The 258,323-nt window shown below is 44.8% G+C and overlaps 3 protein-coding genes across 3 annotated transcripts; 1 reads left to right on the forward strand and 2 right to left on the reverse strand.

The window, feature by feature from the left end:
• Positions 1-35,737: 35,737 nt before the first annotated feature.
• Positions 35,738-155,236, reverse strand: STK10 (serine/threonine kinase 10; the record flags this gene model as incomplete). Its single annotated transcript, XM_082650902.1, has 19 exons — positions 35,738-38,179; positions 41,458-41,571; positions 44,281-44,406; positions 45,012-45,200; positions 46,939-47,063; positions 48,982-49,111; positions 51,957-52,049; positions 67,324-67,503; positions 67,954-68,077; positions 72,657-72,787; positions 75,247-75,792; positions 76,662-76,796; positions 84,789-84,870; positions 85,455-85,649; positions 86,629-86,701; positions 99,264-99,413; positions 104,575-104,623; positions 131,222-131,386; positions 155,081-155,236. The coding sequence occupies 19 exons, from the start codon at positions 155,234-155,236 to the stop codon at positions 38,039-38,041; spliced, it is 2,904 nt and encodes a 967-aa protein (XP_082507028.1). The 3' UTR covers positions 35,738-38,038.
• An 8,152-nt stretch (positions 155,237-163,388) lies between these two features.
• EFCAB9 (EF-hand calcium binding domain 9) lies at positions 163,389-169,051 on the forward strand. The gene is made up of 4 exons (XM_082651086.1): positions 163,389-163,929; positions 166,725-166,873; positions 167,661-167,837; positions 168,572-169,051. The coding sequence occupies exons 1-4, from the start codon at positions 163,794-163,796 to the stop codon at positions 168,764-168,766; spliced, it is 657 nt and encodes a 218-aa protein (XP_082507212.1). The 5' UTR covers positions 163,389-163,793; the 3' UTR covers positions 168,767-169,051.
• Positions 169,052-171,958: 2,907 nt separating this feature from the next.
• Positions 171,959-229,012, reverse strand: UBTD2 (ubiquitin domain containing 2). Its single transcript, XM_082650563.1, has 3 exons — positions 228,833-229,012; positions 189,582-189,818; positions 171,959-174,472 (listed from the first exon to the last, which is right to left on the reverse strand). Exons 1-3 carry the CDS (start codon positions 228,900-228,902, stop codon positions 174,075-174,077), a joined length of 705 nt encoding a protein of 234 aa, XP_082506689.1. The 5' UTR covers positions 228,903-229,012; the 3' UTR covers positions 171,959-174,074.
• Positions 229,013-258,323: the final 29,311 nt, after the last annotated feature.

Consider the following 258,323-nt stretch of genomic DNA (forward strand, 5'->3'; position numbering starts at 1 on the left):
TCTTAGAATGAGTTTGGGAGTGTTCCTCCCTCTGCTATATTTTGGAAGAGTTTGAGAAGGATAGGTGTTAGCTCTTCTCTAAATGTTTGATAGAATTTGCCTGTGAAGCCATCTGGTCCTGGGCTTTTGTTTGTTGGAAGATTTTTAATCACAGTTTCAATTTCAGTGCTTGTGATCGGTCTGTTCATATTTTCTGTTTCTTCCTGATTCAGTCTTGGCAGGTTGTGCATTTCTAAGAATTTGTCCAGTTCTTCCAGGTTGTCCATTTTATTGGCATAGAATTGCTTATAGTAATCTCTCATGATCTTTTGTATTTCTGCAGTGTTATTTGTTACTTCTCCTTTTTCATTTCTAATTCTATTGATTTGAGTCTTCTCCCTTTTTTTCTTGATGAGTCTGGCTAGTGGTTTATCAGTTTTGTTTATCATCTCAAAGAACCAGCTTTTAGTTTTATTGATCTTTGCTATCGTTTCCTTCCTTTCTTTTTCATTTGTTTCTGATCTGATCATTATGATTTCTTTCCTTCTGCTAACTTTGGGGTTTCTTTGTTCTTCTTTCTCTAATTGCTTTAGGTGCAGGGTTAGGTTGTTTATTCGAGATGTTTCCTGTTTCTTAAGGTAGGATTCTATTGCTATAAACTTCCCTCTTAGAACTGCTTTTGCTGCATCCCATAGGTTTTGGGTTGTCGTGTCTCCATTGTCATTTGTTTCTAGGTTTTTGTTTTCTGTTTTTTTGTTTTAACGGTACACGGGCGTCTCGCTGCTGTGGCCTTTTCCATTGCGGAGAACAGGCTCGGGACGCGCAGGGTCAGCGGCCATGGCTCACGGGCCGAGCCGCTCCGCGGCATGTGGGATCCTCCCAGGCCAGGGCACGAACCCGTGTCCCCTGCATCAGCAGGCGGACCCTCAACAGCTGCACCACCAGGGAAGACCTGTTTCTAGGTATTTTTTGATTTCCTCTTTGATTTCTTCAGTGATCACTTGTTTATTAAGTAGTGTATTGTTTAGCCTCCATGTGTTTGTATTTTTTACAGATCTTTTCCTGTAATTGATATCTAGTCTTATAGCCTTGTGGTCGGAAAAAAAGTCTTATAGCGTTGTGGTCTTATAGCGTTGTGGTCGGATACAATTTCCATTTTCTTAAATTTACCAAGGCTTGATTTGTGACCCCAGATATGATCTGTCCTGGAGAATGTTCCATAAGCACTTGAGAAAAATGTGTATTCTGTTGTTTTTGGATGGAATGTCCTATAAATATCAATTAAGTCCATCTTGTTTAATGTATCATTTAAAGCTTGTGTTTCCTTATTTATTTTCATTTTGGGTGATCGGTCCATTGGTGAAAGTGGGGTTTAAAGTCCTCTAGTATGAATGTGTTACTGTCGATTTCCCCTTTTATGGCTGTTAGCATTTGCCTTATGTATTGAGGTGCACCTAAGTTGGGTGCATAAATATTTAGAATTGTTAAATCTTCTTCTTGGATCGATTCCTTAATCATTATGTAGTGTCCTTCTTTGTCTCTTATAATAGTCTTTATTTTAAAGTCTATTTTGCCTGATATGAGAATTGCTACTCCAGCTTTCTTTTGATTTCCATTTGCATGGAGTATCTTTTTCCATCCCCTCACTTTCAGTCTGTATGTGTCCCTAGGTCTGAAGTGCGTCTCTTGTAGACAGCATATATATGGGTCTTGTTTTTGTATCCATTCAGCCAGTCTGTGTCTTTTGGTGGGAGCATTTAATCCATTTACATTTAAGGTAGGACTTCCCTGATGGCGCAGTGGTTGAGAGTCTGCCTGCTGATGCAGGGGACACGGGTTCGTGCCCCGGTCCGGGAAGATCCCACATGCTGCTGAGTGGCTGGGCCTGTGAGCCATGGCCACTGGGCTTGTGCATCCAGAGCCTGTGCTGCGCAACGCGAGAGACCACGATATTGAGAGGCTCGTGTACTGCAAAAAAAAAAAATCTGAATGAGATCCTTGCTGGGTAGAGTAATCTTGGTTGTAGGGTTTTCTCCTTCATCACTTTAAATATGTCCTTGCACTCCCTTCTGGTTTGCAGAATTTCTGCTGAAAGATCAGCTGTTAACCTTATGTGGATTTTCCCTTGCTGCTTTTAATATGTTTTCTTTGTTTTTTTATTTTTGGTTTTTTTTTTGCGGTAAGCGAGCCTCTCACTGTTGTGGCCTCTGCCGTCGCAGAGCACAGACTCCGGACGTGCAGGCTCAGTGGCCATGGGTCACGGGCCTAGCCGATCCGCGGCATGTGGGAAGAGCATGTGGGATCTTCCTGGACCGCAGCATGAACCCGTGTCCCCTGCATCGGCAGGCGGACTCTCAACTACTGCGCCACCAGGGAAACCTCTGTATTTAATTTTTGATAGTTTGATTAATATGTGTCTTGGCATTTTTCTCCTTGGATTTATCCTGTATGGGACTCTCTGTGCTTCCTGGACTTGATTAACTATTTCCTTTCCCATATTAGGGAAGTTTTCAACTATAATCTCTTCAAATATTTTCTCATACACTTTCTTTTTCTCTTCTTCTTCTGGGACTCCTGTAATTGGAATGTTGGTGCATTTAATGTTGTCCCAAACGTCTCTGAGACTGTCCTCAGTTCTTTTCATTCTTTTTTTATTTATTCTGCTCTTTTTCGTTATTTCCACTATTTTATCTTCCAGGTCACTTATCTGTTCTTCTGCCCCAGTTATTCTGCTATTGATCCCTTTTAGAGTATTTTTCATTTCATTTATTGTGTTGTTCATCGTTGTTTGTTTCCTCTTTAGTTCTTCTAGGTCCTTGTTAAATGTTTCTTGCATTTTGTCTGTTCTATTTCCAAGATTCTGGATCATCTTTGCTATCATTATTCTGAATTCTTTTTCAGGTAGACTATTTCGTCTTCATTTGTTACGTCTGGTGTGTTTTTATCTTGCTCCTTCATCTGCTGTGTGTTTTTGTGTCTTCTCATTTTGCTTATCTTACTGTGTTTGGGGTCTTCTTTTTGCAGGCTGCAGGTTTGGAATTCCCATTGTTTTTGGTGTCTGTCCCCAGTGGGTAATGTTGGTTCAGTGGGTTGTGTAGGCTTCCTGGTGGAGGGGACTAGTGCCTGTGTTCTAGTTGATGAGGCTGGATCTTGTCTTTCTGCTGGGCAGGTCCACGTCTGGTGGTGTGTTTTGGGGTGCCTGTGGATTTATTATGATTTTAGGTAGCCTCTCTGCTAATGGGTGGGGTTGTGTTCCTGTCTTGCTAGTTGTTTGGCATAGGGTGTCCAGCAGTGTAGCTTGCTGGTCCTTGAGTGAAGCTCAGTGTTGGTGTTCAGATGGAGATCTCTGGGAGATTTTCGCCATTTGATATTATGTGGAGCTGGGAGGTCTCTTGTGTACCAGTGTCCTGAAGTTGGCTCTCCCACCTCAGATGCACAGCACTGACTCCTGGCTGCAGCACCAAGAGCCTTTCATCCACATGGCTCAGAGTAAAAGGGAGAAAAAGTAGAAAGAAAGAGAGAAAGAGTATAAAATAAAATAAAGTTATTAAAATAAAAAATAATTATTAGGAAAAATAATTTTTTAAACAAAACAAAACAAAAAAATGGACGGTCAGAACCCTAGGACAAATGGAGAAAGCAAAGCTATACAGACAAAATCTCACACAGAAGCATACACACACACACTCACATAATATATCTTGCTCCCAGAGCCCACGTCTTCAATTTGGGATGATTCGTTGTCTATTCAGGTATTCCACCGATGCAGGGTACATCAGGTTGATTGTGGAGATTTAATCTGCTGCTCCTGAGGCTGCTGGGAGAGATTTCCCTTTCTCTTCTTTGTTCGCCCAGCTCTCGGGGTTCAACTTTGGATTTGGACCCGCCTCTGCGTGTAGGTCTCCGGAGGGCGTCTGTTCTTCGCTCAGACAGGACAGGGTTAAAGGAGCCGCTGATTAGGGGGCTCTGGCTCACTCAGGTCGGGGGGGAGGGAGGGGCACGGAATGCGGGGCGATCCTGTGGTGGCAGAGGCCGGCGTGACGTTGCACCAGCCTGAGGCACGCCATGCATTCTCCCAGGGAAGTTGTCCCTGGATCACGGGATCCTGGCAGTGGCGGGCTCACAGGCTCCCGGGACGGGAGGTGGGGAGAGTGACCTGTGCTCGCCCTCAGGCTTCTTGGTGACGGCAGCAGCAGCCTTTGCGTCTCATGCCCGTCTCTGGGGGGTTCGCGCTTTTAGCCGCGGCTCGCGCCTGTCTCTGGAGCTCCTTTAAGCAGCGCTCTTAATCCCCTCACGTCGTGCACCAGGAAACAAAGAGGGAAGAAAAAGTCTTTTGCCTCTTCGGCAGGTCCAGACTCCCTCCCGGCTATCCGTAGTGCACTAACCCCTTCAGGCTGTGTTTATGCCGCCTGTCCTCTCCCTGCGATCCGACCGAAGCCCGAGCCTCAGCTCCCAGCCCCCGCCCGCCCCAGTGGGTGAGCAGACAAGCCTCTCAGGCTGGTGAGTGCCCGTCGGCGCCGATCCTCTGTGTGGGAATCTCCCCGCTTTGCCCTCCGCACCCCTGTTGCTGTGCTCTCTTCTGCGGCTCTGAAGCTTCCCCCCACAGCTACCCGCAGTCTCCGCCCGCAGAGGGGCTTCCTAGTGTGTGGAAACCTTTCCTCCTTCACAGCTCCCTCCCACTGGTGCAGGTCCCGTCCCTATTCTTTTGTCTCTGTTTATTCTTTTTTCTTTTGCCCTACCCAAGTACGTGGGGAGTTTCTTGCCTTTTGGGAGGTCCAAGGTCTTCTTCCAGCATTCAGTGGGTGTTCTGTAGGAGTTGTTCCACGTGTAGATGTATTTCTGATGTATCTATGGGGAGGAAGGTGATCTCCGCATCTTACTCTTCCGCCATCTTCCCCATCTCCCCTGGTTATCCATTGTAAATAAAGCAGTTGTGTACATGTCAATCCCAATCTCCGCAACTATCCCTCCCCCCGTTCTTTTTTTTTTCTTTCTCTCTGCTCTGATTATGTGAGTTCCACTGCCCTGTCTTCAAGTTCACTGATCGTTTCTTCTGCTTCATCTAGTCTGTTTTTGAACTCATCTATTATATTTTTCCATTCGGTTGTGGTATCCTTCAGTTCTGTGACTTCTATTTGGTACTTTCTTATATTTTCTGCCACTTTGTTGAAATTCTTACTTTGTTCATCCATTCCTCTCCTGAAATCAGTAAGAATCTTTATGACCATTACTTTGAACTCTTTGTCAGGGAAACAGCTTATCTCCACTTCCTTGAAGTTTTTTTTTTTTATATAAATTTTTTAATTTATTGCCGTGTTGGGTCTTCATTGCTGCATGCGGGCTTTTTCTAGTTGCGGTGAGCGGGGGCTACTCTTCATTATGGTGCGCGGGCTTCTCATTGCAGTGACTTCTCTTGTTGCAGAGCACGTGCTCTAGGCTCGCAGGCTTCAGTAGTTGTGGCTTGTGGGCTCTAGAGCGCAGGCTCACTAGTTGTGGTGCATGGGCTTAGTTGCTCTGCGGCATGTGGGATCTTCCCGGACCAGGGCTCGAACCCATGTCCCCTGCATTGGCAGGCAGATTCTTAACCACTGTGCCACCAGGGAAGTCCCCTTTTTCTGAGGTTTTTATCTTGTTCTTTTGTTTGGAACATATTTCTCTGTATCTTCATTTTTCTACACTCTCAGTGTTGGTTTCTGTGCATTAGATAAAACAGCTACCTCTACCAGTCTTGAAGGAGTGGCCTTACGTGGCGATGAAATTTATTGTTCAACTTTGCGCTAGCTCTTGGTTGTCTCCCCAAACCTTTGTGATTGTCCAAGCAACCTACATTATTTCTAGTGGCTCCCTGTAGTCGAGGGACCTGCTAAGACCTGTCAGTGTCCCAAAGGGAAGGATCTCAGTCAGCACCTAGGTTCAGGCTGATTGGAAGTCAGACCCTCAGGCAGCAGCTTTTAAAGTATGCAGGTATATGCTATCCTTTGGGACTGTGAGTGTAAACCCCACTGACCACCAGGACCAGGTGATCAAGAAGTGTCCCTGGGCAGAAGCTGTAAAAATTAGGGTGCCAGACAAGTGTATAAGCCCCTTTCTGGGAGATACTGACGACCTAAAGTGAGGCAGAGGGAGAACACAGAGATACTGTCCACCAGCGTTCATTGCAAGAGAGCACCTCAGTAGTCTCTTAGATGCATGCCAAACCAGAAGCCTGCCCCTCAGACCAAAGCTCCAGGAGAAGCAAAGAGACCTCTCTCACAGAAAAACTGGAGGTCTGTTTCAGTCTGTTGTCCGCACTGTACGCTGGCAATGGTAGTTGCTCAAGAACTATCTCTGATTGTTATAGCCCCTTGGGACCCAGAAACACAAGTGCCACTCCACTGGCCTTGACAGCCAGGTGATCACAGGCCATACCCTGGGCAGCAGCCACAAAAACGGGGCACCCAATGTAAAGTCTGGGATACCAGATGCATGTACAAGCTCCCCTCTGGGGAATACTGGCCCTCTGGAGCACCGTAGAGGGAGAGCAGGAAGATACACCCACCCTCCAAGGTCTCTGAAGAAAATTACAGCCAGCCCTTAGATGTGTGTTTAAGAAGAAGCCTGTTCTTCAGGCTACAGCTGTGAAGATAAACTAATAGACCTATTTCACAGAAAGACTAGGCGCCTCAGTCTGTTGCCTCTCTGCTGTGCCCTGGGGTATAGCTGGTTAAGAACTCTTTATTTGTTGTTACAGTCCTGTGGGACCCATGAGCATAAATCCCCCTGGCCACCAGAGCCAGGCAACCTAGAGGTGTCCCCAGGGCGGCAGCAGCAAAAATCATGGTGCCAAATGAGGGTGTAAGCTTCTTTCTGGGAGTCACAGGCAAGCTGGAACAGGGCAGAGGGAGGGTGCAGAGATGGTAACCACCAGCCTCTATCTTTGGAAAATAAGCAAATAAGCCTCTTTCACAGAAAGTCTGTGTGCTTTTCAATCAGCTGCCTCCGTGCTGGGCCCTGGGGTGGGTGAGTCTGCCAGTCTGAACCCTTCAAGAATGATTTCTCAGTGTGCTGAAGACTTGTGGGTCTCATGAAGGCAAGCCCTGTTGGCTTTCAAAGCCAGATTTTTGAAGGGCTCATCTCTCAGGTGCAGGTCTTAAATATTGGGGTGCCAGATGTGGGGTTCAAAGCCTTTGCTCCTCAGGGAGAAGCTTGGGGTTTTGAGATACCTCCTAATTGTGGATTTGTAAGCCAAGGGTGGGGTTTATGGAAAAATCGTGTCTCAGCCTCTCCTACCTGCTTTTTGATGTGGGTTTTTTCTTGTTCACCTGATGTTTAGCCATTGCTCAGCTAGTATTGGTCTCTTACAGAGGAAATTTTTCCATGTGTAGCTGTAGAATTGGTGTCTGTGGGAAGAGGTGAGTACAGGATCCTCCTACATTGCTGTCTTGAACCAAATCCCAGACAGATCTTTTTTGGGACCACACTTCAACCCACTCCATTTGTCTTCTGGCCTCCATCTTTTCTGATGAGAAGTCAGTACTCATTCAGGTGGTTGTTCGCCTGTATGTAATTTGTCACATTTTTCTCTGGCTGTTTTCAAGACTTTTTTTTTAATCTTCGGTTTCAGCAATTTGACTGTGATGTGCCTGGGCATGGTTTTCTTCATACTTATTCTGCTTAAGATCTGCTGACCTTGAATCTTTAAATTTATATCCTTCGCCAGACTTGGGGCAATATCAATCATTTCTGCAAATATTTTTCTGCCCTTTCTCTGTCTCCTCTTTCTGGAGATTGTCCTACAGGTCCCTGAGTCTCTGTTCACTTTTTTCCTCATCTTTCTTCTCTCTCTCTTCTGATTGGATAATTTCTTTTACTGAGTCTTTCCTCTGTCACCTCCATTGTGCTGTTAACTCCATCCAGTGAATTTTTTACTTCAGATACTGTGTTTTATTCAATTCTAGAATTTATTTTTTTTTAAAATATGCGTTCTCATAACTTTCATTCGTTGCAAATCTGTTTTCCTTCATGCCATCGAGTATTGTTATAATAAACACTTTAAGATCTTTGTCTGCAAATTTCAACATCTGGTCATCTTAAAATTGGTCTCTATGGACTGTCTTTTCTCCACAGAGTGGGTCACATTTCCCTGTTTGTATGTTAAGTAATTTGGGGCAGTACCCTGGATGTTCTGAAAGTCATATTGTGGAGACTGGATTCTGTTATATTCTTCTGAAGGGTGCTGGTGATGGTGGTTGTGATTTTAAGCAGGCAGTTGGCTTGGTTAAATTCAAACTGTAAACTCTGTCTCCTGGACATCAGCTCACATCTCAGTTCAGTTCTTTTATTCTTGGCTGGGCTGCTTGCAGTCAGCCCTGTGCATGCATAGGTTAGGGGTCAACTAGAGTTTGGACAAAGCTTATACACACAATCTGGGGCTTCTGTCTCATCCTCTCCTTTCTGGGATATCCCTCCTCACTTTGCTGCCACATAATTGTCCTGAAGTGTGTTCTCTGGTTTTTAAGGCCAAAAGACTGAGAATTTTCTTTCAGGGTTTGAGCTGCCTTGCATAGCACCAACTGCACCCTACCCTCAGGCTAAAAGCCACAAAAATTGGAAACTCATCTCATACTATTCCCTTCTTTCAAGTTCCAACTCCCCTCCAGTATACACCTGCTTTTATTTACTCTCGTGTCTTTAGGTCATTTGTTGTTGTGTTTTTGTTTTTATTTTCCATATTGGTCCAGAGTTTGTAGTTGTTATCTGTGGGAAGGTCAGATTTACTCATCACTCAGAGTATACCTAGGTTTTTTCCTTCTCCATCAGCTGGTGGAGAGAACCTTCCTCTCCCAGTGAAGCCATAGGTATCAGCTGAAGGAGAGGCATTAATGGGGCTCAAAACTGGTAGCCTATTAAGTAACTCAATGGATGGGTTGGAGCAATATTCTCAAGGGCAGAATGTGCCATCTCTGAAACTGGAAGAGGCCTGGCAAGCATGGTGCTTCTCTCTTAGCATTAGGAGTTGCAAGGTGCAATAGTAATTCCTGTACTCTAAAGGGGATGTCCTGGCATAACATGCCCTGGATCATTGAGCACTTCAAAACTATACTTGCATAGTAAGATTTTTATCTCCCAACCTCTTGGAGCGCATGGTCTTACTGGGACATATAGAGTCATGGCCACTTCTTGCTCATCAGGTCCAATTAATATTACGTATCCATATAATGGACCACTGTGATGATACATGGAAGGTCCAGAAAATCAAGGTCCGTTTGGACTGTGTTTTGACAGAGAACAGGAGAGTTCACAGGAGAGCCCTGAGGTAAGATTGTCAATGTATACTGTTGTCCATCTGTAAATGCAAATTGTTTCTGATCTTCCTTTCTGATCAGTATTGGAATATTAGGTCAATAGCCACATACTCTGTGAGAGAGGCTATGTTGCTTCCTTCCAGTATAGATACCAATCCAGCATAGCAGTTGCCGTGTGGCTGCCCCTTAGCTAAGTTTGCAGTAGACCACTGTCATCTGCCATATCTGTCTGGTTTTTACAGGGACCAGACTGGTAAATTAAAATAAGATATAATGGGGACTACCATCCTTGCATCCTTTAAGTTTTTTAGGTTAGCGCAGCATTTGACCCAAGAGGCAGTATTGTTAGTGATTTACTATCTTAGCCAGATTCAGAGTGATGGGGAGGAAGATAGCAGTTCAGGGGCTTTCATTTGGCCTTTTCTACTGTAATAGTCCTTATTACATAGGTCAAGGAGCTAATGTGAGGGTTCTTCCAGATGCTAAGTATATACAACCTGATTATACATTTAGGTACCAAGGAAATGATTACCAGATACATCTGTGAAGACTTCGGACCCACTGTAACAAAGTCCAGAGCCAGGACTTACATCCAGAATCCCTGCTTTAATGATGAGTCTTTGATGTGCTTTAGTTTTGGAACTTCTACTCTCCTTCTCAGCACCGTCATGGTAGTTCCATCATAGTACCTCACTTAACGTGGGCATCAGCTTTCCAAGTATCTAAACACTATCTTACTTTTAGGATCAGTTCCAAGGCCTCTTGTCAGCATATTAAATATTGAGTCCTGGAAAAGTATCTCCATGTCAACAAACACTCCTTTAATCAGACTAATAGTCCATCACCCCTGACCCTGGTTCAGCATCCTCGGTACATTTGCAGGCAAGCACTCCTGGCTTTTGCTGCTACATATTAGCCTGGTTCTGTAGCTCCTTTGGTGAATAATTCTTTTCCACCCTTAACAGGCCAGCACTTCCCCAGGTGGGTCGTGCTGAGACTTAACCCTAGTTATTGGCCTAGGGTCCAGAAGGGGATGTGTGGGAAGATCTTGAGGAATGCAGATACTGTTTTGCAGGACATCTGCCTCAAGTAAGACCTCTGCATAGTTTCTGCAAGGAGGCATGCTTCTGTTGTCTTCTAGCGAGGGGAAGTAATTCGCTTTTGCATGCCCAGAATGTTCAAACGGATGTCAGGTTCCATATTCTCAAGTGCATCTTTCTGGATATCCCTATCCCAAGTCTCAGCGTCCCACTTCATCCCTATCAGGGGCCTAACTTTGTTGTAGGAGACTTATTGAGGCTGTAACGTTAGCCACTGCTGCAATTCTACTATTCTTACAGTATAGCCTTGTGCCTGGTCTTTAGCACAATTTACCTTCCAGCTACAGTAGATGACAGTCTTTTTTGAAAGCTGCTAGTGAGACCTTCTGATTTTCACATCTTGCCTTAAAGTGGTAATTGTCTGCCCTGAGCTTGTCGTTTTCTCTCTTCCATGCATCAGTAGCATCCAGCAATAATGAACTAATTCCATAGTCCTTTAAGTTATTGTTTCCTCTGTATTGCACAAGCCCATACAACTCTTTTCAGTTGTATCTGATTCCAGCTTACCACAGATACATGTTTTAGTAATGTCAGTGTTATAGCATAGCAGGTGAGAATAACACTGCACTTACCATCATTGATGGCATCTTTATTGCCATCTGACCAGCAAGTGATCAGATTCCAAAATCTCATCCTTAGAGTCTGTTTCCTGTGACCACTACGAGTTCCAAATGTCTTAGGTAGGGTTCTTCAGAAGCAGACTATGAAATGGGACTTCATGTGCAAGTAATCTATTTAGGAAATGCTCCCAGGAAAAACTGGAAAATGAATAGGAGAAGCAGGATACAGGAGGGGAAAAGCAAAGCAAAGCAAGTGTGTGATCTCAAACAAAGTCCCATGGAAGGTAACTTCAGCTTGATGCCACAGGGGAACTTCGGAATATAAATTGGGCCTCAGAGTTTTTGTCCTGACTTGTTGCCAGGAAGCTGGGCTTTCACACTCCCACACCAGTCAGTCACTGGCTAAGGCCCATCTCAGGGTGGGTGGATGTAAATTCCCCGAGCACTTCTGACTCTGCCTATGGGCACAGTGGCTCCAGCAGCCCTTGAGTAGGCCTTTGAAGAGTCTCAGGTGTGGACTGTTAGAAGCAAAAGACACAAGCCGGGGGAGGGGCAAAGAGAAACCTTTAAGGGGGATCTGGGTGGAGCCCCAGGAGTATCCACTATAAGTACTTACCTTTCCTTCCCTCCATAACTCCTCTTTTACTCCTCCAGTCCTGGGGGAGCCAGACACAACAGAGTGAGTGGGGGAAGAAGAGAAGAGCGAAGTGGCAGAAACGATGAAGAGGCAGATTAGTTGGGATAGGCTAGGTTATACTGTACTAACAAACAACCCTAAAATCTCAGCAGCTTATCACAATAACGTTTATGCTTTCTTATGCCTCATGTCCTGTGTGGATTGACAGCGGGCTGTGCTCCGCATGGTCACTGGGGGCTAAAGTTGTTAGAGGATCCACCGTCTTGTTCTGCAATATCTTGAACACACAGCTTCCTGGGTGATTTTTTTTTCTTTTAATTGAAGTATAGTTGATGTATAATATTATGTTACAGGTATATAATACAGTGGTTCACAATTTTTAAAGGTTATACTCCACTTATAGTTATTAGAAAATACTTGCTGTATTCCCCATGTACAGTATATCCTTGTGGTTTATTTTATACCTAATAGCTTGTACCTCTTAATCCCCTAACCCTGTATTGCCTCTCCCTCCGTCCCTCTCCCCACTGGTAACTACTAGTTTGTTCTCTATGTCTGTGAGTCTGCTCCGTTTTTGTTATATTCACTAGTTTGTTGTATTTTTTAGATTCCATATATGTGATATCATACAGTATTTGTATTTCTCTGCCTTCTTTCATTTAGCATAATGCCCTCCAAGTCCTTCCATGTTGTTGCAAATGGCAGAATAATTCTTTTCTGTGTGTGTGTGTGTGTATACATATATATACACACACACATATACATACACACCACATCTTCTTTATCCATTCATCTGTTGACGGACACTTAGATTGCTTCCATATCTTGGCTGTTGTACATAATGCTGCTATGAAAATTGGGGTATATGTATCTTTTCAAATTAGTGTTTTTGTATTTTCTGGATACGTACCCAAGGAGTAGAATTGCTGGGTCATATGGTAGTTCTATTTTTAGTTTTTTGAGAAACTTCCATACTGTTTTCCACAGTGGCTGCACCAATTTCCATTCCCCCCAGCAGTGTACAAGGGTTCTCGTTCTCCACAGCTTCACCAACGTTTGTTATTTGTGTTCTTTAGCCATTCTGACTGGTGTGAGGTGATATCTCATTGTGCTTTTGATTTGCATTTCCCTGATGATTAGTGATGTTGAACATCTTTTCATGTGCCTGTTGGCCATCTGCATTTCCTCTTTGGAAAAATGTCTATTCAGTTCTTCTGCCCATTTTTTAATCAGGTTGTTTGTTTTTTTGATGTTGTATTAGCTGTTTATTTATGTTGAATAGTAACCCCTGATTGGTCATATCACTTGAAAATATTTGAAATATAGGGAATCAAATGGTGCAGTTGGTGAGTATCATCCCGACCATTCCTGTCTTTTTCACTGCAAGCTTCTAAGTCTAGTTTAAGCTTGAGCTGGATGAGAAAAAGTTTAAATCAAATGTGAAAGTAAAACTTGGTAACGAGACTTGCCGAAATAATTTTAGAAAAACAATGGTATTTGCCAGAGATTTTGTCACCAAGGCAGGGGAAAATGGTTTACCTAGCACAGAGGATGTGAAAGAATTAAGGTTCCTAACAAAAAACTGAAAATAGCCAAAATGCCTAACTCTATAATAGTGGTTAGGTAGATTATGTACATTGACAGGTGGGTAGGTTACTTAGCCATTTCAAACTATGTGTTTCCCGAGAACTTTTAGTGGTGTTGTTAAAATGCTTATGATGTAAGGGGAAAAAGTTAGGATATAAAACTGCATATGAGAATTCCCATCTCTTACCTGGATTACTGTAAAGGCCCTACTTACCACCCTTCTGCTGCTCCAGTATGTTCTTTATGTTGCAGCAGTCACCTGTCTCCAGCATAAAGCCAATGACCTTCAGGATAAAATCTCTGTTTCTTTTCATAGTTTACATATATCTCTCTGGTCTGTCTCTCCTACTTCATTTTTCTCAACTACCCATTTCATACCCTATTCTCAAATTTATACCCCCAGCCCAGACATTTCCTCTGAGCCCCAGATGTGTGTAGACAAGCAACATCGTCTTTGGTTGTGTCACAGGCATCTCAAATTTAACATGTGCAAAATTAAACTTGGTTTTTTGGGAGGTCTCACTTTAAAATTGAACTTCTGATTCCCTCTCTTCAGTACACCAGTGTCCTGTGCCCATCTTTTCTAACTCTGTAAATGCTACCTCTATCTACCCGGTCACCAAAGCCAGAAATTCAGGAATCACCCTTGAGTCTCAGCTCCTTTCTAACTTCAGCGTGCACTTGGACCCTCATGGTCTCTCTGATCCCTCACTATGTCATGGTATTTCAGCCTCTCAACTTCCATTTCTAACTGGTTGTTCTCTGAGTATACCCCAGTTCAAATCACTAAGAGAGAGATTCCAGTTGATTCAGTTTTGTCCCTACTAGGTTTTTGATGTCCTGAAGGAAGAGTCAACCCATCTTACTGGTTCTACCATTTCATCAATTTTTTAGCATGTTTCCTCTGTCTCAGAATTGGTAAGAAAAAGGTTTTGCAAATTTTTCTAAGTCTCATCCAAAGTGAGAAGACATGGACAAGTAGAGGTAGGAAGGATGGAGCTCCAAACTAATTTCATGATTGTTGGAGGCTTATGACAACATCCGCTATTGTGCCTATACACTGAATATTTCATTTCAGTTACTCTTGTTTCATGTCTAGACTTTTTACTTGTTTCTTTTTTTCTTAATAAAACTTTTCTTGAGATATAATTCACATACCATAAAATTCACCCTTTAAAATTATACAGGCAAATCTCAGAGATATTGTGGGTTCAGTTCCAGACTGCAATAAAGTGAATATCACAATAAAGTGAGTCACATGAATTTTGTGGCTTCTCAGTGCATATAAAAGTTATGTTTACACTATACTGTCATCTGTTAAATGTGCAGCAGCATTATGTCTAAAAATGCTTAATTAAACCTTAATTAAAAATACTTTCTCGCTGAAAATGAGAAAACAATTACAATAGTAACATCCGAGATCACTTATCACAGCTCACCATAACAAATACAATAATAATGAAAAAATTTGAAGTAGTGTGAGAATTACCCACATGTGAAGCAGAGACACGAAATGAGCAAATGCTCTTGGAAAAGTGGTGCCTCTAGACTTGCTCAATCCAGGGTTGCCACAAACCTTCAAGTTGTAAAAAAACACAGTATCTGCAAAGTGCCATAAAGCGAAGCACAATAAAATAAGGTATGCCTATACAACCAGTGGGTTTGGTTTTTTGTTTGTTTTTTAGTATATTCAGAGTTACACAACCATTACCGCTACCTGATTTTAGAACACTTGGTTCCTTTTTAAACTTTTGTTTTTAGCTCTCTGCTGAACATTTCGAATCACGTCCTGTCTCCTCAAAGATAGTAAGCACAGTGATTTTATCCTCAGATTACTCCAGTATCTGGCACCCCTGTTGGTCAACTTCTAATGTTTTTTCTGCCAACTTTAGCTTTAATATTTTCCTATGTGCCTAGTTGTTTTTGTTTTTGTTTTTGTTTTTTTTGGCTGTGTTGGGTCTTTGTTTCTGTGCGAGGGCTTTCTCTAGTTGCGGCGAGCGGGGGCCACTCTTCATCGCGGTGCACGGGCCTCTCACTATCGCGGCCTCTCGTTGCGGAGCACAGGCTCCAGACGCACAGGCTCAGTAGTTGTGGCTCACAGGCCTAGTTGCTCCGCGGCATGTGGGATCTTCTCAGACCAGGGCTCGAACCCATGTCCCCTGCATTGGCAGGCAGATTCTCAACCACTGCGCCACCAGGGAAGCCCCCCGCCTCATTTATTTTTTAATTGTGTGCTAGACATTTTATTTGTAAAATTGTTTGCAGAAATCGTTGAGACCTAAGATGTTGTTCCCCTTCAGAGAGGATTCACCTTTGCTTCTGCCTGGAGCTTGTGAGCACTAGCAATACTGCATCACCCGAGGCCAATTTTAGGGGTTTTGATTATTTGAAGGAGAACTACAGTACCTATGAGGCCTCTTTTTTTTTTTTTTTTTTACGGTATGTGGGCCTCTCACTGTTGTGGCCTCTCCCGTTGCGGAGCACAGGCTCCGGACGCGCAGGCTCAGCGGCCATGGCTCACGGGCCCAGCCGCTCCGTGGCACACGGGATCTTCCCGGACCGGGGCACGAACCTGTGTCCCCTGCATCGGCAGGCGGACTCTCAACCACTGCACCACCAGGGAAGCCCTATGAGGCCTCTTAACATCGGGTTTACTGTTATTCATGGGTGTAGCCTTTGAGGGCCCTACAGAGGCAATGGTTTCACTTGGGTCCCCTCTGTCCTGCCCTTATCAGGCTTCTAATCCTTGTGCTCTTGGCCCTGGGAGGTTGTCAAAAGCTCACCTCCACATTTCTGTTATCCACTCTGGGATCAGCAAATGCTCCCAGGGTAAAATACCAGCATCGTCCCTCTGGCTCTCCATCCTTGCTTGAATCCTAGCCTGGTAATTCTTCACTATCTTGGAGTTCTCATATGCCTTCAAGTAGATGTGTTTGTTACCGACCAGGGTCCTTGGCCTTCCTTAATCAATAGAAATTGGTAAGAGACCAGACAAGAAATTTAGGCCAGGCTTTATTGGGGCCCCTGCTGCAGCAGGGGGAGAGCGAAAACAAATAACAAGTTCCCTTGCTCTCTCGCTGGCTTGCTGAGCGGGGGCCGAGCTGGTTCCTTATATGGGGTGAGGGTAGGGGTGTGTCCAAGGGTCGGGCCCAAACTGTGGTTTGCCCACCCCTTAGGTGGTATTGTGTGGAGGGGGTGTGCACAGTACCCTTCTTTTGCTCCTGTCTCCCTGCTTTTGCTCCCGGCTCTTCAGAAGTGGCAGTTGGGTTTTTTTGGTCTCTTTGTATCTTGTTGTCCATAATTTGCCCCAACTGCGTGGGCATGCATGCAGTTATTTTTAGTTCCTTATAGTTTCTTTGTATTTTGTTGCTTGAGGAGTCGTTTGTCCAGGTGCAAGCATTGCAGCACTGTAGCAAAGGGTCCCAGGTCCCTTGTCTCATCCCCTGTCTCTTCCCTGCTAAGGGATTCTACACCCCTTATTCTTAAGGGGTAAGGGGCCAAAGGTCTGTTCTTCTGAAACCTCTTGCTGGACAGGGGCTGTAGGCCCTAGCCTACCCTAGAGGTACAGTTGCTGACTGTTCCAAGGACCTGTAGGGAACTGGGCCATCCTCCGCCGGAATGGGCTGAATTCCTTGAGCCATTGTGAGTCTTACTTGAAACTATTGGAGCCTAGAAGACACAAACTTAACCAAAAAGTTAAATAAACAAGGGCCAAAAAGGGGAAGGACAAAAGTAGCCATTAAAGGGCCTAGAAAGGGAAGGAACTAGCTTAACTTCCGGAGGACTTCTTTAACTGCTGACCAGACAGTGGAGGAGATATCACCCCTACCAAAATTATGAAGCCACTCTGCCTGGTCGTGTATTCCCAGGTGTGGTAGGAAGTATTAGTTATCACACAAAGTATCTGTCGATGGTGCCTGTCTTTTGAATGAGTATCTCAGATTTTCCACTGGCTCACAGGTGTATTGTTCTTTTGCGACCTGCGGGGTTTCTGGATGTAAAAGCTTTGGTCTGGACAAATGTACCCAACTAGCTGTCCCTTGCAGGTTGACAGCAGTGGGGGTGGTTAAAGTTACTTTATAGGGGCCCTTCCATTTTGGCAATAGTTGGCCTTTGGGGGACCCCTCTTTCCAGGCTTTAAGAAGAACTTGGTCCCCGGGGTTTATTTGTGAAGGAATTGCTCCTTCCTCTATATTTTTAGTGGGAGCTGGCAGTGCCCTGTAGGCATAGTCCTGGATTGCCTTCTGAACTTGTCCTAGATTAATAATGACTCTCAGGGCCTGGTTCACTTCCTCATCCAGTAGAATGTCAGTAGTTAGAAAAGGCCTCCCATAGGTCACTTCAGATGGGCTAAGATTCAGACCACTCCTGGGGGCTACACGGACCCCGAGGAGTACAATAGGAAGAAGTTGGTCCAGGGTTCATGAGTTTCTTGGTAGAGCTTTGCTAAGGTTTTCTTTAAAGGATGGTTCATTTTCTCTACCTTCCCTGAAGACTGTGGGTGCTAAGAGCTGTGTAGCTTGTAGTCTATCCCTGGGGCAGTTGTGAGCCCCTGTGTGATTTTGGCTATAAAAGAGGACCCATTTTCGCGTTAGAGGGACTTTGGAAGTCCAAACCAAGGAATTCCTTTTAATTGGGGCTTACACACTTCCATAGCCTTTTCAGATTGCGTGGGGAAGGCTTCAGCCCATCCTGTGAAAGTATCAACAAACAGCAAAAGATATTTATATCCTGATCGCGGGGGCATTTGGGTGAAATCTGCCAGTCTTCCCTCCGTGTTGAATTGGCCTGAGTAACGAAGGGGGAATTGGATGGGCCTGTGGGTTATTCCAGGCACATAAACCACAGGCAAGCGTTACTTGTTTTACTGTTCCTTTAAGCCCCGTCCCTGAAAAAGTCTTTTGCATCAAGTTCCACAGTGCATCCCTCCCATAGTAGGTGGCATCATGTAAACTCTTAGTGAGTTTCCATGGTTGGGCCTCAGGGATTAGAACCTTATCCTCCTTTTTATACCAGCCTGTGCTTCCTTTCTCATAGCCCCATTTCTCAGCATTTTCTTGTTCCTATGGGGAATACTGGGGGAGGCTAGGGAGTTCACGGGGGCCAATCACTAGGGCCATGACTTGTTCAGGTTCCTACAGTCGAGCTGCCTGTTTTGCAGTTTGATCAGCTTTGCTGTTCCCTTGGCTCACAAAGGATCCATCCCTCTGATGGCCCCTACAGTGGGTTACTGCTACCTGGGTCGGGAGCTGCACTGCTTCTAAAAGATCCAAGATCAAATCTTTATGTTTTATGGGGGAATTTCTAGCGATTAACATTCCTCTTGCTTTCCAAATGGCAGCATGAGCATGTAGCATGTGGAACCCATATTTAGAGTCAGTAAAAATATTTGATTTCTTATCCTTCCCTAATTGCAAAGCTCTCATTAATGCAGTTAGTTCAGCTTTCTGGGCTGATGTCTGGGGTGGCAGTGCCTTGGCTTCTCTGACTTCATCTAGACTAACTATGGCATACCCCACCTTCCAGGTTCCCATTTCTAGAAAACTGCTCCTATCAGTAAACCGTTCGACCTCAGAGCTGTCAGGAGGTTCATCGAGAAGATCAGGCCTGCTGGAGTAAGTTTGTTCTCTGGTCTCTATACACTGATGCAGTAGGTCTCCACTCCCGACCTCTGAATGCACAGTTGCTGGGTTCAGGGTTTGGCAATGTCTGGGGTGTCCGTTAGGAGGGCCTGACATCTTGTTAACCTTCCTCCAGTAAACCAATGATGTCCTTTGACTTCCAGCACAGATGGTACCTGATGAGGGGTTAATACATCTAAGTGTTGTCCCAGGGTGAGCTTGGAAGCCTCATTAACCAACAAGGTTGTGGCTGCTACTGCCTGCAGGCAGCTTGGCCATCCCAGGGCCACTGAGTCCAGTTGTTCTGAAAAGTAAACCACTGGTCTCTCTCTGATATGGTCCCAGCTTTTGGGTCACGAGTCCTAGTGCTATCCCTGACCTCTCGTGAATGTATAGGGTAAAGGGCTTGTCCAAACTTAGAAGTCCCAGTACTGGTGCTCTGCTCAACTCAGTCTTTTTTTTTTTTTTAATGTTGGCTGCACCAGCTCTTTGTTGCAGCTTGTGGGATCTAGTTCACTGACCAGGGCTCAAACTCGGGCCTCCTGCATTGGGAGAGCAGAGTCTTACCCACTGGACCACCAGGGAAGTCCCTCAACTCAGTCTTTAGAGTCTCAAAGCCCCACTGGTGGTCCCTATTTCATTGAAGGTTTTCCCTTTCTTCTCCCTTTAGAACCTCATATAGGGGTTTTGCTGTAAGGCCATAATTTGGAATCCGGATACCACAGAACCCAGCCATCCCGAGAAAGCCTTGGAGTTGCCTCTTTGTGGTTGGGGATGGTTATATACTAATTGCTGTTTTTCGATCTATGGCCAGGGGTCGTGCCCCTGGGGTCAAAACAAATCCTAAATATTGAACCCTTGTTGTGAGATCTGAGCCTTGGTTGGAGAGACTTTATATCCCCTTTTTGCCAGAAAATTTACGACCCTAACGGTATTTTGATCTCAATCTTATTTGGTCTCACTACTTATCAATAGATCATCAACATATTGTAGCAGAGTTCCCTTCTCAAGGCTCAGTTCCCTCAGTTCCGAAGCTAACACATTTCCAAAAAGATGGAGCCGTCCCGAAAACCCCGCGGAAGCACTGTCCAGGTGTATTGGGTAGCCTCCAGGGGGTCAGGGTCCCTCCAAAGGCAGAAAGGTATTGCGTTTGGATGTAGGGGAATACAGAAAAATGCATTTTTGAGGTCCGAAAAGAGAAATACTGAATGCTCCCTGACACTTGGGTGAGGAGGGTGTCAGAGTTTGTTTGCCACCAGTGGGTGAATAGGGATGACTGCCTCATTCACTGCTCGTTAAGTCTCGCACAGACCGATACTCCCCCGTTAGGCTTCTGCACGGGGAGGATCGGGGGTATTGCAAGGGGATTGGCAGGACCTAATGGGTCCGTGTTTTAGGAATTTGGTGAGCAGTGGTTGGATTCCCCTCAGGGCCTCAGGCTTTAAAGGATATTGTCTTTTCCAGGAGTATTTTTCCCCAGGCCTTAACCTTATTTTTATTGGGGGAACACATTTTGCTCTTCCTGGCACCGAGGTATCCCAGACTGCAGGATCTATTTGTTCTCTAATTTCTTGGGGGATGTCTTGGGGGGATATTTTGATGACCAGCAAGTGGGTCATCTGGGGCTACTAATAGATGCATTCTCTGTTTGAATTCTCTACCTCCTTGGACTTCACCCTCTCCTAAGCTGTCCTACTAGCTCCTAACTTATTTAGCAGATCTCTCCTGAGGAGGGGGACAGGGCATTCTGGCATATACAGAAAGGAGTGAGTAATAATAATGGACCCAACTCTGCAGACAAGGGGAGACGTAAATCGCCTTACCTTTGGCTGTCCATCAACTCTTGTCACCGTAGTCATGGTTGGAGAGGCCAGCCGGCCAAGTCAGAAAAGAGCGGGAAATTCAGTTCCCCTACCTGCCACATCGAGGGTGACCCAAGGCTTCACTGGAGTGACGAGGATGGACTGAGTGGGATCTGGAGCCGGGCAGGAGCTTGGACCCCGTCAGTCCATGTGTGGGAATCTCTCATCCGAGACATTCCTGGGGAACGGGGGCCGGTCGGGGTTGCCCCTCCAGTGTCCCACAGGAGGGCGCTCAGGACATTCCCCCTTCCAGTGCCCCTCCTTCCAACAAAAGGCACACTGGTTTGGGCTTCATTTTTTTTTTTTTAATTCTTTATTGGAGTATAATTGCTTTACAATGGTGTGTTAGTTTCTGCTTTATAACAAAGTGAATCAGTTATACGTATGTTCCCATATCTCCTCCCTCTTGCGTCTCCCTCCCTCCCACCCTCCCTATCCCACCCCTCTAGGTGGTCACAAAGCACAGAGCTGATCTCCCTGTGCTATGCTGCGGCTTCCCACTAGCTGTCGATTTTACATTTGGTAGTGTATATGTCCATGTATATGGAATTTAAGGGAAAAAAAAAATGGTTTGGGCTTCTTGGCAGTCTGTCTAGCCTTCTCGGCCCTCCGGGATCCCCTGGAGGTGGTGGGTGAATCAGAGCAGCCGAAAGCTGCGTTTTCTTTATTAGCCTCTTATCCTTCTTGGCTTCCTCCATTAAGTCTCGGTTATCTTAGACCTTGAAGGCCTCCTCCACCAAGTTTGACAATGGGGTTTGGGGCCCAGCCTCAAGCTTTTGTAATTTTCTCCTGATATCAAGAGTAGCCTGGGTGATAAAATGCATGGCCAGCAGTGTCCTTCCTTTTGTGGGCTCAGGGTCTGTATCGGTGTACTTCCTGAATGCCTCTGTCACCCGGCTCAGGAAGACGGCTGGGTTTTCATCTTTCTCTTGTGTGACCTCTCAGACCTTATCAAAATTTACAGCCTTCACCATGCACCTTTTCATTCCTTCTGACTGACAAGTAATTTAATGTCTCATCCTAGCCTGGCCTACACGATCTTCATAGTGTGGGTCATGTTCTGGGACTGCATCCCCACCCACCTGATAAATGTGGTGGGGTAGATTGGTGGCCAGTAGGCCATCTGCATGTTCCCTGGCCTTTTTTAGTATACCCTTCTTTTCATCCAGGGTGCAGCAGTGGGCCAGAATAACGATGATGTGCTGACAAGTAAGAGAGGATGTTCCTATAAGTTTCCCTATGCTGGCATATATTCCTTGAGATGGAGCATCTGTAAAGCCTACGATGTGGGCTACTTGAAGTGGCCAATATGTAATCCGTAACGGTGTCTGGGCTGCCAAGGCCTGGAGTGATGGGGGTCCTAGAGGTGCAAAAAGGAACTCCGGGAGGAATTGGAGTTGGGCACAATGGAAAATGCCACAGGAGTCAGGACCTGAGGGCCTAGAGGTGGGAGTATACCCCCAGGGGACTTTTTTTCCTTTTTTTTTTTTTTTTTGGACAGAGAGTAAGGTGAGAGTCTAGGCAGCAGGAGAACCCAAAACCCTTTCCTCTGTCTGTTTGGTGGCTACAGTAAAATTGGGGAGAGCCTGATGATTCCATCTGACACAGGCAACAGTGAGTTTGGACAGTGTTTCCCATGTAATTTAACATATCAAATGAACCCAATTAGTTTAGGATTTCTCTTTGGGATGCTCCAGGGGTCCCTTGAAGCACCCCAAAGTTAGCTGGAGGTCAAAAGAATTTCAATTAGAATTTGATATTTGGGAAGCCTGTCAAAAATTTTAAAAAGTTTTAAAACACCTGGTCAGACAGGATCATAGGTTGCTGTGAAACAGTACTTATTTCTTGAGCTAAGGTGGAAAATGATTTCAAAAATAAATACAGATCACGTAAAGGCACAGAAACTCACACAATCTGTTATCAAAAGCAGCATTCCAGGAAAACTTTGTTCTCTTATGAGAGAGAGACACCAAATCCAGACTTGCATCAGCCTACGCTTAATAAAATCCATTTACCTAATTAAATTTAATCCAACCTTAGAAAGTCCTGACCACATACAAGATTCTTTTTCAATTGTTCCTTTTCCACAAATCTACTGCAAATTTCTGTAGCCATATTTTGTCCCTTATTCTTTTCCCATTCAGAAATAACCAGATCTAGGACAAAATCACCTTTTTCCTTTTAACAATATATTTTCGTTCCTCATACCTTCTTTTCTGAAAACACACATCCTACTCTCCTTAAACAACCATGAACTGTCTTTTACAGTAGCATTCCTTGATTGGAATATCCCATAACCTCTAGAAACTTGTATCTTCCCAAAGCACAATTGCTTTCCTTAATGTGGTGCAAGACATGTGTCTAATAAACCCAAACATTTTTACTTTCCCTCTCACAAGAAGACAGCACTAGGTAAATTTAGACCTGTTTAGCAATTAATGTTCCAATATTTCATCTTATTTGAAATGGCCTGGATACTCAGTGGATTCCTATCATTCAACTTAGTTTAGTTTCAAGTTACCAAAATTTGGAGGGACTATTTAGATGGACATTTCCAAAACATAATTATTCCTATAGAGTTTACCAAAAAGCTCTTATCCCAGTTATATTTACTTAAAAGTTTAACTATATCAGGTTATTCTACTTGTTGACAGATTTTATAACAGAAACAATATGCACTTATTGACTTCCAGTAACCTTAGCTACAATAAAAGTATTGATATTATACTTAATGTTAATGGCTCTAAAGATAGGTCTGTATTAATTAAACCCACAGACTTAAGCTAGACAAGTTAATTTTTACATAAAGACAGAACCAGAGATCTCATAGTTTTCCCATTTGAATGTATTTTTAAAATTTTTTTTAACATCTTTATTGGGGTATAATTGCTTTACAATGGTGTGTTAGTTTCTGCTTTATAACAAAGTGAATCAGTTATACATATACATATGCTCCCATATCTCTTCCCTCTTGCGTCTTCCTCCCTCCCACCCTCCCTATCCCACCCCTCCAGGCGGTCACAAAGCACTGAGCTGATATCCCTGCGCTATGCGGCTGCTTCCCACTAGCTATCTACCTTACGTTTGGTAGTGTATATATGTCCATGCCTCTCTCTCACTTTGTCACAGCTCACCCTTCCCCCTCCCCATATCCTCAGGTCCGTTCTCCAGTAGGTCTGTGTCTTTATTCCTGTTTTACCCCTAGGTTCTTCATGACATTTTTTTTCTTAAATTCCATATACATGTGTTACATACGGCATTTGTCTTTCTCTTTCTGACTTACTTCACTCTGTATGACAGACTCTAGGTCTATCCACCTCATTGCAAACAGCTCAATTTCATTTCTCTTTATAACTGAGTAATATTCCATTGTATATATGTGCCACATCTTCCTTATCCATTCATCCGATGATGGGCACTTAGGTTGTTTCCATCTCCGGGCTATTGTAAATAGCGCTGCAATGAACATTTTGGTACATGACTCTTTCTGAATTATGGTTTTCTCAGGGTATATGCACAGTAGTGGGATTGCTGGGTCATATGGTAGTTCTATTTGTAGTTTTTTAAAGAACCTCCATACTATTCTCCATAGTGTCTGTACCAATTCACATTCCCACCAGCAGTGCAGGAGTGTTCCCTTTTCTCCACACCCTCTCCAGCATTTATTGTTTCTAGATTTTTTTGATGATGGCCATTCTGACAGGTGTGAGATGATATCTCATTGTAGTTTTGATTTGCATTTCTCTAATGATTAATGATGTTGAGCATTCTTTCATTTGTTTGCTGGCAGTCTGTATATCTTCTTTGAAGAAATGTCTATTTAGGTCTTTGGCCCATTTTTGGATTGGGTTGTTTTTTTGTTATTGAGCTGCATGAGCTGCTTGTAAATTTTGGAAATTAATCCTTTGTCAGTTGCTTCATTTGCAAATATTTTCTCCCATTCTGAGGGTTGTCTTTTGGTCTTGTTTATGGTTTCCTTTGCTGTGCAAAAGCTTTGAAGTTTCATTAGGTCCCATTTGTTTATTTTTGTTTTTATTTCCATTTCTCTAGGAGGTGGGTCAAAAAGGATCTTGCTGTGATTTATGTCATAGAGCGTTCTGCCTATGCTTTCCTCTAAGACTTTGATAGTTTCTGACCTTACATTTAGGTCTTTAATCCATTTTGAGCTTATTTTTGTGTGTGGTGTTAGGGAGTGATCTAATCTCATGCTTTTACGTGTACCTGTCCAGTTTTCCCAGCACCACTTATTGAAGAGGCTGTCCTTTCTCCACGGTACATTCCTGCCTCCTTTATCAAAGATAAGGTGTCCGTATGTGCGTGGGTTTATCTCTGGGCTTTCTATCCTGTTCCATTGATCTGTCTTTCTGTTTTTGTGCCAGTACCATACTGTCTTGATTACTGTAGCTTTGTAGTATAGTCTGAAGTCAGGGAGCCTGATTCCTCCAACTCCGTTTTTTGTTCTCAAGATTGTTTTGGCTATTTGGGGTCTTTTGTGTTTCCATACAAATTGTGAAATGTTTTGTTCTGTGAAAAATGCCAGTGGTAGTTTGATAGGGATTGCATTGAATCTGTAGATTGCTTTGGGTAGTAGAGTCATTTTCACAATGTTGATTCTTCCAATCCAAGAACATGGTATATCTCTCCATCTATTTGTATCATCTTTAATTTCTTTCATCAGTGTCTTATAATTTTCTGCATACAGATCTTTTGTCTCCTTAGGTAGGTTTATTCCTAGATATTTTATTCTTTTTGTTGCAGTGGTAAATGGGAGTGTTTTCTTGATTTCACTTTCAGATTTTTCATCATTAGTGTATAGGAAAGCCAGAGATTTCTGTGCATTAATTTTGTATCCTGCAACTTTACCAAATTCATTGATTAGCTCTAGTAGTTTTCTGGTAGCATCTTTAGGATTCTCTATGTATAGTATCATGTCATCTGCAAACAGTGACAGCTTGACTTCTTCTTTTCCGATTTGGATTCCTTTTATTTCCTTCTCTTCTCTGATTGCTGTGGCTAAAACTTCCAAAACTATGTTGAATAAGAGTGGTGAGAGTGGGCAACCTTGTCTTGTTCCTGATCTTAGTGGAAATGCTTTCAGTTTTTCACCATTGAGGATGATGTTGGCTGTGGGTTTGTCATATATGGCCTTTATTATGTTGAGGAAAGTTCCCTCTATGCCTACTTTCTGCAGGGTTTTTATCATAAATGGGTGTTGAATTTTGTCGAAAGCTTTCTCTGCATATATTGAGATAATCATATGGTTTGTCCCCTTCAATTTGTTAATATGGTTTATCACATTGATTGATTTGGGTGTATTGAAGAATCCTTGCCTTCCTGGGATAAACCCCACTTGATCATGGTGTATGATCCTTTTAATGTGCTGTTGGATTCTGTTTGCTAGTATTTTGTTGAGGATTTTTGCATCTATGTTCATCAGTGATACTGGCCTGTAGTTTTCTTTCTTTGTGACATCCTTGTCTGGTTTTGGTATCAAGGTGATGGTGGCCTCGTAGAATGAGTTTGGGAGTGTTCCTCCCTCTGCTATATTTTGGAAGAGTTTGAGAAGGATAGGTGTTAGCTCTTCTCTAAATGTTTGATAGAATTCGCCTGTGAAGCCATCTGGTCCTGGGCTTTTGTTTGTTGGAAGATTTTTAATCACAGTTTCAATTTCAGTGCTTGTGATTGGTCTGTTCATATTTTCTATTTCTTCCTGATTCAGTCTTGGCAGGTTGTGCATTTCTAAGAATTTGTCCATTTCTTCCAGGTTGTCCATTTTATTGGCATAGAGTTGCTTGTAGTAATCTCTCATGAGCTTTTTTATTTCTGCAGTGTCAGTTGTTACTTCTCCTTTTTCATTTCTAATTCTGTTGATTTGAGTCTTCTCCCTTTTTTTCTTGATGAGTCTGGCTAATGGTTTATCAATTTTGTTTATCTTCTCAAAGAATCAGCTACTAGTTTTATTGATCTTTGCTATCGTTTCCTTCATTTCTTTTTCATTTATTTCTGATATGATTTTTATGATTTCTTTCCTTCTGCTAACTTTGGGGTTTCTTTGTTCTTCTTTCTCTAATTGCTTTAGGTGCAAGGTTAGGCTGTTTATTCGAGATGTTTCCTGTTTCTTAAGGTGGGCTTGTATTGCTATAAAGTTCCCCCTTAGAACTGCTTTTGCTGCATCCCATAGGTTTTGGGTCGTCGTGTCTCCATTGTCATTTGTTTCTAGGTATTTTTTGATTTCCTCTTTGATTTCTTCAGTGATCACTTCGTTATTAAGTAGTGTATTGTTTAGCCTCCATGTGTTTGTATTTTTTACAGATCTTTTCCTGTAATTGATACCTAGTCTCATAGTGTTGTGGTCGGAAAAGATACTTGATACAATCCATTTTCTTAAATTTATCAAGGCTTGATTTGTGACCCAAGATATGATCTATCCTGGAGAATGTTCCATGACCACTTGAGAAAAATGTGTATTCTGTTGTTTTTGGATGGAGCGTCCTATAAATATCAGTTAAGTCCGTCTTGTTTAATGTATCATTTAAAGCTTGTGTTTCCTTATTTATTTTCATTTCGGATGATCTGTCCATTGGTGAAAGTGGGGTGTTAAATTCCCCTACTATGAATGTGTTATTGTCGATTTCCCCTTTTATGGCTGTTAGTATTTGCATTATGTATTGAGGTGCTCCCATGTTGGGTGCATAAATATTTACAGTTGTTATATCTTCTTCTTGGATCGATCCGTTGATCATTATGTAGTGTCCTTCTTTGTCTCTTGTAATAGTCTTTATTTTAAAGTCTATTTTGTCTGATGAGAATTGCTACTCCAGCTTTCTTTTGGTTTCCATTTGCATGGAATATCTTTTTCCATCCCCTTACTTTCAGTCTGTATGTGTCTCTAGGTCTGAAGTGGGTCTCTTGTAGACAGCATATATATGGGTCTTGTTTTTGTATCCATTCAGCCAATCTGTGTCTTTTGGTGGGAGCATTTAGTCCATTTACATTTAAGGTTATTATCGATATATATGTTCCTATTCCCATTTTCTAAATTGTTTTGGGTTCGTTATTGTAGGTCTTTTCCTTCTCTTGTGTTTCTTGCCTAGAGAAGTTCCTTTAGCATTTGTTGTAAAGCTGGTTTGGTGGTGCTGAACACTCTCAGCTTTTGCTTGTCTGTAAAGCTTTTAATTTCTCCATCAAATCTGAATGAGATCCTTGCTGGGTAGAGTAATCTTGGTTGCAGGTTTTTCTCCTTCATCACTTTTAATATGTCCTGCCACACCCTTCTGGCTTGCAGAGTTTCTGATGAAAGATCAGCTGTTCACCTTATGGGGATTCCCTTGTATGTTATTTGTTGTTTTTACCTTGCTGCTTTTAATATGCTTTCTTTGTATTTAATTTTTGATAGTTTGATTAACATGTGTCTTGGCGTATTTCTCCTTGGATTTATCCTGTGTGGGACTTTCTGTGCTTCCTGGACTTGATTAACTATTTCCTTTCCCATATTAGGGAATTTTTCAACTATAATCTCTTCAAATATTTTCTCAGTCCCTTTCTTTTTCTCTTCTTCTTCTGGAACCCCTATAATTCGAATGTTGGTGCATTTAATGTTGTCCCAGAGGTCTCTGAGACTGTCCTCAGTTCTTTTCATTCTTTTTGCTTTATTCTTCTCTGCAGTAGTTATTTCCACTATTTTATCTTCCAGGTCACTTATCCGTTTTTCTGCCTCAGTTATTCTGCTATTGATCCCATCTAGAGTATTTTTCATTTCATTTATTGTGTTGTTCATCGTTGTTTGTTTCATCTTTAGTTCTTCTAGGTCCTTGTTAAATGTTTCTTGCATTTTGTCTATTCTATTTCCAAGATTTTGGATCATCTTTACTATCATTATTCTGAATTTTTTTTCAGGTAGACTGCCTATTTCCTCTTCATTTGTTAGGTTTGGTGGGTTTTTATCTTGCTCCTTCATCTGCTGTGTGTTTTTGTGTCTTCTCATTTTGCTTATCTTACTGTGTTTGGGGTCTCCTTTTTGCAGGCTGCAGGTTCGTAGTTCCCGTTGTTTTTGGTGTCTGTCCCCAGTGGCTAAGGTTGGTTCAGTGGGTTGTGTAGGCTTCCTGGTGGAGGGGACTAGCGCCTGTGTTCTGGTGGATGAGGCTGGATCTTGTCTCTCTGGTAGGCAGGTCCACGTCTGGTGGTGTGTTTTGGGGTGTCTGTGGACTTATTATGATTTTAAAGGCAGCCTCTCTGCTAATGGGTGGGGTTGTGTTCCTTTTTTGCTAGTTGTTTGGCATAGGGTGTCCAGCACTGTAGCTTGCTGGTCCTTTAGTGAACCTCAGTGTTGGTGTTCAGATGGAGATCTCTGGGAGTTTTTCGCCATTTGATATTCTGTGGAGCTGGGGGGTCTCTTGTGGACCAGTGTCCTGAAGTTGGCTCTCCCACCTCAGATGCACAGCACTGACTCCTGGCTGCAGCACTAAGAGCCTTTCATACACAGGGCTTAGAATAAAAGAGAGAAGTAGTAGAGAGAAAGAATTAGTAGAAGTAGGAAGGAAGGAAGGAAGGAAGAAAGGAAGGAAGGAAGGAAGAAAGAAGAAAAGAGGAAAGAAGGAAAGAAAGGAGGGAGGGAGGGACAGTGGGAGGAAGGAAGGAAGGAAAAAAGAAAGAAAGAAAGAAGATAAAGTAAAATATAATAAAGTTATTAAATTAAAAAATAATTATTAAGAAACAAAAATTTAAAAAAAAACAAAAAAACGGACCGACAGAACCTTAGGACAAATGGTGGAAGCAAAGCTATACAGACAAAATCTCGCACAGAAGCATACACATACACACTCACAAAAAGAGAAAAAGGGGAAAAAATCATAAATCTTGCTCTCAAAGTCCACCTCCTCAATTTGGGATGATTCATTGTCTAAAGGAGGGAGGGAGGGAGGGAGGGAGGGAAGGAAGGAAGGAAGGAAGGAAGGAAGGAAGGAAGGGTAAAATAAAATAAAGTTATTAAAATTAATTATTAAGAAAAATACAAAAAATAAACGGATGGATAGAACCCTAGGACAAATGGTGGAAGCAAAGCTATACAGACAAAATCTCACACAGAAGCATACACATACACACTCACAAAAAGAGGAAAAGGGGAAAAAATCATAAATCTTGCTCCCAAAGTCCACCTCCTCAATTTGGGATGATTCGTTGTCTATTCAGGTATTCCACAGATGCTGGGTACATCAAGTTGATTGTGGAGCTTTAATCCGCTGCTTCTGAGGCTGCTGGGAGAGATTTCCCTTTCTCTTCTTTGTTCTCACAGCTCCCAGGGTTCAGCTTTGGATTTGGCCCCGCCTCTGCGTGTAGGTCGCTGGAGGGCGTCTGTTTTTCGCTCGGACAGGACGGGGTTAAAGGAGCCGCTGATTCGGGGGCTCTGGCTCACTCAGGCCGGGGGGCCGGAGGGGCACAGAGTGCGGGGCGGACCTGCGGCGGCAAAGGCCAGCGTGACGTTGCACCAGCCTGAGGCGCGCCGTGCGCCCTCCCGGGGGAGTTGTCCCTGGATCCCAGGAACCTGGCAGTGGCGGGCTGCACAGGCTCCCCGGAAGGAAGGTGTGGATAGTGACCTGTGCTGGCACACAGGCTTCTTGGTGGCGGCAGCAGCAGCCTTAGCGTCTCCCGCCCGTCTCTGGGGTCCGCGCTGTTAGCCGCGGCTCGCGCCTGTCTCTGGAGCTCCTTTAAGCAGCGCTCTTAATTCCCTCTCCTCGAGCACCAGGAAACAAAGAGGGACGGAAAAGTCTCTTGCCTCTTCGGCAGGTCCAGACTTTTCCCCGTGCTCCCTCCCGGCTATATCCGCGGTGCACTAACCCCTTCAGGCTGTGTTCAGGCCGCCAACCCCAGTCCTCTCCCTGCGCTCGACCAAAGCCCGAGCCTCAGCTCCCAGCCCCGCCCACCCCGGCAGGTGAGCAGACAAGCCTCTCGGCCTGGTGAGTAGCGGTCGGCACCGATCCTCTGTGCGGGAATCTCCCCGCTTTGCCCTCCGCACGCCTGTTGCTGCACTCTCCTCCGCGGCTCCGAAGCTCCCCCCCTCCGCCACCCGCAGTCTCTGCCCGCGAAGTGGCTTCCTAGTGTGTGGAAACCTTTCCTCCTTCACAGCTTCCTCCCACTGGTGCAGGTCCCGTCCCTATTCTTTTGTCTCTGTTTTTTCTTTTTCCCTACCCAGGTACGTGGGGAGTTTCTTGCCTTTTGGGAGGTCTGAGGTCTTCTGCCAGCGTTCAGTAGGTGTTCTGTAGGAGTTGTTCCACATGTAGATGTATTTCTGATGTATCTGTGGGGAGGAAGGTGATCTCCGTGTCTTACTCTTCCACCATCTTCCCCTCGTCCCATTTTTTAAATTTTTTAAAAATTTGTATTGGAGTATAGTTGATTCACAATGCTGTGTTAGTTTCAGGTGTACAACAAAGTGAATCAGTTATACATATGTTGGGAAAAGTATACATATATTACGGAAAACCCCAACATTTTGGCCAACCCAATATAAATATATCCATTCTTTTTCAGATTCTTTTCCCATATAGGTTATTACAGAATATTGAGTAGAGTTCCCTGTGCTATACAGTAGGTCCTGTTGTTTATCTATTTTATATATAGTATTGTGTATATGGTACTCCCAATCTCCTAATTTATCACTTCACTTCAGGTTTCCCCTTTGGTAACCATAAATTTGATTTCTAGATCTGTGAGTCTGTTTCTGTTTTGTAAGTAAGTTCATTTGTATCATTTTTTTTTTGTGGATTCCACATATAAGTGGTATCATGTGATATTTGTCTTTCTCTGACTTACTTCACTCAGTATGATAATCTCTAGGTCCATCCATGTTGCTGCAAATGGCATTATTTCATTCTTTTTTATGGCTGAGTAATATTCTGTTGTGTATATATGTACCACATCTTCTTCATGCATTCCTCTGTCGATGGACATTTAGGTTGCTTCCATGTCTTGGCTGTTGTAAATAGTGGTGCATTGGGGTGCATGTATCTTTTTGAATTACGGTTTTCTCTGGATATATGCCCAGGAGTGGGCTTGCTGGATCATATGGTAGTTCTATATTTAGTTTTTTAAGGAACCTCCATACTGTTCTCCATAATGGTTGTACCAATTTACATTCCCACCCCACTTGAATTTAAAAGACCTCTTTTTTTTTTCTCTTCTCAATTTGGGGGGCTACAGATAGATCAGGTAGTTCCTGAGAGCCGAGGCAGAATAGTTACATTGCAGAAGCAGAGGAGAGAAATGCAAACTCCTTGAGTTCAGATAGAATAGTTACATTGCAAAGGCAGAGGAGAAAGATGCAAGCTCCTCTCCCCGCCCCACCCCCACTGCCTGTTTTTCTTTAAAATCCCAGTAAGTAGCCCAAGGCTGGAGTCTTGGGTGATGTGGGCTGTGTTTGTATTTCAAGGCTTAAGTGCTCCACTGTGCCCACAATGTCGGCGGAGACTTGCAGGAGCTATTGGACAGACAAAACTACATAAAACAAAGATACCAATGACAAAAACTTAAAGACACGAACAAGAAGTTTTCAGGATAAAGGGGACCGGAGTGCAGGTATAAGGTTCAAGGGAGAGATAAAGGGAGGAGGGACATAAAAGACTGAAAAAGAGAGAGACAGCAGGAAAATAAAGGTGAGAATATCAGGACAATAGGACTTCCAGCCACTACACAGTATGACGTTTGAGCCTCTATCACTCTCATAAATCTCCCTGCAGAGAGAGCCCGCTGGACCAGGATTTGCACGGTGTGAGGCGAGCCTCTCCCGCCTCTGCTTGTCACCTGTCAAGGTGAGCCATTGCCGGCCAGAGGGAGCATGGTCTCACAGGCTGAGAGGAGTGATGCTGTAGCTGCCTGACGTCCACGCGGAAGGATAGGCCAGAAGTAGGAGAGGACAGAGAGAGGAGAGGTAGAGAGCTATCAGGAGAGGGAAAGGGACAAGGGAGAGGGGGAAGCATTGCCTGAATGAGGGTACTGAGGCCCCCAGGGGCCAGGAAGGCAGACTTACCAAACATGGTGATGCTGAAACAAGACGTTCAGGTGGCCACTTGTCACCCATGGGGAAGCTGCATTCGGTGGTCCCAGAGGTGCCCAGATCCCCTCCCGGGAAGGGGACAACTGCCCCACATTGGGTGCCATAAATCTGTTACCAACCAGGGTTCTTGGCCTCCTTAATCAATAGATATTGATAAGAGGCTAGACTGGAAATTCAGGTAAGGCTTTTCCCTTCCCAGGGAAGGGGGCGTGGGCATGAGCTGGTTCCTTATATGGGGTGAGGGTAGGGGTGTGTCCAAGGACCAGCCTGGAGGGGTGGCTTAGGGGGTATGCCCAGCCCTTTGGTGGTGCTGTGTGGACGGGGCATGCATAGTACCCTGCTTTTGCTCCCAGCTCTTCAGAAATGAGAGTTGGGTTCTTCTGGCCTCTTTGTATCCCGTTGCGCATAACTTGCCCCATCTGTGCATGCATGCAGTTGTTTTTAGTCCCTTGTAGTTTCTTTGTGTTCTGTTGCTCGAAGAGACATTTGCCCAGGTGCAAGCACTGCAGCAAAGGGTCCCAGGTCCCAGCCTGTCTCATGTTCAGTATTTTTGTCCAGATTTTCTAATCGTCCTCCGTGTCAGGACTGATCAGGATGACCTAGTCTGCCATCACTGGAACTGAAAGTTCTCTGTTTCATTTTTAACTAAAGACATACTTGTTAATCAGACCTAGTGAACACCCATGGTAGCACAGTGAGTTAATATACATCCATTCTATAGCCCCCAGATCCCTACTGCTCCCTTTATGGCATGAGAAGCCCAGACTGCGTATCTTGGTGTTGCAGCGTGCTGGATTCTGGGTGTTTAGGGGTCAGCTAAGGTCTTACTCCCTGCCCTCATGAAGCCTGCAGTCTGCCCTTTCCTTCCTAAAGTCTCCAACCTTTGTGAGCCAATATTCCCATTTGATTTTGTCTCTGTTCTTCTCGGCCCATCTCTTGGATTGCTACACTTATGATTTCAACTGTCCTTCCTCTGAGTAAACTCTTTCCCAGCCTTCGTACTGCTCTCGGGGCAGTAAAGGTCAGCCTGAGCCTGGAATGCCGTTCTGGCCCTGTCCTTTTCTCAGCCTCATGGCCCATAAACCATTCACTCTCAACTACAGCCCAGTCTCTGAATGCATGTGTTTTGGCACATACAAGTTTGTCCTCCTAGACTCGGCATCACCTCCACTGGGAAGCCTTCCCTGATTCTCCCAGGCTACATCAGCCTGAACTAACACTCTGCTTCACCAGGTCTGTTTCCCCAGGAGGACAAGCATTTTGAAGCCAGTGTCAATGTCTTATTCATTTCAGCGTCTCTAACACTTGGCGTTTAAGAGGTGTCAATTAATGTGGAAGGATCTCATGGGAAGTCTCATGGGAACTTGGGAAAAGTGCCACGCATCCCCTAATGCACTGTCTTTTCCACCAGTCGAATGAACCTTTTTCCCTGGGAACCTCAGTCAATTTCTACTCCTTAATGGGAGGCATGCCAGCTGCTTATCCGCCTGCATCCCGTCAGACACATCGAGTTCACAGACCTTTGGGACACTGTGACAGTGGACTGCCACCTGCTGGTGAGAAGGTTTCTTGGACAGTGACAGGAAAGTTTCTAGGCCAGTGACAACTCAGGGCTACAGACAGAGGAGGGGTTCTTAAGGCATTCCACAAACAATATAAACCCCTTCTCAGAATAGTATTTTCAAATGCACAGTATAAAGCACATAGATTACAAGTGAAACCAGTCATAATGAAATAGAGGTGTCAAAATATCAGAAAATATATATACTATGTGTGATATATGTCATATGTATTATATTTGTATCTCATTAAATAACAAGATCTAGTAGTAGGTCCAATAACTACTATAATTAAATGATGAACGAAAATGATAACTGAAGATGTCTGCAACAGCTGTAACGTGAGATGCAGTCTCTGTGATTTCTACTGCTGACATAGTCACAAGTACTGCTAATAATATTAGAGTTTGTTGCCTATACCCATAAGGAAAGGAAATGCTGTGTTTCAGTTAGAGGTTAGTGAAACTAAAGACCAAACATTTCCCATCCAGGTGCAAAGACACCCTGAATTCTACCCATGGATCCCCTGTGTGTGTTTGAGGGGGGGTCCATGGACTCCAGGTTAAGAACCCCTGAATGAGGTTTTAGAGGCATGGCTGACACTTTTTTGGGGGCTGCATTGGGTCTTTGCTGTGCGCAGGCTTTCTCCAGTTGCGGTGAGCGGGGGCTGCTCTTCGTTGCGGTGCGCGGGATTCTCATTGCGGTGGCTACTCTTGTTGCCCTAGGCATGCGGGCTTCAGTTTTTGTGGCACATGGGCTCAGCAGTTGTGGCTCGTGGGCTCTAGAGCGCAGGCTCAGTAGTTGTGGCTCGTGGGCTCTAGAGTGCAGGCTCAGAAGTTGTGGCACACGGGCTTAGTTGCTCCGCGGCATGTGGGATCTTCCCGGACCAGGGCTCGAACCCGTGTCCCCTGCACTGGCAGGCGGATTCTTAACCACTGTGCCACCAGGGAAGCCCATGGCTGACACTTTTGAACATGGCAGAGATGCTGGTGGTTAAGTGTGTGTGACTCTTGCTAAATGTAATGGGTGCAGTTGGCAGGAGAGGAGCTGTGGAGGAGACAGTGAAGTTCAAACTTTGAAGCCATAGGCACTTTATCAGCACTTACCAGTGCTCTGAGCTTTCGCCTGACTCTCCCCTTACCCAGCATGTTTCCTTGTCTATAAAACGAGAATGACAATGTCTTCCTCGTGGGTTGTTGAAAGGATTCAATAAGTTAACATGTAAAAACTCCTGGGGTCAAATGTTCACTGTTAAATGAGAATGATATAAATGTCTGTAGAGAAAACACACACAGAGCCAAGCGTAACTTCTTTCAGAACAGAAACCCCAATGTCTGACCTGCTGTATAACCTGGGAGGCACCAGTGTACTCAGAAGATAGGAAACCCTTTCTTGTTTAAGTCTGCCCTGCTCTTCCCACCCGAATCCAAGAGAACAAACCCAAATGCAAAGAGTTTCCAACCTTGTTATTTTATTAGAAGCATATTTACATTCTCGCAGTTAACTCTGAAGAGAACATTTTACAAAAGTTTTTTATATAAAGTTTGGAAACTACATAAAAATAACTTCTATTCTTCATAAAGAGGAAAATATAAGTTAGTTCTATTTACTCTGCTAAAAATTGACTGTAAATGTGAAACAGTTCCGTCTGTCCCTTCCAGAGAAAACATTAGCACAGAACACAAAGAATACTGCATGGGCCTTCTCAATGCTGGGCATTGCACGCTGGCTCAACTGTGAGACTGGGAGACCCAACCAGACCCCATCCGGGAAGGACAGGGGAGGTGTTAAGGCTAAGGCAGCACTGAGCAGGAAGCAGCAGCTCCTTGAATGAGATTCCAATGTGAACGACAAACCAAAGAAGGAAATGATCAAAGACTTTCACCTACACCATGAAACCGGCATTTCTCCTAATACTCATTCTCACACCCCAGGCTACAAAAGGCAGTATTGTAACTAAAGCACAAGTCAGCCCTGCCACTGGCCATCACCTGACCATTCGCCAATGCTGGCCTCGCCTGGTGGAACTGGGTCTGTAGTTACACTGTTAGTTCACGTTTTCCCAGCACCTGTGCACCAAAGAGAATCAAAGGGCATAATTGTTTCACTTGTCTCATTTGTGTGAGACCTGAAAATTGTCCCTTCTGGGTCAAATAGTGAAGCAGGCAAGCTGAGTGCTCACTAACCGAAGAGGACCAGTGCCTTCCCGCGGCCCCCAGTGCTTCTTTACTGCATATGTAAGTCTTTGGAACCCCAAGTCCCTTTTCCTATTGAATGGTTACCCTACTTTCCCAAGATCCATTTACAACCAGTCCCCAGAAAACTCCAGGGAATTGCTTCAGAAAGACAAAGCACTGAACCCTTACCTATAGGAGTGAAGAAAGAGGAAGTCCTCCCAGGGTGTGTCAACCACCCCATCACCACCAAAATAGTACCCAGACTCAGTACACCCATTTGATTCCTCAGAATCACCTTCAGTTTTCCGCTTTGTTTTTTTAAAGCAGGCATTTTCCTAAGGAAGCCATTTATTTATATTTTTTTCAAGTTAGACATAAAGGTGAAAAAAGGTTTTCTTTGTAAATAAACCGAACGCTGGGTTGAGCATTTGCTTTTATTGGGTTATCTACGCTCTGCAGCCTGTGGGGATCAGAATCTGTGGGAGGCCAGCTGAGTCATCCAAAGGCCCAGCATTCCATCTGAGATACAGAAGCTTTGCTTTTGCCAGGTTCCTGGGGGCGGGAAGCACTGCATTTCTCCCTGATGCTTTTTCTCCCTGAACAGAAGTTCCATTGACTGCCAGCCTCTGCCTGAAGTGTGAGGCCGGACTCTGAACTAGGAGGGACACAGAGCAGAGGGAAGCAGCCTTCCCGTATCACCTGCAGACGGGGTGGGCAAGTGTGAAACAGAATGACTGGGGTGGGAAAGTCTTGTGCGGCGAGGAATTTATCCCTGAACATAGGATCCCGTGCAGGCTGGCGGTTCAGCCTGTGCCTCTGGTGCCAACCCCCAGCACGCCCACACCAACGGCTCCCCTCACGTGTTCAGTGGCACAGGCCCAGGCAGCGAACATGTTCCAATCCACCTGGCACAAGAGGCCCAGGGGGCCAAGGGTGTGTGTGTGCGCGCACGTGCATGCGTGCCTGTATGTGCAGGAAGGGAGAGTACAAGATGGCACGAAATACTTGAGATCAGGGTGAAGCGTTCAGCCTCTCCCCATCCCACCACTGTAGATGCTGTCTCAAGAAGAAAGCAGACTGGGGGCACTGGAGGAAGGAGGGCACCCCCTGAGCAGCTGGCTGCAGAATAGGCTCCACTGGGAACCAGAATGGCTGTTAGAAGGCATGGTTCTTGGTCTGACACTGCAGGGAATGGCTGAAAAGCCACCGGCAATTACAACAGGACACGCCCACGGTGACTTCAGCAGTAGCACTTTGTGCCCACAGACAGCAAAGCTGGTGTTTTGGCAAACAGGAGGGGCCTCGAGGCCACAGAACACCTATTCCTCCTGGCCCCTGGCCCCCCCAACAGCCCAAGTCGTTGACAGCTCAAAGGAACCTGGGGCTCAAATGGAATGCACGTTAGTTATCAGGCAGCACATCATAGAACCTCGCCCTCCATGACCAGCGAGAAGTCAGAAACGCCGGGTGGGTCTGTCAGGCACAGCTGGGGTGGCACAAGGCAAGGGGCTGGATTCGAGCCGGCATGGAAGCAAGAGGGAAGGGGCTCCTGAGTTACTTGTTCACAGAGAATGGGAGGGCCCCGAGGCCCACCGGCCTGCCAGCCACAGCCCTGGGCGGCTGTTACGAAGCATCCGCAGAGCTGTAGGGGAAGAACTTGGTGGCCTTGTTTGGGGTGGTGGGGCTCAGGCACTCTGCCTCCTCGTTCATTTTGAAGAACATCTCCTGCTCTCGTTTCTTCTGGTTCAGCTCTTCTTCCAGAGCCTAGGACAGAGGGCAGACGGAGCTCGTTTGGATCCCTTAGGACACAAGTCTTCCCCAACCACAGGACCCCCACCAAAGTGGCCTTCTCTGGAACTTCCCCTCCCAGGCCTCAGTGCTCGGGTAACTTGGTCTTCCCTCGCTGCTGTCCCAGCGCCCATCACCCAGAAGGTAGGTACCACCTCCTCCTTCCTCGTGCCACAGCCACGCAGGAGTTTCCTATGGACCAAGGGCTCTGCTTTGGGGAAATGCCAGTCTAGATGGGGTGTGAGGGAGAAGCAGATGCAAATCAGCTGGCAGGAAAACCACCCAAAGAATGGAGAAAAGCCTGAGGTAGCAAATGAAGCAAGAGGCTTAACAGCAGGGGAAACAGAGATGTCCGAGTTACATGGTGTTCCTAACCAGGGCACCGTCCTGCAAAATCAGGGGACTTCTTTTCAAAATATACGTGCAGTCATGCCACCCCCCTGAGATTCTAATTCTGAACATCTGTGGTAGGACAGGGGTTCTCTACGTTGTAAAAGCACATCAGATAACTGCAAGGGGAGCATCTAGACGACAAGCACCGCAGGAGCTTCCCTTGGGCACACGCAAGTTTATCTAGCTAAATTGTGTCCTACCAGAAAAATTTCTTGAGGGTTCTCCAAAAATAAATTATTATTCGATTAAGAAAGGAAGCAGAGTGCAGAGGAAAGAGCAGGGGCTTTACAGTCAAATAGGATTCAGCTCCATTACCAGCTGGGTGGGCCTCTGCATGCTACCTTTCCTCTCCAAGCCTGTTTCCTCTCGTGTAAAATGGCAATATCACTACCTGCCTGGCCGGGCTACTGCAAAGATTAAATTAAAAACTAATGGGCTATAATTACTTAGTACTTCCTACATGTCAGACACTATGCTAAGTGCATTACATCTTATTTAATCTTCACCCTATGAGATAGATACCACTATCCCCATTAACGATGGAGAAACTGAGGCTCAGAGAGCTTAGGTCACTTGCCCAAGGTCATTCAGCTGGCTGGGAGCAGAGCCAAGATGGGTCTAACTTCAGAGTTCAAGCTCTGAAACACTGTGCCACCATCTGCAAAGCCAGGCACACATGAGTTACTCAGTAAATGTGGCTTCTTTATTACTTTCACTATAGAAGTGACCACTTTCACAGGATTTGACCAGCATTCTATTATGTCTCTCTCTTTAAAACTATTATTATTATTATTATTTTCTTTTTTTTGTACGCGGGCCTCTCACTGTTGTGGCCTCTCCCCTTGTGGAGCACAGGCTCCGGACGCGCAGGCTCAGTGGCCATGGCTCACGGGCCCAGCCGCTCCGCGGCATGTGGGATCTTCCCGGACCGGGGCACGAACCCGTGTCCCCTGCATCGGCAGGCGGACTCTCAACCACTGCGCCACCAGGGAAGCGCCTAGCTACCACTTTTTTGAGCACAGAGAGGTTTAGTAACTTGCCCAGAGTTTCACAGCGAGTAATGGGGGAGCTAGGACTTTCTCCCACGTCTGTCTTCCTTAAAGCCTATGCTCTTAAGCACTACTCTCTTTTACCTCTATATAACCTATATATTCCTCTATATAACCTACGGCAGGAGTCAGCGGTCTTTTTTCTGTAAAGGGCCAGATGGTAAATTTTTTTGCCTTTGCAAACCTTAAGGTCTCTGTTGCAACTACTCAACTGCTGTTTGGTGTAAAATCAGCCAGAGACGATATGTAAATGAACGAGCATGGCTGTGTTCCATTAAAACTTTATTTACAAATACAGGTGGTGGGTCAGATTTGGCCCATGGGCAATAGTGTACTAACACCTGTTTTAAGGGAAGAAATGTTATCTTCATTTTATGGCCCCAAAAAGCAAGGTTCAGGAGGGAAGACTTGTCTGAGGCCACACTCTGTGTCAACTATGACCCAAGCAACACCTTATTGACCTTACAAGATATTCTATACTTACTGAAAGAAAGAAATCTGAATTTTTCTAAAAATACTCCACAATGTACAGTCATCTCGCCTGCCCCCCCATACATGGGCAGCAGCTCAGAGCTGCTGACTGAAATGCAAGAGTGTAAAAGAACGTTTATTGCAGGATGCAGATCACCACCTCCGGGCCAGTGTTCCAGCAGCAACCCAGGTGACTAAGGATGGGATGATTCTACAAAGAATTCTGGAAAGAGGCAGCCCGCACCAGCAAAATCCAGCGGCTCTCCAGATACACACTGCGGCACCTCCCCTAAGCTCAGGCACCCCCAAGAAGCAATCTGGGCAGTTGCTAGAGGCAAGATGATGATTCATTTTCAGCCTCTCAGGATGTGCCAAGGGTATAGAAGCCCTAGGTAAGAGAACCAGGTGAGCATCTATTTCCTGATGCCAAATCCGCCTGTGTCAGCAGGAGTGTAATTGATTTGAGTGTCAAGTATCAAAAGTCCTAGCGGACCATGCGTGGTTACAGATAAGCGTGGGCCTATTAACAGGAAGGTCTGGGACCCTGGCCAGCTTCCAGCTAGAAAGCTCCATTAGCACAGGGAGGGAAGCCTCTATTCAAGGACTCCCAAGGCCGTTATATGGCTGAGGTGGGCAACTGCCTCCTGGGCAGATCACAGTTACAGCAAGTAGAGCTCAAGTACGACGGCAGAACAAACCTCAGGGCTCAGGACACATGATCAAGGGTAATTAGGGCAGCTCTCTCCTCAGAGAGTTTAGGAGAGTGGGAGGACATGAGTACGTCCTTGGCCTATACTGTGGGCTGGTGGCTTTCTGCATAACACTATACAATATTCATTATCTTCACTTTACAAATGACCACACTGAGGCCCTGTGATGGTCAATTTATTTGTCAACCTGGCAAAGCCATGGTAACCAGTTGTTTGGTCAAACACTAGTCTAGATGTCACTGTGAAGGAATTTTTTTATATGTGATTAACATTTAACTCAGTAGACTGAATAAAGCAGCTTACCCTCCAAAATGTGGTTGGGCCTCACTCAATCAGTTGCAGGCCTTAAGAGAAAAGACTGAGGTCCCGCTAAAGAAAGAGGGATTGGGCCTCCATACTGCCCTGCGGCTCAGCGCTGCAACATCAACTCTTCCCTGGCTCTCCAGCCTGCAGTCTGCCCTGCAGATTTCAGGCTTAACAGTCCCAACAACTGGGTGAGCCAGTTCCTTCAAATAAATCCATAAATCTGTACCTCATCCATATCTGTATCTATATCCATACCCCAGGCAGAACCGATGGCACAACACGAAGCAGGGCCCACCACTGAGCCCACCAGCCCAGCCAGGGTTACCTTTTTGCGTGGCCGAAGCTTGTCCCGCCATTCCTTTAGGTTCTGGTTATGGCTTTCGTCCAGGGCCTTCAGCTTCTGGGTTTCATGCTCTACCAGGAGGTGACACTTTTCATTCTGCAACGTATTCCAGGAAGTACAGGTAAGAAGCACAGAGGGCTGAGAGATACCATGAAGGTACCAGCATCATTCATTTATTACTTCTCCTTGATTATAAACTCCATGTATACAAAACGTTCTACCTGTAAAGACACATGCACCAAAAGGTGCCTGGAAGACTATTCCAGAATATTAACATTAATAATTCTCACTGAGTAGTGGAATCTGCAGCAATTTTGCAACTTTCTACTTCGGGCTTTCTGCATTGTTTGAATTTTTCAACATGAACGTATAAAACTAATAACAATAATCTCTGCCCTAATCCCACCACACAGAGGCAACCACCACAGAATCTTAGATATATTTCCCGTCAGGCTCTGTCCTGTGCATTCTTTAGCTCACCCTGTATACACAATTCTGAAACCTGCCTCCCTCTCCTCTTAACATTATAATGTAAACATTTCTACATGTATACAAAGAACTAACATCTTTTACAATCATCATTTTAATTCCTACAAAATATCCCACAGTATGGCTTATCTAATTTATTTAAACATTTCCCTATTTTTGGCCACTTAGGTTGCTCTTAATCTTCACTATTATAAATAGCATTGTATTAAACATCTGTGCTATGTACTGAATCGTGTCTCCCCAAAATTCATATGTTGAAGCCCTAATGCCCAATGTGATGGTATTTGGAGATATGGGGCCTTTAGGAGATAAATAGGTTTAGATGAGGTCAAGAGGGTAGGGCCCTCATGGCGGGATTAGTGCCCTTATAAGAAGAGACCAGAGAGCTCACATGCTAGACTGCTCCCTCCCTGTCTCCTTCCCTCCTTTTCTCCCTCTCCCCATCTCCCTCTCTCCCCCTCTCCTTTTCTCTCCTCTCTCTCTCTGCCATGTGAGGACACAGCAAGAAGGCATCCATCCGCAAGCCAGAGAGAGAGAGACTTCACCAGAACCCAGCCATGCTGGCAAAGCTGATCTTGGATTTCCAGGCTCCAAAACTGTAAGAAAATAAACTTCTGTTGTTTAAGCCACCCAGTCTGTGGTATTTTGTTATGGCAGTGTGAGCTAAGATAATCTGTGTGTATAAATAATTTGTATTTATATAAGTTATATAATTATCTGCATCACATACCATTTCTTCAGGAGAGACTTGTGACGGGGTAAGGGCCATGGACCTGGCTGAGGCCTGCCAGCCTCACTGTTCTCTCGCTGAGGTAAGTTACCTGCCTCACAAAACTTAGCCTGGAATCTCTCAAAGGCAAAAGTGACAGTTCCCTGTTGATTCCTCACAGGGAATCAATCTCGTGGTTTATAAGGAGTTTAGAAGCAGGGGGAAAGTGCCTTCATCCAGATACCTCAACCCTACTGGGAAAGTGCCTTTATCCAGATACCTCAACCCTACTGGACTGGGAGAGTACAACCCCTTGGGGAATTTTTATTTGGGGTTTCAAGCTCAAGGGTTCTGGGAATTTAAAAATTGCCTTGGTTGGGAATAATACTTATGGCAGCCCTGCCCAGAGCTGGGGTCCCAGCACTCTTTATGGGTTTTCTCAGTTCATCCTCACAGTAAACCCATGAGGCAGGGTTGGGAACATAGACACAGAAGGTGAGTGGCCTGGCTAAAATTCACACAGAAACAAGCAGCAGAGCCCCTACCTGACAGGCTTCAATACCTGCAATGTTTCCTCCACACCCCCCTGCCTTTCCAGAAATTGCCAGATGGATCCAACAGCCTAAAGAATTTCCTGAGGTCACAGAGGTTCCTGTCAGCCCATCTGTCAGGTATGGCAATGCCTCGCTCCACCACAAGGGGGCTCCAAGTACCAGCTCCCGGGCAGGGACCCTTAGGGTGAGGCAAACCTTTTGTGAGGCAAACAAGAGGTCAAGGATCTCCCCAGGGAAGGAGGTCACAAAGGGGCCTGTCAATATCAGGATACCTTTTCCTGACTTCAGTGGGAAAGCTCTGAGCTTCTCACCATTAAGGATGATGGTAAGTCGCTGTAGGTTTTTACAGATACCCTTTATCAAGTTGAGGAAGTTCCCCTCTATTCCTAGTTTACTGAGAAGGTTTATCATGAGCAGAGGTCAGCTTCTGTCAAATACTTTTTCTGTATCTGTTGATGATATGATCACGTGATGTTTCTTTAGCCTGCTGATGTCATGGATTATATTAACTCATTTTCATCTATTGCACCAGCCCTGGGATAAATCCCGCCTGGTCCTGGTGTATACTACTTTTTATACATTTTTAAATTCTATTTGCCAACGTTTCGTTGGGGATTTGTGCATCTGTGTTCATGAGAGATACAGGTCTGTAGTTTTCCTCCTTGTAACGTCTGGTTTTGGTATTAGGGTAATTGGGACACCTTTTCCCAAGACACAGTGGTGACCGAGAAATCCATCAGCATGCCCACTGCCAGGCCCCGGGCATGGCACGTTCAGCTCAGCTCTGTCATCTCATTTACAAAGCCTCACTCCAGTTCTGCAAAATAGGAATTATCATCCTTACCCCCTGCCTATTTTATGAATGTGGAAACTATGGCCTGGGAGGGTGATGTGATTTGGCCAACATCACACAGAGCGGCAGGATGGAAACCATTCCACCCTGAGCTTCAGACTCCTTCCCCCGTTTGTAGGGTCTTTGGGCCTCCAGGGAGCTGACTGCCTGGGGTGGGGGGGGGCGGTGAGGCGAGCAGGGGCGGGGCAGAAGGGCAGTACCTGCAGCTGCTGCAGCTCGCCCATGTTGCTCTCGCACTGTGCCGCCATGTCCCGCGTCTGGCTCTCATGTTTTTGCTGCTGCTGCAGCCGCTCTGACTTCTGCCTCTTCTCCTCCTGCTGGGAGAACTGCAACAGAGAACAGGTGAGGCGCCTCAGCGGGCCACGGGCCTGGCTGGGGGCCCAGCTCAGCCCTGTCCCGGGGAGACCCCATCTGAGGGGCTGGTTTGTACAGAGCCACACTGCCCTGTACCACTCAGGCTGTGCCCCCTGTCTGAAGTTCTCCCCGCTGAGCTGAGACCCAGCCCCTGCCCTCAAGGAGCCCCCAGATTGGCGAGGACACTGAGACATGCTAGGACAGCGTATGTAGTAAGCAGGAATCACAGGAGCCCACGGCCACCGACTCTGTCCCGGAGCCACATGGGTGACTTGTGAGCGGGGTCTCAGTAGAGGAGAGGAAGGAGTTTACCAGCAGAAGCAGCTGCAGGATAGACACCCTGAGTGTGACAGGGAACACGCATGAGATGCAACGCCAAGCCTCCTCCCCTGTCCACCAGAGGAGGAGTCAACGTGAGGCTTTTAGGCTTCCGGGCTGTTACTTCTGGCTTCCATTCCATTCTTCCTTCCAAGACCCCGTGCTGCGTCTTATATTCTATACCCCCCCCAACCATGTAAGATTCAGGCCAAACCAAACCTGGATCTGGCCCCACTCCAGGACACCCCCGGCCCCCCACCTGCTTGATCTTCTCGCGCTGCTCAGCGGCACTGCCCGCCCCGTTGATGTGGAGGCTCTTCTTGTACATGGCCATGCGTGTCTTGCCCTCGCTCCTCTGAATCTTGGGCAGCCGCGCCTTTTCCTGCTGCTGCCGCACCTTCAGCTGCTCCATCATGCGCTGGTTGTAGCGCTGCATCTGCTCGCACTCCTGAGGGGGACACCCAGCAGAGGCCAAGGTCAGCTGCGTTCCACACACGCAGGCGTGGTCAGATGCCAAGGCTGCCACACGCAACTCAGGAGCCCAGGACCTGCGTGGTCCAGAATGCTCGGCAGAGCAAGGCTTGTGTCATTTTACTATACTACCCTTAAATATCATCTTCTGTTCTCACTTTAAAGATTACCGTTAATAACCTTACCTTCTTACCTTCTGAATGCCTTCTTAATCTCCAAAATATACAAACAAACAGCTCATACGACTTAACAAAAAAAAAAAAACCCAAGCAACCCAATCGAAAAATGGGCAGAAGGGGCTTCCCTGGTGGCGCAGTGGTTGAGAGTCCGCCTGCCGATGCAGGGGACACGGGTTCGTGCCCCGGTCTGGGAGGATCCCACATGCTGCAGAGCGGCTGGGCTCGTGAGCCATGGCCGCTGGGCCTGCGCGTCCGGAGCCTGTGCTCCGCAACGGGAGAGGCCACAACGGTGAGAGGCCCGCGTACCACAAAAAAAAAAAAAAAAGACATTTATCCAGAGAAGACATACAGATGGCCAGTAGGCACGTGAAAAGATGCTCAACATCACTAATTATTAGAGAAATGCAAATCAAAACTACAATGAGGTACCACCTCACATTGCTCAGAATGGCCACCATTAGAAAGTCTACGCATAACAAATGCTGGTGAGGGTTTGGAGAAAAGGGAGCCCTCCTACACTGTTGGTGGGAATGTAAGTTGGTGCAGCCACTACGGAAAACAGTATGGGAGGTTCCTCAGAAAACTAAAAATAGAGTTACCATATGATCCAGCAATCCCACTCCTGGGCATATACCTGGACAAAACTATAATTCAAACAGATACATGCACCCCTATGATCATAGCAGCACTATTCACAATAGCCAAGACATGGACACAACCTAAATGTCTCTAAATGGATGAATGGATAAAGATGATGTGGTACATATACACAATGGAATACTACTCAGCCATAAAAAAGAAAATAATGCCATTTGCAGCAACATGGATGCAACTACAGATGGTCATACGAAGTAAAGTAAGTCAGAAAGACAAATCCCAAATGATATCACTTATATGTGGAATCTAAAAGAACCTATCTACAAAACAGAAACAGGCTCACAGACATAGAGGATAGACTTGTGGTTGCCAAGGCCAGGTGGGGAGGGAGAGGGATGAACTGGGGGTTTGGGATTAGTAGATACAAACTATTACGTTTAGAATGGATAAACATCAAGGTCCTACTGTACAGCACAGGGAACTGTGTCCAATCTCCTGGAATAAACCATAATGGAAAAGAATATTTTAAAAAGAATGTATGCACATAACAGTCACTTTGCTGTACTGCAGAAATTAGCACAACATTGTAAAGCAACTATACTTCAATTAAAAAAGTATTCTGAGGGAATGCATGGGAAAGAGATATAAAATGAAAATGGAAAGAAAGGCAGGACAAAAAAAGGGAAAAAGTGAGAGAGACACGTACATCAGGTGTCAGGGTCAGCGAGGGAGCTGCTTGGGCCATCTGCTTCCCTGCCAGTTTCCCCAATTCCTAGCCCCTGGATCTGAGGCAGGACATCGCCCAAGAAGCTCTCAAGCCTCACTGTGGCCGACTTGGTTGCTCTCAGGAGCAAGTGATGCCCCACTGAGGGGCAGCCTCGCGGCTCTCCCAGGTCTCCCGGTGGCAGCCCCCGAACCCAAGCTGACTAGGAGCCTCACCTTCTCATGCTTGCGCACCAGCTCGTGCCGCTGGAGGAAGTACTGGTCTTTGAGCTGCTGCTTCACCAGCTGGTGCCTCTCCTGCAGGTGATGCTCCTCCATCTCCCACAGCGCCGCCTCCCGGTCTGTGGAGGACATGTCACCCGGTGAGGTGCAGATGGCCAGAGCCCCACCAGGCCCTCCCCTCCACTGCCCCGAGCCAGGTCTCCTCACACTGGCTGATAACTGTGCCACGTCCTTAGACTATGTGGGCTGAGCCAACTCCTAGAAACTTCCAGGGATGACAGCACCCAGCAGCATGGTAGAGCAGGAAGTGTTTGGAGTCAGGAGCCAGAGAAACCAGAGGCTAAAACCCAGCTGCATCACTGGGATTTGAGGTGAACACAAAATCCTCTCCGGGCCTCACCTTCCATCTCTGCCAAATGGGCACAACCACACTACGGAGGGAAAATGTCCTTGGAAAATACTTTTATGTTCAATCTACATTGCACCTCTGCTTTCCTAATGGGCAAATAGGAAGGGCTCACGTGGAAACCCCATGAAGAAGACAGCCTCTTGTCACTATTTCCTCTTTTGAAAAATAGGTGAGACCCTTCGTGTCCCATATATGCATTATTGAAACAGTTATCTGGCATTTTATCACTGGAAGTCTCAGGACAGGGCAGGAAGCTGGTGTCAGATGGAGAACCTCACGCCCTGCAAGATACAGCTGGTCATGCTCAGCCTACTGTGAAGTTGTTTATTTCACTGCACTCCTGTTCCATGAAAGCCAGCATCTATCCACAGAACATCAAAACAGTGATCTGGCTTCTAAGCCAAAATCAGAACCCCAGTCCCACAGGTAGGATGGTTCTTACAGGCCATCACATGATAAGAAAAGGAAACAAGGGCTTTTCTGAAGCATCCGTGGCTCTATTCAGAATGTCGGAATACCAAGGACCCCATTTTTCTTGGCCCACATCAAGTACTGAGTGGTTTATACGGTTTTAACTGCCCTGGCCATCAGAGTCCTGGCTGTGGCCCCTGTTATAATAATGAGCCAGAGACAGCACTCGTATGTTAGTCCTATGTTTACATCTTTACAACGGACAGGGACCATTAGCTCCCAAGCCCACAGGCACCAAACTCTAATTTTCACCCATCTAGTTGTTTTAAATGCAGTTCAAACAACAGACTTCCAGCCATTTGGAGCCTGCTTGCTTTGCATACCCCATAAAAGTGTACCCAACATCTGCTAGCCATAAATTAGATAGCCTGGGGGCTATATACAGACCCCAAGCCCTGCACCCTCCAGAGCTCTCTACCCCAGAGCTTCCTCAGCTGAGTGACATCATCAGATATATAAGCCCCCTTTCTGATCCCCTTCTTCCCCAGGATTTCCCCTGCTCTCCTCCCTCTGGGTGGTGGCTCACACTGTCGTCCCCCGACAGTCTAATGCTGGGAGGGACTCACCAGCATGCAAACCTGCCAAAGCACCACCACACAGGGGCAGTTAAGAGCTTGGCTTCAAGATAAGGTCTGCATCCAGGGCCCACTCTACCACTCATTCACTGTGCAACCCAGGCCACAGAAGAGTCACTCTCCAAACATCAACGTCCTCATCTATAAAAATGGGGAGGACAGTAGGGCCTGCCGTGCAGGGTTACGGGTAGGATGCAGGGTGACTAAGGTGTAAGATTAAGGCACGTGGCTAGGCAGAGGAGTCACTCACTGCGTGCTGGCTGCTGGGAGCGGCTCTCAGTACTGCCCCCCGACCCCGTTAACCCAGCTCACTCACGTGCAACTTCCACCCACTCTACATTGCTTCCTTTTTTTTTTTTTCCTTTCCTCGACATCCACAATAGTGTCAGACAGTGTTGTTGCTAACTGGTATCTCTGCCTCAGTCCTGACTTCAGTGGGGATTTTCCTTATGTTTTACCATAAAGGCTGATGTTTGGTCTTAGGGTGGAGAGAAGACCTAGCAGTTCTTCCTTGCCCGGGGCTGGCATGTACGTTCATGGAGAGTCTGGGCCCACATGCGCGCCCCGCTCTCGGGCACCCACCTCGAAGGAGCTCCTGCTTCCTAGTGAGGCACTCGCGCTCCTTGCCGCAGATCTCCCGCCTGTTGTCGGCCGTGATCTTCTTCATCGCCAACTCCAGGTCCTCCTTCTGCTTGGCAAGGAAGTCCCGGTCCTATTAAGTATTTAAAATTTTAGACGTGTTCATGATATTGTGGTTATTTTTTTTTAGAGATACATATTGAGATATTAACAGGTGACATAATATGATGTCTGGGATTTGATTCAAAAATAATACAGTAGAGTGGGGCAGTGAGTGGGCAGGAATTAATAATTACTGAGGTCAGGTGATGGGTATATGGGGATTCATTATACTGTTATACCCCTTTCTGCCTATGTTTTAAACTTTCCTTAATAAAGAGTAAAGAACTGAAATTTAAATTAAAAAATTTTAGCTACTATATGTGAAATAGATAACCAACAAGGACCTACTGTATAGCACAGGGAACTATACTCAATATTTTGTAATAACCTATAAGGGGGAATTCCCCGGTGGTCCAGCGGTTAGGACTTGGAGCTTTCACTGCTGAGGGCCCAGGTTCGATCCGTGGTCAGGGAACTAAGATCCCGCAAGCTGCGCATGGGGCACAGCCAAAAAAAACCCCCAAAACAAACAAACAAAAAACCTATAAGGGAAAAGAATCTGAAAAAGAATATCTATCTATCTATCTATAGATAGATATCACTAAATCACTGCACTGTACACCTGAAACTAACACACTGTAAATCAACTATGCTTCAATAAAAAAATAACAAATTAAAAAAAAAATTTTAATAAAAATTTTAGGAAACATGTTAAGAAACTAAAAATTTGCACTAATCTTATCACTCAATGCTAGCAACTGGTTTTGGTGTATCTATATAAATGTATTTACATCTGTTGTTGTTTCACAAAGACTACTTTAAAAGACTTGAAGAAATATTTGTACACCCTTTTTCATGGCAGCATTTTTCACAACAGCCAAGGGATTGGAAACAACTCAAGTGTCCATAAACAGATGAATGCATAAATACAATGTGGTATATACATACAATGAAATATTATTCAGCCTTTAAAAGGAAGGCAATTCTTATATATGCTACAACACGAATGAATCTTGAGGACAAGGTAAGTGAAATAAACCAGACACAAAAGGACAAATACTGTATGATTCCACTTATATGAGGTCAAATTTGTAGAGACAGAAAGTAGAATGGTGGTTGCCAGGGACTGGAGGCAGGGTGTCATGGGGAATTACTGCTTAATGGGTCCAGAGTTTCTGTTTTGCAAGATGAAGAGTTCTGGAGATGGATCATGGTGATGGTACTCACCATGATGTGAATGTACTTAATATCACTGAACTGCACACTTAAAAATGGGTAAGATACCAAATTTTATGTTATGTCTATTTTACCACAACTTTTAAAAATTATTAAAAAGACCTTTCCAGGTCATGATGTAATCTCCTATCAAAAATAAGTTGTAATGGCTGAAAATATTTCATGGTATAGCTAGCTATACCCAACTTATCTACCCAATATATAATAGGTTGTTTATAGGTTTTCTTTATTTTAGATACTGCTGCTCTTCACATTCTGGTAGCTAAATGTCCTTGAACCTCTGTGATGATTCATCTTCAAGATTAGTCCTAGAAGCAGAAAATCTAGGCCAAAGGATGTGTACGTTTTTGAAGCTCTTGATGCAACTTCCAGAGTGGCCTCCTAAAAGGGCCAGTCTTCTCTCCCTCTGTGGGGACTAGGGCCTGTCTCCCCACCCTCCCTAGCCCTGCATTCTTTTTCTAATCAACCTGTCAAGGGACAGGTTGGAGGAAAGTATGATGGTGTCCTGGAGTCAGACTCAGCTTGAGGCCTCGGACCCCACTGTTAACTGTGCAGTGTCACCTTTCTGAGCCTTAGCTTCTTCCTCTGTAAAGGGGAAAACAAACAGCACCTATCCTGGTAAGCCATGAATGCTAAACCAGAGAACACACAAAACAATTGTAATTGTAGACTCTAATTTTCTTTGCATTTGGGGGCAGAGGAAGTGGGACAAAATGAGAACATGAAGTGAAAAGGCTACCGAGGCTGGGGCAGAGGGGACTGAGTGTAGCTGGGAGAGGCTGAAAAGAACGAGACCTATAGGGCCTTGAAAGCATGTGAGAAGGCTGATCTGATCTTATGGACAAAGTGGGAGCCACTGAAGGTTTTAAAGGCCCAGGGCTGTTGGGGAAGGGTGCCATGATCAGATCTGGAATCCGTATTGATCACAACAACTGGTATGAGAGAAAGAACTGCAAGAACTGGAGGGAAACTAGCTGGGAGGCTACTGCAGTAGTCCAGGCAAAAGACAAGAATGGCTAGGGAGTCACAGAGATGTTGACAAGTTGATGGATCCAGAGGGAGTTTGGAGATTAAAAGAAAAACAAAACCCAGGCTTCAAGAGGTGATGAAGGATTGCAGGGAAAAGGGGTGTCAGGAATGACAAGGCTTCTGGCCTGACATCACAGTGGAGGACGGTGTCCCCTCAGAACACGAGAACAGGACCAGGTCTGGGAGATCTGGGTTTGGTGTCTTTGAGACTCCAAAAGATGCCAAGTGGGCAGAGGGATGTACTGGGTTGGTCAAGATGTGATGTACAAACAGCTCTAAAACAAGGCAGGAAGCGCTAAAGGCTCTGGGAGAGGTGGATGTAAAGGTCTGTGGTATCTCCTAGAGATGGGAGAGCTCACTTCCAGCTGGAGCAAGGGCAATCAAGGAAGGCTGCATGGGGGAGATGATAACAGGGAGGATTAATCCAGATGGTCTGACTTATTCAGAATGAGGATAATCCGGATGGTCTGATTTATTCAGAATGAGAGATAGGTGAGTATTCAAAGGGCAGGGCATGGGCACACACAGAGAAGAGCTCTGGTCACCATTCAGGGACTCAAACCTGTGACTCCCCAACCCCTCTACTCCCCAACTGAGGGGCAAGGACTCACGAGAAGCTGCTTCTTCTGCGCATGCTCCTCCATCTTCTGCTTCATGCTCTCCTTCCGCTGCTGCCTGGGGAGCTTCTCCACCTCATTCTTCACCTGCACCAGAGACAGCAGAGAATGGCCAGGTCAGCGTACCTCCACACTTCATATTGAATAAGCCTTCAATCCCAGAACTCCTGGGCCAGGGAGACTGAAGAGGAGGCTCAGCTTTCTAGGCACTAGCCCCGACTCTGCTCTCCACTCCGCTGACAGATGACACCTGCTGGCCACCCGTCTGCTGCTGGCTCCAGTTTCCAGCCTCCTTCAGAGCAGACAGATGCTGTTTTCGCTGTTTGGTATCCATCCCCCTTCTTCTGATGACACCACCTCAGTTTCTTTTAGGACAGTGTTTCTCAACCTCTTTTTAAATTGGTGCCCCCTCAGAAGCCCTTTTAGACATTTTTTTCCCTAATGAACCAACACCATGAAATTTTAATCCCACAGATATACTGTCAATCTGTTAGACCATTATAATATCTAAGACGTTTTTAACTCCTTGGGGGTGAGAATGCATGCATTAGGTAGCCCCAGCTCAGTCTCTGAGGTTCAGGCATGGCTGATGCCCCCAGCCCCATCTGACTCTAGGCTGGGCATATGATCCAAGCTGTCAATCAGCATATTCCATGCCTTGGCATCTGGGATTGGTTCAGAGATGAGCGTGTGATCTTCGCTGGGCTAGTGAGAGCTTCAGGATGGGTGCTGGAATTATTGGGGGAAGCCGCTCTCTGTCCTTTGGGGTTGCTGAGCTGGGAGGATGTAGGCCATGGTGGACCACCCTGGAGGGGGTCTGCCTGAGACAGAATCAATGCATGGAAGCAATGTTAAGAGATGAAGGATGCCTGGTGACACTTCTGCCCTCCTGGTCAGAGACGGGAGTTCTTGGTTTGATGTCTTTGAGACTCCCAAAAGATGCCAGGTGGGCAGATGGTGAACTAATAGTATTCTCAGGCCAGCTGGAACTGGCTTTCTGTTTTTTATAACAGAAGAAGAAGAGATTCATGACACTTCACTATAAGGAAGCTACAGTTCCTCAGTTTTCTCTGAGTAACCCATACCTTCACAGTTACCTGACACCCCAAAACATGCACTCACTGACAGGGCTCTTAGGAGCAGGTAGTGAAGGATTTTTCCATACTGTCCGTGATCAAAAAGGAGCATTCCAGGAGAGTTCTACTTCTGGCATGGTGAGGTACACCAATGCAGCCTCTCATTCCTGCTGATTACAGTGAAAAACTCTGGATAAAATACAAAAAGCAACTAACTGAGGACTCTGAAAAGTAAACAAAATCAGGTGGCTATGAAAGGGAGTCAAAACTTATAGAAGGGGCTGGTACCAGGGGTGAGTTTCCTGGGAATTTTTTTTTTTCCTTTTGCTCTCCTGGCTTTGCCCCTGTCCTAGACAGTGATGCAGTGGCTAAAACTGTAAGAAACATTGTGTTTCTGGCTAAAGAATCAGGCAGAAGTCAATAAAATTAATAAACCTTTAGTCAGATTGACAGAGAAGATGGAGGCAGTGGAGAAGAAAAAGGAGGAGGGAGAGGAAGAGGATACTACAACACAAATTACCAGTATGAAGGGTGAAAGAGACATCACTACAGATCCTACAGTCATTAGAAAGGATACTAAAGGAATCCTATGAACAGCTTTATGTCAGTAAATTCAGCCACTTAGGTGAAATAGACAAATTCCTTGAAAGAAACTACCAAAGCTCATTCAAGAAGAAATAGATAACTAAAACCAGAGTGACATTAAAACCACTGACCAAATCCTTTTCATAAATAGACTCAAAAGTCCTCATCAAAATATTAGCAAATTCCTGCTGGTGGGAATGTGAATTGGTACAGCCACTATGAAGAACAGTATGGAGGTTCCTTAAAAAACTACAAATAAAACTACTATATGACGCAGCAATCCCACTACTGGGCATATACCCTGAGAAAACCATAATTCAAAAAGAGTCATGTACCACAATGTTCATTGCAGCACTATTTACAATAGCTCGGAGATGGAAACAACCTAAGTGTCCATCATCGGATGAATGGATAAAGAAGATGTGGCCCATATAGACAATGGAATATTACTCAGCCATAAAGAAACTAAATTGAGCTATTTGTAATGAGTTGGATAGACCTAGAGTCTGTCATACAGAGTGAAGTAAGTCAGAAAGAGAAAGACAAATACTGTATGCTAACACATATATATGGAATTTAAGGGAAAAAAATGTCATGAAGAACTTAGGGGTGAGACAGGAATAAAGACACAGACCTACTAGAGAATGGACTTGAGGACATGGGGAGGGAGAACGGTAAGCTGTGACAAAGCGAGAGAGAGGCATGGACATATATACACTACCAAACGTAAGGTAGATAGCTAGTGGGAAACAGCCGCATAGCACAGGGAGATCAGCTCGGTGCTTTGTGACCACCTGAAGGGGTGGAATAGGGAGGGTGGGAGGGAGGGAGACACAAGAGGGAAGAGGTATGGGAGCATATGTATATGTATAACTGATTCACTTTGTTATAAAGCAGAAACTAACATGCCATTGTAAAGCAATTATACTCAATAAAATATATATTAGCAAATTCAATCTAGTAATATATAAAAAGTAAACTACATAATGACCAAGTGGGCTTTATCCCAGGAATGTAAAGCTCATTCAATATTTGAAAACAAAGCCATGTAATTCACAATATCAATAGACTAAAGAAGAAAAACTATATGATCACATCAATTGATATAGGAAAAACATCTGACGAAATGCAACATCCATTCATGACAAAATCTATTAGCAAACTAGGAATAGAAGGGAACTTCCTTAATCTGAAAGGGCATCTACAAAAAACCCTAATGCTAACATCATACTTAACTATGAAATACTAAATGTTTTCCCCTTAAGACTGGAAACAAGGCAAGGATGTCCACTCTACCATTCCTATTCAACATCCCACTAGAGGTCCTTGCCAGCATCATAAAGCAAGAAAAAGAAACAAAAAGCATATAGGAAGAAATAAAACTGTTTGCAGACATTATTGTCTATGTAGAAAATCCCAAGAAATCTATATTTTAAAAAGTACTAGAACTGGTAAGCGAGTTTAGTGAGGTCAGTATACAAGATCAATATACCACTATTTTCTATACTCTAGCACTGACATTAGAAATTGACATTAAGGGGGACCTTCAAGATGGCAGAGGAGTAACACATGGAGATCACCTTCCTCTCCACAAACACATCAAAAATATATCTACGTGTGGAACAACCCCTACAGAACACCTACTAAAGGCTGGCAGAAGACCTCAGACTTCCCAAAAGGCAAGAAAATCCCTACACACCTGGGTAGGGCAAAAGAGAAAAGAAAAAATAGAGACAAAAGAATAGGGACAGGACCTGCACCTCTGGGAGGGAGCTGTGAAGGAGGAAAAGTTTCCACACACTAGGAAGCCCCTTCACGGGCGGAGACAGGGTGGGGTGGGGGTGGGGGGTAAGCTTTGGAGCCACGGAGGAGAGCACAGCAACGGGTGCAGAGGGCGAAGTGGAGAGATTCCCGCACAGAGGATCAGTGCCGACCAGCACTCACCAGCCTGAGAGGCTTGTCTGCTCACCCGCTGGGGCAGGTGGGGGCTGGGAGCTGAGGCTCAGGCTTCGGTGGTCTGGTCCCAGGAAGAGGACTGGGGTTGGCTGCATGAACACAGCCTGAAGGGGGTATAGTGCACCACAGCTAGCCGGGACGGAGTCCAGGAAAAACTCTGGACCTGCCTAAGAGGCAAAAGACCATTGTTTCGGGGTACACGAGAGGGGATTCCTTCCCCGTCTGCCCACAGAAGGCAGAGCAATGCCTAAACGAGCTCCAGAGACGGGTGCGAGCCGCAACTATCAGCTTGGACACCAGAGACAGGTGTGAAATGCTAAGGCTGCTGCTGCAGCCACCAAGAATCCTGTGTGCAAGCACAGGTCACTAGCCACATGCCCAACCCCCACCCCCCGCAAGCTTGTGCAGCCCGCCACTGCCAGGGTCCTGTGATCCGGGGAACGGCACGCCTCAGGCTGTTGCAACACCACGCCAGCCTCTGCCGCCAAAGGCTCGCCCCGCATTCCAATTATAACTACTGTACCCCTTCCTCCTCCCCCACCCCACCGGCATGAGTGAGCCAGAGTACCCTAATCAGCCGTTGCTTTAACCCCATCCTGTCTGGGCGGGAACAGAAGCCTGAGGGCAACCCACACGCAGAGGTGGGGCCAAACCCAAAGCTGAACCCCAGGAGCTGTGCAAACAAAGAAGAGAAAGGGAAATCTCTCCCAGCAGCCTCAGGAGCAGCGGATTAAATCCCCACAATCAACTTGAGGTACTCTGCATCTCTGGAATACCTGAATAGACAACGAATCATCCCAAAATTGAGGCAGTGGACTTTGGGAGCAACTGTAGACTTGGGGTTTCCTGTCTGCAACTGACTTGTTTCGGATTTTTATGTTTATCTTAGTATACATTTTAGCGCTTGTTATCATTGCTGGATTTGTTTATTGGTTTGGTTGCTCTCTTTCTTTTCTTTTCTCTAGTACTTTTTAAAAAAATTTTATTTATTTATTTTTGGCTGTGTTGGGTCTTCGTTTTTGTGCGTGGGCTTTCTCTAGTTGCGGCGAGCGGGGGCCACTCTTCATTGCAGTGCGCAGGCCTCTCACTGTTGCGGCCTCTCTTGCTGCGGAGCACAGGCTCCAGATGCGCAGGCTCGGTAGTTGTGGCTCACGGGCCTAGTTGCTCCGCAGCATGTGGGATCTTCCCAGACCAGGGCTCGAACCCGTGTCCCCTGCATTGGCAGGCAGATTCTCAACCACTACACCACCAGGGAAGCCCTTCTAGTACTTTTAAATTTTTAAATTTTGATTATTTTATTTTTTAATTTTAATTATTTTATTTATTTTTACTTTTTTATTTAAAAAACTATTTTTTATTTCTTTTTTTCTCCCCTTTCTTCTGAGCCGTGTGGCTGTCAGGGTCTTGGTGCACTGGCCTGGTGTCAGGCCTGAGCCTCTGAGGTGGGAGAGACGAGTTCAGGACATTGGAACATCAGAGACCTCCTGGCCCCATGTAATATCAATTGACAAGAGCTCTCCCAGAGATCTCCATCTCAATGCTAAGACCCAGCTCCACCCAACGGCCAGCAAGCTCCAGTGCTGGACGGCCCGTGCCAAACAACTAGCAAGACAGGAACACAAGCCCACCCATTAGCAGAGAGGCTGCCTAAAATCATACTAAGTTCACAGACACCCCAAAACACACCACCAAATGCAGCTCTGCCCACCAGAAAGACAAGATCCAGCCCCACCCACCAGAACACAGGCACCAGTCCCCTCCACCAGGAAGCCTATACAACCCACTGAAGCAACCTTACCCACTGGGGGCAGACACCAAAAACAATGGGAACTATGAAACTGCAGCCTGCGAAAAGGAGACCCCAAACACAGTAAGTTAAGCAAAATGAGAAGACAGAAAAACATGCAGCAGATGAAGGAGCAAGGTAAAAACCCACCAGACCAAATGAAGAGGAAATAGGCAGTCTACCTGAAAACAAATTCAGAATAATGATAGTAAAGATGATCCAAAATCTTGGAAATAGAATAGACAAAATGCAAGAAACATTTGACAAGGACCTAGAAGAACTAAAGAGCAATCAAACAATGATGAACAACACAATAAATGAAATTTAAAATTCTCTAGAAGGAAGCAATAGCAGAATAACTGAGGCAGAAGAAAGGATAAGTGACCTGGAAAATAAAATAGTGGAAATAACTACCGCAGAGCATAAGAAAGAAAAAAGAATGAAAAGAATTGAGGACAATCTCAGAGACCTCTGGGACAACATTAAATGCACCAACATTCGAATTAGTGGGGTCCCAGAAGAAGAAGAGAAAAAGAAAGTGCCCGAGAAAATATCTGAAGAGATTATAGTTGAAAACTTCCCTAACATGGGAAAGGAAATAGTCAATCAAGTCCAGGGAGCACAGAGAGTCCCATACAGGATAAATCCAACAAGAAACACACCAAGACACATATTAATCAAACTATCAAAAATTAAATACAAAGAAAGCATATTAAAAGCAGCAAGGGAAAAGCAACAAATAACATACAAGGGAATCCCCATAAGGTTAACAGCTGATCTTTCAGCAGAAACTCTGCAAGCCAAAAGGGAGTGGCAGGACATATTTAAAGTGATGAAAGGGGAAAACCTACAACCAAGATTACTCTACCTGGCAAGGATCTCATTCAGATTCGATGGAGAAATTAAAACCTTTACAGACAAGCAAAAGTTAAGAGAATTCAGCACCACCAAACCAGCTTTACAACAAATGCTAAAGGAACTTCTCTAGGCAGGAAACACAAGAGAAGGAAGAGACCTACAAAAACAAATCCAAAACAATTAAGAAAATGGTAGTAGGAACATACATATCGATAACTACCTTAAATGTAAATGGAATAAATGCTTCAACCAAAAGACAGAGACTGGCTGAATGGATACAAAAACAAGACCCATATATACACTGTCTACAAGAGACCCACTTCAGACCTTGGGACACATACAGACTGAAAGTGAGAGGATGGAAAAAGATATTCCATGCAAATGAATATCAAAAGAAAGTTGGAGGGGCTTCCCTGGTGGCGCAGTGGTTGAGAATCTGCCTGCCAATGCAGGGGACACAGGTTCGAGCCCTGGTCTGGGAAGATCCCACATGCCGCAGAGCAACTGGGCCCGTGAGCCACAACTACTGAGACTGCGCGTCTGGAGCCTGTGCTCCACAACAAGAGAGGCCGCGATAGTGAGACGCCCGCTCACCACAACGAAGAGTGGCCCCCACTTGCCGCAACTAAAGCCCTCGCACAGAAACGAAGATCCAACACAGCCAAAAATAAATAAATTTTTTAAAAAAAGCTGGAGTAACAATTCTCGTAACAGACAAAATAGACTTTAAAATAAAGACTATTATAAGAGACAAAGAAGGACACTACATACTGTTCAAGGGATCAGTCCAAGAAGAAGATATAACAATTGTAAATATTTATGCACCCAACATAGGAGCACCTCAATACATAAGGCAAATGCTAACAGCCAAAAAGGGGAAATCGACAGTAACACATTCATAGTAGGGGACTTTAACACCCCACTTAAACCAATGGACAGATCATCCAAAATGAAAATAAATAAGGAAACACAAGCTTTAAATAACACATTAAACAAGATGGACTTAACTGATATTTATAGGACATTCTATCCAAAAACAACAGAATACACTTTCTTCTCAAGTGCTCATGGAACATTCACCAGGCCAGATCATATCTTGGGTCACAAATCAAGCCTTGGTAAATTTAAGAAAATTGAACTCATATCAAGTATCTTTTCTGACCACAACACTATGAGACTAGATATCCATTACAGGAAAAAACTGTAGGAAATACAAACACATGGAGGCTAAACAATACGCTACTAAATAACCAAGAGATCACTGAAGAAATCAAAGAGGAAATCAAAATATACCTAAAACAGGGCTTCCCTGGTGGCGCAGTGGTTGACAGTCCGCCTGCCGATGCAGGGGAGTCCAGGAGGATCCCACATGCCGCAGAGCGGCTGGGCCCGTGAGCTATGGCCGCTGAGCCTGCGCGTCCGGAGCCTGTGCTCCGCAACGGGAGAGGCCACAACAGTGAGAGGCCCGCGTACCGCAAAAAAAAAATCTACTAACAATAAATGCTGGAGAGAGTGTGGAGAAAAGGGAACCCTCTTGCACTGTTGGTGGGAATGTAATTTGATACCGCCACTATGGAGAACAGTATGGAGGTTCCTTAAAAAACTAAAACTAGAACTACCATACGACCCAGCAATCCCACTACTGGGCATATACCCTGAGAAAACCATAATTCAAAAAAAGTCATGTACCAAAATGTTCATTGCAGCTCTAGTTACAACAGCCAGGATATGGAAGCAACCTAAGTGTCCATCAATAGATGAATGGATAAAGAAGATGCGGCACATATATACAATGGAATATTACTCAGCCATAAAAAGAAACGAAACTGAGTTATTTGTAGTGAGGTGGATGGATCTAGAGTCTGTCATACAGAGTGAGGTAAGTCAGAAAGAGAAAAACAAATACCATATGCTAACACATATATATGGAATCTAAAAAAAAAAAATGGTTCTGATGAACCTAGGGGCAGGACAGGAATAAAGATGCAGATGTAGAGAACAGACTTGAGGACACAGGGAGGGTGAAGGGTAAGCTGGGATGAAGTGAGAGAGTAGCACTGATGTATATACACAACCAAATGTAAAATAGACTAGTGGGAAGCAGCTGCCTCACACAGGGACATCAGCTTGGTGCTTTGTGACCACCTAGAGGGGTGGGATACAGACGGTGGGAGGCAGGCGCAAGAGGGAAGGGATATGGGGATATATGTATACATACAGCTGAATCACTTTGTTGTACAGCAGAAAGTAAAACAACATTGTAAAGCAATTATACTCTAATAAAGATGTTTTAAAAATTAATTAATTAATTAATTAAAAATAAATGCTGGTATACTCACAAATGAAGAAAAAAAAGAAACTGACATTAAAAAATAGCACCTTGTACAACAGCACCAAAAACATATGAAATAAGAATAATTCTAACAAAATATATGCTGAATCTGTATGCTGAAAACTAAAAAAGAACACTAAGGAAAGATGTCAAAGAAGACCTAAATGAATGGAGAGATGTACTGTGTTCATGGAAAGGAAGGCTCAATATTGTTCAGATTCCCTTCTCCCTAACTTGATCCACGGATTCAACTCAATCTCAATCAAAAATCCCAGCAGACATTTTTATAGAAATCAACAAGCTGATTCTATGGTGTATATGGAGAGGCAAAGGAACTAGAATAGCCAAAACAATTTTGAAAAAAGGAACAAAGTTGGAGGACTCACACTACCTGATTTCAAGACTTACTGTAAAAATGTATTTATCAAGACATTGTAGAACTGGTAAAAGATCAACAGAACAGCACAGAGAGTCCAGGTATAGATACATAAATGTATGGTCAATTGATTTTGCACAAAGATGCAAAGGCAAGTCAGTGGAGAAAGCAGTCTTTTCAACCAATGGTGCTAGAAAACTAGGTGCTAGGACATCCACAGGCAAAACAATCATGATAATAATAGTGAAACTCATCCATACACTATGCATTTAATATAAAACCTAAAATTATAAAACATCTAAAACATATGACCTTGTGTTATGCAAAGATTTCTTAGATAAGCCGCTAAGAGCACGATCCCTAAGAAAAAATGATAAGTTGGACTTCACCAACATTAACTGCTTCCGCTCTATGCAAGACACTGTTAGGAGAATCAAAAGACAAGCCACAGACGGGGAGCAAACATTTGCAAAATATATAACTGACAAAGTACTTGTATTCAGAATGTAAAAATAACTGTCACAATTCAGTAATAAAAAAACAAATCACCCAGTTAAATAAATGGGTAACAGGTTTAAACAGGTACCTCATCAAAAAAGATATATAGATAGCAAAAAAGCACAGGAAAAGATACTCAACTTTAGTCATTAATGAAATGCAAATAAAGCCACAATGAGCTACCGCTTCCTATCAGAATGGCTAAAACAAAAAATAAAACTGACAATACCAAGTACTGGTGAGGATGGGAAGCAACTGGAACTCTCACACATTGTCTTGGAGATGTAAAATGATACAGACTCTTTTGGGAAAGTTTGGCGGCCTCCCCTAAAGTTAAACATACACTATCATCTGACCCCCAAATCCTACCAGCTATTCTTTATTGTCTCTTCTTCCAGTTCCTGGGTGTTTTCTTTCATGGTTTTAGGTTTGTAATCTGAATTCTGCCCCTTTGTTCTTTAGCTTTAATGGCCTTGGATTAGGGTTTCTCAACCTTGGCCCTACTGACTTCGGAAGCAGATAATTCTTTGTTGCGAGGGATGTCCTACGCACCGTGCAGGATGTTAATAGCATCGCTGCCCCTACCCACTAGATGCCGTAGCACCCTCTCCCCCGTTGTGACAACAAAAATGTGTCTAGACACTGCCAAATGTCCCCTGGTGAGCAAAAGAGTCCCTGGTTGAGAATCACTGTGTTAGAAGTCCTCATAAAATATCTCAAAAATCTCATTTGTGCCACATCACCTTCCATGTCCAAGGGCTCGCTTGGATAATAGGGTACATAACCATAATTCAGCACCAGTCAGGTGTTCGTCAAAACGCCTCTGACAGCCCCATTCAAGGCATCATACAATTGAAAGGATGCACTAGCTTAGAAGTGTGCTCTTCAAGCTTGATGATGTGGTTTTCCAGGACAGAAGATGAGAAACAGCAGTTTAGAAAAGGGTTTGGAGGTTTCTGCTAAAGGCACTGAACAGTCTTATACCACTGACAACGGAGGGAGAAAGCAAAAGAACATTCAGAGTCGAGTCACGTGGAGCTACTTAGCAAAGGGACACCTGGACCTGCTCATAAGTAACCCCTGAGGACAGGGATGGACCAGCGCCACTCTGGCTGAGGTCTATAAAGAGAGGCTTTCTACTACATGTCAGAAATCCTGCTTTCTGGTCCAACTGCACATCTTTGGAACAGTCCCTGGACTTGTTTCCCATTTTCTCATCAGAAAAAAATGATCTGGCTTTTAACTAAAACTTCTAGGGTCCTTCCAGGAATATAACTCTCTGATGTTACAGAGATCCAAACTATTTAAGAAATAGTTAAGTTATGTTTAATGAGTTTTGCCTAGGAAGGCAGGAAAACAAAGAGTTCTGGAAAGATTTCCTTCAAGACTGATTGAATTTGTTTTAAAATTCAGATCTAAGAAGTAAGTTACAATTGTCCACTGAGTTTCTCGTGGATGTTAAGTGTACTGTGTGTATGGGGACTGAGGACCAGACCATCAATTCCATTCTCATAGAACACAATTATACATTTATTCTATTTCTATATGTAGACACACACAGTACTAGATTTAGTTAATTACTTGAAACAACAACGAAGAACAAACACGTCCCCATTCAACTAGCTTACGAATAATGATTTTTCCTGTATGCATACCTCCTAAATGCTGGAAGGTCATTAGCATGATATTTCATAACAATTGCCGTAACCATGAAAGAGGTCCCATGAGGCATCTCAAGTTTTACCCTCTGTTATTTTTGTATGTTTTCTATGCCTGAGATCACACCATGACTGGCTTTCTCACGTTCAGTGGATCATAGGGAGATGGACAGGGTGAACCCTTCCTTGCTCTGAACTAATTAAAGTCAAGTCCACGTGGGTCTGTGTATGGTCTTCTCCAGCATCCACGTGTGGATTTCTCTGATGCAGCACTGGGCTGGCTAATGCATCTGTGGGTAGTTCAGAGCCCGCTCAACTGGGGGTCCTACTCATTCCCACTTTCGTCCTTCACCCCTGCTGGTGCATCCTAACCACCAATCCAAGGGCGTACCCAAGACTCCCTGCTGGGCTTTGCCAGCAGCCCTCACACAGGTGACCTTTGTGATCGAAGGTCTTCAGACTGTGGAGTAGGCAATGGCAGGACATGGAATCGTGGGACACCTGGGGGGGCTACCATGAAGCAAAGCCCTTCACCGGCCCCCACCAGCAAGAATCTCTAGACCTTACTTTGGACGCTGATAATAATGATAATGGTAAGAATAACCGAAAGGGCCAGCATGCAGTAAGTGCTTACCAGGTGCCAGGTGCCTGGCTCTGTCATTTAGTCTCTATCCAGAACAGCGTCATGAGTGACCCTGTCATTACCTGCTTTCACAGAGGAGACAGAGGCTCCGTGAGTTGCAGCAGCTTGCCCGCGTTCAGAGTCGGGATTCAAACTCAGGTTTCTCTGACTCCAGGCCCACACAACCACTTCCCTGTGATGCCATCCTAAAAGAACTTGCTTCTCTCTTTACAAGTGGAAAAGACCACCTTCCCCCTTTACTCCCTCTGATAAAAATGTAGTATGTTGTCAAACTTCTTATAACCATGTAACATGCAACTCTTTCCCTATTGACAGCCTCTTACAACAATGGCAAATCTGAGGACAGGGGCTGTGTGTGATTTGCTCATCACTGCCTAGTACAGGGGTGACAAACAGTAGGAGCTCTAAAAATATATACTGATTAATTAAGTAACAAAACCCCTGCAGCTAGCTCTGGGAACCGGAAGCAAGCACAAGCCGCCTACGCTTCGCCTGGCTCCACCGTGAAGCAGGTTAAAGCCAGCGGCTCTGTTCAGTCAGCGAGCCGGAGTCCTGGCAGCAAGAATGCCTCATGGGAGGACAGTGACAGGGTCACAGTCTTAGCAAACGGCAGAAGCCAAAAGGGCAAAGAGGTCAAGCTTTTTCTTTCCATGAAAACGTTTTGAAGAAAAACACCCAGGGAAAAAGAAAAACCCAAAAACTGAATCTGAGAAGAAGCCCAAGTACCAGATCCTACGCACTGCCTCAGAATTCACCGACAGGCTTGAAAACCCTCCTAGAATGCTGCCAACAACAAGAACGTCCACCTTTGTTAAAGGTCGGTGCCGGCCAAGGGCGAGGAACTCCGTGGCGACCCCTCACACCTCCCCGTCCCAGGCACCTCCTCTTTTTCCCACTTTTAAAGTCCCCACAACTCCTTCCCCCACCCGCACGTACAAAGGGTGCGCGTACGTGATGGGGGTGAGGCGCCAAGAGGAAACTGGAATCCGCGGGGTACTTGTTCTGGGGCAGACACTGGGTGCTTCTCATTTAATGCTCAAAATATCTGAGAGGAATGCACGGTAAACAGCACCGAATCAAACAGCAAACTCCTGCCTCTGACTCACCTCCCTCCGTGATTTGGCCCCTCTCTACCTGTCTGATTTCATCTCGTCCAAATCTCCCAATCGCTTCCTAAGCTCCTGCCACACTGATCATTTTTTCAGTTCTTTCCCAGCTCTTTCCCACACCTCAGGGCCTTTGCACATGCTGTTCCACCCTCCTAGAAACATCCTTCTGGTCTCAGCCTAAATGTCACATACTGATCTCTCCGTAAGTTCTCTAGTTAACCAACCTATTTGCTCTCACAGCATGTATGCAATGGGCAAGTGTTTTTTTATTTGATGTGCTTTTTTTTTTCTGGTTTCCCTGGCAATTAACAACTCCTTGAGTGTAGGGACCCTATCTATTTTGTTCATTACAGTATCCCTGGCACCTCCTACAGTGCCACACATGTAGATATTCAACAGAACAGTAGCTGAATAACTCTCACTGTGACAGAAGGCAGCCAGAACTCAGGCAAGAACTCAAAAAATATTGCTGGCTCGGTTCCCGACCACCACAATAAGGCAAACATCTCAATAAAGCAAGTCACGTGAATATCTTGGTTTCCCAGTGCATAGAAAAAATTATCTTTACACTATACTGTAGTCTGTTAAGTTGCATCAGCATTATGTCTAAAAAAAAACAACTGTATACAATTTAAAAAATATTTTATTGCTAAAAAAATGCTCATCATCATCTGAGCGAGTTGTAATCTTTTTGCAAAAGTAACATCAAAGACCACTGATTACAGATCACCATGACAAATATAATCATAATGATAAAGTTTGAAATAGGCAAGCATTACCAAAATGTGACACAGAGACAGGAAGGGAGCAAATGCTGTTGGAAAAATGGTGCAGAAAGACTTGCTCAACGCAGGGTTGCCACAAACCTTCAATTTGTAAAAAAAAAAAAGAAAACACAGTATCTGCGAAGTGCATTAAAACAAGGTCTGCCTGTAGCTTGTCCAAAGCCCAGCAGTTCGCTTTGAGCCACACAGCCAAGACTTGGAACCAAGGCTGTGCTCCCAGCATTGGAGCTGGGGATGTGCTTAGTATCAGCTTCTCCCTCCTCCCCTCCACACATCTCAGCCCACTGGCCCATCTCTCAGCAGGAGGTTCAGGACCAGGGTAAGCCAAGGCACTCACCTCAGGCGCAAAAGGGAATGCCAAAAAACTCAGTGATCAAGATAAATACAATTTTAAAAACTCAAAATTCATGCAAAAAAGAACTATGAACAAAATTCAAATACAGACAGGGTCAAGTCCTATACTTGCAGGGCTCAGCCTCATCGCCTCACACTAACCCCAGCCCTGTCGGATCCTGCCTATTTTATTTTATTCTATTTCATTTATTTTTGGCCACACCACACGGCACGTGCGATCTTAGTTCCCCGACCAGGGATCAAACCCGCGCCCCCTGCAGTGGAAGCACAGAGTCTTAACCTCTGGACCGCCAGGGAAGTCCCCTGCCTCTGTTTTAAATAGCTGATATTCTGTTCATCATGAATATTTTACATGAATTTTTATTTTAAAACACTGCATCAGAATATTATTTATGTTGATTATGGAGTTTTTTGGCACCTCCTTAAATTCTGTGCCCTAGACAAGTTGTCTCATCCCAGCCCTGGCCCTGCTCAGCCAGCCCGTGGCCCCGGTTCCCACAGGCAGCCACCGGAGGGCCCTCGGATACACCAAATGTCATGTCCGTCACAGTCAAGTCTAGGAGCTGGGTTCTGAGGTCCCGGAGCACCATGGAAGCTGTTCACCTGCTGCTCCCATCTGGAGATTGGGAAGCAGCCTTGATCGGTATACCTGCCCCAGGGCTTCTACCCTCCTCGTCCCCCTCCTTCCTCCTGAGAGTTTAGGAAAGAAAGTCTGTCCCAGCTTCCCAGTGTCTGGCTCCACAGGGGGAGGTGTGAGCTGCTCTCTGGGACCCAGATGCCCTTCCCTGGGCAGGCTGAGAAATACGCCACCCTTCCCTTGTCTCAGGACCATCTACCTCTTTGCCACCTCCCACTTCCCCTTCCAGCTGGATGGGAAAAGAGGGAGAACAGGCACATAGGTCCAAACTAGGGGGCTGCTGTTCTGGGGGAAGGGAGAGTAGGGCATGGAGGACGTGTGTGCACCCATCCAGCACCCACTGCCCCTCTGGAGACAGCATCTCCAGTTTCCCTGAACTGCCATCCCTTCCTTCCTCCTGCTCTCTTTCAGGGAGGGCTGCTAAGCTGGGGGGATGTACAGGAAGCTGCCTGAGGCCACATGGCGAGGGCCTGCCTGAAACCAAATCCACACAGAGGAAAGCAGAGCCCAAATGACGGGGAAGGGGCTCCTACTGGCACAGCGGGAGGGTGTAGATCCAGACATAGCTGGATGTGAGCTTTTCATGCATACAAGCTCCCCCAAATTCCCTCTGTTTCTGAGGCCAGGTTGAGTTGGGTTTTGATTACTTGCAACCGGGAGGGTCCTAATCCTCCTAGACACCCCTGCTTCCACCCAACACGTATTCACCTCCTTCTTCATCAGCTTGAGCTGCTCCTGGAACTTGGCGTAGTCCCTCTCCTGCTCCAGGCGGATCCGCTTGGCCTCCTCCCGGCGGCGCACAGCATGGTCTTGCTCCATCTTCTCCACTTGTTGCTTTTGCTGACGCTCCAGGTTCTCCAGCTCTGTGTCAAAGAACTTCTTCTTGGCCTGGAAGGAGCAGAAAGGGAAATTCAGGAAAGTCACCTTATACCTGGGAGGGAGATGGGGAAAGCCCAGGGCCCGTGCTCAGACCTGGGTTTGAATCCCAGGTCTACCACCTCTTTGCTGTGTGACCTGGGACAAGTCACTGAACCTCTCTGAGTCTTTTTGCTCATGTGCAAAAGGAAGACCAGACCATCTACCTCGCAGGGTTGTTGCATGGGGCTCAGTAAAGGTTATGGCCCCTCTAGAGATCCTCCTGCGTGACTCAGAGGAGCATCGTGACCTTCATGCAATGCTGTGTTTATAAGTCAACGCCTAATGAGATCAGGAAACAGAGGAATTGGGCAATTGTCGTGAATTATTCTCCATGCCCAATCATCCTCACTCTGCAACTTCCACTTAAAGAAAACATGGAAGCAAGAAGCCCTATAGGGACCCATCTTTTCTCACGCTCACATTGATTTCTTGTTCAAAACGTTTGTGCATCTGCTCCAGCTGCAGCTCATGCTTGCTACTCAGCTGGGTCTGGTTCCGATGCTCTTCTTTCTGGAGCAGCCGAAGTTCTCGGAGTTCCTGGCGCCTGAAGGGTGGAAGGATGTGGACATTTCAGTCAGAAACTGCCCTCAGTGATCATGTAACTCATAGCTAGGGACACTGAAGGCTGGGGCATGGAGAGGCGTCACACAAGACTGGGGTAGAGGCATGACGCGAACTTAGAACTCAGACTTTATTGGACATTTATTGACAGGCAAAACATTAATAATTTTAATATATAAAGGGTGCTTCCAAATCCATCAGAAAAACAGGAATATTCTAATTTTAAAAAGCGGCACAGAACATGGACAGACATGAAACAAAAGACAAAATCTTTAAATTAGCTAGGTGGATATGAAATACAAATTAAAAAGAAATAAATCTTCATTAAATAGGCAAGAATACAGGGGGAGGACAATGCAATAAGTCTCTGCCTTTTGACATAGTAGCTTCCACTTCTGGAAACTGATTCTAAAGAGATATTCATAGATGCACAACAAAATTGAATAAGGATATCCGTAACAACGCTATTTATAATAGTACAAAATTAGAAACACATGTCCATCAATATAGTCTAATTAATATGTCCATCTGATGTAATTTTATACAACCATTAAAAAAATCAAGTTCTCGGAGATATTGAATTACATGGGAGAAAAATCTATGAAAAATGCAGCAATTCTTTATGAACAGATAGGGATGGATCCCTGAATGAAAAAAGCAAGGTGTTGAAGAGTGTGGCTCTCTTATGCTACCTACCATCTGGGTGAAAAACAAAAAGGACCCTATATGTGTGTGCACATGTGCATGTGTGTGTTTACGTTCCTATTTAAACACTGAGTGTTTCTGGAAGGATTACACTGTAAAATATTCACACAAGGAGGGGAGCTGGATGGCTGGCAGAAAAGTGAGAGAGGGAAATTTTTCGCTGTTTACCCTCTTTTTCTTGTCGAGTTTTGAACCACGATATTACCTATTCAGAATGTAAATACAATAAAAATTTGACCCCAACCACACAGTGTACCTTTATTTGGTAACATACCTATTGTCACTGTGTATATGTGTGTACACAGAAAAAATACTGGTGGGATAAACCCCACCAATTGTGTTTCTTTCTGGGCAAGTCCATTAAAACTGGATATGTATCATTTATGGAATCAGAAAAGAAATTAAAACGATGCAGAAAGAACTTGGGCCTCCTGACTGTGAACGGGGGGTGGTTCCCTGGCAGCCCGTGTCCTATTCCAGTCCAGCGTCTGCAGCCTGTACCATGGCCACCCCCGCTGTGGGGCTTTCCTCACAGCTCTGAGTGGAACAGCTGCAGGAGGAGAGGCCTGCACGCTCTCAGGGGTCGGGGGGCCTTATTTGAATCTTAGCTCAGCTCACTTTCCCTTAGGCAGTCGCTCAGTCTTTGCAGGCTCTGTTCCTGCATCTGTAAAATGGGGAGATAATCTTCACCTCTCAGGTTCTTTAAGGTTACATGAGATGATACGTGTAGTGTCTGTCTGGCACATGGCAATCACTCCCCAAGTGGTAACTTCTCGAATGATAACGAGAAGAAGAGGTAAAGGCTGCCCAGTCTCTGGGAAAAGCCAGAAATGCTTTCTAGAGGCACAGAAGAAAGCTTCCTTGGGAGCCTCTGCGTTTGGGAAGAGAGGAGACAGGAGGTGATTGCTGAGAGCTGACGAAGAGAGGGAGACCCTGACACAAGAGGGACTAAGGCTCAGAGAACAATTGACCAAAAAACGAACAGAGAAGGAGGTAAGCAGCCAGGTTCTGACATCTCCTCCTTGACCAACCTGAGTTCTCACAAGGGAAAGGCAGGCAGACACAGGCTTAAGAAGGAAAGAACCAGCAATTTTAGGCAAAACCAGAAGGAACTCTGACCTAGCAGCCTCAATCTGTGAGAGCAACCATTCAGTAACACCATTCAAAAGCCTACGTGTCACCCGATCCTCCGGAAACGCTAGGATCCAGGTACGACCAGGGACGTGGGCCAGAGCCCGCCAGAGCTCACAGCCTGGCGGCCTGGCCACATTGACAGGACGTGCGGACCTTCAGACCACAGCAGGCAAAGAAGCAAAGCCTTGTTCTTTCACCGTGAGCACCTCTTCTCCACCGCGGCTAAATCTCACCTTTCAAACCTAAGTGGCACCCACTCCTCTGCTTGGGAGGAAGGTGGAGGCCCAGTGCCAGGGCCAGAGGCATCGCTTCTAGACGGGGTGTGCTGGGTCTGGAATTTCAACCCTAGGAACCTGAACTGCCCAGAGGGGAGGTGATGGAAAGGAAACGGAGCCCTTGGGGTCTGAAGAGTGAGGAGTACAGGTCACCTCCCAGGTTACCATTAAAACAGAAGGTGGTGTCATCGTCCAAGAGCAACCACACCCACCCCTCCCCCAGCCTCACGCCTCTCCAGCGCACACAGAGGAGGACACCAGTGCGTGCGTGCGTGCGTGCGTGCGTGCGTGTGTGTGCGTGCATATGCGTGCACGCGGAAACTCCACCAATGAAAAGTCTGCCTCTCATCCCCCTGGCTCCTAGAGGGCAGAAATGCCCCCAGCCATCCAAAACTGCTTATGTTTGGCTTTGGGATGTCTGTGCTTTTTTTTTTTCTCCTGTTTATTTTATTTTTTTAATTTATTTATTTATTTTTACATCTTTATTGGAGAATAATTGCTTCTCAATGGTGTGTTAGTTTCTGCTGTATAACAAAGTGAATCAGCTATACGTATACATATATCCCCATATCCCCTCCCTCTTGCGTCTCCCTCCCACCCTCCCTATCCAACCCCTCTAGGAAAATCAGGCCTTGTTTCTTTTTTTTTTCTTTTTTTTAAATATTTATTTATTTATTTTCGGCTGCACTGGGCCTTAGCTGCGGCACGCATGTGGGATCTAGTTCCCCGACCAGGGATTGAACCCGGGCCCCCTGCATTGGGAGCGTGGAGTCTTAAACACTGGACCACCAGGGAAGTCCCTGTGCTTTTTAAAGATATGAATGTGTTTGATATGTTAGAGATGTCCTACAAATCAATCATGAATTTAGCCTTCAAAGGCCTGGCCTCAAGGGAGATTCGTGGGTCCAAGGCCTCCCTCCCTAACTGTGAAGCCCCTCACCCCCACCCCTTGCAGCCCCCCAGCAAGCTTCCTGGTCCAGTGGAAGCCGGGTAGAATCCTCACACAGACAGAGCTTCTCACCTGGATGACCTGAGGCAGGTAAGTTCCCACCAAGAAACAGTTTCCTAGGGCTTCCCTGGTGGCGCGTAGTTGAGAATCTGCCTGCTAATGCAGGGGACACGGGTTCGAGCCCTGGTCTGGCAGGATCCCACATGCCGCAGAGCAGCTGGGCCCGTGAGCCACAACTACTGAGCCTGCGCGTCTGGAGCCTGTGCCCCGCAACAAGAGAGGCCGCGATAGTGAGCTGCCCATGCACCGCGATGAAGAATGGCCCCCGCTCGCCGCAACTAGAGAAAGCCCTCGCACAGAAACAAAGACACAACACAGCAAAAATAAATTAATTAATTAATAAACTCTACCTTAAAAAAAAAGGTTTAAAAAAAAAAGAAACAGTTTCCTAATTTACAGAACGGCCGAGATAGGGTCTCCCTGAGGAGGGCTGTCAGGGCGCCTGAGCGCCTTAAAAGTGCAAAGATGGTTCTTAGCAAACAGCTTTGCCTCACACCCTCCTCCCCACACCAATCCCTTCCGGTTTCATGGGTTTTGCCTCCAAAATGCACGCTGCATCCAACCACTTCTTCCCTCTGTCTGGCCACCATCCTGGCCGGGGTCTCCCTGGATCCCTGCCTCAGTCCTGCCCCCTCTACGCCCAGACTCATACGGCAGTGGAGCTGGCTTTCAAAAGGGATGTTACCGCTGGTCACTCTCCACCTGCTTCACTCCAGCTACACTGGGGATGAAATCCACACTCTTCCACCCCTGCCCACGGGCCAACATGACCTTGGCCCTGCAGGTTCCGGGACGGCTCCCCATCCTTTCCCTCCCACCTTACACTCCACACTCCAGCCCTGCCCTCTCAGGTCCCTAAACAAGCCACGCAGTCAAACCTCAGGCCTTGGCCTTGCAGTTCCCTCCGTGATCCCCCGGCTCTGCTCGTGGCCAGCTCCTCTCAACCTCCTGGCTCTGCTCAGGGGATTTCCCACAGAGCGGCGTCCCCGACCCCAGCCCAGGGGCTCACTATCCTTTCACCCATATTATTCCCTTCACAGCATGTACCACAGTTGGGAATTATCTTGTGTGCTGTTTGTTGGCCCATGAGGTGTAAGTTTTACAAAGGCAACAGCCTCAACTACCTGGGTCACCACCACGTCCCCCAACCTGCTGGGGGGTATGGATACATGGGTGAATGGCTGGCTGGCTGGAGGGGAGGGTGGAGGGCTGGGTAGGTGGGTAGGTGATGGATGGGTGGGTGGATGGATTGGTGGATGGGGGGTTGGGTGGGTTAGAGAATGCAGGATCTCAGGCAAAGCCAGCTTCCTTCTGTGTCCCTGATCCCACACTTGATGCTGTAGACAGACAAACAGCTCTTGCACCAGGAGGACCCACACCCATCCCTCTCACCGCATCCCCACCCTATCACCACCATCAGCGGCCCTTCCCGGGCTTACCTGAGAAATCTCATCTCCTCATCCTTCTTCTCATCGTCACTGATGATCTTGGAGGTGGTGATGCTCACCTCCACGCCGTCCACCACAAACTTGCGTGTCCTCTTGAGGGTCTTATTGTGCAGCCTCGAGTTCTGGCCGGGGCAGATCATCAGGCAAAGCTCAGCATCACAACTAAGAATCCATGGGCGACACAGAGGGTGCAGCCCACAGCCCTCCTGGCCCCAGAGCCTCAGCCCCGTCCAGGTAGGAGGCGACTGTCCATTGTCCCCCTCTTGCCTCAAGCTTTTCAATGGGGGGGGTGGGCCCTGAGTGTCTGACGCTGGGCCCTTTCCTCTCCCTGATCTCGCCCTTCAGACACGGCCCATCCCCTGCTCGCTGGCTGCCAGCACTCTCTCACACACAAGACGCGGCGTCAGAGCGAGCTGGGTTCCAATCTTCCCTCTACCACCTACTGGCTCTGTGACCCTGGGCAAGTCCCTTGGCCTCTCCGAGCCTCAGCTTCCCCGACCTGTCAGAGGAGGTTCCAAAGGTGCGATGGTGGTGGGGCATACAACACCACCCGGCTCGTGGCAAGGGTTCAACACTTGGTATTTATTTTTGATACTTATTGCAGACCACGATCTCTTATCCTCAATGCCAAAATCCAAAGAGCCCGGAAAACCAGAGTTCATAACTGCTTTGGCAGCCAGATCTGACCTGACCTGAATTCCACAGGAGGCCACGCCCATCTGGAGCCACCACGAGATTATTCCTAATCTTTATCTTTACTTTTCCCTATGGATAATCATGCCTTTCACGTGTGGTTGCTTACACAGTGCTGCCAGAACTCCTCCAGGAGGAGTTAAGGGTATTTAAATACCCTTTGAAAGTCCTCCATCCTGATTCGGATGAGGCCCGTGGGCCTGCATGGAAGTCATCACGGCCTCTCCCCTCCGACCTCTCCACTGGTCTCCGAGGCCCTTCCTGGTGCAGTCCAGGCCGGCCTTTCCGAGGGCTTGCCAGCCTGAGAGTGAAGGGAGAGCCAGGGTGGCGCCCAGCAGGAGGCCTCTGCCCTCAAAGTCCGCGCTGACCCCCGTGCCCGCTCGGTCGAGCCCAGCAGACTGCCCTTGGCCCTGAGGTCTGGGTTCCCCTCCCCTGCAGGCTCCCACCTCTTCCCATAGCCCCTCACCCAGGAGCTCTGGATGCTACGGGCCCTGAAAGGTCACCCTGCAGCTCATCGCCCTACAGCATCCAGCTCACGTGTCCCAGGACTCAGTTCAAGATGAGTCAGGCCAGCAACCAGAAATGCAGGCTGGCTGGAGATGGCGGGGGAGGAAGGAGGCCTGGGTGCAGCCCTCACACTAGAGCTGCTCCTGGTCATAGGGCCTCCGCCTGGGGGTAACAGGCTCCCCATCAAGCCAAGGGTGCTGATGCAGCCGTGGACTCTTATCAGAACAGCCTCGTTCCCTGACTCACTGCCAGCCCACCAGCAAAGGATGTTCTCAATACCCTTGAGAAGAGGTGGGGATCCGGCTGTGGGTGGGTCAACCTTTATTTAAAAGAAAAAAAAAAAATTACTGTTTTCTTTTTAACCCTTAGTGTCTTTTTAAGAAGAGAAGGGACAGACCCCCTATCCTAAGGAAGATGATTATACATCAAAGCTGCTGCCATCTCCGCTTGTCCTGGCGACCTGTTAAAACTGTGCTTTCTTTCTGTTCCCAAAGCTAATCGTGCTCGCTGACTGCCTCTCCTTTGGCTCTCTTTCATTTGGCCAATATTTTTGAGTCTCTGCTGTGTCATTTTCACCAAGTAAGTGACAAAAGGAAGAAACAAAAAAGATGCAGAACCTTCTGTAAATTCAGCCTTGGTTGGGGATGAGGTCCTCAGTGTGGCCAACCAGGTGACCAACAGTGAGTTCATGAATATCTCACGATTTGTGAGATGGGCAGGGGATGCGGTCTGCCCTTCCTGAGGACAAGCAGGCCAAAGCTCCCACCGCGAGGGCAGAATGGCATGTGGGATTCAGAGCTCAGAGTCTGGAGTCTGACCAGCTCCCCACCTCCCACCTGAGCCTCTGTTTGCTGGGCTGTACTTTGGGATGATTGAAGGCGCCTCATCTGTGGTTGCTTTTAAGCATTTTGCAGTACGGGCCCCGTGCTGAGCTCTCAAGTGCAGTGGCTACTGTCATTCACAATGCTACCTCCTGCAGGACAGCCACGAGCCAGGAGGAAGCCTCGAGCCCACTCCCTTTAACTGAATCAGTCGGCAGCTGGACCACACGGCTGACCTCCAAGTCAGAGAACTTTCGCTTCTAGAATTGTCTCTTCCCCATTTTAGCAGGGCCTTTAACCAAACCCAATTTAAATGGAAACCCAAACTGAAATTAAAACCCAAACCAATTAATTGCCTGACAGGACTAAATCCCAGACCGAACTCAGATATTTGGGGGTTTAACTATGAATCAGACGGAGAGCTCTTTAAAGAAAGAGCAGTCTCATGAACTACTTATAATGGAAGGCAGCCACCATATGCCTTCAAACACCAAAACTGGGCAGCAACACATTCTGCAGTGCTTCCTGCTCCAAGCCTGAGGCACCAGGGGCAGCGTTACCTTGATAGACAGAGAGCCCGTCTCTCTGTTCAGGGACAGGTCGGCTGAGAGGGAGGCACCATAGTCCGTGCTCTCGGAGGTGGAGACGCTGGCACAGTCTGAGTCCCTCTTGGAAGGGCCTAGAGCCGCCTGGGCAGGGAGCTCCAGGCTGCCGTTGGCCAGCTTCTCGCCACCCAAGGTCTCCAGGGCGCTGCTGTTGGGACGGCTCTGGCTTGCTTTCTGGGACCTGCTGGCTGCTGGACTGAGGTCCCCACCCTGGTCAGTGGCTTGCTTCTCCTCGGATACCTGAATCCTGGCATCCATGGACACCGGTCGGGACTTCCGGAGGGGCACGGGCGCTGCTAGGTCATTCTCATTTCCAGGGGCCACATCTGGGGGGCTGGTGGCTTGGAGGGATGTGTCCCCAGAGGGTTGGCTGGGCCCATTCACAATGTCCTGAGGCTGGCTAGGTGGCAGTGGGGTGAAAGATGATTCTTTGAGAAGCTTGTCAGCATCGAGGCTCAGCTGACTCACCTCAGAGGATTCCCGAGTGTGGTTCCCCAGAGGCTGGGAGAAAAAAAAAAACATAGTCAAGGCCATGCTACTGTGTGTCCGAGGCAAGAGTCAGAGATGCAGTGAGGTCAGAAAGTCAGACACCCACAAGGTGAAGTGGGCCAGGGAGGTACGATAGGTATCCCTGTCTAGTAGGCCACAGTCCTCCCCACTCCTTGTTGCCTAACTAACAATAAAATTATTGTACTACGTGCTTTGAGGAATAGGTATTCCTCCTAGGAGTGGAGGCAACCGTGGCCAGCTAGATAGCTCATGCCCTGTCGAAAGGGGGCAGTGGCTACTCTGCTCCAGCCAGTTGTGACAACATGGGAAAATGGGTCCCCTGTGCCCAGACCTTCCAATTTTTCAAGGCAAGCTCGAATCTGGACTTGTACATGACATCTCCCAATTTTTAGATGGTAACTAACTCAAATTTTTTAAAAAAATCACAGAAAGGCCAAGCCAAACCTATCCAGGGGCTAGATTCAGACTATTAGCCACTTTTTTTGTTTTGTTTTTGTTTTTTAGAGCTTTTCAGGGGTAGAAAGTACTGAAAATGTTGCTATTGTGAAATACTGTGAATAGTTGCTATTGTGAAACGCAGTGAGAGGCCCCCGTACAGGAAGAAAAAAAAAAAAAAAAAAAAATCTGATTCCGGGTCTTCCCTGAAAACGTACAGGATTTGGTCAACACGCCCTGCTGCCTCATCCCAGCCCACATGCGGTCTTACGTAACTGGTGGCGTGGGGGCCTGTGACCTCTGAGCTGGGGATAAACAGAAGGGAACCCTTCCTGCACCGCCAGGCCCCTCCCACACCAGTCAAGGCCTGCGGGGATCCCATCCCTCCTGCACGCCCCCCCACCCCCGCTTCCTCCAGGCCTTACAGAGGTGGCATCCACCGAGTCCTCCTCTTCCCCCTCATCCCGGCCGTCTTCAATCTCCTCCATCACTTCAGCCTTGGCCTCGGCCACCAGTTCCCGCAGAGCCTTGTTGCTGGTGATGCTGCTGACGAAGGGATGCTGGGGGGGGGGGGGCAAGACAGCTGGATTAGAACCACTGTGGGCTGAGGGGTGAGGAGGGGCAGCCAAGGCTGGGGGAGGCGATCCCCCAGGCGGAGAAGGCCAGCGGCATCCCTGAGCGAAACGTGAACGTGAACGTGGTCAGGCAGACCCAGAGGCAGCTCAGAAAGTCCTGTGTGTGGTGGAAAGCGAGCCAGCTCTGCCACTCACCAGCTGTGTGACACCGAGCAAGTCCCCTTCCCTCTCTGAGCTACAGGCTTCTCACCTTTGAAGTGGAGACAATAATGCCAGACCCACAGGGAAGGCATGAGGATGGAATGAGATCACGCGCAGGGAAGAGCTTAGCCCAAAGCGGGAGCAGAAGTAATGTTTCAGGAGGTTTGTTTGTTAATTTACTTTTTTAAAAGGTTTTCATATATGGTTTAAAAAATATAATATATACAGTATATACACGCGTATACACACATATACTTTATCGAAGAATTACTTACACACAGTAAAGTTCACAAATCATTAAGCTCAGGGCCTTTTTCCATACGTACACACCTGGTGTAACCACCATCCAGCTTGAGACACAGACCATTTCCATCACCTCGAGAAGGTCCCCATTCCCCATGCAGTCAACCTCACACCCCACAGCCACCCAGCTCCAGAGACTAGGTTTGCCTTCTCTTTAACTTCATCGGAACAGAATCACAGAGTTCGTACTCTTTTGTGGTTGGCTTTCTTCACTCAACACAAGTTGGGCTGAGACGATGAGGTTCGCCTACCCTGTTGCATATGTCGGTAAACGCTTCCCTTTTGATTCCCGTGCGGTATTCTACCACGTGACTCTGTCACGGTTTGTTTCTTCTTCCTGCTGTTGCTGGCCATTCGTGTTGTTTCCCATTTGGGGCAACTATTAATAAAGGTGCTATGGACATGCTCGTACAGGTCTCAGGGTGGATGTGTGTGTTTGCAAAATCTCGAGGCCACGTAGTGTAGGTTCTATTCCTAGGTGTTTACAGAAATGCCACATCTGTAAAAAGTGAAGCCTCTTTCACGGACCTTGGAAAACACCAAAGCTTTTAAGACCTCCGCAGATGGTAAATCAGCCCGAAGACCTCCCTGGTACAAGTCTGTCTCTGAGCATCTTGTCCCCAGCACCAGGTTGTGGACAGGGACAAGGGATTCCTCAATTCCCCACACTCACTTAGAAAGGCATTGGCAGGGGCAGGGTGGGACAGTTGTTAGGTTGGAATTTGCTCATTTGAAATGCGCAGGAAGGCTCTGATGAAATTCACTGGTTTTACTGTCAGTTATCAGAGGAGGAACAGTGTCAACAAGATTGCAGGGAAGTATTTAAATGACTACAGAGAATAAATTTTCTAACACCTTGAAAACACATTCACAACGGATAGGTCCACTACAAATCATTCCTATCTGCTTGTTCATTCTTATCTGTTTAGTACATTTGTGGAAGGCCAGAGGCAACACCCTATTCAACCTGGGTACGCCACTCTGCACACGGGAAAGCAACACACCTCACTCCTTTTACAGAGCCCTGCCATTCAGATCTTCCTAAGCCAGCCTGACTCTCTCTAGTTAGTCCAAACTAGTAAAGACGTGAAGAATTTTATTTCTTATCTTTCTCTCCCACACCCACCCCTGTTCATTCGTTGATTCATGCCTCAGCCCCATGTGGAGGCCAGTGATGTACCAGGTGCTGAAATAAGGCCAAACAAGGAGACAGGCAAGCTCCCTGGCCTTGGGGGCTCGCAGCTGAGCGGGAAAGACAATGGGCACGTAACCCAACGACAAGATCATTTTTCAGATCAGGTAATAGGAGAGGCTGGAGGAACATGGGCCTGGATTGGTGCAGTGGATGGGTGGCCGGAGAGTCTGCCTAGGTCTTTGGGCAGAGGGCCCTCCTTGGGAGGTGACATTCAAGCTGAGCCCTGAGGGATGTGAAGGGGCTGGCCAGAGAAAGATCTGGGCACAGAGAATTCCACGCAGGGGGAGCAGCAAGGACAAGGGCTGCAGTGATATAAAGAGTAACCCTTTGAAGGTATCACTCTGGCTGCTGTGTGGCTCCAAAAGGTCTTGAAATGGATATTAATAAGGAGGTACTAATTATGAGAGGCAGGAGAGTACAGCAGTGAAGACTGCTGGCTGTAGACTCGAGAGCCAGGCTGCCTGGAATAAAATCCCACTTCCACCAACTCGGACAAGTCACTCAACCTCTCTGAGCCTCAGTTTGCTCATCTGTATACTGGGAATAATAGTATGGCTGTTCTAAGCATTGTAGTAAGAGCTCAAAATACAGCAGCCGTCATCAGTGTCATCATCACCACCATCATCAGTGTCATCATCACCACCACCATCATCACCACCACCGTCATTACTATAGCCACCATCATCACCACCATCACTACTGCCTCTGCCATCACCATGCCTACCATTACTACCACTGCCACTATGATCATCACCACCATCACCAGCAGCAGAACCACAATCAGAGAAGCCTTTAAGCACCAGTTTGCACTCCCAGCCGTCCCCATGCCCTCCTGCGTCCCCAGAGGGCAGCTTTTTGGAACTGAAGGTAAGAATCAGATCCCAAAGCTTCCCGAGCTTCACACTGCACAACCTCACACACGTGACCTTGAGCAAGAAGCCACGGGACGCTTCACTGCAGTTGCTGAAGCAGGTGCGGCAGAAACAAATAATGCAAACACAGGCTTCTGGAAATACCAGGTTTTCATCAGGCCATATCACATATTGACCAAATTAGTGACTCTTCAGCTTGGCCAGGAGCCTTGCTTTCTTGAGGCTGAACATCTGCGTGGCCTCCCTTGAGTACCCCGGGGTCTTTAGGAAGCGGAGGGGGAGGCACGGGGAAGAAAGCCTCTGACAGAGGGGCAGGTGAGCAGGGCCATTCCCCTGTACGCCAAGCTCCTGGAATCCCCGGGCAAGAGGGGCTGGCAGATGGGGCAGGCCCTCCTGTATCTGATTAGGCCCGGAACACTGTTCTGTAAACTGCTCTGGGACACAAAGCACAGACCACCTCCTCCACTGCATCAGCTCTGTTACTTCCACGGTTGTGTTTAGAAAAGACGTTTCAACCGCCACGCTGCCAAGGCCCATTAGAGACAAAGCCCAGCACAGAAGGGTACGGGACCTTCCCCGGTGCCAGCGCACTGTGTACCTGCACAGGGACAGGCTGGTCTGGGCACATGGGTCCCTAGAAAGGTGCTCGGTCACCCCCGTGGAAGACCCAGATCAGAGGGAAACTCAGCCGTCTGCTCCTTCAGGAAGAGGAAAAGCTGTTCCGTACTATCTCTGCAGGGAGCCCCAAGGTGCCACAGAGCTCGCCAGCTGGCACCCACCCTCTGGCCAGGACCTCTCCTGCCACCTACCCAGTCATCCTTCCCGAGAACTTGAGCCTAGTTTTCCTCTGTGTGCTTAGAAACCATCAGCCGGGGTGTCCCACACTCCAAGACTGGCTTTAGAAAATGCCTAATAACACTTCCAAGTTTTCAGGTGTCAGCATCTTTCCTTCAGTCCTCCTTCCCTCTCTCCTAACTTTATTCCATCTCTCTTTCTTTCCTTCATTCATTCAGAGAGGCAACTTACTAGAGTGGTCAAAAGAACAGGCTTTGGAAGCAGAGGACCAGGATCAGAAATCAGCTCTGTCACTTACACGCTGTGTGACTTTGTGCAGGCTACTTAACCTCTCTGTGCTTCAGTTTTATCATCTGTTTGACAGAGATCCAAACAGTACCTATTTCATAGGGTTGTCATGAGGATTAAATTAGCTAACATTTGCTAAGCATTTAGAATAGAACCTGGCATGGAGAAGAGGTTACATAACATTTAGTTAAGTAAAAATAAGTAAACGTATTTAACGAAGGGCCTCTCCATACCAGGCACTATTCTGGATGACTGGGGCACATCAGTGAAAGCAAAAACGAAAACAAAAACAAAGACTGCCGTCCCCAGGGAGCTGACATGCTAGTCAGGGAGATCAATGATAAACTTAATCAACATGTAAGTTATATGCTATAAGTGCTATGTGCCACGGAAAAATCAAAAGTAGGGCAGGGGAGGGAGAATTAGGAATGTGAGGGTGCAGTAGGTTTTAAACAGCGTACTTGGGGGAGGCCTCACTGAGAAGCTGCCATTTGAGCAATGACTTGAAGAGAAAGAGTCAGCCATGGAGGTGTCTAGGGGAAGAGCACCCCTGGCATAGTGGACAGGCAGTGCAAAGGCCCTGCGGCTGGAGTGTCTGAAGAGGAGCAAGGAGGCTGGTTGGTTGGGGAAGATTGAGGGGACAAGAGGAAGAGAAGTCTGAGGAGTCAAGGTGGGGTGGGCAGACCTTGTAGGACCTTGCAGGTCACTGAGACTGTGGATTTTACCCTGAGTAAGATGGGAGCCATTAAGGGGCTCTGGACTCAGGAGGTATAGGAGCTGACTTATGTTTTTCCCTCTGGCTGCAATGGAGGTGGTGAGAAGTGGCTGGATCCTGGGCATGTCCTGAAGCCAGGAACAATAGGATTCCCCGGTAGAATGGATACAGAGTGTGTGAGAAAGAGAGGGGTTAAGGATGCTTGCGAGGTTTGGGGCCAGACTGCTGGCAAGGTGGGGCTGCCATCGAATGAGACAGGAAAGCCATCGCTAGAGCATATTTGGGGAAAGATGGGGGCGCTCAGTTGCGGACGTGTTAAGTTTGAGATATCTACGGACACCTAAAGGGGTGGAGGGTAAACGGCCAGATACAAGGGCCTGTGGGCGAGGAGGGCAGTCTGGGCTGCAGGCAGAAATGCGGGAGTCATGGCGAACAGAAGAGCCCATCAAGGTGATGGAGACGGAGGAAAAGGCCCTGGCGCACTTCACGTGAATAAGCTGGAGAAACAGGAGCAGGCGAAGGAGACAGACGAGTGGCCAGTGAGAAGGAAGGAAACCAAGAGAGCGTGGAGACCTGACATCAGGCGTTGACAGCCAAGGGGAAGAGGGTCGCCTGTGGCTCTGCTGAGTCCAGCAAGACCAGCACCGAGGCCTGAGCTGACCACGAAGTCCAGAAGGTACTAACGACCTAGACAAGAACGCTGTGCTAGAACGGGGTGGGTTTAAGAGCAAATTCAACAAGTGCGTGCTGTGCACCGGATGTGTGACAGCCACGATGCTGAAGACAGCGGGTGGGCACAGAATCGCATCCGCTCACACACTCCCGTGATGCAAGCACGACCCTCCTACAGAGGAGGAAACTGAGGCTCAGAGTGAGGACCGCTCGGGTTTCGGGAGGGCGAGCCTGATTTCAGAGCCCGGGTTACCACCAAGTGACACGGTCCCAACAAAATATCCACGCAAGCGAATGAATGGATCCTAAACCAGCGGGGGCATAAGTCAGTCAGCTGAAGGCGGGATGCAGGGCAAGAGGAGGGGCCGGGAGGAACGTGGGGGCCGCCGGCAGATGGGAGGCTCTGGAGGGTGTGCTGGCAAGTCGAGGTCTGGGCTTACCCGTGGCCACTCCAAGTCAGGTGACCTCTGCAGGCCACTTCCCTGCCCTGAGCCTCAGGGTCCTCACCTAAGGCGGTAACGATGCCCCACCCTCCCTAACTCAGAGACGAACAGGCACGTGGAAAAAACGGACGGCAGCCTAAGCTCTGAAAGGAGCTTTCTTTGTCTGGAGGGATCTCTACTTTCTTCTGCAACCTTTCTGTCTCAGCGAAGAGTCCTCCGACAGGACGTTTTTTTTCTCCACTATGGAACGGAAATTCCTGTCTCTGGCTGAGGCTCCTGGGCTGCCACGAGGGGATGAGGGACAGCCGGTCTCTTCCTGGCAGCATATCCTGGAGGCCGGATGTATCACGCCAGGAGGTGCCTGCTCACGGGAAACAACTGGCCCCAGGAGCTTGGAGCTTTTGTATCTGACAGTGACAGCAGGCCCACGCACCCCCACCCCTGGTTGGCCTGGTCCAGTCCCTTGCCGACGCCACCCACCAAACGCCGCGATACCCAGAAAAGAAGGCCTCTGGTAACTCCAGCCGTGTGCTTTCAAATGCAGTGCAGAAACCTACAAGGAACAATGATGAGCCCCAGCAGACAGACCCCATTCTGCATCCCCGCTTCTTTCCATTTTTTTATAATTCAGTTCAACGCATCAGCTATTCACTGCGCACAGCACTTAACAACGAAGCTAAGCGCTTTACAGTGTCTTCTCACTCAACCCTGTAAGGCGGGCCTGGCTATCATCCTCACTTCAGAGTGAGAACAGGGTCACAGAGAGGTTAAGCCCCCTGAGCAGGGTCTCACAGCCAGTAAGTGGCAGAGCTGGGATTTGAACCCAGGACTTTCCAACCCCAGTCCACACACTGGATCACTGTGCTGCACACCCCAGAGAGATGCACTGTGGCCCAGAGTGCCAACCACAGCCCCAGCACCTGGCGCACAGTAGGTCGGTGCTTGGGAGAAGCGGCTGAATGTGAAGAAAGACTCGAGGGCACGGTGGAGCGTCGGCCCCCTTTGCTCCCACCACACGAAGGGGGAAGGACCAGAGTGGACAGGCCACATCGCCCAGGCCCACTTCCTCTCCCTCTCCCAACAGCATTGGTGGCCCGGGGAGTGGGATCAGCGGCGCTAGAGACACCGGGTGTTTCCAAACATAGCTGCAAACACTCCAACCCTCACCCCGCCAGGACACGAGGCACTAGCCCTGGGCAAGGGCAGCTCGCAGCTACCTCCAGTATTTCAAAGAGGTTCAAGGAAACAGTCATCCACTTCCCCACCTGGAGGCCGTTCAGCCAGCTAAGGGGATGCTCCCTGAGTCAGCTGTCATCCTGGCTGGTCCTGGAGATTACACACCCAATAACCAGAGGGAGTCTCGTAAGTGTAAGTGAGATGGTGTCTCCCTCCTCCAAACCCTCACGGGTGCGCCGTCACACACAGGGTGAAGCCTGCATCCTCCCGAGGTCCTGCATGACCTGCCATGAGCTGGTCCCCCTCCTCTTTGAAAGGCCTGCTTCCACCGTTGGTCTTTCGCCAGGAACTTGGATTTGGGGAGGGTTCCCCCCATTAACTGATAAGAGGGGCCAGCTCTGCCTGAACTGCAAGCGACGTGGCCCACGCTGAACGCCTGCCAGACGTCTGCAGTCTGGAACGCTGCCCGTGCCAGGCAGAGGCTGCCCACGTGGCCAGTCCCCAGTGAAACCCTGGGCCCCGAGCTCTCCAACACGCTTCCCAGGTAAACAACACCTCACACGTGTCGCCACAACGCACAGCTGGGGGAACTAAGCACAGACCGTGTGACTCCACTGGAAGGGGACTTTGGAAGCTCCTGCCTGGCTTCCCTCAGGTGCCTTTTCCTCTGTATCTTTTTGCTGTAGTAAGTCAGAGTGGAGAGTACGACTAGATGCTGCGTCCCAAGTGTCCTCCTAGGGAAGCACTGAACCTGGGGGTGGGCACGCCCCCGTACCCCTCCGATCTCATCTCCAGCCCTGCCCCCCTCCTCACCCCGGCTCCTGCACCCTGGCCCCCCAGCTCTCCCGGCTGCACCAATCGTGCCCCCATCCTAGGCCTTCACCTCTGCTCCTGAGCACCATGTGCCTGCCCCCCTGGCCTCCTTTGGGTGTCTGTGCACAGAGCCCCTTGTGTCCTCCTTTTATAGGAGAGCAACCCCTCCCAGGCCCCCCCCCCCGTGCTGTTCTCTTTTCCTCCACAGCCCTGCTCTCCACCTGCCACGTACACTATCTGCTCATCAGCTGCCTGTCTGCCCCACTGGAAGGTAAACTCATTAAGGACAGGAGTCTGGGGGCTCCCTTACCACAGCCAGCACCCCCCGCACGAGGGCCGGCATGTGGCAGGTGCTCAGGGAACGTCGGCCGACGAGTGAACAGTTGTGCACACCATCGCCTGGGCCAGGGGAGGACGAACCCAGCTTCCAGGTCACGGGTGATCTGTCCACAGGAAGGGCTGGGCAGAGGGACAGGCAGCCACCCGGGAGAGGGGACCACTCACCTCCAGGAGCTGTGCAGCGCTGGGCCGGGTCTCCGGGTTCTTATCCAGGGCCGTCTTCAGGAAGTCTCGGAACTCCGCAGACCTGGGAGGACAGACAGGTAAGCTGGGAGCGGGCGAGAGCCGAGAAAACTCCCCACCATCACTGACTCCACTCTCCCGGGAGGCGTGTGCTTCCCAAACACGCCCTTCAAAGGACAAAGGGCGCCTTTATAAGCTACATGGCAGAGGCGACGGGGCCTTCAAGATGCCCTTCTCGTCGCAGACAGCACCAACAGAGAGGATGTGGAAATCAGAGGAGCAGGGACTTGCCCGAGGGCACACAGTGAAACACAGCAGTGCTGGGGTTCGAGCCCCAATTCCCAGCCCAGGGCTGTGCCACGGGGCTGCTGGGGCTCACGTGGGCTCTTACTCCTGCAGTGGGATCCGGCTTATCTGGGTTACCCATTCTCTCTGATGGAGAGCCGATGTCCACAGCACAGAGGGAGGAAAGAGCCAGGAGGGTCCAGGGAGCTCAGAGAGGCCTGCAGACCCCCAGGCCCAACCGCTCCCCAACTGCAGAGCCCAGCAGCAACGGCAGAGCCCTGGCACCCCGCATCCCCCCACCCCGCGTCCCAGGCCCGCTGGCCGTCCAGCAAACACCCTCAGGCAGGCCTCCTGGCCACTTACCACTTAGAAGGCGTGAGTAGCGTGGGAGGGTCTGACTTGGCAATCTTGAGCAGGACCCGCATGGGGTTGAGCTCGTGATGCGGGGGCTCGATCTGGGCCATCTCAATCAGAGTGATGCCCAGGGACCAGATGTCGGCTTTGTAGTCATATGGGGTGTCCTTCATGGTCTCACACATCACCACCTCGGGGGCCATCCTGAACCAACCAAGGGACAACAGAGGGCTCAGATCCTGGCCTCCACAGGCGCTTCTCAGAGACTCAGGGTCAAGGACCAGCACAAGCCAACATCAGGGGGTTGGCAGCACTCCCGAGTCATGATTTTCATTCCTTTCCATCCCACTGTCTTTCTTAGGACCGTTTTCTCACACAAGGACGCCTTCCAAGCGGCTCCGATGCCCAAGTCCTGCTGCAGTTCTGATTCCTACCACGAGATGGCAGCAACAATCCAGAACACAGGGTCCTGGGGAAGGGGTGGGTGGGAGCAGTGGGAAAGGTACCCAGGAAAAACTGGGGGTGGGAAGGGGGGGTGAAGAGAACACAACAGCACAGAGAGAAGGGATGGGAGAGAAAAGGAGAAAGAGGAATAAAAGGGCAGAGAGAGAAAGAAAGAGTGAGTAATAAGCAAGAAAGGAACCTCACTCCATGATGGGAAGTAAAACAGAAAGTAGTTAGGTGTGAAACAGAGAGGGTTTTTTGTTTGTTTGCTTGTTTTTAAAGTAATAGTTTTGGAAAAGAAGGAAACACAGTGGACTGGATAAGTCTGGGGAGATTTCATATAAGCACAGGAACTGAACTTGTATTGTTCATCTTCATGGCCCTAGCCCTACGCCTGGCACTCAATCAAGAACCGTTTTTCAGGGGTGTCAGTTCTTATTAATGGAGCATTTTCTATATGCACCATCCCATTCAATCCCCACAATAGCCTATGTAGGTGCTATTGTAGGTGATATTATACCGCTGATTTTACAGGTGAGTAAACTGAGGCACACGAAGCTGAGCAACATGGCCAAGGTCTCAGCGCTAGTAAGTGAGGGGATCTGGGCTCGGACCCAGCAGGCTGACTCAGGAGCCCCTGCCTCTGTCCTCTCTCCTCTAGACCAGCCAGAGGAACCGTGGAGAGTTGGAGGTGTAGCGTTCAGTCCACCATCCCATTTCCAGAAGCTACACGACTTACCAGTAAGGCGTTCCTATGAAGGAATCTCGTTTCTGCAGAGTCTTCAGATTCTTGGCAGACACACCAAAGTCAGCTGCAAGGCAAGAATCTCAGATAGAGGACTGGATGGACATTCCTCCACCCACAGCCCTGGGGCATGGACTCAGAGACACATGTTCCAAATCAACTAACAGATGCCATTTTCTATCTAGCAAACTAGTGATCATTAAAAAACAATAATACCTACTGCTGTAAGATGTATTGAGACATGCACTTTCCTACTCGTTAATAAGAATAGAAGCTGAAGGGGACTTCCCTGGTGGTCCAGTGGTTAAGAATCCACCTTCCAACGCAGGGGGTGCGGGTTCGATCCCTGGCCGAGGAACTAAGATCCTACATGCCGCGGGGCAACCAAGCCTGCACGACGCAACTAGAGAGAAGCCCACGCGCCGCAGTGATGGATCCCAGGTGCCGCAGCTAAGACCCAACACAGCCAATAAATAAATAAATAATTTTTTTTTTTTTTAAAAAGAATATAAATTGGAGAGGCTTTTAGGAAAGCAGTTTGGCAATAAAGAGCAAGAACCTTTCAAATTATCCATACTCTTCTGGTGCAGTAATTCCAAATCTAGGAACCTACCTTAATGGAGTAATCGGGTTTTTAAAATTTTTATTATTTATTTATCTTTTATTATTTTTGGCTGCATTGGGTCTTCGTTGCTGCGCGTGGGCTTTCTCTAGCTGTGGCCAGTGGGGGCTACTCTTCATTGCAGTACACACAGCCTTCTTACTGCAGTGGCTTCTCTTGTTGCGAAGCACGGGCTCTAGGCGTGAGGGTTTCAGTAGTTGTGGCTCACAGGCTCAGTAGCTGTGGCTCGCGGGCTCCAGAGCGCAGGCTCAGTTGTTGTGGCGCACGGGCTTAGTTGCTCCGCGGCGTGTGGGATCTACCTGGCCCAGGGCTCGAACCCGTGTCCCCTGCATCGGCAGGCAGATTCTTAACCACTGCGCCACTAGAGAAGCCCGAAATAATCTTAAATATTAAAAAAAAATTATGCGTAACGATATTCACCGAAGTGCCACCATAATAGAGACGAGTTAAAAACAATCACAATCGCTTAGCTTTCAGGGAGTGATTTTAAAACTTCTTGTATGCAATATATAATATATTCTCTTTTCCAAAAAGAATTTAAGGGACTCTCCTGGTGGTCCAATGGTTAAGACTCCACGGTCCCAAGGCAGGGGGCCCAGGTTCGATCCCTGGTCGGAAAACTAGACCCGCATGCATGCCGCAACTAAGAGTTCGCATGGCACAACTAAAGGTCCCACACGCTGCAACTAAGACCTGGCACAGCCAAATAAATATCAGTAAATAAATATCAGTAAATATTTTATATCAGTAAATAAATATTTTTTAAAAGAATTTAAGATGGTGTATCAAATACACACACACACACACACACACACACACACAGAACAAGATGAACTAGGAAATTAGGAGAGGTAAGAAAGAAGGTAAAGGGTAAACAACTGAACAGATTAAGAAAAATGTGATACACAAACACAGTGGAATATTTTGTAGTCATTAAAGTTCTGAAGTACTTTATTCAATATTTTAATATTAAATTATACATATTAATATTAAATTTTAATGTATCTTTCATAATGATAATAGATGAGGAAGGTTAAGAGGTAGAAACTTCCCATTACAAAACAAATGAGTCACGGGGATGCCATGTACGGTGTGGGTACTATAGCCAATAATCGTGTAATATCTTTGTGTGGTGATAGATGGTAACTAGACTTAACATGGTGATCATTTTGTAAAGTGTAGAAATATCGACTCACTATGCTGTGCACCAGAAACCAGCATAGTGTTGTCAATTATACTTCAAAACAAACAAACTCATAGAAAAATAGATCAGATGTGTAGGGGTTCGGGGTAGGGGGAATTGGATGAAGATGGTCAAAGGTACAAACTTGCAGTTATAAGGTAAATAAGTCCTAGGGAGGTAATGTACAACGTGACAAATAGAATTAACACTGCTGGGTGTTATATATGAAAGTTGGTAACACAGTAATTCCTAAGAGTTCTCATCACAAGGAAAAACATTTTTTCTTTCATTTTGTAACTATACAAATGGATGTTCGCTAAACTTACTGTGATAATCATTTCATGATATATGTAAGTCCTATCATTACGCTGTGACCTTAAACTGATACAGTGCTGAATGTCAATTATATCTGAATAAAACTGGGAATAAAAATAAAGTTTTTAAATAACATATATTTCAATATTTCAATATTTAATAGAATATTAAAATATTTTATTGGTATATTTATATAGGATAAATGGGAAAGGAAGAGGATGTATATTGTATGGTCAGAATTGTGCCCCACTCCCTCCCCCACAAAAGGGCAAAAATATATTTTGAATTATTGGAGGAAATGTACCAGCCTGCTTAAATGGTCGTCTGTGGGTGGTAAGACTAGACGAGGTTTCTTCAATTTTCTGAATTCCCGAAGTTTGCTGTGAGAAACGCGTATGACTTTCAGGACTAACAGAAAATAAATAAATATAATTTCTCTTTACACACACATCCACCACCACCAGTCTTGCTTCACACACCCGCTGCTAAGGGAAGAGCCCAGAGCCACGAAGAGGAATTTTCTCCAGTGCTCTGGCCTTCAGGGGCCAAGTTTCATCTTCATTAAAAACTAAACTCAGGAGGAAGCAACATCTTGAGAGAACTGTCGATGTTCAGTTTGAAGCCTGGCTTCGAGAAACTGCAAAGTTGCTGTGTAACTGCTGGCCACCCCGGGAGCCTCCGCCTGGGTCTGGAAGCCACGATCGGGTGCTTTAATCAGACTCACAATTTCAAACCAGGAGGGAGCATAATGCTGAGAGACGGGCCTGAACACTAGAGAGGTGGGTTCCAGTCTTGCCCCTTCTACTGCACCAGGTTCATTCATCTATTCATTCAGGTACCATCTGGAACCACACACAGGCCCAGGGCAGAGAATACAGTGGGGAAAAAGCAAATGAAGTCCTTGCCCTCAGGCAGCTCAAAGCTTACTTGTGGAAGCAGACAGCAATCAGATAAACACAACCACGGAAAGATAGGGCTGCGGGGCTGGGAGGGTCTACAGTGGGGGGATGTGACCTCAAGAGAGCAGGGAAGGGAGGACCTGGAGGAAGTACCACCAGGCTATTCATTCATTCAACAAGCACTAACTAAACATCCCTCGTGGGCCAGGCACTGTTCTAGGCACAGAGATGAACCAAAACCCTCACCCTCATTGCCTTGTTATTCTGGTGGTGGAAACAGGTTCTCCACACCACGTGATTCCTGGTAATGAGGAGGGCCATGCAGGGATAAGGCAGGGCAAAGGGACAGAGAGTGCTGGATGGATGGGCGGCTATTTTAGACAGGAGGTCAAGGTCTAGGGGAAACTATTTCCAGGCAGAGGAAGCAAGCTGGCTGGAGGGCCCAGGAGGGGCAGGGCAGCATGGCTGGAAGGGCGTGGACTTGGATAAGTGGGGGAAATAGGCAGGGGCCAGGATAGTTACCAAATCTCTGACCCTCCGTTTCCCCGCCGGTGACATGGGGATGGTGAGACTGCAGAACCACTTTGTAGGGTTGCGGTGAGAATTAAATGACACATAAAGCAAACAGCTCCAAGCCCGGCTCTTGGTAAATGCTCTGTCACGATGGTGAATATTCCATGGGTACCTGAGCTGGCACCCTTGAGATCCTTACGTCGAGAAAAGGACGAGGCTGTACTGAGACCCCTTCCTGGGGAGGGGCAGGAAAGCTGGCCTCCGAACCTCAGTCAGTGCTAACTGGACAACAGCTATTCCATCAGCTGATGACAGTGCTCACGGGACAGTCTGGCTACTGGGGTTGGGGGGCTGTCGCCTTCCAGGGTGGGAGCAGCTACTGCTGCAGGGTGAGATGCAAAAACCAGCAAACCCAGGTGAGAAGCCAGCTCTGCTGCTGACCACCCTGTGGCCTGGGCAAGTCATCACCCCACCACTGGGCTCCTGGGTAAGAATGGGGAGCCAGGCTCACCTCCTTCCTGCTGGGTCCGCCTGGGCCCCACGCGGGCCTGGCTATCCTGTAAACACCAACAATGGCTGGCACGCCATTCCACGACGTCTTTGCAGGAGAGCGACTGCCTCTCAGACCCAGGGTGAGGCTTCCAGGAGGGAGGCTAGAGCTGGCCACTCCCATACCACAGCGCCCACTGGTCCCTTCCGGAGAAGGGAGAGGAAAAGCAGAAACCACCAACTTTCAAAATGACACACAGTTGGTCCCCAGGGCCCTCCCTGAAGCAAGAGCCTGCCAGCTTTTTGGGTGGCTGCTACTTCCCCTTCTGGGGACCAGCCAGGAGGGTGGGGCGGCCCCTCCCTGCAGCCCAGAACCCTCACACTCTCCCTGGGCAGCGGTGGCCACAGCCGTTTGCTCCCTGAATGGAGTTTATAAGCCATGTCCTCCGACGGGTAGATGGCTGCCCTCGGACAATTCAAAGGCAGTCTGAGATTTTCACCAGGCAGTCTCTTCTGTTGAAAACATTCCTCCCTTCCCTTTTCCTATTTTGAAACAAGAATCAGAGACAAAGCAGCAGGCAGGTGGGGACTCCATAAATTATCATTTCCATATGGAAAGAGGCCATTTCTGCTTTGTCCCCAGCAGTATCCCAGCACCACATCTGCCACATGAAACACTCAACAGGGCTCTCAAATGAACAACAGAATAAATGAACGGACGGGAAAAAATGACAAAACTGGGTTTTAAGAAATATGTTGGACAACAATTCTATTTCTGGAAATAAATCCCCCCCCAAACAGATTTCAAATATACATGGAAGCTTCTGAAAGCATTATGCAAAAGAGTGAAAAACTGGAAAAAATCTAAGCTGCTGCTGGAGCCTGGATGGCAGATAGTTCAGTAAATCGGGGCTCACCCGGACCATGAGATAACACGCAGCCCTTAAAAAGAACGGATTCGCCTTCGTCCACACTAACTTGGAAGTTGGTCCATAACACACTGTCCCCACCAGGGTGCTGACAGACCGATGCACTGTGTGGTATGAACAGTATGAATTCCAGTTGCATCTTAAAAGAATGCCCCACGCATACCGCGTGCACACAAAGACGTCCACAAGCATCGAAAAGAGTCTGAAAGGCTGCACATCAAACTCATTGTGACTACCTCCCCGGAAGTGGGGTTTTGCTGGGGGCAGTGTGCTGAGGGGGCCTTACATTTTTTACTGACTACACCTTTTATTCTTTAAAACGTTTATGATAGAGAGTACGCATCGCTTGTATGAAAAGCAGGTTTGAAAAGCTGAGATGCATGTGACAAAGTTTGGGGTGAGGGTTGTGGGGTTTTGTTTTTGTTTTTTCAAGTAAAACTCAGTGGGGGCCAGGATGTGGTGAAAGAACTTCACACTCCACTGGGGGGTGTGAACTGGCGCACCCAGCGTGAACGGCACGTTGGCCACAGGTATCAACACCACCCGACAGGCTGCACACACCCAACAATCCTAATTCCAAGACTCCCCCTCAAAGGTGTGATTACAGACAGAGACTTGCAGACCCATGAACAAGCATGCCCATCACTGCGCTTGTGAGAGGATAACGTGAGAAACCTCACGAGATGCCTAAATATCCAACTCTGGGGGTTTCATAGGTCAATTATCGTTTGTGCACATGACGGAATGAAAGAAAAACATTAAATAACCATGTTTCCGAGGAATATTTAAGGATATGGGGAATTACCGGATATTATTCTATTTTTTTAAAAAGCTGACTGGAAAAAAAATATATATATATATACTATGATCCAAATTTTTTTAAAAAATACATGTTAATCTAATAAAAACTAATATTTACTGAGAACTTCTAAGGTGTGCAGCGCTACACAAAGAGGCTTATGCGTATCATTTACCTTCCTCTGTATGTCATTTTGCATCTCATCAGCATCTATATCCGTATGTATGTCATTTATATCTATGACCCTTTGGGGCAGGGAAAATTATTATCCCCATCTTACAGATGAGGACAAGGAAGTTCAGAGAGATTAAGTAACTTGCAGATGGTCACCCAGATCTAAGGACAAATGTGACGCTAAGTCTGTGCTCTACCACTCTCTGGTCTTTCTGAGCTCAGAAAAAAGACTGGAAGGAAGCAGTGCACCTTGGCAAGATTAGAAGAGACTTTAATTTCCTTCTTTGTGGGTCTTATTCCTAACTGTCTATACGACTCTATCTACCTATATACTCATTCATATATTTATTTTCTTATTACCAAGGTAATACTGCTTATCAAAAATTCAAACATTTACAAAATAAAAAGTCTCCATAATCCTGGCAGAGATAAACACTTATGAGTTTGCTGCATATAGCTCCAGATTTATTTATAAAAATAAAAATCATATATGTAAATAAAAATATATTAAAATTATATGTATAGATCATTTTCAGGTGTTTGCTACTTTTAACAATGAAATCACATTAAACATACTATTCTGCAACTTGTTTTTTCCCCCTTCACAGTATGTATATATATCTTTTACAAGAGATTACACATTTTCTACAACTTAATTTTCAATAGCTGAAGAACATTCCATTGTATGATAGTACCATAACTTATTTAAGTAATATTCTACTGGAATAAATTGGATCATTTCTGATTTCTTGCTGTTACTTATACTGTTGCAATGAATACCATTGTACATATCTTTCTATACATGTATAAATAGCACATATTACTTTTATAATCAGAAAATTACATAACAGTGTAAAATGCATTACATATCATACACACACGCGCGCGCACACACACACGCGCGCGCGCGCGCGCATGCAGTGAACTTAGAATGTATGAAGATATATAAGAGAATCTTTCATCTGTCCCCTTAACCGCAGGCGACCAAAAGAATCCAAGATAAGAGGAGTCTTTCCCCAGACAATGCCAATTAAAGGCAAACCACTGCCCAATTGTCCTCCTCTCCTGGACCCTCCACCCCACACCAGCGGAGTCCACAATCTAGCTTGGTCAGGGCTTACACTCGAATTCTAGGTGTCTGAGAAGCTTCCAGGTGGGCCTCAATCAGGGGTCGTGCCATGTGCCCCAGGAAGTATTTGGAAATGAATGGGGGCAGTCAGGTTACCACAACAAAAGACAGTGCTGCTGCCATTTAGTGAGAAAGAGCCAGGGACACTGCATCTCCTTACACGGCAAAAGTGTCCCATCCAGCCAGCAGTGGCCCTGTGGGCAAGAACTAGCCACAGCCCTCATGGTGCAGACAGAAAAGTGAACCCTCTCTAGAGGGTTTGGGACCTGCTGAAACTGGGGTGGTGACAGGAGAATCAAAGGCTCCCATCCCCAGCCCTGGAATCCCAGGGGTTTCCTTCCTTAGAGCAGCCGGAGGCATGCCTGGGCTCAAAAGAGAGAGGCTTCCACCAGTCACCCAAGTGACCTCTCTTAATTATCAGGACTTCTGCCTTCCCAGGAGCATCATGGGAACAGTACCAGGCAGGGAAGTGAGAAGAGTCTACTGTGATCTGAGATAAACTACTTCCTGTTTCTGAGCCTCAGTTTCCTCATCTATTAAATGGGGGTCATATTACGCAACCAACTGTGAGACTGAAAGAACTGCTCTATTTTTATTTTCTTTTGTTTTTTAGGCAACCAGGTACACATGACCACTAATGAGGGCTTTGCTTTCCCATTCATTCCCCTCCATCTTCAGCCTCCTACCTCACTGCCTTCATCAACTCTCTCTTCTCCCACATAACCCTGCATTTTTCTGGTATTTTCTGTCTCTCTCAACCTCAATTGCAAACTCAGTCCTTTGTTCTTGCTTTCCATCCACTTCTGCCTCACTCACTCCCTCTTCTGGGTCTCTATTACTCCAGCAGGCTGTGCCAGTCTATGGTGGACAGCAATTTGCTTTTCTGGCAAGTCCAAATCTTTCCTCCTTCTAAAAAACCATCTTGCCCACCCACAACCCCATTGTTTCAGGAGGGTGAAGGGGACTTCCATACTGCTACATGATCCCGCCTCCATTCTCAGAGACTGACTACAAGCTGGGCCAATAAGAGAAGCCCTCCTTACTGGGCCTCCTTGATTGGTCCAGGGATCTGCACCTGAGCCACGCTGGGCCAATCAGAGCTCTTCACTGGGATTATTGACTCTGAGACTTGAAATGATGAGGTTCAGTTCATCCTGCAGGAGGCAATGCTGGGGAAAGTAAAATTAAACCCAGCCAGAAGCTGTGTGTGTTGGACTGAGAGCCTAACCAACATACACAGAAAGGCAGAAACCAGAGACAGTCCTGGCAGCATTGTTTTCCAGGGTCCAACTAACTCCATGTCCAGCTGCATATCTTCCCCAGCACGGTTCCATACACCATATACACACATTCTCCTGTCTGCCTTAAGTCGCACGACCAGTTTTTATCACCTGCCACCAAGAGTCTAAGGAGGGTAGTGGTTAAGCACATGGGCTCTGGTCTAAACCCCAGCTGGTCTAAACCCCAGCTGTTCCTCTTACTAGCTGTGTGACTTTGGGTAAGTTAATTAACCTCTCTAGGTGCCAAATCCTTCCTCTGTAAAATGTTATCAGTAGTCTGTGAGGATTCAGTGAGTTACATACCAAACACTGGCTCAGGGCCTGGTAGCCACAATGAAAGAACCAAGACCCCAGCCTGCTGGCAGCAGCACACAGGAATTCTGGGTTAGGGTCCAGGTGGGGGTGAGAGGCAGGTGACTGGTTCCTGCCAGGCCTCCTGAATATCAGGGGGCCTTTGGGAAGTAGAGATCCTGTAGTAACTTGAGCTGATAAAGTAATGGCAATGCTGGACACTACTATTTACTGAGCACCTACTATGTGCCAGGCTCTGTGTTAGGCTCTTTGATTTTTAGGCCAGTTCAGACCTCTTCTCGGAACTTGAAAGACCCCAAAAGTTGTGAATTTCACCTCCCATCTTCAGAGAAGCACCTCTGGGGAGAGGAATACAGGTTCTTTGGAGAATGAAGAACATTCCTCCTCATGACAGCTACTGTGAGACATCCCTCAGCCCAGGAAAGAAACTCAACCTTTGCCAGGCCTCTCTCTGATAGGCTGGGCACCTATAGATGCTTTGCATATATTGCCTCATTAAATCATCATACCAATTCCATGAGGTAAGAACTACTACCCCACTCTGTTTGAGGAAAGTAAGGTTCAAAAGGGTTAGGTGACTCATCCAAGGCCAAAGGCAGGTCCAGGACAAGAGCACAGATCTTTGGACCTCAGAGTCCTCACCCCACTTTACATCTGACTGTCTCTGGTGGCAGACACTCTTCCTTTCCCTCTCTGCACAAATGGATTCCCACTGGCCATGAAGAACTGCTTCACAGCCACCCGGAGCTGGAATGTGTGCTCTGCTTGGCAACTATCAAATGAATCTCAGAGGAAGTCTGAAATCCTAGACCGAAGTAAACATTTAACACAAGGAAGAAGCAAAATGCCTAGTAGCAGAGAGGGACAGAACCCTGAGGCTCCCAGTGACAGTACTTTGTGTTTCAGCCCACTGGTCACAACCCTGTGAGGAGGTTCTGTTGTTACACCCACTGCACAGATGAAAAGACTGAGGCCTGAATGGTTAAATGTGTTTGTCCAGCTCGGAAGTGGCAGAGTCAGGATCTGAACCAGGCTTGTCTGTGTCTAGGGCCGACGCTTTGCTCAGCTCACCCTGCTGCTTCCCATTTATTCCCACTCCATCGAGAAACACAAACTGTCTCTGATAAGGTGACATCTCTGCTTGGGAGAAAGATCTGCTGAGCAATTCTCTTATGCAGCCCTGAGTTGCATAATGCCCCTCCAGGGGTCCCAGACGGTCCCAGGGACCTAGGAAGAGGCAGACAGACTGCTACCTCGTCTCTCAGGCCTCCTCCACTGCTTCACCAGGCTGCAGATTCCAACCCCCGGGGGAAGGAGGATTTTCTAAAACAGAATATCAGGACTCAGCAGGCGTCCACACCAGGTTCCCAGGGCCCAGCTGTAATTGTGTAAATACTCGCACATTCAACTCTCCCTGAACTTTTCTTCCTCCTTAATTGGTTTCCTAGTTTTCTCACCTGCATCTGTCAAGTCATTTGGAAAGCTGATGCCCCCATCTGCTCCTGCTGGGTTCCGAGTGCGGTTCTGGAGTCAGCTCGGCCCGTCAGCGCCCTCCCGACTGAAGGGGTGTGTGGAGGAAGTCAGCAAGGGAAAGGAGACCCTCACTGGGCACATCTTAGCCCCAGGCTGCTGGGGCCCTCCCTCCATCCCTGTCTCTACCCAGGGCTTCCCGGGCTTCCCTGTGCTGACAGCCCCTCAGGCTGCTCCTGACCCAGGCTGTCTGTGCCCTGTCTCCTCCATTTGATATGTTCTTTTTTTTTTTTTTAGGTATTACCGTATGTATTTACTTTATTTTATTTATTTTACTTTTTTTAGTATCTTGCATATCTTTTTCAATTAAAAAAAATTTTTATTGGAGTATAAATGCTTTACAATGTTGTGTTAGTTTCTGCTGTACATTTAACACGTATCTGTGGAATCTAGAAAAATGGTACAGATGAACCCATTTGCAGGGCAGGAATAGAGACACAGACGTAGAGAACGGGCATGTGGACACGGCGGGGAAGAGGACGGTGGGACGAATTGGGAGATTAGGACTGACATATATACACTACCAAGCGTAAAACAGATAGCTAGCGGGAACATGCCATAAGCATAGGAAGCTCAGCTCCGTGCTCTGTGACGACCTAGATGGGGGGCATGGGGCGGGGGGTGGGAGGGAGGTCCAAGAGGGAAGGGATATAGATATACATTTGGTATGTTCTTGAAGGCTGAGCGAAGGTTTGCCTTGAATTCCCCAGAGCACATAAGACTCTTCTGTTCCCAGATTCTCCCTGACCTGCCTCTTCCCTGGCCACCTCCCTCCACCTGTGACAGAGCCAGTCCACTGGCAGCTAGAGTCAGGGAGACCCAAGTCCAAACCCTGCTGCTTCTCCCCCCTCATGGACTGATCCTGGGCATCTCATTCCATTGTGGGCCTCAGCGTCCTCACCTGTGATGGGTATAGTCACCTCCCCTCCCCCACGTGCCCTCAGGAGTGCTGACTAAATGAGATGACGTCTGGAAAGTGCCTTGTCTGAGGGCTGGCATCTAGAGGGTGCTTCCTAAACCGATACATATGCGTTATTTTTATTACCACTTTTTTTTGTATTTTATTATTTTATTTTTAATCACTTTTAACTCTTCTCATATTTACGCAGGAGTAAATATGAGAAGAGTTAAAAGTGATTGTCTTGGGGTGGGGGGACAGGGAAGGGAGATGGTAGGAGTAGACGACACATGTATGTGTTATTTTGGTTAAAACAACTTATTAAAAATATAAAGAAATTCTGACACATGCTACAACATGGACGAAACTTGAGGACATTGTGCTAAGTGAAATAGGCACGAAAACACAAATGATTGCATTTATATGAGATTCCTAGAGTAGTCAAATTCATAGAGACATTCAAGAGAATGGTGGTTGGGGACTTCCCTGGTGGTCCAGTGGTAAAGAATCCGCCTTCCAATGCAGGGGACGCAGGTTAGATCCCCTGGGGAGGGGACTTAGATCCCACATGCCGAGGGGCAACTAAGCCCGCGCGCTTACAACTGCTGAGCTCGTGCGCCTCAACTAGAGAGCCTGTATGCCACAAACTACAGAGCCCGTGTGCTCCGGAACCCGCATGCCACAACTAGAGAGGAGCCCGCGGCGTGCTGCAACAAAGAGCCCGCGCACCGCAACTGAGACCTGATGCAGCCAAAAATGAAATAAAAATAAATTTAAAAAAAGAGAGAGAGAGAGAATGGTGGTTGCCAGGAGCTGGGGGCAGAGGGGATGGGGAGATGCTGTTTAATGGGTACAGAGCTTCAGTTTGGGAAGATGAAGAAGTTCCGGAGACGGATGGTGGTGATGGCTGCATAGCAATTTGAACGTGCTTGATGTCACCGAACTGTACACTTACAAACAGTTAAGAGGATAAATTTTGTTATGTATATTTTACCACCGTTGAAAAGAAAAAAACAGAGAGGAGACATAAAAAAAAAAATTAATAAGGTTTCACTATCTGCCCCTGATGTTCTATTTTCTGTCTAGGAATGGATGAGGGCTGTCTTTCCGGCCATCACTCTCTCTCAGATTCTACCAATCACAAGCAAGAGCAAAAGGGGTTGGGCCAGTGCCTCCTTGCAGCGCTGTTGGCCTGTAGGCAGGATCACTCTTGGTAGCAAGGGGCTGTCCTGTGCACTGTAGGGTGCTGGGTATCCCTCTCTCTTCCCACCAGATGTCAGTGGTCTCCCCCAACCTTTAGTTGTGACAACCAAAGATGTCTCCAGACATTGCCACTGTCCCCGGGGGACAAAATCACCCTCGGTTGAGAACCCTGGATTAGATGCAGCCACGATGGGAACTGTGGCCCTGCGGCCCGGGGAAGACCGGGGAGGACCTCGACATCCCATGGGAGTGCGGATCCACACTCGCTCCCTCCTGCCCGCAGAGGCCAGGCCAACACCCCCAGCAGGTGGCGCAGGGCTCTGCCTTCCCGCCTCGCCCACAGACACCCCTTACCCAGCCTGATGTCTCCCTCAAGCGTCATCAGCACGTTGCCAGCTTTCAGATCCCGGTGGATGACCTTCTTGCCGTGCAGGAAGGTGAGGGCTTCCAGCATCTGGCGGCAAACCACCTGAATCTGGGGCTCAGTGAGGCCTCTGTCCAGCTCTGGAAACAGAGAGAACTTGTCAACTCAGCAAGTGCTCAATGCAGGCAACTCCATGTCAGGCCCCTGCCAGGTACAAGAAATACATAAGCCGCCAATGTGGTTGCGCACTTACTGTATACCAGGTTCACTTCTAAGCACTTCACAGGGTACCTGCTTCGTCCTCACAGTAACACTATGGAGCAGGCACAATTGTTCCGCCATTTCACAGGTTAGGAAACTGAGGCTCAGAGAGGTCAAGTCACTTGCTCAAGGTCACACAGTAGGGAGTCACAGATCTGAGATTAAAAACAGCCAGCCTGGGGCTTCCCTGGTGGCGCGGTGGTTGAGAGTCCGCCTGCCGATGCAGGGGACACGGGTTCGTGCCCCGGTCCGGGAAGATCCCACATGCCGTGGAGCGGCTGGGCCCGTGAGCCATGGCCGCTGAGCCTGCGCGTCCGGAGCCTGTGCTCCGCAACGGGAGAGGTCACAACAGTGAGAGGCCTTCGTACGCAAAAAGAGAAAAAAACCAGCCAGCCTGTCTTCAGAGCTCAGGTTTGCAAACACAACCTTTCTGAGGGGCAGAGACCCATTCTGTGGGCCGGCACTGAGTGTCAGGCTCCGTGCTGGGTGTGGGGACACAGAGAAGGGCATGGAAATGACAAGCAACTTTTGGAACACAGGGGGGTTGGGGGGCATGGGAGGGCAGGACAGGCAGCAACCCCTTTTGCCTGGGGAATCTGGAAGCTCCCCAGAGGAAAGGGCATTCGAGCTGTGTCTTGAAGGAAGAACAGGTGTTTGAGAGGAGAAAAGTGGGGCAGGGCATTCCAGGTCAAAGAACCAGCCAAAGCGAAGGCCTGGAGGTGACATGAGCTGGTGTTGAAAAATGTTAACTGGCCGGTGGTGGTGGTACCAGAGATGGGGAAGGTGAGGGGCCGTCACCAAAAGCCTCTTATGTGCTGGTTGGGGCCATGCGTGCGCGCACACACACAGACACACACACTATTCACAACCCAGCGTCCACTTAGAGACGGCAGGGACTTCTTTTCTGAGCAGGTGAGGAACGCAAAGAAGAGTTCCACAGCATGTGCAAAGGACCCCGCTTGGCTGGCGGGGAAAGTTAAGTGGAGGTCGGAGGTTGGCGGGAGCTATGGAGGCTGCATTTTCTTTGAAATGCAATGGGCAGTCTGGGAGAGGCTCTGAGTGGGACAGAGATACAACCTGAGTTTTGCGTTTAAAAAATTCCTCCTGGAGCAGCGAGTGAAGAGCTTGCAGGGAACAAGAGTGGGCAGGGGGCTTGGCTGGGGGCCACACCGTGGTCCAGGAGGGCTAGAAGGTGGCCAACGCTTTGAAGAGGAAGGATTCCTGACCTGGGTTGGGGAGGGGGGAATGACAGAGTGTGGGACCAGGTGGGTGCAGTGGCGAGACAGGGTGCGAGAAGAGTCAAGGACGACATGCCCCACTCTCTGCCCCACTGGTCACCGTGATTATTGAGTTTTTGCTGCCGCCCAAGCTCCCTGTGCTGAGGTGAGCCTCACAGCCTTCAGGCTGCAGGCTCCCAGGCTGGTGGGCCAGAGCACTGCACTGAGGCCTCCCTCTGGCTGGAGAAGCACTCTCCCTTCTGACTTCCCAGGGCCAGGGCCAGGGTGGAGGTGCCAACTGCACTGTCCTGGGAAGTCCGGCCCCAAAGCAGGGCTCCTGGACCAGAGGTCCCTCTCTCTGGGTCCACAACTGCTCCCCTTCCCAACTGCTCATCCTTAACCCCTGCGCTTCCGCCAGCAGGGGTCTAGGCTCAGAGCCTGAGGGGACCTCAGGGCCACACAGACTGTGCCTGAACCCAGCGCTGCCTCTTACTGGCTGTGTGGTTTCTGGCAAGTTGCTGTATCCCACTGCATCTTCATTTACTGGTCTGTAAAATGGGAGTATGATGATGGATGTAGGCAGGGCTCCAGCGATAAAGCATGTTAACTTCTCAGCATGGAGTACAGTCAATAAAAGGTGATTGCTGGTCCTGAGATTATGTCAGATTATCTGCAGCAATTTTTTTTTTTTTTGCGGCGTGTGGGCCTCTCACTGCTGTGGCCTCTCCCGTTGCGGAGCACAGGCTCCGGACACGCAGGCTCAGCGGCCATGGCTCACAGGCCCAGCCGCTCCGTGGCATGTGGGATCCTTCCGGACGGGGGCACGAACCCGCGTCCCCTGCATCGGCAGGCGGACTCTCAACCACTGCGCCACCAGGGAAGCCCTGCAGCAAATTTTTAAATGTCAAAAATGAGTCTGGCTCATGTCTGATTTACTTACATAAATGAAACAGGAAAAATCAAAGTGATGTGATGACCATGATCTCAACGCCACCAATTTTGGAGCCTTTACAATGCACTAGGCACAGGGATAAGGATTTGGGTACATTATTTCATTTAATCTTTACAATAATCCAGTGAGGTAAATAGATAAGACATATTTTTAAAGTCTAGTTTATTGAGATATAATTTACATACAGTAATATTCACCTTTTTTTGGGTATAGACTTCTATGAACTTTGGCAAATGTAGGTAGCCACAAAAACAGCACCACAATTTATTAATAGAATACATATTTCCATCACTCCCCCAAATTCCCCTGTGCCCCTTTCACCCCCATTCCAGCCCCAAATCAATCACTAATTTGATTCCTGTCCCTATAGTTTCATCTTTTTCTAGAAAGGCATATAATTGGAATCACACAGTATGATAAATTTTTAAGATGAATTCTTGATTACACAGCAATACATGAATACTTTCTCCTTAATAAAAGAAGCTGCAACATTGCAGATGAGTCTATTGCCGATGAGTCTAAGTCCCCTTCGAAACCACATCCAGACCCGCCCCTCACCCTACTGTTCTCAGGAGGGCTGAGAGCCAAAATGTTTAGCAGCTAGCAAGGCGTGGCCCACAGGATCAGAACAAACTAAGATGGCCACGTGGTGATGTGCCGCGTGCATGTTCTGCCCGTGCCGTAAAGGAGCCAGTCCAGGACCCCACAGCTACCAAGCCAAGGAACCTGGCATGGACCTCAGGACGCCTGGACCCCAAGCCCAGGCTCATCACTTTGCACAAGTCTGCAAGGCGACGGGAGGCAACCTAGGGCAGAAAGGCCCTCTGAGCAGGGCGGGCATCTGCGGGACAGTCTACCCCTGACCACAGAGCTGCAGCCTGGCTCTCCTTGTCCCAGCTTCTCTTCTCCCACCTGGATTTCTAACATGATGATAGCACTTTAACTGCTGCCACCAAAAAGGAGCGAACCACTTGGGGCCGGAGCCGTCGGTTCCACCGGGAGACGTGAGACACAGAGCCCAGGGTGAGTTTGCCTGCTGGCTGAGCAATAGCCCGGGGTGACGCCCCAGCTGTGAATGAGCTCAAGGACCTGGGACTCATCAGTGCCTCTTCCCCTCTGATATCCTCCCCCAGGTCTCATTCAGCTAAGCGGCAAACCGGGAGAGGCAGGCTGCTCGTTGGTTCTCATTCTCCCCTTTTTAAAATATCCAAACATACAGCCAACCAGCCAGAAGACCACATTTCTCAGCCTCCCTTACAGCTATGTGTTACTATCTTCTAGCCAGTGAGATGAAAATGGAGGTGTCATGTGGGGCTTCTGTGGTGTCTTAAAAGAGTGGCAGTGGGATATGTTTTTGTGGACCTGTCCTACCCTTTCTTCTTCTATCCTGCTATTTGGAATTCTGATGTGATGGCTGGAGCTCCCACAGCCATCTTGTCACCAAGAACAGAAAATCAGCATGAGAATGGGGCCAACACAGAGGAAAGTAGGGTCAAGAGTTGGAGAAGGAAACCAAGTTCTTACAACAATGTTTTTAAAACCCTTAGCTCAAGCTGTGCCTGAAGCCTGACACCCTTAAACTTTTCAGTTATTAGTGCAAATAAATTCCCCTTCCCACATCCCCTAACTTTTTTTTTTCCTAAACCAGTTTGAATAGCCCTTATAACCTAGAGCATCTGAACTCATACAAGACCATCATTTTTACGTTGTCAGATTCTACCCAGAACAATGAAAATCTTCAAAGCCAATCTCTGCTGGGAGAAGGTACACCCAAGGGCCATACCACAAGCGCCCGTATCCTGTTCCCTACTGTCATTTACCCACCTGGGAACTCTGGGAGTGGCAAGAGGCTCTGCAAGGAAAGCCAGCATTCTATAGCTCAGGATGGGAAAGGGCTGCCATAAATTTGAGACATTCCTGAGATAAACTGAGGGAGAAAACACCCTCTTCACAATAAAAACGTGGCTGAATGGTGCTATGTTATACTGAGGGCCTCTCCTCTCCTGAACTGCCCCAGAATCCCGGACATGTTATTCAACCTTCTGGGCCCAAGACTCTCAACCTCTCCTCACTCACTGCTCACCAGGCTGGCAAAAGCAAAGGATAATGCAGGGTGGGCAGCAATTAGGAACAGCGTCCCCCAGACCTGGGTTCACATCTCAGCTCTGCTGTGTGACTCTGGGCAAGCTCCTTAACCTCTCTAAGCATCAGTCTGGTCAATAAAACAGAGATGCTCTTTCTGATTTTATACATGAGGATAATATACATGAAAGCAGCTACCACAATCTCTGGCATATAGTGGCCGTTCAAAAAATAGAGGTGATTACTAATACATATTTTTTGTTACTGCTCAAGCTTGCCTGGAACAACAATTTCCCCACTGAGCTCTTATAGAATGGGTGGGGATCCCCACCTTACAAAGAACCTCCCTCAGGTGTCTCATTTTCACCTCCTAGGAGTACTGTGGGGTCCGGCAAGGGAGCACCACACCTGTCATGCCGAGGGCTTGAGGGAGAGAATGACCCGCTCAAGGTCATGTGGCTTTTTGAACGGGAAGTGTTGGTCTTCCAAGTGTCCTGCATCCTCTCCAGTAACCCAGCCCCTGCTCCCAAAATGGGACAGAGTGGGGAGGTACTCAAACAGGCCACGGGCATTACTGGGGCAGAGGAGTGATGGACACCAGTTCTAAGCAGCGCCAACACCAGCACCACTGCACTGCATGAAGGAAGACTCACCCAGGGGGCTTCCCTGGTGGGCCAGTGGTTAGGACTTCACGCTTCTACTGCAGGGGGCAGAGGTTTGATCCCTGGTTGGGGAGCTAAGATCCCGCATGCCGCGCCAAGAAAAAAAAACAAAAAGCAAAAAACTCACCCAGCATGATGGCATCCACAGCTCCCCCAGGACAGAACTCGATCATGATCTGCAGAAAATACAAGGCAAAGTAACAATGAGCAGGCGCCTGGGAGAGCCACCAGATCCAAGCCTTCCAGAGGCTCCCAGCCCAGCACGGCGGATGGAAAAGGGCAATTAGAGTAAAAAGTGCCGTGGGTATTGACACAGGCCCTCCCTCTCTGGTCCACTCCCATCTTCACACTTCCTGCCCCACTCTAGGCTCCTATCCTTCCTGCCCCACTCTAGGCTCATATAGGAGAAGGCTCCTGCCTTCTCCTATATGAGAAGATGCTTTCTCTGTTTTTTAAAGTGCTGATAGAGGCGGGTGGGGAAGGCAGAAAGTGACACAAAATTTAAGGCACTCCCAGCATCTCCTCCAGCTCTGGGCTCCCGGCCCCTGCTTGTTGTAAAGTCCCTCCAACCAAGCTCAGCAGAGGCAGACACAGTGCCTGCAGCGTGGTCAAGAAGGCTCGTCGCCCTAAATAGAAAAGGAAAAACCTCAGCCATGACCCAGTTGGGCCAGAGCCAGCTCTCCAGCCAGAGGACGGAGAACTAGCCTTAAGGTTCCGATGAGGCCTCTGAGCTTGTGGCCGCCTTCCAGAGGCTTCCTGGCAATGTAAACAGGAGGATGTGGTGATGCATGTCTGGACCCAGTCCCAAGCCCACGGCTCACTAGTTGTGACCTTGGGCAAGTCACTTCCATCGTGTGAGCCCGTTTTCTCAGCTGTAAGATGGGGCTGCTGATGCTATTACTCTTAGCTGGGCCCCAGCTCTAAGTATATTTAGGGGGAAGGACACCCCTGGGGGCAAGAAACAAAAGGAGGTCAAGCAGGGGGCTTTAAGCTGGGCCAGGGACACCAGAGATACTGGGACCAGGTGTAGCAAGACTGCACCGCCCTCCCAACCCAGGACAGCAGACAGGCCTGCCACACGCTGTGCTACTCACCATGGGAGGGAGCGATGCAAGGGGGCACCCACCCACTCACACAGCACCACCTGCCGAGGAGGAGAGACCTGGCCTCTGACGTTCCTACAGTCACTCTGGTCCTGCCTGGCCATCGGAGCATCAGGCCTGACCCCAGCTCCCCCAGACTACCTCTCTACCATTTTGGTGACTGTCGTCCTAAATAAAAGTCATCAGAGATGGATTAATGTCCTGCAACCCAGAACACGAGGAAGTGGTACTACCTTCTCCCACTTACTCACTCATTCATTTGTTCATTTAACCAACCACCAATGAACCAGGCTTGTTCCCAGGGGTCAGGGTGACCTGGACACAGGCATTGACCTCTCGAAGCTCAGTGTCTCATTCTGCCTTTTAATAATCCTCAGCTCCACAAAAGAGAACCCCAAATCCTGTTAATTGCTAGAAAAAAACCCAGCTACGAGAAGCAGTGGCGGAAAAGAAGCCAAATTTAGTCACCAAGCAAGGCCACTTACTAGTTAAGTGGCCTGTGAGATGGTGGGATACACGCCCGAACCCCACAGGAGTGACAAAGTCATCCGGGCCTTGCCGGTGAGGCTCAGTCAGTATGAGCTGTTCCTATGATTCCTTCCTTGAGCTCAGAGGTTCAGGCTTTTTTGGTTTTCGTGTTGTCTTTTGAGACCCCACGAAAGCCACCCTCTCTCCTCTCACACAGAAAAATGCAAACAAATGTTTGTGTGCAATTCCACTGACTTCTTGCACGCCCTTAAGTCCCACCACCAAACCCAGGCTGGGAACCCCTGCTCTTCACCCGCTACTATCTTTGCGGCCTTGGCAATGACCTACCTCTCTGCAAAATGGGATAATACTGTGGATGCCCCCAGAACTACTGTAATGGTTGGATGAGGTGGTATTTATAAAGCAACAAGCCTGAGCCTCACACATAGCAGACACAGGACAGGCTCAGACATTCCCTTCTCTAACAGGGGGCAGCTGAAGAGGAAAAGGTGGTAGTGCCTCTTAATTAGCTATGTGACCCTGGGTAAGCCACTTAGTGTCCCTGAGCCTCAATTTCTTCGTCTGTAAAATGGTACTAAGCTTCTCTCCCTCCAACATCATCAAGACAGTCAACGACATGCCCAACACAAAAGCCACACCAACTAATAGGCACTTGTCGAATCTAGCAAAGGAAATCACTAGAGAGCGTCACACGTAGACCGTGTTATTTAGGCCTCCTACAAAAATATGCCTTCCCGGAACTACAGTTCATCAACACACCCATTGCCGTATCAAAAGTCAGTAATGAGAAGTGGTCAAACCCAGGCAGTTCCTGCATCTTTCAGTTAAACTGTCCCTTACACAACATCCTTACTCAAGGTCCCCCATGACCCCTCCTCTCCCAGGTCAGCACTAGGAAAGCTTGAGCACTGTGCCATTCTGGTTTGTTTCCTCTTCTGCAATTCAAGAGCTCCATGCCCCCTTGCCCTTCCCGTATTTTTTTACTTATTATTATTTTGCCTTGGCTGCTGGGAAGCTCTGAGCTTAGCTTTGGTTTTATTCCCATGAATAAATGTACTGACTTTTCATTCTATGCCAGGATTAAACCTATAATACGTCACAATTTGCATATGGACCCCGAGGAAGTATCTTTAGGAGATTACTGCCCTGTAACACAGGCATCCCCAACCCTTGGGATCTAATGCCTGATGATGTGAGGTAGAGCTGATATAATAATAGAAATAAAGGCACAAAAAATGTAATGCGCTTGAATTATCCCAAAACCTTCCCACCCACCCCCACCCCTGTCCATGGAAAAATCGTTTTCCACGAAACTGGTCCCTGGTGCCAAAAAGGTTGGGGACCACTGCTGTAACCCACACTTCAAACTGTGAAGCTTTTTTTATGTGTGTGGTATGTGGGCTTCTCCCCGCTGCGGCCTCTCCCGTTGCGGAGCACAGCCTCCGGACGCGCAGGCCCAGCGGCCATGGCTCACGGGCCCAGCCGCTCCGCGGCAAGTAGGATCCTCCCGGACCGGGGCACGAACCCACGTCCCCTACATCGGCAGGCGGACTCTCAACCACTGCGCCACCAGGAAAGCCCGAAGCTTTTTTTTGAAACAGCAGTCCTTGTTCAGAGTTAATCAGAGTAATGTTCCATTAATTAACTTTTTGTAATTCTGCCCAACTGTACTCTCACTTGTGGCAAAATAAAGTTTGATTTTTCTTCTTTTTTTTTTAAAGTTGCTTTTTTTTTTGTCCTTTTGGTTTAAAAAGCTTCATGTCTTGGTGCCTTTTATGTGATGCCAAAAAAAAAAAAAAATGTCCCTTTCATGACATGGTTCTCTCACCAGGTTCCATTACATGTATCTTAACACTTTACCTTTCAGCTTGCCAGTGGTAGGGTCACAGGAGGCTTATATTATAAACTTCTCAGGGCTTTTACAGAAATGCATGGTTTAATTAATAAAATAATAATCTCAATAAAGGCAATAAAAACAATAAATAAAATCATCATCTTGATGCCTTAGAAAATTACTAAATATGCCTGCTTAGAAGAGAGAACAGAAACATACATCAGTACCCACAGAAGGATTACCGGTGTTCTGTACTTTCATGTATTTTCCATATTTTATTCAATTAATATGTAAAATAAAATTTTATATTAGGAGTACTCTTTTTTTTAATGGAAAGTACTGGCCTAAAATCACCCATGGCTACAGACGCATCTGTTCATCTGAAGGGGGATGGGGCTGTGCCCATCCACGATGAAGGCCCCGGCAGGACCATGCCCAGAGCATCCTGTGATGAAAGGAGGCTCCTCGGGATCCAGGGTCCCTGGGCACAAAGCTGACGGCCTCTAAGCCCTCGCCAAGCCCCAAATCCAACAGCTCCCAGTACCAAGGACCGACTCCTAGAACCCATCAGAGGCTCGTCTATCACTCTTCCTCGAGAGGGCAGCAAGCAGCTTGTGACCGAGGGTTTTCCCAGGATCTGGTGAAGGGAGGTCTTTGATCAGCTTAACTCATCAACAGCTGAGAGTCTACCCAAGGGCTCACATCGCTAGGCAAAGTGGGGGCCACGGAAGAAGTATTTGATCAACAAACACTACCTGAGCTCCTAGTCTATGACAAGCCTGGGGACCCAGGACGATTCAGACAGGTCCCTGCCCTAAGGCCACAGGCAGAGGCAGACGCAGACAGAGGTGAGTGGTGCAGGCACATCGTGGCTATAATTACCCAGAACCTGTGGCCACAGTGGGTAACCCAGCCTGGAGCTGGAGAGCTTGATAAAACACAGATAATCGGGCCCCACCCCAGAGTTTCTGGTTCAGTAGGTCTGGGGCAGGGTCCAAGAATCTGTACTTTGAACAAATGCCCCAGGGATGCTGCTGCTTCTCCCCACGACTATACTTTAAGAACCACTGCTCTATAGGAATTCGCTAAAGAGCAAGAGGTCTGGACCCTAGAGTCACATCTCTCCTCCGCCTACCAAAAACATAATGTAAGATGGTGGTACAGAAATCTTGGGGACAAACTGGTAGAATTACTGTTTCTTTTATGTTCCTTAATTAACCTGAACTTCATCATCAGTGTTTCCTTTACTTCTTGCCTCTAACCAAGGAGCTAGGGGCTTGGGGAGGATGTAAGACCATCCTGGCGAGCCTTTACCAAATGATGGTTTGAGAAGCCCTGGGTATTGGCAAAGAGGCTTTAGGGATTTGCCTTATTAGAGATGGTCAGATTGAAACAGAAGAGTATTTCAATGAATATTTTTTTAAAATAAATATAAATATAATTATTTAAATACCTTCCCATCTTTTTTTTTTCTTTTCTTTTCTTTTTGTGGTACGTGGGCCTCTCACTGTTGTGGCCTCTCCCGTTGCAGAGCACAGGCTCCAGACGCGCAGGCTCAGCAGCCATGGCTCACAGGCCCAGCCGCTCTGCGGCATGTGGGATCTTCCCGGACTGGGGCACGAACCCATGTCCCCTGCATCGGCAGGCGGACTCTCAACCACTGAGCCACCAGGGAAGCCCCCCCTCCCATCTTTTAAAAAAAAAGATTTGTGGGCCTTTGAGTGTGTGTGTATCAAAGGGCATGATGAAGATCAGGTGGGTAGAGGTGACACCAAAAGCACAAGCAATAAAAGAAAAAACAGATACACTGGACTTCATCAACATTAAAAGCTTTTGTGCATCAATGGACACTATCAAAAGAGTGAAAAGACAACCCACAGAACGGGAAAAATGTCTGCACGTCATATATTTGACAACAGGCTAGGATCCAGAATATATAAAGAATTCTTAAAATAAAACAATAAAAGGACAAATAACCCTATCTAAAAATAGGTAAAGGATTTGAAGAGATGTTTCTCCAAAAAAGATATAGAAATGGCCAATAAGCACATGAAAAGATGCTATCACTGGCCATTAGGGAAAGGTTAATCAAAGCCACAATGAGATACCACTTCATGCCTGCTAGGATGCCTAGAATCAAAAAGATGGACAATGATAAGTGTTGACAAGAATATGGACAAATAGGAACCCTCATACACCAACAGTAGGAAAGTAAAATGATGCAGGTACTTTGGAAAACAGTCTAAATGTTAACAGTTTAAAACGTTAAACATGGCATTACAATATGATCCATACAATTCCCCTCCTAGATATATATCCAAGACAATTAACAACATACCCATTCCACAAAAGATTCCAAATAGCCAAAACAATCTTGAAAAAGAACAAAGCTGAAGGCATTATACTTCCTGATTTTAAACTATATTACAAAAGCTATAGTAATCAAAACAGTTTGGTATCAGCATAAAAACAGACATACAAATCAGTGGAACAGAATAGAGAGCCCAGAAATAAACCCATGAATATTATGGCCAATTAATCTACAACAAAGGAGGCAAGAATATACAATGGGGAAAGGATGGTCTCTTCAATAAATGGTGTTGGGAGAACTAGACAGCTACATGCAAAAGAATGAAACTGAACCCACTATCTTACACCGTACACAAAAATCAACTCAAAATAGTTTAAAGACTTGAATGTTAGACCAGAAACCAGAAACCTCATAGGAGAAAACACAGGTGGATCGGTCTTGACACTGGTCTTAGCAATATATTTTTTTGATCTGACTCCAAAGGTAATGGCAACAAAAGCAAAAATAAACAAATGGGACGACAACAAACTAAAAAGCATCTGCACAGCAAAGGAAACCATCAACAAAATAAAAAGGCAACCTACTGAATGGGAGAAGATATTTGCAAACCATATATCCAAAAAGGGGTTAATATTCAAAATATATAAAGAATTCATACAACTCAATGACAATAAAAACCAAACAACCTGATTAAAAAACGGACAGAGGATCTGAATAAACATTTTTCCAAAGAAGACATATGGATGGCCAACAGGCACATGAAAAGATGTGCAACATCACTAATCATCAGGGAAATGCAAATCAAAACCACAATGAGATATCACTTCCCACCTGTCAGAATGGCTATTATCAAAAGGACAAGAAATAACAAAGTTGGTGAGGATGTGAAGAAAAGGGAACCCTCATTCATGCACTGTTGGGAATGTAAACTGGTGCAGCCACTGTGGAAAACAGTATGGAGGTTCCTCAAAAAATTAAAAATAGAACTACCATGTGATCCAGCAATTCCACTTCTGGGTATTTATTCAAAGGAAATGAAACACTAGTTTGTAAAGATATATGCAGCCCTACATTCACTGTAGCATTATTTACAATTGCCAAGATATGGAAACAACCCAAGTGTCCATCAATGGATGAATGGATAAAAAAAGATGTGGCATATGGAATATCAAGGGACCCCAAATAACCAAAGCAATCTTAAAAAGAACAGTTGTTAAGAAACTGTTCAAAGAAAGTTGGAAGTCTCACATTTCTTGATTTCAAAACTTACTACAAAGCTACAATAATCAAAACAGTGAGGTACTAGCATAAAAACATATAGACAATGGAAAGAGATCCCAGAAATAAACCCTTGCATATGTGGTCAAATGATTTTCAACAAAGGTGTCAAGACCATTCAATGGGAAAAGGACAGTCTTTTCAACACATTTTGTTGAGAAAACTGAACTATCCATATGCAAGAGAATGAAGATGGTCCCTTACCCTACACCATATACAAAAATTTACTAAAAATGGATCAAAGACATAAATGTAAGAGGTAAAACTACAAAACTCTTAGAAGAAAAAAACAGGGAAAAGCTTCATGACATTGAATTTAGCCGTGATTTCCTGGTTATGACACCAAAAGCACAGGCAACAACAACAAAAAATAAATAAACTGGACTTCATCAAATTTGATAACTTTTGGACATCAAAGGACACTATCAACAGAGTGAAAAAGCAACCCACAGGATGGGAGAAACTACTTGCAAATCATATATCTGATAAGGGACTAATATCAAGAATATATAAAGAACTCTTACAACTCAATAACAAACAAAAAAATTGGGCAAAATACTTGAACAGACATTTACAGATATACAAATAGGCAATAAATGCATGAAAAGATGCTCAGCATTACTAATTAGGGAAATGCAAGTCAAAACCACAGTTAGATATCACTTTACACCCATTAGGCTGGCTATTTAAAAAAAAAATAGAAAATAACAAGTGTTGACAAGGATGTACAGAAATGGGAACCCTGTGTATGTAAAATGGTGTGGCCACTGTGGAAGCGAGTATGGCAGTTCCCCAAAAATTAAAACTAGAATTTAAAAAATTAAACATGGAATTGCCTTATGAACTGGCATTCCACTTCTGGGTATATAGCCAAAAGAACTAAAAGCAGAGTATCAAACAGATGTTTGTATACTAATGTTCAGAGCAGCATTACTCACAATAGCTAAAAGATGGAAACAACCCAAGTATACATCAAGAGATGAATGGAAAAATAAAATATGGCATATCCATACAATGGAATATTATTCAGTCATAAAAAAGGAATGAAGCACTGATACATATGAATGAACCTTGAAAACATTATGCTAAGTGAAAAAAGTCAGACACAAAAGGCCACATATCATGTGATTCCATTTGTATGAAATGCCCAGAATAAGCAAATCCATAGAGACAGAAAGGAGATTAGTGGTTGCCAGTACCTGGGGGAGGGCTCCCAGGGCAAGAGACCGTGGGCTCTGAAAATATGACCCAAGTGCTTTTCAGCTCAGAAAACTGCTGACACTATGTGCCAAGCCCTGTCCCAGGCCCTTCATTCACAGTCTCTCATTTAATCCTCACACAGTTGTATAAGATGAAGACAGTAATCATCTCCCTTTTCTAGATCAAGGGTCACCAAAGTTTTTCTGTAAGGAACCAGATAGTAAATATTTTTGCCTTTGTACTCATGAGCTCTTTGTTTCCCTGGAGACCTCAGCCCATAAACATGTTCCGAGGGTGCCCGACAGGGGACAGCCTGCAGTCCTGCTGGCTTTCCACTCTGGCTGGAGGCCAAAGGAAACTGGAAACCTGTGTTTACCTCGATCCCCTATCAGTTTAGATTAAGCAGCTGTCATGGTGTAGCATAAGGGTCACGGTCTTGCTACATGATCCTGGCAGCCCACATCACCCCTCCTATCATTCATCCATTCATTCATTCGTGCATTTATTAGGCACCTACCCTGTTCCTGCACTATTTTAGCCATGGGAATTTAGCACTGCACCTGCACAGCTCAGATCAAGAAGTACTCTCTTCCCTCTCAGGCCAGTGTCCTCTCAGAGTTGCGCTGGGACTGGTTACAATAAAAATCTTCTTTGGGGCTTCCGTGGTGGCGCAGTGGTTGAGAGTCCACCTGCTGATGCAGGGGACACGGGTTCGTGCCCCGGTCCGGGAGGATCCCACATGCCGCAGAGCGGCTGGGCCCGTGAGCCATGGCCGCTGAGCCTGGGCATCTGGAGCCTGTGCTCCGCAACGGGAGAGGCCGCAACAGTGAGAGGCCCGCATAACGCAAAAAAAAAAAAAAACTTCTTTGGAGCTGTTGCAAATGAAGAATCAGCTCAGTACTCCTTAGGACTGAGACAGCCAGAATTTAAAATCTCTCCTCTACCTGATCGACCCTTCAGGACTAAACCCTGACCCCACAGTGCCATGCCAAGCTGATTTCCACCCTTCTGGATAACACACACGGAAAACACCACCTATGCACTGCTTTCCCCATATAGTCTCACTCTACACCCTCCACCTCCTCAGGACGTAAGCAGTTGCCCGGTCAGTTAACCCAGGTCGGTCTCAGTTTCCCCACCCATGACATTTAACAGGAATCAAGAGTTTATTCTGTGCCAGGCCCCTTTGCATGGATTATCTTACACTCACCATCTGAAGTGGGTATCCTAAAAAATGCCTCTACCTCATGGGGTTTTTGGGAGGATTAAACAGGACAATGGATGCCTGGCACTTAGAACATTACCTGGAACACAGTAAGTAAATGCTTGATAAATGTTACCAATTATTATCAGCATTTGGTGATACTTTATTCCCATTTTACATACGAGGAAACTGAGGTTCAAAGAGATTAAGGTCACAGAAATAGTAAGTATCAGAGCCAGGACCTGAACTGGGACGTATTTGGGTGCCAAGTCAGCTCTGTTTGTCTCCCCGATGGAAGAGACCTAGTGACCCCATCCTCTCTTCCTTGTGCCTCAAGAAGGAAGCCACAAGCTCGAGACACAGCCCCCAGGTGGTGGAAGAAAAGGCCCCTCTGTCTCCCTGCTCCAGCCCTCACTGGTCAGCTCACACACACCAAGTGAGCTCGCTCACCCAGAGATAAGGGAGCCAGGATGTCACAGCCCAGATAAGAGAGGGCCTGGACCACCCACAGGGTTTTAGACATTAACGTGTACAGCCCACAGGCAGCAGGGCCAAGTAGCAGGATGGGTCAGCACTGCCACAGCCCGACCGTCCGCAGGGGACAACTGAGGCATGCTCAAGCCATACCCTGGAGAGCACACGGTGCTCGGGGCCTGGGTCCCGTCCTTTCCCTGGCCCTTCCTGAGGCCGGCAGGAGTACTGGGTTCACAGAAGGGGCTCAATAAATAAATGTTGGCAACAGTCCTGGAAGTAAAATCAAATAAAATTAAACCTCTTCTATAGGTCTGGACATAGTCCCAGATCTGCCCCTGTCCTTCTGTGACAGTGCCATCAGAACCACTTCCTGCTTTGAGCCTCAGTTTTCCTACCTGGAAAATGAAGCTTTTAACATCTGTAAGGTCATTTTCAACATGGACATTTGAGGGTACAAGGTGAAGGACATCCCTTTATCACTGAATAAGCAGTTAATATTTATAAAAGTCCATTCATGTCATCCATTATCAGAGCCTGGACCTGGTATGTGAATAGTAAGTGTTCACTGAATGAATTTATGAAGAATGAAGAAATATGAATGAAACATTTCAGTGGCTTTGAGATGCCCAGAAACCAGGGCAAAACAGCCAACACAGACTAACACAGCTGTTTCTGCAAAGAAAGCTGGACTAAAGCAAGCCAGTCCCCTCCCTCTTCTGCCACCCGAGAGAACAGAGATGACGGCTGCCATTACTGAGTGCCTAATGCATACCTCAGAGTGCTAAGCATTCTACAGGCATTCCTTTACATACACCTGTGAGCAGTTATACTTACGTCTATTTTACAGATGGGGAAACTGAGGTTTGATGGGGAAAGGGCTTCCCCAAAGCCACTCAGTTCCTAGGTGAGGGAACGAGGGTATAAACCCAGGTCTGTCTGACTCTAAGATGCAAAGATTGCTGAAATGTGCGGCCACAGGCAAGCTCCTTCCCCTGTCTAGGCTTGTTTCTTCCCGGGGTAGGACGGGTAGGTGCTGCAGTCACCCCTTCCTTCCCAGGTCTCCCTACCCTGAGAGGCAATGTCTCCTGGGCACGGGGACACCCCATCCGAGCAGAAGACAGAGGCTTCTGGTCACTCAACAGAGACCTGTAGAAAGAAGACCCCCCCCAAAAAAAAACATAACAGTGAACACAAAAATGTCTCCAGCTTCTCAGCAGCCAGTCCCTGTAGGTGGAGTCCCGGAACCTCCAACCGTCTGAGTTCCAGGCCAAACAGTGCGGCCATTGAGCGGGGCAGCCCTCACCCACAAGGCCTCCCAGGAACGCCGGGCCTTCTCCTCCGCCTCCAGCTCCACCCACCACGTCACAAAGAGTCTGAGGAAGGAATCTGGGCCTCCCCTCGAGACTGTGGGAACTGAGTGCCCCTTGGCAGGAAGGAAGGGCACAAGGGATAACCTTGGGGTTCCTGAGGGGAGGGGAGGGGGTCCTGCCAAGGCAACAGGGAGCCTCTAAGCCTGTCTGGCACATTCTGTGGCACCTCTGCCACAACCCCTGCGGGGAGGATTACTAGATGAGGAGACCGAGATGGCGCCACATCCAAGTGTGCAGGCCCAAGTCCCGAGGCATCTCTGGGATGGAACTGAGGTGACTGCAATTCGGGGTGCCTAAACCCTTCTGATACTGTCTGGCCCAGAGATCAGGAGCACTGGGCTTCAAGGTCCAAGTCCTCTGAGCTTGAGTCCAAATGCTGTCACTGTGTGTCTTTAGGCAACATGCTTCACCTCTCTGAGCCTCTATTTGCTCATCTGTAAAATGGGGACAACACATTCTAACCGTGATGGGGTCCTGAGGGGAGTAAATGAGATAGCATATGTGAAAACAACAAGCATAGTGCCTGGCACCTCGCCGGAGGGTGACAGACGACAGTCACTGTCATCACTATGATGATTATCACCATCGCCACTCTCCTCATCACACCAGGAAATCAGGGCTGGAACCAGACTCCAGGCAGATGCAAACTGGATTTTCAGCCCCTAGGGGAGACACAAGCAGTTCTCTGTCTGCACAGACATTTTTCATCTATTTGACCATCTGTCTGTCCGGCCACCATTACCTAAAGCCAGGGGTGGCAAGGTTCGTGCTGCCATAGAGAGGAATGGTCCAGGGCCATGCCCCTCATTAGATGGACTCACAAATCCACAAGACTAGGAGTGATCAGGGTCACAGGAAATACAGACACACAGCTGGAAGGCCTGCCTGACTGGTAGGAAACGGCCTTTTCAACTAAAATTGTTAAAGGTTTGGGGCATGTGAGATGGTCCTCAAGGGACAAGTAGGATTTGAAACCAAGGGGAGAGGGGTGGCGATGTGGAGAGGTGGGCATGGCAGGCAGAGCCAGCGCTGAGCTGCTCACAGAGCAGGGAAGACGGTGCAGGGTGGGTGTTCGTGTCCTATTACATCCCCAAGGGCAACCCCCAGTCTTCCTTGACTTATTACCCGAGAGACAACGTCTCCAAGGAACCAAAACACCTGAGTAAATAAGGTGAGCCCCGGGTTTTGACTCTGGAGTCAGATACACCTGGGTTCCAACTCCAGCCCTGAAACTGACTAACCTTGGACAAGGGAAGACCTCGGAACAAGCGCAGAGATGTGAGCCTCGGTTTGCTCGTGTGTAAGGTGTGGGGAACTATAGCATCTGCCACCTGGGTAGTGAGCAGTGGGATGACTTGGGGAAAGCCCACGGCTCAGGACCCGGCATTCGGCAAGTGTGCTCCAACCGTTAGTAACACCAGAGGCTGTATCCACGTGGGAAACTGAAATGACCAGCCCACACTCAGAGACAAGCCCCCAGCGCCAGTGGCTGCCCATGAAAGGTTGAAGGAACAATCTGAGAGCAGCAGAGAGCAGGGCGAAAACACTGGGCGCCTTGGGCAAGTCTAAGCATCTATTTGCCCATACACCCTACAGTCTTATTATGTCCATCCTCTGCCTCCCCACCCCTGCTGCCCCACAGAATGTAAATTCCCAGAGGGCGGGGTTTTGTGTCTGTGCCTTCAGCAACTAAAACAGTGCCTGGCACACAGTTGGTGCTCTGGAAACATTTGTTGGTGAACGAATGAATGCATGAGTGAGTCAGTGAGTGAACGCATGAATGAATGAATAATGGCTGCCCCACGTGCTCCGGGGAGGGGTGTCCAGTCACATGAGATCGCGGATGTGGAACACCAGACACAGGGGAGGCGTGATCACGATGGGGATGCAGAGACTGCCACAGGGGCAAGTACTGAAGGTTCCATCAGTGATGACACAAGTCTGAGGGCTTCTGAGACAGAGACCGGTAGGGACACAGCCAGGAAGGAAGAAGGGCCCTCACTCTCCAAGGAAGACAGAAGACAGTCCCTCAGCCCCCGGCTCATCCCTCTGTTTCCCCACTTCCCCCGCCCAGGACTGGGATTATCTGTTCCTATCAGGGCCAGACAGGGTATAAATGCAGGGAAGCGGCCAGGGTGGGGGTGAGGGCAGATGGGAGAGCAGGTGGCCGTCCATGGGGTAGCAGCCCTCAGCCCAGCTCATAGATGCCGCAAGGGAATATGGGCCCCTGGGGCGAGAGCTGCTTCAGGCCAAGCCAAACACTTGGATTCCTATATGAAAAACACCAACTTACAAAGGGTCACACTATTGCAAAACACTAGAAAAAGTCTGCCGTAGGTACAGCCTGTGGACTGGGTTTACACGTTTATCTGCCAATCTAGACTTTGAACAACACACATGACCTTTTCAGCTGGGTGCCTGGTACGAGGCTCCTACTGTCTTGCCAGCTGGGACGAGCTGGGTTTCTAATCCTGGGCCAACAGCTGCGAGATCAGTGTCATCACCCTTCATGTCCAGATGGGGAAACTGAGGCTCAGAGATGTGTCTGGGGTCACATAGCAGCACAGAGGCAGCAAGATTCCAGCCCAGGTCTAGCTGACTCCAAAGCCGCTGCTTGATGGACCGAAGGAACGAGGGTGTGAGTGAAGCTGGGGCAGGGGGTGGGGGGCGGTGAGTGGGGATGGAAGGAGCACACAGGCTTGCCACAGAGGGGATGAGAGCTGGCTGATGGGCTCAGGTGGTGAACTAAATGCCTGGGAACATGGCAGGCAAATCCCCGGACCACAGAGTCACCCTCGCTCCTGTGAATGTGACACAGAGACCCCGGCCCGGCCATTCCAACAGCAGGATTCCAGGCAAAACCCCACATTACCCCGGCCTGTCCGTCCACAGCTACACCATTCTACTGCCATTCTACCTGCTAGTATCTGACAGTCCACCGCACCCAAGGTAGAAGCTGGATGGATCCTCGAGCCACAGGCCCCTCCCCACCAGACGCTGCCAAAACATGGTCTGCAGGACAACGGGCTCCTCAAGTGGAGGAGGGGGGCACAGACTGTGTGGGCTGGCACCTGGGGGGCGTGGGGTGCCCTGCAGAGGTGGGAGCCAGGCTGATCTGAGTTGGAACCTGGACGTGAGCCCGGAGACAGTCACTCTCTGTCTCTGACCCTCAGTCTTCACATCCATAAAATGGGGGTGACAACATCTCAATCCCATAGAATTGTGAGGATTCGGCAAGATAATCACGAAAGCGCCCGGCACAGAGAAAGTTCCCAGCAAAGGCCAGCTATGTGTGTTCTTTTGCTGACTCTTCCCTCTCACCTTCACCCCCTGCCTCCTGATTTACCCTCTGAGCCAAGAGGTCACAAGCTTCTGTGCCTGCTTCCCCTCCCTGAGCCTCAAGGCACTCTATCTGTACAACAGAAGTGGTAAGAAGTAACAATACGCTTACCCCAGAGGACTGAGAGGGCTGCATTTCAAGTGCTTCACAAAGTGCTATTGTGGATCTGCGTGTGTGTCCCCAGAGTGGACGCCCCTAATCCAGAAGGACGGCAGGAGTCAGTGAATGCCAGGGAAGCCCAGGGACACCAGGACCCCAGAGCCCATGGGGAGAGGTCCTGGCCCACAATACTGCGGAGAAGGGCCACCAACAGGCCACACAGCTGACCACGAACCCAGAGTTCAGGATTTCAGAGATACCTGGGCTAGGACAAACTGAGCCGACTCAGGCCAAAAGGCCTCCTTGAGATCATCCCTTCCAAGGCCCTGGCATTACGGGCCAGGAAGCAGAGGTGCAGGGAAGGGACAGTGCTTCCTATGGTCACAGAGGGTTGGTCCCAGACCTGGGAAGATCTCAGGTCCCCTGACTCCATCCAGCCCGGCGCTCCTTCTGCCGCGCTAAGTGACTTTCTAAATGCACACAGCGCTGTTAGTGACTTTCTAATGTCACATTCTCTTTACAGTTCTAGTATTTTTTAAGGCCAGATATGCAACCTCTGTCAGTGACCAACAGCTAGCCTCTGAGCCCAAGGCGACAAGCCACAGAAACCCTGGCCAGTGACATGTAGTCATATGAACATGTGTGGACAGCGGGCCCCTCCCACCCACGCCCTGCTCTGTGACCCTGGGCCCTGCACTTCCTCTTTGTAGAATGTTCACTTTCTGACAAGAAGTCACACTCTGAAAAGCCTACAGTCACTCCTTCAGTTCCTCTCTCTCTCTCACACACACACACATACACACACTCACACACAAACAAACAAACTTGGTATATACGTACAGGAAATTCACAGCTGCCTCACAAACCTATTTTTGCATTCCCTAGGTCAGGAGTCCTGGCTTAAATGCCACCAGGTCTGAGGAGCTAACTTATGGGGCAAAGCAGCTCTGCCTGTATGAAAAAATGTCATCTTGCACACTTTTCTAAGAACACAGTCCTCTTGGTTATCTGCACTTTCCTCAGTTTCGATAGAGGCATGGGAATGAGAAATATATCCTCTCAATTCTACTTGAAGTAAAACAGTGGCAGATATAGAGAACAGACTTGTGGCTGCCAAGAGGGAAGGAAGAATTGGAAGATTGGGATTAGCAGATGCAAACTAGTATGTATAGGATGGATAAACAACAAGGTCCTACTGTATAGCACAGGGAACTATATGCAATATCCTGTGATAAACCAGAAAGGAAAAGAGTATGAAAAAGAACGTAAATCATTTTGCTGTACAGCAGAAATTAACACAACATTGTAAATCAACTATACTTCAAAAAAATTTTTTTAAAACGAATGAACAACAGTGGCACACACCAATGACATACAGCCCTTAGGCTGAGTATTGGGGACAGTAGGGAGTAGTGAGGTCTGAGGCTAATTAGAGAGCAAATCTCCACCTAAGGGGCTGTTGCTGCTCAGCCCCAGGCAATTGCCGCCACATCTCCAGGTTGTTGAAGAAAAGTCCAAAGGCCAGAACTTTATGTGCCATCTTCTGACAAAATGCTAGCAGCAGATTTCTAAAACCATCTCGCGTGCCAAACAAAATGTGTCCGTAGGCCCGTTCCAGCAGACACCCTCCTCCTCCCAACAACAAGAGGCCGTGAGTGGCAGAGACACGTAGTTCTCAACCGAGGGCAGTTTCGTCCCCCAGGGGACAAGTGGCAACATCTGGAGACGTTTATGGTTGTCACACTGAGTGGGGAGATGGGGGTTCTGCTGGCATCTAGTGGGTAGAGGCAGGGACATTGCTAAACATCCTACAACGTACAGGACAGCTCCCCGCCACATAGAAAATGATCCAAACCCTGAGGCAGACCAAACAGAGTCCAAAGGACGTGGAAGCTACTCTGGGGACCACCATGGGAGTGGGGGGCTGAGGGTGACAGGAGGCCTGCTATTTTCTCTGTGGCCACAGGACTTCCGTGAAGATTTCAACAGAGGAGGAATCCACAGCTAAGAATGCTGGGAAAGCCGAGGTGTAGACAATGAGGGTTGAGATGTGAGCTGGGGGAGCAAGACCACTGGCCTTCGGGTCAGGAGAGGTGGGTCCAAACCCAGCCTCTGGCCCGAGTGTCCCTGAACAAGCTGCTGAGCCTGCCCACCTCAGTCCTAAGAGGACCGTCCCCAACCTCTGGCCTTCCAGGCTTGGCCAGACCCAAACACCCCTGGCCTGGGAGCATCCCAAGGCGGACGTCCTGAGATTGGGGCACTGCACGGCACTGGGGAAGAGGAGTTCCTCCACCGTGCTTGTCCTTCCGGCCAAGCCCCGTCACTTGCGAGCGCTAAAGAGACCCACGGTGACAAACTTCCTCCTAACAGGGAGCACAGGGCCTGGGCTGAGGGCTTTGGCAGGCAAAGGGATTGGGCCAGAATGGAAGAGAAGTGGTTTATTTTCTTTTATTTCTATTTATGGCAAGTGGGTCCTAATTTTCCATTTCTGGTAATGAGACGGAAGTTTCTTTTTCAGTTAATGTAGTTAATTTCTAAAAAGTGAGTCACCTTAAAAAAATATGAACTATTCCACAGGTAGGAGAATGAATGAGGTTTGGGAGAGGCAGCCCTACGGAGAGTGTTACATAAATATTACAGCTCTTTAGCTTCGAGAATGACAAGTTCATACCTGGGGGGGAAATCCAGGGAGGCTATCCAACTGTGGAGGCCTTCCATGCAAGCAAAGGAGTCAATGCTTTGTTTGGTAGTCAGCAAGGAGATTCCTGGGCAGATAAACTTGTGCAAAACTTTCTGCCCAGACAAAACTTGGGGCAGAGGGACTTCTGAACTTCTCCTGTGCCGGGGCTCCAGGGGTGGTGGCCAGGCCTGGCTGTGTGCACATGAAAGGGCTTTCCTCACCCTGTGCTGATTCCTTCATCCACCCTGACATCACCTTTCTTACTGTCTGGGGGTGACACGGATCACAGCAAAGCCTCGGGTAGGTTCATCAGGTGAAAGGCATAAAAGCCAGAAGAGAAGAGGCTGCCACAAACCAGGGGGTGAGGGTGTAGTGGGAATGGAATGAAAGGACTGTGAGAGGAGGGGAGAGAGAAGCAATGGCATTAACTAAGCACCCACTTTGTGCCAGACACTGCTGCCCATGCCCCACCTCACTTGATCCTTACAATGGGATAGGTTTTGCTACCATCATCCCCATTTTAGGGTTAAAGAGCTAGAGACTCAGAGGTTAGCTAAGATCTCAACTGGTGCTACGAGCCAGGACTTGTCCCAGTTCCTCCACTGCAGGGTAGGGAAGACAATGCATGAGACAGACATGGAGAAGAATCAAAGGGACTCAGAAACTAATCAGATTAATGGCCGAGGAAGAGGGCAGACGCTGGACTGCTTGAAACCTCCTTGAATTTTCTCAACACCTACACTAAGACCACAACCCCTACCTCCCTGACCCCATCTCCTACCACCCCCACCCCATCCCAGGCACACCGGCCCCTCACTGCCTTTGAATGCAGTAAGCATGCTCTCACCTCAGGGCCCTTGCACTTGCTGTCCCCTTGATCCTCCCTTGACTGGGTCCTTCTCAAACGTCACCTCCTCAGAGAGGCCTCCTGCTGACCACACACAGAAGGTGGCTTGCCCTGTCCCTAGCCACACCTCTGATTTCATATCCATCGTGGTCCTTATCGTTACCTGAATTATGTGTTTCTGTGCTTATTGGCCATCTTCCCCACCAGATTGTAAGCTCCATGAGCAAGAGGATTGTAACTCTCGTTCACTACTGAATCCCCAGTCCCTAGAACAGGGCCTAGCACACAGCAGGCCATGACAATCTGGTCTCCTTTCATATGGTTCTCTGCCTCTCTTCCTTTGCCATCCTCCAGCCACAACAACTTTTGTCTGGTCCTTTAGAGGCGTCACTGGCTCCTGCCTCAGGGCCTTTGCACTTCCTATTCCCTTTACCTAGAACTTTCCACCTCTGAATTTTCTGCAGGTCTGCCCTGCATCCTTCCTTTGGGGCCTCAGCTAAAAGGTCACCTCACGAGAAAGGCCTTCCCTATCCATCCTATTTAAAGCACCTGTTCCTGACCCTACCCTGGGAACCTCTATCCCACTTCCCAGTTTACTTTTCTTTCACACACTTAACACTTGCTGAAGTCCTCTCATTTACTTCTTCATTTGCTTCCGTATCACCTGCTTCTACCACAAGACTCTGAGCCCAGTGAGGCCAGGGACCTGGCCGATCTGTATCCTCAGGGCTGGAACTGGGCTGGGCACAAAGAAGGAATTCAACAGACACTTGTTTACATGAATAAATGGAGAACCCTGTTGTCTGACAGGGCTGCAGGCTTAATTCCCCCACGATGACCCAAGCTTCTAGAGATAGCAGCCAGAGTCCCGGGGTGAATAGGTAACAGATCAAAACATAGGGTTTGCTGTCCTGTCAAAAAGGCTGAGGGCAACGAGGGGTCAGGAACCAATCAGAAGGAGCTTTCAAAATCCTCACAGCCTTCAAAGCAGGACTCTACAGCCACCTTCACTTCTCAGCCAGATTCAGCAGAAAGGAAGAGCTTCAGAGGCAGGAAGATTCCTCCTCTCCTCCCTGCAAGCTACCAATAGCTGGAGAATTGCTTCGGTCAAAGGCAAGCGCATCCTTTCATGTGCTTCTTGGCCATCTGTATGTCTTCTTTGGAGAAATGTCTATTTAGGTCTTCCGCCCATTTTTGGATTGGGTTGTTTGTTTTTTTGATATTGAGCTGCATGAGCTGCTTGTATATTTTGGAGATTAATCCTTTGTCAGTTGCTTCATTTGCAAATATTTTCTCCCATTCTGAGGGTTGTCTTTTTGTCTTGTTTATGGTTTCCTTTGTTGTGCAAAAGGTTTTAAGTTTCATTAGGTCCCATCTGTTTATTTTTGTTTTTATTTCCATTTCTCTAGGAGGTGGGTCAAAAAGGATCTTGCTGTGATTTATGTCATAGAGTGTTCTGCCTATGTTTTAGCCACATAGCACAGGGAGGTCAGCTTTGTGCTTTGTGACCAACTAGAGGGGTGAGATAGGGAGGGTGGAAGGGAGGTGCAAGAGGGAGGGGATATGGGGATATATGTATACATATAGCTGATTCACTTTCTTATACAGCAGAAACTAACACAACACTGTAAAGCAATTATACTCCAAAAAAGATGTTTTTTAAAAAAAAAGAGAACGCAAGGGCAACGTCAGCCTGTGGGCTGCAGGTACCCCACTACCTTCATTCTCCCCAGGGCAGGGCTGGCCTCAAAAGGGGAAGGGGGGGCTTCCCTGGTGGCGCAGTGGTTGAGAGTCCGCCTGCCGATGCAGGGGACACGGGTTGGTGCCCCGGTCCGGGAAGATCCCACATGCTGCGGAGCGGCTGGGCCCATGAGCCATGGCCGCTGAGCCTGCGCGTCCGGAGCCTGTGCTCCGCAACGGGAGAGGCCACAACAGTGAGAGGCCCGTGTACCGCAAAAAAAACCAAAACAAAACAAAACAAAAAGGCGGGGAGGGGGTCTGCCTGGACCTCCACTCCTTCCCCTGCTCTGGACCAGCCCTGGGGGAGCAAAGTCAGGGTCCTGTCTACCGGAGGAGGGAGACACCAAGACATAGAGGTTCTAAAATGTGACTGGTAGGAGAAGAGAAAACTAAGGAGCAGAGAGAAGAGGAAGAGAAGGTAAATTCCACCTAGAGGTACCAGGGAAGAATTTAAAAGGTCTCATGGAAGAAGCGATGCTCCTGCTGACTCTGCAGATGACAATGCAGAGGGCCTGCCTGCAAGAAGGCACTAGATGAACAAAGGCCTGGAGGTACCACCTGCAAGTAGCTTAGAACAGCTGGAGAAGAGAGGCCTGGGAAGATACCGACAGATGGACTATAATTAGCCTGTGTACCAGGTAATGGGTTTGGAATGTATCCTGGAGAGCTGTGGAAGAGCTTTTCATAGGGCAGCGTGACATGCGTAGGGCCTCTCATCCACAGTCTCTGACATCTGTATGTCTGGGCTTGTGACTAATTCACTGTGTGACTTTGGGTAAATTCCAGACCCTCTCTGGTCTGCAGTTGATTCATCTTTCAAATGAGATGTTGGCTGCATGACATCCAGCTGTAGCATTCTGCAGTTTAGTCAACACTCCTCTGGTGTGGCTCCAGAGGTGTGCCAGAGCCAGCTTTCACTGGCTTATGAGGACTGATTGTTAAATTTTCAGGCATTTTTGTAAGCTGGTAACATAACCATTGTTTAAAATTGTTATGTAACCTTATTATTTAAAAAATTGAATTAAAAACAACAAAGAGGATAAACACTCAAAACTCATCGCTTCCCTAATTATCTTAGCACATTCTAGTGTTATCTCTACTGTTACAGTTATCTACATCTATCGTATCTGTATGGCAGGAATAACTTCATCACGGAGCGCTGCTGCATCTCTTGCCAACTCTGTGTTAGTGACATTTTGTTTTAGCTTGAAATTGACCATGGTGGGAATACACCACAGAAACTGGCAGATGCTATAAACCAGGGCTGTTGTTCCCAGAGAGTTTATTGTTAAACATTTACCATCATGTTACTCTGTCTCTGTCTCACTCCCATAAGACGTGTAGGAAAAGAGACCTAACCCTTGAAAGACTTTCCCAGAGGCCAAAATCTGGCTCAGGGCTAGGGGTGGGGGTGGGGGGATGGGATTGTTAGGGGGAGGGGCAGTTATAAACCCAAGGAGATTCATGAGCTCAGCCCAGGGTTTCCCACATTCACTTACTTGGGGGGCCTGGTGTACATCCAGAGCTGCATTGTCCACACAGTCTAATGCAGGAGCCACTAAACACATGTGGCTATTGAACACTTGCGGCTACTGTAGAACAACATGGATCATTTTATTCACTTTTAATTAATTTAAGTTTAAAAACTGGTACTCGATGCTATTATTGGGATACATTTAAGAACGCCGGAACAACCTAGGGATGTGAATCTACTTGTTCACCTGTAAATTTTACGACATCTAAATACAGATCAAGCATTTCTAACGAAAATTTAGCTCCTGAATTGAGATGTGCTAGAAGTGTGCGACACATACTGGATTTGAAGGCTTAGAAGGAAAAAGAGGTAAAGTATCTTATTAATAATTTTTACACTGATGACATGTCAGAATGATAATATGTTTTATATACTAGGTTACATAAATTATATTATTTAAATTAATTTCATCAGTTTCTTTTTGCTTGAATGTGGCAATTAGAAAATTTTTAGGGAACTCCCTGGCGGTCCAGTGGTGGTTAGGACTCCACATTTTCACTGCCAAGGGCCTGGGTTCAATCCCTGGTCGGGGAACTAAGATTCCGCAAGCCGAGCAGTGCGGCCAAAAAAAAAAAAAAAAAAAAACTTTTTTAAATTACATATATGGCTATCATTATATTTCTATTGGATGGTGCTGGTTTAGAATATTTGGTGTTGTTTTTTCCCCCACTTGCACCACTTGATATTCAAAAGCAGAAGTGGTCATAAGAAACCACTAGAAGGATCTTGTGAAGATTACAAATTCTAGAAGAAAATGAGCTAATCTTGTCAGATTGCAGGTAGGGTGGTTTAGTGAGTGACCTCCACTCCAGCTGGGGAAAGTCCATCCCTGGCTGCCATGGCTGGGGAAGAGGCCCAGGACACTTGGGCAACAGTTAATTTCTCATCCCAAAGCCCAGACCCTGAGAGTGGACCCCAGGCCAGGGCTGATTTTGTCAAAGACACCCACGCAGAAAAACTGGCTCCTGGAGCCACACAGAAGGCCTGGCCCGGCCACAAGATGGGGCCAAGAATCATCACACAGAAGGAAAGAACCAAAAAGTTGGTGCACCTTCAACATTATATCTCAGAATGAGACTCCTCCCTTCCACACTTCTGTACATGCCGTCCCTCAGACTGCCTCTCCTTCTCTCATCCCTTGAAGAACTATGCATCCTTCAAGATCCCGTTCAAATGTTCCTTTCTCTGAACCCTTTCCTGACCAAACGATGTTCCCATCTCACATCCTTGGACTTCTGGCCTAGTCTATTCTTACCACTTCCTGGTCAGTCTCGGTGCTTTCACTCTTGCCCCCTCAAACCTGGTTTCTTCCTAAAAGGCAAAATTTGTGTCTCTCCCTGTGAGACTGCCACTGGGTCCCTATTACCTAAAGCAATAGTTCTCAAACTTCAACAAGCATCAGTCACCTAGAACAGATGGCTACACAGCACTGTAAATCAACTATACTCCAATAAAACTTAAAACAAAACAACAACAACAAAAAAACACAGATGGCCGGGCCCTATTCTAGAGATTCTGATTCAGCAGGTCTGGGTTGGGCCCTAATATCTTGCACTTCAAACAAGGTCCCAAGTGCTACTGCTGCTACTACTGGTCTGAGAGGTTGTACTTTGAGAACCACTGATCTATTAAAAGATCAAGTGCAAACTCTTCACCTGGGCATTCGAGGCTCTCCACAACATCGCCTCCTATGACTGCCCTCATCTTTCACCACGTGCTGCCCCAAACCTAGTCCACCGTGATCCCAACATGTCACACCTTTCCCGCCTGCACACCACGGCCCATGCTGATTCTCCTGCTTGAAACATTCTGTCTGTCTTGATCCACCCAGTTCCAGGGCCACCGTCCCTGATTTCACAATGTCTAAAACCCAAATCTTCAAAAATGACGAGATGGCACCTTTAAGGGTCTACAAAGTAACAAATACAGGCTATAGGGCAAGTACAAAAGAGGAGGGTGAGAAATGATTTTGACCAAAACAGCAGCCCTGGATAAGAAAGTACCAGCCTAAAGCGACAACTTTGGGACAGAAAATTCTGGTGTATCTGTTTAAACAACCTCATCACAGTCACTGTCCAGTTACAAATTGTCCTTTTTCTCCATCGGGTTTTCCAGCTCTGCCACTTTCTAGCTATGTGGCCTGGCAGGGGGGGAACTTACTCAGTATCTTTGTTTCTCACTTTCATCTATAAGATGAGGATAAAGCAACAACCTCAAAGAATGAAGATTAAATGACATAATGCAAGTAAAATGCACAGCAAAAGGCCCAGCAAAAGGCCCAGCACACAGTAAGCCTTCAATAAATGTTAGCTGTTGTTGGTATTATCTTTGGACTTGGGAACGTAATGAACTTGGTATCCAGTCACAAACAATAATGGGAACAGACACATAAAACATGTTTTTCTTAATGGGTACGTAATCAGCAATTCAATGAAGGTTGTGTTGATGGATAGCAGGATAGATGGATGGATGGATGGGTGGGTGGGTGTGCATGTGTGTTGTAGGTAGGTGCTTTGATGGAAAAACTCATTTGTATAATATCAAAAGTGACTCTGGGGACTTCCCTGGTGGCGTAGTGGTTAAGAATTCGCCTGCCAGGACTTCCCTGGTGGCCCAGTGGTTGAGAATTCACCTGCCAATGCATGGAACACAGGTTCGATCTCTGGTCCGGGAATATCCCACAGGCCGCGGAGCAACTAAGCCCCTGTGCCACAACAACTCAACATGAGCTCTAGAGCCCACGAGCCACAACTACTGAGCCCACATGCCACAACTACTGAAGCCCGTGCTCCACAACAAGAGAAGCCATGGCAATGAGAAGCCCGCGCACCATGAAGAGTAGTAGCCACCCTCACCGCAACTAGAGAAAGCCCACACGCAGCAACGAAGACCCAATGCAGCCAAAAATAAATTAATTAATTAAAAAAAAAAAAAGTGGCTCTGTGAGACCGGCTTGGCAATAGACACTTAAAAATCTTAAAAATTCTCCTAAAGAGATTCTCAGGCAAGAACACAAAAATTCAAAGATGTCCATCACAGAGTTGCTTATAACAGCAATTAAAATTTTTAAAAAAAGCAACGGCCTAAATGCTCAATAGTCAGAAGATGGAATTCTACAGAAAAAGAAAAAGTGAAGATGCAGCTGTTTCCCTAAGGCGTGAAAAGTTGTTCTTAATATATCTTAAATACAAAGGGTAAAAAGTGAAGTAACTAGTCTGGTGTAAGTTTATCTTTTTTTAATAACTGTGAGTGTGTGTATATATAGAAAAAGTCCAGAAAAATATACTCCAAATGTTATCAGTGGTTATCTTTGGTGTAAAGATTTGGATGGTATTAATCGTTTTTGTTTTTGCTTTTCTGTATACTCTCATTTTCCTCTGATAGCCATATATTTTAAAATTTGTTTAATTTCTTAAAAGAAGAAAAATTTTTTAAAAGGCAGCTCCATGAATCAAGACAGAAGAAATGCATAGGGTCAGCTTCCTGGGCCTCAGCTATGTGACCATGAGCAAGGAGCCTGCCCTCTCTGTGCGTCTGTCCCCTCCCCTTTGGAAAAGGGTGACCAGTCCCCTGCCTGGCTCACCTTCCAAGGTGCCCAGAGACAGTGGATGAGGAAAGGCTTTGATATCCACAACTGGCAGTCAGGTGATGGTGGTTTTATTCCCCCCAGGGACATCTAGAAGACTCCCCAAGGAGATGCTCAGAGAAGCAAAAGAAAGCTGGCCTCCATTGCGGGGCAACCAGTTTTAGTGGACAGAGTTCTGGGCGGAGCTGGGGTGCCAAGTTCTCCCCCCCCTCGGACACTGGCTTCCTTCATTTCTGTGAAATGAGAGGGATGAACTTTGACAGTGGTTTCTAAACCACTCCTTTGGTTTTCTTAAATAACAGGATCCTTTTCTCAAATGAAACACAGATTTCTCCATTAAGCATCAGTAGCTCTGTTCCTCAAAATCAGGCATTCTGCGCAAAACGAATCAACTTGGAGTCCATTTCGCATTATTTCAAATGGGAAAAATTATAAAGCATGACATGTCAACTCAAGACTCCCCATTAATTTCCTAAAATGTAACTAACACATAGTAACACTCTCCCTGTACATGGCAAACTATCGTAACAGGAGGTTCAATGCTTAAAACATACCCTCTTGGGAATACCCTGGTGGTCCAGTCGTTAAGACTGGGCACTTTCACCGCCATGGGCCCAGGTTTGATCCCTGGTCGGGGAAGTAAGATCCTGCATGCCACGCCAAAAAAAAAAAAAAAACCCCTCCTGACCACCAAGTCATTATTAACAACCAGTAACTGCGGTAGCATGAGCCTGGGCCGCTCTCCCGGATCCGGCACATTCCGAGATGTCCAGCCCCCACTGACCCTCGCTCCCTTTGCAAACCGTCTACATGTGAGTCAGACAGTCTTCCAATTACATCTAGAATTCACGAGACTTCCTGCCCATCATCTCGTTACAAATGTTATGCTGAGTTTTAGGAACGTAAATATGGTGTTTTACGGGCTCAACACTGGCTGAAAAGGAAGTTTGGAAACATGTACCTTCTTTTATAAACTGAGAGGCATTAATACTAGGAGAACATCAATGCCGGAGCCATTCTGCAGGGCAGGCTCTACGAAAACCAGGGCACCCTGGAATTCCTCCAAGGGTGATGCTGAGTGGGGAAGGTGGGGATTGAAGCTGTATCTGCACTGTGCACCTCAAAATATGAGGTTGCTGACGGAGAGTGGGGGTTATTAAAGGGTTCCCTTTAGTGCTGCCATTGAAAGGCATCCCCTTGGAGCAGCCGCAGCAGTAGTAATAACGATGCCACCACAACAAATAATACAACAGCTCACACTCAGCGAACTCTGACATGTGCCAGCTACTCTTCCAAGCACCCGTCATAAATTAGCTCATTTAATCCCAGGAACAACTCAATGAGCTAGGTACTGTTATCATCCCCATTTTACAGATGGGGAAACTGAGGCAAGGAGAGGTTAAGAACTTGCCTAGGGTTATCCAAGCAGAGCTGCGATTCGAGGCCAGGCAGCAGAGTTTCAGAGTTCCTTCCCGCTCCAAACCACTACCCCTGGCCCCCCAAAGTGGGGAGGCTCTGCAGAAAGAGGGGGCAGGGAACCCAGAGCCCCCCCAACTTCACCTTGTCCTCGCCCCAGTCCTTGCCCTTAAAGCAGAAGCTGAGAAAGTGTTGAAGCCCTTAGAACCAAGCAGGGTCCGGTGGCACCAGGCCATGGGAGCCAAGGGGGACAGGCGGTGGCACCTTACCCACAGCTTCCAGTCATAGTAGTAGGCTCCCAGGAGCTTCACGATGTAGGGGTGGTCACAGGTGGCGAGGATCTCAATCTCCACGATGTAGTCCTCCAGCTCCTCCTCACTCTTGGTCTCAATTACTTTGGCGGCAGCCAAGGCACCTGTCTCCTTGTTCTTGGCCTGCAAAGTTGAAGACACAGAAGGTCAGCAGCCATGGTTGGCAGGAAGCTGACCCCTGGAGGCCAGCTCAGAGAGGTCCACGTGAGTGGGAAACAGAGGCCAGATGTCCAGATGCGGATAAGAGGCTGAAGTAGGAGGTACGCTGTTCTCAACAATGGCCAGTGCTCGCTCATTATGTCAGCTCAGGAGGGCATGCATCAGAAACAATGTTCTGTGGTTAATAATAAATTAAGTACAGTACACCCATACTATAGGATAAATAAAAATACAAGAGCAGCATAGATCTAGAAACAACAACATGGAAAGATTGTTTATTGTTCGGTAAAAGATGCAAGTCACCGAACAATAAAAGTGGTATGATGCTTTTTATATAAAAAATGGAAAACTACTCTTTTATAAATGCTCACACATGAACATAAATGCATGGAAAACTCTGGAGAGATACTGCCTGACAGCAGGCTGGGGAGGAGCCTGAAATGGGGACAGATTCAAAGGACACGTTCACTCTCTCTGTACTGTTTTAAAACTTTAATAGAATGTTTTCTGCATTTATTTGCATCATTTCACATACATTAAAAGTAAAACGAGGGACTTCCCTGGTGACGCAGTGGTTAATAATCTGCCGGCCAATGTAGGGGGATGAGTTTGAGCCCTGTCCAGGGAAGATCCCACATGCCGCGGAGCAACTAAGTCCAAGCACCACAACTACTGAAACCCGCGTGCCTAGAGCCCGTGCTCCGCAACGAAGAGTAGCCCCCGCTCGCCGCAACTAGAGAAAGCCTAGTTTCTCTTCGTGGCTGCAGCAACGAAGACCCAAGGCAGCCAAAAATAAATAAATAAAGTAAAATGAAAAGGGTTTTTAGTGCCCACCAGTTACAGGGGAAGTAGCTCCTAGATGCATTTCACCTGGTCGTAACAACAGTTTCTTATGTGATGAAAAAGAGAGAATTTCACACGTATGAGGATAGCTATAAATTTTTAAAAACGGAAAATAAGTGTTGGTGAGGATGTGGAAGAATTGGTACCTTTGTGCATTGCTAGTGGGCATGTAACATGGTGCAGCCACTGTGGAAAAGAATTCCCAGCAGTTCCACTCAGGTATATTTGCAAAAGAACTGAAAGCAGGGATTTGAGCAGTATCTGTACACTAACGTTCACAGCAGCGCTATTCACAAGAGCCAAAAGGTGGAAACAACCCAAGTGTCCATCAGCAGATGAATGAATAAACAAAACGGGGTACGGTCAGCCCTCCCGCATCCTTGGGTTCCACATCCTCAGATTCAACCAACTGCAGATCAAAAATATTCAGAAAAAAAAAAAAACAAACAGAAAGTTCCAAAAAGCAAAGCTTGAATTTGCCACGTACCTGGCAACTATTTATACAGCACTGACATAGACTTAGGTATCATAAGTAATCTACAGAGGACTTAAAGTATACAGGAGGATATGCATAGCTTATATGCAAATACTATGCCATTTTATATAAGGGACTTGTGTATCCATGAATTTTGGTATCTGCAGGGGGTCCTGGAATCAATCCTCGTGGGATACCGAGGGAGGACTATATATACATCCAATGGACTATTATTCAGTCTTAAAAAGGAAGGAAATTCTGACACAAGCTACAACATGGATGAATCTGGAGGACATTATGCTAAGTGAAATAAGCCATTCACAAAAGGACAAATATTGCATTATTCCACTTAAATGAGGGTCCCTAGAGTAGTCAAATTCATAGAGACAGAAAGTAGAATAGAGGCTACCAGGGGCTGGCTACCAGCAGGAATGGGGAGTTAGTGTTTAATGGGTACAGAGTTTCTGTTTGGGATGATGAGAAAGTTCTGGAAATGGATAGTGGGGAAGGCTGCACAAACACTGTGAACATACATAATGCCACTGAATTGTACAGTTAGAATTTGCTAAAACAGTCAATTTTATGTTATGCATATTTCACCACAATTTTAAAAACTGAGAGCGAGCAAGAAGTAACCGTGTAATAGTGCAAAAGCAATTTCACCCACGATGAGCTGGTGCGCAGGAAAAGGGTGCAGGGCCCACTGTTTCCCAGGTGGTCCCGTGAGCCTCGGGGGCCGCTGCTGGGAGCACCCACCCACCATGCTGCTGTTGGTGGTGGGAGATGTCCCGGTGTTCAAAGAGAGCACGCTTTCCTACAACACGGGCCTAAAAGCCAGCTGCTCGTCTGCAGCCTTTGAACAGCAGTCTGCTGTGGAAAGCACGGAAAAAATGAGCCACCCTGGACTCCACCGTGGTGCCTTCCCGTGGACAGCACCACACGCCACTCGCCTAACAGGACAACTCTGCCAGCTGATCCGCTGGAAACGCCAATGGCTGAGTCGCTCCTGCATGCCCAAGTACCCCTGGGGATGACAACCGGCATTCCCATCAGCTCACGTGACACCCCATTCTACAGACTTAGAGAGGGCACGAGACTGGAACTAGGGAGGCAGCACGAAAATGTGAATCTGGGTCCTCTAACTTCCAGGATTCTGAGCACTTTCCACTATCACACAAGGTCCCCCTGTCATCTCCAGAACTCAGAAGCCTCTGAGACCAGATGCCAACACGCAAGAGCACCCCCAGGCCAGCCCTGCACAGGGCACTCGCAATGCTGAGACAATGACCCTCCTCCTGGCCTCAAGGAGCTCAAGGGCCAGCTGGAGAGACCCACCCCTCTACTGCCTGTGGCAAGATGGTGAGCTTATGGGGGGGTGGGGGGTGGAAACTGGGAGGGGGCGCCAAGCCCCGCTAGGGAAACTTCCGGAAGGGAGTGATGCCAATAGGCAATTTATACGCTCATTTGTAAATTTACTCCCAGTTTAGGTAAATGTTTCTGCTAACTGAGCTGCAAAGTCCCCAGGTCCCAAGCAGTGACAATCACGGTTTCACATTTGTCAAGGACCCACTCTGCAAGGGACCCTGGTCCACACTTCAACCTGTGCTAACTCATTTATCTCCTCATTTATCATCATGTAGGTGCAATTATTATCTCATGTACAGATGAGGAGACTGAGGCAGGGTCCCAGCGACTTGGGTGACAGAGCTGATCTGCAACGCTGGCAGCCCTGCTCCCGGGTCTGCACTCTTGGTGGCCACAGTGTATGGAACCTTCCACATCTGGCCCAGGAGCTCCGTTCGGGGAAGGCAATTTCATGCGGGGCCATTCCCCTGAGATCAGTCCCTGTCCTAGAATTCACGCTGCTCACTCAGCCCTACCTGGGTGGGGTCCTCCCCCGTGAACTCAGTTTAGAAAGTTTGTTCAGAATGCCTTAGAACCTCATTGATTTAGCATTTGGGCGCTCACACACACACACACACACACACACACACACTTAACTGATGATGTGCCTGCCTTTTCATTTGTTGTAAAGCTGATTTTCTCCTGTCCCACTAGGGGACCATCCAAGCATCCTTTCACATTGTACAGTACTCATGCTCTTCCTCCTCTCCAAATCCAGAGAGAAGTTAAGGGCCCACTCTGCTCCTTTACAGAGAAGCCAGGAGCGGGCTTAGTGGGTGGCCAGAGCTAGGGCCAGGTGACCAAGGCACCCACCCTGAACATGCCCTCCCAGCCCCCAGCCACAGCAGCACAGGGAGAGCTGAGCTCACCTTTCACTCCTGAGAGCTGGTGAAGGAGGCTGCAGCCACCTTTTCCTGGGTTTCCTTAAAAGGTCTGTTTTCTCCTGAAGGTAGGCGAGGCCCAGGCGGGGACCGTTTTCCAGGAGTGCACAAAACCTGTTTTGCCCTCCATCCTGAAAGGCAGCACTGACCAGAGGTCCCAGCCTCTGGCGGGGTGCCAATATCAAGACGGAGGATCACCCGCTGCCCAGCACCTCACTCAGATTTCACAGAGAGCCAGGGCCTGCCAGAAAGGGGTTGGTAGCAATCGTGGTACATAAAGTGACTTGGCCAAATTAAGTTCTCTAAAAGCCTGGTTAAGGCAGTATCAACTGGGGAAAAAAAAGCACATGAGAGTTGTGGGCTAAGTTTTATTTGGGGCAAAACGAGGACTACAGCCCAGGAGGCAGCACTTCAGATAGCTCTGAGAAACTGCTCCAAAGAGGTAGGGAGGAAGGTCAGTATACATGTGATTTGGGTGAAGGGGGAGTACATGCAATCCAGCACATATTTTTTGCAGGTTTCTGCTAGTCTCCTGAAGGTTACTGCTAGTCACAAGGAGCAGACGTCACCACGAAGGATCTTACTGCTTTTCTAGATATGAGGAGATACAAGAATTGGGCTCATAAAATTGTCTCCTGAAAATATCTAACGATCTGAAGACCTGTTCTGCCAGTTTCTTCCAGTGCACAGAGCGCCTCATCTCTGCTCTCCACCCTGAATTCCTTTCAGGGAGTGTTGAAAGTCAGCAGCCGCAGCAGCAGCTCATGATTTGATCCTTGTAGAGGTAGATGACAAGTGCCAATTTGTAGGTGACAGCAGCAATCTATCACCTTGAGGCCACAGAGAACGTAATGATGGCTGATGATAAAAACAGCTAATACTGTCTAAGCAGTCACTGTGTGCTGCGACAGGCCCCGAGTGGAATTTCTCATTTCATCCTCAAGGCAACCCTTAGAGACAAATATCACCATTCCCGATTTACAGATGAGGAAACTGAGATTCAGAGAGGCACGGTGAGTGTCTCACGTCACACAGCAAGGGGGAAGGTGAAGGCTGAATACAAACTCAAGCCTGCCTGGCTCAAAGAGCCTGAGCTCCAAATCACTTCCCAGCACGCACTTCTTGGCGAGTGCCCAGCGTTCCCTGCTCCATCTCCCTTTGCTAAAGCCAATAGCAACCTCTCAGCGTCAGAGCGCCTGGCAGCTGCGGAGGACTGAAACTGCCAGGATTTAATCTGCCCACGAGTCATTAAGGCAGGTGCCAGCCATCACGTCCATTTCCCAGATGAGCAGACTGAGGCTCAGAGAGCTATGAGGACCCACCCAGGATTGTGAGCTGTGGTGGTCTCCTGACTCCCAGTCCAGTGATCTCTTTACTACACTAGGCTGGCAGGAATCAGCTTAATTCTATTCATTCATTCATTCAACCATTATTTACTGAGTCCATATTATGTGTGAGGCACTTTTCTAGTGAAGAGTTTCTGCCTAGAGGGAGAATCAGCAGGTTGGAATCACTGCCCTCCCATAGCATAATTCACCCTTCCCTGATTTGTCTTCAGAGGAGCCAACCCACTCTCATTCCCAGTCCCTAAGCTGTAACGGGGCTGATTCCACCACCCTATCTAGAAGCAGGTGGGTGACTTATGCCGGCCAGTCAGAACACTGCATTCCCTCTAACCACAGTGATTGGTTCAGGGATAGACACGTAATCCAGTCAGCTAATGAAATGCAACCTCAGAACAGTTGCTGCCCCAAGCCCTCCTTTACTGCTAGCCTCCAGCACTGCCTACCACAGTCCTGGAGCTTCTAGGTCATCGTGCTCCCAAGGGGAGACTGAAAATGAAACTAGCTCCAAAGTAGCAGAGCCTAGAGAGGGCCCGAGAGGACACTGCTAGATCCCCTCAATTAATTTTTACAATAGGGTGGTGTTATTATTAAGAGCCTCATTTTATATATGTAAAAGAACTGATGCTCAGAGAGGTGAAGTCACTTGCTCAAAGTCACACAGCAGGTAAAACAGCAGGGCTGGGAGTTGAATTGGGGCCTGTGTGACTTCAAAGTCCATGACCGCTTTGCCAGAGGTGCCTGTAAATTCTGCCAAGGTCCTTTCTGGGTCTCTGCATCCCCCTCTGTGCCGTAGGAGAGAGGGGAAATGATAACCAAGCTCTCTCCAGGGTCTGATGTGAGGGCATCTTGGGGAGTGGGTGGGTACTGGAAAGCTAAGGGCGTCCACGTGAATGGGGCACCCACGGGAGTTGATAGGCAAGAAGTCATATAAAGAACAAGTGGCTGTCTGTGGCCTCTGACGTCCGTCTCTCCCACCGGCCGAGGCAAGACTGAGGTCCAGCAAAAGATGGGGGGAGCGCCCACCTAGCCCTCCACTGCTGGCCGGCAATGACTAACGCCTCAGCCCACACCCTTGAGAGCACACACACAGTGGCCACTTGTGCTTTCTGCCCAGGCACCTCTGTGCGAACAATCCTCCCCCTTGTGCGGCGCGGGGCCCAGCCCGAAGGAGGTGGGAACAACCCTCCCAGAAGAAGCCCTGTCCCACCCAAAGTGCCCAGCCAGCCCAGTCAGGGACTGGGAGCTTCCTGAAAGTCAACCACACAGAGACGGCCAGCTGGGCACAGCCCCCAGGCCCTCCTCTTCCCTCCTGGCTGCAGGCTAATCACTCTGTCCCTCCCTCCTCCTCCAGGGAAAGGGCTGATGTCACAGAACTCAGGGACCAGGAGGAACGTTAGCCGCCCCTCCTAAACCCCAACTCCCAACTCCCAGTCTGCAGATGGGGAAACTGAGTCTGTGAAGGTCATGCAGTGCCCAGAGTCTGATCTGTGACAGCTGCCTTATCTGCAGAACCAAAACAGAGTAAATGAGAACACAAAAGCAGAAGGGCCTGGGGGGGCGTGTTGCTGTGGCACGGCTCACTTCAGGCCTGGGAGGCAGTGGAGCTGCCTGGAAATGAATCCTAAAGCAGGGCAGCAGGGGAACTGGCCGGCATCCATTTTCCCCTTGAGGATTCACAACTCCAGTTCCCTTTGGGAGCCGTCTCTCTTTCAGTCTCAGTGCGAGAGATTCATGAGGCGCTGCTGAGCCCACCTGGTCCTGGCACACAGCCCAGCCCAGCCCAGCCACTCAGTCCTGACCCTCTCAGTCACAGCCAGTGGCAGGCCAACAGGGTCGTACCTGAGTGGTCTTTTGGTTTGCTTTTGGGTGTTTTTTTTTTTTTGTAAAATTATCAGCAAATGTTTTTTCTTTCTCTGGGGTTGCTAAACTGGCAGAACAGAAGGCTGGAGGGTCTTGTAGCCCACCTTGCCACCCCTGTGAAGAGCCTGCTTGAGGGTGAGGCCAAGACCGGGAAAGATGAGACCAGCCACAAATGGAGGAGGGCAGATGCCGAGGGTCTGCGAACACCTTGCGCCAGCTGATCTTGAAGGAAGGATCTGCCCTTAGACTTTCCTCAGGGAACCAACGAACTCCCTTTTGAATGACTGTCATTTGCACCAAAAAGGAAATGAGCTCCCCAACACTGAGGTTATTCCAGCAGAGAGCAGACATCTATGGAAATACTTCACCATGCAACACCTGGTAACGAGGTGCTCTTCACTCCCAAGGGCACCATGACCTACAAAGTGACCTTCACTGAGGCCTCTCGGAGGACCTGACTGATAATCTAGGATCAGGGACCCAGATGGGAAACGTGGTTACTAACGGGCCACAGGCAGACAGAAACCATGGGATTCTTCTGCCAAAAGACTGTTCCTCCCAAAAAGCGGAGAAGATCACTTTACACTTATTAAATTAACAAAGCAAGGGACTTCCCTGGTGGTCCAGTGGTTAAGACTCTGTGCTTCCAATGCAGGGGGCACGGGTTTGATCCCCGGTCGGGGAACTAAAATCCCACGTGCCACAAGGTATGGCCAAAAAAAAAAAAAAAAAGGGCAAGGAAAAATGACCACCTCTACTGCTGGTAACCAGACGGGTGGTAAAATGCATAAACTGATTACTGACAAGAGTATAAACAGATTCAATCCTGTAAAGATGAAAACTGGCAATAGGTTTCCAGAGCCTTGAAAATAACTTTTAAGCCTATTAGCCCTCATTCCTGAGAATGTAAGGCCAGGAAATAATTCCAAAAAAGACAACAGAAGACATGTACTAGGATCACATTCACATTAGCCCACAATTATGGCGAAAAACAAGGAAATAACCCTAATGTTCAACTACAGGATGATGTTTAACTTAGTGGGATATTAAGCAAGGCTTTAAAATGATAACTAGGAAAATAATATAGTAATGAGAAAAAATAATTAAGCCATAACAAGTAAACAAAGCTGGATGATAAAACTGTAGCTAAGCTATAACTCCGGGAAAACTGTGTGTGCCTCCAGACAGGGAGGTGCTGAGACACAGCATGAGGGATGCAAGTGGTTTCTAAAGGTAATTTTCACCCAATGACATCCGGCAATTACCCACAGGGGGCCCGGTGAGGACAGACTGGGGTTGGGGCACAGAAATTGACCAGTTCATCCAGATCTTGCCTTAAATGTTTCCAGAGATGGGCACTCTCTCCTCTCGGAAACCCACTTGAGCTGTGCTGTCCAATATGGTAGCTACTAGCCCCATGTGGCTATTTCAATGACCTGAAATTAAATGAAATTTAAAATGGAGTTCCCCGGTTACATTAACCACACTTCAGGTGCTTAATAACCACATGTGGCTAGTGGCTACCAGACTGAATAGAGCAGATACAGAACAGTCTCATCACTGCAGAAAGTTCTGGTAAGTGGGCAGCTTTGCACTCAAGGCTGCACCTGGCAGAAAAGGCATTCTCACAGAGGTGAGGGAGCATCTAAAACACTCCCAGATCCAGCCTCAGAAACATGCATTGCTTTCTCTAGGAAGAAACAAAGGGCTTGAGCGCAGAAAGCGGGTAGAAGAACATTGGGTGGTGATCATATGCTCGTGAGGTCGCCTAGCAACCTGGCTGGGCGGCAGGCGTGAGGAAAGGCTCTCAGCTGACCTGTCAGAGGAGCAGCCCAGGCGGGTGGGTCAAAGCTGAAGGATGGTGCGGTCAAGGCGAATCAATCCCCTTGATTGATTCTGGACGCTGGGCCAGGCATGTGTCAAATGAGGTTCAGGCCACTGGAACCGAGAAGAGGCTTGGTGTGTGCCCCACAATATACAACTGTGGTATCCCTGCCTGAACACACTTAATCTTTGCCTGGTGACGACGGTTACCAATGGCGGGAAAGGCTTCAACTCTATTAAGGAAGGAGGAAATCGGGCCCCGGAAGAAACAGGGTCACAGCAGAACCGGCTACGTGCAGGAGAAGGGCCCAACATCAACTCAAACAGGGTGGTCTGAGGGCTGCGGACAGGATGGGTGGCAGATATGGCCTTGGGCTCAGATGCTGCCACCGCCCCCGGGCTGTTGGGCATGAGTGGGCGGGCAGAGTGGAGCCACAGGCACCACATGCCAAGAAGAAAAAGGCCTGCTGAGGCCTCCTATGGTCTCTTGAGGCAGGATAAGGAGCGCCCCACCTTAGCCAGCACGGGTCCATGAGGGATGCAAAGTACTGCCACCTCCTCCTGTAGAAAACGAAGGCCCAGGTAGAGAAGGTGACTTGTCCCAGGTCACACAGCTAGGAAGTGGCTGCCAGGGTTCGACTCAGGTCCAGCTCTCTGCCCAGTGCTCCTTCCCCTCAGAAGCCCTCCAGAGGGAAATCTCCAGGGGCTCCCACCCAACTGCTGTGTGTGCCAATCCCCCTTTCCCACGGCTCCCTCCGTTGCCTTTAACCAGAGACCCTCTTAGGGCAAACCCTCAAGGGCTCCCTGCTGCTGACACGATCAAGCCCAAGTTCCCTGGCCCAGAGCCTTGGTGACCTGCCCCCTTCACTTGTCCAGGATCCCACTGCTCCCCTGCGTTCACCTCCTGCCACAGCCAGTGCCTGACTGCTTCCTACTTCCATGCTTTTCTTTATGCTCTTTCCTCCACCTGGAGTGCCTCCGCCATACCTGTGGTTTAACCATCCCACAAAGTCTAACTCAACCACAGCCTGCTCCAGGAAATGTTCCCAGCACCCCAGCCCCCCTCCCCTGCTAGAACTTCTTCACACCTTATTAGGGCTTTCATCACAGACTGCCTGGAGCCATAGTCATTTGTGTTCACAAATTCTCTCTGACCTGGCTGTGAGCTCTGAAAGGCTAAGCCCGTGTCAGATTCATCTTGTTCTGCCCCAGAGAGCCTAGAACAGAACAGCCAGTGGATGGGTGGGAGCATGGGAGGGTGGGTGTGTGGGAAGATGGGAGGATGGCTAGCCAGACAGGCAGATGGGTAAGTGGCTAGATGAATGGGAGGATGCGTGGGAGGGAAGGCATATGGAAGGATGGGTGTGTGGGAGGATGAATGGATAGATGGGTGGGTGGATGGGAAGATGGGTAAGTGGGCAGATGGATGGATGGATGGATGGATTGGCAGATGGATAGGAGAGTGAGTGACTAGGAGGATGAATAGATGGACGGGGGAGAGGGATAAAAAGGAATGAAAGGTATGTCTAGGGAGCAGACAATCATCAAGTCTTCCTTTCTTCCCAAAAGGTACCAGAGCCTACCTTGTTGCTGGCTTCTGTGAACAACCAGCCTCTCTTCTTCCCTCTATACTACAGCCAACAAAGTTCTTTTTACAAGTACTGATGCTACTCCATCCAATATCCCCAACTTAGTAAACTGAAAAATGGGCAAATTTCTTTTTTTTTTTTTTTTTTTGGCCTCAATACACGGCATACAGGATCCTACTTCCCTGAGCAGGGATTGAACCTGCACCCCCGGCACTGGAGGCTCAAGTCTTAACCACTGAACAACCAGGGAAGTCCCAGAAATGGGCTAAATTCCTATCAAGTGATTTCTGGAATGGAAACAGCACAGGACCTAGGTTCAAATTCCAACTCTACTACTTACCAGCTACGTGCCCTTGGTGAAGACAGGAAACTAGACTTTAGTTTCCTGACGGAGATGGAGATAATTCCAGTGACATGAAAAAGTTTATGAGCCACCACGGGTTCGTCAGTTGACTATTGGTTGTTACTACCTTCACTGGGACTGTGTATTTTTGGTTTTCAAAAGCCTAAAACCATGTTTATCTCGTTCACCAAGGTATCTATTATTCTATCTGGCCAGTAAGTATTTTAAAATAACAGATGGATGGATGGATGGATGGATGGATGGGTGGGTGGGTGGGTGGATGGATGGATGGATGGATGAATTGGTGTGTGTATCTCCTTGTAAACAGAGAGAAATGAGGCCTCCCCATAAAAGAAAGGAAAGTGGCATGAAGTCCATTGTCTCCTCAACACATTTAGATTTCTGAATCTAATCTGTTCTCTGGTTTGGGAAGATGGGCCGTCTTTACCTTGGGAAAGCCAAAGCCTTTGACCGGGCCAGGACATACGCAGTTAATGAGAGGAAACCACTTCCTGATCAATAATCGCCGGGCCAAGTTTCAGTTCAGTGACAAATGAAACGGCTGAGTTTCAGAACAAGTAACACTTAAGGACGGCAAAGATTATGAAGCACAAAAGCAGAGGAGTAACGTGGCTTCCAAAGACGGGCATTTAATACTCTCTCCCTTGGGGAGGAGAAGCCTGGCGCGCAATCCTGGCACAGCAGGGAAATGCTGAGGCGCCAAATCCTTCTGGGCCAGCAAATAAAAAAGTAAAACCCGAACAGGATTGGCCCCAAAGATACCGTGTCATAGCCTTGGCTAAAAACCCGGGCAACCTGTCCAACTTGGCTGGGGATAGGAGAGGTTTCAGATCTCAGCTCTTCAAAAGTTCTGGGGAATCCAACCCCGCGTTATCACTGATAAAGCAAGTGGGACAGGTGACGTGGGCTCTGCCTCCTTGAGGCTCCTGCTCCCACCTTTCCCAGGCTCCCTCTACCCAGAGGACTGGGAGAGGACTGGGTGCTGAGTCACGGGGGGGCGGGTGGCCTGGGGTCGACGGCACAGAGGAAGGAAGCACCTTTATCCAGGCCGCCGCCCTGGACCCACTCCCTGCACATGCAGGCACCTTTAAGCCTCACCTCACTCAATCTTCACCACAACCTGGGGGTCATGTACTTTTATCAACCCTGTTTTCTAGTCAGTCCCAAATCTCAGAGAACTTAAGGTTGCCCTGTGCTTTCAATCAACAGTACTTTTTGTGCTGTTTTTTATTATTCCAAAAGCATTACACACTCGTTAAAGAGCATCTTCAAAACATACTGGTATAAAGAAGAAAATCAAACCAGGCATCGTCCCAGAGATAACCGCCTTAAGCATCTTGGAGCACCTCCTCCCAGATTCCACAGTACAGAGGCATCTGGACTTGTCTGGAACCCCACCCTAACACCTCCCAGCTGTGTGACCCCAGGGGACTTACGTGACCTCTCTGTCCCTCACTTTCCTGCTTGGTACAATAAAGATGTTAGCAGTTCCCACCTCATGGGCTGTTGTGAGCATTCAGTGGGTTAATACGTCAAAGACGCTTAGAGCAGGGCTGGGCCGTAGTGCACGCCCCACAACTGTCCACTCATGCTTGTCTCTCTCTCTCCACAAATGTGTCCTTGCATACTTCATAAAAATGGGATTCAACTGTATACATTGATTTATCATTCTCCTTTTTACTTAGCAATATGCCACGAACAGCCCTTCCGATCACAAAACACCTTCCACAGCATCCCCTCCAACTACTGCAGACTGAATGGTGGGCCCACCGTAGGTCTAACCAATCCCCTGTCGTTGGGCTCTCTACCCTGGTCACAGGGCGCTGCGTCCAAAAGCCTGAGACTTGATTTACAGGTTGCCAGACAGGTCTCCAAGTGGCAGGGTCACTCCAGGCCTCACGGGTCACACAGGTGGGTACCCTAGATAGCACTGAGATGTGAGGCCAAGCCTGGGTCAGTTTTGCTGTGTGCCCTTAGGCACTGGCCTTGTAAGTTTGCAGGTGTAAAGACACTTTGGTCCCACCTATGAAAGGGACTGTATTATCCCCCTTTTTCAGAAAAGGAAACTGAGGCTCAGAGGGGTGACATCACTTGCCCAAGGTCACTCAGCAAAGACAACGGCCTTGCTGGGACTCATGGGATGAAGGGCATCACCCAGTCCAGAGCCTCTGAGGAGGACTCTTGTGGGAGGTGTGGGGTGATTCAGGGGTCTTCTGAGGTGTACCCTGCTGGTCCCCACAGGTGGTCCTGCAGACAGATCAGAAGCTCGGGATGGGGGACAGAGGCTGGCACTGGTGCTTGGGGTTCCAGATTCCTCATGAACGGAGGCACACCAGTCACCTCTCCTCAGCCCCAGCTGTCACCTCGAAGTGGGTGCGGGGGTGTTGTAGGCACTCGGGGAGGAAAAGGAGGCTTGAGAAAGAACTAGGCCTACCCAGTCTGGCACCAGAGCCCACCAAGATGCAAACCAAAGGTAGAAAGAGGGCTTCCCTGGTGGCACAGTGGTTGAGAGTCCGCCTGCCGATGCAGGGGACATGGGTTCGTGCCCCGGTCCGGGAAGATCCCACATGCCGCGGAGCGGCTGGGCCCGTGAGCCATGGCCGCTGAGCCTGTGCGTCCGGAGCCTGTGCTCCGCAACGGGAGAGGCCACAGCAGTGCAAGGCCTGCGTACCGCAAAAAAAAAAAAAAAAAAAGGTAGAAAGAATCTCAAAGCCCAACAGAGAGGCATGCCAGCTCTGATGGGGTCATTCCTCAGGGCGACAAAGCCAGCTTTGTGACAACCACCTCAGAGGGCCAAGAATTGGGTCTGGGCTGCCAGACAAGACAGGCTGGAGCTTTCCAGGAAGGAGGGCGAAGGGAAGTGAGGCACCGGCATCAGCTTCTCCCTCCAGGCCATGAATGCTGCTCTTCTGGCCATCCAGGATGGCCTTGGCTATCCTGGACCAACTGGTCACAGGGCGGGCATGGAGCTGAGACTGCCCTCCCCGGGCAGGGAACTTCTCAAAGGCTGGACGGAGCCTTCTTTGTTCATCCTCATTACACAGCCGTAAGCTTTAGGCTGATCCCCGGGACGCGACACACCAGCGTCTACCCAGGAGCAGCCTCCAGTGTAACAAGCAAGGGAAGGTGGACCACGAGCCTCAAGGGAATCTGCCTGTCAATCGTCAGAAAGCCAGGCCAGGCAATCTAGTCAACCCGCAGAGAACATCATCATCACAATGACAACAGCCCCATGCACTTCTCCTTCCTCCATGCTGGGCACGGTGTTAGGGTTGGCCACACGTTTCCATCTTCACAAATTCCCTGAGGGAAGCACTATTTTGATCCCCATTTTACAGCTCAAGATACTGAGCCTCAGAGAGGTGAGGTGACTTTCCCAAGGTCACACAGCAAGCAGGCAGCAAAGCCAGGAGAAAGCTCAGAACTGATTTCAGTGCCTGCACTCATCACCACAGTGCTGGCCTGCCTAAAGAGAGGGGGGAGCCTGGGTCTGGCATTTACTACAATTCGTTTATTCATTCAGCAGTTATTAACTCAGTATCTACCACATACCTGTTATCCACAAAAGATGGATAATTCCCTGCTCTCCAGGACCTGACATTCTCCAGAGAGGAAAGAAAATAAACAAGGAGACACACAAGAGAATCCCAGTTTGTGACAGGAGGCTTGAAGGAAATCAGCAGGGAGCTGTCACTGTGGTCAGGAGGGAACATGGGAGTTGAGACCCAGAGGATGAGAAGGAGCCAGCTGTGCAGTCATCGGAAGAGAGTGGCAGGCAGAGGGACCAGCAAGTGCAAAGGTCCTGAGGCAGAAAAGGCTGTGCTTCCTTCAACTGCTCTCAGTGGCCCCCATCCTCCTTAGACTTGGAGGCTGGCTAATGTTAACTCTTTAGTCACCAGCATAGTGGTTAACCCTCCACCTGCCACCCTTAGGGCTTGAATTCTGGTTCTGGTACAGCCTGTTCTTAGGAGGAAAAAAATAAGCTATAGGAGAAGGAAGAAAAAAAATTGTAGCAAAGGGGAAAGCAGAGAGAAAGGGGAAGAGAAAGAGGAGTGAGCACATGGAGAGCGGGAGGAGGGGGTGAAAGGAGGAAGCTCTTTTGCAAGTCCCTTCCTCCCTGCCTATCCCTCCCTCCCTGCCAGCAGCCTACAGGAGTGCACAGCACCTTAGGGCCCACAAGGGCCTCAGGAGCACCCAGCTTCCCCACCCTGACACCGCCCCCTTCCCCTGCCACTTCCTCTGCTAACCCTGCCCAAGACCATCACCACTTCCTCCGCATTAGAGGCCACCATCGCCATCCCAGGGCTCAGATTCAGTGGAGGCTGAGGCAGGCCCGAAGAAGAGGCACATTCCTGGGCTCACAAATGTCAAGGCCACAGGAGATACCACACTGAAGGGACCCTGGACCCTCTCCTCCCAATAAGCCCATTTGTCTTCCCCTCTGTATTGTACAGCAGAAAAGGCAGAGGCTCCTGGCCAGAGATATCTGGGTTTAAGTCCCAACTTTGCCACGGAAGAGCTGTGTGATGCTGAGCAAGTCACTGTACCTCTCTGGGCTTCTGCATCATCAGGTGGGGATACTAACTCCTGCTTTTCATGGGGCTGGTAGAAGAATACATGATGGAATGATGGACAGATATGAACGGAGTGGGAGTTCCCTGGTGGTCCAGTGGTTAAGACTCCGTGCTTCCACTGCAGCAGGCATGGGTTCAATCCCTGGTTGGGGAACTAGGATCCTGCATGCCGCACGGTGAGGCCAAAAAAAAATGAATGGAGCAAAAGTCAACGCCCCACTCCTTTATCTTGTTCACCTGGGAACCCACGGTGCCTGACACGTAGCAGGTGTTCAGCTGATCATGCTAATGACTAACACCCATGTGAGCTTTTCCAGAGTCCTGGACTAAGGGGTTTACATGGGCTATTTCATACTCCAACAACCCTGTGAAGTAGTACCTTTCTGCAACTAAAGAAACGGAGGCACAGGTAAGTACTTTTCTCAGGATCACATAACCTGCAAGAGGGAGGGCCAGGCTTTAACTCCAGGAACCAGGATCGCATCCAAGTTCCCGGACCATCTCTAGTCCCTGGCAAACGTGAGCTTCCCTTCCCATCTCACCGACTCTGCTCTCTTTCCTTACTGACTACCAGGCCTAGTTCTCTAGAATCCTCCATGCCTCTCACCCACGTACAACATCTCCCTCTCGGGCTAGTCCCCTTCCATTAGTCACTTCCCCTCCCTGGACTCTAACTTGGGCTCCAACCACAGCTCTGGTCCTCCTCCCACCCCCACCAGCTCCAGCCACCAAGACGTGGCCACTCTGTCCCAGCCTTCACTCATCAGTGGCTACCCTGACCTTGGGCAGCCAGGATACCTGGCTCTGGCATCCCCCAATTGTGTGGGCAAGCCACTCCCCATCTGGTGACCATTCAAAGATCACTCTTCTCTAACACCACACAAGGCTGACCTCATGGCCTGGTCAGACCCCGGAGGCTTGGGGCAGGCAGGACGGTAACCGTCATATTCAAATCCCTCAACTTGGCATTCAAGGCTCTCTTGACTTGACTCCCACACACTGTTCTAGACCTGGCCCGCCCTGGCCAGCTCTCCAGGCCAAGCACAGCTCCCAAACCCACTGACCGCTGGGCTTGAGGAGGCATTTGAAATGTGTACAGTGGACCAGGGGGAGGGCACCAGGTGCTGGCGGACAGAGAGGCCAGATCTGCGCTGCCCAGTATAGCAGCCAAGGTCACTACCGAGCCCCTGAACCGTGGCTGGTCCACACCGAGACACACTGTAAATGCCAAACGCACACCAATTTCCAAGACTTAGTATGGAATGAGAACTTTAAATAACTCTTTCTTTGTATTGATTATATGCTGAAATGATCATACTTTGGAAATACTGGGATAATTAAAATATACTATTGAAATTCATTTCTCCTGGTGTTTTTCCTTGTTTGAATGAGGCTACTAGAACATTGTAAGTTGCACACGCGTCTCCTGTTACATACCCCTTGGACAGCGCTGGCCCAGAGGCTGCCCCTCACTTCCAGCAGACGTGGCCCCGCAGGAGTACACGTGGGCGGTACCAGCACATCTGATATTTCCACACAAGACAGGGATCAGGGTTCTTATGGGAACTCTCCTGATCTCAAAACGCCTGCAATCACTTCAAACTTGGTTCAGCCACCGTGGGAGCCACACAAACCCACCTGCAGGCCCTTCCTGGCTCAAGGGCCACCAGGGGACAACCTCAGGCCTCACTGTCTGGCCTCTCTCCTGGCCCAGACTTCCTTCCCTCCAGCCTTCTATCCCGTCCCACCCGCCCTGCCTGGTGGAAGCCGTCCCTTCTCACTCTAGCCCCATCTTGGTCCCGCTACAGCTCGCTCACCCTGGCAGAGCTTTCTTTTCCTCCCCCGTGTGGCCCTGAAAACAGCAGGGGTGGCAGGCGCCTGGCCCATCCTGAGCACCTATGAGCTACCGGTCTGATTCTCACAGCTGATCTGTGGGGTGAGTACTGGTCTCGGCCCCACTGGACACATGGGGAAACTGAGGCTCAGAGACAAGCCACTCGCCTGACGTCACACAGTGGCGAAGTGGGGCAGCCAGGGTTGAAAGCCTGGTCTGCCTGGCTGTGAGGCCCGAGTCTTTCATCACACACCCCCAGGGATGTGATACACACAGGTGAACGCGGCCTGTTTGCTGAACTGAATCGAGGCACATTCATTTGTATGAGGCAGCAGTGTGCCACGGGAGTGATCTTGTCCCCCAGGGGACATGTGGCCTTGTCCAGAGACATTTCTGGCAACTGCGGGTGGAGGAGGAGGTGCCGGCAGTGGTGGTACTTTTGTGGGTAGAAGCCAGAGATGCCGCTAACATCCTATAATACACAGGCAGCCCCCACAGCAAAGAATGAGCTGCCCCAAATGTCAGTAAGGTGGGGAGCCTGGTATCATGGACAAGCTACAAACACTGAAGGCCTTCTGCTTGTCCCCAGTTTAGCTGCAGTAACTGGCCAGGACCTTCTCCGTTTGATAGCAAGAGCATCAACCATAATGAACTATCATCCTTTCCTGCCCACTTCCTGGGTGGAGATCAGGTGCTGAATGTATTGCACCTCCCTAGCTCATCTCGTCCTCCATCGTCCTCCAAATTATCACCTCCATTTTACAGACAAGGGTCTGAGGCTCAGAAGGCGGGGAAATCACTTGTCTGGGGTTACAACCCAGATCCTCCTGAGCCCCAGTTGCTTCCCTTAACCACCCTGCTCCACTGCCCTCAGCAGGAGCTGGGCCTGGGAGTGACCATCCCGGGCTGTTTTCTCGGGGCCTGTGGGGCGGCAGCCCCTGGGGATTTCCCCCTAGTCCGGGTAACCTCGGGAGGCCAGGGAACCCTGGATGGAGGTGAAGGCTGGGGGCACCGTTAGTTGTTTAGCTCACTTCACCCTGGCCTGCTCTAGACCCAGCCAGAACAAGTCTCAGGGCGGCCAGTGCTAAACCTGCCCCTCCAGACCCAGGCAGACCCCCTGCGCAGGCAACATCCCCAGGAAGCTCCGGCCACCTTGGTTTTAGGACCCAGCCAGGAACCCACTCACAATAGCATGGACTTGTGTATAAAAACACTAGACTGAGCGGAAATAAGGTTACTGCCTGGGGGCAGAGCTCTTTCCGGAGGAGGAGGGGAGGCGCACGGGAGACCTCGGCAGACCCCGGAGGAAGGAGGAAGCGGAAACCGAGGCTTTAAAACTCTTAGGCAGAGATGAGGGGAAAGGAGCCGGCCTGGCCGGGGAGGGCCCAGAACCTCAGCTTTGTCTGAACTGGGTGGCAGGGCAGGATATGGCACCCGAAGGATGGGGGTTAACAATGGCTCTCTGAGCCCGGGGGCACCTGAGGTCCCCACCCATGGGGCAGACGCTGCCAAGATCCCGGGTTCCTGCAGGGTCCCAGGGGACTCGGGGACTGGCTCTTAAGAGAAGGCAAGGGGCAAAGGGGGCCGCTATTAACTTATCTCATTTTCTTTTAAAAACCACCCTCAAAGAGCCATGCATCACTCCCTCAACCGAGTAACTCCCTTCTAGGAGTCTAGCATAAAAAAATGATTTAAAATATAAAAACTTTACAAGCAAAGCTGTTCATCAATATAGAGTCAGCCTAGGGCTTCCCTGGTGGTGCAGTAGTTAAGAATTCGCCTGCCAATGCAGGGGACATGGGTTCGAGCCCTGGTCCGGGAAGACCCCATATGCCGCGGAGCAACTAAGCCCGTGCACCACAACGACTGAGCCTGTGCTCTAGAGCCCGTGAACCACAACTACGGAAGCCCGCGTGCCGCAACTACTGAAGCCTGGGTGCCTAGAGCCTGTGCTCCACAACAAGAGAAGCCACCGCAATGGGAAGCCCACGCACCGCAACGAAGAGTAGCCCCCGCTCGCCGCAACTAGAGAAAGCCTGCGCGCAGCAACAAAGACCCAGTGCAGCCAAAAATAAATAAATAAAAATATACAGTCAACTTTGCTATAAAGTTTACTTTAAAAAATGCCAGTTTTGTTTCAACGCCACTGATGTATTAGGGAACAATTTTATCAAAACGCTAAATTCACATTTGCTTATGTTCTGTTCTGCCAGAAACGCTAGGTGAACACAGAAAACTTCACCCAGATGAGCCAAGCAGCAAAGGAATGCACAAATGGCACAGGCACCTCAAACATCTCTCAGCAACCTTTAAGCCACACCCACCCCATCTGGGGGTCCAACGTGCCCCCTGATTTCAGATAACCCTCTTTTCAGATAACCCTCCTTTCACAGCTTCACATACTGCAATGCTTCCCACCCACAGCCACAAGCATCCTTGCAGACCTCTTTCCCAGTTCAGTGTTGTATTTATTGTGATAATTTTGTCTTTCTTATCTGCAAAACTTGTGTAAAACGGTGCTACTTGTTTTTTAGGTTCCTATCTTTATTTTTTTCTAATGTGCTGATGAAGTTTTTGAGTGTTGTCCCCTTAGCCCCATTTTTCTCACAAGGCCTCTGATTTTTGTTGCATGTTTTGCACAATTCAGGGATTTTTAGGAAGGCGTATTTACACTACAGCGGACCTGACTGTATTGTGTAAAGGGCTTAGCACAGCGCCTGGCACATGATAAGCATTTAATCAATTTTAACTTGTTGGGCTTCCCTGGTGGCGCAGTGGTTAAGAATCCGCCTGCCAATGCAGGGGACACTGGTTCAAGCCCTGGCCTAGGAAGATCCCACATGCTGCGGAGCAACTAAGCCCGTGTGCCACAACTGCAGAGCCTGCGCTCTAGAGCCCGTGAGCCACAACTAGTGAGCCCGCATGCCACAACTACTGAAGCCTGTGTGCCTAGAGCCCGTGCTTTGCAACAAGAGAAGCCACAGCGATAAACCCACGCACCACAACGAAGAGTAGCCCCCACTCGCCAAAACTAGAGAAAAGCCTGCGTGCAGCAACGAAGACGCAGTGCAGCCAAAAATAAATAAATTTATTTTAAAAAAATTTTTAACTTGTTAATAGTAAAAAGAAAATGGGGGGGTAGGAATTAAATATCCAATAAGATTAAAATCATGGGGGCACTGAGCCATCCCAGAAGGTATGTGTGAAACATTTAGAATAACACAGGAAGAGGCTTTAGGAATGAAAGATAACATAAAACACTGTAGGTGTGTATTATTACAACCCTGCATTAAAAAAATTTTTTTCTCCATAAAAATCGATTAAGTCTGGAAGGAAATATATCAAAATGTCAACAGCAACTGATGGGACTTAAGGTAATGTTTTTCTTTTTAATTAAAAACAAATTTGTACTATACACCTAATTTTGCAAAATCATAAACATTTTAAAAGCTTAAAGACAACATAAGACAACAACTAAAGCAATTTTCAAGAAGCAGAAAAATCATCTCAGCCTGTTAACCCAACTCTTCATGCCCCCATGCTCCCTGTCTCTGTTCAGCACATAAGTACCTGTTTCACCCACAGCTAGGACAGCGGGCACACCCTGCTGAAAGCAGTTTCTTCCATTCAACCCTCCATCTTGTCTTTAGAGTAAAGATTATTATTAAGGGCAAGAATTTTGAAACTATATAGCTTGTGACTTTTACTTTGTATCTAGTAATGAACGAGAAATGATTTTCTTTTGAAATCGCTTAAGGAGTAGGTGAGCATGAACTTGACTGTGCAAAAAATCAATCCTACGCGCCTCTTTTTCTCCTGAGATCAACTGATGATTTATCAGGGAGAAGACGGAAAAAGAGGCTCCACATCGTGAGACACTAATGTCTCAAGACATGAGGCTTTGAGCCTCTGCAAGACACTCCTCAGGACATCTGTAATTGGAGTCCTCTTCTGACAAGCCTTTGACAAACTGGGATTCCTATGGCTTCCTACACCAGCGAAATCCTCAGAAAGGCCTTCACCACCTAGGCTGCCAGGAGAACAATCTGCTAGTTCTAGGACAGGGAGAGGAGGTGCTGCTGGCCATCACTTCACCAGCTCGCAGCCAACGGGTTACCAAGGTGCCACGTCAAAATGGAAGTTCTGGTCCCAGACATAAAACCTAGATGGAACCTCTGGCCTGTGCTGCTGAAATGGCCATGCCAGGGAACAAAGAAGTGGGAAGGAGTTATGGTCCCTGATTAGAATCTTTAGTAAAGCAACACCTGCTTCAACTTCAACTCTAAGGGCCTGACTAAGCAGCACTTCTTCAGGGTAGGAGACGAGGTCACAGGGATCTCTGATCCAAGACGGGTCTTCCTTAGCTGGTAACTAAGCCCAGAGCCTTGGGTTCTAGTCCCTTCCTTTCCCTGAGCCCTCGTATTCCTGCGTGTAACATGGGGTTGGGTTAGATCAGAGGGTCACACACCAAGGCCAGGCAGGGAAGCTAATAAATGTCCAGGTGTGTCAGCCATCACACAGCTCTCCTGATCTACCTTCCCCTTGTCTTAATTATGAGAAAATCATGGGTTCGGAGGTGGTGGGGGAGGGGCTTGTGGTGCAGCCGGCTCACAGCTTTGAGCACTAGACTCACTTTTAACAGGGTTCACGTGCTCTGGAGAACCAGGAGGAGACAAAATAACCTGTGAATCAGATGGGCTCCTTTGTATGAAACTTTCAGAGCTGTAAGGGAGTTTTGTGGGGCTAAAGCAGGAGGAAATGACAGTCGAAACTGACAAGGGGAAATCTTACAGCCTAGAAGCAAAGTTCTGCATTTAGGTTTGAAAGAAAATGAACCTTATGAAGCCAGGATTCATTAGGGGACAGGGACAAGACTGCAATGGAAAGTCAGCCTCTAACAGAACAACATCATGCACTAAAAACACCAACTTAACCTTCTGGAGAAAGCGGGGGATGTGGTGAGCTGACCAAGGGTCCAGCTGTTCTTATGGTGGTCAGAGCACACCTGGCAGAGCAGGCTCCATCAGGGGAAGGCAAGTACACCGGTGGGGTGTCTGGCGGGGCCGCAAGACTGAGGACAGTTTCCTGGTGCCGCTAGGAGGGAGAGGCAGCTCTGAGAAAGGGAAAGAAAAGATGTGCGAGTGAAGTATGTGCTGAGGGCCCTGGAATACGTGCAGAACCCTCAGGCAGAGAAAGGCAGCAAATCAAAGCAGCTGAGAGCCACAGGTATGAGTGTCACAGAGGCCAGCCTTCCAACCACAGAACCTTTGCTCCAGTGGGGCTTTCACCCTGTAAAAGGAAGTGCTGGCTCCGTGGGGAGGTGGTAAGGGAACAAAACAGGCACCCTGAGGGGCCTGGGTGACTTCAAAATTGCCCCTAGAGCAATGTTCTCAAACTTAAAGCGCACGTAACATGGGGGATTCTAATCAGGGGGATCTGGGCATCTGTTGAAATGCAGACCCTACTTTATTATTCATTAGGTCTAGGGTGGGGCCCGAGATTCCGCATTTCTAACGAGCTCCCAGGTGATGCTGGTGGTACTCCTCCAGGGACTACACTTTGGTGATTAGGCTCTCCACCACTTTCAAGGCAAAGAGAGCAAGTCTTGACCAGGGGTGGCCTAGAGAAGCTCTCTCTGTGGTCCAGGCTCCTAAAAGGGAAACCCTGGGGTCAGAGTGATCTACAAGCTATAGGAGCCCCAAAGAAGGTGATGGTGGCTTAGGAAGGAGGTGCCCTCCTGTAGAAACCACCAGCTTAACATGTGGGTTTCTCTCAGTAAAGAGTTTCCTGGGGGAAAGGAGATCAGGGAAAGCGTGGAGTCAAGCTCTAAGTGTTTGGGTCCCCAATACGACTGAGCAACTCAGAATGTGTTCTCAGGACCAGAAACCAGACAATGACCTGCTGCAAACGTGTCTACAAATAATCAGCTCTGCCCCACCCACCCCTCCACAAAAGCTCTCTGGCCTTTCATTCTTCTAGGGAAAGGTGACTGCAGACTGGAAGACTCCCCAGCTGTGACTCATCCACATACTCAAATCTGACCCGAAGCGCAGGATTCACGAGGCCCTAGACTTTTCCCCTCTGCCCAGCCCCAGCCCACATTTCCATGCCTAACCTCTCACTCTAGACAACACCCCCCTCCACCTCCTGTCTCTCCCGTTTCTGGCTCGTCTTCAGGTGTGTCCCCAACTTCACCGGACTCAACCCTTCCAGACGCAGTCGAGTTTCTCTGCCCCCAGCGCCTCGGCACTCTCACGGAACCTGAGTGGCCTCCCTTAAAAAGTATGCCTAGTATCAGTTTTACCGCGGATGCCTCGTCTCGGATGCTAAAGTCCTTTAAGCGCCCCCTTTGTCTCCCCCTGCGGCGCCGAGAGCCGTGCAGGGCGCACAGGAAGTGCTCAGAAACTTAGCTCGGGGCAGCAGCCGTGCCCGGAGGGGGCGTCCGGCACGCAGGGACTCAGCCGGGCTGTGTGAGGATACCCCACCCCCGACCCCAACGAAGAACAAGGATCACCAGGACAGGACCCCGGGACTCCGAGTTCAGGGCCGGGCAGCCCTCTGCGTTCTCCCGAGCCGTGGCCGAGACTGACCAGGGCCAGCGCCCCTTCCTTCCGGAGCCGCTCCACGCGCCCCGAGCCACGCACCACCAACACAGCGCCCTCACCTTGTAAACCTTGCCGAAGGCACCATCGCCCAGCTCGCCCACGATCTCCCACACCTCGTTGGGGTCCAGGTCCCGGCGAACGTGCTCATATTCGCGGGACTTTCTCTTCTCGAAGGTAGACCGGCGCAGGATGCGGCGGAAATTGGCGAAAGCCATGGCTGAGGGCACGCGAGCCGGCGGGCGAGGTGGGGCCGGCTCCGGCTCGGGCTGTAGCTCCGGCGGCCGCGAGGGAGGGGCTGGAGGACGCCGCGGCGCTCTGGGGTTCTCCCCAGACCCGCCCTTCCCCGCAGCCAGACCCCGGTCAAGTGCGCCCTGGGCTGCGCGCGGCGGGAGCACCCGGAACCGCGCGGGCGGCCGCGGTCCCCGCCCCCGCTCGGTCCAATCTCCGGGCCTCTTCCCGATGTAGACCCAATTCGCGCCGCGCCCCCGCCCAGCCCGCAAGCCCCGGGACGCGTTCCGGGGACCCGGCCCCGCTCCCGCCCATCGGCCCGACTCCACCTGCCGCTCCCCGGCAGCGCCCGGAGACCCCCTAATTGGCTGCGGGCGCTCCCCGGCTCCGCCCGTCGCCGCAGGGCACTCTGGAAACTGTAGTCCCCCGCGCGCCGCACGCCCGCGAGCCACGGACTAGGCTTTGGCGAGCTTAGTGGACCCTTCGGCGGGACCATACCGGGTCTGGGAGGCCCACCGTGTCTCGTGGCTCCCAAAATTTCTGCGGGAGCGAAAGGGGAAGCAGACTGGTTATTCGGGAGCGCCCACTGATTGCTGTCCAAAGACCAAAAAGGCGAACCGGCATTAATCATTGAATCCGCCCCGTAACGGCCCCGCGCGGCTGCTCTGCTCGCGCCCACTTTTCAGGTGGGGGCGCCCGGCGGGCGAGGGCACTAGCCCCGGGCTGCACATCCTGCGGGCGGATCCGGTGCGGATTGCTCGGCGTGGTGCTGCCTCCTAGCGCGGGAAATGCTGCGCCCTTGCGGCAGCGGTCAGTCCCTGAAAACCCAGGCTCCCCGGCTCGCTTCCAGCTTCCCAGGGGCTCTGCCCCACCGAGATCCACCAACCGGCCAGGATTACAGGGCTAAGAGAGAGCGCTCCGTGGGGACTTACTTATCACATGCTTCCTGATGGATCTTCAGATATATCTGCATATTAGGTAAAAAACTTCCTTATTCTTAATTTTACAAATTTTAAAAATAAGCTCATTATACATAGAATTGAAGTTTTCTTTGACCACCATCATCCTCGATCCTGTCCGTTTTCCACCTGCTACTGTTAACTGTCTCTAGGACAGTTAACACGTATCTAAATCTAAGTAGGTTCCAAGCAGCGAGTGCTGAGGGGTGGGCAGGTGGGCAACCTGTAAAGCTTATTATGGTAACTCTCCCACATAAGCAAATTGAGTCTCGGGGAATGTCACACTCCAATAGACCACGTCCCTGCGGAGAAGGTCCATGTTGAGGTGTTTTCACCCCTTCCTGAGTCGCATGCAAACACCAAGTATAGTTCTAAATTTGGAAAGCCAAATGCAGAAGCCTAGGGTACTGGTGGTGGTCTGCACAAAGGATGCCCTGAGTAAAGGTTGCCAAGCACTTTGAAATGTCCCCACAACCTAATGAGTGGTTGCAATCGTAGAGGGTCTTTATCACTAAAAGGAGGAAATGCAGCACAAGACTGGGCTCTCACCAAGTAAGCCCAAGTTTAAACCTCCCAGAACAAGCTGGAAGGCCGGTCTTTCATTAGTTTCAGTCCATTTGACCAACATTGTGAAGGGGGTGAGGGGACAATGGGGGAGGCTTTCCCACTGGGAGGTGGGGGCTCTGACCACAGGTCAGTCTAGAGGGGCTGGGACTGGGAGTCCCAGTCCCAGTTCATCCCCAAGCCGGGCCAAGCCACACATGACTCTGTGAGACTGGCTCTGCGATAGCTCCAGAAAAAATGAAATGAGAAACAAAAATGGAGAGCTTCACTCAAAAATGTTGTAAGAAGCCAGACACACAACAGCACATGTTATATGATTCCATTTGTATGCAATGTCTAGAAAAGGCAAATTCATAGGGACAGAAAGCAGATTAATGGTTGCCAAGGACTAGGCTGAAATGGACATGAGGAGTCTTATTGGAGTGATGAAAATGTTCTAAAACTGGATTATGGTGATGATATAATAACTTGGCAAGTTTACTAAAAATCACTAAATTGTATACTTGAAATGGCTGAATCTTATGATATGTAAATTATACTTAAGTACAGTTGTAAGAAATCAGAGAGGTTCAACAAAACCAAAGCTATATCTCTGAGATAACTAACAGACAAGGCTGGTCAAGAAGATAAAAAGAGTTGCAGAAAGAAAAATATTCCCCAAGACAATGAAAATGAAAAAAGTGATAGAATATTAGGTACAGTAGAGATTTTGATATCAGTATTTTAAACAATTTTATGTGAATACATTTTAATTTATGTGAAATGGGTAATCATGTAGAAGAAAATATAAATGATATGAACAAATGATATATAAATATGAGATATGATATATAAAAGACACATAATTTCAATAAGAAATAAAAAGCCTAAATAAGCTAATAACCAATAAAGAAATGAATCAAAAATCTAGTCTGCCTCCACTGAAAGACATCAAGTTATGTGGTTTTACAAATAATCTCTCTCTTCATATAAATACTTTAAGAAGATAGAAAAAAAGGAAATATACTCATTTTTATGAGATGAGCTTTACTACAATTAGGTAGGAATAGTAAAAGAAAATTGTAGACTAATTTCACTTAGGAAATAGATGTGGGGGGGGGAATACGAGCAAGATGAAACCAGAGGCTAATAAAAACATCATGACTAAGAAAGGTTTATCCAGAAATAAAAGAATGGTTCTATCTAGGAATAAAAACCATTAAAGTAAGACACTGGATTGACAAAGTAAAGAAGAAAATCGCATACTCTTGATAGTCACAGAAAAAGCATTTGACTGTATTCTTAGGCTAGATTTCCCCAAAGATAAGAATCTGAATGCAAATAGTTTATTTGGGAGGTGATGCCAGGAGGCACCAGTAGGGAGTGGGAAGCTAAGACAGGAGACACTTGAAGCCAGTAAAGGGTGTACTTTGTAGATGATTACTGCTGTGGCCAACTGGGGCTTAATCCCACTGGGGGATTCTGGGGATCAGGATGATGCAACACACTTCAGACTCAGCCTATCTGACAGTCAAGGACCCTGGGGAATTTTCCTCTAAACCTCATCTGTCCTTGGCCAAGGGCTGCTCCCTAGGGCAGCACTTCTAGCCTGCCCTGCTAGAGGGCCAAGAGGACACCGCTAAGTTGAGAGATGTCACGGGTCTTTGTACAGCTTCTGCTGTAACAATCCTTACACTTTTTTTTTTTTTTTTTTTTTTTGTGGTACGCGGGCCTCTCACTGTTTCGGCCTCTCCCATTGTGGAGCATAGGCTCCGGACGCGCAGGCTCAGTGGCCATGGCTCACGGGCCCAGCCGCTCCGTGGCATGTGGGATCATCCCGGACCGGGGCACGAACCCATGTCCCCTGCATCGGCAGGCGGACTCTCAACCACTGTGCTACCAGGGAAGCCCCTTTACACTTCTTATTTCTTCTACTTTCCTATAGCATTTGCTAGAATCTTTAGCTTTATGTTAAACAGTAACTGTGAAAATAGGAAATTCTTGTCTTGATCCAATATTTGATGGAAAAGGGTTTAAAGTTTCTCCTTTAAGTATGATGTTTACCAAAGATTGTGGCAAAAGACCTTCACACAAAGTTCCCTGCTATACCTAATTTGCTAATAAGTTTTTCTCATAGCTGTAGAACTTTATCAAATGTTTCTTCTGCATTTATCATATGATTAATCATGAGTTTTCTCATCTAGCCTATAGACATGGTAAATTTCATTTATTGAAACATTCTTGCATTCCTAGAAAGCAAATATTTTATCTCCCTCTAGAGAGGCTAAGTAACGTTTCCAAGGTATGCTTCTTCATAAGTCAGTCCCCATTGACACTCCTCACCCCAGGCAACCACTAATCTGTTTTCTGTCACCGTATATTGGAAATATCTTTCCTAGTTAACCATATAAATGGAATCATACAGTAGTGCTCTTTTAAGCCTGGCTTCTTTTCACTCAGCATATTTTTGAGATTCATCATGTTGTTTTATGTATTTGTGGTTCGTTCTTTCTAATTGCTGAGTAGTGTATGGATATACCACAATTTGTTTATCCATTTAGCTGCTGATGGACATTTGAGTTGCCAGTCTTGTTATCATGAATAAAGCTACTATGAACATTTGTTTACAAGGCTTTGTATGGATATATATTTTCATTTTCCTAGATGCACCTAGGAGTGCAATTGCCGGATCATACGCTAAGTATATGGTTAACTTTTTAAGAGGCTGTCCAAGTATTTTACAAAGTGGTTCTATCACTTTACGTTCCCACAAGTGATGTTGCTCCAATCACACTGATATCATCAGTTTTTAAAAACTCTAGCCATTCCAGTGACTACTAGTGGTATCTTACTCTAGGCTTTTGTCCTCAAGACATCTGCCAAATCCTAAACTGCAGAGCTTAGGGAAGGAGGTCACGAGACCAAACAGAAAGCCAATAGGCTCACAGACCAGAAAAGCTAAGCAGAGCCTAGATTGTGGTCTCCAAATACAATTTTCCATAAAATGATACTATGGCTCCTTGGAGAAGTCTTTCTAGATGTAAGACAGGAAATGTCTATCCTTACATCAACATCTGTGCCTCTGTCTTGAAACAAAATACAGATGGCAAACATGCACATGTAAACATGCTCAACTTCATTAGTCATCGGGGAAATGCAGATAAAAACCACTGTATCCATTTGAACAGGCTGTTATGCTGCAATAAAACCCTCAACGTCTTGGTAGCTTAACACAACAAAGATGGTTTCTTACTGTATAGAAAGCTACAAAGAATGTAGCATCTATCTTAGTGAGAAAAAAAGATGGATGATCTACAAAACTATAACTTTTCTTGAGCATATCAAAGAACTGAGGTCACAAGGCAACCAAGGAAAGTGAATTCTCACAAAGAACAAGCCCCTGCAAGGAGAGAGAGGGCACACCAACCATTGGACCTTTGGCAGAACATAGCTGAAAATGGCAGCCACCGTACAAGTGGTGAAGAAAGCTTTAACCAAAGTTTGAGCAGATGATTAGAGGCAAAGTTTGGGATACCACGTCAGTGTGGAATAGCTGGAGTTCCCAGACACAAGGGGCAATCACACACACTGGCAAACTCCTTCCCATGGGTCGCCAATGGGAGCCTGTAAGAAAAACTGGGGGCAGGGCAGCAGACTGGAGACTGTCAGTTCTTGCTGATGCAGGAGTGAAGGAGGTGGTTGGTGCCTGCCAGGGGCTGAGTATAAGGTCTCATCTACTTCCTCAGAAGTAGCAAAAGCAAAATTCTTCAAAGCAACAGCTTTCTGCTGCTGGGAGAGAGGAACCCCTCACTCTCAAGGCCCAGATAAAATCCACAGTGCTCACCCCCAGGACATGGAAAGATCCTCTGTCTTTTCGTGTAGTCACTGAGGAACTCAAGACTGATAGGGAACCATCATCTATTTTTTAAATTTATTTTTTATTGGTGTGACGTTGGTTTATAACATTAAATAAGTTTCACGTGTACAACATTGTATTTCTACTCTGTGTACACCGTGGCACCCTCAGAACACCATCATCTTGAATGTTACTGCTACTATGGCAATGGAAAAGAGAGTTCTGACATTTTGGGAATTGTTTGTTACAGTAGGTAGCAGTACTCACCCTAATACGCTGGGAAAATGCAGTTAAATATTACACCATTTTTTTCTCCCTTCCCCTAGCAGCAATAGATCTTTCCCTACGTAGCTCCTGGTGAGTTCTGAGGGCACCACAGCTGGCTTCTTCATGTGACATTATTTTTAGTGTTTTATACAGTCAAGATCCATTTAGATTTACTCACATATTTTCAATTTCTGATACTCTTCATCCCTTCCTGAATTTCTGTGTTTCCATACGGAATTATTTTTCTGTGCCTGAAGAATTCACTTATAGCTGTTAATTTTCTGGTTTTGTGTGCATGGATTTATTTTGTTAGCTCCCTCCTTCTGTCATAATTGTATTGCATTTAAATTTTATCATTTTAAACTCCCTATGACATTGTTATTATTTTACCCCATGGTTGTTTACTTGCACTGACCCACGTATTTTTACTACTTTGTTGCTCTCTATTCCTTCTGATATCTTGGATTTTCTCTCTGTGATCATTCTCTGACTACCGTAGTTGATCCTTTAGAATTTCTTTTGGGAGGGTCCGTTGGTGATCATTTTTAGTTTGGTTGGTTGTTTGTTTTTGCCTGAATACAGCTTTATCTCATCCTAATTTTTTTTTTCACTATAGAAAATTTCAAACATATTCAAAGTAGAAAGAATAGTATAAGCTAGTACTCCTGTACACCCATCAGTCAGTTCATGTTTGAACAATCCTGTTATATGTATACCAACACCCACGGGCCTGGATTATTTTGAAGCAAATTCCAGGCATCTTACCATTTTATCTTTTTAAACCACCACCACATCCACTGTCATTCCTAATATTACATCCAATCAGTGTTCATAGTTCTCCATCATCTCATGCTTTTGTTGTTTGTTTTTGTGGGTTTTTACATATATAATCTCTATGAATTAGGATCCTCATAAGTCCATACACTGTAATTGGTTGATGTCATTTGAAAGAAATTTAACTATTAATTTATAGATCCCTCTTCCATCTCTTTTTCTTTTCTTGTAAATGTTTATTGAAGAAGTGGAGTCATTTTCTTTTAGAGCTGTCCAGTCTGGGTTTTGTTGATTGTGTCCCCGCAGTGTCATTTAACATGGACCTCTGCTGTCCTGTTTCCCCGATTTATATTTTCTATAAATTGATCAAATTCAGGTTTGATTTTCCTCCTCATTCTTTTAAATGAAGGTGGAACTCACATAATATAAAATTACCTATTTTAAAGTGTACAATTCAGTGGCATTTAGTACATCGACAGTGTTGTTCAACCATCACCTCTGTCCAGTTTGAAACATTTTCATCGCCCCAGTGGGAATCTTTGGATCCAGTAAGCAGTCACTTCCCATCACCCACTCCCCCGGCCCCCAGCCCCTGGCAACGACTGATCTGCTTTCAGTCTCCATGGCTTTGCCTCTTCTGGATATTTAATATAAATGGACTCATACAATATGTGACTTTCTGTGCCTGGCTTCTTTCACTTACTATAAGGTTCATCTACATTGTAACATGTATCATTCTCTTTCATGGCTAAGTATTTCACTGTATGGATGTGCTACCATTTCATTTGTCCATTCATCAGTTGATGGACATTTGGGCTGTTTCCACCTTTTGCCTATTGTGAATAGTGCTGCTATAAACATTTTGTACAAGTATCTGAATACTTGTTTTCATTTCTTTTGGATATATATCTAGGAGTGGAAATGCTAGGTTATATGGTAATCTCATGTTTAACTTCCCTTCAGTCTTGAAAGATGATTTTACTGAGTGTATAATTTTAGCTTGGCTATGATTGTTTTTACACATTGAAATAGTACTACATTATGTTTTGGTTTCCATGTTGTGAAGAAGTTGATGTTAAGTTTAATCATTAGTCCTTTGAAGATAATCTTTCTTCTCTGATTGCCTTTAAAATGTTTGTCTTTGGTATAATGCAGTTTCACTCTGATGTGTACATATATGTATTTCTTCTTATCTCAACTACTTAGGACTTCAGTCTTTTGAGAAGGAATATAGCATAGCTATTAAAAAGCAGTGATTATTGCCAGACTAGGTTCACATGCTGACTTCACTATTAATTAGCTTAGTGACTTTAGGAAAATTACTTAACTTTTCTGAGCCTTTTTAAAAAACTTTTTATTGATACAATTCATGTACAATATTATACAAGTTACAGGCGTACAACATAGTGGTTCACAATTTTTAAAGGTTATAATCTATTTATAGTCATTATAAAATACTGGCTAGGGAATTCCCTGGCGGTCCCATGGTTAGGACTTTGCGCTTTCACTGCCAACGGTGCGGGTTCAATTCCTGGTCCAGGAACTAAGATCCCTCGTGCAATGGGGTATGGCCAAAAAACATATATATTGGCTATATTTGCTGTACAGTATATCCTTGTTGTTTATCTATTTTATACATAATAGATTGTAACTTGAGCCTGTTTCTTAATCTGTAAAATAGGTATAATAATCTCTACCTCATAGGATTGTATGATTAATCTTTGGACTAAATGAGTTAATATATTAATACACTTACAACAGTGTAACATGTTACTATGTAACATGTAGTTATGTAACTGTTCACCTTGATAATGATGATGAGCACAGTCTGTGGGTGGGTGTCTTTCATTGGTTTTGGAAAATTCTCAACCATTTTTTTTTTGGCTGCTCCGAGTGGCTTGTGGGATCTTATTTCCCCAACCAGGGCTTGAACCCGGGCCACGGCAGTGAAAGCACTGAGTCTTAACCACTGGACCACCAGGGAATTCCCACAATTTTAATTTTTTTATTGACCGTTTCCTATGATGCTTTGACGTAGGAAGACCTTTATTACCAGAGCTTCTCTCTATCCAACATTCTAATTCTGAGGCAGAATTCTCTCTTCTACTGCAGGTTGCCAGAGTCTTTGGCTTAAAGGGCACCATAATGAAACTGAAGCAAGGATCGTTTCTGTGGTACCTCTGTCTGGATAAACTATATTGCTTATTATCCGTGAGAAATGTGAAGGCTTTGGTGGAGTATTTTCACCTTCTTGATGTGCACCGCAAGAAAACCTTGAATGGTTAGTACTTTCAGAAATGCTTCCTCTGGGTCATTACCTGGTTTTTAACGAATGTGCAGGAAAATTTATAGAACCAGAAACTATTTCATTAATGTATATATTATATCTTCTAAATGAAGCACAGAGAAAAATTGCCAACTGAGACTTGAAGGCTGTTCTGTGAGGAGGATAAAATTGCAGGCTCTGGGGTTAGGTCCTCCACCCATTATTCCTTGGTGATTTGGAGAACAACATCATCCTCTTTTAAGTCTCATTTTCCTCATCTGTAAGTGAGGCTTCTAATAATGGAGTCCATCTCACAGTTGGAAAAAAAAAGATAAATGAGATAATGCATGGAAAATGCTTAGCATGGTGCCTGGCACACTGTAAGGATTTAATAAATGTTCCTTATTATTACAACTATTCCTGGGGACTGAGCCCCACTCAGGCATTAACCCTCAAGACTCCCTTAGCAAGACTTCTCGTCTATCAAATGGGAGGTTTGAATCAGATGATCTGCAAGATCGCTTCTAATTCTTGGTAATTGTGAGTGACCAGAAAATGCTGATGATCTCGACCCTGCCTTTGAGTGCACAAACTAATAGAAGACCAATTAAAACACTTTAGGTTTTCTTTAAAAAATATTTATTTATTTATATATATTTTTGGCTGCATCGGGTCTTAGTTGTGGCAGGCGGGCACTTTCATTGCGGTGCGCAGGCTCTTCATTGCCGCATGTGGGCTTCTCTCTAGTTGTGGCGTGCAGGCTCAGTAGTTGTGGCGCACAGGCTTAGTTGCCCCACAGCATGTGGGATCTTAGTTCCCAGACCAGGGATCGAACCCATGTCCCCTGCATTGGAAGGCGGATTCTTAACCACTGGACCACCAGGGAAGTCCCCTAGGTTTTTTTCGTTTGTCTGTTTTGTTTTCGGGACTGGATATAAATAAGGTGTCCGACTCATTGTGACCTGAGAGAGATGTCATTTATCAATAAGGAGTTTCTTCCATAAAGATATTTTAAAGAGTTCATTCAATCTTTATAAAATAATAAAAAGATACTTTAATTTTCTCATACTTTCATGCCTCCAGTTTACACACAGTATGTCACCAAATCTTCACAATAACCCAGTCCTAGATAAAGCAACTGTAGGACGCCTAGATGTAAACAGACGATCTGGGACCAAAACCCAAAGCCCACACTCTTAGTCTCATCAGCGTTTGCTGAGCAGAGTCTGATCTCCCTGGTAACTAAATCACTCCCTGGTGATGCAATACCCAAGAGATAAAGTCATACGTGTGTCTTCTGGTCAACCAAGGGACTGGATGGTGACCTGAAAGGGAGAAGGCGTAGCCTTGAGTTTTGCCTTCCAGGAAGATAGTGACTTAAAGCCTTGGAGACTTGAGTGGGCCAGAGCCAGCTGATTGAAAAACAGTATTTGTTTAGTAACTACTAAGTCTCACAATAAAACATTTCTCAAGGAGCAAACATCATGGTGTTTACATATGGTGTGTTGTTCCCAAGTGCTCGTACCTGGTTGGACTCATACCTGGTGGGACGTGGGGAAGGAACATCAAGAGGCCATCAGAAACCCCCAGATCATGACATTGTGACGACTGGTTTCACTGTGCACTTAGCCAGCTTCAGCCAGGACTCCAAACCACACAGATGTGCTTTACGGATTTAGTGGAGCCATGTCTTGTGCAGGAGGTAGTCTCTGTAATCAATGGGCAAGGAGAAATCACATGTAGACAAAGTTACACTTGCAAATCCCTGAAATCCCCTGGGTGATTTGTACATACAACCTGTACAGCCATCTATCACTGTGTAAACGTATCACCATGTTTGTTTCTTCCATCTAACACTCCCTGAGACAGATGATTAGTGAGTGGAATTTCAGGCAAATACTTTCCCTGTCCTTTACAGTATTTTTTTCTCTGATTGTATATGACTGTATATGCATTAACTAATGTGCAAAAGATATGGCTTCACTGTGGAAAGAGGAAGGCTGTGGAGTCAGATGGACCACATCTGAATCCCAGCTCTGCCACTCAAAGTGTGGTCCACTGACCAGCAGTTGCCGCATCACTTGGGAGCTTGTTAAGAATGCAGACTCGGTCCCATGCCAGAGTTCCTAATCAGAATTGGTGTTTTTACAAGATCCTCAAGTGATTGGTATACCTATTATAGCTCAAGAAGCCCTGAGATTAGTTACTACCTGAGGCTTATTGTAAAAGGCTGTGTAGGGTTGTCAGGGTTCACTGACATGTGGCACTTAAAGTGCCCAGCGTCTAAGATGCTCAGTGATAGCTCTTTTCCCCCATCACCGAATGCATTTGCTTTACGTAAGCATGAGGAAAAGTGATACTTTTACAGAAGAGGAATGATTTTAAAAATTTCTCGTTTTAATTCTCTCAAGTGAAAGGCCCAGGTGAAATGTCAGCTTTTCCAAGAAGTGTCATAGGCCCCCAGTGAGAATTAAACTCTTCCTTCTATGTACCAGGAGCACTTTGAGACTTTTATTGGTTACGTATACACATCTGTCTGCTCCGTCGAGCGTGTAAGCTGGGCTCAGGAACCAAGCCCTATCCACTATCTCCTTCTCCACAAGTCCAGGTACAGTGCTTTTCCACACAGCTCAAGGGCAACTGAGGTTTGAGAAATTGTGGGAGGTATAGTGGCAAAGCCGGAAACAAAATATTATCATTACTATGGCCAGGTCAACAAGCTTCCAACATGACAACCATTTATGTGGTTCCCAGATGTTTAACATTTTGGAACCGTTTCAGAATAATCCATCTCATCTCCTTACCAACAGATGTGCTATTCTACCACTTCCTTCATCACGTGACTGACCTGAAACGGAACCAGATCACAATTGTGTTTAACATGCTGGACTGGAATGCTGTGGGCGAGATCGGTTTTGACCAGTTCTACATGCTGGTTTGCATACTGCTGGCACAGGAGGCAAGTAACGAGTCAGGCTCTGTGGAGCAGAGGGGGCACAGCTTGGCTGCTGCCACCATTTTGCTAAAGGTAGCACCGAATTAAGAGTGCATCAGAATTTTTCTTTTCACTTGAACCAGGAAGAAAAAAATGGTGGGAGAACTACTTTTGGTTCCTAAATGGCCCATCTATAACCTAGGAGTTTCCAAAGGTTATCCAGCCTCCCTCCCACATTGCCTTTATAAAGAACGAATCTCATCCTGTCACATCCCTCCTTGGCATGCCCTTCCTTGCCCCTTCTAGCTGGTGGGTCTTAAAATCATCACCAGTAATCCTAACTGCCTCTCTTCCTCAGTGATCCCTTTTCTCAGAGAACTTTCTGAAGGGGATGAATGATAAAGACAAGACACACTCTTCTTTGGGTTCCCACCTTAACCTGGTACACACTCCTAGTGTGTATTTTTACCTCTTTCCCACTCCTTGAGGAAAGGCACCTTGTGTCAGCATTTTACTGCCAGTGCCACAATTTTCATAAGTAGATTTTCACTGAACATAAGGAAATACATTCTAGTGACTAGAGTTCTGTGTAGCAGAACCAATCACTACAGGTGGCATAAGTCCCCCCCGAATGCAGATGATGAAGCAGGATCTGGTACATCGACCATAGAACCCTTTCAGCCCTGAGCTGCTATGATTCTGCCTTTTGCTTTTAGCTCTCTAGGAAATGGATTAGTGAATATATGAGTCTTGATGTCGCAAGTTTAGAAAGCAGCACCAACAACATGTTTCCGTATTTCTCTCAAAGCAGAACCATTTGGAAGAGCAATTTATCTTCCGCCATTCCCGGCCTGTTTTTGAGCTGCTTGACCTGGATGGGGAGCTGAAAATTGGCCCATCCAACTTCCACATGTACAACTTTCTCTTCAAAATTAAAAAACAGCAACTCAGAGACCTGTACCATGACTTTGACATCACAGGTGACTGTGTAAGTGCAGATCCCTAAAGTGGGGCCCGGCAGCCCCTCTGTACAAAGGTAGAGGACCATGTCCTGCTACCTACACTGGAGACAGGGGAGGAAGAGGGTGGGAAAAACCTACTGGAGCGTGTCATGGCTCTGGGATCATAAAAAACTAAAGAGATATATAGGCCTGTGAGAGAGGACTGAATAACTAAGTGCTATGTCACAGAATGTGGATATAAAATTATAGAAGTTTGGAGAAGGAAATTTTGTTTAGAAGTTCAGTTGAAAGAAGGAAATACATCAATATGGCAGAAGTTGTTCTTAGGGGAAGGGTTTATAGATTTTAATAAGGAGAAAGGAAGAAATTCTTCGATGGGAACACATGAGCTAAATCCCAAGAGAAAACAACTGTGGAGAAGACAGTGGATCCTGCCTATTTAAAGAGGAAGTCCATGTTGACTAACAAGTGAGAGCTAAGGTTTACGGTTTAAAAAGATGGATCAGATGGCAGCCTGACAGAGTCTGGACTTGATGTAGCAGAAGTAAGAAAGTGACCCTTGGTGCCTTTACAGTCTACAATAGACTCTCTGTTCCTGGCTCCTAGACTACAATTAGACTATAATTATGTCCTAATTACTGGGCCTCTTTAATAAAGTTTCCAAGGTTTTAAATGAGAAATGATTACAATCCTGCCGTCATTTGAAACAAAGTATCAAAGCCTTCCTGAAATAACTTTTCTTTTTGCTCCCCAACACAAGCGTCTTAATTACAAGGAATTTAAGCTGTTTACTATCTTCTCCATGAACAAATACCAGGAGAGTCAGAAAGCAGTGGAAGAGGAGAAAGCTCTGCCCGAAAAGAAAGTGTCACAAGTTAATGTGAGTCAAAGAGAGAGTCTTCTTGGAATAAATCATTTTGAAAGTGTAAGTAATTACAATTGTGAACATCTCTAAAAATAAATTTAGAACATCAAAGTAGATATCTTTAAATTGATTTTTACACATGCGGGGTTCAGATAAGCACTCCTCAATCAGCATATTCTTAACTTCAATAACCTTTAGACCTCACAAATGACTCACAGTTACGTAAGTGAAGTAAAAACTTTCTCTTTGTTGACATGTCCCAACTCTGCTGCTGCTTTTCAGATCAACTCTGTCCATTAGGGCCCTGTGTATCCAAATAATTACCAACTCTTACTGGAGCCAAGCAGTTGGAAGGTGGTGCTTTCCTAACATTTGTCACTAGTGGTCCAATACTTTCAGAATTCTAATTCTCCCACTCCTTAGGCTAAAACAAACTTCAAATTGGCAAATGGCGAAGTGCCTCCCACCGTAAGGGAAACTGACTTTTAAGGATATGGGGACTGTGTTCTTCCTAGAATTTAAGTTACTCTTTGATGAGTTAAGTGCTTAAGCAACTATACCAAATCTACTAGGGTAAAATAATTATTACATGCCCTTGTATAATTCTATTTTTTTGTATAATTAATGCTTTGAATAATTTTTAAGTGTCTTTAGCATGGGATTTGTGAATCCTCCTTGACTACTGTGATGTTAATGATGATAACGACCACTGAGTAAGTGCTTGCAATGGGTCACGCAGGGGCTTTAGACGCATGAATTTATCCCCTAACCCTGCGAATTAAGTGTTATCCTCAATTTACAGATGAGGAAATTGAGATGTCAAGATTAAGAACCTCGGGCTTCCCTGGTGGCACAGTGGTTGAGAGTCTGCCTGCCGATGCAGGGGACACGGGTTCGTGCCCCGGTTCGGGAAGATCCCACATGCTGCTGAGCGGCTGGGCCCGTGAGCCATGGCCGCTGGGCCTGCGCGTCCGGAGCCTGTGCTCTGCAACGGGAGAGGCCACAACAGTGAGAGGCCCGTGTACCGCAAAAAAATAAAAAAAATAAAAAAATTAAGAACCTTACCCAAGGTTCTTAATGACTCACTAGTGGCAGGACCAAAGTTCAAATTCAAGGTCAATCAGACGCTTGTACTGAGAACAAGTGATCTGAGTAACTCACTTCAGTCTTAGCAGATTCTGTTTAAGTTTTAAGCTGGCATTTCACTGGCTCAGAAACCCCGTCTACCTAATGCTAATTACCACATCTCCTTCTACCATAGATTTCTGAGGGACATGTTTGGTGATTAAAGAAATACAGCTCATTTACTATAAACCAAGAATTTCTTAAGGAAATAATATATGCAATATAACTGACCGTAAGGCATTCAGTGAGTTCCAGAGTACTTAATAATCAAAAATCACTTTGTCAATGTGCAACAGACAAGAATACTGCCTAAGACTGTCATTCATAAGTCACACGTAATAACTGAAATCATGTTAATTACTATGAACATTCTCTATATTTACTCTAATAGTCACGAGATTTCGATAACACACTTATGAGTAATGCTTAGCAGCCAAAACTTTTGTCTTCCCCACAACGGTACTACAAAAACTAAATGGAGCTAGCGGGAATCCCCTGGCAGTCCAGCAGTTAGGACTCCATGCTTTTGCTGCTGAGGCCATGGGTTCAATCCCTGGTCGGGGAACTAAGATCCCATAACACAAAGTAAAACCACATGACACAGGTTTCCACCTAGACTGTCAAAGATCAGTAAGTTGGTCAGGGACTTCCCTGGTGACGCAGTGGTTAAGAGTTCGCAGGGGGCACGGGTTCGAGCCCTGGTCGAGGAGGATCCCACATGCCGCAGAGCAACTAAGCCCACGTGCCAGAACTACTGAGCCTGCGCTCTGGAGCCCGCGAGCCACAACTACTGAGCCTGAGTGCCACAACAGCTGGGCCTACAGGCCTAGAGCTGGTGCTCCACAACAAGAGAAGCCACCGCAATGAGAAGCCTGCACACCGCCACTAAGAGTAGCCCCTGCTCACCACAACTAGAGAAAGCCGGTGCGCAGCCACGAAGACCCAATGCAGCCAAAAATAAATAAATAAACAAATTTATGGGAAAAAAAAAAGTTGGTCAGAATATAGGAAAATAAGAGCAGTCATATTGCTATAGTATTAAATTGGTTAAAATCTATTTGGAGGGCAATTCAGCATCTACTCCCTAAATGTATATACTGTTTGATATAGCAATGTACATAGATGTAAAGATGTAGCTATAGAAAAGGACATTTCACAGTAGCATGGTTTATAGTACCAAAAGACTAGAAACAGCCAGACTGACCTGTGGTACTCCAGACAATGGAATACTACTGCACCTGTAAGAGGAATGAAGCAGATCTAGCTCAACATATATGGAACAATCTCTAAGACTAACCATTTTAGAGAAAAATCAAATGTATAGAATAGCATATGTTATTTATGGAAAAAACAGGGTAGGGCGGGTAAATATACTCACATACACTAAAATAGTGGTTCTCACATTGGGATCCCCGGACTAGTAGCAGCAGCATCACCTGAGAACTTTTAGAAATGCAAATCATTAGACCCCACTCAGACCTACTAACTCTGAACCTCTGGGGGAAGAGCACAGCAATCTGTGTTTTAATAAGCCTTCCAGGTAATTCTGATGCATGCTGAAGTTTGAGAACCACTGTGGTAGAGCATCTTTAAAGATATCCAGAAAACTGGGAACAGCTGTTACCTCTGGGGAGAAGAAATGGGATATGAAGAACAGGCATCTTCAGAGAGACTCTTCACTTCGGTATGTTTGGATTTTTTTTCCCATGTGTATGTATCACTTATTTTAAATAAAAATTAACAATCAAAGCCTACCACTTTGATCCAAAATGGATAAAGAAATGAGCTCAGTGCTTCTGAAAAACTGAATTATGGGTTTTGGTTTACAGCATGATTCTTAAAAGAAAAAAACAACAACCTATTTGAGACCAAGATTTCAATGCAGCAAATAAAGTATATCTATAAATGACCATGTATGGTTTGACATAGTAGAGCCTAAGTTTGGTAGTAATGAACTTGTTAGTTACTGAGCTGGGAGGTTTTAAAAAGGGGAAAAACCTTTTTAGAGGTTTTTTTTTTTTTTTTTTTTTTTTTTTAATCAGAATGAAGCAGATTACCCTTATTGTGGAGAGTAATAATAATTAAAAACCCAGAATAAAGGCAAAGACAAAGAGAAAAATTGAACTTTTTTTTAAAAAAAAGCACAAAAACCCTACATACTAAAATTGTACACATCAAGTATTGGTCCAATCTTATATCAATCTATTTACAATTAAACAGCACCATGGTTTTCTCACCTAGGTTAGTTAAATGCCCAGAAAATTGTTATTCAAAGTACACGTTCCTTTAAAATAAAATAAACTATTAAGAGAGCTCCAATCCTCAACAAAAAAAACTACCAACTATAGATTATTATATCACCAAATTTACTTAAGAAAAATAGATTTGAACACTTTTTTTGTCCTCCAGTTGACAAACTTTGAGAGATGTTGCTGTTCAATGTGACACACAAATTAATAAGGAAACATTTTGATGACAGGGGCATTATATTGAAATACCCTCGCATATCTCCACCTCCATATATAAAAATACTCCTTTGGAATTAATGCTGCTGTTGCCTCTTGAATTTAGATTCAATTATCAGTAAACCTAAATTAAATGTAGCCACAATCTTTAAAATGATTGCATGAAAAAGAGAAGCAGTTAAAGCTCTCAGAAACATGATATGTTACAATTATAGATATTATGTGCAATCAGGCTATAGGAAATTTAATAGTATTTTAAACATTACATATAAACTAGTTTCATTTTGCCATTAAAATTAATAATGGTGCTTCACATCCAAAATAACATGTGAAGGTTTGATTATTTCTCATTTGAGAACAAGGTAAGTGCCTTCTTGCCTCTACTTTTCCATCTCCTGGATTCTCAGGGGTTCAGAAATCACCTGGTAGCCCCCTTCTCACTTATGGGACCAACCTTGAAAAGGCTCCAAATTAAATATAATCCTTGGCAGCTTTGTTCCAGTCCTAGTACAGAAGAGTCAGGTTATCTCACCAAATTTTTCAGTCCTCTAATATAATCTGCAGATGCTTCTTAATTTGCCTCTTTGCTAGGAAAGATGAGAGAGGAAAATTCTCATCCACCACAACTACAGGTAACAGTGAACTATGGAAAGCACTAAAGTATAAAGCAATGTATCAACATTTGGTCTCACTGTCGATGTTTAGGTGATGTCAGTAAATATTTCACTCTAGCAAATTATGAGTTGAAATTTTTTCTAAAAGATTGAAGACAGGCACAATTCTCCCAGGCACAGACAGAATGGGTTTTCCTTACACCCTTCCTGCAAATTGGGGGAGAAGAGATAATTACTTTATTATCCTACAGTAGGAACAGCTGTACTTGATTCCATGCATTCCCTGGGATTCCCCTGAATCCCTGGAATGATTCAAGTACATTCCCAGCTGTACTTGATTCCATGCATATCCATGCATTTGGGGGCACAGTTAGCTCTCAAAAGTTCTATGAAGGTTTTACATAGTAGTGTCCTTCTAAGCCTGGATATGAAACAGCTTCATTATATAGACATTTCAAAATACCTATGCAGCAAGAGGACAATAGACTTTTCAACTAAGTTATCAGTTGAAAGTCAGAGATCTGAATGCACTGACTAAATTATTGCCTAGTGTTCCAGAAAGGTGCCTGCCACCAACGTGCTGGAAGGCACCAAAATTTAGTGTGAATGTAAACAAGGAGCTCAACACATGGGGATGGGGAAAGCAATATTGAAACACAATTTGCCAGTTTCTACTCCTTTATGGCTAAATATCAATTGAGCAAGGAATTAAGACCAGAAAAGAACCCCAAGTACTGCTCTTTTCAGTTTCCATTTTAAAAAGCTCAAGTTTTATAACTGTTATTGATGATTTCTGGAAATTGTATTTGATTTATTTTTTAAGAATTCTATATTCACAGGTGCTTGGTGCTGTTCTGCATGGATGCAATGTTCTATTTACAGTCCAAATCATTTAAATACAGCCATTATATAGTTGTTGGGTATTTTAAAATAAATGGTTATCTATTTCTTAACTGCCTCTTGAATTAGAAACTGTAATTACATGAGTCTCAAAGGCTGGCTCTTTGTGTTTTATTAATTATTTTCGTTGGTCTCCATCACAGATGGAAGTTTTCACTGGTAATTCCTCAGAACTAAATCCATTCATAAGGAATTCAGAGCAGTGAAAATAAATTTCACGCCATAGAGTAGGAAATGATAACAACAACAATAAAAAGGAGCAGGAGGGATCTAGGGACAGCCAGCAGGACCAGTTCAGTTCTCAACTGGTGTTGGGTTTTGCAAAGGTTGGCTCATTATAACCTGTACAACATAGTCCTTTGGGATCTTCAGCTCTTCCAACTTCATTTTGTCGGTGAGAGGTCTGCCAGAAAAGAACCACCGCTGACTAGCCGGTTCCACTCCTTCTGCTGCATGTAGCCGCCTCTTCATGTGGTACACTGTGTCTGTGCTGCGGACCACAAGTTTGAGGTCCTTGCCGGTGGAAAGGCGCAAACGGAGCTGAGATTCATACCCCGAATTGGGTGGTGGCTCAGGAATATCCAGAGTCTCTATGTCGCTCTTTTCCTCTATCATGTTGATTGGTGGTGCCAAGCAGTAGACTGGAAGCTGATACCTATTCCCCAGTTCATCATAGCACTCTGTAAGTGCACCTTAAGAAAGAGAAGATATGAAAAAGAGTTTAAATGAATGCATTTTTCTTTACATCTTGCAAAATGCTCAAACATCTCATTGGCGTGCCACTGTAGAGAAAAAAATGTAAAATAAGGCCAATCTCTGTCAGTGATCATCAATAATCATTATCAAGACCCATGACCAGGGCTTCCCTGGTGGCGCAGTGGTTGAGAGTCCGCCTGCCGATGCAGGGGACACGGGTTCGTGCCCCGGTCCGGGAGGATCCCACATGCCGCGGAGCGGCTGGGCCCGTGAGCCATGGCCGCTGAGCCTGCGTGTCCGGAGCCTGTGCTCCGCAACGGGAGAGGCCACAACAGTGAGAGGCCCACGTACCGAAAAAAAAAAAAAAAAAGTAAAAGAAAGCACACAAAATTCCAATTTACTAATATTATCAATGCTTAGACCAAATTAATGGGAGATGCCAATTACATTGGGATATCTTTTTAGGAAATGAATCAGCTAACCTTAAAAAAAAAAAAGGCAAAAACCCCAGATCCCTAAGCTCAATTCTCCACAACACAGTGTTCCAGAGTGGTTCTCTTAGTGCCTAGACTTCCTAAGTTGAAGTACTTGGCCGGAAGTCCTCAGTCCAAAGAGATCACAAACTAGAGATGACAAGCTTACCAGCTGCCATTGTCTCATGGCTTATGTATGGATCTCATTAGCACAACTACCACAGAAATGACTGAGGTGTTTTATTTAACCCAAATTAGTCAATCTGTTACAGAGAAGCTTTGAGTTAAAAAGGAAGAACAAAAGAGGCATGAAGTTTATAACTGGCTAGCTCAGGGGAGGGGGAAAAAAGTGTTTATGGTTTAAAAGAAGGTATTCATGGTTAATTTCTTTATAAAGTATAAACCATTGTAATTACCAGAGCTTCCCTTGGGGAACTTGAAAGCATACTTAATGAATGTTTTATTTTAAGGTTATTCATAATGTGTCTTTTGCTCAAACTGGAACATTAATGTCAGCTGATTATCAATTTGGATAAAAACCAAAAATATCTACCATATTCAGAACACTCATACACAGGCTAATGAATATGGGGCGTGGACACTGAGAAACGGTTACCAATGAACAAATGACTTAATAAACTGATCTCCATCAATAGGCTGAAAATCCAAAGCATCCCAAATGAGACTGGAACAGTCACCAATCCACCAAGGGTTGAACTGGGCCTGCTTTCTAAGTTACATAAGATGGGCTGGGGTGAGAACTCAGGCACCAAGCATTAATACACGTGAATCTCCCCTTTCCTCTGTATTTAAAAATAATGTTCAGCCTCTGTTATTCACTAATCTGAACACTGCTATGACTGTAGAAATAGATATGCTTCAAGCCCAGTTGTGATCACCAGCAATTCCCTACACTAGTAACCATCACACTGCAGTATAAATATTATTTATAAATAGTCAGTTGTGCAAACTTCACTGTTTATATACTTGATATAGCCTTGTCCTAAGGCAAAGAAACCTCAGTGCCTTTCAGGTGGGCTGACCATTAGGAAAACTAGCAAAGAGAAGGTGGAGAGTTCACTACAGACTCATCATCTCTCTCAGGAAAATACCTTCAGATATATATCCCATTGATACTGGGGCATCAGTAATGTCAGCCTGATAGAAACAAGAACATATATATTTACATAACTGTTCTGCTAGAAAAACATTCTCTAAGAGAGGCACCATTCTAAATCATTACCTTTGGAATCAGGAGACCAAGATGATATTCCCAGCCTTGTTATTAACTAGGTGTACAACCTTGAGCAATGTTCTTTAACCTGTAATACTTCTCTCAATTAGCAAAATGAGGCAGGATAAAAATGACCTCTAACGTGATTTCCAGGTTTGCACATGCTGCTTCATCTTCATGCACCACAAGAGATAGAAAATAAAAGTGCAAACCAAAGCTGTCAAACTACAGGCAGAACAATGTCTTGACCGAAAGACAGCCTATATTTTTAGCCTCCCTAGAAACCAGGACGAGAGGTGCCATGGCAGCCTCTAGCGCAGTGCTGAAACAGTAGTGCATGCCAAGCTTAAAACAAATGTACAGTCTAACAGGCACTCTGGCTCTTCCTAGAGCTGAATACTCACTCTTTCATGACAATAGAAAGCTGAGTCTTGCCCCTTCTGCCCTTCAGCCCAGCAAGTCAGGGGTTCAGTTTTCAGACTCAAATGGGTGAGAATAAAAACTCCATTGAAGAGGTACAGCTGAAGATGGCATATCTTCTTATTCTAGCTCAGGCAGCCTCCCATCTACGGGGCTGGAAATCAGCTATCCAGACTCTATTGCTTAGAAGCTCCCATATTCCAATATTTTGGGGAAAGGTAACTTGCAATTTATTTAACATGAAGTTTCCTGGTTTATTCCTTTCCTCACTCCTACCAGTCAAACTATACTGTAATCTGAGTTATAAATATGCTCTAGTTTTAGATTAAACAAAAAACTAAATAGGGGAAGAATTCAGGCCATGAAGTCAAACATCATTTAATTACATTTTTAGGCTGCAGTTTTATGGGTTACCCTATCCCCAAATTAAATATCTGGGATCATAAAGTATCAATAAAAATAATCAATATAGCCCAGAGCTGAATATTACCCCAAAATTACCTATTCAGAGCAAAATGACTCCTCTGCAGGCTCAAACTCTTTTGAATAATATACTCCTAAATCTTCCACCACTCTATGGCCCCATATCTCTTTATTAAAGAAAAAACTGCTCTGCTAATAGGGTCTCTAATCACACAATCTCTTTAGGACTTCATAAAGATCACTAGAAAACAATTCTCGCGTTCCAGAGTTGCTGCATGAACACTTACTAAACACCTAGAAGTGTGTAGGATGTGTCACTGGCACTAAGTAGAGAAGGTTACAAGAGAGCCAAGACTGTCCTTGACCCCCAGGAGCTTATAATCAAGGTGAGCAGACACAGCATACCCACCAAAGATTTAAATACAAATTGACACTGAAAATCAAACATAGGAGCTGAGATATCACACAACAGAAATGTGACTAGAGTTGGTAGAGCCAAGAAGGAAAAATTCTGTAGAAATAGTGTGTTCTGGGCATGACACAGAATACAAATGTAGGGCATCCCAAGAAATACGAATGATATGGAAACAAGAATTAGTACAAGAGGGACTTCCCTGGTGGTGCAGTGGTTAAGACTCCACACTCCCAATGCAGGGGACCCAGTTCAATCCCTGGCCAGGGAACTAGATCCCACATGCTGCAACTAAGAGTTTGCATGCCACAACTGAGGAGCCCTCGAGCCACAACTAAGGAGCCCGCTTGCCCCAACTAAGGAACCCGCTTGCTGCAACTAAGACCCGGTGCAACCAAATAAATAAATATTTTTTTAAAAGAAGAATTAGTACAAGATAAGTAGGGGATAACAAGTGGCTCTGCTGAGGTGGAATACACAATCAATGGTGTGAAATTACTAAACAGAGAGCAATAGTGAAAACCTGATAGGAGGGTTCAGGAGTTTAGACTTAATACCCTAGGAAATTTCTAGAGGAGGCTAGTATAGGTACATGTGGCTAATATAGGTCCATGAGTCATTCATCCAACAAATATTGAGTGCCTACTATACGCCAAGCAATGTTTCAGGTGCTAGGGTTATGCTAGTGAAGAAGACAAAGCCTAAAGATTATTTTATTATTTGCATGAAGGGAGAGTGACTGACTGGAATCAGGGGGCCCTGCTAAAATGACTAGCTGACTAACAATGCAAAGAAATGGATCTGAGAGAACTGGTGGTAAGGGGCAAGACCTAATGATAGGTTAGGAAAGGAATCACCTAACCAGGAAATAAGAGTGACAGAGAATTTAGGGTTACAAGATTCTCTGCTTGGATTCTTTTTTTGTTTTTAATTTATTTATTTATGTATTTATTTTTGGCTGCGTTGGGTCTTCGTTGCTGCGCGCGGGCTTTGTCTAGTTGTGGCAAGCGGAGGCTACTCTTCGTTGCGGTGCGCAGGCTTCTCATTGCGGTGGCTTCTCTTGTTGCGGAGCACAGGCTCTAGGCGTGCAGGCTTCAGTAGTTGTGGCACACAGTCTCAGTAGTTGTGGCTTGCAGGCTCTAGAGCGCTGGCTCAGTAGTTATGACACACGGGCTTAGCTGTCTGCGGCATGTGGGGTCTTCCTGGACCAGGGATCGAACCCATGTCCCCTGCACTGGCAGGCAGATTCTCAACCACTGCACCACCAGGGAAGCCCTCTGCTTGGATTCTTAACTGCTTCAGGTTCAGGGAGATACTTCAATTGAGTTACTGAAGGTAACTGAAGAAGCATATTGGGAAAAGGGTAAAAGCAGTTTGTAGAGTAATAATCTCGAATGTGTAAGTTTAAACATAAAAGCAAACACTTAAGAGGGCTTACTAGCTCTGTCTAAGCACTTTACATACATTAACACTTAATCCTCACAACAGCCGTCTAAGGTAAGTCTATCATACTCATTTTACAAATGGGAAAATTGAAGAAGAGAGAGGTAGCTTGCCCAGGGTCAGAGATAGTTAAGTAACACAGTAAAATAATCTGATTCCTGAAGAAGTCAGTGTGTAACACACGGATAAGGCTATAGGGCTCGTGACAGCTCTACGAGACTCCCAGGTTAATGATATGGTTAAGGAGAGGAAGAAATGTGCTTGGAAAAAGGCAAAGGACAAATACCAGAGGGATGAAGAACCAAATGTGAATCACAAGGAGCAAGAAACCAACACTCTAAATGCAGCCCAACAATACGTTTGCCAGTGATGTCAGTGACAGGTCAAAGAAGCATCTGGAAGATGAGGCAAAAGAAAGTGTTGACTAAGAAGTTTCAGTGCTGCGAAGCCACCACATGTAGTGACAGAATGGACCTATTACTATCACTGTCTCATCTATGATATTTGAGAGCAATGTGTAAAAAACAGGGCATGGTTAGAAGAGAGTTTTGCTTAAAGAAACACTGTATTTAAACAAAGAAGGGAAGGAACCACTCTAAAAGTTGATAACATAAGGATTTTTTTACGTTTCCAAAAATCACTCCTAGCTATGTTTAATTATGCAATTTACAAAAGGCTTTTAATCATCACCCACTGGCCACTGACGGTGCAGTTCATCTAATAATTCTTCACTAGTTCTAAAGACATTCTAGCCAGGCTTGCTTAGATTGCTCACCTAAGTACACTTGTCTTTTTTTTCCCCGTCTCCTCAAAAACCCATTATAGGCCTCACTCAAGTCCTAGCAGAGACAGATGGCCACCGGGATAAATGACTGCCAGGCCACTGCTTCCGCAGACCAGGAACCCCTGAAAGCTCCCCAGGGTAGGAAGAACGCTGCCAAGACTACCTTCTGTTCTGATTTCATACATAATTTTTTTTTTTTTTTGCGGTACGCGGGCCTCTCACTGCTGTGGCCTCTCCCGTTGCAGAGCACAGGCTCCGGACGTGCAGGCTCAGTGGCCATGGCTCACGGGCCCAGCCGCTCCGCGGCATGTGGGATCTTCCCGGACCGGGGCACGAACCCGTGCCCCTGCATCGGCAGGCGGACTCTCAACCACTGCGCCCCCAGGGAAGCCCCATACATAATTTTTTGAAGTTGTTTTTATTTATCTTCTATCTAGATGACTGGCTCAGATGTTCTATTTTCCTTGGTCAACACTTTTCTATGGCTGTTTTTAATTAGGCTTCAAAATACTTCACAAGAAACTTATAAAGACTAAATTATATACCAAATAATAAAAATAGCTTTACTAAATGCCAGAACGTCTAACACTTTACTCTTTCTCAAGTAGTTTTCAGGTTAAAAAGAAAGACGTCTTTTTAAGCATTTGAAGGCCTCACTGGTTTTCCCTCTATGTTCACTCCTGCAAGACTGCAGCTCAGTCTTAAAATTTTTACCACGTGAGACTTGCAGAGCTACATGAACAAATCTGCAAAAGTTAAAAATAAATTTTTATGTAAGGAAACTTTTGAGGATATTAAAATGTTACCTTGATTGTAGTGATGGTTTCATGGGTGTTTACATGTCAAAGCTAACCAAACTATACACTTTAAATATGTGCTGTTTAGTGTTCTTCAATATACCTCAAAAGAGTTGAAAACATTTAATATTTAAAACATACTAGCAATCTGATGTAGAAAACGGTCCTCCCAAAATTAATTAAGAAATTAGGAAAGCAATATCCTAGAACTGCAAGGCTTTTGTCACATTGGGGGTTTCTTCCAAGGATGAGAAAAGACGTCTTTATTCTCGACTTCACTTTTCTAACTGATCCAGAACGCATGAACTCTTCATAAAACATGACTTCCTAAGACAACAGAAGACCTAAACACATAAGTGAGTTGGACACAGCTAAAAAGGAAAAGAACGCTGAAGTAACAGAAAGAATGGGAAGGAAAGAAAGAGTGGGTTAGACCTATGATTCAGGCAGCCCACTGTTGAGCCTGACAGAGGAATAGAAGACTGGAGAAGCAGTAAATGTGATAGAAGGAACAGTGGTTTTGGAGCCATCACACCCAAATTTTAATTTGAATCCTAATCTTGGACATATTCAGTCTGTTTCCTCAAGGACTATACTATCTACCTCACAAAGTAGTTGTAAGGATTAAATAATAAAACACATGCAAAATTGACTAGTACATATAATGTCAGTTCCCTTCTCATACAAGTTTTAAATCTCAGAACCAGACTTACGGAGGAGAGCTCACCAATAGCAATATCACAAAGGATCAAAGTTTCATAATGTTTGAGCCCACTGCTTTATGCTTCATGGGGTCCTTTACAAACCTCACAATAATGTCAAAAGGGCCATCGAAATTACCCTTCATCCAGGTGTTATGAGCCGTCTTTCAGGACTAACAAATTACAGGCTCTCTCATGCAAACACTTTGCTGGGAATTATATTAAGCTTATGTCTGATAGTCAGGCTTTAGGAGAAGCAGGTTCAGTTGTGTCATTCCACCAAATTAGCTATTAAGACTGGGATTCAGAAGTACCAAGTCTATCATCTCTTCTAGCAAGCACAGGTGAAAAGTGGCTTAGTTTGGATGTATTACCAAAGTCTTACGATGGTTAGACCATGATTAAGAGCTTGTGTAACATTTGGCCACATTTCTAATGGGACACTGATCTTTAATTCCAACTCTTTAAAAGGAACAGAGGAACAGACCAGCAGCACTCAGGCACTGGTTTATTTAGCTGACCTGGCTTTACAGAAGTGGAAGTCGGTGCAGTACACTTCCTGGGACCACATCAGAAACCCTGCTTTCCGTCCATCCCCACCACCCAGAATGGCAAAGAAAGGAGGTCTTCTTCAGAGACAAGCCTACTGACTCAGGGACAAACTCCCACCTCAGCTATTTTAGGCCCTTTGCTGCTCTACCTGAAGAAAAAGGGTGACAGCAGCCGAGGAGTGGATAAAGCTACACTGTGTAACTCCAAATCATTTTTGTTTCGTTGAGGATAGAGAGAGGAAAAGGATATAACATTTAATTTATGATTAGTCAGTCATCAGATCCTTTATTAAGGCCCCATTTCATTTCTAAACACAAGTCTGGTAAAAATCCTCTGTCTCTCATGTATGTACAATTTTCATGCTTTCGTTCTTAAGCTTTATGTTCATGAATTAAGTTTATTAAATGACAAATTCTTATAGGGACCTTTAAAGGAATCAGAATTCATGGCTTGCTTTTTTTTTTTAAATTAATTTATTTTATTTATTTATTTTTGGCTGCGTTGGGTCTTCGTTGCTGTGTGCGGGCTTTCTCTAGTTGTGGTGAGCGGGGGCTACTCTTCGTCTCGGTGTACGGGCTTCTTGCGGTGGCTTCTCTTGTTGCAGAGCACAAGCTCTAAGCGCCCGGGCTTCAGGAGTTGTGGCTCGCAGGCTCTAGAGCGTAGGCTCAGTAGTTGTGGCGCACGGACTTAGGTGCTCCGCAGCATGTGGGATCCTCCCAGACCAGGGCTCGAAGCCGTGTCCCCTGCATTGGCAGGCAGATTCTTAACCACTGCACCACCAGGGAAGTCCCATGGCTTGCTTCTGAATGGGCGTCTAACACACTTAAAGGAAAGAGAAACAAGGCCTACACATATGCATTTCCTATCTGTCCATGTCTGAGAGAATTCACTTGTTTCTCTTTAGTATTAATAGAAGTATATCATTTTAAAGTATTCTAGGGACTTCCCTGGCGGCGCAGTGGTTAAGAATCCGCCTGCCAATGCAGGGGACACGGGTTCAAGCCCTGGTCCGGGAAGATCCCACATGCCATGGAGCAACTAAGCACATGCACCACAACTACTGAGCCTGCGCTCTAGAGCCTGCAAGCCACAACTGCTGAAGCCTGTGCGCCTAGAGCCCGGGCTCCGCAACAAGAGAAGCCACCGCAATGAGAAGCACGCACACCGCAACGAAGAGTAGCACCAGCTCCCTGCAACTAGAGATAGCCTGCAAGTAGCAGCGAAGATCCAATGTAGCCAAAGATAAACAAATAAAATAAATAAATTTATAAAAAAATAAAGTATTCTATATAGTGTGGGAGAGACCTAAAATGGTACACATGGAATTAACATTGAAAATTACTCATGTAGTAACTTTACAGAAAACACAGATGAAATGTCTTGACCCTGTAACTTAGTTGCTTTAGTTACCGTTAGATGTAGGACTTGAGTTCAAAACCCAATTTCATGACTTCTACCTCGGAAAAATAATGTAACTTCCCTGTGCTTCAGTTTTCTCATCTGTTTAAAATGGGGACTGTTGTAGGTGATTATCACAGGCATGAGAATTAAATAACATCAATTCAAAACATGAACTGATAGTATTTTATTATTTCTGATTCTCAGACCAGGAGTTCTTATCATCATGTTGGCTTCCTATACACAGAAATGCTCTATTTATGCTATTTATAAGTGCCTTAGTTTTAAACAACTTAAACTGCATTATACATAATTTAATTTATTCACATTTGATATATTCTGAGATAAGAAAGACCAGGAAAAAGAAAAATTCTGGGCAACTCCTTTCCCACCTGTATTTTGAAGGTGACTAAAAAATAAAGGTTTTTCAAGAATTACTATTTTCTACCTCGCATATCCTGAAGAATGAGAAAGGACAAAAGAAAATGGCCTTCAAAAGTCCAACTGAGGGCTTCCCGGGTGGCGCAGTGGTTGAGAGTCCGCCTGCTGATGCAGGGGACATGGGTTCGTGCCCCGGTCCGGGAAGATCCCACATGCCGCAGAGCGGCTGGGCCCGTGAGCCATGGCCGCTGAGCCTGCGCGTCCGGAGCCTGTGCTCCACAACGGGAGAGGCCACAGCAGTGAGAGGCCCGCGTACCGCAAAAAAAAAAAAAAAGTCCAACTGAATGGGTAATAGTGAGCAGCTACTCCTCCTATACAGGGAAGATTAAGAAGGGAGCTTTTACACGTGAATTGCAAGGAGATGGAAAACACATTAATTGTAGATGCTAAAGAAATAAACAACAACCTTTCTAGAAAATTGGAAGGTAGGGAAAGGAGTAGGCAATTTTAAAAATCTTTTTAAATCTTCTGAATAATAATTTTAAAAAAGCATTAAATCCTCCTCTTTACCAGATAAACAGATACTGTTTCTGAACGAGCTCTCACCGAAAATATCTGAATAGCCACTATGAACCAGACTCTGTGAAATATGAAAATAAAAACCACCTTCTTTTCACCATGTTTATGCTAATTTGGGCATGCCATTTAATCTATAAGCTGGTTTCACAGGCAAAACACTGTATTTAGGAATGTTTTTAGGAATTTTAGGTAGTGACAAAATAGCACTCAATTAGAAAAAGGAAATAAGCTCTTTAAGAAATTTAAGACCATGAGTAAAAAATGCTGTGTAAATAATGAAAACTAAAGCTCTTCTAGGATGGGGAGGCTGTGGAAAAGAAGTAGCAGACATTAGAATCACGGAGGGAGCTTTTTCCACAATAGTACACTATTACACATGTCCATATTATCCTCTACCTGAGTCATAATTTCCAAAGTGAAAATATACATTCATATGTAAAATCCCCAGGTAGTTATGACACCAACTTCCCTCTTAAAAATCCCTACTGCCATTTGAGAATAACAAACTAAAGACTTCTCACAGATATTAATAGAGGAAGATAATTAAAGAGCACAGAATTATTTTGTGCTTGGACAGGCAGGAATACAATAAATATGACCTGCTGACTGGAATTAAGATAAAACACATTAATTATCAAGGGAACCACTATAAGAGAAAGAAAAGAAAGAGAAAATATGGGGAAAAGGGTTTTTTGTTGTTTCCTTGAAACAACAGAAAAGGTAACTATCATCACAAGAAAAAAGGCCATTGACAAATACATAATTTTTATGCATAAAACACTGACACTAAATACAATTTAAATCAAAAAGGGCATAATCCTTGCTTACTTTGAGCATACAATCTAAAATAACAGACAACACAGATACAAACAACATTTACAAAGACATTTTCATATGGTTTTCAAGCTTTAAAGAACTTTATATATAATATTTATACTAGGAAGATAATATGAATAAGGTTGAGATAACAAAAAGATTATGGGAAGAGAAGAGAGGATGAGATGAAAACAAAAAAGGAGATCTTTGGAAGAAAACTTAGAAAGGAGTGTATATCCTAGGATCTCTTCAGGCTGTCAATCTATGATTAGTTCAGTAATCTTATGGGTAATACTGACAGACGGAGAGGAAGGGGATGGGCATGGATCAGGTGTGAGATGATGCTAAACTAACAATGTCCTCACTGCTAGGTGTCTAATTAATAAATCTACTACTGCGCTTCCCTGGTGGCACAGTGGTTAAGGATCTGCCTGCCAAGGCAGGGGACACGGGTTCAAGCCCTGGTCTGGGAAGATCCCACATGCCGCGGAGCAGCTAAGCCCATGCGCCACAACTACTGAACTTGCGCTGTAGAGCCCACAAGCCACAACTGCTGAAGCCTGGGTGCCTAGAGCCCATGCTCCGCAACAAGAGAAGCCACCGCAATGAGAAGCCCGCTCACCACAACTAGAGAAAGCCCGCACACGGCAACAAAGACCAAACACAGCCAAAACTAAATAAATAAAATAAAAATTTTAAATAAATAAATAAATAAATCTGCCACTATTGTCGCTATTGAATGAACATAACCTCAAAATTCCATTAGGCATATGCCCAAAAGAAGGGTATTCCAAAAGCCAAAGAAAGATGTTACCAGTAGACAGTACATCCAGAAAATGACTGAAATCTATAATTTAGGTGCAAGGAATTTACTTGTTAATGTCAGAGTTCAAGAAATACAATCCTTGAGAGGGCAGACAGCAGAGACAAGAAGAACTACAATCCTGCAGCCTGTGGAACTAAAACCACATTCACAGAAAGATAGACGAGATGAAAAGACAAAGGGCTATGTACCAGATGAAGGAACAAGATAAAACCCCAGAAAAACAACTAAATGAAGTGGAGATAGGCAACCTTCCAGAAAAAGAATTCAGAATAATGATAGTGAAGATGATCCAGGACCTCGGAAAAAGAATGGAGGCAAAGATCGAGAATATGCAAGGAATGTTTAACAAAGACCTAGAAGAATTAAAGAACAAACAAACAGAGATGTACAATACAATAACTGAAATGAAAAATATACTAGAAGGAATCAATAGCAGAATAACTGAGGCAGAAAAACGGATAAATGACCTGGAAGACAGAATGGTGGAATTCACTGCTGTGGAACAGAATAAAGAAAAAAGAATGAAAAGAAATGAAGACAGCCTAAGAGACCTCTGGGACAACATTAAACATAACAACATTCGCATTATATGGGTCCCAGAAGGAGAAGAGAGAAAGAAACGACCCTCACACCGGTCAGAATGGGCATCATCAGAAAATCTACAAACAACAAATGCTGGAGAGGGTGTGGAAAAAAGGGAACCCTCTTGCACTGTTGGTAGGAAGGTAAATTGATACAGCCACTATGGAAAACAGTATGGAGGGTCCTTAAAAAACTAAAAATAGAATTACCATATGACCCAGGAATCCCACTACTGGGCATATACCCAGAGAAAACCATAATTCAAAAAGACACATGCACCCCAATGTTCACTGCAGCACTATTTACAATAGCCAGGACATGGAAGCAACCTAAATGCCCATAGACAGACGAATGGATAAAGAAGATGTGGTACATGTATACAATGGAATATTACTCAGCCATAAAAAGGAACGAAATTGGGTCATTTGTAGAGACATGGATGGATCTAGAGACTGTCATACAGAGTGAAGTTAAGTCAGAAAGAGAAAAACAAATATCGTATATTAACACATATATGTGGAACCTAGAAAAATGGTACAGATGAACCGGTTTGCAGGGCAGAAATTCAGGCACAGATGTAGAGAACAGACGTATGGACACCAAGGGGGGAAAGTGGTGGGTGGGCGGTGGTGGTGGGATGAACTGGGAGATTAGGATTGACATGTATACACTAATATGTATAAAATGGATAACTAATGAGAACCTGCTGTATAAAAAAATAAATAAAATTCAAAAAAAAAGATACAATCATCAGCACTACTATTCATTAAGTGTTTTTTGGACTATGATAAGCAATTTACATGTTTTATAATCACATTTAATCAATACGACCACCCTACAATGTAGGTACTTACAATCCATATTTTACAGATGAGAGAAATGAAGCTTACAGAAAAGAAGCAATTTGCCCAAAGGCACATAGCTATAAGTAATACAGTAGAGGCAGGAAGTAAGGCTAGGTCTGATACCAAAGCCAGCTAAACAAGAGCTAAAGCCTATGCAATATTTTAAACTCAAAATATGAAGTACTTTGGGATGGTTAGGGTTTAATACAACAAAATGTATCCAAAGTAAAATTTCAATTACGTAATTACACCTAAAAGATGGAAGGGATTTCACCAATACCAGTGAGGTGTAGGTAAAAACATGTAACTAAATAGCTAAGTTATAAACTAATGGTGAGTTAGAGTACCTGACGAAATATAATTCAAAAGTCCACCCAAGAAACATTATTGGTAAGTTTCAGATATGAACAAGGGAAATCAATCAAGGGTACCAATGACAATAATATTAATACACATAAAGTTATTACACAGCTTTCAAAGAGGAAAGCTTGAGGAAAGTCAATTTGATTCTTTCATGCTAAAGCAGAAAATATTCCTTAAACATAGAGGGGACGAGTTGAGGCTCATCCAATACTCTCAAATATCTAAGAATTCTCCCCAGTCTGTTGGTTGGTGGGGCTGCCAGGATCATTACTTTGCGGTTCACACAGATAAACAGAAATGAGGGACTTGAGTTTTTAGAGATCTGAGCCCGTTTCTAATAGGATATGCATAGGTCCCTACCTTAAATGTAACAGAGCTGTTATGCCTCCATGAACTTGTAAACACGGCCATAATTAACAGAACAAAATTAGATTTTCCCATAGGTAACTATGACAGGTACAAAGTAAGGAAGTCAAAGTTCCAAGGTTCTGGGCCTTGGGCTCCTAAATCACAGATAAACACCTTCCCCACCCCACTCGCGGGCCTGTACAGATACCAATATATTCTGCTTTTAAAATATAGGATGTAAGCAGTAAAAAGAGATGGATGATAAAACTAACTGTAAAGGAAGGCCCTTCCCTTTATATTATATAAAGGTAGTATTTGAAGACAAATTATAGAACTAAGAAAGGTAATGGAACAAGGTGATGTCCACTCCAGTCATGTAAGAAGTAAAGAATTCAGAGACTATCCATGAAAATAGGGACTAAAGAGTCATACTAAAACTGCATTCTATTATAAATTTTTCAAATGTAGGACGGATTATTTTTACACCTGCGTAGAAAAAGTGATCTATATATAGTGATCTATATATATAGGGTGCTCAATGTTATTAACCCAAGCCCATCCTAATAAGGTTTTACTACTAAAGAACAGAACAGCTATGGAATATATATTTTTAAAAGTTTCTTGGAAGCACAATTAATTCGGAAAATTAATGGAGATTTGGAACACTGGAAAGGATACTAAGTTAAATACCTTTTATTTGACAAAGAGTCAAAGCCGATGATTAAACAGTGAAAAGCACTGTTCCTCTGAAAATGTAGACAAAGTAAGATACTGAACGATACTTGTGTTTCTCTTCAAATCGTATGAATCTTTCACCTTTTACTAAAAATTCCCATGGGGGGAGAAAAAGAAAGGAAAGAAGAAAAGAAAAAAAAGGAAGATACTGCAAACTAAACAATGAGAGTATAATAATAAATAGAAAACTATTCAACGAAATATAGGATTATATCGGACCTAAACAGACAACTTAGAAAAATATTAACTTGAAAAACTGAAAAGTCAATTTATAAATATAGTAATCAACAGAACAAGAATATAATATACTGTAAAATTAACATCTAAATCTTAGTATAGCATGAAACTTTTTTGTTTCTAATCAAGGAGACTAAACATGAGGATATGCATGCATCCAGCATACATGTGTCCCTGGAAACATTCAAAGCTTATGGTGGTCGTTAGAGTCACATTCCTAAGCAAAGGAGAGAGGTTTCTAATAAAGCTCAGGGATACAGTCATAGAAAACTGTCCTTAAGAATATGTGAGACTCACTTCTAAGTTTAGGTTTGCTCATTATGTTAAAAACAGACTTAATGAGAAAGGATAATGACTAAAGGTGTGTCCACTGAGTCTCCATGGCTTCTGAGATCTAAACTTGAGACTACCTCTCTAGTGCTAGCAGGAAACCAGTGAACTAGAAGCTCTAGAAGATTGGGGCCGGGGGCAGGCCTTGATGGAGAACTAGATTAGACGGAAGTTAGAAAATACAGGTTTATCAAGTGTTCTCTTTCTTGATATTAAAAAATACACATACACACACACACAGAGTAAACCCATCTCCAGCTAAAAGATATACAAGAAGCAAAGTGGAATGTTCCTCTTTGCTACATTAAAAAAAAAAAAAATTTAGAATAATGCATAGCAGGAAAATGAACACTTCCCATTTGGTTTCTTGCCATTAGAAAGGAGCTGATGATGTTCCACTTTGTCCTTGACAACAACCAAACCTACCATGTGGTAACGTTATGTTCGCACCATCAATGATTGCCTGTGCCAGTTCATGATCATTGTTTTCAAAAGCATGTGCTGCAGCCTTCAAGGCATCCCAAATCTCTTTACGGCCTTCAAAAGCTGGTGCAGTATCCCAAAATTCATCTCTCTTGCTGCGTAGTTGTCCATCTGTCATGGGATAATCACTTTTCCATTTGGGTTTCTCCTTTTTCAAAGGCTGGTTACGACCTAAAGCGACTGAGAAGAAAAATAAAAGGCTGACATCAAAACCAAAATTTATAAAAGATGTTTTAATAGCTATCTGGCCATTCTTCTTTGGTTCTTTCATCAAAATTATAGCTGGAAAGTTGGCCCACTAGCTAACTCTTGCATTCTGAATTCCCTTAACCTATTTTATTTTAGATCCACAAGAGCAAATGGAGATATTAGGTAGCTCTACTCAAATCTTCCAGTGACAAGTTAGTAGCTCTTTTCCATTCAGTCTGCCTTCTCCAAAGGAGAATTTTTGTTTGTTTTTTGCGGTACACAGGTCTCTCACTGTTGTGGCCTCTCCCGTTGCGGAGCACAGGCTCCAGGCGTGCAGGCTCAGCGGCCATGGCTCATGGGCCCAGCCGCTCCGCGGCATGTGGGATCCTCCCGGACCGGGGCACGAACCCGTGTCCCCTGCATCGGCAGGCGGACTCTCAACCACTGCGCCACCAGGGAAGCCTGAGAATTTTTTAAATTATCTAGAAAAATCGTAGTAAGTGTTCCATCAGACAGCAGTGGCAGAATTTAAAAGGAGTCAAAGGATAGCATAAAAGAGAGGTGAGATACTAGGAGAAACCAAATGGCATATGTCCAAGGGTCCTTGAATCTCAGGACCCTTGAACATATGAAGCCGGAAAGCAGGAACTGAGAAATCTCAAAGAGGGAAAAGACTACTTTGTGGTATCCAAAGGAAGAACAGCCAAACCACCAGATCCACAAGGAAACCTGATCATAGAAAAGCTTCCTCTAGCACCCTGTTCTGGACATGAGTCTAAGGAACTGTAAGTATCTTTCCCTGAAACTCAAATATAGAAGCTAATTTAGAAAGGGATGAGGGCGAGAGGTAGTGCTTTACTCTTTAGAGGGACCAGGATTGGAACAGGCGATCCTTGATACTAGGCCAAAGGAGAAGTGCCCAACCACAAGGAGAAGAACTACAACACCCTACTCTAGTTTTAATCCAAGAGGAGAAGAAAAAAGAGGGTAAGAGTCCACTCCTTTTTTGCTCTAAGTGGCAGCGTGGCTCCTTAGAGAATGTAGTAGTAGTGCTATAACGAGTCTGATGCAGCTTTTTTGCACCCAGATACTTACCTGGCATATGACCACTGATCTCATACTGACATACAGAGACATTCTTATCTTACACAGAGCCACAGATAAGAAATGGTTAAACAGAAGAACAGGTAAAAAGAAAACTGAAGCTCCATGGAGTGTTGGGTAAGAGTGGGTGTGAAATAAATGACAGAGTGGGTAGGAGGGAGAGGGTGTATATCAAAATTCAATGTTCTATATTTAATTGCAGGAAGAATACTAATTTAAAAGAAATTACTCTCAAAATGGTTCTAAAGAATCCCTGATATCAACCATTCCCTCACTGGCCCAGGGTCAGATGAAATTTGAGTTATTCATAACAGAAATAAAACAAAATAACTCTAGCCCCTAGGCAATCTCTACATCCTATACCAGGCTATATTTCAAGACGACGGGACCAATTCATGCTGCAAAGTGTATCTGGTCTGACACTTGGAGTAAACCATGCTCTCTTCACCCAATCTGGCCACCTTATTTCAAGGCAGCACATCAGGTCTCATCCCCTCACCTTCAGAACACCCAAAGGTGTTCAGAATATGTCAGATAATCACATTCCACCCCCTACTGATTCCACCAACAAGGTAAAATTAAAGGTAAATTTTATTTTCTGCTATATTAACCTTTAGATGAGTCAGAAACAGTTTAGAGACAACATTCACTATTAGTTTACTGAGCAGGGAGTGGAAGATAAGACATCACAAGTAGATACCTATTTGAATAGGTAGCTAATTCAATACTCAAATAAATACCTATTTGAATAAAATTTCATGTCTACTTGAAGAGTTCCAGAGAATTGTCTAATGTCTATTAGACAATTGTCTATTGTCTAATTGTCTGTCATATGTATTAAGTGTACCAGAGAGAAAGTTGATATAACTGTAATTGTGGGAGAATCGCAACGCAAAGGCAAAGACAACAACAAAACCTCCACGATCTCGGTACTTAAGCAAAGGAAACTGAAAGGTCCTCAAAGAGAAGAACCCAACAGAAAAACTAGCTCACAGTAAAGGTAGAAGATACTTTGGAAAAAGTAAAAGCACCTTCCTTACAAATATGACAGCTTTATTTTATCTCCCCTCACCTGTAGAAGGCATAAGAATAAAGTCAAATAAAAAGTATAAATGGGACTTCCCTGGTGGCACAGTGCTTAAGAATCCGCCTGCCAATGCAGGGGACACGGGTCCGAGCCCTGGTCCGGGAAGATTCCAAGTGCCGCGGAACAACTAAGCCCATGCGCCACAACTGCTGAGCCGGCGCTCTAGAGCCCGCGAGTCACAACTACTGAGCCCACGTGCCACAACTACTGAAACCCGTGCACCTAGAGCCCATGCTCAGCAACAAGAAAAGCCACCACAATGAGAAGCCCGTGCACCACAACGAAGAGCAGCCCCCACTCACCGCAACTAGAGAAAGCCCGCGTGCAGCAACGAAGATCCAACGCAGCCAAAACTAAATAAATAAATTTTTTTAAAAAAAGTATAAATGATACATTATGCTGCTTAGGGATAATCATTACTCTAAATGCATTTTCAAATCTGTATGCTGTCAACAGTTCCAAAGTAATTACTTTGTGTAAAAGTAAATAAGACAAAATGAATGCTTGTGACATGTAAGTAAAGCTTACTTTTACTTCCGCCTAGGTCTCTGCTTTCCCTATATCACAAACATCTGTAATGGAGAATATCTGCCTATCAAATGTCCACTATAAAAATACTTAAGTCTTGGGATTTCCCTGGTGGCACATTGGTTAGGACTCTGTGCTTCCAATGCAGGGAGCCCAGGTTCGAGCCCTGGTCAGGGAACTAGATCCCACATGCATGCCGCAACTAAGGAGCCCACGTGCCACAGCTAAAACCCAGCACAACCAAATAAATAAATATTAAAAAAAATACTTAAATCTTTGCAACATAAAATATTTTAATGAAACCACTAAGCAGTACAGAATTTTCACTACAAAATATGAGGTTAAAAGCTTCATGTTAGGGCTTCCCTGGTGGCGCAGTGGTTGAGAGTCCACCTGCCAATGCAGGGGACGCAGGTTCGTGCCCCGGTCCGGGAAGATCCCACGTGCCGCGGAGCGGCTAGGCCCGTGAGCCATGGCTGCTGAGCCCGTGCGTCCGGAGCCTGTGCTCCGCAACAGGAGAGGCCACAACAATGAGAGGCCCGCGTGCCGCAAAAAAAAAAAAGAAAAGTTTCGTGTTAAACTAAATGTGGTTTATCGTCTAAGTTATTACTTTTGTTAAATAAACTGGGGAAAAACATGAAAATTTAGCAAAAGCATTTAAACTATCATCCTGAAATATTTATCTTCATGAAAACATTTAGGGTTGTTATGAGGATTTAATAAATTAACACTGTATAGCACTTACAATAATGATAGATATATAATAAAACTACAGTAAGTGCTTGTTAAATAAAAATAACTTTGGAAGTATATATGAATTTTTAAATCTTCAAACATTTTTGCAAAAATATACAGACTAAGTCTTTTTTCTTTTCATGATTTCTGAACAGAACCTGACATTCTGAGACCATAAAACAAAGTACCTTCCTTAATTTTTCCTTACCGAAAAAAAGAAACAAAAGATTAATAAAGAAATTAATTTTTTTTTAAAAAAACTAAGTTATTTCAGAAAACACCCTTTTTTCCCTATCAATACACATTTACTTTCAAAACTTTGCCAAAAACTCACCCTTCTCAGAAGCCTCTTGATAACATTCATCTACGCCTTATCTTCTCTTTCCTTGTAACCTTTCAACATTTCTTCCCAAAGATGTGACAAATAAATAGATCTAACATGTAAAAACCCCAAGAAAGATTTGCTTCTCAGAGCTAAATATCGATAAGAAACACAATCTTAAATATTTTTACTCCACAACTGAATGCTTTTTGCAACTCATTTTGACATTTTATTGGTAAAAAACAATGATCTCTGAAGTGAAGTATGTTTGTAATTGTTTTCCTGCCTTTGGTTCCTCTTTTGAAAACTGATTTAATATCGGGACTCTTCAAATGAAGTAAGGAGAGGCCATTAATGCACAGGTACTGTAGATATCACAATATGACTCAAGAAATAATAGCTTTAACAGACTGAAAACTCAAAGAGTTTTCCTAACACAACATTCAGGTAAAAAAAACCTGAATATTTAAAAAGATCACAATCAAAGGGAAAAACGTTGTTCAGAAGAATTCTGAAGACTTTAAAGCAACACGGAATAGAACTCAGATAACGCACCTATTTTAGATTGATTATAGAGTCTTAAAATCGTGAAAATGAAAGGGAAATTTTTCTGTCACTTCAAGAGTTAAGAATAGATCCTACAGAACCCTTCTGTAACAGATTGTGCTAGCTTAAAAGGATAGTTGTAAAATATTTTATTCTCACGTAAATTTAGAATACACTATATATACACATACGCATACATATATTCCCTAAGGCAACTAACTGCCAAAATAAAAATAGGGATATGGGGCTTAAAATGCCTAAAATACGAGCATCAACATGCCAACAGTCAATACCAAACCCATATCTGCTCTACTGTCTGAGAATTTAGAGGTGGAAGAGACCTTAGATGGTTTGAGCAAACTTACTATTTGACAGAAGACCTAACGAGGATAAATGACTTGCTCAAGGTCAAAAAGAGCCAAGACTAGAACCCAGATGACTAGATTCAAAGGCCAGAGCTCTCTTTGCATTATAGCACTCCATGTCTTACCAGAGCTGAGAAGTATGTTTTCTTTTACAAACCAAATCAATTATGAAGGTTCACTCAAAATAAAGCATGTGTTGAGCTGTTTTTCTAGTATCACTCATCCATCTTTCACGGGCTTCATTATGACCAATGGAATGTCTCTGGTACGACAAAGGAAAAGCTAACCAAGCAGCACCAGCTCCCCAACTCCATCCAATTTACCACCTAATTCATTTCTTTGGAGATATACTCACCGAAGAAGAATCATATAAGGAAAGAGGTAATGCAGTTTTCTGGCCTGTCAGCTTCAACTTACAAAGTACTCAGCATCTATACCACATTAGGCACTAAAGATCACATGTATGCATACTTACTTAAGTAACTTAGATACATCATTTTTTTATGCTACAATTTAATACTAAATAGAAATGAGAACTTTGATTGTACTTCTACCCTAAAGCTTATAAAAATTAAGCAACTAGAGCATAATTTTAAAGGCATATAATAATTTCTAATGTTGTTTGAGCTACCTTTATTGAGGGGGAAAAAAAATCAACATAATGACCTCATATCGACTTCCTGGCCCTGTTTCTCAGAGTGTAAGTCTACTTACCAATGGTCTGAGCATACAAACAGGCAAAAGGAGAGCCTAACTGCAACATAATGTTTCAAAGACTTTTTTAATGGATGAGTCTTATTAGAAATGTTAGAAAAACATACAATTAAATCACACACACAAAACAACGTTATTAAAAAGGGCAACATTACATAAAATTGGGACTAAGAATACGGTCACCTAACACCAGCACACTGTACCTTTTAAGTAATACATTAAACTTTCAGATGGTTCATTCTACTGAGGGGTAGGGAGGTGGGGAATGGCTTTATCCAGCATTACATTCTTTGGAATGCAGGGACCTTTTCTTCTCTCAATTTACGGGCAGTTTGGGGGAGGGAAGCACACACAAGTCAAGGATGCCCACAATTTCCACTACTATCTAACACTGTGTTGAAAGTACTAGCCAGCACAAGCAGACAGAACAAAACAATTAGAAGTATAAGAACCAGAAAGGAAGAAAACCGTCTCTAACTGCAAATGATATGATGGGTATGACTGGAAAATACAAGAAAATCAGTGCTAAAATGAAATGATAAAAGAAATTAACATAGTAACAGGATATAAAATGTAGGCCTTCTTATATACATAAAATACCCAGCTAGAAGATGCAATGGATGAAAAGGTGCTGTTTATAATAGAAACATAAAAGATATAATACTCGGAATGCAACAACTCAGGAAAACTTTTTTAAAACCCATGAAAGATGCAAAAGTAGACTTGAACAAAATGAAGACATCTCTTGTACTTGAACTTCAACATTATAAAAATGTCAATCCTTCTAAAGTTAACACCTACATTTAACATGATTCCAGTGAAAATAATTTTTTCAAAACTTTTTCTCATGCTAGATGAGTTGATACTAAAATACATACAGGGGACTTCCCTGGTGGTGCAATGGTTAAGAATCCGCCTGCCAATGCAAGGGACACGTGTGTGATCACTGGTCCAGGAAGATCCCACATGCCGTGGAGCAACTAAGCCTGTGTGCCACAACTACTGAGCTTGTGCTCTAGAGCCTGCGAGCCACAACTACTGAGCCTACGTGCCACAACTACTGAAGCCCATGCGCCTAGAGCCCATGCTCCACAACAAAGAGAAGTCACAGCAATGAGAAGCCTGTGCACCGCAACGAAGAGTAGCCCCCTCTCACCACAACTAGAGAAAGCCTGCACACAGCAACAAAGACCCAATACAGCCAAAAATAAATAAAATTAAATGAATAAAAATTTTAAAAATTAAATAAAAGAGAAAAATAAGAAGAAAGGTTCTTTCTTACTGACAAATGCTGGTAATAAACAAAGAAAAGAATGACATATTTAAAAGAATCATTCTTTAGAACCCCATAACTGATTCAGGTAAGGATTATCGATAAATATACTAAAGCATCATGGGTAACAGAATACGCAGGGTGTCAGAGGATCACCCCAAAATATTGTGAACTGCTAAGGAGAAATTACACTGTAGATACCTGACATTCATTACCTTAACCAAGTGACCAAACTTAGTCTCCTGATGTGCTGCAATATGAAGTAAACAGAACAAAAATGAAGTGTTCTTACCCAAAATGTTTAACTTGACTCTAATTAAACTTCTAAACCTAACTTCTCATTTATAGGAAATACAAAGACTAAAGGAAAAAGTTAAAACATTTTCAGACATTGCCAAACATCCCCTGGAGGGTAAAACTGTCCCCAGTTGAGAAACACTGGTCTACACCAAATGAGACAAAATATGAACTTTGGTTGAAACCCGGTATGGAAAAAAGTTATAAAAGATAATCTGGGACAACTAGATAAATCTAAATAAGAATAGATAATAGATGTCATTAAGAAATTACTTTAACATTTTCCTAGGGGAATTCCTTGGTGGCACAGTGGTTAAGAATCCGCCTGCCAATGCAGGGGACACGGGTTTGAGCCCTGGTCCGGGAAGATCCCACATGCCACGGAGCAACTAAGCCCATGCGCCACAACTACTGAGCCTGCACTCTAGAGCCCATGAGCCACAACTACTGAGCCCACATGCCTAGAGCCCGCGCTCCGGAACAAGAGAAGCCACCACAATTAGAAGCCTGCACACCAGAACGAAGAGTAGCCCCCATTCGCCAAGTAGAGAAAGCCTGCGTGCAGCAACGAAGATCCAACGCAGCCAAAATAAAGAAAGAAAAAAATTTTGTAATGACACAGCAAAATAGTCTTATTCATGAAGTAGAGGCATGCTGAAATTTTTAGAAGTGTTACAATGTCTACAACTTTCATTGGTTCAGCTGTTAAAATGGGGAGTGTGCCTGTATATATATATACAAAACATACATATACACACATACAGAAGAGAGAAAAAATGTGAATACAGCAAAACGTTGGCTACAAATTTACATGGAAAGTACATGTGTACTCATTTACCATTATGTTTACACAACTGTTGAAGCTCCCCATATTTGATTTTAATAAAAGATAAAGGAATTATACATTTAAGATACAAAGCATATAAATCAGAAGCTGAATCCTTGCTACTCAAACTCCCAGTTTCAGAGTCCTCTTTAGGTATGGCTTTTAGGCACATACCTAATCCTCATATATTCCCATATCCAGATTCCAACACCAACCCTGAGCACTGAAGCTTGTTGGGACCATCTACAATTTAGAACACAACAACTGAAGGGAGATCTGGAAAACTCAAAACAAAAGCAACAGAAGTATTGAACAGTTATTACTTAAACTCTCATCTGTGGGATAGTGCTTATTTGGAACAAAGAATTAATAAATCAGCAGTAACATTTTAAAAGAACATTAAATAATTATAAAACAGCCAATTTTGGGCTTCCCTGGTGGCAAAGTGGTTAAGAATCTGCCTGCCAATGCAGGGGACATGGATTCAAGCCCCAGGCCGGGAAGATCCCACATGTCACAGAGCAGCTAAGCCTGTGCGCCACAACTACTGAAGCCTGTGTGCCTAGAGCCCGTGCTCCGCAACAAGAGAAGTCACTGCAATGAGAAGCCTGCACACCGCAACAAAGAGTAGCCCCCACTCGCAGCAACTAGAGAAAGCCCATGCACAGCAACGAAGACCCAACACAGCCATAAGTAAATAAATAAATAAATAAGAATTTTTTTAAAAAACAGCCAATTTACCAAGAAGATATAACATCATAAATATGTATGCACCTAACAATAGGGTTTCAAAGTGCATGAAGAAAAAACTGAATTAAAGGAGAAACAGACTATCCTAAAATTATACTTAAATATTTTAAATTCTTCTATTAGTAACTTATAGAACAATAAGCCAGAAAATCAGCAAGAATACAGAAGACCTGAACATTATCAACAAACTTGACTTAAATGACACTGATAGGAAACCCCACCCAACAAAAGAGAACATACATTCTTACCAAGTGTATATACAGGCCATTCACCAAGACAGATTATACAAACCTTAAAAGAAGTCATACAAAGTATGCTCTACAACCATAATTAAATTAAATTAGAAATTAATAACATAAAGATACATGGAAAATCCCCAAATAACTATAAATTAAATAATACACATATAAATAAATCATGAGTCAAAGGGAAATTAGAAAATAACTTGAATGGAATGAAAATGAAAATACAATATATCAAAACTCTAGGATGGACTTCCCTGGCGGCACAGTGGTTACGAAGCTGCCTGCCAATGCAGGGGACACGGGTTCGAGCCCTGGTCCGGGAAGATCCCACATGCCGCGGAGCAGCTAAGCCCATGCGCCACAGCTACTGAGCCCGCATGCCACAACTGCTGAAGCCCGCACACCTAGAGTCCGTGCTCCGCAACAAGAGAAGCCACTGCAGTGAGAAGCCCAAGCACCGCAACGAAGAGTAGTCCCCGCTTGCCGCAACTAGAGAAAGCCTGTGCACAGCAATGAAGACCCAACTCAGCCAAAAATATATAAATAAATAAATTTTTTTTTTAAAAAAAGAAAAAACTCTAGGATGCTGCTAAAAAACACTGCTCAGACAAAAACTTATAGCATTAAAATGCTTCTATTAGAAAAGTCTCAAATCAATAAAGTAGGCTTCTACCTTAAGACTAAAAGAACAAATTAAACTCAAAGTAACCTTAAGAAAGAAAATAATAAAGAGCAGAAACCAAAGAAATTGAAAACAGAAAAATACAGAAAAATCATAAAAGCAAAAGCTGATTCTTTAAAAATATCAAACTGATAAATCTCTACCTAGACTGATCAAGAAAAAAAGAAGACAAATACTACCAATATCAGGAATGAAAGAGGTAATATCACTATAGACCCAACAGATACTAAAGCGATAACAAAGGAATATCTATCTATTCACGAAGAAAACAATTACTTGACTAGCTCTGTATATACTAGCTGTCTATATACTAAAGACATTGCATTGTTGCAACAAAGAAAAGTCCAAGTCCAAATGGTTTCACTACTGAATTCTATCAACATACAAGGAAGAGATAATACTAATTACTCACAATCACTTTCAGAAAACAAAAGAGAAGGGAACACTAAGTCAATTTATGAGGCCATGACTGCACTGATAACAACACCAGACAAATATAAGAAAACTATCAACAACTATGCCTCATAAACATAGATGCAGAGATGCAGACTTAAAGACCTTATCAATCATATAAGAACTGAAAGAATTCATCACCTACATACCTGTACCACAGGAAATATCAGAAGTCTTTTGGGGACTTCCCTGGTGGCACAGTGGTTAAGAATCCACCTACCAATGCAGGAGACACAGGTTCAATCCCTGGTCCAGGAAGATCCCACATGCCACGAAGCAACTAAGCCTGTGCGCCACAACTACTGAGCCTGTGCTCTAGAGCCTGTGAGCCACAACTACTGAGCCTGCATGCCACAACTACTGAAGCCCGCATGCCTAGAGCTTGTGCTCCGCAACAAGAGAAGCCACCGCAATGAGAAGCACACACACCACAATGAAGAGCAGCCCCCGCTCACCACAACTAGAGAAAGCCCGTGCACAGCAACAAAGCTCCAAGCAGCCAAAAATTTAAAAAAAAAAAAAATCCTTTGGGCAGAAATAAAATGATAACAGATGGAAATATGAATCTACATAAAGGAATGGGGAGCACCAGAAATGGATAACTACATGAATAAAAACATTATTATTCATATTACCTTAAAAAAAAATTGGGTTGGCCAAAAACTTTGTTCAGGTTTTTCCATAAGATGTTACAGAAAAACCTGAACTAACTTTTTGGCCGACCCAATAACTGAGTGATATCATCGGAAAAGGAGTAAGGACTTCCAAAAACTCCTCCTTCATTAATACAATGAGAACATTGGCAAAAACTCAAAATAAACTTCTTCAGTATTTTGGAAATTAACCAAAGACCTGCAACAATCCAGGGAACATTTATTCTTTCTTATTCAAGAAAAATAGCTGAATTTTGGTTAAAAAAAAAAAAAACTGTATGTGGTATTTAAGCATACCCTAGGCCCATCCCCCTCTCCTCAGCTCCAGGGTAGCCTTGAAAACCAACAGATAGCAATACAATGAAAGTCACCAACTCAGCAGCCACATGAAGGGTCAAAACAGGGTTGGTACTCTTTAAAAGCCCCATCTGCAGAGAATTGTCATTTTTTGGCCTATCTGAAAGTTCTTTAGAAAATACTACTCATAAAGCTTGTCCTTATTTGACCTGACTTAGAGAGAACCCAGTATGAACAGCCTTTTCCTGGGGGCATTTGTCAAAAACAATCAGCAGCAATTGTTTAACACTGTACCTGCATGGGGCAGTGAAAAATTTAGACCAAGAAGCTAATCAAAGCTGCAGAATGAGATGTCCAGAAAATATGACATACTTTTGGGGATCTAAAAGGTTACACATATGCATATAATTGTGTACACACAGGGCCATGCATTCAGGAAAGACCTGAGAAGGTCCTACACTCTCACTTATGACTGAATATTGAGGCTCTGTGCACAAAGGAAGTAAGAGCTAAGGAAACTGCCTGAGTTTTGAAAGTAGACCCTAATATGAACATAGGGCCACTCAGCAAAGAATAGGAGACTTACTCGTTCTAGGCTGTTAAGGAAATCTGTCCAATCATTAGCTTACCACTAAGCTAATTAAGCAGAGATTTCACTGGCTACACCTAACAAGGAATATAAACTTTACAGAATAAGTTCAGGAAAGTCAGTAAACAAAAAGCAACAACAATAACAAACCCTGAGGGAGAAGGGAGAATCTGATTTCCGGGGTTGCCATATATTAAACGTCTAGTTTTCAACCAAAAATTATGAGGCATGCAAACAAACAAGAAAGTATGGCCCACACATGGGAAAAAAGGCAGATAATAGAAACTGTCACTGAGGAATAGGAAGCCCAAGCATTGGACTTACTAGCCAAAGATTTTAAATCAGCTATTTTAAATATGTTCAAAAACCTGAAGGAAATCATGTGTAAAGAACTAAAGCAATGAGAATTAAGTCTCAACAAAGAGATGAAAATTAGTTTTTAAATTAGGGAGTTGAAAAGTACAATAACAAATGAAAAATTCACTAGAAAGGCTCAATAGTATATTTGAGCAGGCAGAAGAAAGAATCAGTGAACTTGAAGATAGGTCAACTGAGGTGACCTTGTCTGAGGAACATAAAAGAAAAAACGAATGAAAAAAAATGAACAGCTCAAGTGGGGCACTGTCAAGATTACCAATAGGGCTTCCCTGGTGGCACAGTGGTTGAGAGTCCGCCTGCCGATGCAGGGGACACGGGTTCGTGCCCCGGTCCGGGAAGATCCCACATGCCGCGGAGCGGCTAGGCCCGTGAGCCATGGCCGTTGAGCCTGCGTGTCTGGAGCCTGTGCTCCGCGACGGGAGAGGCCACAACAGTGAGAGGTCCGCGTACCACAAAAAAAAAAAAAAAAAAAAGATTACCAATATACACACAATGAGAGTCCTAGAAGAAGGGAGAGAAAGGGGTAGAAAGAATATTGGAAGAAATAATGGCTGAAAACTCATATTTCATGAAAAAGATCAATCTACACATGCAAGAAACTCAACAAACTCAGAGATCACCACTTAGACGCATCATAATTAAGCTGTCAAAAGTCAAAGATAAAGAATCTTGAGGGACTTCCCTGGTGGTCCGGTGGGTAAGACTCTGCGCTCCCAATGCAGGGGGCCCAGTTCTATCACTGGTTGGGGAACTAGATCCCGCATGCATGCTGCAACTAAGAAGTCCGCATGCTGCAACCAAGAGCCCACATGCTGCAACTACAGGTCGCACATGCTGCAATGAAGATCCCACATGCTTCAACTAAGACCCCACATGCTGCAACTAAGACCCAGTGCAGCCAAAATAAATAAATACATAAATATTTTTTAAAAAACATTAAAAAAAAAAGAATCTTGAAAGAACAAGAAGTAACTCCTCACATACAAGCATCCTCAAAAAGTTTAACAACTGATTTCTTATCAGAAGCCATGGAGGACAGAAGGCATTGGGACAACATACTAAAAGTAATGAAAGGAAGAGTGTGTCAACCAAGAATTCTACATCCAGAAAAAAGTATCCTTTGAAAATTAAAGAGAAAATAAAACATTCCCAGATAAGCAAAAACTGAAAGGATTTGTTGGCAGCAGACCAGCTCTGCAAAAAATACAACAGGGAGTCTTCAGGCTGAAATAAAGGATACTAGACAGTAACTTGAATACACATTAAGAAATAAAGACCAGGAATCCCCTGGCAGTCCAGTGGTTTGGTTAGGGCTTCGCGCTTCCACTGCGGGGGGCACAGGTTTGATCCCTGGTCGAGGAACTAAAATTCCACATGCCACATAGAGGGAGGGAGAGAGGGAGGGAGGGATGGAGGGAGGGAGAGAGGGAGGGAGGGAGAGAGGGAGGGAGAGATGGAGGGAGGGAGGAAGGAAGGGAGGAAGGAAGGAAAAGAAAATCAGTAACATTACACAGGTCAATATAAAAGACAGCATATGTGTATTTTTTTTCTTTGTAACTTTGTTTCCTCCTATTTGATTTTAAAGACAATTGTATAAAAAATAATTTAAAATTTGTGTTGATGAGCATACAACATTTAAAGATGTAATATGTATATCAATAACAGCCCAAAGAAGGTGGGAGGGAATGGAGCTGTAAGTTTTTTTTTTTTGTTTTTTTTTTTTGCAGAGCACAGGCTCGGGACGCGCAGGCTCAGCGGCATGTGGGATCTTTCCGGACCGGGGCACGAACCCGTGTTCCCTGCATCGGCAGGCGGACTCCCAACCACTGCGCCACCAGGGAAGCCCTGTATAAGTTTTATATGCTACTGAAATTAGTCTGGTTTCAATCAGAACCGAATTGTTATAAATTAAGATATTAATTATAATCCCCAGAGCAAGAAACAGGAAAATGACTCAAAATATATAGTAAAAAAAAATTTAAAGGGAATTAAAATGATACGCTAGAAAATATCTATTTAACACAAAAGAAGGCACTAATGCAGGGATGTAAGTAAAAAGGAATAAGACATACAGCAAAAAAACAGCAAAATGGTAGGTGTAAATCCTATCTTACTAGTAATTACATGAAATATAAATATTAAGCATTCCAATCAAAATGTTGAAATTTGCAGAATGGACCAAAAAACACAATCTAACTGCATGCTGTCTACAAAGAGACATTTTAGATTAAAAAACACATTTAAGTCGAAAGCAAAAGGATGGAAAAAGATATATCATGCAAGCAGTTATCAAAAGTGGAGTGGCTATATTTATATCAGACAAAATAGACTTTAAGACAAAAATTTTTACTAACAAAGACAAAGAAGGACATTCATAATAAATGTGTCAATTCATCAGGAAGACGTAACGATTACACACATATATGCACATACCAACAGAGCTCCAGAATATATGAAGGAAATATTGACATAACTAAAGGGAGAAATAGTTCTACAATAATAGTTAGAAACTTCAATACTCTAATTTTCAATAATGGGCAGAATATCTAGATAGAGTATCAGTACAGAAACAGAGGACTTAATATTATAAACCAGTTAAACCTAATATACATATATACAGTCGACCTGAGCATTCAAACACAGGTTTCAATGCTCAGGTCTACTTTTATGCAGATATTTTTCAATAGAAAATACCTCTGTACTACATGGCCTATGATTGGTTGCATCCACAGATGTGAAGGAGCCACAGATGCAGAGGACCAACTATAAATTATATACAGATCAACCCCACTTGTTCAGGGTCTACATATATAGAACACTCTGCCCAGACTAATAAGTTAGGTCACAGAACAAGTCTCAATAAACTTTAGATGAAATCATACGACATATCTTCTCTGACCATAATGGAATAAAGCTAGGAATTAATAACAGAAAGAAAACTGGAAAATTCACAAATATATGGAAATTAAGCAACACACTATTATACAACCAATGGACCAAATAAGATATCAAAAAGAAAATGAGACAATACATTAAGACAAATGAAAACAAAAACGCAAATACAAAAACTCATGGGATGCAGGATCTTCCCTGGTGGTCCAGTAGGTAAGAATCCGTGCTCCCAATGCAAGGGGCCTGGGTTCGATCCCTGGTCAGGGAACTAGATCTCACATGCATGCTGCAACTAAGAGTCCACATGCCGCAACTAGGCCCGCATGCCACAACTAAAGATCCTGCATGCCACAACTAAACATGCTGCAATGAAGATCCCACATGCTGCAACTGAGAACCAGCACAGGCCAAATAAATAAATAAATAAATAAATAAATAAATAAATAAATAAATAAATCACCTCATGGGATGCACCAAAAACAGTGCTCGGAGGGAAATCTCCAACTATAAACATCTACATTAAAAAAGAAGACAGGGCTTCCCAGGTGGCACAGTGGTTGAGAGTCCGCCTGCCGATGCAGGGGACACAGGTTCGTGCCCCAGTCCGGGAAGATCCCACATGCCGCGGAGTGGCTGGGCCCATGAGCTATGGCCGCTGAGCCTGCGCATCCGGAGCCTGTGCTCCGCAACGGGAGAGGCCACAACAGTGAGAGGCCCGCGTACCGCAAAAAAAATAAAATAAAAATAAAAAAGAAGACAGATCTTAATCAATAACCCAACTTTACACCTTAAGGAAGAGCAAAGTAAACCCAAAGCTAACAGAAAGAAGGTATAATTAAAGATTAGAGTGGAGATAAACAAAATAAAGGACAGAAAAACAACAGAGATTCAACAAAACCAAATGCTAGTCCTTCTAAAAAATGAACAAAACTGACAAACCTTTAGCTAGACTGACTAAGAATAAAAGAGAGAAGGCACAATTAAAATCAGAAATGAAAGTGCAAATATTACTACTGACCTTACAGAAATAAAAAATATAAGAGAATACTAGAATACTATGAATTGTTGTACACCAACAAATTAAATAACCTAGATGAAATGGACAAGTTCCTAGAAACACAAAATTATCAAAACTGACTTAAGAAGAAATAGAAAATCTCAACAGACTTATAACAAGTAAAGAGATTGAATCAATAACCAAAATCCTCCCAACAAAGAAAAGCCCAGGACCAGATGGCTTCACTGGTGCATTTTACCAAACATTTAAAGAAGAATTAACACCAATTCTTCTCAAATGCTTCCAAAAAAATAGAAGAGGAGGGAACACTTTCTAACTCATTCTATGAAGCCAGCATTCCCTAACCAAAGCCAGGCAAATACAATACAAAAAACCTACAGACCAATATCCTTAAGACAGATGCAAAATCCTCAACATAATACTTGCAAACTGAATCCAACAGCATATTAAAAAGATTATGCACCACGACCAAGTGGGATTTATCCCATGAATGCAAGACTGATTCAGCATAGAAAATCACTGTAATATGCCATATTAATAAAACAAAGGAGGGAACTCCCTGGTGGTCCAGTGGTTAGTACTCAGCACTCTCACTGCCATGAGCCCAGGTTCAATCCCTGGTAGGGGAACTAAGATCCTGCAAGCTGCATGGCATGGCCCAAAAATAAATAAATAAAATTAAAAAACAAAGGAAAAAACCCACGTGATCATCTCTATGACTGCAGACAAAAAGCACCTGACAAAATCCAACACGCTTTCATGATAAAACACTCATAAAGCTAGGAATAGACAGGAACTTCTGTGACATGATAAAAGGTCTTTATGAAAACTCACAGCTAACATCATACTCAATGAAGAAACAAACTGAAAGTTGCCCCCCAAGATCAAGAAGCTAAGAAACTCTTATTGCTGTTGTGAGGGGGAAGGAGGGAGGGAGGGAGGGAGGGAGGAAGAGGGAGACCCTCTAAGTATTGCTGTGCTTTACTGTACAATCAAGCAAAAAAAAGTTACTATTCTTTGGAAATTCAAAGCTTTTTAATTCCGACATGTTTGAATTACATAAGAGGATATACAAAAACATCATTTAAATATCTGCAATGATGATGATCATTAAATACCTGCACTACAATGGAAAGAAACTAGCCCATTTCAAACAAGGAGTTCTATGAGACATTCAAAATCTTAAGAGCATAGTTATCACTGTGCATGATGGTATAACTATAAAGTAATGAGACTGTCTATCAAATGCCACACCTAAAACAAGTTATGTATAATCACTATGTATTTACACAAATATATTCTGAGTAGGTACTGTTGATGAGGCACTATAAGGCCAAAAAATACACTGAAAGGTATAATATAATTTGGAGAACCAAATTTTCACTATTTAAAAGAAGTACTACAACAAAAAAAAAGGAAGGAAAGCAGACAGACATGTATCAGCTCATTTGTACAAAAGGAAACAGAAGGATAAATCAGAAACCAATGGTACTGGTTACTTACAGAGGGTGAGTGGAAATGCAATGGAAATAATGGAAAGATGGGTAAGAGGTAGAAATGAATAAGGGTTACACTTCTGAGTATACCTTTTTGCCTAGTTCTAACTTACACTTCTGAGTATACCTTTTTGCCTAGTTCTAACTTTTAGAACTATGTTAACATTACACATACTCAAACAAGCAAATAAAATCAGCAAGAGGGGGAAAACTAAAAATGGAACACAACTAGAAATCAATGAATTTAACTGTATTTCAAAGGATTAAAATACTACATTAAAAGGGTGTGTACCTAACCCAACATTTGAACACAGTAATTTTACCCTTAGGCTACAGACATAAAGAACTGTAAACAAATACTGAACTCTAGTTAGTAGTTTTGTTTTTCACAATGAAATGTATTAGCAATTCCAAACTATTCTATGTATATTCTCAGACTGAGTAAACAAGTAAATACACTGCGGAAATTGGGAGCCAGGTTTCTTTATTCTAAGAGAATTATAAATACGGACAGGGAAAGGCTAGAATGAACCCTGTACCATTAGACTGAATGAGAGAGATCAGTATGAACTCATTGTTTTTAATATATAAAAAGGTACAGATGTGTGTTATACACACGTATATATCATATATATCTGTATCTCCTATATAGCTTAGGGATATATAGGCTATATATAAATATGTATCCTAGCTCTTTCCACTGTGAGGATCTAGAGGCAAAGACACTCCAATAGCACCAAACACACCTGCATTCTAGATTTTGGCTTCTAAGTATCATTCTCCACTAAAAGGAACCAGGGGTCTCTGGCTGATTCCAGGGCTCTGACAAGTAAAACACAAAATGAAACTGGAACATCTTGTTATGTCAGAAAACAAGTAAGTGATCAAGAATAATGAAGTCATGTCAAAAGAATGTAGAGGCCAGCTTGGCGGAGCTCCCACTGGCCAATCTGGTACAATTTGAGCATCAAAATAAATAACAATAGTAACAGATTATACCCCCATGGAATAAAAAAGAAAACCATGAGTCCATACCAATGTAAATAAGTAAGCAAATAGGGAAGATGAGAGCTCTTTCTTACATTAAAATGCTGATTAATAAATATAAAACAAATAGTGAAATTAGAAAAATCACAATTTGACAACCACCATAATTATTTAAGGCAAGAATTACCAATGGATGATAAAACTAGTGACTGTTTGATAAGAAACAAAATATTTACATAGACTCAGTCTTCCTACTAGATATTATTTGCAGAGGGAAAAACAGTAACTTTGCAGGGAAGAATCTTGGCTGGCACCATAAGTGATTAAAGTTAACATCACCAATAATGGGAAAAGCAGACATTATATGACCCCTGACATGATGCACTAAGGACACAATCTCACTTCTGTGGTAGTCTTATCCAGACTGCATAATAATGGAGGAACCTAAGCATGAGGAAACATCAGACAAATTCCAATTGATGAACACCCTGCAAAATAACTGGCACGTACTTTTCAAAATGCCAACGTCGTGAAAAGACAAAGTCTCCAGAACCGTTCCAGATTAAAGAAGACTAAAGAGGTATGACAGTTAAACACAATGAATGATCCTAGGTGATTTTCTCTGAATATTAATGAAGACAATGGGGAACTCTGAATAAAATCTAGAGTAAATATTATTTCAATATTCATTTCTTGATTTTGATTATTATATTGTGGTTATATGAATGTCCTTTTTCTTAGGAAATACACACTAAAGTATTTAGGGGTAAAAGGGTTTATTGTGTGCAACTTAAACAACTCAAGAAAATTTAAGTATTTACACACATGCATGTATATATAAAGAGGATGACAAAGCAGCTGTGATAAAATGTTAACATTTGAGGAAATTCAGATGAAGGGTACCAGAACTTCTTTGTACTGTTTTTGCAACTTTTCTGAAGTCCAATGTTATCTTTAAATAAAGTGAAAAAGAAAAAAAAAAGACCTGTGACCCTTTGATAATCCCTTGGATATAGATTTGGATTTGGTACAACAATTATGATATTAACTTAGATTTCACTTGGCCCCCAAAACCCACGACACCCGAAAAGTGCTGATTGTGTCTTGACAGAATTAGACACTTTGAGACTTTCCTTGACCAACTCAAAATTCTTCAGGAAAAGAAGAAAAGTTCCTGTAAGCATTTCAAAAACCCTGTAGGGAATGATCCCTACTACTCTGACTGTTACATCACAGGTGAAGGCAGCAGTTTGCCAAAAATGTTGCTTTTCTCAGAGAAAATAACAATAGTCAACAGAGAATGCATACTGTGGTCCAGCCACTGTGCAGAGTGCACTCTATATACCACCCCACTCAATCCTCTCAATAACTCTAGTGTAATCTCTATCTTAAAATGAGGAAACAAACTTAAGAAGGTAAAGTATCTAGGTGGGGAGGAGGATAAGGGAGACGGCAATAATAATATCTGTTTCATGGGATTGTTACAAAGATTTAATGAGGTAATATTTCTCACACAATTAGAACAGTGCCTGGAACATAAAAAACAATACCTAAATGTCTGTTAAATGAATAAATATAAAAAATATCCCAAAGATCATAAGGCTAAATGGTATAGCTGGGATTTAAACCTAGACTAACTCCAAGGTTCATATTCTTAGCCACTAGGACTATGGTGTCTCATGGTTTTAAGAATTACTAGAAAAAGTGTTCAACATGGTCCCAGACTTTCACCTACAAAGTGAAACTACATGATCAATCCATCTCTAAGGTCTTGGGGTTCCATGAGGTTTCAAAGCTGTGAACCAGTACTTAAGATGGCATAGCAAGTTGGCATCGATCTGAAGTGCCCAAACAACACGCTATTTCCCAGACACTAATTACCAAAAGCGTGTTGGTGCCTGTCCCAAGCCCAGTGCCAAAATTAGTACTAAGTGTTTCCTGAGAAAGATACTAGCAGTCCATACAATTCTTTATTAAAGATGGTTTCCCTTTTCAATCTGAAAAGTTTCCTTTGCTTGAGAAATTCTAATGTTTTTAAGAGCCTGCCAAAGATGTAGGTAAACATACTTTACTTGAAATTTGTGTTCCTCTGCCAAGTCCTTCTCCTTGAATGGGATTCTAAGTGCAAAGAACTCTTGCTTTTAAGAACAGATAAGAATCCAAGAGTAGGTACAGCAGAACCATAGAAAATAATGATATTTTGGCTTGTCTAAGATTTTGCCACAAAATCCATAAAGCAGAACTGGGGCTCAAACATCAAATTCTCTATCAAGTTAAAAAGAAAGTGATATCTGATGCAAACAATCAAAGTGACAGAAAAAATACTAGAAAGTGTATTGCCTTTGGGTTAGATTCGTAGGAAAAGAAATACATCTTGGATGTCATTTAATCCTTTTAAATGGCATCTATGGCTATCACTATTACAAAATCCCAAGCTTTACTTTCAGCTTATTTAACTGTTCAGAAGGAAGTAAAGAAATACTACATTCTTGCAAACTGCCCACAAAAAAGCATCAAGCAACTTGCCAATTATAGTGTGGTATTCCTTTCTCCAGTTTACACTGCATCTCCTCACATTAAGTCCTGGAATGTGCATCTCTCACATCATTATGATGACTCTACTAATTCCTAACTTTTAAAACAGCCAGCTCAATTTTAGAAAAAATACTGACAACACTCCCAAAATGAAAAGCTAACAATGACATACTCATTATATCCCAAAGCTAAAACATCAGTAAAGTCAAACTCTAGAAGCTGTAGCTGTGACCTCAGAAAGCACGTCACAATTTCTCTAAACATATGAACACATTTTTGCTTCACTCTCTCTTTTATACACACAGCCATATACTCTGAGTCTGAAAGGATGTACACGAAAATGTTTACGTTAGGTCATAGGATAAGCTTTTTCTTAAACATGCTTTCTACATTTAAAAACATTTTCAGTTTTTAAAAAGATTTAAAAATGACCATAAGTTAGTAAAAAAAGATTCATACTACACAAATTCTCATATAAAACAAAGAGATTATATATAATAATGTATATAATATGCACAGTATATGTCTATATATCTATGTATATGTTGTATATGTGTATAGTGTTTATGTTGTATATATATTGTATATATAATGAACATATATGTATAAGAGTGTGCATGTTATGTATAGGAATCAAAAGCTTTAATTATTCTCTTTTCTTACTTAGAAGGCAAAAGTGATCTTACAAGTGCTCCAGTCTGAACTTCTGGACAGGTATTGATTTAGTTTAGCAATGTTATAAGTAGCTTGTAGCTTGTATCTAGGAATAAATGCAAAGATATTGTTAATCAATACTTTAACTATTTTAAAATTGTATAGCATTTCCCCCCCAAGATTTTACTACAAAAATAACTCACCAATGTTGTTTATACTTCCTATTTATTATTAAATCAGAACTATCAGAATTATTTCTCAACGGAAACTGAATTTTATTCTACATCTTAAGTTTCTTTAATCTCCCTCAATGTTTCGCCTGAAAACGTCTTTTCCCTCCTCTGATAAATGGTGAAACTTTCACACACGTAAGACTTTTAGTATACATCCTTGTCCCAAACTGAAAAACCTACCTCTACTACTGAAAAGTAAGTTCTGTCCCTATTTATTATTCCCTTCTTAAAATGGTTAAAGATCATCTGTGACAGAAAAAGAAAAAGGTTATTTTTCCGGTCATTTGCTTGCCCTATGCAGTTACACTGTAATTTCTAGTCAGTACACTTAGTGCTGGTATATAGAAAACAAAAATACAAACACACACAAGAACCTGTTTTCTACCCCATGATAGATCCAATGCAAAAAGATAGTCTCCTTCTTGCCTCCAGTAGTATTTATTACATTTTATTACAGATAAGCAATTTTCCCCATTCTCAAAGCTCTTGTTACAGCTTAAGTGTCTTATTCAATGTTCAGTCTAGAAATATTGGGTATCATTTTATTGTTTCCACAAATTCCTTTTCATTATGTCCCACTTGTTATATGTAGTGACACATCTCAATTTTTCACTTCATAGTTATGAGAATTTAAACGGTATATAAACTACTCTGAGTCACTTAAGAAGAGAGAAGTATCCATGACAAGATGCAATCATCACAAACCAAGAGCTACAAAAGCCAAATTCACGGAAGGGTTTGTTCAACAGGCCCTGTGTGTTAATTTTTGCAACACAGCAATGATCAAAGGCCCAAAAGCTGTTTAATCACCATCAAGTTAAAATTATTATTTCCAAGTCAAGGAAGAAATTTATTGGTGACTGCCAGAAAAAGTACAAGCTCTGATAATGAAACTGTATTATTGGACCACCATAGGTTCCCCCCTCCCCACTTCTGAATGAGACACTCCAGGTGACCAGGTGATGGATGGTTTCAGTTCCTTTTATCAGGTATAAAACCAGGAGGTGGTTTCAAATGTCTATATGCTGATATTATAAGTACAGACACTCATTCACTTCTGGGTTCCAATCCCCATCCTTAAATTTCTGTATATACTAATCAGAGTGAACTTTCATGTAACCTCCTTCAACTCACCCTTCAGGACAATCACCACTCTATGATTTGAAGCAGACAGATACCCTAATACTCCACTAAGGGTGATTTAAGAGCACCCTTTATTAAAAGGACTTTATAAGCTTTCTCCAAACTAGACAAAGCCTTCTTTTCTTGTACTTTAAGGACCTGAAGGAAACTTGTTTCCCCACAAAGTTCAACTACTAAATTCAAGTCAAGCTGGAATAAAACTGAATTTTAAGCTGAAAACATTCAGTCTGGGATAGGAGGCAGAGGTAACAATGAAAAAGAAGGTAACTGAGTAAAGGGGCACAAAAGAAGATGAGCAAGATTATCACTTTTTTCCATTTGAGCCAGTTAGATAATTAAGATCTCAGTTCAAAATTTCTATCTTGTGAGATGCAATATAATTTGTTGACTAAGATCAAAGACAATTACTCACCTCATTTCTTACGGCTGCCATCTCCATTTTGGAGTATGAAGAGTCCTTAAGAACCACATTTCATTAACTTCAACTCAACTGTGTTTACTGCCATGAACGAAAACACACACACACACACACACACACACACACACACACACACACACTTCTGCTCCAAGGAAAGAAAAGTCAACCAAAACCCCTCCTTACCATCTGTGGAGAGAATACTGAGTTAGAAAACAGAAGACAGAGACTACAGTTTGGGCTACTGTTTTTATTCCTTAATCAGATCAAAACCATCTGTGTGCCTCAGTTTCCTCCCTTCTAAAATGGCGATATTAATATCAGCCTTCCTTAAAGTCAAAGGTTTCTTGAAAGAATCAAGAAAATGTATGTGGGACTTCCCTCGTGGCACAGTGGTTAAGAATCCGCCTGCCAAAGCAGGGGACACGGGTTCGAGCCCTGGGCTGGGAAGATCCCACACGCCGCGGAGCAACTAAGCCCGTGCGCCACAACTACTGAGCCTGTGCTCTAGAGCCCGTGAGCCACAACTACTGAAGCCTGCGTGCCACAACTACTGAAGCCCGGGTGCCTAGAGCCCGTGCTCCACAACAAGAGAAGCCACTGCAATGAGAAGCCTGCACACCGCAACGAAGAGTAACCCCCGCTCGCCGCAACTAGAGAAAGCCTGCGCGCAGCAACGAAGACCCAACACAGCCAAAAATAAATAAATTTATTTTAAAACATACTTATCCAAATTGGTGAATTTTTGTGTAGCCATTTTAATATTGAAGGTGGAAGAAGAAAAAAAAAATTTTCAGTATATCATGCTTTATTATTTCAAGAAAGGTTAAAACGCAACTGAAACACAAAAAAAGATTTGTACAGTGTACGGGGAAGGTGCTATGACTGATCGAACGTGTCAAAAGTGGTTTGCAAAGTTTCGTGCTGGAGATTTCTCGTTGGATGATGCTCCACAGTCGGGCAGACCAGTTGAAGTCGATAGCGATCAAATCGAGACATTAATTGAGACAATCAATGTTATACCACGCGAGAGATAGCCGACATACTCAAAATATCCAAATCAAGCACTGAAAATCATTTGCACCAGCTTGGTTATGTGAATCGCTCTGATGTTTGGGTTCCCCATAAGTCAGGTGAAAAAAACCTTCTTGACCATATTTCCACATGTGATTCTCTACTTAAACATAATGAAAACGTTCCATTTTTAAAACAAATTGTGACGGGCGATGAAAAATGGATATTGCACAATAATGTGGAACTGAAGAGATCGTGGGGCAAGCGAAATGAACCAGCACCAACCACACCAAAGGCTGGTCTTCAACCAAAGAAGGTGATGTTGTGTATATGGTGGGATTGGAAGGGACTCCTCTATTATGAGCTCCTTCCGGAAAACCAAATGATTAATTCCAACAAGTACTGCTCCCAATTAGACCACAAGAAAGCAGCACTTGACAAAAAGCGTCCAGAATTAGTCAAAAGAAAACGCATAATCTTCCATCAGGATAACGCAAGACCGCATGTTTCTTTGATGACCAGGCAAAAACTGTTACAGCTTGGCTGGGAAGTTCTGATTCTTCCGCCGTATTCGCCAGACATTGCACCTTCGGATTTCGACTGATTTCAGTCTTTACAAAATTCTCTTAACGGAAAAGATTTCAATTCCCTGAACGACTGTAAAAGGCACCTGGAACAGTTCTTTGCTCAAAAAGATAAAAAGTTGGAAGATGGAATTATTAAGTTGCCCGAAAAATGGCAGAAGGTAGTGAAACAAAAGGGTGAATATGCTGTTCAATAAAGTTCTTGGTGAAAATGACAAATGTGTCTTTTATTTTTACTTAAAAACCGAAGGCGCTTTTTGGCCAACTCAATAGTTTTTATATGGAGGAATGTGGTTTCGAAAATAAATAAATAAAGGACGAATAGTTCTGAGCCCCAGAGTGAAATCAGTCTTTAGTAAAGTACTTCAGAGAGTAGTTCCACCCTACAAGTTGTCCCCAGGCTCTGCCCTTCTCCAAAATCCCCTAAAATGTCTCCTCAGAAAAACTTCGAACACCTAAATTCAGAGAATTCTTAAAGGGTGTCTTCATTATTCCTTGTCAATATAATACTTTACAGGCTGCATGTGAGACCTAGATTTCTGCTGCATTCAACATAAGCACAGAATCAGCTCAAAAACAGCCTGACATAAATGCCACGGGGCTGGGTGGGCTTTAAATATAATTAACCCTCTTTTCATATGCAAAGCAATTCAAATCACCACTAAGTTTGCTAAGGATGACAGAATAATACACAAATAAACACAAAATAAGTGGGGAGACTTTAACAAGCAAATCAGATCACTCCCTCCCTTTCATCAAATAGGCAAATAAGAATCTATCCCAGAGTTAATTATCATGAGGAAATCACTAAAGATAATAGGTCCTTGTACAACCAAGGACATAGTTGTACATTACAACATTACAATAGTTTTTATTACTATACATTTCACCCAAAAAACAAATGAAATAACTAAAGCCAAGTAGTAAACTTTTTATTCTCCAAATGATAAAACAGTCACAACTATTCATTCATTATTTCACTTATTTATTCAATCAGCAACTACTGAATGCACATGTACCAGTAACTATACTAGACACTAGGCATACAGTAAAGAAGAAATCAGAAAAGGCCCCTGACCTCACAGACCTTATAATATTGTGGGAGAAGACAGGAAATAAGTAAACAAATAATTTCCAAAAGCAATATAAAAAAATAAAACATGGGGAAAGATCATGCTATTTTTAAGAACTGTAATAAAAAGCACTACACAGCAAATATTTATTTACATTAAGGCAAAGGCCCTGAAATGGGAAGAAGCTAAGCTTTATTCACTAGATGCAAAGATCTTCCGCTGACACCCCTTTTATGATTCATCTCAATCTAGTCCATTCTTCATAAGCAAGAGTCAGACTCTCACAAACATGGCAGACACCAGACCTCACCTCCAGGTCCTTCCCAGCACCTCTTCTGATTCTAGTTCCTCCTTCATAAATCACAAATACAAGATCTTATCCAACAATCGCTTTTCCATGAAGTACTCACTGTCTGAATTTCGAAAGGTTAAACATAACACAAGTTTGCCCAATTGAGGGCAAAGAGTTGGAATATTTTATGCTCAAGAGAGAAAATAGAAAAGTGAAAAGTGACATGGCGTCAGAGGTAGGGAAAAGCAAAGGCCTAACCGTACCAAGGTGCACTTCCAGCTTCAAATGAACTGAGAGGTGAAGTTCACATCTTAAATAATGAAATACCTTCACTTTCAGGGAAGCCCTATGCCCTCATCTTAAAAATTAACTGGAGAATGCTTAGTGAAAGTAAAACATAAACCATAATACTGTATGACATGTTAGTGTTTAAGTTCTGAGTATAGCTGATAGTGTTAGTTATTCAAACTTTTAAAAAAATCTCCTACAGGGCTTCCCTGGTGGCGCAGTGGTTGAGAGTCTGCCTTCCGATGCAGGGGACGCGGGTTCGTGCCCCGGTCCGGGAGGATCCCACATGCTGCGGAGCAGCTGGGCCCGTGAGCCATGGCCACTGAGCCTGTGCGTCCAGAGCCTGTGCTCCGCAATGGGAGAGGCCACAGCAGTGAGAGGCCCGCGTACCGCAAAAACAAAAACAAAATCTCCTACAGAACTTTATGAGACTCTAAATCATTTATTTTTATTTTTTAGTGACTATATACAATCAAAATAAAAAGAAATCAAATGCTGAGACTGATATATTAGTGTTCAGTGTAACATATACCTAAAAAAGAAGATTCAACTATTTAAAAAGTTGGAGTCTACTGATCTCATCCAACATGCTCATTTTATAGATGAGAAAAAAACTAAGAAACCAGGAAGTCAAGTGACTTATTTAAGGTAACTGATACAGGGAACAGAGGTGGAACCAGAACTGAAGAATTCTGACTCCCAGATCTTTTCATTACACTGTATGGTCTTATTTAACAAGGTTTTTGTTCTAGAATTAAATAATGTTCTATCAAGAAAATATCACTTTCTCCCTAACGCCATTATAAAGTCAAAGATGTGTTTCACACAATTGTTAACTAAGCCTAAAGTACTATGAAGAAACTGAAGTCTCTGTCCCAGGTCCAATGCAGCTTATATTCTGAGAATGTAAGTAATGTACAAAAATAACGATGATAGAAGATTATTGTAAAAATGGGAGAACGGGATGTGGATCAAAGGGCACAAACTTTCAGTTTTAAGAAGCAAAAGTTATGAAGATCTAATGTTCAGTATGGTGACTGTTAATAACAGTACTTTATACTTGAAAGTCGCTGAGAGTAGACCTTAAGGATTCTCATTACCAAGAATGTGTTAATTATCTTGATTTGGGTAATAGTTTCACAATGTATATGAAATCATGATATTGTATACTTTAAATATATACAATAATATTTGTCAATTATTCCTCAATAAAGTTGGGGGAAAGAATGAGAGGAGACTAAGCACTAAAGAATAATAGTACTATGATATTCAGGACAGCAGGATTATTTCTGCGTGGAAAAATGAAAAACAAAAAAAGGCTCATACTTGTTCCGTAATGAAAGATTATCCCAGTGTTGGAAGTTAGATAGCAGAAAAGAACTAGGAAAAGTTTGGATTTTGGATCTACTATAGTCTAGGAAATAAAGAATCATACATATTTTGTTAGAATTAGATCTAGCTGGGACGTCCTCTGTGGTGCAGTGGATAAGAATCCACCTGCCAATGCATGGGACACAGGTTCGATCCCTGGTCCGGGAAGATCCCACACATGCCGCAGAGCAACTAAGCTCATGCGCCACAACTACTGAGCCTCCGCTCTAGAGCCCGCGTGCCACAAATACTGAAGCCCGCACGCCTAGAGCCCATGCTCTGCAACAAGAGAAGCCACCGCAAGGAGAAGCCCGTGCACCGCAACGAAGAGTAGCCCCCGCTCACCACAACTAGAGAAAATCTGTGCGCAGCAACGATAAACCAACACAGCCAAAAATAAATAAAAATTAAATCTTTAAAAAAAAAAAAGAATTAGATCTACCTAATTTCCAGTCTAAAGAAAATACAGAGGCTATAAGAATTCACTAAATACACCACAGGGAAACAATAAGACAAATCCAGATGGTGGTACATAATATAAGACTCTTCAAAAAGTCAATGTCATAGAGAAGAAAAGGGGGGGAGGTTTTCTAGATTTAAAAAGATTAAAGAGGGACTTCCCTGACGGTCCAGTGGTAAAGAATCCGCCTTACAATGCAGAGGATGCGGGTTTGATCCCTGGTCAGAGTACTAAGATCCCACATGCCGCGGGGCAAATAAGCCCATGTGCCACAACTACTGAGCTAGAACACCTCAACTAGAGAGCGTGCATGCAGCAAACTACAGAGCCCATGTGCTCTGGAGCCCACGCTCCCTGGAGCCTGCACGCCACAACCAGAAAAGAGAAAACCTGCCACCACAACTAGAGAGAAACCCACTACTAGAGAAGCCCATGGGCCGCAACGAAAGATCCAATCATTGACCCCGTGTGCCACAACTAAGATCAATGTCGCCTAAAATAAATAATAAATAAATCTTTAAAAATATTTAAAGAAAGAATAAATTTCTAAAGAAAAAGATTAAAGACACAAACAAATGCAATGTCTAAATGCAGATTAGATCCTATTTTGAAAAAAACAGATATAAAAGACACTTGGGGGACAACTGGGAGATTCTGATTATGGACTAGATCTTAGGGAGTAACAGTTAATCTTCTTAGGAGTGATAATAGTATTGTTATGTAGGAGAAGAGCTTTATTTTTTAAAGATGGATGTTGAAGTGTCATGATGTCTGTACTCACTTTCAAACAGTTAAGCAAATGTATATATACATACACATTTGTTCAATCTAATTGATGGGTATTCAAGTGTTTGTACTAGAGTCTTTCAACTTCTCAACATGTTTAAAAATTATCATTAAAAATGTTTTTAAAAGAATTAGATATCTTGATAAAGATCTAATCCACTAATCCTCTCTGTTTTTCAAAAAAAATTTTTTTTTCTTCAGAAGAAACTGAGCCCAAAGTACCACAGCTAATGCAGGCCTTTTCTCAAAAGAAATTAAAACTCAGGCAGATCTGCAGAATCTTAGCCCAAACTCTTTACATATGCCACAAAACTGGAACCCAAGAAAAAACAACTGATCTGGGACAAACACCTACATGTGTATGTAAAAAACAAACATATTTTTTATGGGTATTTTTCTACTTTATTTTTTTAATTTTTAAAATTTTTATTGGAGTATAGTTGCTTTACAATGTTGTGTTAGTTTCTACTGTACAGCAAAGTGAATCAGCTATACATATACATATATCCCCTCTTTTTTGGATTTCCTTCCCATTTAGGTCACTACAGAGCACTGAGTAGAGTTCCCTGTGCTATACAGTAGGTTCTCATTAGTTATCTATTTTATACATAGTATCAATAGTGTATATATGTCAATCCCAATCTCCTAACTCATCCCACATCCCCCTTTCCTCCTTGGTATCCATACATCTGTTCTCCACGTCTGTGGGTCTATTTCTGCTTTGTAAATAAGATCATTTATACCAGTTTTTTCAGATTCCACATATATGCATTAATATACGATACCGGTTTTGTCTTTATGTTTAATATGTAATAATCCCATTACAACTACAAAAGAATAAAAATCTGTTAAAGACTACAACAACCTAGTACATCAGAAATTTGTACAAAATAACTTCAGAATGCAGCATTAAATGGGAATTAGTTCATTAGATGCACAAAAAAACAAACAGTAAAATTTTAAACCACTTAACTAGTATCGCCTATAATATTGTCTCACAACTTTGTCTATTGATTATGTCAATTATGCCTTCCAAAAATCTGACAACATACCCTAATAACTTCATGTTTCACCATTCCCTCCACAAGCTTCTTGCCAGTCCCCCAAAATGCCATGTTTTTTCATATTTCTATACAAGTAATTTCCTCTGCACACAGAATACCCTTCTGCCTTTTCTTCATCTACTCCTCTTTCAAGACCAACTTCTTATATCACCTCTCCAATGAAGTTTTCTGACAGTGCTCCACACTGCTCCTTGAACTTCCATAATACTTTTTTCATTGCTATAGAGACTTTTTAAACTTTTCCTAATTATTTAAACGTATGATTCCTTCATTAGACCATAAGCTAACCTGATTTCACAGAGCAAGTCTTATTTATATCTCTACTTATAGTTAGCTTCAAGTGCTGGCAATTAGAAATAACGGAAGCTGTCTATTTTTAAAAGACAGCTTTCTTCCTTTCAGGAAGAACCTAAAAAATAAAGTGTTTGCCCTGAGTTGAAAGTGATAGTTTATTATGAAGCAGATTCATACCTTGAATGACTTGGACAATTTGTTACTCTGCCCCTTTGATACTCTTGTCACATAGCCCACAAGCATGGAAACTATCTGAACAAATGCAAAGAAGCAATCTGACCTTGCTTATACCTACAAACCAATTATAATAAATACATAAAATTATCTGAAGGGTTTCTTGTGAGGGTAAGAACTCAAACAGAGAAGTCCCAAAGTCACTAATTCATTACTTATTGAAGTCTTGAGCAAATGTATCATTAAGACTTCACACTCAAGTAAAATTCATATAAAATTACCCCCACATGTAAATATCTCTTTTTCTTAAACAGCTACCTTCAACAGAAATTTCATTTCTAAAAACAGAGCTATAATGGAAACTTCTAAAATTTTACTGCAAACATGCAAAAATATGGCATTACAATACCCAATGTATACTCAACAATATTTAACCACTCAGCTCAATACATGGAGTATATTCAAAACCTAGCTTGATTCTTGCTGCCTGCAAGTCAAAGTAGCTGATGCAAGATGAATACATGCTTGATTGTTCTTGGCCAACACACATGCATCTTTAAGTACATACGCATTAGTAAAGTCTCAACCTATGGTCCTTGAACTACCAGTGAAACATGAGGAGCCTGCTGGTAGCCTAGTACTGCCCGACAAGCAGAAGCAGAAAGCTGGGTAGGGATGGTGAGGGGTGGCAGGGAGAATCAGCTGCAGTGGTCCACCAAATGAAGATAAACCATTCAGGTGGTCTGCAGTAAGGAAAAAGGAGAGAATCACTAAATCAGCAAATTGATCACCCAATTAATATGATCATGTTGCTTACCAAAATCAACTTAATGCTCCCTTGCAACAAGAGAAGAATGTGTTTCGGTCAAAAACCACAAGAGAGATAATTCATTAACATAAGGCAAAAGTTCCTAATTACTGTTATTAACACTCAATAATCATTCACATTAGAAGACTCACCTGGGTATAGTACTACTAGCAAGGTGCTGCCAAAGCTTTGCATTTACTGTAAGAAAATCAGATTTAAAAATAAAATCCACTAATTACAATTTCTCCATAAGAAAGACAGGTATTACAGATTAGAGCCATCAAAAATCAAAGGAATGACAATTCCTATCATTTCTAGTGGCTTAAATCTTCTGTCCATACTGTGTATCACTAGCAACTGATCCCTAAATACAAAATCAGATGAAAAAGCCCATTTAATATCCATAATGAGACTCTTCTTTCAAAATGTCTTTCCAACATAAATTCCAAAATAATCTTGACTGGGAAAAAATTTCAACCCTCTACTTAGTAGAAAACTGAAAACGAGTGGGACTAGCCCAGTGGAAGGTAGCTGATGAGGCGGGGGCTACAACATACCATGTCAGTTTTTTATGTAAACCAGAGTTTTAAAATCTTTTCTCAAAGAGGATTCAGCTTGCCCCATATGGCAGTATTTTCCAACTGTAGCTTCCCTGGCCTAATTTCAGTTCTCATACCTACTGGACCTACCTACCCACCCACAGTACCACTTACTGTATTTCCAACCTGCGTTTTCCTGCTGTATATGTCCCTTTTGGTTCTTTCCACACAACTCCACTCGTAGTCAAATAAGCCACCCTCTGCTTTATCAAGTAAATGCCTCCTATTTCACAGTGTGTCTCTCTCCAAATGGTATAAAATTTTATGCATCCCTCTCATAAAGCCCCAGAGCTCACCAACCCAAAAAAAAATATGAAAGATTTTTACTTCTACTGTCACACTAGGGATAAAAAAGGGGGAGACTTAATCTTTAGTCCTAGTCACGTTCAGTGTGCTTCATTTTTTACTATAGGCACAGTCCTAAGAGTAGAAGCAAAAGAAAATTCAATAAGCAACCTAGTTAGATGATGTGTATAAATAATATATGGGACACTGAAAATACATAAGGAATAGATTTGCATGATATTCTTGGAGAAGAAAGTAACTGATAGGCTTCCCTGGTCGCGCAGTGGTTAAGAATCCGCCTGCCAATGCAGGGGACACAGGTTCGATCCCTGGCCCAGGAAGATCCCACATGCAGCGGAACAACTAAGCCCATGTGCTACAAATACTGAGCCTGTGCTCTAGAGCTCGTGAGCCACAACTACTGAGCCCACGTGTCACAACTACTGAAGCCCGCGCGCCTAGAGCCCATGCTCCACAACAAGAGAAGCCACCGCAATGAGAAGTCTGAGCACCACAATAAAGGGTAGCCCCCTGCTCAGTGCAACCTGAGAAACCCCATGCACAGCAACAAAGACCCAACACAGCCAAAAAAATAAAAACAAATAAATTAATTTTTTTTAAAAAAAGTAACTGATGTCTTGTAGAGGATGTGTTTGTTCTGAAGTACACCAACCTCAAAAGGGCTGTTGGTATATTCTGGGGCTGGATGCCTGAAAAGTCTATCTTGTATTAGGATATGAGTCAAACTACAACTAAAATTTTTGCAACCACCACACTAGAATGAAAAGTTCAAATACAATCAGATCTATCAGTTTCACAGGCAGACCTGTTCTCCCATTTCCCAATAATTCAACAAAATCCAGTATACTAAGTACTTACTATGGTCAGGTCCTGAGAGGTGATTCTCATTTCTCTACCTTTTGTGAAATTTTCATGACTCAATTCTTAGTACTTTCCTCCTCTTTTTACTTACTCACAGCAATCATTCACTTTTTCACCTTCAGTCAATCCCCCAGGTGATTCCAAAATCCACATTCATAATCCTCAACATTTAGGAGTTCCATATCTAAACTTCTGCACCATCCTAAATGGTATCTCAACTTAAAAATTCTTCTGTCATCTAAACCTTAAGCCACCTCAATATTCTTGGTTACCCAGGTTCACAAACATAGTATTTTCTTTTCTGTATCCATCCCTACATCCAATAAATCACCAAGTTCTGCCATTTTTTTTTGTACCCTAACGGGTTCCTCACTCCAGTCTCTTCCCATTGTAAGCAATCCTCTATCAGTGTTTCTTGAACTTTAACGTGCATGGGAATCATTTGAGAATCTTGTTAAAATGCAGATTCTGATTCAATAGCTCAGGGCTAGGGCTTGAGATTCTGTGTTTCTAACATGCTCCCATGTGATGGCAATGCTGCTGGTTGAGGGACCACACCTGTGAGCAGCTGAGGCCACTTTGTTTTCCTTTATTCCCTCAGCATGTGCACAATTTATTCAATGGTATTTTTATCTGTTTAAATAGTGCTTTATAGTTGCTTCATGTGTACATATTTTATTACATTTTCCTAAAAAAGGATTCTGACATACTCAAGAAATAGGATAATGATTCCTTTTTTTGGAACAACAGCAACCAATACAAAGTTAGGCATACTATGGGTACTCAGTGCTTGTTGATTTTAAAATGTTTCCCCGGAAAATACAACAATCGCCTCTTAATTACGAAGTTGAAGCGGGTTAATGGATTACCTTTGTCAACTTTTTAGAAGCCATTTCACTGCAGGTGCTTCCCTGGTGGCCCAATGCAGGGGACAGGGTTCAACCCCTGATCTGGGAAGATTCCCACATGCCACAGAGCAACTCAGCCGGTGGTGAGCCACAATTACTGAGCCTGCGCTCTAGAGCCCACGTGCCGCAACTACTGAAGCCCACGCACCTAGAGGCCTTGCTCCACAAGAGAAGCCAATGCAAGGAGAAGCCCGCGCACAGCAACAATGACCCAACGCAGCCAAAAATAAAAATAAATAAATAGTTATAAAAAATAAAATAAAATAAAAACCATTTCACTGCAAATCAACCTTTTCACCAGATCTGACAGAGGAAATAAGCTTAAAACAGCTTTCTATTCATAGTTAAAAAAGCAAATGTTAATTTGTGAATTACTGGTTATAGATTTATTCTTTCTCCATCAGTGAAGGATTAAATACATATTTAAAACTGAAACTGTAAGCACAGGCAACAAAGGGAAAAATAGATACACTGGACTTCATTAAACTTTTGTGCATCAAAGACACCATCAAGAGAGTGAAAAGACAACCTACAGAATGGGAGAAAATATCTGCAAATCATGTATCTTGATAAGGGTTTAATATACAGAATAAATAAAGAACTCTTACAACTCAACAACGACAAAACCCCAAACAACCCAATCAAAAAATAGGCAAAGGACTTAAGTAGACATTTCTATCTATTAAAAGAAGATATTCAAATGCCAAATGAGCACATTAACATCACTAGCCATTACAAAATGCAAGCCAAAACTACAATGAGATACCACTCACTTCACACCCACTAGAAAGGCTATAATTTTTAAAACAGGAAATAACAAGTGCTGGTGAAAATGTGGAGAAACTGGAACCCTTGTATGCTGCTAGTAGGAATATAAAATGGTACAGCCACTGTAGGAAAGTTTGGCAGTTCCTCAAAAAGGTAAACACAGAATTACCACATGACCTATTAATTCCTAGGTTCTCCTAGGTATATATCAAAAAAGCACTGAACATAGGGACTCCGCTATGTGTACACCAAAGTTCATAGCTGCATTATTCACAACAGCCAAAAAGTGGAGACAATACAAATGTCATCAATAGATGAAGAGATAATCAAAATGTGGTGTATATATATACAATGAAATATTATTCAGCTGTAAAAAGGATTTAGTATTGATACTTGCTACAGCAGGATAAACCTGGAAGACATGTAAGTGAAATATACCACCAACAAAACAATAAACATTGTATGATTCTATTTATATGAAATATCTACAACAGGCAAATTCAGAGACAAAACATAGATCGGCAGTTACCACAGGTGGGGAGGGGAGGGGAGCAAAGATACTGCTTAATGGATCCAGAGTCTGTTTGGAGTGATAAAAAACTCTGGAAATACATAGTGATGATGGTTGCACGTTGTGAATATAATTAATGCCACTGGACTGTACACTTAAAAGTGGTTAAGGTGGCTAGTTTTATATGTATTTTACTAAAATTTTTAAAACATAAAACTAGAAAAAAAGAAAAAAACTAGCATTCTTTATTATAGCCCTGAGTTTAAGCTCTGACTCTGCCATTTGTAAGCTATGCCATGTTAAGCAAGTTATTTAATTTCTCCCAGCTTCAATCCATCTATAAAACAGAGATACTATCCACCTCCCAGAGTTGTTGAAGACTAAATGAGAACATAATCACAGCACCTGTTACATAATAAATACTGGATAAATGGTAGCTGTTGTTACTCAAAAACCACTGTTCTCATCAAGTAGGTGTTAAGGCTGCTATAAATGGATAGCTGAAAGAATTCCATGATATTCTCAAGACACTCTGAAATAAAGCAGTCAATGTTCAGCATTCAGAGTTATCCTCCTGTAAACCTGGAAACTGGTGACCGCCTGGGTCAGTAATCTTGGGATATCACTGAATGTACAGAATAAATGACACACCCAGAAAGTGAGAACCTACTTTGTACATCACTATTTTCATTAAAGAAATGATCAAAATATGAAAAGAAGGTAACTGGCTGTCTTCAATGAATTTCATTTTATTGTTTTTTCTTCACATATTTCTTATTTTTAAAAATCCTCAGAGATTTAATTACTTAGCAAATGCCTTGGGCTAGAGCCTTGTCTAGAGGACCTACATGCCAACCTCAGCATCACAATGTCATAATAAGGTGGAGAACCATACAAAATATGCTGTCTACAAATGTCAAAACAATTGGAAATTCTAGGAGTGTGGAAGCTTGGAGAGACCTGTTAAATGATCTTGCATAACTCCTGTAATATACCTTTCTTGATTAAAATTAGGCATTTAAAAAATGGCCAAAGTAGCTGAAACTCAAAAACTGAATTCTAGGCAAGGTATGCCAGAAGATACAGCAATTGATTCCAAAACAATAGACAACACAAATCCTATAACATGAATTAAGCAATTTCCATATTCTATAACCTCTTACAAAAAATTCTCAAATTTCTTCAAAGAACTAATCCACCTAGAAAGGAAGTTTTTCTCCATATACACACAATTATTTGCATACTTAAGAGACTTAGATTCAGAGGGAAAGGGAAAGTACAGTATCTCAAATAGCGAAAAAAGTTGGGTTTTTTTAGTCATCTTACTAAGTCTGCTGATATTCAGAAAGTGAAGCCATACTAAAACGGTGATGTTTGCACTATACCGTGGATGTAATTAAATCTGTCATGAAAAGCGTTGGAAACTGTACTTAACTCCATGCTGATAAAAAAATTTTCATAGGCCAATATGTCCGGATTAAAACTACTAACGACTGTTGTACGTCTGAAAAGTGAAGGATCTGTGCCAACACCCTTAGGAAAAAGTCTTTCCCTTCCCAACAAAAATCTATCATGATAAGCAAGAAACTATTTAACATGTTAACCTGAAACCCTCACCTGAGCTAATTCCTTTAAACCACAATTAACTCTTTAACTATCATGACAATAATGAAGAATAAAGGCCTCCCTAGTTAAATTCCAGAAGTAATCCTTTTATGCCACACAGCTCATTCCTTTACCCCAGTTACATTAGGGTCATGCCTTCTCTCCAGAAAAAAAATAAAGAGGTTTGGTGATTGAGGTTTCTTTTTTCTAAACTTTATTTCAAAAAGGTAAAGCACACCTTAAGATCCAGAGAACTCAGTTCTCAAAGAAACTGATACTATAGTTATCTAACTAGATACCATTGGTAATAAATTACCAAAAGCTAATACTTCTTGCTTTAAAAAGCCCATGCTAATAATGCCTGGCTGGTCATAAGTCACACTACCAAAAGGCCATAAAACCATAAATTGGTTCAAGTGCATTACCAACAATAGAAAAACGCTAAATTGTAATATTAAAATAAGTGTGAAAATTTTTAATTAAAACTAAACACTACCTATAACAAGCACACTACCTGTACTTACTAAAAAGTAACACCACCTATAGTTCAGTACCATTAATTATCACCTCAACCGCAGGAAGAATCGTCTGACCCCCAAGTTGATTTTAACCTAAGGGTGTTTTCAATCATGCCCTTTTTATCTTCCTGCCCTGTTTTCAGGGCAAATCTCACTGTTAATGTGCCACTGAGTAATTATGCTCTGACTTGAAATGCACTATAAAGTACCGTTTTCATGGACGATTTTTTCAAGACACGCTTCGCTGAGCTCTCAAACCATTTACCCAGGACTTAGACATACAGGATGCCCATACATTTTAAATGAAGTGGCATGGCTAAACATCAGGCAATTCAGGACATTCATCAGCCAAACCATTCATGTACATGGTTTATAGATGGAGCTTAGTGACAGGCAAGCAGCTGGTCTAAATGCTAGCTAGCATGTTAAGAAAAAGTTGTAAACTCACCCATCCCCAAACGACTTAGTCTAGGAACTTATGCCCCACATTTTGAGACGTCTAACACAAGGTTGGAACAAAACCAACACTGTCATCTTTGCTGTTCCTAAAAGCGATTTCTTATTTAAAACATTCTGTCCTCTACACAAGCTACAGAATGGACTCAGCAAGAGATCATTTAACTAAAAGTAGAATTCACTGTATTATTCTTCTGCTATACTACAACACCGATTGCATTAAAATACTCTCCTCAGCAAACTGCTTTTTACAATAAATAAGAAGTGCGTTTCATGTTACAAAAACTTTTACAGTACCGATTCTGCTAGGGTAAACGGACTCTCAGGCATCTGTACTTTTATCCTACATATTTTCCTTTACGTAAGACTGACAGGAATTTGACTAGCCCACCCCGACACTGGTCCAACACCCCCGGGCTGTAGCAAGAAGCCACGTTTTACTCGAGAAGACCGTTTCCCCACCCCTCGTTAAAGTAATGCCTGTGGCCGCTTGAGACTTCCCCGGCCGAGCTCCAGGAACTTGCAGGTTTAAATGGCCAAATTGGAACCAACCAGGGCAGCTGTCATCTGAAACTCAGGAAAGCTGAGACCAGCCAACTCTGCTGAACAAGGACGGGTGCGGAGAGATGTGACCGGGCGCGTCGGAGGGAAGGCATCAGGCTCCCCCCAACCCCCCATCAATTGGCTTTTCTGCAACCCCAGCGCCGCCATCCTGTTCCTGAATAATTAAACCAACTGGAGAGGGAGTGAGGTGGCCAGAGGCGGTTTCTGGTCCGAGTTTCCCGAGCCGAGGCGGTGGGATCGAGAGGCCGAGGGCTACACCCCCGGAGCGCTGAGGGCTTTATCGAGGGCCAGGGAGAAAAGGGGGCGACCCCGCGGCCAGCGGGGTGGCCGGAAGCGGAGCGCGGGGAGTGACGTGGAGGCAGGGATGACAAAGGGGCACGGGGACCCCGGCCGCGCGGCCCGCGGGCCCGCAGGGGCCGGGACAGGTGGCCGGGCCTGGCCGGGAACAATGGGGGGCCGAGGCTGCCCCCTGGCGCTCACCTACCTCCGGTGCCCTCCGAGTTCTCGTTGAGGCTGCCCGAGGAGTCGTGCTGGGCGCCCACACACCCGCCCATGGGGGCCCCCGGCGCCTCGTCCGCCACCTCCGGGCGCTCGTCCGGGCCCGCCGCCGCCTCTGCCGCCTCCGGCGCCGCCGAGCTCCGGACAGGCGCGCCGCTCCTCTCGCCCGCCGCGGCCCAGCCTCCGCCCCCCTCGCCGCTCCACCCACCGCCTTGGCTCGGCCCCTTCCTCCGCGCCCACTTCTACCTCAGTCCCCGGGCCGCCCGCCCGGCAGGCCTGTCCCGCGCGCCGCCCTCGCCTCCGGCTCGGCCCCGGCAGGCCGGGGCTGGCCCATCCCGGGCGAGCCGCAGCGCCCGCCTCACCCCTTCACAGACCCGCACACCCGCGTCCAGGCGAGCCCAGCGCCGGCGCCGCCCGACCGCCAGGCCCCATCGGCCCCCACGCCGCAGCGCCGCCCTCCACTCCCGAGGCCTGGCCTCAGCCGGGCCACCCCGGAACAGCCGGGGAGGGCGGGGCCGCGGGAGGCCGCGCACTGATTGGCTGCGGGCGAGGCCGCGGGCGGAGGGGTAGCCGGGAGGCGACGAGGCAAGAGGAGGGGGCCTCCGAGCTGGAGAAAAGGAGGTGACCGGGCGATCGCTCCCAGGGACTAGGCGTGGAAAGCAGGCGTGGAGGAGGGAGAGGCGAAGACGGGAAGAAGAAAAGAAGTCGATGAAGGGAGAGAGAGCAGGAAAGGAGGAGCAAAAGTGAGAAAGGAAAAGTGGAAAGGGGCGAAATCGAGTTTCTGACTCCTCGGGCGGCGTCAGCTCTTTCTTGTAGAAGTGGGTCGGGAGCGGAAGGTGGTGGTGCACAGAGCAGTAGTGATGGGAGACTCGCAGGCGGGGTCCCAAATAACTGGCAGAGGGAATGCATTAGGCTGGCCGAAGGATGAAGTCCCAGCACCTTTTGGATTTGTGTAGAGTTCAGTGGGTTGGTATCCCGAGTCTGGGCTTACCCTTGCCTGCCCCACCCCCTTGCCCCCTAAAATCTCTGTGCCCCATTATTAGACGCAGAGGCGGTCATTGTGGTTGCAAACTGAACTCAGATTACAGAGGCAAGCCATCCGGTGCAGGGAGAGATAAGCGTGGACCTTAGTTCAGGGGACGTGAGCTAGTTTCATTCCCACAGGACTGATTATTCAGACACAGTGCTACTTCTCAAGATCCTCCCTTTAAGTATCCTAAGTCGTCTTTAGAACAAAGTGAAATATAAATAAATAAAATACCCTGCTTTTTCTAAACTAGAATTTGGTACACTGACCACGCCCGACGTTCTTGGCGGTTGCTATCCCAGTCTAAGCCAAATTGTTAATGGTCCCTTCAGAATCGTGCTTCTTGCCATGATGCCTTAAAATTTTTATCACCTCGCTTGGGTCTTTCTAAAGCTTATTTCTGCCTAAGAGCTGTTTTAACTATCTGCTCCATTTTTATAATCAGATTTCTTTTTTTAACATCCTGGGTCAGCTTTTGCTTAGCATTAAAGAAACAGATTTAAGTAAAATACCTAGGAAAGAGAATCTATGCAGCTTGGAATTTGCATTTAAATATATTTTCATACACTGCTGGTGGAAGTGTAAATTGGTTCAATCTTTTTGCAAAGCAATTTGGAAACACAGATCAAGAGCCTTAGAAATGTTCACACCCTTTGACTCAGGATTATCCCACATGTGGGAATCTAGCTCACAGAAACAGTCCAAAAGAGAGACAAAGATTCATTTCATAATCAGATTAAAATGAATGTCCAACGAACAAACAAAACCCTATACTTATATGAAAATACAGAAATGCCTTGTGAGAAATAGAAGTCTGCTATATCAAATTTATACTGACAAATTAGCGTTGTCCTGGGTACTCATGAACATTCAAAGAGCTTATATACAAGTGACATCTTTATGAGTTTTCAGAGAGTGCTCTGATATTCAGTTACTGTGTTATAAAGCCTTCTATCTGATCATTCTCTGCTAAGTATTCACATTGGCAGATGGACACATCACTTCGTCACTTCCCCAAAGGAGAGAAGCTGCATACTGATATCTTCAAAGGGATTGCTTTGTTCTAAATTTTGCTCTAGAAACTGTAGAAACCAAGACTTCCACAATGTCTATTAAACAGATGGTAGGCACCCAAGCGATGAGTGCTTTCTGAGGAGCATTGAGGAGTTGGCACTAGGAAGAGAGAACAATGTCATTGAGAAATTCTTAGCCATGGATGTTCTCCACCTTGCCTTTATCTTAAACCAGAGACAGAAATTCCCAGGAGAGAGTAATGTGGTAGTTAAGGGCCCCACAGAATCTGGCTTTATCCTGTACTAGCTGTATGACCTTAAATTTCTGTACAGCTCAGTTTCCTCACCTGTAAAATTGGGCCAATAATAATGCTGCAAACCCTGTGGGAACTCCTTATTAACTCTCCTCCTTACTTCACCTCTAGCATCACCTGTCTAACCATACTGCATGACCCAATCCACTTAAGATGTTTTATATAAACATGCCTTTTTCTACTTTTTTATAACATCTTTATTGAGGTATAATTCATATATCATAAATTCACCAGTTTAAAGGGTAGGATTCAAATAAATTGGTGCAGCCACCATGGAAAACAGCATGGCGATTCCTCAAAAAATTAAGAATAAAACTACCATGTGATGCAGCAATTCCACTACTGGGTATTTATCCAAAAAAATTAAAAACACTAACTTGGGACTTCCCTGGTGGCGCAGTGGTTAAGAATCTGCCTGCCGATGCAGAGAACATGGGTTCGAGCCCTGGTCCAGGAATATCCTACATGCCGTGGAGCAACTGAGCCCGCATGCCACAACTACTGAGCCCGCGTGCCACAACTACTGAAGCCCACGCACCTACAGCCTGTGCTCCGCAACAAGAGAAGCCACCGCAGTGAGAAGCCCACGCACCGCAACAAAGAGTAGCCCCTGCTCACCACAACTAGAAAAGGCCGCGCAGCAACGAAGACCCAACGCAGCCAAAAATAAATAAATTTATATAAGAAAACCCCACTAACTTGAAGAGATGTGTGTACCCCCATGTTCATTGTGGCACTATTTACAATAGGCAAGATATGGAAACAACCTAAGTGTGACCAGTGAACGAATAGAGAAAATGTGGTGTATATATACAATGGAATATTAATTGAGCCATAAAAAGGAGACCTTGTCATCTGTGACAACATAGATGGACCTCGAGGGCATTATGCTATGTGAAATAAGTCAGACAGAGAGAGATAAATACTGTATGATCTTACTTACCTGTGGAATCTAAAAAAAACAATGTAACTCATAGATACAGAAAACAGGTGGTTGCCAGAGGCAGCAGGTGGTGTGTTAGCAAAATGGGTGAAGGGATCAAAGGTACAAACTTCCAGTTATAAAAGAAATAAGTCACGGTGATTTAAGGTACAGCATGGTGGCTAAAGTTAATAACACTGTATTGCATATTTGAAATTTGCTAATGGACCCTTCATACAAATGGGGATTATATGAGGTCTTTTGTGACTTGTTTCTCTCATGTAGCATAATGTTTTCAAAGTTCATCCATGTTGTAGCACGTATCAGTACTTCATTCCTTTTTATGACTAAATAATATTCCATTGTGTGGGTATACTACATTTTGTTTGTCTATACGTCAGTTGATGAGCATTTAGGTTGTTTCCGCTTTTTGGCTATTATGAATAAAGCTGTTGTGAACATTCATATACAAGTTTTTGTGTGAATGTAGTTTTCAATTGTTCTGGGTAGATACTTAGCGGTGAAATTGTTTGGTCATATAGTAACTCTATGTTTAAGTTTTTGAGGAATTGGCAAACTGAATTTTCCAAAACAGCTGTACCATTTTATATTCCCACTAGCAGTTTATAAGGGGATATAAAATGGTGCAGCCATTTTGGGTATGTAGGGTATCTCATTGGGATTTTGACTTGCATTTCCCCAATGACTAATAATGTTGAGTGTCTTTTCATGTGCTTATTGACCATTTGTATCTGTTTTTGGAAAAATGTCTACTCAGATCCTTGGCCCATTTAAAAATAGGATTATTTGTCTTTTTATATTGAGTAGTAAGGGTTCATCATATATTCTGATGAATATCCCTTAGCAGATATATGATTTGCAAATATTGTCTCCCATTGTGGATTGTCTTCTAATTTTGTTGATATTGCACCTTTGAAGCATGAAAGTTTTTAATTTTGATAAAAAGTCTATTTTACCTATATTTTCTTTGGTTTCTTGTGCTTTGGACCTCATACCTAAGAAACCATTATCTAATCCAAAGTCATGAAGATTTATGCTTGTTTTCCTCTAAGAGTTTTACAATTTCAGCTCTGACTTTTAGGTCTTTAAGCCACTTTGAGTTAATTTTTATATATGGTATGAAGTAGGGGTCCAACTTCATTCTCTTGCATGTGGATTTCCAGTGTCCCAGCATTTGTTGGAAAGACTCTTCTTTATCCCATTGAATTGTCTTGGCACCCTTTTTGAAAATCAGTTGACCATAAATGTTTGAGTTTATTTCCGGACTCAATTCTATTTCTTCTTTATGTCTACATTAGTCTTTATGTCTGTTTTTATGCCAGTACCACACTATCTTGATTACTGTAGTTTTATAGTAAGTTTTGAAGTTGGGAAGTATGAACCTCCAACTTTATTCTCCTTTTCAAGATTATTTTGGCTTTCTGGATTTCTTACATTTCCATATATATTTTATCAGCTTTTCCATTTCTGAAAAAAAAAAGACAGCTGGAATTTTGATGGGAAATGTGTTGAAACTGTAGATCAGTTTAGTGAGTATTGCCGTCTTAACAATATTAACCTTCCAATTGAGGAACATGGATGTCTTTCCACTTATTATGTCTTAAATTCCTCTCAATGACATTTTATCGTTTTTAGTGTACAAGATTTGCACTTCTTTTGTTAAATTTACTCCTAAGTATTGTATTCTTTTTCATGCTATTGTAAATAGCATGATTTTCTATTTACAAATAGATTTATTGTCTTTATTTCCTTTTCAGATGGTTTGTTACAAGCATATGGAAATACAGTTGAGCTTTGTATATTGATCAAGTATCCTACAACCTTGCTGAACTTGTTTATTAGCTCCAGTATTTGTGTGTGTGTGTGTGTGTGTGTGTGGTACGCGGGCCTCTCACTGCCGTGGCCTCTCCCGCTGCGGAGCACAGGCACCGGACGCGCAGGTTCAGTGGCCATGGCTCACGGACCCAGCCGCTCCGCGGCATGTGGGATCTTCCCGGACCGGGGCACGAACCCGCGTCCCCTGCATCGGCAGGCGGACTCTCAACAACTGCGCCACCAGGGAAGCCCCAGCTCCAGTAGTTTTTGTTTCATGTATTTTGGGGCTTTGTTGTTAGGTGTTATATGCTTACAATTGTTATACCTCCAGTGCCTTCTTTATTCAGCTAATTCTCCAAGGAGAACTGGCAAAGGGAAAGGAGGAAGGAGAAGAAATGGGTAGGAGGGGAAAAGGGAAGGGAGAATGAAGTCCAGTAGCTGTCAAACTCTAGTGTGGATTTCAGTCACTCGGGGAGCTTGTTAAAATCACAATTTCCCAGAGATTCTGATGGTGGAGTCTTGGAACCAGCATTTTTAATGCATGCATCAGGAGTTTCCTGATGCAGTTTGGTCCACAGATGGAATTTCACAGAACACATGTTCTTGACAAAACTTGATTCTCCACATTCCCTGCCAACCTGTTTTTACTTTAGTCTTTCTCATCCTCTACAAATGGCACTCTAGTCCATCCAATTGCTCAAGCCTCAAACTTAAGAGTTATTGGTGATTCCTCCATGTTCCTCACCTCCTGCACCCAGTCCATTATCAAGTCCTTTATATGCTATCCATTAAATATATTCTGAGTCTCTCCTCTTTTTCCCTGTCTGTGTTGCCACCAGCATCTCTCACTTTGGCTACTGCAATACCCTCCTAAATGGCCTTCCTGTACCCTTTCCCACCTCCTCCTATAATTCATTCTCCAGTCAGCAGCCATCATGATTTAAAAAAAATTTTAACATAGTACACTGCACATACTTAAAGTGTATACTTTTATAAGTTTAACAAATATATACACCTATGAATCCATCACCACAATCAACATAATGAATATATCCATCACCCCAAAAGGTTTCCTCATGCCCCTTTGTAATCCCTGTCTACTGCATCTCCCGAGTCACCTGTCCCCAGGTAACCACTGATCTGCTTTATGTCACTATAGATTACTTTGCATTTTCTAAAAATTTCTGTAAATGAAACCATACAGTATGTACTCTGTTTGGTATGGCTTCTTTCACTCAGCATAATTATTTTAAGATTCATCCATATTTTAGGGTTTATTCCTTTTAGATACTGAGTAGTTTTCCACTGTATGTTTATGCCAGTTTGTCCAATCACTTGGTGAACTTTTGGGTTGTTTCCAGCTTTTCGTGATTACAAGTAAAGTTGTTATGAACATTTGTGTACAAGTCTATGTATAGGCACATCCTTTTCTTTCTCCTGGGTAAGTATCTAGCAGTAGAATGGATCAATCATATGGTCATTTTTGGGGGGGGGGGTGTTGTTTGTTTGTTGAATTTTATATTATTTGGTTTTTTATACAGCAGGTTCTTATTAGTCATCAGTTTTATACACATCAGTGTATACATGTCAATCCCAGTTGCCCAATTCATCATACCGCCACCACCCACCCCCCACCGCTGCTTTCCCCCCTTGGTGTCCATATGTCTGTTCTATGTATCTGTGTCTCAATTTCTGCTCTGCAAACCGGTTCATCTGTACCATTTTTCTAGATTCCACATATATGCTTTAATATACGATATTTGTTTTTCTCTTTCTGACTTACTTCACTCTGTATGACAGTCCCTAGATCCATCCACATCTCTACAAATGACCCAATTTCGTTCCTTTTTATGGCTGAGTAATATTCCATTGTGTATATGTACCACATCTTTTTTTTTTCTACATCTTTATTGGAGTATAATTGCTTTACAATGGTGTGTTAGTTTCTGCTTTATAGCAAAGTGAATCAGTTATACATATACATATGTTCCCATATCTCTTCCCTCTTGCGTCTCCCTCCCTCCCACCCTCCCTATCCCACCCCTCTAGGTGGTCACAAAGCACCGAGCTGATCTCCCTGTGCTATGCAGCTGCTTCCCACTAGCTATCTATTTTACATTTGGTAGTGTATATATGTCCATGCCACTCTCTCACTTCGTCCCAGCTTACCCTTCCCCCTCCCCATATCCTCAAGTCCATTCTCTAGTTGTTTGTTTGTTTTTAAAGAAACTACCAAACTATATTCCTAAGTGGCCTTACTGTTTAGATTCCCATCAGTATTGTATGAAAACTCCATTCCCCCACATCATCACCAACACTTGGTTTGGGTCAGTTGTTTTTTGTTTTTTTTTTGGCGGTACGCGGGCCTCTCACTGTTGTGGCCTCTCCCGTTGCGGAGCACAGGCTCCAGACGTGCAGGCTCAGCGGCCATGGCTCACAGGCCTAGCCGGTCCGCGGCATGTGGGATCTTCCCGAACCAGGGCACGAACCCCGTGTCCCCTGCATCGGCAGGCGGACTCTCAACCACTGCGCCACCAGGGAAGCCCTGGGTCAGTTTTTAATATTAGCCATTCTAATAAGTGTGTAGTATCTCACTGTATTTTTAGCTTTCATTTCCCTAATGACTAATGATGTTGAATATCTTCTCCTGTTATTATCTACAATTTGTATATCTTTTGTGAAGTGTATGTTCAAATCTTTTGCCCATTTGTAAATTGGGTTGTTTCCTTATTACTGAGCTTTGAGAGTTCTTTATATTTTCTGGATAGAACTCTTTTATCTGATATTTAATTTGCAAATATTAACTCCTATTCTTTGCCTTATCTTTTTATTCTCTCTCTTTTTTTTTAATTGGTCACACTGCACGGCTTGTGGATCTTAGTTCCCCAACCAGGGTTTGAACTTCAGCCCTCAGCAGTGAAAGCACAGAGTCCTAACCACTGGACCACCAGGGAATTCCCTTTATTCTCTTAAAAGTGTCTTTTGAAAAAACAAAATTTAAAAATGTTGATGAAGTTCAGTTAATCAATGTGTTCTTTTGTAGATCGTGCTTCTGGTGTCATATAGAAAACTCTTTGCCTAACTCAAAGTCAGAAAAACTTTCTCCCTTTTTTTCTTCTTTGCTCTTTATAGTTTGGGGCTTTACATTTAGGTTTATTATCCATTTGGGGTTAATTTTTGCATATGGTGTAAGGTATGAATCAAAGTTTGGTTTCTGTAATTTTGGTTTTGAATATAAATATACATCATTTAGGAACATTTGTGGAAACTGTCTTTTCTCCTCTCAACTGTCTTTGCACTTTTGTAAAAATAAAGGGTTGTCCGATTTCCAATAGCCAAGACATGGAAGCAACCTAAATGTCCATCAACAGATGAATGGATAAAGAAGATATAGATACAATATATATACAATGGAATACTACTCAGCCATAAAAAATGAATGAAGTAATGCCATTGGCAGCAACATGGATGGACCTAGAGATTATCATACTAAGTGAAGCAAGTCTGAAAGAGAAAATCAAATATCATATGATATCATTTATATGTGGAATCTAAAATATGATACAAGTGAACTTATTTACAAAACAGAAACAGACTCACAGACATAGAAAACAAACTCATGGTTACTAAAAGGGAAAGGGGGAGAGGGATAAATTAGGAGTTTGGGATTAGCAGATACAAACTACTATATATAAAACAGATAAACAACAAGGTCCTACCGTATAGCACAGGAAACTATATTCAGTATCCTGTAATAAACCATAATGGAAAAGAATATGAAAAAGAATATACACATATATATGTATATGCATATATATATATAAAACTGAATCACTTTGCTGTACACCAGAAACTAACACAACACTGTAAATCAACTATACTTTGATTTTAAAAAAAAGAGTTGTCCATATATGTGTAAGTCTATTTCTGGACTCTCTACCCTGTTTCTTGATCTATTTGTCTCTCTTGATGCCAAGATCACATTGTCTTGATTACTGTAGCCTTATAATAAGTCTTGAAATCAGGTGTATTAATCCTTCAACTTTGCTCTTTCTTTTCAAAGTAGTTTTGACTATCCTAGGTTCTTTACATTTTCATGTGAATTTTATTTTTTTACGTATCTATTTATTTTTAATATTTATTTATTTATTTATTTGGTTGCACCGGGTCTTAGTTGCAGTAGGTGGGCTCCTTAGTTACGGCTTACCGGCTCCTTAGCTATAGTACGTGGCTCCTTAGTTGTGGCATGCGAACTCTTTGTTTCAGCATGCATGTGAGATCTAGTTCCCTGACCAGGGATCAAACCCAGGCCCCCTGCATTGGGAGCATGGAGTCTTACTCACTGCGCCACCAGGGAAGTACCCCCATGTGAATTTTAGAATCATCTTTTCAATGTTTTTTTTTAACCAAAAAGACTCTGTAGTGATTTTGATTGAATTAACATTGACTCTATAAATAGACTTTGGGACAACTGACATATTAACAATATTGAATCTTTTTTTTTCTTTTTTCTTTTCTTTTTTTTTTTTTGCGGTACGCGGGCCTCTCACTGTTGTGGCCTCTCCTGTTGCGGAGCACGGCCTCCGGACGCGCAGGCTCAGCGGCCATGGCTCACGGGCCCAGCCGCTCCGTGGCATGTGGGATCTTCCCGGACCGGGGCACGAACCCCTATCCCCTGCATTGGCAGGCCGACTCTCAACCACTGCGCCACCAGGGAAACCCAACAATATTGAATCTTTTGAAGCATGAACACAGTATATCACAGTATATTTCTGTTTACATCTTCTTTAATTTCTCTCAACAATGCTCTGTAATTTTAACTGTGCAAGTTTTTGTTTCTTTGTTTGTTTTTTGGCTGTGCTATGTGGCTTGTAGAATCTTAGTTCCCCAACCAGGGATTGAACCCAGACCCAGGGCAGTGAAAGCACCGAGTCCTAACCCCTGGACCATCAGGGAACTCCCTAAGTGCACAAGTCTTGTATATCTTTTGTCAGATGTATCCCTAAGGACTTCATTTTCTGATGTTATCAATAACAATATTGTTTTTATAATTCCAATTACTGCCTGTTTGTTGCTAGTACATAGAAATACAACTGATTTTTGGATGTTGATCTTGTTCAATCTTGCTAAATCATTTGTCAGTTCTAGTAGCTCTTTCAGAGATTCCATTGGATTTACTAAATCGATGATCAGGTTGTCTGTGAATAAAGAGAATTTTACTTCTTCTTTTCCAATTGGTATGTGTTTTTGTTCCTTGCCTAATTTCACTGGTTAGTAGGCATACAATGTTGAATGGAAGTGGTAAGTTCAGATATCCTTACTTGTTCCTTATCTTAGGGGAAAAGCATTCATCTTCACCATAAAGTATGATGCCAGCTATAGGCTTGTCTTTAAATAGTCTGCAAAATATACATAACATGGTGTTTATCATTTTAAAGTGTACAATTCAGTGGCATTAAGAGCATTTATGTTTGCAACCATTACTACAGTTTAGTTCCAGAACTTTTTACTCACTGCGAGAGGAAACCTGGTACCCATTAAGTAATCACGCCCCATTCCTCTTCCTCCAAGCCCCTGGCAACCTCTAGAATGCCTTCTATCTCTATGAATCTGCCTATTCTGGATATTTCATATAAACTGAATCATAGTACAGTGGCCTTTTGTGCCTGGCTTCTTTCACTTAGCAGGTATCAATACTTCATTCCTTTTTATGGAAGAATAATATTTTATTGTGGATTTTATTATGGATATACCACATTTTGTTTATTCATTCATCAACGGGTGGACATTTGTGTTGTTTCTACCTTTTGACTATTGTGAATAGTGCTGTTATGAACATTCACATACAAATTTTTGTTTGAACACCTGTTTTCAATTGATGGCTAGGACTGATGGGACATATGATAATTCTATGCTTAATTTATTGAGAAGTCACCAAACTGTTTTCCACAATGGCTACATCATTTTACCTTCCCATCAGTAATGCATGAGGGTTCCATTTTCTTCACATCCTTAACACTTGCTATTGTTGCAAGTTAAGTTGTTGTCATTCTCCTCCCCCTCCCCCTCCCCTCCCCTCCCCCTCCCCCTCCTCCTTCTTCTTCTTCCTCCTCTTCTTCTTCTTCATTGGGTGTGCAGTGGTATCTCATTGTGGTGTTGGTTTGCATTTCTCTAATGACTAATGATACTGAATATCTTTACATGTGCTTTTTGGCCCTTTGTGTATCTTCTTTGGAGAAATGGCTGTTCAAGTCCTTTTGTCCGTTTCTTAATTTGGCTTTTCTTTTCATTGTTGAGTTGTAAGAGTTAGCTATAGGTTTTAAATAGATGCCCTTTATTAGACTGAGGAAGTTCCTTTCCATTCATAGTTTACTGAGAGTTTTTCTTTTTTCTTTTTAAATCAAAAATGGTTTGGGACTTCCCTGGCAGTCCAGTGGTTAAGACTCTGCACTTCCAATGCAGGGAGGGGGTGCAGGTTCGATCCCTGGTTGGGGAGCTAAGGCCCCACATGCCTCGGGGCCAAAAAACCAAAAGGTTGTAAAACAGAAGCAATATTGTAACAAATTCAATGAAGACTTTAAAAATGGTCCGCATCAAAAAAATCTTTAAAAACAAAACAGGGCTTCCCTGGTGGCGCAGTGGTTGAGAGTCCACCTGCCGATGCAGGGGACGCGGGTTCGTGCCCCGGTCCGGGAGGATCCCACATGCCGCGGAGCGGCTGGGCCCATGAGCCATGGCCGCTGAGCCTGTGCGTCCGGAGTCTGTGCTCCGCAACGGGAGAGGCCACAACAGTGAGAGGCCCACATACCGCAAAAAAAAAAAAAAAAAAAAAAAAAATGGTTTGCCAAATACTTTTGGGGGGCATCTACTGAGATGATCATATGGTTTTTCCATTTTAGTTTGTTATTATGATGAATTACACTGATTGATTTTCAAATGTTAAACCAAGCTTGAATTCCTTGGAAAAATCTGACTTGATCATGATGTTTGTCCTTTTTTATATACCATTGGATTCACTTTGCTAAAATTTTGTTCAGAATTTTTCCATCTATGTTTATGAGGGATATTTGTCTATAGTTAGTTTCCTTTAAAGTTTTTTCTTTAGTTTTGGTATCAGTATCATTTCAATGTTTTGGAAGGGGAAAAGTAACTCTAAAGAACAGAGGAGGGCTTCCCTGGTGGCGCAGTGGTTGAGAGTCCGTCTGCCGATGCAGGGGACGCGGGTTCGTGCCCCGGTCCGGGAAGATCCCACATGCCGCGGAGCGGCTGGGCCCGTGAGCCATGGCCGCTGAGCCTGTGCGCCTGGAGCCTGTGCTCTGCAACGGGAAAGGCCACAACAGTGAGAGGCCCGCGTACCGCAAAAAAAAAAAAAAAAAAAGAACAGAGGAAAGGCTGACTAAGAAACAGCCACGTCCCTTGGGGCTGAGATAGTGCTCTTAATTAAGGAAGACATCCTTCTAAGGTTGAGAGCCAGACCTTCTCAGAGAGGACACGGCCCTGGTTTGGTGAGCACCAGAATGGTTATTGTTGTGCTACATCAGTGAAATTGCTGGAGCTCCACACTCCAGGACTGGCTAGAAATCCGTCCTGTAGGGTGCTAGAAATTGTCTCACTGGAGGCATTCTGCTATGACTCTACCTGAGGGGAAGTGCCTGGGGAAGCTGTTGTTTGCTAGGTGTTGGTTCCTGTGCATTGCAGGAGTTGGATCTTGGAGAAGCTGCTGCCATTGCAGGAGCCTGGTGTTGAAGCAGTTGTGTATCCTGAAGGAGCTGCATGAGAGAAGCGGTTTGTGCTACAGGAGCTAGGCTATGGGCAGGGTGCACACATCACAGGAACCTGGCCCTGGAGAACCCATGCTGCAGCAGCCAATGGGAATTCCTCCTGCAGCATCTCTCCGGTGCCCTCTATTGTCAAAGCTAAACACTGTGCCTACTGACAAAGGCGCAATATTTAAAGGGCTCATATCCAGTTTTGCAAAGCAGGCAATGAAGAGTGATTTTGGATCTGGGTTGCAATAATTTGATAACTGGCATAATTTCCTACCTGGAAACTTTTAAACCTTGTATTTAACAATGCTTGGGTATAAGAGAATCACATAAATTACAGAATTGCTACATGTTAGAATCTATGGTATATATGTAAGGCATATATATATCCCAAGGAAAATTCATATATATATATCCAAGGAAAATTCATAGCCCTAAAACCTACATCAATAAAATTAAATAGAATTAAATTAAAATTATTTAGATTCCCAATTTAAGTTAGAAAAAGAACAAGAGAAACCACAGGGGAAAAAATAATAAAGGTAAAAGCAAGAAGTAATGAAGTAGAGAACTAGAAAACAGTAGATCAAAATAAAAATTCAGTTTCTTTGAATAAAGTCAGAAAATAGGCAAACAGCTAGGCAATTTAATTTTTAAAGTGTGTATGGAGGAGAAAGCAGAAATCTGTAGAGAAAGAAGTGACAAGAGAAAAGTAGCTATTAACATAGAGGAAGCCAGAAGGTCATAAAACAGTCCTTAATTTACATACACAGTGCCATGCAAAAACTGTGAACCTAATAAAATGAACAACGTCTTAGGAAAATATAGTTGACCACACTGACCACCCCCCACCAAAGATAAAATTTTAAACAAATCAACTTCAAGGAAGAAATATAGAATGATAGCAAAAACTATCCCACATCAAAATACCAAGCTCAGATGTCTTCACAAGAGAATTCCACCAGATATTTAAAAAACAGCCCTATTGCTACATAAATTGTTTCAGAGTAGAGGAAAATGAAGGTAAGCTTCTAAATTTTTTCTATGATGTAGGTTAACATTGTCAGTGCAAGTTAAGTGCCACACACCACAAGATAAAATTACAGACCAATGTTATTTACAAATATTGATTTAAGAGTCCGAAATTTAGCAAACAGAAAATTATAAACCATGACCAAGAGGGGTTTAAAGTAATACAAAGATGGTTCCACATTAACAAATCTATCAATATAATTTGACATATTTATATCTAAGAAGAAAACTCATGTTGTTATTCCCATAAGAACTAAGAAGAAAAATTATGTGATTATCACCATATGTGTTTTAAAAACTTTAACAAAATTCAACACCCATTCCAGAAAAACAAACAAAAACTAATGAAACAAACAAAAAGCTCTCTTGAAATAGGAATGGCTGGACACTGCCTTATCATGATAAAATATATATACCTTAGTCAGTATCTCACTTAAGTGGAAAACACTAAAGATCAGGAATAAGCCAAGGATACCCACTAACTCCACTAATATTTAACATTGTGTTGAGTGTATAAGCTAACGCAGTTAGACAAGAAAAGTCAAGGTAGGCATAAGAATTGAAAAAAATATTAATTATAACTTGTTCTCTTGGCCAAAGACATGAGAGTGTACCTGGTAAACTCTAGGAAATAAATGACAATACTAACTCAAACAGTAAAAGAATTCTGCAAGGTACAGCATATAATATTAACACGCAAGGGGGTGAGTGGCAAAGATGGCAGAGTAGGAAAGCCTTGAGCTCACCTCCTCCTATGGGCACACCAAAATTACAACTCTTCACACAGAAACTATCAATGAGATCAAACTGAAGACTAGCAGAAACAATTTCTCAGAACTAAAAAGATATCAAAAACAACCGCAAGACAGGTAGGAGGGATGGAGACGTGGTTCGGTCAAGACCCACACCCCCAGGGAGGTGACCAACAAGGGGGAGGATAATCACAATTACAAAGGTTCTCTCCAAGGAGTGAGAGGACTGAGCCCCACATTGGGCACCCCAGTCCAGCAGTCCTGCACCAAAATACAAGCCTTCAGAACATCTGCTTTAGAAAGCCAGTGGGGCTTGAGTTTGGGAGAGCTGAGAGGCTGTAGGCAACAGAGACTCTGTTCCTAACGGGTGCACACCAAACCTTACATGCGCTGAGACCCAGGGCAGAGTCAGTAATTTGAAAATATCCTGCGTCAGACCCCACTTGCTGATCTTAGAGAGCCTCCCAGAGAGGCAGGAGGCAACTGGGAACTCCCCCTGGGCACACAGATGCTGCCACAGACAGTTTTCAGAGCTCCATACCCCACAAGGATGCTGGCTTCGACAAGTGCCATTTTGGAGTCCTCCTTCTAACCTATTAGCACCGGGAGCTTACTCACCCACCAGCTGGTTGGCACCTGTCCCAGGACCACCCAAGCCAAGCAGCCAGCCAGTGGGAATCCAGCCCCCCCCCCACACCAGCAGGCCCAGGACTTGGACCCGGCCACCAGCCGATCAGAACCAGCCCCAGGACCCACTGGGCCCCAGAGCCAGTGATACCAGGAGCCAGCCCTGTCTACCAGCAGGCCAGCGCCAATACTGGGACCCCTAGGCCCAGCTGCCAGTCCTGCTGGAACTCAGCCCTACCCAATCAGCAGCTTCACCTGAGGCAGGGCCCAGCAGACAAAGAGAAATTAACAAAACGATCCCATTTATAATTTGCATCAAAAAGAATAAAATAGGGCTTCCCTGGTGGCGCAGTGGTTGAGAGTCTGCCTGCCAATGCAGGGGACACGGGTTCGTGCCCCGGTCCGGGAGGATCCCATGTGCCGCGGAGCGGCTGGGCCCGTGAGCCATGGCCACTGAGCCTGCGCGTCCGGAGCCTGTGCTCCACAACGGGAGAGGCCACAACAGGGAGAGGCCCGCATACCGCAAAAAAAAAAAAAAAAAAAAAGAATAAAATACCTAGGAATATATCTAACCAAGGAGGTAAAAGACCTGTACCCAGAATACTATTAAGACATTGATGAAAGAAATTGAAGACAACACAAACAAATGGAAAGATATACTGTGCCCATGGACTGGACAAATTGATTTGTTAAAATGACCATATCACCCAAACAATCCACAGATTCAATGCAATCCCTATCAAAATGCCAATGGCATTTTTCCCAGAACTAGAACACATAATTCTGAAACTTGTATAGAAACACAGAAGACCCTGAAAGCTAAAAAAAATTCTTGAGAAAGTGGTAGGGATGAAAATATTTTTTCCTCTGTTTTTTCCTTTAAAAGGGCAATGTTGTAGCAAATAGACTAGTTCTTCCAGCCTGCCTTATTGAGACATCATCTCCACTTGCTGAGGTTTTCCAAGCTCAGGAACCTGATTTTATTTTTTCATGGAGGGTGAAAGCTCAGGGAAATGATAAGGAATAGATACATATGATGGAATGCCACACTATTCATTTATGCCTGGGAAGATAACTCTCCAGTCCTGGTCGTATGTGCCAGTCTCCCTCCTAATGCCGCAGGTGGGAACTTTCAAGAGACCAAGTTCAGAAGGTTGCTTGGTAAGAAAATAATTCAAGCAGGTGGCGCTGGATCTTCCTAAGGAATATTTCTGTTATCTGTTTTCTATCTTTTCTTCCTCCAGTCTGAAAATAAGCAGATATACTTTTCTCTGGATAAATGGAATCAATTCTGAACATCAGAGTATTCTGTCCCTTGGAAAATGTTGAAGAGATCCTATAAAATCTTGCTCTCTAACGCAATTTTCTGGACTCCACGTAGAACACTCTGTATTATGTCTAGACAATGGACTTACTGCAACAGCTGCATAAAGGTTAGATTTGAGTGTGTGTAGTTTGAGCTTGCCTAGTATTCATTCATTCTTCCCTTAGTAACATTGCCCTGAATTCCCTTTGAAGAACGAACTCCTCCCACCCATGACTCCGTCCATATGGTTCTGATGGAGCACACACCATCCCCTACTTCAGGGTGGTTCCAAGACCAAGACTTGAGCCAATCAGTGCATTCTAAAACCATGATGGGTTTAGGATGAGCATGTGAACCATTTTGGACAGATGAGAATCAGATTCAGGACTTTTTTTTTTCCACAGTGGTTTAGAAGAAAGAATCTTTTTTTTTTTCTGAACACGAATTTGGGAGGACATAAACTTGGAGCTACCTGGAACCCCCGTCAAGGGAAAAATTGGGGCCACTTTCCAATAGGAGAGGGCCTACCCAAGAGACAAGCCAAGCCAGAGGAAAATACAGCTGAGAAACAGGGGAAAAAACCAAGCCTTGAACACCATGTGAGCTGGATCCGGCGATGCCTAAATCTACTGCCTGGAATTTTCTGTTCCATAAAACAATACATTTTCACTCTATTCCCTGTAAATCTGCTTGAGTTGGGATTCCCTTGCTTGAGGATAGGAAGTAGGTTTTATCTATCTTTGTCTCTCAAGCACCTAGAACAATGCCTGGCACACACCTTCCTCATGTGTCAGGGTAAAGAGGTTTAGACTTTATCTTGGGCAGGTGAGGAGTAACTGAAGGGCTTTAGGTAGCAGACACGTGGCATTTTGTGTATCAGAGCTACGGATGGGTAGAGTTTGGCGTTTTTGCTGCTTGCGAAAGCAAGCAGGGGTGAACATGATACCCTCACCTCGTAGCCCACCTGGCTGAAATTGCACACCTGCTGACAACAGGAGGACGGAGCTGTAACTGAGTTATATGCCCCCTCTAGAGGTATGTGAGCGATAGGCCTTCTGTCTGGACTGCTCCAGCAAGGAGTCTCCAAGGTGTCCACGAGGCAGGACTGCACACATCGAGAGCCGGCGGTAAAGCACATTTCACAGGGTAACATCAGGCACTCACTGAAGGAATGCAAGAGCTGTGGGTGATTAAAATCTAATTGAAACAAGCATCCTGTGAATGGCTTCCAGAATCCAGGGAAGAGAACACTGTTAAACGTCTGCAAATTATTTTATGGTCAAACACCCCCCACTCCCTTTCCCCACAGATAATCCTATTGGCAGAATTGATGTCTATCTTCTATTCTTCTTTTACTCTCATAGTCTCTCAATTACCAGATGTATTGTCGTATGACTGTAAAGTGCAGTGAAGTCTGTATTCCCTTCTAGATGTGAACCTTGAGGGCAGAGACAGTTATTCATGTTTATTTCCCTGCTGTCCTCACACTCTCCATGGTGCCCTCAATGCCTGTTTGTTGAATTGAATTGGTGAAACTCCATCTCTAGCTAAGTCTGATCCAAAAAAATGATCGAAGATACACATATTTGCTGACTCCCTATGTATATTAGGACTCTCTGCGACTGCTGCTGGAAACTCAACTCAAACTGACCTAAGCAAAAAATCAAAAAACCAAAAACCAACCATCGATCACCTTTAGGCACAGCTAGATCCAGATTTTCAGTGTCACCCAGACTCTTTTTCTCTACATCTTTTGGCTCTCTGCTTTCCTTTGCTTTAGGCTTCATTCTCAGGCAAGCTCTGTGCTGGAGATGACAAGGATGGTCACCAGCATCTACAGGCTAAATTCTGCCAGTTTAGCAAGCCCAGCAGAAAATAGTTCCTCTTCCTCAATATCTCTGGCAAAGGTCCTGAGATCAAGTTTCATTAGCTTGGCTCGGGTCATGTGCCCATTACTAAACCAGCTGTAGCCCGGAGACTGGGCTGCACTAATTGGTCAGATCTGAGTCACATGCCCATTCTTGGCACCAAGGAGTGAAGCCCTTTCCAAATCACATGGATTGAGAGTAGGGGAAGAGTGTTCCCCAGGGGAAAATGAGGGTCATACTACCCGAAGAAAGGAAACTAGATTATGGGCAGCTAAAACTCACAATGTCCATTCTATACACATTTGATAATTCATGTGTGTGATTATATCAACAACAACAATAATAATGGTAGCCACCATCAACTAAGTTGTTTCACATTAAGACAACATAGGTTAGAAGCACAGGAGAGTATTTGATTTTTTGTCTTCCCCTTCCACCACCCAATCGGCTGGGCCATTCACACAGCAAACACTGAGCTCTATAACGTCTGAGTCTTCTACCAGATACTCAGAGAAAAGTAACAGGAGATCCCTGCCCGGAGGATGCCAGTCTGGTGGGGGGAGACAGACATATAAACACAGGATTACCACACAATGTGGTAAGTGTTAGAGCAACATTCTTTAGAACAAATTTTTCCTTTTGTTTCCTTCCACACAAAGGGGTTTTAACATCTTATTAAAATTCAGTGGTGTTATGAAAAGAGGCTCAAAGAATTTCGATCAAAATCAAAATTATTGGGCTTCCCTGGTGGTGCAGTGGTTGTGAGTCCGCCTGCCGATGCAGGGGACACGGGTTCGTGCCCTGGTCCGGGAAGATCCCACATGCCGTGGAGCGGCTGGGCCCGTGAGCCATGGCCACTGAGCCTGAGCGTCCGGAGCCTATGCTCCGCAACGGGAGAGGCCACAACAGTGAGAGGCCCGCGTACCACAAAAACAAAACAAAACAAAACAAAACAAAATTATTTCTACCATGGACCTCAACAAGCATTATTAGATCCAGAAAAGAGTGGTGAAAATGGGGTGATCCTGGTCAAATTTCTCTTTGCAATTATGAAAATGTACGTACTGCTCCCCAGCTGCCAGCTTCAGGGTGCCATGTCCACTCTGACATGTCCACCTCTCTCAACATATCTAGTCTATGTGAGGTTAAATTGTCCTGTGCCCCCTAGACCTCACAAAATCATCCAGATTAATCCACTATCTTTTAAAGTGTAAGAAAGGCCATTTGGGGTGCTATTCTCATATGTGTGAAATGCCATCAACTTATGGTGTACAATTATTACCATTTCCAGTACTCTTGTAATTCTTCTGTTTTATTTTTATTTTTTTATTGAAGTAGAGTTGATCTACATAATTCTTCTGTATATACTTCTTTATATAGTTCTTTTAATGAAGTATAAAATCTAATTTTGGTGTTAGCTTGTCTTTAACACCTCCTTAACACATGCTAATCTCCCTTTAGGAGAGAGAGAGAGAGGGAGAGAAAGAGAGAGAGAGCCTCATTGTCAGAACCTTTAACTGGTAACTAACTGTACCTAGCCGGAACTCAGTGACACTATTTTGATTTCATTGTGTTTACTTTTACAGTTACCTTCTATTTATGGAAAACCATACAGGCTTTCCAACTGTCATGATATAGCTTCCCTTTAAGGAAACATATTTAACTTTTGGGTTAATCAAAGTAACTTATTAAGGAAATGCTGATACAGTTGGGATGTGGACATAGCAACATTTATGAGGGTGCCACTCAGCTCAAGTTTAGGGAACACTGCCCTCACCTATTGGGGTCCCTATTTTTGACCTTTTGGACAGCTTTTTTATAAATTTATTTATTTATTTTTGGCTGAGTTGGGTCTTTGTTGCTGGGCGTGGGCTTTCTCTAGTTGCAGTGAGCAGGGGCTACTCTTCGTTGCGGTGTGCGGGCTTCTCATCGCCGTGGCTTCTCTTGTTGCGGAGCGTGGGCGCTAGGCTCCGCGGCATGTGGGATCTTCCCGGACCAGGGCTCGAACCCATGTCCCCTGCATTGGCAGGTGGATTCTTAACCACTGCGCCACCAGGGAAGCCCTGGACAGCTTTTAATAATCATCACCCCTAGGCAGCTTTCCCTTGCCACTCTGTGTCCTTCAGACATTTTGTGCAGTATTCTCTTATAACTCTCCTACCTGTAGTTGTCTGTAGGGCAGTCTTTCCAGTTAGGCTATATTTTTCTTATTTATTTCTCTGTCCTCAGTTCCCAGGACTGAACCTGGCCCAGAGCAGGCCCAGGATTAGGTTGGTTGCCCCTGTGCTCTCATGCATGAAGATGGAGGTTTCAGGACTGTCCCTATGGGATCAGGACTCAGCTACCTCATGCCAAAGCAGTTCTGCCCCCTTGGACGTCTGTCTGTCATGGATCTGCTGGAGTCTGTGCGGACGTCTGGGAAGGAACTTCAGCCAGGGCACGCTGGATCCCTGACGCACGTGAGTGGCAGGGGAACCACATAGCCCAGGGTATGTTCTTGGCCGATGTTACTGACCCACTATTGGAGCGGAGGGGCAGACTTTGACTCTGAAGGGGACACATGGGCCCCGTAGGCTGAAAGAGAGCGGTCTGTAAGGGGATGCTGACTCTCTGTTCTCCCTGCCACTGGGCCACTTGCTAGCCTGGCCCTGGGCAGCCGTCTTTCAGCTCACGTAGAAGGGACACGTTAGTTGATGTTGGAATGTCCAGCTTTCAGTGATGAGTGATAAGCACAGAAGTGGAAACCCTTATCCTGTTCATCGGGCCTGCGTATGTGTATTGGTAGGGGAGGGCAGGAGACGAGGAGGTAGCACCCGAACACCAAACCTTGGTCTCCTATGAGTCCCTGGTCCTGATTCTGAATAGTTGAGGGGCACCTTTGGGAATCCAGGAGTTCCCTTTCCACCCCCCGCCCCGACCCCAGACTTGCATCCCTTAGCTGAAAAACTATGAATTTTTTTTTAAGGTAATTAAATACAGGCAGAACTTAATGGAGGCACTACCCATCACAGGACCAGAACTAAAAGACTTTTGCAAAGCAGGAGGTTCTTGGAAGCATTTGCTTTTATAAACAAACCCGTTCTGCCTACACTTAGAGCACCAGCATGGAGCGTATTTCTGAGAATCTCTACAGCGTGTCCCCCATGGCACATCTGGTTTTGATTGATAATAAGCCCAATGAGCAGAGGTGCACCTGGAAAAAAGAAGTCTCCTAATTGGCTTTGCCCCACTTGCCAGTGGCAGGAGTGGTTAATCGCTTAGTTTCCTGGACTTTGCTTATTAAAGTTCTCTCAAGGGGCCTGGGGCCTGGGGCCTGGCCTGAAGCAGCCCAGTGAAGCAATTTCTTTGAAGTCTGCAGTTTTATCTTAAAAATGCAGGCGAGTTTTATATTCTATAGCGTAACATATCCCTGTTTGCTTCCATATGAAAATGTGTAAAATAACTTCCTGGTGAAATTGCTTACATCTCTACTCCCAACTTTTTTTTCCTATCACCAACTTTTGGGGAAAAATCAAGTCCCAGAAGCAGCTTTGAGTATCTCTTAACACACTGCTGCTGTGTGCTCCCAGGGAGCCTGCCAGGGTGAAAGTGAGTTGCCAGGTGATCCCAGCACCTTTCAAATGTCTTCCAGAACATACATAGAGCTTCTGTAAGCCCTCCTCCATGCATGGAGGGTGCTTACAGGAAGTGGAGAGGTTGGTGGTAAAAAGACTTTCCCACTGGAGAGCATTTGTCTGCTCATCCCTAGGGCTTGGCAAAGATAATGAGAGGGTTAGGATTAAAAAGGAAGATGGCGTTTCTTAACTTGGGTATACAACTTCTCTATGAGAATGTTTAAATTTTGCATTTCCATTTTGATAATATTTTTTTAAAAATGGATAGGCATATTCTAGATCATCTGAATGTTGGCCTCAGCAATAATTCTGTTAGCAAGTGAATTGTGGTCCCAGGCTAGTACTTTCAGTTTCATGGGTTAACGAGAACAGGGCCAAGTTTAATTTAATACATGTTATGGACTGACTGTTTGTGCCCACCCCCATTCATGTGTTGAAATCTAATCCTTGATGTGATGGTGTTTGGAGGTGGGGCCTTTGGGAGGTAATTAGGTCATGAGGGTGGGACCCTCAGAATGAGATTAGTGTCCTTATAATAGAGGCTAGAAAGCTAGCTTGCTCTCTTTTTGCCATGTGACCATACAATGAGAAGTCAGCAGTCTGCAACCCAGAAGTCTGGCCCTCATGAGAACCTGACAATCACTCTGGTCTCAGACTTCCAGCCTCTAGAACTGTGAGAAATAAATTTCTGTTGTTTATAAGCCAGTCAGTCTATAGTACTTTGTTATAGCAACCTGAATAAACTAAGATAATACGTAAGTGATGTATTAACTATTACATTTAGAATGGATACACAACAAGGTCCTACTGTATAACACAGGGACCTATATTCAGTATCCTGTGATAAACCATAATGGAAAACAATATAAAAAAAGAATGTATATATGTGTATAACTGAGTCACTTTGCTGTACAGCAGAGACTGGCACAACTTTGTAAATCAACTATACTTCAATTTAAAAAAATCGAAAAAAGAAAAAAAAACTTATGCAGACATAAGTGTTGTATTTACACCAAATGAGGGCTAAATGCACCATGATGTGCTGCTTTAACAAAGGTTTTCCCAGGATTTCCATTAGAGAAAAATGAATTGTCATAGTACACAGAATATATAGACACATTGACTCCAAAAAAACTTGCTCCAATGTGGTTGTTTCTATCCCGTCATTGTTAGTGGAGATATAGTTTCAGCAAAGCCAGATTAGCTCATATATATATATATATATATATATATATATATATATATATATTTACCACTAAAACAAATGAACAAAAAAAGCAACATCAGCTCTCCTGTTAATGGTGTTAAGATAAATTCTGTTGGTTTTGTAGTTGTGTGTCTAACCTCGAAAAGTGTTCAATTTTATTTGTGTCCTCGCTACAAAAGGAACATGTTTATGCCTGGTTTGTGTTAGGTAACATTATACTTAAACTCATTTAAGTCTAAACACTGGGAGCCTATAAGAATTTTATTATCTTTAAAATGAGTGGGTACAAACTCAACTTTGAAAAGTCATTTTTAAACATAAGGAACTCTATCTCAAAAATGTGTTCCAGGGACTTCCCTGGTTGTCCAGTGGTAAAGAATCTGCCTTATAACGCAGGGGACACAGGTTCCATCCCTGGTCGGGGATAAGATCCCACATGCTATGAGGCAACTAATCCCACGTGCCACAACTACTGAGCCCGTGCGCTCTGGAGCTCGCATGCCACAACTAGAGAGAAGCCCGCATGCCGCAACAAAAGATCCCACATGCCTCAACTAAGACCTGACGTAGCCAAATAATAAAAATAAAAATGTTCCATGTTCACCCTCATCACTTTTATTCAACATAGTATTGGAAGTCCTAGCCAGAGCAATTTAAGCAAGAAAGAGAAATAAAAGGCATCCAAATCAGAAAGGAAGAAATAAAACTGTCACTACTTGCAGATGACATAATACTATATATAGGAAACCCTAAAGACTTCACCAAAACAAAAAAAAACAAAAAGCCCCCCAAAAACCCACCACCACCACCAACAAAAACTGTTAGAACTAATAACAAATGCAGTAAAGTTGCAGGATACAAAATCAATACACAAAAATATGTTGCATTTCTATACACTAATAACAAACTATCAGAAAGAGAAATTAAGAAAAATAATCCCATTTATAATTATAGCAAAGAGAATAAAATACCTTAGGAACAAGTTTAATCAAGGAGGTGAAAGACCTGTACACTGAAGACTATAAGATGTTGAGGAAAGAAATTGAAGAAGACACAGATAAATGGAAAGATACTCCATGCTCATGGATTGGAAGAATTAATATTGTTAAAATGTCCATACTACCCAAAGCAGTCTACAGATGCAATGCAATCCCTATAAAAGTTCCAATGGTATTTTTCACAAAAAGAGAGCAAACAATCCTAAAATTTGTATGGAACCACAGAAGATGTTGAATAGCTAAAACAATCTTGAGAAAGAAGAACAAAGCTAGAGGCGTCACATGCCTTGATTTCAAACTATATTACAAAGCTATAGTAATATAGGTAGTATGGTATTGGTCCCGAGATAAACATAGGGAGAAAAATCAGCAAACCTGCAGCTCTTGCAAACTGAAGACCAAGTTGGCCTGTTTACTCTGAGAAGATAGTAACTAACACACAGCATCCAAGCCACATTTCTCAGGTGGATGCATCATGATGGAGCACAAACTTAATTTAATACAGTAATAATAAAATTCTGCATAGCCATCAATTTTTAGGATCTACAGCAGCATCTTCCAAAGTATGTTCTGTGGGATGTTCATAAATGTTACGTGAAAAAAAAATTCTGTTGTGAAATACATTTTGGCACATCGGATTAAACAGGTTAAACAGCTTCTTTACTGCAGGATTCTCAGAGCCGTGCTAGTGTGTGACACGGATTCCAAGTGGGGAGGCTTGGAGAATACTCAGGCAAGTGGTTGCCAAATGGATCTGACCACACAACGCTTTTTCAGGATCATGTGAGGGACTGATGTTCCATAAACACACTTTGGGGAAACTTTCATTTAGAGAAAAGTAATAAAATAGGAGATGGATAGACACCTGACCAGGGTGTCAGCAAACTATAGCCCTTGGGCCTAATCCATCAAACTGCTTGTTTTTTCAGAGAACTGAGAATGGTTTTTACATGTTCAAATGGTTACATTTTAAATAGTTATGTAAGTTCTTGCATAACATTCTGGTTTTGCCTCTTGGCTCCCAGAGCCCCAAATATTTACTATCTGACTCTTTAAGAAAAAGTTTGCCAACTCCTGTACTAGGCCGTGAAAATATTTGAAGACTGTTCATTCTTCTTGACTCTTCACAGAAGCAATAATAATTATGATGTCCTGTTAGAAGTGCCTACTATGCGCTAGGCATGTATTATTTCCATTAATCGTCACAACAGCTCTGTGAGAAAGGTGTTATGGTCCCCATTTTATTTTATGGATGAGAACACTGAGTATCAGAGAAGTAAGGTGTGTATCAGAGTCAGAACTCAAACCCAGGTCTAACCCCAAAGTCGGTCATGGTTCCTTTGTCAGTGGTTTACAAAGTAGGGTCCATGAATCCCGGGGGCGGGCAGATAAGACAAGCCATTGGAGCTCAGTGAAAAATTAGATCTTTTCATTACATGTACTTTTAGCTTATCCTTCGCTTTAAATTTTGTATATGTATTTTATTATAATATATAATAATAATAATAAATCAGCTAAAATTAGCCTAAATCAGTAGCCAATAGACAGTTTTTTAGGAGCCTCATAAATTGCTCCCCTTTCACCTCACCTCAATTCCCAAGTAACTGAGAGAGACAGAGGGATCTGGGGACTGGAGAGTGAAATGCCACCTTTATTCTTGAGAGAGCCGTGGGAGAATCTGCCTTAGGTGAGGTGTGCGGCAGTTATGGGCTTCCTAAGGCTGAATTCCAGAAATAGTCATGTTCTTTGATCCAGTCACAGATGCCCCTGAAAAGCACAGGATGCCTTTTGTGGGGTCCTCTTTACCACTAAGCCTCCCACTGTCAGGGACGGAGGGGAAGGTGTGCTTCCTGAGGACATCTGTCGTCATAGAAGAGAGAGGGAGGGGCTGAGCTATGCATGCCTGGCTCCTGCCTCCCTAAATATCAATCATCTAGATAATTCCCCCTTCTCCCCTAGGGAGAGGGAGGAAGGGCTGGAGCGTTATGCTAATGGAGCTCTTCCTTTAGGTGCATTGGGTGTGAGAATTTTCCACCTAACAATATTGTACATGATGTATCTATTTAGTAATATATGTATTTTATATAGTTATTACTGCATATATGCTAAGCATGTTTCTATCAATAAACCATCAGGTACACAATGAAAACCATCTGAAGACCACTATTCTATACTATGCTGTACAAGTATGTGGCCAAGTTCCCTGTAGTTGAAAAACAATAGGAGAACATAGTTTATTGTAGGATCTGGGCCTCCTGGGTCTTAAGAGGAGATGAACCTTGGCTTTACTAACTTGCACCTAAATGTTCTGAACACCACCACTAACTTACAGGCCTCTAAAGGAAAACTTGTTTTTGAGCCAGAAAACAAATTCCATTCCCGGCAGCAATTTTCTGAACAGTTTCCTACTTGAGTGGCGATCTTACTATGGGGAAATCCACTGAGAGAGCTCCAAGTTAGACCAATGGCAAATAGGAAACCTTGAAGTTCACGTGTCCATTCAAAGAAGTATTTTGTACTCACCATGCTGTGAATGTTAGCATTGAAGCCTGGGCTGCAGTGAGGGGTGGAGTTACAGCTGGAATTAGGAGGAATCGGCTAAGGATTGTGGTTCAGAACTCAAGGTAGGGCTTCCCTGGTGGTGCAGTGGTTAAGAATCCGCCTGCCAACGCAGGGCACACAGGTTCGAGCCCTGGTCCGGCAAGATCCCACATGCCGCGGAGCAACTAAGCCCGAATGCCACAACTACTGAGCCTGGGCTCTAGAGCCCGCAAGCCACAGCTACTGAGTCCGTGCGCCACATCTACTGAAGCCCCCGCGCTCCAGAGCCCGTGCTCCGCAACAAGAGAAGCCATGACAATGAGAAGCCCATGCACCACAACAAAGGGTAGCACCCACTCGCCGCAACTAGAGAAAGCCTGCGCGCAGCAACAAAGACCCAACACAGCCAAAAATAATAAATAAATAAATAAATTTTAAAAAGAGAACTCAAGGTAAAGTTGAAATGTAAAATTCGACATTTTCCAGAATTTATGACATGAAATACTGCCCTTGCTAGATGCTCTGTGAATGGCTTCACAGTCAAGTACAGCTGAAGAACCCGATATTGATAACGCCCCTCTCAGATAATCACACTGAATGCTTTTATGCAAGGAGCTTCAAGAAGTTCTGCAAAAAAACCCCCCAAAACAAAAAACTGTTCAACTTAATTTTACGAAGCATTGCTCAAACGAATGTGTCCACAGAACACTTTCTTTTTAAAAAAATAAATAATTAATTAATTTATTTTTTTGCTGCACTGGGTCTTCGTTGCTACGTGCAGGCTTTCTCTAGTTGCGGCGAGTGGGTGCTGCTCTTCATTGCGGTGTGCAGGCCTCTCATTGCGGTGGCTTCTCTTGTTGCAGAGCACGGGCTCTAGGCATGCAAACTTTGGTAGTTGTGGCTCACAGGTTCTAGAGCGCAGGCTCAGTAGTTGTGGCGCACGGGCTTATTTGCTCCACGGCATGTGGGATCTTCCCGGACCAGGGCTCGAACCCGTGTCTTAACCACTTAACCATTGTGCCACCGGGGAAGTCCCCCACAGAACACTTATTTCAGACGTTATGTGTTGACATTTGTTCTGGAAAACACTAAAAAATGCTGAATGGAAAGATTATAGATTTGGGAACTGTGATGGTCTATTAAGGAGTTACAGGTCCAAGGTCATCTTCATACTAGCTGTGACAACGTGTAAACAATCTCTCAGACTATTAATTTCCTCATCCATAAAATGGGTATAACAACTCTTACCTAGAAGAATTGTAGTGAAGATTAAAGAGATAATATCTATAAGGTAACCAGCCCATAGCATGTACTCAAAAAAATTAGAATTTCCCCCCTTAATTACAGCGTTAGGTTTTGGAAAGAGAAAGTAGCTCTTGAATATGATGAATCCAGGAAAGAATTACATCAGGATGAGATATGTGCCTTGATTAGCATTTGGGAGGGGGCATAGTACGGGTTAAAAAAGCCAGTTTTAGGACCAGACACGTCACACACTGGCCATGAGAGACCTTGGGCCAGTGTCTTCACCTGAAACTTAGCAACTTCATAGGTAAAATGCAGATATCTACTTCAGGGAGCATTCTGAGGATGAAATAAAATTGTAGGTAAAGTGCCCCATAGGCCTGGAACACAGCAAATGCCCAGAAAAATAATGGTGCCATTGATCATAATAGCATGAGGCACCATTTTTGAACACATACTGTGCCAGGTAAGGAAGGGGTGGAGTTTGGCCATCTCTTCAGAGTGGAGCATGCAGACCATTTCCTCACAATGTACTTTTTAAGGATGCAGATTCCTGCTGATTCTGTCTTTTGGGGGACGCAGCCCAGGAATGTGCACTTTGGCGAGCTCCCTGACTGAACCTTCTGGTCACTGAAATTTGAGAACCAATGATTGGGAGGCATGGGTTGCCAGATGGTGAAGCGGCACACCTGGACCAGATAGACACGAACTAGAGAAGGAGTGGACATTAAACGCTCTGGACTGGGAGAAGAGTGGCCCCTCGATATGAGTTTTGGACCCCCAGATTCACCATGACCCCTTAGAGAAGAGCGTTTGCAGGTGTGTGAGCCGGTACGTGCTTGGTGTGTCATTCCTGGAACAGGAGAGCAGTGGTGAGTGCGCCAGTTCCAAGTCAGAACTGAAGGAAGATAGTGGGTAAGAGACCCCAGAGACACAAAGTCAGGTTGATTGCTGACCGCGGTCCAGTTCCCATCCCATCCCACGAGGCTCAGGGGCCCCTGCACGCCTGCCCCGGGAAGCCCATGCCATGGTCATTACCAGATGTATTCTTGAGACTAAGCACTCCTGGTTTAGGAGATTTGGGACAAAACGCTCCCGGGGTGTGTGGGGTATGGGTGGTGGTGTTAAACCACAGAATCACTTTCCTTTCTTATGGGAACAGAGCTTAACATATGAAGGAAGATTATTCCTAAGTAAGGTGCACCAGAAGATCATTGCTTTAAACTGTTTCCTCTAAGGTGGGATGAATATTGTATCGAAATCCTTCCCTTTGAACTTCTGCGCTGGGATTCTGCTGGTTCTACTCTTCTCTTCCTAGGAAGGTGGGGTGGTGGTGTCCTTTTGGATTCAGCTGGGACCAAGGAGGCTCCGCACCGGTGGTTGGTTTTGCCTTGGCGCTGCCTTCGGGA

The sequence above is a fragment of the Grampus griseus genome (genome assembly GCF_964374135.1).
Source record: "Grampus griseus genome assembly, chromosome: 3".
NCBI lineage: Eukaryota > Metazoa > Chordata > Mammalia > Artiodactyla > Delphinidae > Grampus > Grampus griseus.

Coding starts and splice junctions, on each gene's coding strand:
- EFCAB9 (XM_082651086.1), top strand. CDS start 163,794: ATGAAACTGAAGCAAGGATCGTTTCTGTGGTACCTCTGTCTGGATAAA. Junction 163,930..166,724: donor CCGCAAGAAAACCTTGAATG/GTTAGTACTTTC, acceptor CCTTACCAACAG/ATGTGCTATTCTACCACTTC. Junction 166,874..167,660: donor GCATACTGCTGGCACAGGAG/GCAAGTAACGAG, acceptor CTCTCAAAGCAG/AACCATTTGGAAGAGCAATT.
- UBTD2 (XM_082650563.1), bottom strand. CDS start 228,902: ATGGGCGGGTGTGTGGGCGCCCAGCACGACTCCTCGGGCAGCCTCAAC. Junction 189,819..228,832: donor GAACTCGGAGGGCACCGGAG/GTAGGTGAGCGC, acceptor TTTTCTTCTCAG/TCGCTTTAGGTCGTAACCAG. Junction 174,473..189,581: donor GAACATAACGTTACCACATG/GTAGGTTTGGTT, acceptor CTCTTTCTTAAG/GTGCACTTACAGAGTGCTAT.